Below are 288,358 nucleotides of genomic sequence, written 5' to 3' on the forward strand. Positions count from 1 at the left end.
GTTTGGAGCCTAGTATTTACTTTCCTTCTTAGGCAGTCCCATGGGATTGAGGATGCTTTACTTCCACTTTAGTTTGACGTATTCTGAGACAGTTGATCATTTCAGTTCATGAAATACACTCTGCCACAAGCAGAGCAGATGATGTTTGAAAGGTTCAGTAGATGGGTTATTTGGGGATTTGCATCCTGACTGATGCCTTGACTTTACCTCAGCACATGCTCAGTGAAGTCTCTCGATGGGTTTGATGCCTTCTCAAAACAGCCTTCTCCAGTTTAGCTGGTTACAGACCAGTGACTCACGTGAGTCACAGGGATGTTTGACCTCTAAAGGAAGCTTTGAGGGCATTCCTAAAGCTTTTCTGCTGTCACTTGGGAGTCTGCTGCATCAACCGAGTTCTGAGTAGAGCGATTGCTTCAGGAGCCTGGTGTCAGGCTTGCACCAGAGTTGGTTTTGGGTGATTGACACCGCAACGGTGGGCATGTGTCCTTGGGAGAAGATGCTTTTGTTGATCGTTCCTTTTTTGCCACCAGATTTAGAGGATCTTGTGAAGGAACTGCTGTTAGTACTTTTCCAGTGCTTTGAGGTGCCTGCTTTAGGGTGTACATGGGGCACCACGGTGGCACAGTGATTAGTACTGCTGCCTCTTAGTGCTAGAGACCCAGGTTCAGTTCCGGCCTTGGGTGACTCTGTGTGAGTTTGCACTTTCTCCTCATGTTTGCATGGGTTTTCTCTGGGTGCTCCAGTTTCCTCACACAGTCCAACGATGTGCAGGTGGATTGACCATGATAAAATTACCCCTTAGTGTCCAGGCATGTGCAGGTTATGTGGGGTTATGGGGTAGGGCAGGTGAGTAGGAAGGGTGCAGACTCAATGGGCCAAATGGCCTCCTTCTGCACTGTAGGGATTCTATGATTCAGGTTGTCCAAGTCTCTGAAGCATATAGGATATAGCAGGGATCAGTGCTACCTGATAAACCATGACTTTAGTCTCAGATTTGAGATCCTCGTCCTCATTCCTTGGTCATCTGAAGGCTGATCTGGCACATGGGAGGTGATTATGAATTTCATCATCTATGTCTGGCTTAGTCAAGAGAAGGTTGCTGATCGGGAAAATGGTGTATATTTTCAGGAGCTCAGCCTTGATCTTAATTGATGGAGAGAGATTTGTGCTTTAGGAGCTGTTTGGAAGAGGAGCTTTGCTTTCTGGGTGTTTAGTGAAAGGCCTATTTTCTCATCCATTTTGAAAGAATCAATAATGAACTGGAACCCAGTTTCTGAGTGAGTGCATATACAAGTGTCATATGCGCATTGAAGCTCTCTGACTGATCTTGGAGCAGCTTTTGATTTTGGATTGAAGGCGATGTAAATTGAACAGTTTCTTACCTGTTCTGTATACTATCCTCCCACATGTGCGTAATTTTCTGGAATGAGGTAGAACACTGTGAGGAAAATGATGAAGAAAATTGGTGCCATGGCAGAGTCAGTGAAAGAGCGAGAGGAGAGTGGCGGAGACTCAGTGAAAGAGCGCGAGGAGAGCGGCGGGGACACAGGATAAAAGAGCGCGAGGAGTGCAGCGGGGACACAGGATAAAAGAGCGTGAGGAGAGCGGCGGGGACACAGTGAAAGAGCGGGAGGAGAGCGGCGGAGACTCAGGATAAAAGAGCGTGAGGAGAGCGGCGGGGACACAGTGAAAGAGCGCGAGGAGAGCGGCGGAGACTCAGGATAAAAGAGCGCGAGGAGAGCGGCGGAGACTCAGTGAAAGAGTGCGAGGAGAGCGGCGGGGACATAGTGAGAGCGAGAGGAGAGCGGCGTGTTTCAGCAGCAGGAGGAGAGGGAGTGCTGTCTAGGGGACTGCCGGGAAGGTGAGTGACTGATTTAATTTAATTTAAAAACTTAATTTGTCTATAGGCGGAGCGCACGTGGGACTGCTGGGTAAGTGAGGTACATATCTGTGGGGTTGCTTTACCCGAAACACTACTTAGGTAGTGTCTCCCACCCCATCCTCCTCCTCTAACCAAAAAAACGTTCTGTCTGTCGGATTGCTAAACTAACAAGTTTTTTTTGTTGTTGTTTTTCTTTTTGTTTTTCAGTAGTTGGGAAGTTAGTTCAGTGGGAATGGAGGCTAGGGCAGTTGAATTTTCATCCTGCAGAATGTGGGAGGTAAGGGTCACCTCGAGTGTCCCTGCTGGCTACATCTGCGGGAAGTGCACCCAACTCCAGCTCCTCGAGAACCGCATTAGGGAACTAGAGCTGGAGATGGATGAACTTCGGATCATTCAGGAGGCGGAAGGGGTTATTGAGAGGAGTTATAGGGAGGTAGTCACACCTCAGGTAAAAGAAGGTAGATGGGTTACCGTCAGGGGAACGAGAGGGAACCGGCAGGCAGTGCAGGGATCCCCTGTGGTCGTTCCCCTCAATAACAAGTATACCGTTTTGGATACTGTTGGGGGGGGGGGGGGGGGGGACTTACCAGGGGTAAGCAATTGGGCACAGGTCTCTGGCACAGAGTCTGTCCCTGTTGCTCAGAAGGGAAGGGAGAAGAGGAACAGAGCACTTGTCATTGGGGACTCCATAGTTAGAGGAACAGACAGGAGGTTCTGTGCGAATGAAAGAAACTCACGGCAGGTATGTTGCCTCCCAGGTGCCAGGGTTCGTGATGTCTCTGATCGTGTTTTTGGGCTCCTTAAGGGGGAGGGGGAGCAGCCCCAAGTCGTGGTCCACATAGGTACCAACGACATAGGTAGGAAGAGAGATGGGGATTTGAGACAGAAATTCAGGGAGCTAGGGTGAAAGCTGAGAGCTAGAATGAACAGAGTTGTTATCTCTGGGTTGTTACCCGTGCCACGTGCTAGCGAAGTGAGAAATAAGGAGAGACAGGAGTTGAACACGTGGCTACAGGGATGGTGCAGGAGGGAGGGTTTTGGTTTCCTGGATAATTGGGGCTCATTCTGGGGTAGGTGGGACCTCTACAAACAGAATGGTCTTCACCTAAACCAGAAGGGTACCAATACCCTGGGGGGGAGATTTGCTAGTGCTCTTCGGGGGGGTTTAAATTAATTCAGCAATGGGATGGGAACCTAAATTGTAGTCCCAGTGTACAGGATGTTGAGAGTAGTGAGGTCAGGGATAGGGTTAAACGTTCGAAAGAGGGCACCGGCAAGCAAGACTCTGGTTTGAAGTGTGTCTACTTCAACGTCAGGAGTATCCGGAATAAGGTGGGTGAGCTTGCAGCATGGGTTGGTACCTAGGATTTCAATGTTGTGGCGATCTCGGAGACATGGGTAGAGCAGGGACAGGAATGGTTTTTGCAGGTTCCAGGATTTAGATGTTTCTGTAAGAACAGAGAAGATGGTAAAAGAGGGGGGGGGGGGTGTGGCATTGTTAATCAAGGAAAGTATTACGGCGGCAGAAAGGACGTTTGAGGACTCGTCAACTGAGGTAGTATGGGCCGAGGTTAGGAACAGGAGAGGAGAGGTCACCCTGTTGGGAGTTGTCTATAGACCTCCGAATAGTTCCAGAGATGTAGAGGAAAGGATAGCAAAGATGATTCTTGACAGGACCGAGAGTAACAGGGTAGTTGTTATGGGGGACTTTAACTTTCCAAGTATTGACTGGAAATACTGTAGTTTGAGTACTATAGATGGGTCAGTTTTTGTGCAGTGTGTGCAGGAGGGTTTTCTGACACAGTATGTAGACAGGCCAACAAGGGGCAATGCCACATTGGATTTGGTACTGGGTAATGAACCCGGCCAGGTGTTAAATTTAGATGTAGGTGAGCACTTTGGTGATAGTGATCACAATTCGGTTATGTTTACTTTAGCGATGGGCAGGGATAGGTATATACCACAAGGCAAGAATTATAGCTGCGGGAAAGGCAATTATGATGCTATTCGGCAAGATTTAGGATGTATAGGATGGGGAAGGAAACTGCAGGGGATGGGTATAATCGAAATGTGGAGCTTATTCAAGGAACAGCTACTGCGTGTCCTTGATAAGTATGTACCTGTCAGGCAGGGAGGAAGTGGTCGAGCAAGGGAACCGTGGTTTACTAAGGAAGTTGAAGCACTTGTCAAGAGGAAGAAGAAGGCTTATGTTAGGATGAGACATGAAGGCTCAGTTAGGGCACTTGAGAGTTACAAGTTAGCCAGGAGGGACCTAAAGGGAGAGTTAAGAAGAGCGAGGAGAGGACACGAAAAGTCGTTGGCGGATAGGATCAAGGAAAACCCTAAGGCTTTCTATAGGTATATCAGGAACAAAAGAATGACTAGAGTAAGATTAGGGCCATTCAAGGATAGTAGTGGAAAGTTGTGTGTGGAATCAGAGGAGATAGGGGAAGCGTTAAATGGATATTTTTCATCAGTGTTTACACTGGAGAAAGACAATGTTGTCGAGGAGAATACTCAGGTACAGTCGACCAGGCTAGATGGGATTGAGGTTCACAAGGAGGAGGTGTTAGCAATTTTGGAAAGTGTAAAAATAGATAAGTCCCCTGGGCCAGATGGGATTTATCCTAGGATTCTCTGGGAAGCCAGGGAGGAGATTGCAGAGCCTTTGTCCTTGATCTTTGTGTCGTCTTTGTCGACAGGAATAGTGCCGGAAGACTGGAGGATAGCAAATGTTGTCCCCTTGTTCAAGAAGGGGAGTAGAGACAACCCTGCTAATTATAGACCTGTGAGCCTTACTTCGGTTGTGGGTAAAATGTTGGAAAATGTTATAAGAGATAGGGTGTATAATCACCTTGAAAAGAACAAGTTGATTAGCGATAGTCAACACGGTTTTGTGAAGGGTAGGTCATGCCTCACAAACTATATTGAGTTTTTTGAGAAGGTGACAAAACAGGTGGATGAGGGTAAAGCGGTTGATGTGGTGTATATGGATTTCAGTAAGGCGTTTGATAAGGTTCCCCACGGCAGGCCAATGCAGAAAATACGGAAATTTGGGATTGAAGGTGATTTAGCGGTTTGGATCAATAATTGGCTAGCTGAAAGAAAACAGAGGGTGGTGGTTGATGACAAATATTTATCCTGGAGTTCAGTTACTAGTGGTGTACCGCAAGGATTTGTTTTGGGGCCACTGCTGTTTGTCATTTTTATAAATGACCTGGAAGAGGGTGTAGAAGGATGGGTTAGTAAATTTGCAGATGACACGAAGGTCGGTGGAGTTGTGGATAGTGCTGAAGGATGTTATCGGTTGCAGAGGGACATAGATAAGCTGCAGAGCTGGGGTGAGAGGTGGCAGATGGAGTTTAATGCGGAAAAGTGTGAGGTGGTTCACTTTGGAAGGAGTAACAGGATTTCAGAGTACTGGGCTAATGGCAAGATTCTTGGTAGTGTAGATGAACAGAGGGAACTCGGCATCCAGATACATAAATCCCTGAAAGTTGCCACCCAGGTTAATAGGGCTGTTAAGAAGGCATATGGTGTGCTAGCCTTTATCAGCAGGGGGATTGAGTTTCGGAACCACAAGGTCATGCTGCAGCTGTACATAACTCTGGTGCGGCCGCTCCTGGAGTACTGCGTGCAGTTCTGGTCACCACATTATAGGAAGGATGTGGAAGCTTTGGAAAGGGTTCAGAGGAGATTTACTAGGATGTTGCCTGGTATGGAGGGAAGGTCTTACGAGGAAAGGCTCAGGGACTTGAAGTTGTTTTCGTTAGAGAGAAGAAGGCTGAGAGGTGACTTAATAGAGACATATAAGATAGTCAGAGGGTTAGATAGGGTGGACAGTGAGAGTCTTTTTCCTCGGATGGGGATGACAAACACGAGGGGACACAGCTTTAAATTGAGGGGTGGTAGATATAGGACAGATGTCAGAGGCAGTTTCTTTACTCAGAGAGTAGTAGGGGTGTGGAACGCCCTGCCTGCAACAGTAGTAGACTCGCCAACTTTAAGGGCATTTAAGTGGTCACTGGATAGACATATGGATGAAAATGGAATAGTGTAGGTCAGATAGGCTTCAGATGGTTTCACAGGTCGGCGCAACATTGAGGGCCGAAGGGCCCATACTGCGCTGTAGTGTTCTATGTTCTATGATCCCAGTTTTCATTGAAATTTCATTGGTTCCATTGGTGAGGATTATGACTGGTATAAAGAGCCCAGGAAATCCAACAACTTGCAGACACCAACACTATACGGGGCTTCTTCATCTGTCAGGATTATCTCTGGCCCAAGTACTCAAAAGACCCACCCCAAGGAGAGTCAAGCATGATGAAGAGTGTGTCAAGGACAGGGAGGCAGCCACTGTTCTCTGGAGAGAACATTTTGAAGAACTCCTGAATAACGACTTTGTCTTTGATTCAAATGACTTCAACTTCATTCCTTGATTGTCTGTCTCGATCATTTCCAGTCAAAAGCAAACCTGAAAAAGTATTTTGACAGGTGAGAAACAATAAAACCCTCTGGAGCAGACACAGTCCCTGATGAAAAGCTGAAACATGGTGGAGATACACTCCCAGCACATCTGAAAAGCTCATATCCCTCATCTTGATTAATAGGGGGATCAGGGGTTATGGGGAGAAAGCAGAAGAATGGGGATGAGAAACATATCAGCCATGATTGAATGGCCGAATTCTGCTCCTCTGTCTTTAGGTCTTATCTGGGATGAAGCATGAATATCAGGGGATCTCAAGGAAACTGTGATTGTAATTCTATATTCAAAACGAGAGACAAGTCTGATTGTGATGACGCAGGATGGTCTCTCTGCTGTCTGCCACAGAGAGAGCATTGTTGCAAGAGTCCTCCTCTGTTGCCTCCCAATGACTGAGGAACTACTCCCAGAGCGACAGTGCAGTTTTCTCCCATTGAAAGGTATCATAATGATATCACTGAGCGGCAAATTCAAGAAAAATGCTTAGAATAAGACCAATTGATGGATATGGTGTTTTTCATCTCATGGGAAACATTGGCATGCGATTGGTTTATGGAGTGTCCTGCTCAGATTTGGCAACCAGAAATGTGTTGCCATCCTCTGCCTGCTCCATAATGGTAGGTAAGATGTGACCCTCAGTATTTTCATTAGGAAACTCAGAGTCACCATCTCACAACTGGAATGATATAGGGCAAGATCTAATGGCTGTTCACGCTGGTGGTATCTTCTAGCCTTGCTGGTGGTGTGAGGTGGATTCAGTGGAAAGTTCCATGGATCCCACCACTGACCAACAGTAGGGCTGCATCCAGCCACTGGGAAACATGCCACGGGGAGGCCAGAGAATCTTGTCCGTGGTATGTTTGTACTCTGTCCAAAGGCAGGTCATTGGCTCATTGTTTGGCGATGGTTCACCCAGGGCTGTTTCTCTTGGCAGTTCTTTTGTCAGTGGTGGTTTACCATTGCCTCCCACACTCAGGGGAGGGTGAGGAGGGAGGTCCTAAGCTGACCTCAACGTGAATGGTAATTGAACCCATGTTGTTGAAACTATTGTCAACCACACGTTAGCCAACTGAGCTAACTAGCCTCATTTCTCAATTATCTAAACACAAATTAGATATTGAGTCTGGGAGCATCTGTTCTACATGGTTCTGTCATTTGCTGGCTAAAAATGCTGGATTATCGAGGGAGCTCTTTGTAATTGTATAGCTAACAGATCAAACTTCCTTCGCATGTAAGGACTTTGGCTTTCTAATTAACATACTTAGTGTAATATCCCGCATGGGGCATATGGGGTGCGACTGCTTGTCTTCCCTGTGCTCCTTACAGAATATGAGCTCCAATGCTAGGGCCAGGGTATCTCTCAATTGCCTAGAGTATATAAGGTCGGCCAGTAAGGCACCGACCAGGGAAGTACCCGGTCGGGATCTACCGGAGGGAATGATAATAATAATATTTATTAGTGTCACAAGTAGGTTTAAATTAACACTAAAATGAAGTTACTGTGAAAAGCCCCTAGTTGCCACATCCTGGCACCTGTTCGGGTACATTGTGGGAGAATTCAGAATGTCCAATTCACCGAACAGCAATTCTTTCTGGACTTTTGGGAGGAAAGCGGAGCACCCAGAGAAAACCCACACAGACACAAGGAGAACGTACAGACTCCGCACAGACAATGACCCAAGCTGTGAATTGAACCCGGGTCCCTGGCGCTGTGAAGAAACAGTGCTAACCACTGAGCAACCTTACACATGTACTGTTTGTAAATAAAGCTTCATTCTTACTTTTACTTAGTTTGGACTCCTTGGTCCTTATTAAACTGGCGGCAAGGAGTAAATTGGTTTACTGTCGACACTGTGACCTCTGTGGAGTCACCTCCCTGATTTTCTGGACCAAGGAATGGATTTCTTTGATTTGCCTCTGTTTGGGAGGTTAGATGCATTTGACGCCAGCGTTGAAGGCTGGAACTAATATGCTGAACAAATGCATTATTTCTTCCAGGCCAACAATAACACGGAGATCTAGCACCAGACAGTCACACTGTTGACGGCCTGTGGACCTCATACGTTTGGAGCGATCCGTAGTCTCATGTACCCGGCATCGCTAGATACATGAACTGTTGGCCAGCTCATGATGCTTGTGACCCAACTCCGTTGATAATTATTCAAAGATATCAGTTTAATATAGCAGAGGTTCTCTGGTGAGTTGGTCACCAAGTTTGTGTCTCGGCTACGGACGATAATGAGTTTTGTGAGTATGGAACTGTTTTGTATGATATAGTTTGGCTGTGGTATCAACAATATGGATATCAAGAAAAAAGCTATTGGCTGAAGTTTACATAACTTTTCAGCAGCCGCTGTAGATTTCCCTGTCCCAGGAAAGCACGGAACGGGGCACCCAAGGGGTACAAGGGGTCGAGGTGATTGTTTTGGGCCATCACCCCTCACGTGGTCCCCCTGGAACCCGGGCTAAACATTGCAGCAACTCTGGCATCTGGGTGCTGTATGATGCCCCCGGACTCAGCTGATGGTGATTCCAGCCCATATGCTACCTGTGGATGCCAGTCTAGATGTACCCCCTGGCAGCAGGTAGGCCAATGCTCCAGGTATGCCATTCGAAGTAGGCATCAGTCCTGGGGCAGGACCTTGCATCTGGATGACACAGGAGAGGAACCAATGAAATTACAATGAAAACTGGGATCATAGAACATAGAACATTACAGCGCAGTACGGGCCCTTCGGCCCTCGATGTTGCGCCGACCTGTGAAACCATCTGAAGCCTATCTGACCTACACTATTCCATTTTCATCCATATGTCTATCCAGTGACCACTTAAATGCCGTTAAAGTTGGCGAGTCTACTACTGTTGCAGGCAGGGCGTTCCACACCCCTACTACTCTCTGAGTAAAGAAACTGCCTCTGAAATCTGTCCTATATCTACCACCCCTCAATTTAAAGTTGTGTCCCCTCGTGTTTGTCATCCCCATCCGAGGAAAAAGACTCTCACTGTCCACCCTATCTAACCCTCTGACTATCTTATATGTGGCCCCAATTTGCATTCCAATATAAGTTAATGGTCGTATGCTCCAGATGGAGCTGGATACGGTAGCGGTCATTTCTGTGGTGGCACAGAGCACCTTTGATCTTACCAAGCAAGAAGTGCATACTTTGTCTTTGGCTGACACAGCGGCTCATTTGACCACTTATACAGGGGAGCGGCTGAATTTCGTTGTGTCCACACTCACTCCGGTGGTTTATTGGCACCAGTCAGTGTACCTTCCTCTCATTCAAATATAGGATAAAAGCAAATTACTGCGGATGCTCAAATCTGAAACGAAAGGGAAAATGCTGGAAAATCTCAGCAAGTCTGGCAGCATCTGTAGGGAGAGAAAAGAGCTAACGTTTCGAAAGAGTCATCGGACTCGAAATGTTAGCTCTTTTCTCTCCCTACAGATGCTGCCAGACTTGCTGAGATTTTCCAGCTTTTTCCCTTTCGTTACCTTCCTCTCATTGTTGTGCAAGGACATGACCCTCGCCTGTTGGGCCATGATAGGCTATACCAGCTGCAATTGGATTGGCAGCATATCCTCCAAATGGGCTCGTGTGGTTTGTATTCGGTACTGGGCAAATTCCCAGTGGTTTTCCAGCCTGATTTGGGCACCCATTAAAAGGTCTGAGGGCAAAGTCCAGGTGGACCTCCCGGAAGCCCTGCCCCGATATTTTTGTGACTGCCCGGTTCCCTACGCCATAGTGGAGATGGTTGAGACCAAACTTCAGCTTCTGGATGGTTCAGGCAATATTACGCCAGTGCGCTTCACTGATTGGGCAGCACTAGTGGTCCCCGTAATGAAGCCAGATAAGACCGTCCCCCTCTATGGAGACTATAAATTGACAGTGAACATGGCTTTGAGGTTCGATCGTTACCTTTTACCTCGCATTGCGGATTTATATGCAACATTGGCTGGTGGCTGTATATTCACAAAATTGGACATGAGCATCCCTTATCTGGAGCTGAAGCTTGATAAAGCCTCATGGAAGAACCATTAATACACACAAGGGACTCAACACTGGGGCTGTTTAGCACAGGGCTAAATCGCTGGCTTTGAAAGCATACCAAGCAGGCCAGCAGCACGGTTCGATTCCCGTAACAGCCTCCCCGAACAGGCGCCGGAATGTGGCGACTAGGGGCTTTTCACAGTAACTTAATTGAAGCCTACTCGTGACAATAAGCAATTTTCATTTCAGTCAGGTACTGTTTGGAGTCTTCTCAACGTGCACAGTTTTCCAGCGCGTCATGGAGAACATCCTGCGAGATTGCCACACTTTGGGGTTTACTTAGACTACATGTTAGTCACAGGGGTCATGGAACAAGAACATCTGCAGAACTTCAAGGCGGTGCCAAAACGGTTTTTCGAATATGGGGTCCACCTACACTGCAAAGTGCATGTTTCAAACAAAGGAAGTGACACATTTGGAATATATAGTAGACCGAGATGGCCTACACCCGGTTGCTGAGAAGATACAGGTGATCAAAATGGCCCCTGCTCTGCGAAACACCACAGAACGTCCCTTTTTTATTGGATTAGTGGATTATGGGTGCTTTATTCTGAATGTGGCTACCTTGCCCCCCCTATGCTTGCCTTTTAATAAGCATCAGTCTTGGGATTGGGGCAAGACCCAGGATACCAGGTGCCACTAAACACCAGGACCCAGGTGTTTAACAAGGTGAAGCAACAGTTATCATCTTTAGGGGTGTTGGGTAGCATGGTAGCACAAGTGATTAGCACTGTGGCTTCACAGCGCCAGGGTCCCAGGTTCGATTCCCTGCTGTGTCACTGTCTGTGTGGAGTCTGCACGTTCTCCCCGTGTCTGCGTGGGTTTCCTCCGGGTGCTCCGGTGTCCTCCCACTGTCCAAAGATGTGCAGATTAGGTGGATTGGCCATGATCAATTGCCCTTAGTGACCAAAAAATGTAAGGAGTGGTTATTGGGTTGCGGGGATAGGGTGGATGTGAGGGTTTAGGTGGGTCGGTGCAGACTCAATGGGCCAAATGGCCTCATTCTGCACTGTATGTTCTATGACACATTTTAACTCCTCAACCCATTGTACATCATGTGCAATGCTTCGCTGTATGGCATTGGGGCAGTTTTGGCCCATCGAATGAACCATCTGGTCGCTTTTGCCTCCATTGCCGTCCAACGAATGGGACTGGCCTTATACCAAGTTCGGGTCTGGGGGCAACAAATGAAACAACACCTGGATTACATTTGCTCCTGGCAGTTGCTCCCTCATGAAGTGCCTTGAAAGAAGCCTGCCTTGGATTCTCCTGTCCATTGCTAAATCGGCCTGCTGTGACACCTCCAGTCTCTCTCAATGCTGCCATAGCCGAGATTGTCTCCTCAGACTCTACGATGGAGACGCAGGCCTCAGACGTCGACTGTAGTTCAGCCGCCTCTTGACAATCGTCCACCACATCATTCCTGCTGACGGTGTTTACTGGCACAATTTACGCCGAATGATCCACCGCATCAGCTCCATGGGGACTTAGCAGAGCTAAAGAGACTCCGTCTTCTACCTGCTCCTCCTTTTCCATCTAATTGTTTGTCGAGGGGGTCTTCAGACTTTGGGGGGGAAGAATGTAATATCCGGCAAGGAGGTGGGAATGTTTGTCTTCCCCATGCTCCTTGCGGAGTACGAGCTTCCCTGCTTGGGGCAGGGTATCTCAATTAACCCATGTATATAAGGTAAGCCAGTAAGGCACTGACCAGAGAAGTACCCGGTAGGGGTCTACTGGGGAATGTAATATACTGTTTGTAAATAAAATGTCATTATAATTTTTACGTGTCCTTATTAAACTTAGGGCAATTAATGTTGAAATTTAAGAAGAGGATACTGTGCTATATCCATTACTGTTACCATGACTTCAATCTCAGCCCAGAGGTACACAAATAAACTTAAAACGGGTCATTGTGGAATGGAAAATGTCACGATTTGGGGCAGTGGGTAACCCATGCCTCACTGTTGCATATTACTTGGACAAGGTGAAGGGATGCTGCTTTTTGAACAAAGGACAAGGGGCGGGATTCTTCGACCCCCCCCCCTGGGTTGGAGAATCGCTGGGGGGCGGTGTGAATCCCGCTCCCGCTGGCCGCCGAATTCTCCGGCACCGGAGATTTGGCGGGGGCGGGAATCGCGCCTCGTCGGTCGGCGGCCGCGATGGGTCGAAGTCCCGCCCATTCTTTGCCAGTCCCGCCGGCGTAATTTAGACGAGGTCCCTTAGTCCCTTACCAGTGGGACCTGGCGGTGCGGGCGGGCTCCGGGGTCCTGGGGGGGGGGGGGGGGGGGGGGACAATCTGGCCCTGGGGTGTGCCCCCATGGTGGCCTGGCCCGTGGTCGGGGCCCACAGGTGGGCGGGCCTGTGCCGTGGGGCACTCTTTTCCTACGCGCGGCCGTGTCATCCTCCGTGATGGCCGACACATAGGTGAATCCCCCCCTGCGCATACGCGGGGATGACGTCAGCAGCCGCTGACGCTCCCGCGCCAGCCGGCGGAGTCCCTTCGGCCCCAGTTGCCGTGGTGCCAAAGGCCTTCCACGCCGGCTGGCAAGGCGCATACCATTCCGACGCCGGCCTAGCCCCTGAACGTGCGGAGGATTCTACACCTCTGGGGCAGGCTGACGCTGGAGTGGTTCACGCCACTCCGCCCCGCCGGAACCCCCTGCCCCGCTGGGTACGGGAGAATCGCGCCCAAGATATCTAATTACAATTCTGTTACAAGCTGATGTTGTAGTGTCTGGACCACTCTGAGCTTCAGTGCAGCTTACCCAACACTTTGAAAGAGGTTTGATGGAATGTCTCTCAAGTGACAAGACAGCATCTGAAGGGTATATAAATGATCATCTCTCTGTTACTTTTCAGTACTACCATTGTAAATGTACTTGCATATTATTTTTGTTTTACAGGCCTCTGATCTGTAAAGCATCTCATCAATCCACCAATACATTATGCATCAGCTGAAATCTGTAATGATCCACATCCAATCTTAGCAACAGTACAGGGACCAAAAATAAACTGCCCATCACAAAATATTTTTCGACACTGGCAATTTGGATCGGAACCTAGTTTGGGTTTGGTTATTTTAAATAGAGCATAGCTTCAATCTATTGTGATTAAAAGATATTATTCTGATTACATGTACTATTAAAATCTCAAGATATGTAAAATGAGCTTCAACAGGATCAAACTTCATGGTTATAAATTAGTGCCAACGAAGCGTTTGTCTCCAGTCTAAACAATCCACCTTTCTGTTTCAGATGCTGACGGGTCTGCTTCATACTTCCCAAATTTTATTTCAGTTTAATATTACTCATGACATTTAAACCTGAGCTCACAAAATGAATCACCATTAAAAATTAATAATTTGTAGCTGCGTAGTTTTAGTTGGCCCTATTCTTGTGGATGCTCAGCCTGGCTAGATGGATTTTACTGCTCTGCGGCTTCTTTGTTGCGAGCTCAGCTAATGCACAGACTAATTTGGAATTTGTCTGGATTGTTCAAACGGTATGTTCCCAGACAGACAGGTAGCCAACACATGCTGCCAAAACTTTTTTATCTGAGAAACCTGATCACGTTCTGAATTACACTTAAAGACCGACAGAGGGAATCCATAAATTGTCACTGCCTCATCAAAGTGTCTGGTATGACTTGTTTAACACACTTGGGTTACACAATTTGGTCGTCATGCAGGTTCAGAAAGAACAAAGACCCCAAGGAAGATACACGATATCCTTTTTATTGGACAAACTTACATCTGTTAAAGAGGCCCAGTCAACAGTATTGGCTTATGAATTTTGCACAGACCTCAAAATAATAAAGATTCTTATTTCTGCAGTGCATCTGTCATCTTTTTGACTGAATTGATTGTAATGCAAGAGTTTCTCCCTTGTAATGTTTTGAAAAATCATTCAATGTCCCATTAGATGAAAGATACACATCTCTTTATTTGTATAGGCTGCCTAAGATGTTCATGTCGCAACGCGTTCCAAAGACTGATTGCAGTTATTTTCCAGAGACATTAGAACTGTTTCTCTGCATTGAAAACTGCATGAGCAACTGTGGATTTATGTTAGCCACCTCGCCACTATAATTACAGTGTGTTAATTATTAGGGAGTATCTTGATAGCTTTCACTGTGTTTGAACTTAATTGAGCTTTCAAATGCAGAACTTTGCCTTAATGGTAGGAAACTTACATTTGAAGAACCGAGTGTGTTGTTCGCATTCCTAAAATCTTCCAGATCCTAATATCATGTTTTGAATTCGTGAAGCAATATGATAGATTTTAGCACAGCAAATCTCAGAGACGGGCCGAATTCCATGGTTAGGGTGGTGAAGGTAGGGTGGTGGTGATAGGCTGGCTGCAGAAGCACTGGAAACCCCACTTAGTCCATTTCTGGGACCCCCAAAGGAGTTAAATCCCAATCCGGTAGTCTGCAGGCTGTCATTCCTGCTCCTGCAAGGGAAATTTCCCACCTCCCAAGAGCTGCCAATCCATCAGCGAACAGCAGCTTTCCAGTTGCAGAGGCCAATGAGACCAGTTGCGACTCTCTGTACTGCAGGAGGCCTCAGGAGGAAGATTATCATTTCATGTACTGTGTTTGGTAGCAAGGCTGAGCCCTGTCAAGGAAGTCCTGGTGAGTAGTTGGGGGTGGGGTTGTCGGTATAAAAGGGAGATGGTTTCTTCCTGTGACCTCCCCACCTCCCCTCGCTGCTGATGGGCCTCTTTGATAGTCACAGGGTAACCAAGAAAGAGCAATTGCACATCAGGCTTTGGGAATGCTGCAGTTCACCCATGTGATGTTGCTATCCTGTCACTGAAATATTGGGATAAGGCTCTTGAGTGACCCCTCAGTGGACATAAGAGCATCAATTGGTCTCCAGGTAGGAAGGTCATTCTCAGTCCTTCTTGTCCTGCACTTAATCACGGCGAGCTGGGAAGGCCCTGGTGTTATGGTCCCAGTCGATGGTATAACTGGATGGGAAGATCCTGAATGGAATCCTAGTTCAAAGGAACATAACTTTTACTTCTTTAATAAAGCATGGAGGAACATTACTAATTAATTAATACAACATAAATATAGATTATACAATACTCCTTTACTCCTCCCTTAGCTTAATAAGTACATGCAGATTTTAAGAGTAATAGATACATTCAGATTTTAAGAGTAATACAGATTACGAAGTATATCTTAAACAACAATGGTCTCAGTAACACAACATTCCTTTAAACACACAAGATGGTTAGGGTCAAATACACTTTCCACTCTAAACTTCAAGTGAATATCTGTGGATTTCTCCACTGAATCGCCCCAGATGATTGTCACGTGAGAGTTTCCAAACTCCACTCCCAAAAAAACCACAGGTTTGAAAATCTTTGTTCACAATAATGCTTTCTATCAATGGTTTGCATTCTGAAATCCAGACCAGGTTTTACAAATGACTATTTTAAACAAAGCTTCTGCTCTACTTATAAAAGTGCATCCAGACCAGGATTTCACACCAATCCCTTTAGGATGTATTTGTCTTGACTGCTGTACAAACTGTTCACAACTTCTTTAACTCTCAATTCCCAGAATCTTATTAAATGGCATCAAACACTTCATGTACCTCTGAAGTCTGATTATCCACTTTAAATCAAATTACTGCAAGTGTCTCTTTAACTCAAAAAACTTTGTACACTCTTCCTTGAATTCTTCTGAGCAATAACTTGATTTCTGTTCTCTCAACTCCAGTCGTCTTAGACAGTCTTTTTGTCCCAATTCCCTAGTTATCTGGACTGCAACTTGTTCCTTAGGCAACCTCCTGTTGCACGTTTTACTTGAGTGTAATACGCGTTTATTGGAGTGTATTAACCCGCCTCCGTTTAAAGGCCGTGTGCTTAACACTGCTAGGCTCTGTATGTGTAATTTCAGCTCGGAGTCGCCAGGTGTCGTATATAAACACCTCACAAGTATCTCAAGGTCAGGTTCAAAGTAATAAAACTATACACCGATTAGTAAGTTCCAACGATCAATATTTATTATACAAATATAATAAATACGCATGCACACGCTAAAGACTAATACCTATTTCTACTATTAAACGACTAAATACTTATCTAAGTGGGAACCAGCAAGGTCAGGGGACAAGGCCTTTGTTCCTTTCTGGGCTGCACCTTCTGTTCGTTATTAGTCGAGTACTGTATAAGTTCACGTAGCGAGCGTCGTTTTGGGACTTACTGAACGATGGCTGGTGCTCAACGGCTGGTGATAGAAGACAGGATCTGGAGGCTGGAGTCGGAGTCAGGATACAACAGCAACGGAGTCAACAGCGGAGCCGGAGCAGAGTAGAGCAGAGCAGACAGGACCATGTGCGGGGTCTATCTTTATAGTGGCCCCCAATGTCCGTGCCTTTTTGGGGCGGGCTTTACCTGCCATGCATCGATTGGATCAATTCCCAATCGATGCCTCACAAATCCCCCAATCTGAGGGTCTCTTCTCGATGGGTGGGGCGGTCTCTAGGGTCTTTTGTGATGGATACTTCTGGTGCCGTTTCGTCTGGGCGTCCACTCAAAGTATCCATTCAAAACCAAATGTTGCTATTGTGTGTGCCCAGATCTGGATTGCCTCATTAATATGCAAAGCGTTTTGCTATTAACACCTTTGGTTGAGATCTTCCACCTGGCCATAAACTAGTTTTGCTACGTGCAGAATGCTAATCAGTCTTTGCAGACTGCTTGTCTTGGCTAAACTGCTTTTTCCCTGCAGTCTTAGCAGTTCTCCATTTTGTTAGCCCAGTGTCCATCTTAGGTGGCTACACTCCATCTTTGCAATTCCCTTGTTCTGTCTCACTTCTCCTTGCAGAGTTGAGGGAGGTTCATTCCCCAGTATCATGTCCCCAATTACAATATACCAGCTCAACTTAAATCTTAAAAAGCTGTTTTCCTTTAAAAGGGCCTCCAGTTGCTAAGCAACACTCACATGCTTATGAACTATATTTATTCTTCACACCATAGCTCTTTCTAAGCACAATAGAGACACAGTTGGAACTTAACCAACCCCATACATCTTTGTCCACCATGAATCCAACAATAGGTTTACCCTTCCAGAGGCAGAAACATTAAATCGAACACACTTACATCTATATCTTATTTCTAATGTTGGCCGCATTATGAACACATCTTCCCTGGCCAATACAAATAAAAATATCCTTAAAACTACCTTTGCTTTCCTCCATCCCAAATCTTCTTGCACTATTAAATGCTACCCCACCACCCAGCTTGTGTCTCAGGTGAGCATTAAATTTTTAAATTTTACCTTAAATGTGGTCTTACATCTGCATTGCCAAGATTATCATTCTTCAATTCAACATATCATTCGAAAATAATGTAGACAAACTCATTTATCATTAAATTGTTCATCTCCTAGACCTATCCTCACCAACACCCACCCTCCCCCACTGATTGTCTTGTGTATCATGTTGCTATAATGTTCCTTCCACTATTTTAACATGCTTGAACCTTTACTTTCAGTGTTAATAAGGTGCAGAGAGTGATCCCAACCTAAAGCCAATTTTCAAAGTCTTTCTGTTTTCTTGTTTCACAAACCGTAAATAGCATTGCTGATCGGTTATCTATTGCTTTGTTTTCATTTCAGTGGCTGAATTAAATACTGTAGTTGTTAAAAGTAACAACATTAGGAGTTCACTGATTATTTACTGTCTCTATAATTTGTGTTCACTTATACAATTAATCACAAATTCTAAGTCATTCTGATGCTTTAAGGCAGTCTTCTGGTGAGGTTGCCATAGTAACTGGAACCTGAAAATTTAGCACTGTCCACTGGAAATAATAAAATTACATTGGGAAAATAGGTGGCAAATGGTGAATTTAGTTGTGACACAGGGTAGGTAGTTTGAAGAGTATAAAGCATGTTGGAGATCTTGTGGCACAGTGGTAGCATCGCTGCCTCTAAACTAGAAGCTCTGGGTTCGAGTCCCACCTCAGGACTTATGGCCAAGGAAGGTGCGTTCATAACATGGTCAACAGGTCGAGTATCAGTGGCAAGTCCTTCTGACACATGCCGCATGCCAACGGCAGGTGATAAGAGGAGGAGAGACTCGTGGCAGCCATGTTTAATATGGAGTGGTACCCCTCAAGCTACAAGCCTCTGACTAGTGATTAATTAGCTCTGGAAACAGATTAAAGTTTTCCTTGTGTTTCACTAGAAACATCAACAAAGCATGTTAAATGAGCTAATAGAGATGTGGTGTTGTAAAATTGTGCCTTGCAAGAATCAGGGGCAGAATTCTCTGACCCCCGCAGGGTCGGAAAATTGCCCGGGGCTGGCGTAAATCCCGTCCCCGCCGTGGCCAGAATTCCCCACCACCTGGGAATCGGCGAGGACGGGAATCACGCTGCTCCAGTCGGCGAGCCCCCTGCTGCGATTCTCCAGCCCACGATGGGCCGAAGTCTCGCCGCTGTCAGGCCTCTCCCGCCGGCGTGATTTAAACCACCTCTGGTGCCGGCAGGAACAGGCGGCGCGAGCGGGCCCCGGGGTCCTTTGGGGGGGGGGGGGCACGGGGCGATCTGACCCCTGGGGGTGTCCCCCACGGTGGCCTGGCCCGCGATCGGGGCCCACCGATCGACGGGCTGGCCTGTGCCGTGGGGGCATTCTTTTCCTACCGCCGCCACGACGACCTCCACCATGGCAGAGGCGGAAAAGACCCCCTCCACCGCGCATGCGCCAGGGTGACGTCAGCGGCCGCTGACGCTCCGACGCATGCGCGGACTCACACCGGCCGGCGAAGGGCTTTCGGCCAGCCGTTCGCGCCAGTCGTCGGGGCACCAACCACTCTGGCGCGGGCCTAGCCCCTAAAGGTGCGGAGAATTCCGGGGGGAGGCCCGATGTCGGAGTGGTTCCCGGTACGTCGGGACCCCCCGCCCCGCCGGGTAGGGGAGAATCCCGGCCCATATCTTTCAAAATTATGGGCGAAATTCTCCCAAAACGGGAGAAATCGTCAAACTGCTGGAAAACCCGCCCGGGTTTTACGGCATCGCGCCCCTTCCCGACGGGGGACCGATTCTGGTCCCCCGTCGGGGCTAGCAGCCCGACGTCGGAGGCTCCGACAAGTCGGGCTTAACGAAAATCGTTAAGCCCGCTTGTCGGACTTAGGGCCGGCTGACGCGTCATATGACGTCAGCCGCGCATGCGCAGGTGGGAAGACTCCACCCGCGCATGCGCGGGTGACGTCATCGCGTTTTTGCGCGAAACCCGCGCATGCGCGGTCCGGGTTGCCCCTCAGCCGCCCCGCGTATTGATACTGCGGGGCGGCGGAAGGACAAATAGTGCACGGGCATCGGGCCCGCTGCCCGCGATCGGTGGGCACCGATCGCGGGCCCATGGCACCCTTGGCACGGCCGTGGTACTGCCGTGCCAATCGGTGCCATGGTTATTTTTTTCCAGGTGGTCACGACGTTTTTACGAACGGCAGGACCAGGTGTGTTTGCCGTTCGTAAAAAGGTCGTAAAGGGCTGGGACTTCGGCCCTTCTAACAGCTGTGAATCGCTGCCGGCCGTAAAAAAACGGCGGCAGCGATTCGTGTCGGGATTTCGGCGGGGGGGGGGGGGGGGGGAGAATAGCGGGAGGGCGTCAAAAAAGTCGGGAAGGCCCTCCCGCTATTCTCCCACCCGTCGTTGGGGGGGGGAGAATTTCGCCCTATATTTTCCTTTTAAAATATGGAAAGACACTGCATTATCTGGGCCTAGATTGCTAACCTGGAGTTATTTAAAGTGAGATCATAAGTTCACCTTGAACTGTCAACAAGTATGGTTTTCTGAGAAATCACGAGGAAGTTTTATTTTATAATAAATCAATAATTCTAAATTTACCAATAGAAGCCTGGTTCAAGTCTCTTTTATTCTTGGTCTCGCAACAACAATGGTAAATAATTGAAATATTTGGTCATTTTGATGAGTGAATTAAACTTTTAAACTAATGGTGAAACCTGTGGATTATTGGAGCTAGATAAACTGCACACTCTGGTTGCAACAGACTGAAAGTCAATACCTGATCAAACCAAACAGTAAATCTAATTCTATACTTTTAATAGCTTGTTATTTAAATGCATGGGTTTTTTTGGTAATAGAAGCACTATTATCAAATTATTTATTTGATAGATGTTAAAATAAGAATATGTTAAAACCTTCATTCCATCATAAGGTCAAAAGTGGGGATGCTTACTGATCATTGCACAATGTTCAGCAACATTTGCAACTCCTCAGTCCATGGTCAAATGCAGCAAGACCTGGACAATATCCAGGCTTGGGCTGATAAGTCACAGGTTATATTCATGCCAGCCAAGTGGCAAGCAATGGCCAGAGAGTCATAGGGCGGTATTTACCGACCACCCTGCCGCGTGTTTTTCAGTGGGGGAGGCAGCCCGCCGGCGGAATCTACTGGTCCAGCTATTGTCAACGAGATTTCCCATTGACAGCATCCTTCGTCGCCGTGAAACCCGTATTCCGGCATGGGACAGGAATTTTCTGTCGGCGTGAACAGCACGTAAATCCCGTCCATAGAGTCCTGGAATCATACAACACCGAAAAAGCCCTTCGGCTCATCGTGTGTGACCTGGTCAAAAACGACCATCTAACCATTCCAATCTCATTATCCATCACTTAGCCCTTAGCCTTGTATGACCTGGGATCCAAGTGCACATCTACACACCAAATGTTATGAGGGTCTCTGACTCCACCACCCTTTTCAGGCAGCAAATTTCAAACTCCCACCACCAAATTTTTACTCATAGCATCTCTAAACCTTCTGCCCCTTACCTTAAATCTCTGCTGCCTGGTCATTGATCCATCCACCAAAGGGAAAGGTTTGTCCCTGTTTACTCTATCTATGCCCATCATCATTTTAAACATCTCAATCATGTCCCCCCTTAGCCTCCTCTGCTCCAAGGAAAACAATCCAAGTCTATCCAATCTCATAGAATTTCATAGAATTTACAGTGCAGATGGAGGCCATTCGGCCCATCGGTTCTGCACCGACTCTTGGAAAGAGCACCCTACCCAAGGTTAACACCTCCACCCTATCCCCATAACCCAGTAACCCCACCCAACACTAAGGGCAATTTTGGACACTAAGGGAAATTTTTATCATGGCCAATCCACCTAACCTGCACATCTTTTGGACTGTGGGAGGAAACCGGAGCACCCGGAGGAAACCCACGCACACACGGGGAGGATGTGCAGACTCCGCACAGACAGTGACCCAAGCCGGAATCGAACCTGGGAGCCTGGAGCTGTGAAGCAGTTGTGCTATCCATAATGCTACCGTACTGCCCTTAACTAACATTCTCCAGCCCAGGCAACATCCTAGTAAATCCCCTCTCCACCCTTTCCAGTGCTGACATGTCCTCCTATAATGTGGATTCCAGAACTGTACACAGTACTCTAGCTGTGGTCTAACAAACATTTTATACAGTTCCAGCATAACCTCCCTTCTCTTAAACTCTATGCCTTGGCTAATATACACAGGATCTGCTCAGACAAGGAGGAGCGCAACAGACACCTACAGATGCTGAAAGATGCCCTCGTACGAACGGGATATGGCGCTCGACTCATTGATCGACAGTTCCACCGCGCCACAGCAAAAAACCGCACCGACCTCCTCAGAAGACAAACACGGGACACCACTGACAGAGTACCCTTCGTCGTCCAGTACTTTCCTGGGGCGGAGAAACTACGACATCTTCTTCGCAGCCTCCAACACATCATCAGCGAGGATGGACATCTTGCCAAGGTCATCCCCACACCCCCACTACTGGCCTTCAAACAACCGCGCAACCTCAAACAAACCATTGTTTGCAGCAAATTACCCAGCCTTCAGAACAGCAACCACAACACCACAAAACCCTGCCAGGGTAATCTCTGCAAGACATGCCAGATCATCGACATGGACACCACCATTACACGTGGAAACACCACCCACCAGGTACGCGGCGCATACTCGTGCGACTCGACCAATGTAGTCTACCTCATACGCTGCAGGAAAGGATGTCCCGAAGCGTGGTACATTGGCGAGACCATGCAGACACTGCGACAACGAATAAACGGGCATCGTGCGACTATCAACAGGCAGGACTGTTCCCTTCCAGTTGGGGAACACTTCAGCAGTCAAGGACATTCAGCCTCTGATCTCCGGGTCAGCATTCTACAAGGAGGCCTTCAGGAGACGCGACAACGCAAAATTGCTGAGCAAAAACTTATAGCTAAGTTCCGCACGCATGAATGCGGACTCAACCGGGATCTGGGATTCATGTCGCATTACATTCGGCCCCCACCAACAAGCCTGGACTTGCAGAGGCCTACCGACTGAACTGGCTTGGGACAATTCACACCTCTTTAACCTGGAGTTACCTCTCTCTCTGCATCTTTGATGATTTGATTGCCTGCAGGTGCTCGCATTCCGGGGCATCTCTGACTGTGTCTATATAAACATTTCTGGAACAAGCCTTTCCATTCACCTGAAGAAGGAGCCGTGCTCCGAAAGCTCGTGTTTGAAACAAACCTGTTGGACTTTAACCTGGTGTTGTAAGACTTCTTACTGTGCTCACCCCAGTCCAACGCCGGCATCTCCACATCTTGGCTAATAAAGGCAAGTATACCATATGCCTTTTAAAACACTGTATCCACCTGCTCTGCTGCCTTAAGAGACCAATGTACATGCACACCAAGATTCCCCTGATCCTCGGTGCTTCCCAGGGCCCTGCCATTTATCCCTTGCCTTGTTCAACAGGCCCAAGTGCATTATCTCATACTTATCTGGGTTGAATTCCATTTGCCACTGATGAGCCCATCTTACTGACCTATCTGTAGCCTCCTGTAATTGAAGGCTATCCTCCTCAGTATTTACCACCCTACCAATTTTCATATCATCCGCAAATTTACTGATCAACCCTCCTGCATTCATATCTAAATAATTTATATAGAGCACAAACAGCAACACTGATCCTTGCGGGACCCCACTGGACACAGGCTTCCAGTCAGAAAAAACACCCCTCAACCATCTCATTCAGACAATTTCCTGCCTCTTGCCACTCAGTCAATTTTGGATCCAATTTACCAAATTTCCTTGGATCCCATGGGCTCTTACCTTCACTATCAGTCTCCCATGTGGGACCTTATCAAAACCTCTGCTCAAGTCCAACTATGTCAAACGCATTTCCTCATCCACACACCTGGGGCGAAATTCTCCGACCCCCCCCCCCCCCCCCGCAGGGTCGGAGAATCGCCCGGGGCTGGCGTAAATCCCGACTCCGCTGTGGCCGGAATTCTCCGTCACCCGGGAATTGGCGGGGGCGGGAATCACGCCGCGCTGATCGGTAGGCTCCCCGCGGCGATTCTCCGACCCGCGATGGGATGATGTCCCGCCGCTGAGAGGCCAAACACGCTGATGTCGTTTCAACCACCTCTGAGCCGGCGGGATTGGCGGCGCGAGCGGGCCCCCGAGGTCCTGGGGGGGGGGGGCGCGAGGCGATCGGACCTCGGGGGTGCCCCCACGGTGGCCTAGCATGCGATTGGGGCCCACCGATCGGCGGGCGGGCCAGTGCCGTGGGGCACTCTTTTTCTTCCGCCACCGCCACGGCCTCCACCATGGTGGAGGCAGAAGAGAACCCCCCTACCGCGCATGTGCTGGTGGTGACGTCAGCGGCCGCTGACGCACCGGCGCCTGCGCGAACCGGCGAAGGCCTTTCAGCCAGCCCCGATGCCGGGGGGGGCGGGCATCAAAGGCCATTAACACCGGTTTTGGTGCCAGTCGGCGTGGCGCCAACCACTCCGGCGCGGGCCTAGCCCCCAAAAGTGCAGACAATTCCGCACCTTTGGGGAGGCCCGATGCCGGAGTGGTTGGCGCCACTCCGCTACGCCGGGGCCCCCGCTCCGCCGGGTCAGGGAGAATCCTGACCCTGGTCACCTCTTCGAAAAGTTCAATCAAGTTGGTCAGACATGACCTCTGCTTAACAAACCCATGCTGACTGCTCTTCATTAATCCCTGCCTCTCTAAATGCACATTAATTCTGTCCCTCAGAATTGATTTCAATAGTTTCCCCACCACTGAGGTTCAACTTTCCGGCCTGTGGTTTCCTGGTTTAATCCTTCCTCCCTTCTTAAATAATGGTACCACATTGGCTATCCTCCAGTTCTCCGACACCTCTCCTGTGGCCTGAGAGGAATTGAACTAAGTACAAAAGAAAGCTTTCTCCCTTTGGGAAGTGGCTTCCATTTTCTAAGCAACACCGGTTAGTTTATTTATTTTTCACACCTTAGCCCTCTCTAAACACAGTAGAATCCCAGTTGGAATTGAAACCAACCCCAACACATACACATACCTTTATCCAGCTTGCATCTAGGTATAGGTCCCTTCCAGGTACAGAAACATTACTTTAAACCCACCTAAAAGTATACCTTATTTCCAATGTTTAGCCATATAAATATAAATACCTTAAAACTACCTTTGTTTTCCTAACAACTGTAACAACTAGACTCCTCATCAGATAGCTATGAATTCACATTTGCACATGTCTATCTCTATTGCTTGTTTGCTTTCCTTGGATGAATGTGTGGGCAGTATATACAGATGGAATAATGTGCTAATAATAATGAAAAATGAACTTCATCAAAGTCTGCCTCCCTCTAGCTAATGTCCTCTGTGATCTGTGAAGAGACACCGGTTTAAGCACATCATGGGCTTCACCAAAATATTCCATGTTCTTGCTGCGTCACTGGGGCTGTGTCTTTGACAAAGCAAAATCAACCTTACACATGAGATGTAAAGTCTTGTTCCTGTGATTCAAGTATAAAATGTAGACTATTGGCATTAACATGGATTCAAACCACAAGCACAATAGTGCAAAGCAATAAAGAAAAGAGAATGGAAGCAGAGTGGTGATGTTAGTTCTAGTACTCCAGAGGATTGGAAGAATCAAATCATGGCATGGGGATGAATTAAATTCAGTTAATAAATTTATATGTAAAAGAAAACGCAAGCATCAGTGATAGTGAGGACTTAATAACCTGTCTGGTTCACTCTGTCCTTTTGAGAAAAAAATCTGTTGTCCTTAGTTTGGTCTGTATGTGACTCTGGATCCAAAGCAATGAAGTTGACTCTTAATTTCCCTTTGAAATAGCCGAGCAGCCTACTCAGAAATGGGCAAAAAATGCCTTTCCAATGTAACCCACATCCTGTGAATGAAGAAAACGAAAGTCCCCTCAACTGCCAAATTTATTTAACCTTTCTCCAGAGATAGAAGTTGCAATAAGTTTTCACATAAAGTACAATAATAGAGCCTGTTCTGATTTTCTTTGCTTTTTTTCTGTTCTGGTTAAGTGTGACCAGTTCACCATTTGATTGTAGTCTAAGGATTATAATCACTTCACTACAATAGAATTGAATGGTAATTCTTCATTTCTGCACACTGTAGTTGAATTCTACTATTAACGGCACTGGAGAAGATATAACATAATCGCTCATTTACAAAGATGTCACATGAATATGTATAAAGCTCGCTATCTTTTGCCAGCATGGCTGGGAACGATAGCATTTACTCAAGTTTGAATAAAATGGGACTGAACAGAATATCAGTCATGCAACACTGCTGGATTACAAATTGCTATGTTTTCTGACAATTGCGATAAGATTATTTTTTTAAAAGCCCAGAGCTACAATGTCATGAATTGTAAAGTATTAAGTTTAATGTAAGCATCTAAATTTACTGACTTTAGTCCTTGTGATTTAGTTGATTTTCTCATTTCAACAGTAGTAGGCAAGCCATTTTGAGACTAAGTCCTGTGGTGGGGGCGGGAACGTGGAATTTTTCCCGCTAGCAGGGAATCACGGCTAATCTTGCGGCTTGGACCTCATTAGTTATGCACCCAGGTGTTTTACACTGTATTCAGTGGCGGGGCAGGCTTGGATGGCGTGTAATCTGCTGTCAGGTCCGGGTGCCTGGCGGAAAAGGCGTCCAACATCATTAAGCCACTATTGAAGAAAGTAGGCGGGCTGCCTGAGAATGAAGATAGGTTTCCGGGTGAGGTTGGGAGATTGCCCTCCTGAGAATGAAGATGGATCTTCAGGAATATTCTGAAGCTGGAAGGTGGATCCCCTCCAGGACATTTAATCTGGGAGGTCCCAGAGGCAGGTGTACCCACTGACTCACTGCTGTGGTATTCCAGGGTGCAAGGTTTGGGTGGCCTCCACCTTGAATTCCGTTGGCAGCCCCAGGCATTGTTCAGGTGAGTGCCGACATCTGCATGCCGTGTTGTTCCGAACGTGTTTCAGCCTGGTAGGTTTTCCCACTGGCATCACGGAGAATCTGGCATGGGAGGGGGTCAGACATTCATCTGCAACCCATTAATGGTCTGCAAAGGAGGTTCAAGGCATCCTCTGGTGTGTTTTCTAACCTGCCATGGTGCATACGAGCAGAAATCCTTCTGCCAATTCATGCTGGAGTAAAACTGATTTCTGAGTCTCCTGCCATGTTTTCTCTCCCCCTACCCCCCTCCAACCGCGCCTCCCCCTCCGCCCCCCACCCCCCCCCCCCCACTCACCCCTCCTCCCCAGTGTCATAATATCCACTCATGTATATCATGAGATGCAGACAGGCAGTGATTGACACACAGGACAACCAATGAACACACATGACACAGAACAACCAATTACCAGACAGGACACCACCACTATAAAGCCCACAGGGCATTCAGGCTCTCTCTCTCTCTCTCTCTCACAGGACACGGCTAAGGAGATAGTCGCAGTGCACAGGCCAATGAACATCATCACCATGTGATAGAGAGCTAGTCTGTTCAAGCCAGTAGGAGGTTATCAGTTAGGTTAATCGAGTGTTAACCCACAGCAGATTATGTACAGCAATCAACAGGTTCAATAAAAAAGCACCATCTCCTGTGTCGGAAGCCTGTTTCTCGTTTCACTGCATCCAGTTGTAGTCGATGTTAGACCAACACAGATAACACATCACCCGACACCATGCCTACCCTTAAACCAGCTGGCAGGGGGCTTTGGAGAATGGAACCCAACATTTTGTTTGCAGCTTTTCTCATTTTCAGCACAAATAACTCTCCTGTTAATATTAGGACATAATGTGGGCGCAGTGTACTGCAGTGGCTGTTTCACACATTGGAAAGGAAGGAAATTGGACCCAATATTAATATGAAGGATACCTCCAAGGCAAGGGGTGGTTTGCTTAGGGAAACTCGAATGTCAATTGAGCAGTTGACAATTTCCAATTGTAACTGTATTGCAACCATTCATTTTGACTTTTGGGTTTTGCCTCTCCAAAGTGTGCAGCAGGCATCAAGCAACCTACCTGATGCAATCATAGAACAGTACAGCACAGAACAGGCCCTTCGGCCCTCGATGTTGTGCCGAGCAATGATCGCCCTACTCAAACCCACATATCCACCCTATACCCGTAACCCAACAAACCCCCCCCCCCCTCCCTCCCCAACCTTAATTTTTTTTAAGGACACTGCGGGCAATTTATCATGGCCAATCCACCTAACCCACACATCTTTGGACTGTGGGAGGAAACCGGAGTACCCGGAGGAAACCCACGCACACACGGGGAGGACGTGCAGACTCCGCACAGACAGTGACCCAGCCGGGAACCGAACCTGGGACCCTGGAGCTGTGAAGCATTGATGCTAACCACCATGCTACCGTGCTGCCCTTTGATCATTGTGTATCTAAAGGGACAGTCCCCACAAATGGAAATTCGAGGTCCGTAGGCCGGCTGGTGGATATTAAGTAAGGGTGACATCCAGATTCCTAACTGGAAAACTGCTGGCTACAGTCAGGAGCGGGAAGGACATACTTTACCCAACCGTTGCAAAGAAGAGACTTGCTGCTCTCACCAGGGAGATGTGGTTGGAGGTGACTAAAGGGGTGAGCAACGATAGTATTGGAAGTAGTTTAATGAAAAATTGAGTAGAATTGCTGATAGAATTGAGCACCATTCACACTTTTCCACCACATAAGTCCTATCTACTCAATCAGCCTTCACTTTATCACCCCATTTACCCGTCCATCGTTGACACTTACCCCAATTCTTATTTAACGTAACACATAGATCTCACAGCCACCCTTAATGAATACATTGCATTCATTGAGTCAATACCTGATCTTCAATTAGCCGCTGGTCTGCTTTTTAACCCTTGTTGGAGAATAGGGCACAAAATGCAAGGGAAAGGACTGGAGATGATCCACAAGCTGCTCAGCTCACAGACCCAGAGGAGGAGACCCAGGAGATCAGTGGCACATTTGCATCACTCACAGTCAGAGACTGAGAGACAGGGAGCACATAATGAGTCATGGAATTATAAATCCTTCTGACACACAAATGCTGGTTCTATTTCATCAATAACTGAACTATCGGAAAATGAATATTGTCACTCTCTGTTTTGTCTTCCAAAGCATTCATGCACACAGCAATTGTATTCAAATGACCTCATTACTTCTGAGGATGCACTGTTACAGAATGTGCAGTCACGCAGCTGTGCAAATACTCAGTTAGATATTTAGTTGGATTTCAGCTGCTGATTTCCAACTCACAAGTGATCATGAGCTGGCATACTGGCAGGGATAGCTGTAGAGAGAGTCAACGTCTATAGAATCCCTACCATACAGAAGGAGGCCAGTTGGCCCATTGAATCTGCACCGACTGTCCGAAAGAACACCCTATCTAGACCCAATTCTCCACCTTTTCACTCTAACACCACCTAACCTGCACATCTTTAGACTCTAAGGGCCAATTTAGCATGGCCAATCCACCTAACCTGCGATTTTTGGTAGGAAACCGGAGCACCCGGAGGAAACCAAACAGATACTGGGAGAATGTGCAAACTCCACACCGACAGTCGCCCAAGGCCCGAATTGAATCCAGGTCCCTGGCGCTGTGAACATTGCTAACCATGGTGCCACCATGCTGTCAAGGAACACAATCAACTCCAAGCTCTGCTCAATGGGCACAGACATTGGAGGCTATTGTTGAGAAGGATAATTCTAGAGATATATCAATAACTTAGCCAGGTACTGACAGGTATGCCACACAGGCATTCCACAAAATGGAAAGATTAAGGAATTCAACTTAATCATTCGGGAATTGGTAGAGAAAGACATTTCAGGAATGTCTTCCATGGAGAGAGTGGCTGTCTCCATGCATCTTCAACCAGAACTCTCAAATGAGGCCACGCTCAGGGCAGCAAATGGCACACTGGGACTGCGGCGCTGAGGACCCGGGTTTGTATATCGGCCCTGAGTCACTGTCCGTGTGGAGTTTGCGCTATCATGACCTCAACCTACAGAAGCACTGCTCTTCTAAGGGGTCAAAGAAGCTGAGCCTCTACCTGCAAACCAAGTGCCTATTTACAGCCACATTCTCCCTCCTGTGCAGCTCCCTCCGGTTCAGCTCCCTCCTGTGCAGTGCCATCATGTGCAGCTTCAAAGATCTAAGGTCAAAGATCAAAGATGTGCGGGTTCAGTGGATTGGCCATGATAAATTGCCCTCAGTGACCAAAATTGCCCTTAGTGTTGGGTGGGGTTACTGAGTTATGGGGATAGGGTGGAGGTGTTAACCTTGGGTAGGGTGCTCTTTCCAAGAGCCGGTGCAGACTCGATGGGCTGAATGGCCTCCTTCTGCACTGTAAATTCTATGTAAAAAAAAATTCTTCCCGTGCAGCTCCAACCTGTGAAAATGCAGCACAACATATTGTCCTGGAAGGTGATGGTCTTCCAATGCTGCCAAACATTTCTGATCCTGATCTTTTCAATCCAAAATCATCGAAGTTTCAAAACAATTTCCAGCCCCGGAAGCATCCTCTGCCAGACATTTTGCAGAGGGAACTGAGGTACCAATTGCAGTAATTGAAGTTTTATTTAGAATAATGGCAGGTTTACAACCAATCTGAACTGCTGCTGGAACTCTCCTCCATTTCATTGGTCAGTTCCACAAACCCCAGGAAATGCTCCACTTCATATTTGAAGGCAAGTTAACAATATTTTTCAAGAACTCATTCATCTCTGCAGGATAAATATTTAGTCAATGAGTACCTGCCCATTTGGAGTTATTAAATCCTTATGTTCACAACCCAGCGTAAAAATCATAATCATACCACTCACAACCCACCCAACAGGAGGGCTAAAAGCATCCCATTGCTAGACCAGTCACAGTACAGAGTACATCAGTTCTCAACTAGTCCAGTAGCGTGTATTGCACAGAACAAGGGGCGGGATTCTGTGATCCTGAGGCTAAGTGTTTTTCGTCGCATTTTTCGACGGCGTCAACACGGCCTCAGGATCAGCAATTCTAGCCCCTACAGGGGGCCAGCATGGCACTGGAGCGATTCACACTGCTCTAGCTGCTGATTCCGACGTGAACTGGGTGCCGTGGGATCCGCGCATGCGCAGTGGTACCGGTGCCAATGCGCACATGTACAGTGGCTTCCTTCAACGCACCAGCCCCGATGCAACATGGTGCAGGACTACAGGGGCCGGCGCAGAAGAAAGGAGGCCACCGGCCAGAGAGGCCGGCCCGCCAATCGGCGGGCCCCAATCGCAGGTCAGGCCACATCGGAGGCCCCCCTGGAATCGGACCCCCCACCCCACAGGCCGCCTCGCCCCCCGACTCTTCCATGCCGAGTTCCCACCGGCTGAGAGCAGGTGTGACAGCGCCGGCGGGACGCGGCGTTTTTACGACGGCCGCTCAGCCCGGGATTTGGCAGGCTGGCCGTGTACAGCGGCCCCTGACCGGCACCGCGCCAATCACGCCACTGCCAATGGCACTGATTCTCCACTCTGCGGAGAATTGCGTGCCGGCATGGCACGATACTCGCCGGTCGCAGGGATTCTCCGGCCCAGCCCGGCCCCAGGCTGAGAGAATCCCGCCCAGGACTACATGCTCAACTTCCAGCAGTCATTATTGAACTAACTTTGGGCAGGATTCTCCATGTGGGAGTCTAAATTGTTGATACATCACAAGCGGTTTGTGTTCCTGTTGGAACTGCGATTTGATAGAGAGTCAGGACCTCGAAATGGGCCAGCACTCTGCCGGCGAGAATTCCCAGCCCAGCAGACGGTCTAAATGCTCGGGTCAGAGTTAGTGCTGAAGAGCCTGCCCACTTGAATTGATTTTAAGCACCCCACTTACCACACACTCCCTGCAGCACTAAGATGGCTCAGAGAAGTCCTGCACTATTGAGGTCAGGAGTCCGAGGTGGACCCACAGCTCCATGCAGTGAGAAGCGGAGAGAAACCCTCTTCCATGGTTGAGTTGGGCTTCCAACTCAAGCCTGCCCTCCTGAATATTGTCTCGGAGGTGATGGCAGAGGCAGTCAGTGCTGCTAGCCTTACCAGGAGGAGGCAACTGGTGATCTAGCTGAATGGAGGCCACTGATGAGGCCTCTTCTCTGAGAGGGTTGGAGAACAGGGAGAATTCCAAAGGTCACATTGCAGATCTCCTCTGATTGGGTGAGCTCTGCCAATTCTCTGCTTCCTTTGTAGTAGAGCAGCGCTCCTGAGATGTACCAGCAACTGGTGGGCCTCTCGATGGTACAACTGAGATATGAGAGTGCCCAAAGTGGTGGGCTGAGTGGGCTCTCAGTTGACCAGAGGCTCTCCGAGCATTTAAAGGACACAGGCAGCAGTCAGCAGTGTGGGCAGCCAGGAGCCTGTAAACAGCACCAAAGAGTTGCATTTAAAAGACAGACTGCAGCAATGGCTGTCTGAACCAGGCCAACCTGATCTCAAGGGGGACACACCGGGTCCACAGCCTCGGCAGTTTAAAATGTGAAGATTGTTACCCCCAAGTTCCCAGGACACAAAATAACGAAAGCAATATCAACAGATGTCAAAATTTAACAGGTTGTATTATTAATTGTTTCTATGGCCGAGGGTGGGGTGCGGGATGGTGAGGTAGAGGGTAGGTGGGTTCGGTGGGTTACAGGGATAGGACGGAGGGAGTGTGCCGAGTTAGAATGTTCTTTCGGAGGCTCGGTGCAGATTCGATGGGCCGAAGAGCCTGCTTCTGCACTGTTGGAGTTCAATATTTCCGAAATCCGAGAGGCTCGAGTCGAAAAGGTTTGATCTGTCTCTATTTTTGTCCATGCCAAGCCTCCATTGGTGAGAACCTCCAGACCTTGACTGGGACTAGTGATCTGTTTGCACACGAGGCAACTCTAAATCGACAGTGTTGAAATCTTGTGACTGTTATTCATTTTTTAAATAAGAAATCTAGTCTTCAACCATCTAACCCTGCAGTGACCCCATATTTGCTGAGACCCCGATCTTGGCGGCACGGTAGCACAGTGGTTAGCATTGTGTTCACAGCGCCAGGGTCCAGGTTCGATTCCTGGCTTGGGTCACTGTCTGTGTGGAGTCTGCACCTTCTCCCTGTTTCTGCATATGTTTCCTCCGGGTGCTCCGGTTTCCTCCCCAAGTCCCGAAAGACATGCTGTTAGGTGAATTAGACATTCTGATTTCTCTCTCTGTGTACACGAACAGGCGCCGGAATGTGGCGACTAGGGGCTTTTCACAGTAACTTCATTGCAGTGTTAATGTGAGCCTACTTGTGACAATAAAGATTATTGCTATTGTCCTTTATCTGTTTGTGTGTATGTGTGTGCTGGGGAATTTTAACAGAAATAGATATTATACTTCTTATATAGTACATTTGTGTGTGTACCAGTTCTTGCTGCTTGTTTTTTAAAAATATTATTGAAAGAAGCCTGTTGAAATGTATTTTATTTTGGATCTAACAGTAGCGAAGATAGATAAAATTGGCCACTTTGGTGAGTGATCCATGCTTTTAAACAAATGGTGTGACCTGTGGAGTGGTGGAGCTAGGTGAACTGTGTGCGACTCCCATTCCGGTTACAACACATTGACTTGTCCACTTGCTCTTGCTATCTTTTACTTCAAAGAAATTGACATGTACTCATTCCTGCAGTTTTCTTGGCGGTGACCATGGAATGAAAGGGACCTTGGTCAGATCATTTCTCTTATCTGAGACACATGTCACAAACATTCACCAACGTTTCAATACGTCCATTACCTTTTTTTACAGGTAGCTTCTTGCGGCTGTTTTCATACCGGGTATCACTGTGTGCTGTCATGAGAATGTCGCTTTAAGAAATGTTTGGCTGCTCATGTTACTGCCGTGATGTCAGAGTGTGGCTGGAGATGAGCACTGGCTCTGCTTTTTAGTTTCACTTTGAGAAAAGCTTGGGTGTGTCTCTGTCTTTTTGGTTTTGTTTTCAGTGTTGGAGCTGAAGCCAGACAAAACAGCTGTACTGCTGTTCTCTCTGCTATGAAAAGACTGTCTCTTGATCATTTGGTGAATTCAGAATTATAAATGTTCTGAGTAGTGACTTTAACCTGCTGTGCTTCTGTTAAAGGTTATGTTTTTTGTAAGTCTTCTGGATGTTAAAAGGACAGCGTACTGTAGCCACCTAGGGTGGCCACGTCCCGATTCCAAAATGGATGCCCGCAAAGAGTACAGGGAAAATTGGCCAGCCACAGGAAAAACAAGCAGGTGCAAGGTTTCCTGTGTATTAAGACTTGCAGAACCCAGACAGAACCAAAACCAATAGCCATCTACATATGAATGAGCAATCCCCAGAAACAATCAAAAACATTGAATCAATCAGGACCAAACCAAACTCCTCGGCGCCAGCGGGAGCTAGGACAAAGGCAGGCCAACGGACACATAGGGCCCACCCAACGATCAGGGAACAGCTCCAGTATTGGAGAAATTGATAGAAACGATTGGGGCATGGTCCAATTAATAGGGACCAAGTCCGGGATCCGCCCAAAAGGGCGCAAAATCCCTGGGGACTATAAAGTAGAGTCCCCAAGTTCAGTTCACTCTCTTGACAGCTCTCAAAGAACTCTTGACCGTGACTCTCAGCAAGGAGAGACCTGCCTAGCAGCTGCACCAACCAAGTAAATCTCCAGTCAACGCACGCTATGAGATAGACGCTCCTAGCTACTATTCCATACCAGCTTGAAGCCAGCAGATTCAGAACCGGATAAAGGCCATTGTTCCTCTGACCTGGTGGGCCATTTGAAAGCTAAGTATAGGCCTTTAGTAGTAGTGATAGTTTAGTAAGTAGAGTCTTATGCATGAGTAGTGATTGACAGTGTGTATAATATATGTGTTTTAGTTTGAAACTTACTAACTGGTGTATTGAGTTATTGATCAGCACTTGGCTTTGAACCTCGTGGTGGTATCAGAAAGATACCTGGCTACTCTGGAGCAAAGGTTATTAAAACAGAGCAATTAAGTAAAAGCATAACGAGCAACAGTAAACATTACTTAGTGTTATATTCTTTGGGGGTTGTATTTGAATTAAAGGTTGCTAAGAGGTTCACTGTTTGTTTTAAAAAGGTTAACTCGAGTTAATAGAATAAACATTGTTTTGCTTTAAAAATACTTTTCCATTTCTGCTGTACCACATCTGTAGTGTGGGCCGTTTGCTCCCCATACCACAATCTATTAAAAGTTGTGGGTCAGGTGAACTCCATGATACACTTTGGGGTTCTCTAAACCCTGGCCATAACAGTGCTCTTGATAAAGTTTTAGCTATCTATCTCCAAACTTTGGTGTAATACTGACACAAACCCTTCGGAGATAACTTCGATACACAATCAGTTCATTTCTATGTTTCTTCTATTCCTGCCATTTCTCATCATCACACTCTGTAGGCCAGCCATTCATAGCATAATTATGCACCTTACTGAGCATCACATCCTTTCGGCTTTCCTCACTACTTCCCTGGCAGACACTGGCATGTCATTCGTGAATGTAAAGTGATTCAAAGGTGACTCAAAATGAATCAGTCTTCATGCGCAATCTGGAAAGAACATTTGCATGGCCTGCTGACTTATGATATTCAAGATCGTACTGATGGGTTACCAAAATCAACACTTGTTTCTGAAGTTGTGCTCCTGCTATCGATGGCATTCCATTCTACAAGCCAAATATGCTCGTAAGAGCTTGATGATTGGTTAACAATTGTACAAATATTTGTGGAATCTAGTAACACAATATACGGGAAGTATCAGCTTATTACCTTTGCTTGCCTGCTTGGCCGGGAGTTTATTCTCTTTAGGCCTCCTACCAATGGGTCACTGAAGTTGATTTCTAAGTTCATGCTATAACCACAGTGATGACAGTATTTCTTGAATTTGAGTACGCAGTCTGCAATAGTCTCAGTTGGCAACTACTTGCTAGCCAGTAACATTAGAAATGATAGTAAAAGTTTCTTTAAATACATTAAAAACAAACGGGAGGCAAAAGTAGACATTGGGCCGCTCCAAAATGACGCTGGTAATCTAGTGATGGGAGACAAGGAAATAGCTGAGGAACTTAATAAGTACTTTGCGTCAGTCTTCACAGTAGAAGACATGAGTAATATCCCAACAATTCAGGAAAGTCAGGGGGAAGAGTTGAATATGGTTGCCATCACAAAGGAGAAGGTGCTAGAGAAACTAAAAGGTCTGAAAATTGATAAATCTCCGGGCCCAGATGGGCTACATCCTAGAGTTCTAAAGGAGATAGCTGAAGAAATAGTGGAGGCGTTAGTTATGATCTTTCAAAAGTCACTGGAATCAGGGAAAGTCCCAGAGGATTGGAAAATCGCTGTTGTAACCCCCCTGTTCAAGAAGGGAACAAGAAAAAAGATGGAAAATTATAGGCCAATTAGCCTAACCTCGGTTGTTGGCAAAATTCTAGAATCCATCGTTAAGGATGAGATTTCTAAATTCTTGGAAGTGCAGGGTCGGAGTAGGACAAGTCAGCATGGATTTAGTAAGGGGAGGTCGTGCCTGACAAACCTGTTAGAGTTCTTTGAAGAGATAACAAATAGGTTAGACCAAGGAGAGCCAATGGATGTTATCTATCTTGACTTCCAAAAGGCCTTTGACAAGGTGCCTCACGGGAGACTCCTGAGTAAAATAAGGGCCCATGGTATTCGAGGCAAGGTACTAACATGGATTGACGATTGGCTGTCAGACAGAAGGCAGAGAGTTGGGATAAAAGGTTCTTTTTCGGAATGGCAACCGGTGACAAGTGGTGTCCCGCAGGGTTCAGTGTTGGGGCCACAGCTGTTCTCTTTATATATTAACGATCTAGATGACGGGACTGGGGGCATTCTGGCCAAGTTTGCCGATGATACAAAGATTGGTGGAGGGGCAGGTAGTATTGAGGAGGTGGGGAGGCTGCAGAAAGATTTAGACAGTTTAGGAGAATGGTCCAAAAAGTGGCTGATGAAATTCAACGTGGGCAAGTGCGAGGTCTTGCACTTTGGAAAAAAGAATAGAGGCATGGACTATTTTCTAAACGGTGACAAAATTCATAATGCTAAAGTGCAAAGGGACTTGGGAGTCCTAGTCCAGGATTCTCTAAAGGTAAACTTGCAGGTTGAGTCCGTAATTAAGAAAGCAAATGTAATGTTGTCATTTATCTCAAGAGGCTTGGAATATAAAAGCAGGGATGTACTTCTGAGGCTTTATAAAGCACTAGTTAGGCCCCATTTAGAATACTGTGAGCAATTTTGGGCCCCATACCTCAGGAAGGACATACTGGCACTGGAGCGGGTCCAGCGGAGATTCACACGGATGATCCCAGGAATGGTAGGCCTAACATACGATGAACGTCTGAGGATCGTGGGATTATATTCATTGGAGTTTAGGAGGTTGAGGGGAGATCTAATAGAAACGTACAAGATAATGCATGGCTTGGATAGGATGGACGTAGGGAAGTTGTTTCCATTAGCAGGGGAGACTAGGACGCGGGGGCACAGCCTTAGAATAAAAGGGAGTCACTTTAGAACAGAGATGAGGAGAAATTTCTTCAGCCAGAGAGTGGTAGGTCTGTGGAATTCATTGCCACAGAGGGCGGTGGAGGCCGGGACATTGAGTGTCTTTAAGACAGAAATTGATAAATTCTTGATTTCTCGAGGAATTAAGGGCTATGGGGAGAGAGCGGGTAAATGGAGTTGAAATCAACCATGATTGAATGGTGGAGTGGACTCGATGGGCCGAATGGCCTTACTTCCGCTCCTATGTCTTATGGTCTTATGGTCTACTTTGCTTCATAGAACGTAGCTCTTGGTGCAATTTCACTCTTAGTCATTGCCATAGCATGAGCACAAATTTCATTATTTTGAGAATAATCCATAGTGCTGGGGTTTCACATGGTCCACCTTGTTTAGACAACACCTCATTGTCCCCAAATCTGCCTTTGGTGTCTTTTTTTCCAATTGTTCACCTGAATGTGATCTGCACATATAGCAATCTTTCAAATTGCTCAAACCTCCTCAAAATCAACTTCAGGGATTCAGAAAATGTTTTACAATGTTCCCCAGTTCAAAATTTCTCGTAGGAAAAGGTAAAAGAAAAAATTCCCCTGTCCCACTCTTTTCATCTATTTGGGCCTGTTTAGTTCAGTTGGCTGGGTCATGAGGTGGAGTGATGACAACAGCGTGGGTTCAATTGCCATGCCGGCTGCGGTTGTTCATGAAAGACCCGCCTTTTCAACCTTGCCCCTCGCCTGAGGTGTGGTGATCCTCAGGTTAAATCACCACCAGTCAGCTCTCCACCTCAAAGCTGAAAGCAGCCTATGGTCATCTGAGATTATGGCAACTTTATTGTAGTGAGCAAGACTAACACATGCTCAGCTGCAGGTTGTTTTCTAAGGCAGACATGTGGAACTGAGGATGACTTGCTGCCATAATGTTTCAATGAATTATGAAATGGCTGATGCCCAATGGGCAATCTGCAGTCTCTACCAGATTCAGCGAAGGTGTGTTGTTTGGAGATTTTGTGCACTCCTTCAGAATGTCTTCCTTGGAGAGAAGGCAAAGAGGTAGCATGGTAGCAAGGTACCATGCTGCGCCATTGTGCCCTGTACCATGGTGCAAATTGCACCATGCTGCCCTCATGATAGCATGAGGGCAGTATGGTAGCAAGGGCAGCATGGTAGCATTGTGGATAGCACAATCGCTTCACAGCTCCAGGGTCCCAGGTTCGATTCCGGCTTGGGTCACTGTCTGTGCGGAGTCTGCACATCCTCCCCGTGTGTGCATGGGTTTCCTCCGGGTGCTCCGGTTTCCTCCCACAGTCCAAAGATGTGCAGGTTAGGTGGATTGGCCATGATAAATTGCCCTTAGTGTCCAAAATTGCCCTTAGTGTTGGGTGGGGTTACTGGGTTATGGGGATAGGGTGGAGGTGTTAACCTTGGGTAGGATGCTCTTTCCAGGAGCCGGTGCAGACTTGATGGGCTGAATGGCCTCCTTCTGCACTGTAAATTCTATGTAGGTGGTTTAATTGAGGCGTTCAGATTGGATAGGGAGAAACTGTTCCTGCTCATAAAATGATCAGGGTGAGAAGGTGCAGATTTGAGGTGATGTGCGAAAAAAGCAAATGTGATGTGAGAAACATCTTTTCACACAGCGAGTGGTTTGGGCCTGGAATGCACTGCCTGGAAGTGTGGTGGAGGCAGATTCAATCGAGGCAAGGGTACAGGAAAAAGGCAGGAAAATGGCACTGAGGTGTAATGCTCATTTGGAGAGCCAGTGCAGACACGATGGGTTGAATGGTCTCCTTGTGTACCATAAGAATCCTGTGATGTTCTCGATGAAGTCTCTCTGTGTTTAGTGCCACTCCCGGTAGAACCGTCTCCGTTTTAGTTGGTCAGAGCCAGGGACTTCCATGAGTGTGCGGAGGCGTTTGACCCCTTCAGAGATCCTTTGAGGACATCCCTAAAGCGCTTTCTTTGTTTACTTGGGAGTCGCCTGCCATGACTGAGTTCTGGGCAGAGTTCAGGCAGCCATTATTTAACTAACTTTAATTCCTCCTCCCCAACAGAGAGGGCAGTATAACAAAATGCTCAGAAATATAACCAGCAGGTGGAGCATTTTACCTGTGAGGGCTCAATTGCCAATTCCAAGTTGTTCCACGTGACTGGAATTTCTAGTTTGTTAAAGGAAAGAAAAGAATTATCTCGCGTGAAGGAAAATGATAGGAACTGTGAAGGGAAGGGTAGATGAAATGTGCAAAATTTTATATGGATCTAATGAGAAAAGATAATCATTCAGTTTATTATAAAAAGTGTGCAGTAACTACAGATCTCGGAGTCCATGGAAATGAAACTGAAAACAGAGATACTCCATCATTTTTTGACAGCTACTGTTCATTGAGCTGCACAATAGAGGAACCAAATATGTTTCAGTGGAGAATAGTAAAGTGTGGTATTGCAGAGAAATAAGGGATCATATAAATGTTAGCACCAATGAACCAAACTATGACCTAATCATTTGTTCAAAGGCTGTTGGTAATAAAATTAGGTTCAAATAAGATGCATGTTTTTAGCAATGTCACTCATCAAACCAGCAACAAGATCAAATTCAGGATGAAAGCTATAAAAACCCGAGTGAATTTTTTTATTGACCCGACTGACAGACAGCTTTAACTCCACAGCATGTTTCTGATATAATGGATTTGTTCGCTTGATCCCAGCAGCAGGTACATTCGTGCTGGAAATGGAGTAAGGAGAGGGTCAACCAGAAGTCTGAGTGGGGAAAGTTGGAGTCTTTGGAATAGAGGGTGAAGTGAGGGTGAGGGTTAAGCTAATTGAGGTCTATTTTTGCTGATGGGTTTTTTATGGGGGGGTGACGTTGGGAGGGTTGGTGGGGGAAGTGGTTGTAGAGATCATGGCCTAGTTGGGAGTGATGGATGGATGCTTGGTGGTAGGAGGGAGATCAGAGCCTGGTAATGAGTGGGTGGAATGTGGGGTGGGGCGGTGTGGTGGGGTTACAGTTGCGGTGATGGAATTCACAGTCTGTTCAGAAAAGGACATAAAATATCTTGAGGGGGCTTGATGGGGTGGATACCAGGAGGATGTTTCCTGTTCAGGGGAAACTAGAATGAGGGAACATTGTTTAAGCATGAGATTTCCCTATTAAGACAGCGGTGAGGAGATTATTGTTTCTCTCATATCAGTAGGTGGTGTGCTTTTTAAAAACATAGGCACTGAGGAAAGAACAATTTCTTTAAAATCAAAGAGATGACTGGTGAATTGTTACATTCCGTGTGTAATACAGGAGTGTCTATGTTTTTCTGCTGGGATCAAAGGTAAGGAGGGAGAGGGTTCCATGTGATGATTTTCTTTGTTTGACCCTTCCCCCCTGGCCTGCTTGCTGTGACTGCCTTGGTCATTAATAGTCTTTGGAAAATGTTACCTTCACAGAAACATCCCAATTCTCCAAATCTTGCTCGAAGGTAGATAAATACGAACATTTTACTACCTATCTCAGCATATTTTCTTCCACATTACTCAAAAAATATTTTCCGCTGGCACACACATATATCATAGAAAGGACCTGATAATGTCACTTTTTTGGTTTTCAAAGGAAAACATAACAGCTTTGGTTTAATCTCTGTGTCTGCTATTTTTATATCTCTGTCTTATCTCATTCTGTATGGACAGGATTTTGCAGATTTCCTGCCCAGCCACTGGGAGAACCAGCAGGGAATATAACCCCTCTGATAACTGCCTGTCCCGCACCCATTTAATACTCCAGGTAAGTGTGGGATGCATCACGACTGAGAAGGCAGGTAAGACCTAAGGGGGATTGTCGGGTCTTGATGGAAACACCAAGGTGGAAGCACATTGAGAACATGTGTTTGTGGGGAGGCCAGCGGGGTCTCCTAGTCCCCAGTACATTACCTGGAGGGGTAATGTTAAATTCAGGTCTATGTCTATGCAGGCATATTTAATTATACATGAATGTGAAGTGAAAGTCACATGTGTGATGCATATTTTTATAATATTAGCAATCATGTAGAAAAATGTTTTCAGACATCACGCTGAGAACATTGTTTGATTGCTTTTTCATTTTGTAGTCATAGTTCCAAATAATGCATCAATAAAATCTGGAGTTGATTATGTCTGAATTGAAATCCACAATGGAGTACTACAGTACCTGATTCATGACTGAATTCACAATGCTCCCAATACAAATTAATCTCTATGACACCGTTTGGGGAAATTTACAAATTGGGTATTTCTTGTTGGCTTCTGAGGGAGGTAGGAATAATCTTTATTCATACCAGGTCTGGGTTACATCTGTGAACATTGTAGGAAAGAACCACAGCTACTAAATTTGTACAGTGTTGATTGTAGTCAGCTCATCCAAGAATGCTACCTTACTACCCTTTGAAAGTGACATGATAAATCCATCTGTTCATTACATCTCTGCTTTCAGGAATATAATATGGTGATAAAATTAGTCATGGATACAAAATGTAGACCACAGCATTGTATCTGACATACATACATGCAAATTGTTTATGAAGGCAGATTTGAGGGCAGCATGGTAGCACTGGGTAGCAGTGGGTAGCACTGTTGCCTCATGGCGCTGAGGTCCCAGCTCTAGGTCACTGTTCATATGGAGTTTGCACATTCTCCCCATGTTTGCGTGGTTTTCGCCCCCACAACCCAAAGATGTGCAGGGTAGGTAGATTGGCCATGCTAAATTGCCCCTTAATTGGAAAATAAATTGGATACTCTAAATTTTTTTTAAAAATGAAGGTGGTTTGGCATTTAGCCCATCGACAGATCCAGAAAATGACTGTCCTCCTGCATTTAAAGATTTAACCTCATCTACTGTCCCAAATCCAATCCAGTATAATGAAAATAAAGACTGTGGTGCAATTTTCCCAGCATCCTTTGGCACTAAACAGCCTCCGAGGAGGCTAAGATGGGGTCTTGATTTGCAATTCCAGTTATGTTTGGTTTTTGCGCAAGTTCACGAACACATGGCACCATCTTGGTAAAGGAGTTAACATCTGCACTAGGAAGGGCAGTCCGAAGGATCATTAAGGTATTGATTGACAATTAAATTGCCCACAGGTGCTCTTTAAAGAGGCTCCACACCATTTTAATGGTTGGTGGTTACCCAACTATCTCTCTCTCCTTCTCCGAATAACAACTAGCTGATTATCAATTGTTCAGACCAGGTGAGAATAGATGAACTGGCTCCCCTCTAATCAACCTCTTCAGTTGGACACAACGATGATTTAAATTTTCATGAATGTTGCAACACCCTAGGCGAGTGCATGGTCAGTTACAGCCCCACAGTCCCCAGATTCCCAACATAATTGAATTAACCAATAATTTCAGTATTTTCCTGAGATTTTTAGCCCTTGACTGCTCCAATGAGTTACAGGCATCAGATTTATCAGTAAAACATTAACAAACTGTTTATTTATAACAAGAATAAAAGATTAACATATAATGGAAATAATAGAACCACAGTCTATTCCCAAAACCCAGTTCCATCCTCCACCCAGACACACACAAGACAAACATACGCTAGTGTTAGGGATAGGATTAAAAATAACAGGGATTAAAAGGGTATGGGAGGTTTGAGGATCTTCGCTACTGAATGTAATCTATTCAGAATGCAATGTGTTGCAAATCATCATTGAGCTCGGATCTTTTAAAGGACTACCATCCATTTGTACTCCCAGGTATAGGTCTTCTTCAGGGGAATCACCTGCACACAGGAGATTCAGGTCTGCGCAATTCCATCTTGCAACCACCAGATGGACTCTCAGTCTCTCTGAGATAATACTGGAGTTCTCCACCAGAGTTGACAGCACATTCTACATCCACTCTGCCTCTAAACTGCTTTCCTGTTCGCTGTGAATCACAGAATCACACAATAATACATGCAGATGAGGCCCTTCGGCCCATCGGGCATGCACCGATGCATGACAAACACCTGACCCGCCTACCTGATCCCACTTGCCAGTATTTGGCCCATAGCCTTGAATGTTACGATGTGCCAAGTGTTCATCCAAGTACTTTTTAACGGATGTGAGGCAACCAGCCTCTACCACCCTCCCAGGTAATGCATTCCAGACCTTCACCACCCTCTGGGTAAAAAATGTTTCCTCAAATCCACCCCCCCAAACCTCCTTCCCCTCACCTTGAACTTCTGTCCCCCTCGTAATTTACCCTTCAACAGCTGCTCCCTATCCACCCTGTCTATGTCCCTCATAATCATAATCTTGTACACCTCGATCAGGTTGCCCCTCAGTCTTTTCTGCTCTGGTGAAAACACCCCAAGCCTATCCAACCTCTCTTCATAACTTAAATGTTCCATCGCAGGCAACATCCTGGTGAATAGCCTCTGCACCCCCTCCAGTGCAATCATATCCTCCCTACAATGTGGTGACCGGAATTGCACACAGTACTCCAGCTGTGGCCTCACCAAAGTTCAATTCAACTCCAACATGACCACCTTGCTTTTGTAATCTAAGTCTTGATGGATAACGGCATGTGTCACATATGCCTTTTTCACCACCCTATTAACCAGCATTCAGAGATCTATGGAATAATCTTTATTATTTTTAAATATCTTTATCATTGTTACAAGTAGGCTTACATTAACACTGCTATGAAGTTACTGTGAAAATCCCCTAGACCGCCGCATTTTCGGGTATCCAGAGGAAGAATTCAGAATGTCCAATTCACCTAGCAGTACGTCTTTCGGGACTTGTGAGAGGAAACCGGAGCAGACTCCGCACAGACGGTGACCCAAGCGGGAATCGAACCCAGGACCCTTGTTCTGGAAAATACAGAATGTGTCATTTGAAACATAGAAGTCTGCCGATATCTGGTCTGGGAGAGTGCAGGGAAAGATCCCACAAGAGGTTGGTGGCAGCTGAAAAGAGCAGAAACTGTGGCCAGCTCTTCTGTCAAAAATGCAGTCAATTTCAGTCTGTCAGAATTGTTATTACAACCTGCAGCAGGAGAAAGGGAAAAAGAAAAAAAGAGAGTTTGCATAGATTTCTTTGTGCTGTTGAAATATTGTAATGGACTGCCCCTTTAAGCCCCGTAGTCCTTTCCTTATCGGAGGTCCCGATCTCTCCCGCAAAAAATCACTAAGCGCGGGCTTCTCTCGCTCCTCCCACTCCCCCCACGCGCGAGGCAGCAGCCATCAGAAGAGAGCAGCAGAGGAGAGCAGCAGAACGCGAGGCAAGAACAGCTGACGGCCCGGGGGAGCTCCGTTCCCCTCAAGGAGGTGGAAGGCTCAAAGAAACGGCAGCAAGAATGAGGAGGATGAGAAGGAAGGTGTTTGTTGGTGGACTCAGCTGGGAAACAAGTAAGAAAGATTTAAGGGACTGCTTTTCTGGAGGTGGAGAGATTGTAGACTGCTTAATTAAAATGGATCCTGAAAGAGTAGACAGGGTATTGAATGGGGATCACAAACTTGATGGGAGAGTTATTGATCCCAAGAAAGCTCAGGCTATGAAGGGCAAGGTTGAAATAAAATTGGCCCAATCTAAGGAAGTGTACCAGCAGCAGCAACCAGCAGCAATGGGGAGGACAGAGGACAAAACACAGAGAACAGAGAAAACAGAGAAACAGCAACAGGAGAGAAGGGGAGGAGAACTACAAGAGAGAGAGAGTTTGAAGGTCCCCAACCAACCAGACAACATCCAAAATCACTAATCTGTTTACCTTTCTGTAGAGAAAGTGTTTACAACTTATTTTTAAAAAAGTATGTTAATAATAAAATAATTTAACCTGAAAAAGTGGTTATTAGCTTACTTCACTTCCTTAAAAACGCAGGACCCAGGACATCAATGCATTTAAGGGGTAAGTAGGTAAAATTCTTCGGTGAAGGTATGGGTTATACCGGGGGATAACTTGAAAGGAGAGTTTGACCTGAATAGCACCCACAGAAGCCTGTATCGGAGTCAGGGAGTGAGAATCCCTGTTCACCATTTTAGAATATTGGCCCTTTTTTTTGGTATAGGGGGAATTCTAAGACAGAGTGGTGGATGTACAAAAACATGGCGCCCAACGTGGGGCTCGAGCCCATAATTACGCCCAGCCTGTTTTTTTGCTTTCTCCATGGCATCCAGCGTGGAGGCCTAGAATATTAGAAGTTTCTAGGTAAAGCGAGGCTGGAATATTAGAAGTTTCTAGCTGAGCAGAATGGGGGCTACAGTAGGGGCTAGAATATTAGAAGTTTCTAGTTCCCAAGAAACGGTTGGAATATTAGAAGTTTCTAACCGGCACAAAGGCTAGAATATTAGAAGTTTCTGGTCTATGTGTGAGTCAGACTTTACCTGCCGAGTTTAGTCTGGAAAGGATATTCTGTGGATCGAGGGGACTGAAACTCAGGTTGGGTGTGAATCAGCAGACTAGAAGATGCTGACCCTGAGTGAAAGTCTGCAAGACATCTTGGTGACAGCACTAAAAATCTTGCATCCATTACTGGTAAAAGGAGGCCAAAAAATAAATCATCCTTAGAGTAAGGCAGATTGTGCGGAAAATTTTCTGGAAAATGGGGACGCCTAGAATTCAGAGACCAATAACCAATCGACCCTTAACTAAAACAGGAAGATAGTGCCTTAGTCAGCCTTGGATAGGGCCCAGAAAGGGTACTTATCCTTAATTTCAGATTGCAACTGAAAGGGACAACCAGGAACAGAACTTGAATTCCGAAAAATGGCAATGAGAATAATCCTCTTGCTCTGAAACATGGTCAAGAGAGTTGAAACAATGAAACAAGAGTAGAAAAGCTTAACAGAGGCAAAAAAAACTCCTGCAGAAGTGAAACTTAACCGCATGGAGGGGTCTCAAAATTTTGTTAAGAATAACTAAAACCCTACAGAATAGAGGTCCAAGATCTCAGTGGATAAATGTGTATGTGTGTGTTTAATAAGGATTTGTGAAATCCTACAGAGTAGAGATCCAAGATCTGAGTGGATGAATGTGTGTGTGCATGTCTAATAAGGAATTGTGAATTTCCTTTAATGTTTGTATTTTTAAAAAATGTTGTATTTTGTAAAGCCGATTTTCACATAAATTGGAAGTTATAAACAGCAGGCAGCAGTCAGCTGCTTTGCAGACTTTGAAATTGCTGCGTTGAAATTGAAACTGCATGGCTCCGCAGGGTCCTAGTGCCTGGTGATCACACAAAGTCATATGCAGAAATAATGATGTTTAGAATGTTAAATACCTTGAAGAACGAGCTTTAGAAAATAAAGATATTAAAACCAATTGATAATACAGAGGAAATTTGGGTGAAGCTACCCACTGAGACTGCAGGGAAAATAATCTGTGGAGCTGTAAAATGTAAAGACAAGATTGTTCAGATTCTGGGTACACATACAGTTGAATTAGAGAAGCATGGTATCTGGAGAAAAATAAATTGTATCACAATTTCTCACTCAGGGGTGCAATGACAGAAGGAGGAGGCTTAACATGCCTTAATTGTATGATGTACATCAATGATAAGGAAAATAAACCAGTTCAAAAATAAATGGTGGCAAAAGAAATCCGGAAGTCCTGGAGAGGGCAGTTCTGGGTTAATCAAATGAAAACAGAAGGTACAAATTAAAGAATAGGGCCCTCTCCACCCTTGATCTGTTCATTTGATTTTCAGATGGAAAAAATAAATAACGAACCAGTTCACAAGAAGGAAGAGAACTACACTCCAGAGAGGAATCTTGTAGACAGGATTGGGGGGGGGGGGGAAACTAATGATACAATTGGCTACATATTTGAGGGAATTAAATGACAGAACCCGGAGGAAAACTTTACGGGTTAGAAACAAATTAAAATATCAAATTATAACTGGACAGTGAAACCTCCGGTCAGACATCTCTAACTGGACATTAGCTGATGGGTGATCTGCGGTCTCCATGGGGTATGTACTACGCGGTGGAATTATTAAGGGTCTCGGCAGATAGCAGCGACTGACGAGGAACCCCAATGTGATAAATGACAATAGTTTAAGAATGTTTGTAGCTTGATACCACGGCGGGAAAATTGTTACCACTGCAGCAAAACAATATTGCATTGAAGAGCTGTAATCGTTATTTAAAAAAAAAATTCATGTAAATTGATAGGGACTGTTATATATATATGATAAGGGGGGTATGTGTGTCGTTAAAGAACTTGATCCGCATTTCTAAACTGTGTGAATGTTTTAATAGAGGGGTAGTTTAGTGTGTTTTCTTGATTTAACTATATAGTATATTACAAATAATATTGATGTTGTTTATATGCCATATTTAGTATGTAATAATTATTGTTCCCAAAGCCAAGAAGGAATGTTTCGATATTGATATTAAATTTTGTTAACAGTTGAAAATATGTAAAGTTGTAGCACACAGTCTATTTGTGTGGTTAGGTAATGAATAATGTGTTAAGATAAGATTTTTTTTTACTATGTATTTAACAATAGGGAGAATTTGTTTGAAAAAAAAGACGGTTCAATGTGGTTTTGCAAATGCTGTAATGAAAAATATACACTTTGTCAGAAAGATATTCTCTCATGTAAACCAGAGGTTGGCAGACTTACATGATTCACGACAATGTTAGACATTAATGGGGAAGTTAGGAATACAAGCAGGATCAATTGAACCTTTTAAATTAATGAAACAAAGGGGATCAGTGGGTGGTACAGGATATCACAATTACCCCATTCCAATCAGAAATGGAAAACAATTTGGACGACGGAAAAATGGGGCACATAACAGCCAGTGATGGACAAAAGATCTGTTTGGTTACTGATGAACTGAGTTGTGTGCTGGTTCTAAGGGACATGAGGAAGCTTATACGGTGCTGCTGTCCCAAGGAAGTAAAATGCTTTGGAGGTAGTGGAACACACGGAAAGCTATTGTGTTACCTTCCTGAGCGGCTATGGCTATGGTTCACGGTAATTGGACTGGAACGGAAAACAAGACTCTTATTGACACTGGTCTGTGATATGCATACAAATGACAAAGATCGGGGATGTATGTTAGTACAATTGGATGGGGGGAAAATAAACCAAATTATAGTAATGTTTCAAATGTCAAGACGGGGTGTTCTGTAAAATACAGAATGTGTCATTTGAAACATAGTAGTCTGCCGATATCTGGTCTGGGAGAGTGCAGGGAAAGATCCCACAAGAGGTTGGTGGCAGCTGAAAAGAGCAGAAACTGTGGCCAGCTCTTCTGTCAAAAATGCAGTCAATTTCAGTCTGTCAGAATTGTTATTACAACCTGCAGCAGGAGAAAGGGAAAAAGAAAAAAAGAGAGTTTGCATAGATTTCTTTGTGCTGTTGAAATATTGTAATGGACTGCCCCTTTAAGCCCCGTAGTCCTTTCCTTATCGGAGGTCCCGATCTCTCCCGCCAAAAATCACTAAGCGCGGGCTTCTCTCGCTCCTCCCACTCCCCCCACGCGCGAGGCAGCAGCCATCAGAAGAGAGCAGCAGAGGAGAGCAGCAGAACGCGAGGCAAGAACAGCTGACGGCCCGGGGGAGCTCCGTTCCCCTCAAGGAGGTGGAAGGCTCAAAGAAACGGCAGCAAGAATGAGGAGGATGAGAAGGAAGGTGTTTGTTGGTGGACTCAGCTGGGAAACAAGTAAGAAAGATTTAAGGGACTGCTTTTCTGGAGGTGGAGAGATTGTAGACTGCTTAATTAAAATGGATCCTGAAAGAGTAGACAGGGTATTGAATGGGGATCACAAACTTGATGGGAGAGTTATTGATCCCAAGAAAGCTCAGGCTATGAAGGGCAAGGTTGAAATAAAATTGGCGCAATCTAAGGAAGTGTACCAGCAGCAGCAACCAGCAGCAATGGGGAGGACAGAGGACAAAACACAGAGAACAGAGAAAACAGAGAAACAGCAACAGGAGAGAAGGGGAGGAGAACTACAAGAGAGAGAGAGTTTGAAGGTCCCCAACCAACCAGACAACATCCAAAATCACTAATCTGTTTACCTTTCTGTAGAGAAAGTGTTTACAACTTATTTTTAAAAAAATATGTTAATAATAAAATAATTTAACCTGAAAAAGTGGTTATTAGCTTACTTCACTTCCTTAAAAACGCAGGACCCAGGACATCAATGCATTTAAGGGGTAAGTAGGTAAAATTCTTCGGTGAAGGTATGGGTTATACCGGGGGATAACTTGAAAGGAGAGTTTGACCTGAATAGCACCCACAGAAGCCTGTATCGGAGTCAGGGAGTGAGAATCCCTGTTCACCATTTTAGAATATTGGCCCTTTTTTTTGGTATAGGGGGAATTCTAAGACAGAGTGGTGGATTTAGAAAAACACCCTGGTGCTGTGAAGCAACAGTGCTAACCACTGAGCCGCCCACGTGTACAAACATGCCAAGATCCCTTTGTTCCTTGGAACTTCCCAGTGTCAAGCCATTCATTGAATACTTCCTTGTCACATTATTCCTTACAAAGTGTATCACCTCACACTTTTCAGGGTAAAATTCTATCTGCCACTTTTCTGCCCATTTGACCGTCCTGTCTATATCATCCTGTAACCCAAGATACTCAACCTCACTGTGTTTTTTAATATAAATTTAGAGTACTGAATTATTTATATTTTTTCCAATTAAGGGGCAATTTAGCGTGGCCAATCCACCTAACCTGCATATCTTTGGTTGTGGGGGTGAAACCCACGCAGACACGGGGAGAATGTGCAAACTCCACACGGACTGTGACCCAGGGCCAAGATTCGAACCCAGGTCCTCAGCGCCAAAGTCCCAGTGCTAACCACTGTGCCACGTGCCACCCTACAACCTCACTGTTAACCACCCATCATTCACGAACATACTGATCCTACCCCCCATGTAGTCATTCATGTAATTTATATAAATGACAAACAATAGGTGACCCAGCACTGATCCGTATGGTATGCCACTGGACCCTGGCTTCCAGTCACTAAAGTAGCCATCTGTCATCATCCTCTGTCTCCTATAGCTAAGCCAATTTTGAATCCACCTTATGAAGTTACCCTGTATCCTATGTACATTTTCCCTCTTTTTAAGTCTTCCATTCAGGACCTTGTCAATGGATTTGCTGAAACCCATGTAAACTACATCAACTGCACTACCTTCATCGACAAACCTGGTCATGTGCTCAAAAAATCAATCAGATTTGTTACGCAGGACCTCCCTCTGACAAACCCATGCTGACTATTCCTTGCCTCTCCAAGTGGAGGTAGATTCTCTCCTTCAAAATCTTCCCGAATATTTTCCCTACCACTGATATGAGATTCATTGGTTTGTAGTTTTCTGGTTTATCTCTACACATTTTCTTAAAACAGTGGAACCACATTAGCTGTTCTCCAGTCCTTTACACCTTCCCCGAGGCCAGGAAGGAATTAATAGTTTGGGTCAGAGCCCCTGCAAACGCCTCCCTTGCTTCCCACATCATTCTGAGACAGAATTCATCTAGATCTGGAGATTTATCCACTTTTAAGCCTATCAACACTTCCAGTACCTTGTCACTCCTTGTGCAGAGATTATGGATGTATCGTGAAGAGAGTTCTCAGACTGCGCTGTTCCCAGCCATTCAGACAGAGGATTAAACTGTTACAAACCTGGTTGGCAAACCTGTTCGCAGCCTTTCAAACCAGTGGTTGCCTTCAGCGGTCTGGCTACTGCCTGCAGTCTTTTAAATAGGAGTGCCTTCCACAGGTCTGGCTGGGAGCCTCTTAAATCACCTGTCAAAGAGGGAGAGTGCCTTAAAGCTGCTTCAGGCCTGAATCTTTCACGGAACTGACAAAATGGGGCTCACTTCTTCTGTTCAAGAAGTTTCTGATAATCTCCACAAATCCCAAACGAGAATCTGTCCAAGGCCAGGATTTCAAACGGCTGATTGGTTGCCTGCCAAGTCCATCATCATGACATTGTGGGCTATGCCACAGAGCATACTGAATCATAGGGGATTTGCCAGATCAGTCCACATAGCAGCATGCAATGGGGGGCGGTTTCAGTTCAAAACCAAAAATCTGTGATTTTAAAACCAGCCAGCAGGACAGACATTAAACGAGGAACACAAAACCGACCAGGATTTTAGCAAGTTCCTTACATGAGGATATGTATTTTCCAAGTCAGAATTTAATTTACTGTTTCAACTGTGAACAAGAAGCAGCCAATTGAACAAAGTTTTCTTGGGTCAAAGAAAGAGAAAATTTATTCACCATTAAATCTGAGAAAAATAATAAAAACACAATGGGCGCGATTCTCCGTCCTGCCAGACCCATTTTCTGCCATGGTGCACCCCCGCCGAGAGTGGGATCCTCCGTCCAGGCAGCTGGCCAATGGGGTTTCCCATTGTGGCCATGCACACGCCTCCAGGAACACCGCGGGCCTGAATGCGCTGCCAGCGAAGTGGAGGATCCTGCCAATGGAGAATCTCGCTCAGTGTCAAGTATTTGGCTGTCATGTAGCTATTAGGGCATGCAGGCACAAACATACACATGCACACAAACACTCAAACACATGCACACAAGTACGCATATACAAGCACACAGACTCAAACATGCACATAAACACACACACACACATATATACACATCAGAGCTAAGGGAGGTTAAAGCCCTCAAAAAAGTTAAAGAAACTATATGGCGAAGTATCCTTTGATTGTATTTGATGTATAGATTTTAAACATTGTGGCTCATTTAGGTTTGCTGGTTTTGGACGTGTTATATGTTTAAGATGTTGTAATTGTTTTAAGATCTCGGCTCGCTGGTAGGTTTCTGGTAGAGTCGCTTTCGCAAACTAGGTGACACCCTCAGCAGCCCTCAGCTTGTTTCCTCTGTTGGCAACATTCTTGACACCACATGTGTCACTTGCAATCTCTCTCCAGTGACTGGTAGCCTTGCTTGGAAATACTTCATTCGAGTGTATTTCCATGAGATTTTGGATGTATCTCTCTGTGGTAATTATTGTTTCAATATCTCACACTTTATATTTTTAATGTCTCTTCAGTCGTCAGTTACAAGTTTCTATGGGTGTCTGGACTATAGGAAACATCTCTTTCTTCACATTCCGCTGAGGGTGATTTGTTGGTTTCTCACTTTTACCATGAAATGTCGTCTTGCATTTTTAAGCAGTTTCCTCTGTCCCAGTTCAAAGTACAATATTTCCAGTCATTTGAATGATGAAAAATCATCATCGGGATTCTCCAGTCCGCCATCCGAATGTTCCCGGGCGACGTGCCCGCGCCAGCAATGGGATTCTGCATTCCTGCCACTTGCCAATGGTTTTTCCCATTGTAACCATGCCACGGCACTGGGTGCCATTGCTGCCAGCGCTATGGAGAAACACCCACTGGTGGAGAATCACGCTGCATAACTTCAGAAATAAAGGAGCATAGCCTCGTGACACAATGTACTTGCTGAGGATTTTGAGCATCACTCAGAAATATTCATCTATCAGCATTCACTTGCTGCTGGAGTTTGAACAGGAGTTTTGAAACACAAGAAGTGATTTTCTGGCATAGTTTGCCAAGACTTAATCAACACCGTATCAACACATAGTCCAGAAATTCCCTGAGAATTTGAAACGAGTGAGTGCTGGCGTCTCGGACACCTTGTAGGAGTTACCAGGAGAAAGGAAGTTTTTGGGCACCTGAATTTTGCTAAGAATCTACTTTGCCTTGCAGGTGAAATTGGAGGTAGAGGCCAGGTAGAGCAGAATCACATTTTGCAGGACAGAGGGGCAGGATGGCAAGGTTGACTCTTCACTGCTGCATTTACAGGGGCGGGATTCTCCGAGCCCGCGCCGGGTCGGAGAATCGCCGGAAGGGCATGCGAATCCGGCCATGCTGCTCCGACACCGGGCTGCCGATTCTCCAGGGTCCGGAGAATCAACGGCAATTGCGCTGATGCGGTCGCCGTGGCGCCAGTCGGCTCCTGTGGCAATTCTGCGTGCTCGATGGGCTGAGTGCCCACCGAGTCCCACCGGCGTCGTTCACCTGTGGTTCTACCAGGCGGGACCTCAGTGTTCTGGTTGCAGGGGCCGTCCTGGTTGGGGGGGGGGAGGATGGGGCGTTGACTCCGGGGGAGGCCTCCACGTGGCCAGGCCCGCATCAGGGGCAAACTATTGGCGGGCGTGCTGATTCCAGGGGATGCCTATGTTCCTCCGCGCCGATTTACTGCAGGGCTCTGCCATGTTGCCTGCGGGCCGGTGCAGAGACGGGCGTGGCACGCATGCGGGACCCGTGCCGGCCGTGTATGGCCGGCTCTCGGTGTTGGAGCAATGCACAGCCATCCAGCGCCATTCTAGCCCCCAAGGAAGGGGAGAATGACTGGGCCTGGAGGCCCGTTGACACCAGTGTCGCTCATGCCGCTTTTGACACCGGCGTCAACACTTGGCCGGGATTTCGGAGAATCCAGCCCGGATATCCCTTCTCTGAAATTCTTTCTCTAGCACTTCTCGTGTCACAGTTGTGAATCCGTGCACGCTCTCTGTCAGCCCCTGAGCCATGTTGAAAAGTGCCTCACTGTGCTACCTTGCAGTCTTCACCAGAAGTAGCTGCATGGCCCACATATACAGCTCCATGAAAATTGCTTCAAACAGCACTTTGGAACATAGAAATCAGAAGCAAGAGTCGGCCATTTGGCACTTCAAGCCCCACTCTGCCACTCAATAAGACCATGGCTGATCTGTGTGTGGTCTCAATTCTATTGTTCTGTCTGCCTCCATCATCCTTCACTCCCTGCCTTCATAAATCTGTCTAATTCTGCCTTGAATAAATTAACCAACCTCCCCTGTCATAAACTAACGATCCTCTGAGAGAAGAAAATTCTCATTGCGCACGATTCAGTCACCGTGTTGTGCCTGGTGCAGAGTCATGTGCAATGGGTCAATCCCGCGAGAGCCCCAAATCTGGCCTCGCACCGGGCCGATTGCGTGTCACTCGACGCACTCCGCCCAGTGCGAATTGGATCACACCCTCGCTGGGCATAATTACGGAGACCCTATGTGCCCCGGCAGCTCAATACATCCACTTCATGGAAGAGGTATCCACCATACCCAACACCTCTCCCATCACCCAAGGCACCTTCCTATGCAATCGCAGAAGGTGTAACACCTGCCCCTTTACCTCTTCCATGCTTAACATCCCAGGCCCAAAACAGTCATTCCTGGTTAAGCAGTTTAACACTTGTATCTCTTCCAATTTGGTCTACTGCATTTGCTGCTCCCAATGTGGTCTCCTCTATATCGGAGAGATAAAACGCAGACTGGGTGATCGCTTTGCTGCGCCTGTGTGCATTCATGACCCTGATCTTCCCGTTGCTTGCCATTTTAACACAAGACCCCGCTCCCATGCACACATGTCTGTCCTTGGCCTGCTGCAATTTTCCTGTGAAGCTCAACGCAAACTGGAGGAACAACATCTCATCTTCCGATTAGGCACGCTACAGCCATCCGCTCTCAACATCGAATTCGACAACTTCAGATGATTAGCTCAACCCCACCTCCATCCCTTTGTTTTCATCCCGATTCATTTGAACTGTCTTTTACCATTTCTTTCTTTCTTGTCTGTCTTTACATATATTCCCCCCCATCTCTTCCTCCTTTTCCTTACCTTTCCTCCCCTTTGCTTCCACCTTCCCCTCTCTCCCACTCATGTCCCCCCTCCCCCCACATCTGCATTGGTCACAGCTTACCCTCTGATTTTAGTTTCTCTGCTGTTTGGCCTTTCATACCTTTTGTTCTCTCTGGAAACTGCCATTAGCACTCTTTTCCCTTGGTTTATGTGGCTATGACTCATCTGTCATTCCCTCACCCCACAGTATAAATATCTCTCACTTTCTATGTCTTTTAGTTTTGAGAAAGGGTCATCGGACGCGAAACGTTAGCTCTTTTTTCTCCCCACAGACGCTGCCAGACCTGCTGAGATTTCCAGCATTTTCTCTTCTGGTTTCAGATTCCAACATCCACAGTAATTTGCTTTTATGCATGATGAGGGGCCGCAGGTCCAGCGGTCATCCTTCAGTTTTCTCCCATTCCCGGCGGTTATGAGCTGCCTTCTCTGGGGTCCGGGGGGGGGGGGGGGGGGGGGGGGGGGGGGATATGCAGCTGCAGTTTGTTAGCCTCCTGAGTGTCAATTGCGAATCCGGCGAATCCCGCACTGTTTCCCATTAGAATCGATTGTATTCAGACGTGGCGCTGATGCTAGCCCCTCCAACAGTCTCTGAATCGTTCCAGGTGCGGCGGCAGTTTTGCTGTCATTGAAGTCCACAAATCCTGCCCCGGCACCAACACTTAGTCTCAGGGACGGAGAATCCCGCTCCACGGGTTTGAAAGGCACTACGAAAGGAACCTTTGGTGAGTTCTGCAGAGCATCATGTTGCTGCAGAGCATCTTGTAGATGGTACACACTGCTGCCACGGTGCATCGATGGTGGAGGGAGTGAATGTTTAAGATGGCAGATGGGGTGTTGCACAAGGGGTTGCTTTGTTTTGGAAAGCTGTTTGAGCCTTGTTGGAGCTGCATCATCCAGCCATGTGACAAATATTTCATCACACTCCTGACTCATACCTTGTAGGTTGTGGACTGGCTTTGGGGAGTCAGGAAGTGAGTTACTCACCCACTTGTAGCCACAGTATTTATTTGGCTAATCAATTTCAGTTTCTGGTCAACGATAACCCCCTGGATGTTACTAGTGGGGTTTCAATGATGGTAATGCCATTGAATGTCAAGGGGAGATGGTAGATTCTCTCTTCTTGAATATGGTCATCACTTGGCACTTTTGTGGCGCATATGTTACTTGCTACTTATCTGCGCAAGTCTGTTGTCTGGGTCTTGCTGCATATGAACAGGGGCTGCTGCAGAATTTGAGAAGTTGCAATCATCAGTGAACATCTCCACTTCTGACCTTATGATGGAGGAAAGGTCATTGAAGAAGCAGCTGAAGGTGGTTGGACTGAGGGGACTACCTTGAGGAACTTCTGCAGTGATGCCGTGGGATTGAGATGATTTACCTCCAGCAACCATAATCATCTTTCTTTGTGCTAGGTATGACTCCAGCCTGTGGAGAGTTTTCCCTCTGATTCCTATTGACTTCAGTTTTGCTGGGGTTCTTTAATGCCACACCCATTCAAATGCTGCCTTGGACTCAGGGGAGGTAACTCTTGCCTATCTGTTTGTGTTCTGCTCCTTTGCCCATATTTGGGACAAGGTCTATAATGAGGTCAGGAGCTGAGTGGCCCTTTTTAAAATTCTTTCATGGGAGATGGCAAGGCAAGCATTTATTGCCCATCCCTAATTGCCCTTGAGCTGAGTAGCCTGCTTCAGAGGGCAGTTAAGAGGCAACCACATTAGGTCTGGAGTCACATGAAGGCCTGACCAAGTAAGGATGGCAGATTTCCTTCCCCAATTTTAGTGAACCAGATTTTTTTTACAACAATCGATGATGGTTCATGATCATCAATACTGAGACCAGATTCATATTCCAGTTTCGGGCCTGCCCCCCCCGCCTCTGGCCCGCCCCCCCCCGCCTCAGGCCCGCCCCCCCCACCTCGGCCCCCCCGCCCCCCTCGGCCCCGCCCCCGCCCCCCCCCTCGCCCCCCCCCCCCCCCCCCCCCCGAAGGGCGCCGAAGTTCAGCTTGCCCGGGGCGGCAGCAACCCTAGGGCCGGCACTGAGAGGAGACTGTTGGAGTTGGATTGCAGTAATCCTGCTTTTTGTGGACAAAACACCCCTAGGCAATTTTCCACTTTGCCAAGTAGATCTTAGTGTTGCAGCTATACTGGAAACGTTGTACCAAGGGTGCAGCTATTTCTGGATACATATCTTCAGCACGACAGCAGGAATATTGTCAGGGCCCATTGTCTTTGTGGTATCCAGAGCTTTCAGCTGTTTTGCGATATCAAATGCATTGTCATTTGCTTCTCCAGCATTTAGAATGGGGATATTTGTGGAGCCTCCTCCTCCAGTGAATTATCTAATTATCCACCACCTTTCACGGCTGGATTGGCAGCACTGCAGAGCTTAGATGTGATCCATTTGGTTTTGTGATTGTTTAACTCTGTCTATTGCATGCTGCTTTTGTTACTTGGCATGTAAGTAGTCCTCCGTTGTGGCTTTTTTGATGTTGGTGCCTTCTTTTTAGGTATGTCTGATGGCTCCTCCTGGTATGTTGGAATGGTGGCACGGTGGTTAGCACTGCTGTCTCACAGCACCAGGGACCTGGGTTCAATTTCCACCTTGGGTTGCGGTCTGTGTGGAGTTTGTATGTTCTCTCCAGTCTGCGTGGGTTTTCTCTTTGTGCTCCGGTTTCCTTCCACAGTCGAATATGTGCAGGTTCGGTGGATTGGCCATGCTAAATTGCCCCTTGTGGTGCAGGTTAGCTATGGAGTTACAGGGACAGGGTAGGGTGGACAGCGGAGTGTAAATGGGTAGCTCATTCAAAAAGGGTCAGTGAAGACTCAATGGGTTGAATGGCCTCCTTCTGCACTGTCGGGATTCTGTTCTATGTTCTCCTGCACTTTTCATTGAGCCAGTGTTGATCCACTGGCTTCATGGTTATCAAAGAGTGGGGGATATGCCGGGCCGTAAGTTGACAGATTGTGGTTGAATATAATTCTGCCGTTGTTGATAACCTGGTTTGGTACCTTTTTCACCATTTCACTAAACTAAGTGCAGAAAGCTGTAGACTTTTAGTTTTCAATAGTTCAACTTATTGGTTCAGAATTTGCAACATGTGGCAAACGTTATTCGTACAAAAAAAGCCCTGGCAACATGTGACAAGAAAGAGCTCGACTGAGTTACAAATCACCACAGCAATTTGCACTGCTCCACTGCTGGCTTTGCAAAAAATGGGAGGGTGAAGTCAACCATGAAATGAGTTAAACTCACCACAGAAAGATAGGGCTGCTGTCTCATGGCGTAAAGACCCTGATATTACAGTTGTTTATGTTTCTAATGTCCTTCCACTAGGACACCAGTTAGCAATTAATAATAATTGTTCTGTACGTACCATTATAAAAACTATATTGCAACCAGGATGCAAGTTAAGCCCTGGGTTATTATATAAGGATGTAAATCCTTCTCAGAGATAAAGAAAAAGCATTAGTGAAGGCAGCCAGATGGTAGAACTAAAAGGAAACAAAAGGAATACAGATTGGAGAGTGTTTTAATGGATACAAATATTGATGATTGGGAATGCATAGGCTCTTAACATTCCTGGCAAACAAGAAATATTTCTGACCAGCTAACAGAATATTATTACATTCGCTTTGGTGTGAAGTGTTATAAAATATATATAGCTTTTGTGTAGGCAGCAGTTCCTTTTCGCTCATGAATTGCCATTGACCCTGTTACCTCTTAACGTGACTGTTCCAATGCTGAAATACTAATGGAAAATGCTGAAAACATTCAGTACAGACTTGAAACATTCATTCAGGCCTGAATTTTTCACAGGCGGGTCTATGACTTAGCAAAAATGGGATCAGAGACCCGATTCTGGGAGTCCTGCTCTTGAATCCGACACCCACCATTCTTGCCAGCAGGGTTGTGGTGGGGCAATGAGGGTGGGATGTTGTTTGCACATCCACATTTCACGGAGGCAGTTGTACATGTAAAAGTGCGGCTGCCTTCAAACCGATCCAATTTTTGTTCGTGGGATGTCCAAGTGGATGTGATACTGTTCAGGAAGAGGTCTACATCTACTGGAGAGGTAAGGATACCTTTTTTGGGGGGTAATTTACTCTTTTGGAGAGGTGACGGTATTTTGGGGAATGTTAAAAATAGAGATGATTGTACAAGCTGTTGGCATTTCCAATTTGGCATTTTTAAATTTAAAAATAAATGCAGTTTAATAAAGAATCAGAACTTGCTATTTCACTCTGCCTGTGACAGAAACCTGAGGGCTGTCAATACAAGATTTGTGCTGCATGCATGATTCTCTATCAGCATCCCAGTGGGGCCCCTGCCAGTTCAGTTTTATTGACAGCTCTAGTGGCTCTCAAGTCTTTGATGTAGGGCTATGAATATAAACACTTGATTTTATAATGAAGTCAGAACATGGAGGAAATGTTTACAAAAGCAAAATACCGTGGAGTCTTGGAATCTGAAATAAGAACAGAAAATGCCAGAAATACTCAGAAGGCCTGCCAGCATCTGTGGAGAGAGGAATTGAGTTGTGGGCTGCAATTTGACGGCTGGGTTGCTCCCAGTGAGGACCTGTGCCAGCTGGTTAGATCGCAGGAGAGGCCCAAAACTGATCATAATGGCCATCCACCTAAATGTCCATACCCGTATTGGGGACAACTGCAGCCGCTGTCTGCCTGACCTACCAAACACTTCCAGGACAACACTCTGTGTTTGGTTATATGCTGAAGGTCACTTTAACTCCCCTTGACTGTGTGCAGCCTCTGGCTGCACAGCTGAAGGCTATTGCTGATAATGGGGGCAGGGGGGGAGCGGTTACCTCAGTTGGCTGGACAGTTAGTTTATAATGTGGAGAAAGGCCAATAGTGTAACATCTAAGGTTACTTCACAAAGGCCCCATCTTCTCAACGTTGCCCCTCACCTGAGGTGTGGTAATCCTCAGGTTAAATCATCACCTCAAAGGGGAAAGCAGCTGATGGTCACCTAGGACTACAGCGACTTTACTTTATTGCGAATAAGGAATTGGCACAGTCCATTAAGCGAGAGCACTACTCAACCCTCAAGTGCATATCTGTAGGTCCACATGCCATGTCTCAGACGAGTGTTATTGCCTATCGTTCCAATCAAACTGTTATGAATGGACACTTTGCCTGAACCCTGGGGTCAACACCACAGAGGCAGCAGTCAACAATCAACCACCCAAGAGCTGGGCTGCAGCCCTGGGGGTATCTCCGTAACCAGAGGGTGAATGTGTGGATCAGGGGCGGGTACATGAGCATGGTCCCCCGAGTGTGCCCGGCAAGGGTCTGGGATCCAGGGTCTGGGGTCGAGTGGCTCCCTCTGTGGCCGGAGATGGTGTACAGGGTCAGGTCCTCTGGTACAGCTGGCTCAGTGGATGGCACTCTGTGACAAGGCGGGACCTATAAGGGCAGGAGGGTGTTTGGGGGTTTAAGGGTCCCGGGTGATGGCCTAGCTGTTTGTCTCTCTCTCCTTCTCAGATTCCTTACTCATATAGCAATATGGATGTATTGTTGACCCCATAGCATCTGCCCTCGTGGTCCTGGTGACAGGCCAAGTGGCCAGATGCCACAGAAGGTGGCGACAGCAGCGTCCACGGAGGCTTGAGGCGGCAGCCCATGTGCAGGGACCCACCCTACACCCTGAGGACCCGGCCGTCCATCAGGCCAGGGAGGAACCCAGAGGGAGATGCCGGCGATGGCCAAAAGCGTACAGACAACGTTGGTCATTTGAGCTAAGTCAGACAGCATGTGCTGCAGGAGGCTCCATCTCAGCATGGAGATGGTGCAGCACCTGTGACATGTCATTGCGGACTTTCCACCCTTGGAGGAGGACATCCCCTCCCGGTGGCCGTCAAGGTCACCGCAGCGCTGAACTTCTATGCCACGGGTTCAATCCAGGCCTCGAGCATCAGCATTTTTCTGCATTAGGGATAGGAAAGGCTTATAGGCACTCTTCTTACTCAGGCTGCATCGTCTCGCGATATCATCGCTGTTAGGCCTTAAGAGTCCTGGGATGCCACTCTATTAAATTTTAATAACCCACCCGCCACTCCCCCCCCCACCCCCCCTTCCCTTACTCAGGCTGCTCACCATGTTGCATTCACTTTCAGGGTCCCAACCACCCAGATCCTCAGGGTAGCCTCCTTCAGTCCCATCACACCCTGCCCCCAACCTCATGAGCCCTACACTCGCAGGTGCCCCATATCCCCTTGCAACTAACAGCTGACTAACTCAGCACTCATTATACTTTACTAGCAACACAGGCAGTAGACTGACACAGTGCTCTCAAAGCTTTGTCAACTACAGAGGCTGCAGACTGACTCAGTCAGCTCTAAAGATGTGTAAATGACACAGACAGCAGGCTTCAGGGCCACACTGCGATCCCCACCCTGGAGGCCCCTGAACCCCCCCCAACCCGAAACTCCTCCCCATTCCCAACATACTGCAACTGAGCAGCGGGCTCTATCTCCTTGAACTCCCTGGTGCGAGGTGGAGACATGTGTTGCTCATTTCCTTCCTCTGACTCGGAAGTCCTGCTTCCCATTTTTAAAAAGCAGTATTAATTTGCGCTAGGGTGATCTCACGCCTGATGCGTGGGATTGCAGTTAGGGCCCGCGAACTGGAAGCTCTCAATGTGACGCAGTGCATCAGAGGAACCCCAAATGTAGGTGGGGAGGGAATCGACCAGAGGAGTGAGGATCGAGTCAAGATAAGACAAAATAAGTTCGGTGGGGCAAGAGCATGCTCCACAATGGGCCTGCTGGGACAGTCCTTTTTGTGGCTTTTGGGAAGTAGGTAAAAGCGGACTGTCCGGAGTTGGGAGGCTATGAGGTTGGAAACCGTAGAGGGAAGGCAGCCGGAGGAAATGAGATCGCTAATTGTGTTGGAGATAATGGCTTGATGTTCAGTGGTCTGGTCATGGTCCAGGGGGAGGCAAGAGGAAGTATCTGAGGGTTGGCACTCAGCCTCTGCGAGGTAGAGGTCAGTGCGCCAGACGACAACAGCACCCCCCTTTGTCGGCAGGTTTGATGACAAAGTCAGGGTTGGACCTGACGGAGTGAAGAGCAGAAAGTTCAGCCTCCAGGACATTAGATATAGACCAGCCAAGAGCTGTAAAACTACAGCAAAATACCTGTTCATGATGTGCAGCTCACATATTGTTCTGTGTGCACAAATCAAAGGTAGCAGACAGGAATATTATCTTAGCATTTGTCCAAGCGCCTTCAGACTTGTACAAGTAAAGTCGAAAGAAAACCGGTGCAATGTGAGTGCCACTTAATGCCATAACTGTTGCAGCAAAAGGATGAGGATTCGTGATGGATGGGAGAGAGATTCAATTTTTCACCACAAGGGATTTCATAGATCTATTGACTAAAGCAAATCTTTTCGTTTCTCTTATGATGTTGCCTCAGATATTTCACTCTCACATGGCGAGAAAATCTGTTCTGATTGGACTTTCGTCGCAGCAGTAAATTTTACATCAAATCTTTTTGTGAACTCAGAGCCGATAACTCAGCCATTCCTCCACAAGTATAAGGTGACAGGGGACCTTGCGACTTCTCTCCATTTTTTTTAAACAATTGAACGATCGAAAATAAAATCATATGGCAGGAAAAGACCATTTTGATGAGAAGCAATATCACAGCATCATGAATGATGGAGAACAGATCAAGGCCGTTCAGCCCCATCATGCACCTATGGCAGAATTGTCCAATTCGACCCACTGCCCTGCCTTTTCCCCACAGCCCTGCAAATGTTTTCCCTTCAAACATTTATCCAATTTACTTCTAAAGGTTACCACTGAGTATGTTTCTCCTACCTTTGCAGGAATGCATTCCAGGTCATAAGCACTGGCTGTGTTTTTATTTTAAATGTTTCTTCATGTTGCTGAGTATTTGCAGCATTTTTTGTTTTAATTTCAGATTTCCAGCGTTCAGTGTTTTCCTCTTGTGCATAAAAAAAGCTTGGGTTTGATTACAAATCTGAGAGATCAAACCACCTGTCTGCCTTTTCAGCAATTTACATCCATTAATGGCACACTGAAGGTAGATGATAACTGCGAAACCATTCCTCGGGCCTGTTAGTCATTGCAATTACATACAGCTTCAATTTTAAATATGAATAAAGATCCAGGAAGCTGAACGGTAGGGAGAACGTTGGTTTATTCACAGTCAGAAGAATCTATTCTAAAACAGTAAATGCACACAGTGTAAATTCCGTTGGGACAACCAACATGCCGGTCCAGGCCGGTCTTTATACCAAATTATTATGGGCCCCAGCTGGGCAAGCCTCCACCCACTAACGGGGAAGCTCATATTCCACAAGTCCCACAGGGAGATCAACCTGGGTATCCCCATGGGCTTATGGGGTTTATTACAATATGGGAAGTCATACCTTGTTTCAGAGACCAGCACTTAAGAACAATCCTGTTCTGGAATGTGCATGAGCAGAATAACATGCACACCATCCTGACTGCAGAGCTATTGTTAAATAATTTGCAAATGTATACTGCAAAGTTCTGTGTCCAGGACTCACTCTCAAATTGGACGTCTAGATTTTCGATATCAGTGGTAAAGATACTTGTAAATGTGTTATGCTGCAATTGTCAGCAGTTCAGAATGTCTGCTCTTTGTTAATGTTTCTTGTGTGAGTTATTAAGACTCATTAGGCAGGCAATTAAGGTGGATGACAGGGAAAACAATCAGTTTTAATGTGCATCAAATAATCCCTGTGTTGACAGCAACAATCCTTAGATAAAAGTGTTCCAGGAAGTCCAGCTTGTGCTCTGTACAGAAATATCTCTCCGAACATCAACACTGTTTATTATGGCAATAGTTGCTACAGATCAGCAGATGGAACTGCGGAGAAAATCTTACTCTCAACAGAATATATTGGCTAAGAACTAATTATATGGCTGATTCAGGAAGGCAATTCCTCAAGAGATTTAGGTTCAGCTGCAAATTCTGACTGACCTCTATGTGAAGAATTACATAAGGATTTAAAATTTCAACCTGTTGCTGTGCCAGTAATTGCAAAAGTCACAGGAAGTGGTTAATATCATGGTCTGGGTTTATTCTGGATATTTGTAAAAGGCCTCAGCCCAAACCCGGCTGACCATTTCTTAACTTGCAGTAAGTTCTGTTCACCCTACACCCCAGTGCTTGCTGACCTACATTGGCTATTGGTTGGACAACAACCTGAATTTAAAATTCTCATTGCTGTGTCGAAATCACTCCATGACCATCTCTGTAACTTTCTCCAGTACTGCAACCTTCTGAGTACTCTGCATTCCACCATTTCTTGTCTCTTGTTTATCCCTGACTTCCTTCACCATATCATAATTTGCATCAAATAATTCCTGTGTTGACAGCAACAATGTTGAGGACAAAGTGTTCCAGGAAGTCCCGGAAGGCTGTGCCTCCCACTATCTAGGCCCTAAGCTCTGAAACTCCCTCCCTTAACCTCTGACTCGCCTCCATTTAAGATGCTCCTTAAAACCAACCACTTTGATGAAGCTTTCGGCTGCCAGTTGTAATGTCTCCTTCTTTGGCTCTTCTAAGTTTTGCCTGATAACTCTATTGTGAAGTGTCTTGGGACATGTTGCTATGTTAAGAGGCTCCAAATAAAGGCAAATTGTACACAAGAATCCGTTAGTCAGTGACAGACTCCTAGATTAATGTCATGGGCATATTTTCTATTTACTTTCCCAAAATCAAGGATCGACACCTTGAACAATTAGTTATGTATGGCTGGGATTCTCCGAAACGGCAGCTAAATGTTGATGTCAGCGTAATCACTGGAACATTTCATGCTGGTGTCAATGGGCCCCTTGGCCCAGTGATCACTTACCTGAAGAGGGCCAGCAGGGCACCGGAGTGCTCCATGCAGCTCCGGTTGTCGATACGGGGCCCTGCACTTCCGTCCATGGGTCCGTGCATGGCCCCCGACTGGCGCCGCGTGGACCATGCTCGCGCGACTGACGCTGATTCTCCAGTCCGCGGAGAATCGTGGGAAGGCGTCGGATCTGATCGCGGGTCTGACACCCCATTCTCCGTCCCCGTGCCGAGCATAATTTTGCCGCGGAGGCTCGGAGTATCCCAGCAATTATTTTTTACTACTGACAGATGGAAGACACTGGGTGCCAGTGCCTATACATTGAGATATATACGATGCATTTCTAAAATTACTTTAATATCATGAACATTAAAGTGGTGCACACTTCCTGAAATGAAATTATGACAGCTTATTAATTACATTGATTTAATTAATTTTTTCATCTATTGGTTTCCAAAGTAAAAGGCCGTTCCCCGTGATTTGGACGATTCAAGTAATAACATGATGAAGAAGGAAATCATATATATATAACACATTGGAAAGGAAGAGGGACAGGTTTGGAACCAGGATTAGAAAACATAGAACATGTGAATTAGGAGCAGGAGTAGGCTATTCGGCCCCTCAAACCTGCTCCCGCCATTTACCTCATTCCTTCAATAAGGAGACCAATACTGTCCACAATATTCCAGATGTGGCCTCACCAATGTCCTGGACAGCTGAAGCATAACCTACCGACTTCCATACTCAATTTCCCCTGCAATAAATAACAATTTATTAACTTTCCTAATTGCTTGCTGTACCTGCATACTAACCTTTTTTAATTCATGCACTGGACCCATAGATCACTCTAAATCTCAGAGTTTTGCAAACTTTCATCGTTTAGAAAATATGCTCCTTTTTTTAATTCTTCCTGCTGAACTAGATGATTTCCCACATTATACTCCACTTGTCAGGTCTTCGCCCTTTAACTTAACAGGCAGAATCTTACCATTTTTTGTCAAAGTGTCAGTTCTGGTTAGAAAACCGGTGCAAAACACACCACCCTCCTTGACAAAATCATTTTTGACCACAGGAATCATGCCATGCTCATGGCGGCCTACCGATGATTCACTTGCTCCAGGACAACTAGATCTCTGCAATAAGTGGGGTGCTCCTTCTGAACACCTCCCCAGCACCTGCCTGCACTTGGCCCAGATCCAGTCAGGAGAGTGGCTGCCAGGAAACCATTGCCAAGATTCTCAGATCGAGCATTGACCAAACTCCTGAATTGTGTGCACACTGAAGCGGGACATACTATACCCTTGTTTCCACAGGAGTCCATCCACCAAGGTCACCAACCCACCTTGGAGGCACTGGCAGTCTTTGTGAGTGCCAGCTCACTACAGAAGAGGATGGGACAACAGTGCCACAAGAAGATGAATGACCTTTTTCGCACAGTCATGGTTAGTTTGCCTTCTCATGTCTCCTGCTGCACCCCTTCTCACACCCTTCAAACCTCCATGGGGTTCTCTCAACTAGCCACCTCACAGGTTCCTGACACCTATCGTGTGGCCCCACCCAATGCCCCATGTTCCCCCAGTAGCTAATCTGCTCCTCACATCCCCGCTCCCACTCAGGTCCCATGCATGTTGGACTTCATCACCATCTGAACTCACAGGGCACCAACCTACACTCTCCCCATCTGTCTATCCTCCCAGCTCAGGCCTCTCATGTTTGCCACTCTTCTCAAGTGATGAGATGACGAGGAGGACAAGGGCTGCCAACCTCGGATGTAATTCAGAAGAAAACATCAGGACCTCTGACGTCGGAGGGAGCTACTGCAGCTGAAATAAGTCATCCAGCATAATCTCATGATAAGCCCATTTATTGGCAGGACTTGCTGACCTCGCTGTCAGACAGGAGTCAGTCATATCGTTGAAGGTGAGAGGAGCATCTCTCCCCTCAGTGCAACTTATCTTCATTCTCCTGCAAAGTTTGGCCATTGGCATTATTGCCATGTCCATGAATGTAGGCACCATTATGAGGATCTTCCACTGGCACCACATTAATGATGGGCGCTCCTCAATCTCCTCTTCATCCAGCTGTTATTTCCCACTGCAGCGCAAATTGTGGAGAGCACAACAGACCACTGTGATGCAGAACATGCTCTGGGGGCTGTACTGGAGGGTTTCTCCCGACCAGTCCAGCCACCAGAATCACATCTTCAGCAGTCCAATCACCTGGAAACCCAAGCACACACGGGGAGGATGTGCAGACTCCGCACAGACAGTGACCCAGCCAGGAACTGAACCTGGGACCCTGGAGCTGTGAAGCATTGACGCTAACCACCATGCTACCGTGCTGCCCGCTCTAACTATCAAGGATGTTTCCCAGGAAATTGGAACACATCTCCATGATGCATATTGTGAGCCACAGATGATTTAGATTTAGATTTAGAGGAAGCGGTATCCCTTGTGGTTCATGAATGGTACCGCATGCTGCCATGGAGACCACAGAGCCAGTGGGCACAGTCAATGACACCCTGCACCTGGGGCATTCCTGTTAAGTGGGTAAATTCAATGTCTCTGGCATCCTCGTTTGCCTGTTCCTAATCTAAGTTGATGTGAGACCTCATGAATAATGCATCCATCACCTCTCTAATGCACTTGTGTGCGGCTGACTGGTAATTGCCACACAGGCCTCACATTCATGGAACATAGAACAGCACAGCATAGAGCAGGCCCTTCGGCCCTCGATGTTGTGGCGAGCTTTGCCCGAAACCAAGATCAAGCTATCCCACTCCCTGTCATTCTGGTGTGCTCCATGTGCCTATCCAATAACCGCTTGAAAGTTCCTAAAGTGTCCGATTCCACTATCACAGCAGGCAGTTCATTCCACACCCTAACCACTCTCTGAGTAAAGAACCTACCTCGGACATCCATCCTATATCTCCCACCCTGAACCTTATAGTTATGCCCCCTTGTAACAACTACATCCACCTGAGGAAATAGTCTCTGAACGTCCACTCTATCTATCCCCTTCGTCATCTTATAAACTGCTATTAAGTCGTCTCTCATCCTCCTCCGCTCCAAAGAGAAAAGCCCTAGCTCTCTCAACCTTTCCTCATAGACCTATCCTGCAAACCAGGCAGCATCCTGGTAAATCTCCTTTGCACCTTTCCAATGCTTCCACATCCTTCCTATAGTGAGGTGACCAGAACTGCACACAATATTCCAAGTGTGGTCTCACCAGGGTCATGTACAGTTCCATCATAACTCCACTGCTCTTAAATTCAAGCCCCCTGTTAATAAGCGCCAACACATTATAGGTCTTCTTCATGGCTCTATGCACTTGAGTGGCAACCTTCAGAGATCTGTGGACTTGAACCCCAAGATCTCTCTGTTCGTCCACATTCCTCAGAACCCTGCCGCTGACCCTGTAATCCGCATTCAAATGTTTTCTACCAAAATGAATCACCTCGCACTTATCAGGGTTAAAGTCCATCTGCCATTTTTCGGCCCAGCTCTGCATCCTATCAATTTCTCTTTGCAGCCTACAACAGCCCTCCATCTCATCCACTACTCCACCAATCTCAGCGTCATCAGAAAATCTATTGACCCACCCTTCAGCCCCCTCCTCCAAGTCATTGATAAAAATCACAAATAGCAGAGGACCCAGCACTGCTCCCTGTGGTACACCGCTGGTAACTGGTCCCCAGTGTGAAAATTTTCCATCCACCACCACCCTCTGTCTTCTATGTGATAGGCAGTTACTTATCCAATCGGCCAAATTTCCCTCTATCCCACACCTCCTTACTTTCTTTATGAGCCGACCATGGGGAACCTTATCAAACGCCTTAATAAAATGCATGTACACGACATCAACTGCTCTACCTTCATCTACACACTTAGTTACCTCCTCAAAGAATTCAATCAAATTTGTGAGGCAATATTTACCCTTCACGAATCCATGTTGACGATCCCGGATTAAGCTGCATCTTTCCAAATGATCATAAATCCTATCCTTCAGGACCTTTTCCATTAACTTACCGACCACTGAAGTAAGACTAACCGGCCAATAATTACCAGGGTCATTCCTATTCCCTTTCTTGAACAGAGGAACAACATTCGCCACTCTCCAGTCCTCTGGCACTATCCCCGTGGACAGTGAGGACCCAAAGATCAAAGCCAAAGGCTCTGCAATCTCATCCCTTGCCTCCCAAATAATCCTAGGATATATCCCATCCGGCCCAGGGGACTTGTCGACCCTAAGGTTTTTCAAAATTGCTGATACATCCTCCCTCAGAACATCTACCTCCTCCAGCCTACCCGCCTGTATCACACTCTCATCCTCAAAAACATGGGCCCACTCCTTCGTGAACACTGAAGAAAAGTATTCATTCAACTCCTCTCCTATCTCTTCTGACTCCATGCACAAGTTCCCACTACTGTCCTTGACCAGCCCTAACCTCACACTGGTCATTCTTTTATTTCTCACATAAGAGTAAAAAGCCTTGGTGTTTTCCTTGATCCGCCCCGCCAAGGACTTCTCATGCCCCCTCCTACCTCTCCTAAGCCTTTATTTTAGCTCATTCCTTGCAACCTTGTAACCCTCAAGCGACCCAACTGAACCTTGTTTTCTCATCCTTACAAACGCTTCCTTTTTCCTCTTGACAAGACATTCAACCTCTTTTGTGAACCATGGTTCCCTCCCATTTCCTTCCTGCCTGACAGGGACATACCTATCAAGGACACGCTGTATCTGTTCCTTGAACAAGCTCCACTTTTCATTTGTGCCATGCCCTGACAGTTTCTGTTCCCATATTATGCTCCCTAATTCTTGCCTAATCGCATCATAATTACCCCTTCCCCAATTATAAACCTTGCCCTGCCGTATGGCCCTATCCCTCTCCATTGCAATAGTGAAAGACACCGAATTGTGGTCACTATCTCCAAAGTGCTCTCCCACAAACAAATCTAACACTTGGCCTGGTTCATTACCCAGTACCAAATCCAATGTGGCCCCACCTCTTGTCGGCCTATCACATATTGTGTCAGGAAACCCTCCTGCACACACTGTACAAAAACTGCCTCATCCGAACTGTTTGACCTAGAGAGGTTCCAATCAATATTTGGAAAGTTAAAGTCACCCATGACAACTACCCTGAGACCTCCACACCTATCCATAATCTGTTTTGCAATTTTTTCCTCCACATCTCTATTACTATTTGGAGGTCTATAGAAAACTCCTAACAACGTGACCGCTCCTTTCCTATTTCTAACTTCAGCCCATATTACCTCAGTAAGCAGATCCCCTTCGAACTGCCTTTCTGCAGCCGTTAAACTATCCTTGATTAATAATGCTACTCTTCCACCTCTTTTACCACCTTCCCTACTCTTACTGAAACATCTATACCAAAAACTTCCAACAACCATTCCTGTCCCTGTTCTAACCATGTCTCCGTAATGGCCACAACCTTGTAGTCCCAAGTACCAATCCACGCTCCAAGTTCACCTACCTTATTCCGGATGCTCCTTGCATTGAAGTAGACACACTTCAACCCACCTTCCTGTCTGCCGGTACACTCCTGCGACCTTGATACCTTCCTCAGTACCTCACTACTCTCAGCACTGGCTTCTGGACTACAGCTCGTTTTCCCATCCCCTGACAAATTAGTTTAAACCCCCCCGAAGAGCCTTAGCAAATTTCCCTCCCAAGATATTGGTGCCCCTCTGGTTTAGGTGCAAACCGTCCTGTCTGTACAGGTCTCACCTTCCCCAGAATGTGCTCCACTTATCCATGGAACTGAAACCCTCCCTCCTACACCATCCCTGCAGCCACGTGTTTATCTGCACTCTCTCCCTGTTCCTCAACTCGCTAGCACGTGGCACCGGCAATAAAACAGAGCTGACAGCATGGTTTGTCCTGGCTCTCAGCTTCCACCCAAGATCCTAAAATTCCTGTTTTGAATCCCCGTCTCTTCTCTTACCTATGTCGTTGGTACCGATGTGTACCAAGACTTGTGACTGTTCCCCCTCCCCCTTAAGGATTCTGAAAACACCGTCCGAGACGTCATGGACCCTGGCACCCGGGAGGCAACATACCATCCGTGAGTCTCTTTCGTTGCCACAGAACGGTCTATCTGTCCCTCTAACTATCGAGTCCCCAATAACTATTGCTCTCCTGCTCTCCCCCCTTCCCTTCTGACAGGGACGGATTCAGTGCTGGAGATTCGTACACCGTGGCTTATCCCTGGTAGGTCATCCCCCTCAACAATATCCAAAGCGGTATACTTGTTACTGAGGGGAACGACCACAGGGGACCCCTGTACTGACTGCTTCCTCCCAGCCCGTGTCACCGTCACCCATCTATCTTGATTCTGCCCCGCAATGAGCTTCTGGAATAGACATTCAGAGCGGTGGTGACTAAGGGTCAGAGGCAATGGGTGGCCTCTCATTCCATGTGGTGCCTGCTCTTGCATAACCTGCAAACGATGGTCCATCGTCCCCCGGGACAGACGCAGTCTTCTCTGTCAGTACAGCTCTGACATCTGGAGGTTGGATGTTTGATGTCAGAAGACCCTTGGCTGGTAGAGACTCCTCCGAGTCTCCGCCATCTGTGGCCCTGCTCCTGGAAGAACAAAGGGACCAGCCTCCCCCACGTGTAGCGGCACATCACTATCACTGCTGCTGTTCGATTGCAATCAACAGAATTGTCAACTCGACTGTCTCCATGATCCTCCAGAATCCAAAACCTGAAAGGAAGAGAACATCAAAGTAAACAATGAGGATTTTTGGTAGTGCTCTGACATAAGAACATCAGAACATAAGAACTAGGAGCAGGAGTAGGCCATCTGGCCCCTCGAGCCTGCTCCACCATTCAATGAGATCATGGCTGATCTTTTGTGGACTCAGCTCCACTTTCCGGCCCGAACACCATAACCCTTAATCCCATTATTCTTCAAAAAACTATCTATCTTTACCTTAAAAACATTTAATGAAGGAGCCTCAACTGCTTCACTGGGCAAGGAATTCCATAGATTCACAACCCTTTGGGTGAAGAAGTTCCTCCTAAACTCAGTCCTAAATCTACTTCTCCTTATTTTGAGGCTATGTTCCCTAGTTCTGCTTTCACACGCCAGTGGAAACGGCTGACCCTAGCCTTCTACACTTCTAGGACATCCACCCACATGCTTCCCCCTCAATGAACGCCTCTCCACTAAACCTCACTGCCTCCCCTTTAATACAATAGCCATTTCCCATCAGTTGTTCCTCTCAACTCCACCTGGATGAAGTGCGTTGACCTGAGAGTCTCAGTGGTGCCTGACCCCGGCCATTCCCCCGCCCCCCCATCCCAAGTGTTAGGTGATAGGGCAGTTGTGTGCATGCACTGGACCAATGTTTCTACCACAAGGGGACCTCAGTGGTGCCCGTCACATGGGGTAAGTGATGGGAGACTTCACCATAACGTCTTGCATTTGGGGTCCACATTAGTGTGATCTCTCTAATGTAGATGTTAATATGAGTATTGGAAAGCAATGCTTGAAGGGCCAATGCTTCCAAAGTTTTAAGGTCTTGGCTCCAACTATTTTGATGAAATCAAATGAACTAAATCAAAAGAAATGAGGGACAATTTAAAAGTGGCATCCCCTTAAAGGTATAGTGCCATAAACAAAAACAAATCACAAACGAAACTTAAAACATCAAATTAAATGTGATTAAGACCGTCAATAAAGCACCCCAGTCCCTCAGGGTCCCAGTGGATATAGAAGGCCGTAATCACGCCCGTGGAAGATCTTGGCTCCAATTAGTGGCATGCTCATTTATGGCTGTGCTTACTTAATTTGCACAGTTGACTTGTCAAGAAACAGACAGGGAGCTAATCATGCAACTGGCTTCCTCTTGTGGCAGGCAAGGCATACCTGATTCATGTGAAGACTGAAATTAGCATGTCAACCTCATCCTTACATGCCACCCTCATTCCCCCAGCTCACAAGGGACACGACCCAAGAACCTCACAGTTTCCCCCAGTGCTGACTCTCTGTAATCACCTCCCTTCCAACCACTTTCCATCTCCCAATCTGCAAGGACACTCTCTCAGCAGCGATATCGACACAAGCCCAGCAAGGAGGACACAGGAGTTGCTGGCTGCACGCCAGCCACTAGACCCCTTAAAACCAAGGGACACGCCAACATGAGGGAAGGTAAAGCCTGCAAGCGACTCCCCCTCCCCCCCCGCCAACACCGAGATGTCGATCCTGAACCTCCCCAACCCCAAGTTTTCTGGGTTCCCCACATCCTCTCCGTCGCCCCCTCTGAGACTAGTAGGAAGAAGTTGAGGTTAACCTGAGCGCTCACCTTCAGTGTCCCCTTCAAAGGTGAGGGGCGCAATTCTCCCGACTCACGAAAAATCGGGAAATCGGCGGGAAAAGCGGGGGCGTTTGACGACTGTCGGGATGGGTCCATTTCCCGACGTATTCACTTCCGGGAAATGGGCTAGTAACGCGGCCGCGTCAATTACGCGCGCCATTACGACGGAACGCGGCGACGACACGGACACGCCCACGTGACGCCGCTCGACGCCGTAAAAAGGCACGGGCGAGCACAGAATCTGTCGGCCATGATGTCGCAGCCCAGGAGAGCTGCCCCTCGGTTTGTAGAGGCTGATGTTGACGCGCTGCTCGATGCCGTCGAGCAGAGGAGGGGCATCATCTGCCCGCGTAGAGGGCATCGCCAACCTGCCAGCGCGGTACGCCAGGCCTGGCGTGAGGTGGCTGCTGCCGTTAGTGCTGTGGGGCAGACCCCTCGCTCTGCAGAGCAATGCAGGAAAAAGCTGTACGACCTCACCAGGGCTGCCAGGGTAAGTGCCAAGAGGGTGCACCCTGGTCACAACCATCCCTCCCCCCTTAACTTAATCACCCACCTGCCCCACTGGCACGGGGGGGGAGGGGGATTGGTGCAGAATTATTTGAGGGTGGTCCACAAAGTTGTCACAGACCCAGCGCTCTGGCCTCCGTGGAGAGATGCAATGGTCTTCTGACAACTTCACCCCCAAACTGTGCCAGTATCTGAACGGACTGCTGATACCTGCCGTATTGTGACGATATACCTATGTCCCCTCCCCCAACAGGCCAAGTCCGCTCACAACACCCGTGAGCGGCACAAGACTGGAGGAGGTTTGCCCAACCTGCACCCCCTCACCACATTTGAGCTGAGGGCACTGGACCTTGTGGAGGGGTCTGGCACCCGGGAAGTCGCGCTATGCGAGGTTGGCGGATCTGCAGCAAGTGAGACAACCCTCCCTGACAAACACCCACCCCTCCCCCATCCTCTGGCCCTTCACACACCCTGCCCACTTGGACACCTCCCCCATCCTCTGTCCCTTCACACACCCTGCCCACTGGGACACCTCCCCCATCCTCTGTCCCTTCACACACCCTGCCCACTGGGATACCTCCCCCATCCTCTGTCCCTTCACACACCCTGCCCACTGGGACACCTCCCCCATCCTCTGTCCCTTCACACCCTGCCCACTGGGACCGTCCAGCGGCCTGCCGAGCAAATCTAAATAACCCGTCTCATTCTCTTCCCTAGGACGTGATGCCGAACGACCAGGGCCGTCTGGCTGCAGACGGACACAGGCATCTGCCCCCACCTCACCTGGGGCCGCACGACAGAGGGTGCCTGATCAGCGGGGAGTCCCATCCTCCCCAACCCAATCTGCGGAGCACAATGCCCAGAGGGTGGCGATACCACAAGACACAGAAATGGCCAGCGATAACCCTCCGGACTCTGAGCGGCCCCACACCATTGAGGAGGCGCTAAATTGTAACAACATCGAGCTTGCGGCACTGCTATCTCCCACACCATCCACCATCCCACAGACACTCACCCCGGTGGGCCTATTTAGTGATGAGTCTCCTAGGTCACAGTCTGGTTCGCACATCACAGCTGAGCAGGTACAGCAGGTGGAGGTCGGAGCAACCGAGGGCCCGGACTCGCAGAGGCCAGACCAGGCCAAGCATGCAGCTGGCTCCCAGACGTTTTCCGAGTTCCTGGAGTTTCTCAACCCACCCGCACAGCCGATGCCTCAAGAAACCCAGGGAAACAATGACGGGATAAGGGCTGTCTTCCAGACTCTGCAGACGCTGTTAGAGGAGTCGAACCGCGTCCACGAGCAGGGAGTGGTGCCGCTCATGGCAGAGACCCAGACCGACACCGCACGGGTGGCATCCGCGGTGGAGGCAATGGGTGAAACGGTTTCTGCGATGGGTCAGGTTATGCAAGGCGTTGGAGTTAATGTGCACGCGTCATCCTCGGCCCTGGACAGGGTTGCCCTCTCACAGGCAGCAATGTGCCAGAGGCAAAACAACATTGCCGGCGCCCTGCAGGCCTTGGCCCAGTCTCACCAGGTCGTGGCCCAGTCGCAGCAGTCAGTCGCCGAGAGCATCAACCGCCTGACACATGTGCTGGATGTCGTCGTGCTCTCACAGGTTGAGGTCGCACAGTCCCTGGCGGGAATGTCTAACTCCCTGGACTCCATGTCTGCAAACCTTCGGATCCTGGTCGATACCGTTGCAGGCCTCCAGGACTGGCATCGCCAGGTGTCGGGGGCACGACGGGGCACCTCCCCGCTCGCACCTCTGTCCTAAAGTGAGGCCCGGGGGCCACCGGGCTCCCCGAGGGAGGAGGAGGTTTCGGGGCCCGTCCCATTAACTCCATCACGGGACGTCCCGGAATTCTCGGCCTCCCCCCTGGTGCATCGGGTGGGCAGCAGGCAGAGCAGGGTGGCACAACGTCACTCGAGACGCCTGCAGAGCAGCCTGGCCCATCAAGGCCGGGTCGCCCCAGGAAACGCTTGCCGAAGGAGAAACGAGTCGAAGGGGGCGATTCGCAGCAGTCCTCCTCCACTCCTGCTGTATCATCTGGGGAATCACTTAGACGTAGTGGTAGGGCCCGTAAGGCAACTAAGATAGACACTGAGTAAGTTGGCACGGGTGAAGGGCACAGTTTAATTGTAGGGGCTAGGGCACCTGTAAATTATTGTTAAAATTAAACGCACTGTTCCACCTTACTTGTAATACCGTGTGATTGTTCCACAGCCACAGGAATTGTGATGGTGACCGAGTGTCGCTGGGGTTGACGAGTGGTGTAACTTCGGTGCCGGGTGTGCAGTCCCTGCCCCTCCCCCCACCCCCTCCCACAGCTAGCCCACGCGGGCACGTGATGGAGTGTCCGTGACGAACTCAGCGGCCACCAAGGTGGATGGTTCAGCTATTGCCATGGGTCAGACTCTCTCTAACGATTCTGAGCTCATAGCTCTTCGCAGAGCGGGCTGTCATCATTCCACATGGCACTGATCACACCCGCTGACACAGCCATCAATGTTGTGCCATACCGTCTGGACCCAGTGGTAAGGGTGATGTCTAAGTGGAGTAATGTACACTGAGATGGGGTGGGGTGGGGGGGGGGGCTGTGGTGGTGGCAGTTGTGTGTTGATCCTCTGCACGACTAACGATGCAGGTGGTGGTTTGGTGTTCAGCGGGGACGTCACATGCGACGCATGAACCGCGCTGCCACCAAGGCGTTGCGTGCCCGCCGTCCTCGCCGGGTCCGTCGTGCCGCCTCCTGGACATCACCAGCACCTGGGTCGTGTCTGCGTGCTGCGCCCACCACTCCGCCAGCCTCCTCCTCCTCCTCCCTCTCCTCCTCCTCCACCTCCTCCTCCTCCTCCTCCTCCTCCTCCCTCTCCTCCTCCTCCTCCTCCTCCTCCTCCTCCTCCTCTGTGCTGGCACCACTGCCACTGGTTTCTCCCTCCGCCTCCTGCAGCAGGTCATCTCCCCTCTGCATCGCGATGTTGTGCAGCGTACAGCAGACCACAACAATGCGAGCGACCCTGTCGGCCTGGTACTGCAAGGCCCCTCCGGAGCGGTCCAGGCACCTGAATCTCATCTTCAGGAGGCCAAGGCAGCGCTCCACCACACCCCTGGTTGCTGCATGGGCCTCGTTGTATCGGGTTTCCGCATTGGTCTGAGGCCTCCGTATAGGCGTCATCAGCCAAGACCTCAGCGGATAACCCCTGTCGCCTAGCAACCAGCCCCTCAGCCGGGGGTGACGTCCCTCAAACATTGCAGGGATGAACGACTGCGCTAGTATGTAGGAGTCATGCACACTCCCTGGGAACCTTGCACAGACGTTCATGATCCTCATGTGGGGATCGCAAACCACCTGGATATTCATGGAGTATGTCCCCCTCCTGTTTGTGAACACGTCCCTGTCCCCTGCAGGCGGGCGCATGGGGCCGTGAACACAATCGATTGCCCCCTGCACCCTCGGTATCCCGGCCACGCTGGCAAATCCACGAGCTTGTGAGTCTTGACTTGCTTGGTCCTCGGGAAAGGTGATGTAGCGGTCCGCGATGGCATAGAGGGCGTCGGTCACATCCTGAATGCACCTGTGCACCGATGACTGGGAGATCCCGGAGACGTCCCCGCTCGGAGACTGGAAGGAGCCGGTAGCATAGAAGTTAAGAGCGACCGTCACCTTGATGGCAACCGGGACCGCGTGTCCTCCCCCCGTTCCACGTGGGGCGAGGTGCGCCACGAGGTGACAGATATGTATCACGGTCCGCCTACGCAGCCGGAGTCTCCTCCTGCAGGTGATGTCCGTCATTGTTAGGAAAGAGACCCGGACACGGTACACCCTCGGCCTTGGTCGTCGCCTCTGGCGCCGTGGCTGCACCCTCACTCTCTCCTCTTCCTCCTCCTCCTCCTCCTCACCATGCTGCTCGACGACTGGCCACTCCTCAGCCCTTCCCTCTGCTGCTGCAGCTGGCCCTGCATCCACTGCGGGTTGTGGGTGTGGATGCTGCTGCATCGCCAAATGCAGTGCAGCGGCCCCAACCACTGCGCAGAACATAGCCGTTCTGTTCACAGACATTGTGTTAACCTACAGAAGGGTGGTGGGGGCAGAGAAACGGGACATGTTAGACGGAGGTTAGTCGACAACTCGGCAGGCACCAGCCACGGGATACCTGTGTGTCCCGGTGGCCTGGACGCGCTGCTGACACGCGGGCAGCCTAACCCCTGGTCACTTTCTGCAACCAACGGGCAGTTAACTACGTCCTCTTCACTGGTGCGTCAGTGGCCTGTGTCTGTAAGCCACAGGGCAACCAGCGGCCGTGTCCTCGTGACCAGCACGCCATGGCATGGTGGCAGACATTTTGTTACCGGGGTTGGACGGGTCACTCGCTCACGCTCTCCCTACCCCCCCCCACTCTCCCCCTCAGTCTCCCCCACTCCCCCTCAGTCTCCCCCACTCCCCCTCCATCTCCCCATTTCCCCACTCCCCCCTCAGTCTCCCCCACTCCTCCCTCCATCTCCCCCACTCCCCCCTCCATTTCCCCCACTCCCCCCTCCATCTCCCCCACACCCCCTCAGTCTCCCCCACTCCCCCCTCAGTCTCGCCCCACTCCCCCCTCAGTCTCTCCCCCCCTCCCCCCCTCCATCTCCCCCACTCCCCCTCAGTCTCCCCCACTCCCCCCTCCATCTCCCCACTCCCCCCTCCATCTCCCCCAATCCCCCCTCAGTCTCCCCACTCCCCCCTCCATCTCCCCCACTCCCCCCTCAGTCTCCCCCACACCCCCTCCATCTCCCCCACTTCCCCCTCAGTCTCCCCCACTCCCCCCTCCATCTCCCCATCTCCCCCACTCCCCCCTCAGTCTCCCCCCACTCCCCCCTCCATCTCCCCACTCCCCCCTCCATCTCCCCAATCCCCCCTCAGTCTCCCCACTCCCCCCTCCATCTCCCCTCCCCCCTCAGTCTCCCCCACACCCCCTCCATCTCCCCCACTTCCCCCTCAGTCTCCCCCCACTCCCCCCTCCATCTCCCCATCTCCCTCCCCCACTCCCCCCTCCTCTCCCCCACTCCTCCCTCCATCTCCCGCACTCCCCCCTCAGTCTCCCCCACTCCCCCCTCAATCTACCCCACCCCCCCTCAGTCTCCCCCACTCCCCCATTCATCTCCCCCACTCCCCCCTCCATCTCCCCCACTCCCCCCTCAGTCTCCCCACTCCCCCCTCCATCTCCCCCACTCCCCCCCTCAGTCCCCCACTACCCCCTCAGTCTCCCCCACTCCCCCCTCAGTCTCCCCCACTCCCCCATCTCCCACTCCCCCCTCAGTCCCCCACTCCCCCTCCATCTCCCCACTCCCCCCTCCATCTCCCCCAATCCCCCCTCAGTCTCCCCACTCCCCCCTCCATCTCCCCCACTCCCCCGTCAGTCTCCCCCACTCCCCCTCCATCTCCCCCACTTCCCCCTCAGTCTCCCCCACTCCCCCCTCCATCTCCCCCACTCCCCCCTCAGTCTCCCCCACTCCCCCCCTCCATCTCCCCATCTCCCCCACTCCCCCCTCAGTCTCCCCCACTCCTCCCTCCATCTCCCCCACTCCCCCCTCAGTCTCCCCCACTCCCCCCTCCATCTCCCCCACTCCCCCCTCAGTCTCCCCCAACTCCCCCCCTCCATCTCCCCCACTCCCCCCCTCAGTCTCCCCCACTCCCCCCCTCAGTCTCCCCCACTCCCCCCTCAGTCTCCCCCACTACCCCCTCCATCTCCCCCACTCCCCCCTCAGTCTCCCCACTCCCCCCTCCATCTCCCCCAGTCCCCCCCGCTCTGGACCCTCCCTCCCGTTCTGAGGGATGCCTTCCCCGTTGTGGCCGGACCCGAGCGGTGCGCTGAGCGGTGCGCTGAGCGGTGCGCTGAGCGGTGCGCTAACCTCCTGGAAGCAGTCATCAGCCAGCACGACTGGTTGACGAACTTAAAAAGCAGGTGTGTTTCACGCCGTGTAAACAGTGCGCGATTAAGTCGGGACTTCGGCCCATTCGGGCCGGTGAATAGCGGGGGGGGGGGGGGGGGGCAATTAGTAGCGATTCTGGTGGTGTCGGGAGCGCCAGCGTGAGCTGGCGTTATCCCAGAGCATGCGCAGGGGGTTCATCTCCGCGCCAGCCATCGCGGACTGGTACGCCAGCCGGCACGGAAGAATAGAATGCCCCCACAGCAGAGGCTCGCCCGCAGATCGGTGGGCTCCGATCGCAGGCCAGGCCACCATGGGGGCACCCCCCGGGCCCTCCCCAAGGACCCCAGAGGCCGGCCGTGGAGCCAGGTGCCACCAGTAAGTACCTGTCGTAACATACGCTGGTGGGACCCGCCGAAAACGGGCGGCCACTCAGCCCATCACAGAATAAATAATGACATAATTTGATCTCCGTCTCACATTATGTTGATCCCCGCCCCTGCCAAATCCCGGTGCTGGTGAATTCGGCAGCCAGCGGGGGCGGGATTTATCACCCCCCCCCCCCCCCGATGATTCTCCGACCCGGCGGGGGGTTAGAGAGTCCCGCCCAAGATCAACATAATGTAAGATGGAGATCAGATGATGTCATTATTTATTTCCTAGAAATGGTTACCAGTGAGTTAAATAGTGGTTTGTTATCCAGTGTGATTATTGCATAACATATCGAGTCAGCACAAAACACTCGATCAGTTGCAAGGAGTAGGAACTAAGAAAACCTTTGGACTAGAAAGCATAATAATTGAGATATGGGAGGAGATAAGGGAGGAAATATCTTGGCCACTATTTACATAATGAAAGATTCACTCAGTAATGGAGTGATATTGGGTGTTCTCACCCTGTGTGGAGGTCAAGGTCTTTCTTCAGTTAGGGCAGTGATGTCCAATTTAATTAAACTTCTCTCAACATTCAATAGCATTGAAGAGAATTCTGCCTTATCCCTGTGTGTTGCTGACAAAACATTCGACAATCAATATTTGTGCAGACAGGCATAATATATACAAAACGATCAAACACCCACAGATCACCTTGCAACCTTGTGTCGCTATCAAGATTGGAAATCCTACCAATTATCAGGTGAAATTTAAATTGGAGTCAGAAGTCACTCTGAATATTATGAGGAGAAAAGTGTTTTTTTTTATGCCTAAATGTGATTTCTTCGTGCTATCTATTTTGTGCGTGCAGGCCAAATAATTTGTTCTATCTTTAAACAAAATTTATGCTGGTCGGTGTAATACTATATGGTGAAAGTTGAGAGCCAGGAATCTGTATTTTATGTCTGTGATGTTTGAAACAGTTATATATTTCCTTCTGTCTGACCACCTGCCATTGTAGAAAAGCCCGGACAATTTTTAGTTCTGAGCTGTCTGGAGAAAGGAATCTGGAACATGGCCAGATCAGTCAACATTGACCAAACCAGCTTTCCACAGTGGAGAGTCACATTCCTCGGTGTGGGACCAGTCTGCATAACTTCCGACAGTTCAGACATGGAATTCCATGTTGAACAAAGCTATTTCCGGTTTAAAAGCAAAATAGTGCAGATGCTGGAGATCTGAAGTTAAAATCAAAGTAATTGCTGGAAATACTCAGGAGGTTAGGTAACACTTGTGGAGAGAAAGAGAGACAAAATTATCACTTCAGGTTGATGGTCTTTCAGAACTTAATTTGATGTGTGACATGAACATAGAATCATATAATTTACAGTGCAGAAGAGGCCATTCGGTCCATCAAGTCTGCACTGGCCCTTACATAGAGCACCCGACTGAAGCCCACGGGCACAATTCTCCGAGCCCCGCACCGGGCCGGAGAATCGGCGCAACCGTGCTACGCCGCCCCGACACCGACGCGTGATTCTCCAAGGTGCGGAGAATCGGCGCCATTTGCGCCTGCGCATTTGGCACAGCGTCGGTCGCGGGCTGCTGTACGGGACCGCCGATTCTCCGGCCCAAATGGGCCGATCAGCCGCGCAGAAAAAGCAGAGTCCCGCCGGCGCCGTCCACACCTGGTCGTTGCCGGCGGAAACTCTGAATGAAGGGTCGGGGGGGGGGGGGGGGGGGGGGGGGCAGCAGCCTTTAGGGGGGAAGGGGGCTCCGTCCCCGGGGGGTGGCCTCCAATGGGGTCTGGCCTGTGATCAGGGCCCACCAACCGGCGTGCCAGCCTCTCCACCCCCGGGCATACATCCGGCCCCTAAATCCCTGCGCCATGTTGCGTCAGGGCCGGAGCGTTCAGTAAGGCCACTGCGCATACACGGGTTGGCGCGTTGCCACTGCACATGCACGGGTTGGCGCCACCCCCAGTGTGCGCCAGGAAGTAAGGCAGGAGCAGCGTGAACCGCTCCAGTGCCGTGCTGGCATCGCTACTGCCCGTGCCCATTTTGTGCCGTCGTGAAACGCGACGGCTTTCACAACGGCATGGACACTCTGTCCCGTGATCGGAGAATCGCGCTCCACGTATCTACCCTATCCCCATAACCCCCACTTAAAATTTTTTGGACACTAAGGGCAATTTAGCATGTCCAATCCACTTAACCTGTACATCTTTGGACTGTGGGAAGAAAACGGAGCACCCGGAGGAAACCCAGGCAGACACAGGAAGAATGTGCAGATTCCGTACAGACAGTGGCCCAGCTGGGAATCGAGCCTGGGTCCCTGGAGCTGTGATGCAACTGTGTTAACCACTATGCCACCGTGCTGCCCCAGTGTACATAGTACACTGAGGGTGGGATTTTCTGGGTTTGCCCATCACAGGACCAGAAATACTCACTCGAAGTCAACGGACCTTTGCTGGAAGCCAAATTTTCCGTTCTGCTCCGGAGGAGTCCTCTATAGTCTACGTCAGGTGGGATATGAAAATCCCCCCCTAAGAATTAGCATTTTTACAACTGACTTCTATAAGTAATAGTACAGGGTGCTTACCATATAAATAAAATACGTTCCATTTAATGATTATCTCTAAGATAGTAGATGTCCCAATGAGTATTACAAAGGAGAGGAAGAACATAATGATTAGATATTGTGTCATGGAGAGAGTGGCAATTGGAGGCTTTTTCAAAAAGATGGATTTGAAGTAGGTTTGTAAAGATGGTAAGAGTAGTAGAGAGGCAGCAACTTGCTTTTATATAATGTCTGTGTATATAAATGCTAAATGGATACTGAGACAAAGAAAGAGATATGAGGAGTGATGATCAAAAGGTTGTTCGAAGGGGTGGGTTTGAAGGAGGGTCTTAAGTGAAGAGAAGAAAATGATGAGGCAGACGGGTGGAGTGAAAGATTTGGTAATGTCGGTGTTGTAGTACGAAGCAAGTGACAAGGCAGTGTTTAATCACAATAGTGATTTATTGAACTCAGAAGAACTTTATATACTGAACTGTACAACTCCAACACAGGTCTAGTCCCCTCGACTCCTAAGCTTACTCTGACAATACCCCAATAGCCAAGTCCATGCCTAAACGCCCGATAGGCTGATGCTTGTGAGCTCTGTCCCCATAGGCTCCGTGTGGCCCATGAAAGATACCCCTTAAAGGGGCCACGCTACCACATTCCTCCCCCTTAAGTTCCCTTGCAGATCTCTGCAATACAAAAAACTCTAATTTACAATTATATACACGTAAAGAGAGTTACAGTAATGGAGTGCAAGTAAAGTTCAGAAGGTAAGTCTATCAGGTGACTTCATAACTCTTGCCAAATGTCTCAACTTGGCAACTGGCTTCTCCAAACTCGAGTCCACAGCAAGGGAAGGCAAACTGGTAGAATCTAAAGTAAGGGCAATGCCAACTGCCTCTTCAATTCTTTCTGTGGCCCCTTGTGATTCCCTTTGTGTAGATCTCAGTTCTACCACCATCGACTTGGCAAGTGGTACTTTGGTAATGGGAATTGGGTCCATATGCCATTACCCACCTTCTCAAATGATCAACATGTTTTTTTGCTTCATGGCCTTGAAATGAAATGAAATGAAAATCACTTATTGTCACGAGTAGGCTTCAATGAAGTTACTGTGAAAAGCCCCTAATCGCCACATTCCGGCGCCTGTCCGGGAAGGCTGGCACGGGAATCGAACCGTGCTGCTGGCCTGCTTGGTCAAAAGCCAGCGATTTAGCCCAGTGAGCTAAACCAGCCCCTATGTCACATAGTATCCTATGTCTGTGACATAGGATACTAGCCCACATAGGCAACTACTCTCCCAGGTAGCCATTTGAGTCTTCCACCGAGGTTCCACATGTACACTAAATATTCTGTTTGAAACAACCTATCCTTCTTGGCTGTTTTATAGTGGCCTTTCTGTGAGGCTTGCTTAGCCTCCTTGATAAATTTGGAAAAATTAGGTTAAGCTGGGTCCTGAGTCAGGTACTCATTAACAACTCAGCCAGGGTGACCTCAGTGGTGGTATGCATTGTCGTATTGTGCCACAGCTGGACCTTCGACAGTCAAAGCCGTTGTGGCTGGTTAGACTGATTGTTCATTGACACTTTGAATGTTTTGACTGCTCTTTCAACCAGCCCATTTGATGTGGGACAGTAGGGAGCTGTCCTAATGTGCTGGATCCCATTGAACTTAATAAAGAGTTGAAACTCTTCGGTTGTGAAAGTGGCAACATTGTCTGAGTTGATAACCTCTGGCAGGCTGTGAATGCCAAAGATTTGGCACAGTGTGTCAAGCGTGGCCACCGCAGTCATTGAACGCATAAGCTGGGCATCCAGCCACTTCAAGTTGGCATCTACCTCAATTAAAAACATCATACCCAAAAAGGGACCTGCAAAGTCAATGTGGGGCCTCATCCATGGTTGTCCTGGTCGCTTCCAAGGGTGCAAACCTGTTGCAGATGGAAGGGTGTGCTGAGTCTAACAATACTGCACTTTCAATCTCCTTGTTGTCCCTGACCTCCAAATGTAACTCCTGGACATCATCTTCATCTAGGACTGGCCAGGATGTCTGCTGTATATTTCTTGGAGAAAAGGCTGCCACCCCAGGGGTGGCACTATAAATCTGCACCCCCATCCTCATACGTGATTTCGTCCCCAGGTTGCAAAAACAGCCTGATTTGTTTTGACTTCTTTAAAAGCCAGCCATTGAGAACCATCCTTTTAACTCTTGACAACACAGGGGGCCCTGTGCCGGGTTGGAGAATCGCCGGGACCGCGGGAAATTCCCGCCAGGCCGCTCCAACGCCGGGCCGCTGATTCTCCGGCGACTAGAGGATCTTTGCCAATCGCGCCCCCAGCGGTCACCACAGCGCCGGTCAGGAGGCGCTGAAATAGATCTCCGCAACAATTCTCCGCGGGTGATCGGCTGAACTCCCGCCGAGTTCCACCAAGTCCCACTGGCATGCTTCTAACTGGTACCACCTGGCGGGAGCTCGGACCTGCGGCCACTGTGGACGTCCTGGTTGGGTGGGGTGGGGGGGGGGATCTGACTCCGGGGAGGGCCTCCACGGGGTCCAGGCCCGCGATCGGGGGCATCTGATCGGCGGGCGGCCACAATCTGTAGGGGGCCTGAAACGAAAGGGAAAATGCTGGAAAATCTCAGCAAGTCTGGCAGCATCTGTAGGGAGAGAAAAGAGCTAACGTTTCGAGTCCAATGACTCTTTCGAAACATTAGCTCTTTTCTCTCCCTCCAGATGCTGCCAGACTTGCTGAGATTTTCCAGCATTTTCCCTTTTGTTTCAGATTCCAGCATCCGCAGTAATTTGCTTTTATCTGGAGGGGGCCTACCTCCTTCCACGCGGCACACTATAAAGTCCCCGACATGTTGCTCCGTGCCGACAACCACGTGCATGCGCCGGTGGGGAGACGGCCATCGCGTCCATGCGCGGACCTGCGCCAGCCGTGCAGGGCCACCTTTCGGCGCCGGAGCAGCGCACAGCTCTCCAACACCGTGCTAGCACCCTGAACAGCGGTGAATTGCTGGGCCAGGAGACCCATTGACGCCGACATACACCACTCCGGTGTTTATGCCGGCATCAATACTTGGCCGGGATTTTGGAAAATCCCGGCCAGGGCCTCTGCAGGTCCACATTTGATGTGGGTGGGTGGACACAATAGCCAGTGTGTCAAGAACATCCAGAGCCAGGACAATCTTCAGTGGAGGGGGAGACTCAGATAATATTTGCAGCAGCGGAAGTCTTCTTAAAATTTCAAAATTTGATACCTTGGTACCCAGTCTATGCTGAAAGGCAAACTAATATGTGGCCAATAGCAATGGCCATCTTTGCACTCTGGCCGATACTATTATCTTTACGAAAAATGCCAAATAATGTTTTAATGAGATGATGGTGAAGGGCCGTCCAATAATATATTGATGAAATTCCTTTACAACATGAATGACTACCAGACTTTCTTTGTCAATCTGGGAATATTTATTTTCAGAATTCTCCAGTGTTCTGGATGCAAAGGCGATAGACCTTCCATACCACCTTCCATTTTGTGCGAGAGTGTTGCACTGTTGCCATGAGGTGATACATCACATGTGACTACTATGGCTTTATCTGTGTTAAAATGGACCAGCAAGGCTGCTGACTGGAGGGCCTATTTTGACCTGGTCGAAAGACTTCCTCTGGGAATATTTCCACTTCCAACATTAGTTCTTCAGCAGTTGCTGCAGGGGTACCAAAATGGTAGACAGTTTGGGTAAAAAGTGACTATAATAATTGACCGTCACTAAAAAGGACTTCAATTCCATCGTATTCCTTGGTTCAGGTACCTCCTTTAATTGCCTTTATCTGATCTTTGAGTCGGTGCAATTCCTTCACATCAACTCTGAAACCTAAATACATGGCCCTGTCTATCTGAAACATGCTCTTTTTCCAATTTAGCCGAATACCAGCTTCTTTCAATCACTTGAGGACTTCTGTCGAATTGGCTCTGCATTCCTTTGGTGTTGCTCCCATCGTCCAGATACATGGCATACCTAGGAACTACCTGCAAAAGGTTCTCCATTGTGTGCTGAAATGTAATGCATGCAGATGAATTACCGAAGTGCAACCTCATAGAATTTACAGTGCAGAAGCAGACTATTCGGCCCATCGTGTCTGCACCGGCCCTTGCAAAGAACATCCTACTTAAGTCCACACGTCCACCCTAACCCTGTAACCCAGTAACCCCACCTAACCTTTTGGACACAAAGGGGCAATTTAGCATGGCCAATCCACCTAAGCTGCACATCTTTGGGCTATGATGTGGAGATGCCGGCGTTGGACTGGGGTGAGCACAGTAAGAAGTCTTACAACACCAGGTTAAAGTCCAACAGGTTTGTTTCAAACACGAGCTTTCGGAGCACGGCTCCGAATGAATGCGGACTCAACCGGGATCTGGGATTCATGTCGCATTACATTCGGCCCCCACCAACAAGCCTGGACTTGCAGAGGCCTACCGACTGAACTGGCTTGGGACAATTCACACCTCTTTAACCTGGAGTTACCTCTCTCTCTGCATCTTTGATGATTTGATTGCCTGCAGGCGCTCGCATTCCGGGGCATCTCTGACTGTGTCTATATAAACATTTCTGGAACAAGCCTTTCCATTCACCTGAAGAAGGAGCCGTGCTCCGAAAGCTCGTGTTTGAAACAAACCTGTTGGACTTTAACCTGTTGTTGTAAGACTTCTTACCATCTTTGGGCTGTGGAAGGAAACCGGAGCACCCAGAGGAAACCCACACAGACACGAGGATAAAGTGCAAACTCCACGCAGTCAGTCACTCTAGGCCGGAATTGAACATGGGTCCGTGGAATTGTGAAGCAGCAGTGCTAATCACTGTGCCACCGTGCCTTCGAACAGGCCTTTGTGGGTATTTATGGTGACAAACTTTCTTGACTTATCTTCCAGCCCAAGCTGCTGGTACGCATGGTTTCCATCAATTTGGTGTGCTTGAGGCCCCCCCTGCCAACTTGGCGCAAAAGTCTTCTATCCCGAGGATAGGATATTTTTTGTTTATACGAAGCCCTGTTCACTGTCATCTTGTAGTCACTGCAGGTTGTTACTCAGCAGTCTGTCTGCAACACTGGGATAATGGGTGCTGCCCATTCTGAAAGCTGTACTGGACTAATTAACCCCAGGTCTTCCAGATGCTTCAACTCCACCTCCAATTTTTGGTACGGAGCCTAAGACACCGGTCAGACATAAAATCATTTTAGCATTGCATCTGACTCTACATATATCATCGCTTTCACTCCTTTTGTGCACCCGAACTCTCTCTGAAAAAGCTTGTGATATTTATGCAGACGTTTTTATGCTGAATATTTCTAGCCAGTATACTTGATTTTCTTCAGCCAATCCCATCCCATGAGGCTAGACCTTTGTCCTTTCACTACGGTTAAAGGCAGCGGTCCCCAGTATACGTGGCTATGGTGGCCGATATACTGCTGCGATTCATAGGTTGCAGCCCTCCCTGTAGAAACCTAATCATTTGCTCACTCACTATTGTAGGAGCCGCTCCTGTATTGACCTCCATTTTAAGTAGACGGTCATTGATGACAATGACAATCTCAATGGGGAGGGTATTTTATTTAATCTCACCATGTTGATCTTATATACTTTGAACTTCTCATCAGAGTCTTCTTCAAGCTTGTTCACTGGAGTCGCCAATGTTTTTTTGGGAACTTGGAGTAGAATGTTTGACTCTGCATTTGGCTTGGATATGGCTTTTGTTTTTACCTCTGAAACAGATGCATTCCTGACACGCATCTGCCTCCCCTCCTCCCCCCCCCCCAGTGAAAGCAAGCCTTTAACTCTTGTGACTGCTGCTCACTTTTCTTCTCTGACTCCGCTGTTCTCTCACTTCAGGAACCTTGAGCGGCCACCGCTTCCTGCCATAACTGGTTCACCTCGCATTGCACGCATTCTAATTCAAAAGCTCTTTGTTCAGTTCTTCAGCAATATCAATCGCTTTGTCGAAGGATATCTTGGTTTCTGCCATGAGCATTTTCTGAATAGTTAAGTTGTTGATCCCACAGACCAATCAGTCACGCAGCATATCACTGAGAAAAATACAAATTCACAATGTTCCAACATTTGTTGAATTCTGGCTACAGAAACGGACACCGTTTCCCCAGGGTCTCTAATGGCTTTTATAGCATTGCATGATAGTTGTGCCAATTGATCAAAGGACTTAAGAGTCCGGAGCCTCCGGAGATTGTTAGGCTTCGTACGAGGTTACATGTTTGTGAGTAATATTACTTTCTGTTCGTCTTTTGCCGTGATTTCATTGGCAGTGAAAAAGTATCAAAGCCTTTCGACTTATCGCTCCTATCTTCCAACCTCCAGATTAAGGGATCAGTTTTCCGAATAGTGGCAAAGCTATTCGACTACTGACGGTCTTTTACCTTTCCAGGAGTCAGAGGCCAATCTTCAATCCCCCCTTCCAATTGTCAATGACTTTCCTTAACTGGATTGATTTATTCTCATCGCCAATATTGTCATGTGAGACAAGCGAAGAGGCATGTTAAATCACAATGGTGATTTATTGAACTAAGAAGAACTTTATACAGTAGTCCCCCTTTATAACGCGGGTGTTGGGGTCCAAGACAGCCACCCGCGTTGCATCCGAGCCGCGGATATCCACGATGGGGTTTTAAATTTATTTAAAAATCTATGCATGCGCTTCCCATTGTGAGTCTACGGGGGGCGGGGAGAGAGGTCAGACCCCCGTAGACTCACAATGGGAAGCGCATGCATAGATTTTTAAATAAATTTAAAACCCCCATCGTGGATCTAATTAAAACAAGCACTGCTGCATTTTTAACAACTTAAAAGTTGGATTGGAGGGAGAGAGCAGCCGGCAGTGTCAATTTCAGCGGCCGGCTCACTTTGATCCGGAGAGGGAAGCTGCTCTCTCACTGAAACAATCAGCCGGCCGCTGAAGTTGACACTGCCGGCCACTCTCTCCCTCCAATCAGCCGGCAGTGTCAATTTCAGCGGCCGGCTGCTCTCTCCCTCCCATCAGCCGGCAGTGTCAATTTCAGCGGCCGGCTGATTGTTTCAGTGAGAGAGCAGCTTCCCTCTCCGGATCAAAGTGAGCCGGCCGCTGAAATTGACACTGCCGGCTGATTGGAGGGAGAGAGCAGCCGGCAGTGTCAATTTCAGTGGCCGGCTCGCTGACAGTTGGGGTCCATAAGCCCCTCCCGCCGTATATCGCGAATATTGCGGAGCACGGTATAACGGGGGACTACTGTATACAGAACAGTACAGCTACTACACAAATCTAGTCCCCTCGAGTCCCAAGCTTACTCTGACCGTACCCCAATAGCCAGGTCGAGGCACAAATATCTGTTGGCTGATGTTAGCACTCCCTCCCCATACGTTCCAGGTGGGTCATGTGGCCCACAAAGAATCACCCCTTAAAAGGGCCATGCCCCCATAGTAGGGCCAAAGTGATTGAAGGTAATGCTGTCAGTGGTGGGGTAATGTGAAAGGTATTCCACTAAAACATATAGTTGAGCAATTGCAAAGACTGGGGCTGAGACAGCTATGCTCTTTCTCAGGGTGGGATGTGGCGCAGTGGTTAGCACTGGGACTACGGTGCTGAGGACACGGGTTCGAATCCCGGCCCTGGGTCACTGTCCGTGTGGAGTTTGCACATTCTCCCCATGTCTGCGTGGGTTTCATCCCCACAACCCAAAGATGTGCAGAGTAGGTGGATTGGCCATACTAAATTGCCCCTTAATTGGTTAAGAAATAATTGGGTACTCTAAATTTATAAAAAGAAAAGCTATGCTCTTCCACCAATGATGTGGTGAAGGCGAGAAAAATACACAACAGCTCAGAGTTTTCAGACTAAAGAATGCAGAAGTGTATACAGGACTTCATGAGGAGTTAAAAGACCAAGGAAATTGTTATAACCCACAGGGAGGTCGCAAGACAAGAACAATTAGATTCCAGGTGACCTCCTCTAAATATGAGTTGCCCCCCCTTAACTGAGAGCTCAGTTCTCTAGGATAAAAACCCCGACCTGGGAGCAGGTTGGGGAGGAGGCCCTTTGGGCAGTGGGGAGTGTAATATTGGGGTGTTCTGCGGGTGGTTTGTGGTGGGGTTGGGGTGTTCTGCGGGTGGTTTGTGGTGGGGTTGGGTGGTCTGGGGGTGGTTGGTGATGGGGTTGGGGTGGTCTGGGGGTGGTTGGTAATGGGGTTGGGGTGGTCTGGGGGTGGTTGGTGATGGGGTTGGGGTGGTCTGGGGGTGGTTGGTGATGGGGTTGGGGTGGTCTGGGGGTGGTTGGTGATGGGGTTGGGGTGGTCTGGGGGTGGTTGGTGATGGGGTTGGGGTGGTCTGGGGGTGGTTGGTGTGTTCTGTGGGTGGTTTGTGGTGGGGTTGGGGTGGTCTGGGGGTGGTTGGTGGTGGGGTTGGGGTGTTCTGGGGGTGGTTGGTGATGGGGTTGGGGTGGTGTGGGGTGGTGTGGGGTGGTGTGGGGGGTGGGGTTGGGGTGTTCTTGGGGTTGGGGTGGTTGGTGATGGGGTTGGGGTGGTCGGTGTGTTCTGTGGGTGGTTTGTGGTGGGGTTGGGGTGGTCTGGGGGTGATTGGTGATGGGGTTGGGGTGGTCTGGGGGTGGTTGGTGATGGGGTTGGGGTGGTCTGGGTGTGGTTGGTGGTGGGATTGGGGTGGTGTGGGGAGGTGATGGTTGGGGTGGGTGTGGTGGTTGGGGTGGTCTGGGGGTGATTGGTGATGGGGTTGGGGTGGGTCTGGGGGTGATTGGTGATGGGGTTGGGGTGGTCTGGGGGTGGTTGGTGGTGGGATTGGGGTGGTGTGGGGAGGTGATGGTTGGGGTGGGTGTGGTGGGATTGTGTCGGGTGACAGAGTGATGTGGAGGTTGTGCCATGCATACCATCGGGACACCACAACTCAGCGTGTTCTCACTTGGTTCCACAATGCCGACCTCTGCCTCGGCGACTGTCCTGTCTCCAACACCCCTACATCCAACTAGCAATCCAGATGTATGCAGCCAGATCGCAAGTGAATATGGTGGGAGGCCTGTGTGCGGCAGAGCCTTTTAGAGCCACGCGCAGGCACTCCCCCGCACACGCGGAACATTCGCCCATCACACTCGTCTCACTATTCCAAACATTTCCAATGCTGCTTGTGGGGGTTCCCTTTTAGCTGTCCATCTCAGCTGACTCACCTCTTTGCCCACTGACCCACTCTCATGCAACACCTACATCCATCCAACACAAGGCTCTGCTCACTTTCCATCTGAAAACCATGGTGGCAGTTTCATTTTTCATCCGTATCCCCCCTCCATTCCCAACCCTCAGTCACTCGTGTGCTTTCTCCAATTATTGGCCCCACCTCCGGCACAATGTTCAACCCTCTGTTACCCTGCAGCCCAAGCCTTTCTCCTTCTCCACTGCCCAGGTCAACTTTCAAGTTCCCTACCTTTCTGAAAATGCCATTCCCAATCCATATTTACCTCTTCCAGCTCCTCCTTCCCAACTCCAGAGTCTCAGAGTATGCCTCAGAGTCCCCATCAGCCACACTTGCTGCCTTCTACCAATACCGCCATACTCTCTACCCCCCACCCTATTGGCCTCCACTGTCCCTCACCATTCCTTCCTTCCAGATCCACCCTGCCTTCACTCCCCACAAGACAGTCATCAACTCTACAATCCCCTCCATTGCATGTTCATCTGAACATTCCACCTCCCCTTTACTCCTTCCTTGCCCATCAACCCTTCCCTCCCCTGCATACACCTTCCTGCAAACTTACTCTTTCTTCACCTGACTTCTTCATCTACCCATATACCCTCCCCCACTGTACTCCCTCGCTTACTCCTTCCTCTATCTGCACACCCTTCCCCTCTGTACTCCCACCTTTACCCTTTCCTCCACCCTCATAACTATGCTTCCCCATTGAACCCTCCTTACATCTCCCCTCCCCCGAACTTCCTCCCACCCCTACCCAAGAAACACGGCCCCCTCAGTTCACATTTTCCTCTCCCCCACTCTGATCTGAATGGATTGTAGTTGTGTGGCGCCCTCCCATTTTCTGAAACCTGCTTCAAGGAGGAGCCATGTGGCTATGGCTCCACTTACCATGTGATGCATGTTTGTCCAGGGTCCAGCAGTGGTAGGCCTTCATAATCTTCCTTTCTTGAAATTTCATGAGCCGAAAAATGCCCAAAAGTTGTTCCTGTCTTTTGCACGACACACATATGAAGGCGTGTCCTGGGTTGGTGTGTTTTCTCACCAGTGTAAAGGTAAATCGGGCATGGGGTAAGACACCAAAATTCCGGGCAGTCCTTCCTTTTCATCCCATTAGCAGGTTGCAAATTGGGTCCATGCCAGCCTCCAGCAGATTCGTGATCCACCATTTATTGATTCATCCCGCTGTTCTTTCACACCAGTATGAGACGAGGTTTTGGCCTTCCTGCCATAGTGTCTACTCACGTCACCAAATGCACCCACCGCAAATGGGAGCGGAGGATTCGGACCTTAATTCTTGAAAACAGTCGATAGAATCCCTACAGTGCAGAAGGAGGCTATTCGGCCCATCAAGTGTGCACTGACCAATCCTTTGATGATTTTCTTCCTCACAGCTCAGGAGCTTTGTGCTTTTTTTGAGTGACTTGAAGGTATGGGGCTGGTTGTCTGTTTCCGGGTATGTCCCAACGCTGTCGTGAAAACTGCCTTTTACACCAGGAAAACTGGCGTCAAAAGGCCACAGATTCACAGCCTTGCAGGGAACTAGCAGGCAGCTGTTGTGGAGCTTGCAGCTCCAACTGCCGATACAGCCCCCCAAACTTCCAGGTCAGTGGCCGCGCATGCGTCTTGTGGCGATCTCCAGCAGCCGCGCCGTGCTCCATGAGAGACTCAGACAGCGGACCTGCACCACGGAAATAGTGCCCCCAATCGGCCGCTCGCCCGACCTGGATCGTCTGCACAAAAGATCCCCAGACCCGAATGAGACCCCTCCCCCTGCCTTCCAATCAGCCCACCCCAACTGTGGCGGCCGCGAACTGAGTCTGCATCCACCTCGCGAGTTTCCCGAACAGCAGGACCACATTAGAAACATGTAGTTGTGAATTCGGCCGGTCGGGGACGGAGAATAGCCTATTTTTTTAAGTATCCCAGTTGTTAAAGGTGGATGTGTATACGCATTCCAGAGAGCTGCCTACCTCGCACCAACAAAAGAACTCATATTTTCCGTTGAAGGATGAAGAATTTAATTAGTCACAATTTCAAGGCCAGTAACTCAATCAAATGTTTACAACCAGGAGAGAAGTCTTCTTCCTAATCATGTATAATGCCCCAGGTACAATTTTACATTTTGCCTCAACCATCACACTCATCAGCAGAATAAATCTGTACTAGAGGTTAGTTAGTAGAAAATAGCCAGAGAAAACGTTAAAGGTATTGTCATTATTGTGATGAATGCAATTGACAAGGTCACACAAACAGCATTGAGACAGTCATGGAGTCATTGAAGTCTACCGCACAGAAAAGGACCTTCGACCCATCACGTCTGTGCCAGTCAAAAACAACCACCTAACTATTCTAATTCCATTTTCCAGCACTTGACCAATAGCCTTGCATGGCTTGGCATCACAAGTGCACATCTAAATACTTCTTAAATGTTATGAGGGTCTCTGCCTCCGGCCCCCTTTCAGGCAGTGAGTTCCAGACTCCCATCACCCTCAGTGTGAAAAGGTTTTCCCTCACATCCCCTCTAAACTTCCCATCCCCTACCTTAAATCTATGCCGCCTGGTCATTGATCCCTTCACCAAGGGGAAAAGATTCTTCCTATCTACTCTATCTGTGCTCCGCATCATTTTATACATCTCATTTGTGGATAATCTATTTCAGTGATATTGGTTGAAGGAGCCATGTTGTTGCGCCAAGAGAACTCTTCTGCTTTCTTTAAATTCTACTTGAGAGAGCCGGTTAGGCCTTGGTTTAAACTTTCAGCCAAAACTATCTGCTGTAGATTGATACAAGAATTTTTAGTTTCATTTACAGGATGTGGGCGTCGCTGGTTAGTCCAGCATTTATTGCCCATCCCCAGTTACTCTTCAGAAGGTGGTGGTGAGGTGCCTTCTTGAACTGCTGCAGTCCCTGAGGTGTAGATACACCCTCAGTGAAGTTAAGGAGGAGGTTCCAGGATTTTGGCCCAGCAACAGTGAAGAAATGGCAATATATTCCCAAGTTGGGATTGTGAGTGACATGGGGGAGAGCCTCCAGTTGGTGGGGTACCCAGGTAGCTGCTGCTCTTGTCCTTCTAGATGGTAGTGGCCGTGGGTTTGGAAGGTGCTGCCTAAGGAACCTTAGTGAGTTTCTGCGGTGCATCTTGTAGATGATATACATGGCTGCCACTGTTCGTCGGAAGTGGTTGTAATGATATGCATCATTGTTTATATATACAAGGAGTCAATGTAAATGCAATACATCTAAATACTTCTTAAATGTTATGAGGGTCTCTGCCTCCGGCAATCACTAAGCAATCACTAGAGGGAGCACGGGAGATGTATAAATACAGACAGACAGGAAGCCAGAGACACTCTTCACAGGAACGGTAGCTGGTGAGCAGGACTCAGACAGGCAGCTCAGATGTAACATAGTATAAGCGCAGGAGAGAGAACAAACTCATATAAATAAAGCATCAACTTCAATTGTAAGACTTCAAGCTTTATTCAGACACGAGGAATAATACATGGTACCAGACGACTTCAGAACACTTGCTAGAAGTTTACACAAGATGCAGACAAAGCACGATCAAAAACAGAAGAAACCTTGTACGTGGGGAGACTTCGCTGAGTTGATGAAACTCGTTGGAACTCCACTGCAGCTGAAAACAACCGGTAATTTAAGTCATAGATGGAAAATTTTTAAACAAATGTTCAAACTATATATTGTAGCTAATGAGATGAACACGGCCTCAGAAGAAATGAAAATAGCACTTCTACTGGCAGGACATGAAGCTAGAGAAATCTATAACTGCTTTAATCACTTGAAAGGTGAAGACAACACCAAATTAGAAGTAATACTTAAAAAATGGAAGATTACTGTAACACGAGTAACAATGCTGCTTTAAGACATTCAATGCTTGAAGACAAAACTGCACAGGGAATTAGTGATGTGAAACTCAAACAATCGTTATCAGAACAGAAAGGTTTAACGCTGGAAATCGCGATTGACAAGTGCAGATCGCAAGAAAAATATAACTTTAAATTTTTAACAAGAAAAAACGCTGATAGAGTTCTTTTCCACAGGTCTGAAGAACTTAAAATGGCGTCTGAACACATTTTTAACTGCCTGGGGAACAAAACCTGGGTCTGTGCATGCGCAGGAAACCACAGAAGTTTTGGGTGCAGATCGTTCTGCGCATGCGCAAGACGTGCATGCGCAGCCAAAAGAATACCATTCGCTTGCGCATGCGCAGTTTACGAAAAAGCGAACAGTAAAGGAAAATCGATTTGCGTGCATATGCAATCGATTCCTACGCTTTACGTCACAAGCGTCATGACGTCAGATGACTCAGACCACGCCCACTTAAAGCAACACGGCCCAAAAATTAAAAATACGAGTTTTAAAGCTACAAAACCCAATTTTTTCACCTCGAAAGACAGAAAAATGCCTGAACTTCTACCAGCAGTTGAAAATAACGTTCACAGCACCCTGGAACACGCAGTTTGCACCACCCAAAATGAAGAGCACAATGACAAATACAAAACCAAAGAAGATGATTTGTTCATTGAACATGAAGAGAACAGTAACAAACCCGAAACAAAAGAAGATGATTTGTTTATCGAAAAATACTACTCAGACATGGTTGAGTTATTCGGATATGATGATCAGAAAAGCATCAGCGCCACAATTGCAAAGCTCAATACGACTCTACTCATGGTAGATGAATCCAATACCATGATGCAATAGAGATCATCAATACATTGGATGACAGCAACCTGTCAAATACCCAAGAAGAAAACGACGCCAAGCAGCGAGTACTGAACGGCTCTGTTGAGAGAGCACAGATAGACTCCGCAGAGAGAGCACTGCATAACTCCACACAGAGAGCGATGAAAGACTCCACACAGAGTGCGACGCAAGCCTCCACAGAGAGCTCGTTGGCAGACTCAAAAATGGAAGCAACTAAAGACTCCATAGTGAAATTCATGCATGAACAAGACCATGAAGGTCTATCAACCTTATCTGAGCAACCAGAAGCAGACTATGAAAGTCTACCAAGCTCACATAATCAACAAGAAGACAATGTAAGTGTTCCCACTATATGAGACAAGTGACAAAGAAATCACAATTCCCATACAAGATGTGCAAGATCACAGCGAGACTGACAGATCTCAGCTTGTCTGTACAAAAGAACTTGAAAATCAAAACACAACCACTCATGAGTCTAGTGAGACCACATCAATTAAAATCTCATCTACTCTTGACAACCTACAAGATGATGAAACCTTGACGACGTTGACTCCAGAAGAGAAGCACCAAGAAACCAAAGATTATGCAAATGGTCAGAAATAACTCCAGAAGAGGAGCACCATGGAAGCAAAGAAGAGGAATCGAATCGACCACAGATGACTGATGTCACCAAGATCAATGCAACATCAGATCATTCTCACAATCCTCAAGAAGAAACACTCAATGAAACAGCAGATACCACAAAGGGCACTGACACCAATAACTTGGAGAATGACTCAAAGTATCTACACGGAACAGTCATTGAGCGCAACAAGAACAACAAAAACCACAAGAAGCACAAGAGAAACAAGACCAAGAACAGCAACAACAAAAACAACAAGAAGCACAACAAGAACAACAACAAAATCTACAAGCACAACAACAAAAACTACAAGAACACCAACAAAAGTATAACAAAGACAACAACAGCAACAGCAAGCATGACAACAACAACAAGAACAAATAAAGAAAACAACAAAAACAGAAACAACAAGAACAACAGAAATAACAAAGACAGAAACGACAGAAACAACAACAATGAAACAAGCCCTGTACAACATGGTACAACTCTGCACATGAAGGACAATGCAACAGCACACTCCAAAACAATGACAAGACTACAAATACACCATGGCATAACAACGAATCTCACAAATTCACATTTGCTCTGGAACAAACAAGCACACCAGCTTTCAAGGCAGATGACACACTAAATCGATACCACAAGCACAGAAAAAAATCCACATCATTCAACATCAGTGGTTCGACCATTCGAACACCTTGTGATGATTTGTTGCTAACTTAAAAAAACAAGAACACTGATGACATTCACAAAGAAATTACAATATCAATATCACCACGTCAACAATAAAAAACTCAACCGAACAAATTCATAAAGTTTGGACTCATAATTTTTAAAAAATTAAGATTGGACTCATCAATTGGCATTGTATAATCATCAATATCATCACAACTTGTGCATATTATTTATCTTCATGTTTTGTACAATTTTCTTCAACGCAGTACAGAATATACATAAAAAGAAAAAAGGGGCGATGTAGTGATATGCATCACTGTGTATATATACAAGGAGTCATTGTAAATGCAATACAATGAAGCAATCACTAGAGGGAGCACGGAAGATGTATAAATACAGTCAGACAAGAAGTCAGAGACACTCTTCACAGGAACGGCAGCTGGTGAGCAGGACACAGACAGGAGCTCAGATGTAATGTAGTATAAGAGCTGGAGAGAGAGCAAACTCATACAAATAAAGCGTGCGTCTACTTCAACTGTAAGACTATGAGCTTTATTCAGACACAAGTAATAATACAGAGGTAACAATCAAACAGGCTGCTTTGTCCTGCATGGAGTTGAGCTTCTTGAGTGTTGTTGGAGCTATACCCATGCAGGCAAGTGGAGAGTATTCCATGACATTCCTGACTTGTGTCTTGTAGATGGTAGACAGGCTTTGGGGGGAGGGGGTGGCTCAGGAGGTGAGTTGCTCGTTCTAGGAAACCTAGAATTTGACCTGATCTGGTAACCACAGTATTAATATGGCTAGTCCAATTCAATTCCAAGATGCTGTCTTGGACACCGTAAGGCTCCTCTTTGAATAATCACTGGATGTTTTATGACCACCTGAATAAATTATGCTCTTTTTAATGTTGCATTCAATAGGTAGCACTTCCAACAGAGCAGCACTCCCTGCCCTGACACGTTTGCCTGGATTATGGGCTCAAGCCCCTGAATGATGGCTTGAATTGATAACCTCCTAACTCAAACCAGGAGGGTTACCACTATATATGATATAGAAATGTTATAGCTTCAACTAATATAGAACCTGAGTTCCAGGATACACTCTTGCTTCTGTAAAATATCTTGAACTCTTTCATTAAATCTTAAATTAGAACCTTAGTTAGGCCACACTTGGAGTATAGTGTTCAATTCTGGTTGCCACACTACCAGATGGACGTGGAGGCTTTAGAGAGGACGCAGAAGAGATTTACCAGGATGTTGCCTGATATGGAGGGCATTAGCTATGAGGAGCGGTTGAATAATCTCGGTTTGTTCTCACTGGAACGACGGAGGTTGAGGGTTGACCTGATAGAGATCTACAAAATTATGAGGGGCATAGACAGAGTGGATAGTCAGAGGCTTTTTCCCAGGATAGAGGGGTCAATTACTGGGGAGCATAGGTTTAAAGTGCGAGGGGCAAGGTTTAGAGTAGATGTACGAGGCTAGTTTTTTACACAGAGGGTAGTGGGTGCCTGGAACTTGCTGCCGGAGGAGGTGGTGGAAGCAGGGACGATAGTGACATTTATGGGGCATCTTGACAAATACATGAATAGGATGGGAACAGAGGGATACGGACCCAGGAAGTGTAGAAGATTTTAGTTTAGACGGGCAGCATAGTCGGCACAGGCTTGGAGGGCCAAAGGGCCTGTTCCTGTGCTGTATTTTTCTTTGTTCTTTGTTATCAGGAGAATAGTCACAATTTTCTGTTGAAGCTCTGGTTCTCTGAATGACACCCCTGATTTGACACTATTTCATCCAGAGTTAACAACATGGGTTTAATTGGATACATCAAGCAGCTTGCTCTAATGATTCACTCCCTTTGATCAAATAACATTTTATTGGCTAATTTAATTTGACTGGAAAGCAAGAATTTGACTAGAAAGCAAGATTCTGCCTATGCTGAGGGGAAATCATGCCTTTGAGGATTTAAAAGATTTGAGAACTAAATCTGATCCCAAAGGATGGCTCATTGGATTATATATTTCTCTAGGTAGACGATGGTGAGTCAGAGGACGCTTTTCCACTGGCAGGGATGTTGACATATTCATATAGTCGACTAGAATTGTTTTCACCATGTTTATGTTTAAAACTTCAAAGGGAGATGCAGGAGAATACATGGAGCATATATTTCATGGATTGGGAGATGTTTCTCTCCACCCAAACCATTTAAAATGACAGGTGCCTTTTGCTGCTCTAGTCCAAGGAGAAATTGCTTCTTTGAACTTTTCATTCTTCCTTCTGTCCTCCCTTCCTCTTTACTGCTCCTTTAATCCTCTTTCTTTACTTTCCCCTCCTCCTCCACTTCCTCCGACATTGAAAGAATACACAAAAATTAAGAAGCCAGGGTATAAATGGTTCTAACTCTGAATATCATGGGTTTAAATTTCAATCCGGGGTTGGAAACCCAAGGGCAGGATCAGCCATGGCTGCTGCCTTGAAAAACAGAGGGAGCAGATGACCAAATCACACGCAGCCTCGCAGAGAAATAGCCAAATGGCCGGTGAAGCAGAAGTACCTTTTTGGCCCAAAGGATTCTTCAACATTAACATGACTTGTCACCATTGCACCTGTCAGCTGTGTTCTGATGTCCACCATGTTTAGGTTCACCAATTTGTGATTTTGGAATTTCCTCCTCAGCCCCGTTAAAAAGCTTCTAAAGAAGCTTAACTGCCAGTTAATTGGAGGTGAGTGGGCTCCCAACTCAATACTACTGCTCACGCTTTGAACACAGCATAGCGTCCCAGAGGCACAAGGACACTAAGGTGCCGTCCAAGGGCACTAGTTTCAGACATGCCCGCACTAATCTTATTCCCAAAGGAGATTGAAAAAAAATCATGCCCCATTCTTCTTAATTTGCACAACATCACAAAAGATATTTTAACCCCGCTTCGATCATCCATCCAGAAAATGTCAGCATTGTTCATCTCCCCATCAACCCTCACCCCCGCTCCAAGTATCTAATTGCTTCCAGGACAAATACAGTGTTTTTACCACCTCTTTTTCAATAACTGGGTGTCCATTCTACACATTGGAAGGATATACAGAGGGGAGCCAACAATGGCTCACAAAATTAATTGGCTGTGAGAGGTCTGTACTGTGAGGAGAGATTGATGGAATGCATCTATGACTGAAATTTAGTAGAAATACAATTAATCTTGTTGAAACTTCTCTGCTGGGGTAGATACTGAGAAGCCGGTTCTCTCTACTTGGAGATTCCAGAACTAGATTTGTTAGTCTCAGAATAAGGGATTGGCTATTTGAACTGAATTGGCGAGAACTATCTTCACTTAGATTGTTGTGAATCTTTGAAAGTATCTACACTAGAGGGCTATGCTTACTCTGTCGATAAATATATTCAAGACTAAGTTTGATGGATCTTTGGGCACTCTGAATCATGGGATGTGACACTGCAAAATGGAGTTGATGTTAAAGTTCAGGCTTGATCTTTTTGAATGGCAGAGGAAACCCAATTGGCCAGATGGCCAACTCTCATTGATGAAAAAATATTAAGACCTGGGTGTTGTAATTACCAATGGGTTCAGAAAAAAACTTAGTGCCCTTTGCCAAATATGAAGGTGTCATGTGAGAGTATCTTTGAGAAATGGGTGTTTATAAATAGGTTTATAAATAAGTATCTGTAGTGAGAGTACCATTAAGAAATGGATGTTTATTACTGCAGTGATGTCAGGCAGTGGGTGGAGCTGGGCTGTCTATCAGCTTTTTACTTTCATTTTAGGCTGTTTGCTGCAGGGGGTGTTTTAGTTTTGTTTTCAGAGCTGGATAGCTGCAGTCACAGCCAGAAGGTGTATTCGAGTCTCTCTCTGTAATCTAAAAACTGTAAATTGATCCTGGTGATTTAAAACTAATAACAGTAGTGACGTTAACCTGATATGCTTCTGGTCAAAGGTGTTTTAAGTCTTATGGATGTTAAAAGCTCCAGACACCACGCCCCTGGAGTCACCACCTACAACAACCATGCCCTCCACATTGCCAGAGCTGAGGAGGTCTAAAAGAATGATCCGGCCTCCAGACAGACTGAATATTTGATGTCCCCACGTCACCCCCGCTGGACTTGATTTTTTTAACAGGGGGCGAATGTGATGAATGTATTCACCTAAGTATGAGCTGTCTGTATAATGCTGTGACCTATGACCTTGTACTGGAACCCCGGTGGGCTCAGCCTCTGGCTCCGCCCTCCCCGGGCGATATATAGACCGGCCACCTGTGGGTGGCACTCATTTGTACAGCAGACACTGGCAGGGGAGTTCCTGGATAATAAAGCCTTATAGTCACTCGTTCTCACAGTCTCACAGTGAATTGACGGTATAACAATTTATTATCCAGTGACAGCACCATGGAGGCCGCTCTTAAGCGAGACAAACTCGAACTCAACGCGCAAGCAACAGAGGCCAAGGAGATATTCGCACATTGGCTTCGCTGTTTCGAGGCCTACCTCAACTCCTCCGCAACGCCTCCCTCTGAAACCCTCAAGCTGCGACTCCTCCACGCTCGGGTGAGCCATCAAATCTCCATGATGATAGACAAAGCTGCCACCTACGAGACTGCGGTCACAACCCTCAAGGCGCATTTCATGAAGCCAGTAAACGAGGTGTTCGCGCGACACCTCCTCATTGTTCGCTGTCAACGCGCCGGGGAATCGCTGGACGAGTACCTGGAAAACCTGACCCTACTCGCAAGAAACTGCAACTATCGGGATGTGACGGCAGAGGAGCACATGAAGCTGCAGATCCAGGATACCTACATGGCTGGGGTCCAATCGAACTACATCAGGCAGCGCCTGCTGGAAAATGGGACCACTGACTTGCAGGACACGGTAAAACTAGCCACCTCATTAGAGGTGGCCTACCAGAACCACAGTGCGTTCCCCGCGGACCTGGCGAACCCCTCGTGGACACCATCGCCGCGGCCCCCATCGGACCCGGCTACGTCACAGTCCTGTGTCTCACGGCTGCCCATCCAGACCGGGGAACAACAGTGCTACTTCTGCCACCAGGTGAAAACCCCGGCAGCGTTGCGTAGCCCCCACAGCGACGTGCAGCAACTGTGGCAAAAAGAGACACTTCGCCATAGTCTGTCTTGGCCGACCTAAAGGCCAGAAGTCGAAAACACACCAGACCCGACCCATGGACTCATAGGCCCGCAGACCCCCCCAATGTGGCTGCCTGCCAGCTGGGAACGCCCCCTTCAGATGCGTCATCAGCCTTGTGCACTTATGGGGGCCGCCATCTTGCCATCGGCTCCAACATCGACCGTCACGTGCGACTGATGGGGGTGGCCATCTTGGTCGCCATCTTCGACCCAGCTCGACACGTGCGACTCATGGGGGCCGCCATTTTGTGACCCAGATACCGCCGACCACACAGGCTACCCGCAGCTTAGAGCAGTTACCCTCGACCAGTCGCAGCCAAAGCACCTGAAAAATTCCATGATGGTCGTCCAGGTCAATGGACACGAGAACCCCTGGGCGGAATTCTCCGCTCCCCACGACGCTTGGGAGAATAGTGGGAGGGCCTCCCAACATTTTTTACGACCCCCGCTATTCTCCCCCCCCCCCCCCCCCACGCTCACCCCACGCCCCGAATAGGCACTCGCCATTTTTCACGGCGAACGCCGATTCTCCGAGGCCGATGAGCCGAGTGGCCGACCATTTACTACCTTTTCACAATGGCGGCAACCACACCTGGTCGCCACCGTCGTGAAACGGGTGCCAGAAGCCCATTTAGGGCTTCTAGGTGCCCGATTGGCACGGGAGTACCACGGCCGTGCTCCCGAGGCGACAGGCCCGCGATCGGTACCCACCGATCGCGGGCTTTGCGTCCAAAAGGGACGCACTATTTTCCCTCCGCCATCCCGCAAGATCAAGTCGCCACGTCTTGCGGGGCGGCTGAGGGAAAAGACGTCAACCGCGCATGCGTTGTCCAACCTGTGCATGCGCGGCTGACGTCATTAGGCGGGATGGGGCACGGAGGCTGCCATGGGTGACAGCCTCTTCCACGCCAGCCTTCCCGATTCTCCGCCGTTGCGGAGAATCGCCCCCTGTCTTTTCGACTCTGGGAGCACGGAGAGCTTTGTTCACCCTGACATGGTAAAGCGCTGCTCCCTTCACATCTACACCGCATCCCAAACAATCTCCCTAGCCTCCGGATCCCATTCGGTTCAGATTCGGGGGTACTGTGTCGCTAACCTCGTGATGTAGGGCGCCGAGTGCGCTCGTTTTAAGCTGTACATCCTCCCTCACCCTACAGCTTGGATTCGACTTCCAATGCAGTCACAGAAGCCTGACCCTACAGTTTGGCGGACTCTTACCCCCCCTCACGGTATGCAGCCTCGCGACCCTCAAGGTCCCCCCACTTCGCTCTTTGCGAACCTCACTCCCGATTGTAAGCCCGTCGCCACCAGGAGCAGGCGGTACAGTTCCCAAGACATGGCTTTTATCAAGTCAGAGGTCCAGCAACTGTTGAGTGAAGGGATCATCGAGGCCAGCAACAGTCCCTGGAGAGCGCAAGTGGTGGTCGTCCGGACCGGGGAAAAGAATCGGATGGTTGTGGACTACAGCCAGACAATTAACCGGTTCACGCAACTGGATGCGTACCCCCTCCCCCGCATAGCGGCGATGGTCAACCAGATCGCACAGTACCGGGTGTTATCAACGGTCGATCTGAAGTTGGCCGACCATCAGCTTCCAATCCGCCTGGAAGAGCGCCACTACACTGCTTTTGAAGCAGCCGGCTGACTCTTCCACTTCCTCAGGGTCCCTTTCGGCGTCACTAATGGGGTCTCGGTTTTCCAGAGAACGATGGACCAAATGGTGGACCAGTACGGTTTGCGGGCTACATATCTGTACTTGGACAATGTGACCATCTGTGGCCATGATCAGCAGGACCATGACGCCAACCTTCAGAGGTTCCTCCAGGCCGCCCAATCCCTCAACCTCACACTACCCGACTAGCCATCCTCGGTTACCTCGTGGAGAACGGTGTCCTAGGGCCCGACCCCGACCGTATGCACCCTCTCATGGAACTTCCACCACCCCACAGCCTTAAGGCCCTCAAACGATGCCTGGGGCTGTTCTCCTACTATGCCCAGTGGATGCCCAACTATGAGGACAAAGCCCGCCCACTTATTAAAACCACCACATTTCCCCTGATGGCTGAGGGCCGCTCGGCCTTTAGCCGCATCAAGGCCAACATCACTAAGGCCGCAATGCACGCGTTGGACGAGTCCGTCCCCTTCCCGGTAGAGAGCAATGCATCAGACATCACCCTGGCCGCCACCCTCAACCAGGCTGGCAGGCCCGCAGCATCCTTCTCTAGAACCCTGAACGCTTCCGAGATCCGAAAATCCTTGGTCGAGAAGGAAGCACAATCCATAGTGGAAGCCGTGCGGCACTGGAGGGACTACCTAGCTGGTAGGAGGTTCACCCTCGTCACCAGCCAGCGGTCGGTTGCGTTTATGTTTGACAACGCACAACGGGGCAAAATTAAGTATGATAAACTCTTGAGGTGGAGGATCGAACTCTTCACCTACAATTACAATATCAAGTATCGTAAGAAGTCTGACAACACCAGGTTAAAGTCCAACAGGTTTGTTTCAAACACGAGCTTTCGGAGCACGGCTCCTTCTTCTCCATTCACCTGAAGAAGGAGCCGTGCTCCGAAAGCTCGTGTTTGAAACAAACCTGTTGGACTTTAACCTGGTGTTGTAAGACTTCTTACTGTGCTCACCCCAGTCCAACGCCGGCATCTCCACATCATGAATATCAAGTATCATCCTGGGAAACTCAATGAGCCCCAAGATGCCTTGTCCTGTGGCACATGCGCAAGCGTGCAAGATAGCCGACTTCGGGCTATCCACGATGACCTCTGTCACCCGGGGGGTCACCCGGCTTTTACCCACTTTATTAAGGCCCGCAATCTGCCCTACTCCACTGAGGAGGTCAAGGCCATGACCAGGGACTGCCAAGTCTGCGTTGAGTGCAAACCGCACTTCTACCGGCTAGACAAGGCCCACCTGGTAAAGGCCCTTTGAGCACCTCAGTATTGACTTCAAAGAGCCCCTCCCCTCCACCAACCGTAATGTATACTTCTTAACCGTCGTTGATGAGTACGCCCACTTCCCCTTCGCTGTCCCCTGCCCTGACATGATCTCGGCCATGGTTATAAAGACACTGCACAGCATCTTCACCCTGTTCGGTTTCCTGGCGTACGTCCATAGCGACTGAGTCACATCGTTCATGAGCGATGAGCTGCGTCAGTACCTGCTCAGTAAAGGCATCGCCTCGAACAGGACTAAGAGCTATAACCTGCAGGGAAACGGGCAGGTGGAGCGGGAGAACGTGACTCTATGGAAGGCCATCCTTCTGGCCCTCCGGTCTAGAAGTCTCCTGATCCCCCGTTGGCAGGAGGTCCTCCCCGACGCCTTCCACTCTATTAGATCACTCCTCTGCCCAGCCACGAACGAGACCCCTCACTACCGTTTGTCTTCCCTGGGAAGTCCATCCTGGCTGACAACTCCGGGACCTGTCCTTCTCCGGAAGCATATGAGGAGCCATAAGACCGACCCCCTGGTCGAGAGGGTCCAGCTGCTGCATGCCAATCCCCAGTACGCCTATGTCGCGCACAAGGATGGACGGCAAGATAGGGTCTACTTATGGGACCTGGCGCCAGCTGGTTTCCCCCACCAACACGCCCCCATCCCCACTGCCTACCGCCACCACCAGTGCCCCTTACGCCCCCCTGGGTCTCCTGTATTGTCCCGCGCCTGCACTGCTGCCACCCACCACCCCCCTGCCTACCCCCACCCTTCAACCGTCTCCGACACGCCGGACTGAAGCTAAAGCTGCAGACACCACACCCGGAGTCACCACCTACAACAACCGTGCCCGCCGCATCGCCAGAGCTGAGGAGGTCTAAAAGAACGATCTGGCCTCCGGACTGACTGAATATTTGATGACCCCACGTCACTCCCGCTGGATTGTTTTTTTTTAACATGGGGTGAATGTGGAGAATGTATTCACCTAAGTGTGAGCTGTCTGTATAATGCTGTGACCTATGACCTTGTACTGGAACCCCGGTGGGCTCCGCCTCTGGCTCCGCCCTCCCCGGGGCGGTATATAGATGGCCACCTGTGGGTGGCACTCATTTGTACAGCAGACACTGGCAGGGGAGTTCCTGGATAATAAAGCCTTATATTCACTCGTTGTCACAGTCTCACAGTGAATTGACGGTATAAAAAGTGCACAATGAGTACACTGCAGAATTAAGAATTATGAATGCCGATTACAATGCTCATTTATTGCATCCACATACCCGTAACTAGGGCATTGCAACTGAGATAGAATTTCTCTTGCTGACTAAGTCGTCAACCATTGGCTATTTCCATGTCTGAAATTGACTTCTGAAAATGCCTGACTGTGAGAAGCCAACATTCAAAAAGGGAGCCAAGAAAGCAGTGAAGAAAATCACAGGGAAGGTCCAGGGAGGGGTGTTACTTGATCTATGTCCACAAAACGATGAAGCGGGTTTGCCAAGACATGGGTATTTTCTATAAAGCTGTGAACAACAGGAACTTCGTTGTTGTTATGTTCTTTGTTGTAGCTGCAAAGAGAAAGAATCAGAGGTGGCACACGTTGAGTTCATATAACTAGTGGAAGGGATTGATTTACAAGATGCTGCTCAAACAGTGTACAATGGTCGACTTCACAAAACACGTGAAACACTCTGATAGTGTCATTGTGTAACATGTGAAACTGCACTAGTCATACTGGTACATAACGGGCACGGTTCAATGACCTCATCGCGCATGTTGGTGTTAGGACAAAGCTGTTTAATCTTGTAAGAGGCCTCTCAAGCGATTCATGACGCTCAAAATGTCTTACGAGATATAACAGAGTTTTGCCCAGTTCACCTACAATAATGCATCAAGGAGATGACTGACACAGGGTGAGTCAACAGCTTCATTTTCCTGCAATTGTGAAGGGCATTGGTGAGGCCACACCTGGAGTACTGTGTGCAGTTTTGGTGTCCTTATCTGAGGAAGGATGTCCTTGCTATGTCGGGTGTGCAGCGAAGGTTTACCAGGCTGATTCTTGGAATGGCGGAACTGTCATATGAGGAGTGACTAAATCGGTTATATTCATCGGAGTTCAGAAGAGTGAGAAGGGATCTCACAGAAACTTGAAACTCTAACAGGATTAGACAGGGTAGATTCAGAAAGAATGCTCCCGATGGTGGAGGAGTCCAGAACTAGGGGTTTGAGGATAAGGGGTAACTTTTTAAGACCGAGGTGAGGAGAAATTTCTTCGCCCAAAGAGTGGTGAATCTGTGGCATTCAGTACCACAGAAAGTAGTTGAGGCCAAAACGTTGTGTAATTTCAATAAGGAATTAGATATAGCTCATGGGGCTAAAGGGATCAAGGGATATGGGGAGGAAGGCGGGATCAGGGTATTGAACTTGATGATCCGCCACGATCATAATGAATGGTGGGAGCAGGCTTGAAGGGCTGAATGGCCTCCTCCTGCTTCTATTTTCTATGTTTCAGATACTATAACAGGGCACAGCAGTGGAATGAGGTGATGGTGGTATGTCACAGCGCAATCAGAGTCTGAGTTGTTGTGGCAACATGTACGAGTACATGCACGTTGTAATCTGGAGTTACGGATAGAGACGGTAGATACTCCAATGTTCTCTCCATGATATGTTGACTAGGAATCTCTCTCAACTCAAATTGCCTACCAAATCGATGTGTGTTGGAAGAATTTGCAGGTTGATATTGAATCTGTGAGCCATGTACAATACTTGGGCAGCACGGTAGCATTGTGGATAGCACAATCGCTTCACAGCTCCAGGGTCCCAGGTTCGATTCCGGCTTGGGTCACTGTCTGTGCGGAGTCTGCACATCCTCCCCGTGTGTGCGTGGGTTTCCTCCGGGTGCTCCGGTTTCCTCCCACAGTCCAAAGATGTGCGGGTTAGGTGGATTGGCCATGATAAACTGCCCTTAGTGTCCTAAATTGCCCTTAGTGTTGGGTGGGGTTACTGGGTTATGGGGATAGGGTGGAGGTGTTAACCTTGGGTAGGATGCTCTTTCCAGGAGCCGGTGCAGACTCGATGGGCTGAATGGCCTCCTTCTGCACTGTAAATTCTATGTAATCTATGTAAAAAAACTACTTTATAAATACATCTCTCTTGGTCATTAAGTCCCGGGGTGGGACTCGAACCTGGAGCTCCTGGGAGCCATGTACAATACTCACCTGCGTCAGAAAGTCTTTAGGAACATGAGAATGACCAATAATTCCATTTCCATTGCATTCCCGTGAGCGAAGAAGGAAAGTGCCCATGCATACCCATTTCAAAATAACATCGCGCAATAGTGAAGACAAAGGGGTTCTTTACTCTGTGGGGTCCTTGTCTGTGATCAGCAGAACTGAATCATGCAGGGTAATACGTGATATCCTATTTTCCTTGACATATTTATTTTGTATCAATCTTCTGTGCAAGCCATATTTGGAAGATGAACTCTACGACCAGAACTTTCCAGCCGTTCACACCGGCGGGATCCTCCGGTCCTGCAGGTGGCGCACCACCAGCCAATGGAGGGCTGCCTCCCACCGCCACAAACACGCAGTGGGTTGTGGGGTAAATCTGCTCTATGTTTCAGCTCTAGTTATTAACCAGTACTTTGGCAAGCATTTTGCAAAACGTTTTATAAATGATGTTAGAATTGAGAGCTTAAGCATATCAGAGGGGAACATGAACACTTTTTAGACTGTAGAATATAAAGTGGCAAATTAAAATTACCAGAAGATCATTCACTCAGACAAGAGCTGCACGGTGCTCAGGAATAGCTGTTTACAATTTTTTAAAAAATGTTTTGGAAAAAAACCCTTGCTCAATATAAAAAGGGACACATAGAACATAGAACATAGAATGATACAGCGCAGTACAGGCCCTTCGGCCCTCAATGTTGCACCGACATGGAAAAAAACTAAAGGCTATCTAACCTACACTATGCCCTTATCATCCATATGCTTATCCAATAAACTTTTAAATGCCCTCAATGTTGGCGAATTCACTACTGTTGCAGGTAGGGCATTCCACGGCCTCACCACTCTTTGCGTAAAAAACCCACCTCTGACCTCTGTCCTATATCTATTACCCCTCAATTTAAGGCTATGTCCCCTTGTGCTAGCCACCTCCATCCACGGGAGAAGGCTCTCGCTGTCCACCCTATCTAACCCTCTGATCATTTTGTATGCCTCCATTAAGTCACCTCTTAACCTTCTTCTCTCTAACGAAAACAACCTCAAGTCCATCAGCCTTTCCTCATAAGATTTTCCCTCCATACCAGGCAACATCCTGGTAAATCTCCTCTGCACCCGTTCCAAAGCTTCCACGTCCTTCCTATAATGAGGCGACCAGAACTGTACGCAATACTCCAAATGCGGCCGTACTAGAGTTTTGTACAACTGCAACATGACCTCATGGATCCGGAACTCAATCCCTCTACCAATAAAGGCCAACACACCATAGGCCTTCTTCACAATCCTATCAACCTGGGTGGCAACTTTCAGGGATCTACGTACATGGACACCGAGATCCCTCTGCTCATCCACACTACCAAGAATTTTACCATTAGCCAAATATTCCGCATTCCTGTTATTCTTTCCAAAGTGAATCACCTCACACTTCTCCACATTAAACTCCATTTGCCACCTCTCAGCCCAGCTCTGCAGCTTATCTATGTCCCTCTGTAACCTGCAACATCCTTCCGCACTGTCTACAACTCCACCGACTTTAATGTCGTCTGCAAATTTACTCACCCATCCTTCTGCGCCCTCCTCTAGGTCATTTATAAAAATGACAAACAGCAACGGCCCCAGAACAGATCCTTGTGGTACGCCACTCGTAACTGAACTCCATTCTGAACATTTCCCATCAACTACCACTCTCTGTCTTCTTTCAACTAGCCAATTTCTGATCCACATCTCTAAATCACCCTCAATCCCCAGCCTCCGTATTTTCTGCAATAGCCGACCGTGGGGAACCTTATCAAACGCTTTACTGAAATCCATATACACCACATCAAATGCTCTACCCTCGTCTACCTGTTCAGTCACCTTCTCAAAGAACTCGATAAGGTTTGTGAGGCATGACCTACCCTTCACAAAACCATGCTGACTATCCCTAATCATATTATTCCTATCTAGATGATTATAAATCGTATCTTTTATAATCCTCTCCAAGACTTTACCCACCACAGACGGGTGTTATCTCTACTCCCCTTCTTGAACAAAGGGACCACATTTGCTATCCTCCAGTCCTCTGGCACTATTCCTGTAGCCAATGATGACCTAAAAATCAAAGCCAAAGGCTCAGCAATCTCTTCCCTGGCTTCCCAGAGAATCCTAGGATAAATCCCATCAGGACCCGGGGACTTATCTATTTTCACCTTGTCCAGAATTGCCAACACTTCTTCCCTACCATCAATGCCATCTATTCTAATAGCCTGGGTCTCAGCATTCTCCTCCACAATATTATCTTTTTCCTGAGTGAATACTGACGAAAAGTATTCATTTAGTATCTCGCTTATCTCCTCAGCCTCCACACACAACGTCCCACCACTGTCTTTGACTGGCCCTACTCTTACACTAGTCATTCTTTTATTCCTGACATACCTATAGAAAGCTTTTGGGTTTTCCTTGATCCTACCTGCCAAAGACTTCTCATGTCCCCTCCTTGCTCGTCTTAGCTCTCTCTTTAGATCCTTCCTCGCTTCTTTGTAACTATCAAGCGCCCCAACTGAAACTTCACGCCTCATCTTCACATAGGCCTCCTTCTTCCTCTTAACAAGAGATTCCACTTCTTTGGTAAACCACGGTTCCCTCGCTCGACCCCTTCCTCCCTGCCTGACTGGTACGTACTTATCAAGAACATGCAATAGCTGTTCCTTGAACAAGCTCCACATATCCAGTGTGCCCAACCCTTGCAGCCTACTTCTCCAACCTACACATCCTAAGTCATGTCTAATGGCATCATAATTGCCCTTCCCCCAGCTATAACTCTTGCCCTGCGGGGTATACTTATCCCTTTCCATCACTAACGTAAAGGTCACCGAATTGTGGTCACTGTTTCCAAAGTGCTCACCTACCTCCAGATCTAACACCTGGCCTGGTTCATTACCCAAAACCAAATCCAATGTGGCCTCGCCTCTTGTTGGCCTGTCAACATATTGTGTCAGGAAACCCTCCTGCACACATTGTACAAAGAATGACCCATCTAATGTACTCGAACTATATCTTTTCCAGTCAATATTTGGAAAGTTAAAGTCTCCCATAACAACTACCCTGTTACTTTCGCTCTTTTCCAGAATCATCTTCGCCATCCTTTCCTCTACATCCCTAGAACTATTAGGCGGCCTATAGAAAACTCCCAACAGGGTGACCTCTCCTTTCCTGTTTCTAACCTCAGCCCATACTACCTCAGAAGAAGAGTCCCCATCTAGCATCCTTTCCGCCACCGTAATACTGTCCTTGACTAGCAGCGCCACACCTCCCCCTCTTGTGCCCCCTTTTCTGAGCTTACTAAAACACCTAAACCCCGGAACCTGCAACAACCATTCCTGTCCCTGCTCTATCCATGTCTCTAAAATGGCCACAACATCCAAGTCCCAGGTACCAACCCATGCTGCCAGTTCCCCTACCTTATTTCGTATACTCCTGGCATTGAAGTAGACACACTTCAAACCACCTACCTGAACACTGGCACCCTCCTGCGAAGTCAAATCTGTGCTCCTGACCTCTGTACTCTCAATCTCCCGTACCCCAAAATTACAATCCAGGTTCCCATGCCCCTGCTGAATTAGTTTAAACCCCCCCAAAGAGCACTAACAAATCTCCCCCCCTGGATATTGGTGCCCCTCAGGTTCAGATGTAGACCATCCTGTCTATAGAGATGTCTATAGAGATCTATACCTTACCCAGAAAGAGCCCCAGTTATCAAGAAATCTGAATCCCTCCCGCCTGCACCATCCCTGTAGCCACGTGTTTAATTGCTCTCTCTCCCTATTCCTCATCTCACTATCACGTGCCACGGGCAACAACCCAGAGATAACAACTCTGTTTGTTCTCGCTCTGAGCTTCCATCCTAGCTCCCTAAAGGCCTGCCTGACATCCTTGTCCCCTTTCCTACCTATGTCGTTAGTGCCAATGTGGACTACGACTTGGGGCTGCTCCTCCTCCCCCTTAAGGACCCGGAAAACACGATCCGAGACATCACGTACCCTTGCACCTGGGAGGCAACATACCAAACGTGAGTCTCTCTCGCTCCCACAAAATCTTCTATCTGTGCCCCTGACTATTGAGTCCCCAATTACTAATGTTCTACTCCTTTCCCCCCTTCCCTTCTGAGCAACAGGGACAGACTCCGTGCCAGAGGCCCGTACCCCATGGCTTACCCCTGGTAAGTCCCCCCCCACAAGTATCCAAAACGGTATACTTGTTACTCAGGGGAACGACCACAGGGGGTCCCTGCACTGACTGCTTCTTCCCAGTCCCTCTTACAGTTACCCATCTATCTCCAGTCTTTGGTGTAACTACTTCCCTGAAGCTCCTATCTATGACCCCCTCTGCCTCCCGAATGATCCGAAGTTCATCCAGCTCAAGCTCCAGGTCCCTAACACGGTTTTTGAGGAGCTGGAGTTGGGTGCACTTCCCACAGATGAAATCAGCAGGGACACTGACGGCGTCCCTCACCTCAAACATTCTGCAGGAGGAGCATTGTACTGCCTTCCCTGACATCACCTCTAGATTTAAAAAAAAAACAAGAAAAAGAAAAAGAAAGGAAGAGCTTACCTGATATTCCCTCAAACCCTGCTCCCGCTGAAAGGTAAGCAAATTTAAAGGCACTCACTCACCTTCACGACAGGCCCCTGCTCCCGCTTCCCAACAACCGTGGTTTTTTTTTTTGGTTAGAGGAGGAGGTAGGGTGGGAAACACTAATGAAGTGTTTTGGGTTTAACTGTTACTTGACAACAGCCCCTCCACAAACCACCTTCAATTTAGGCTGACCGCACTGCACGTATGCAAATTTCCCCAGAACAGCTGATCAGTAGCTCTGCTCTGCTGCCCTCTGCTGGATGCTTGCCTTCACTCAAACTCCTTGTGGCTAGCCAACTGTGGCCATGCCAGCGAAAGATCATCTGTGACTGAAAAGGACTATTGTGACGTCAATTGAGCACCTGGTCTAGATATGCTTCAGCCCAGGTGACCTCAGCATTTGAAACCACCATCAACAACATGACGCCACTGGGGGGGGAAAGAAAAGCTTGCCAACACCCAAAATATTGATGATGTCAGTTTATGGTTTCTGTTTACAAAACGAAGCTCTGATATAAAGCTGTCACAGGTGTGCGGGTCTGTTTACAAGACCGAGATCTCAAATTAATTGGCATTATAAGCCATTAAGCAGATGTGCGCAATGTCACAGATGTGGTTACTTCAAAGACTGGCAACAACATCATTGTTTTTGGAAGTAAGCTTGCAAGGTCACAAATGTTGGATGTCTGTTTACAAGAGTGGGAATAATAAGAGTTTTGTAAGGTGATGTCAGGCAGGCGAAATATAGCACAGGTGTGAACATTTGTTTAGAAGTCAAAGCTTCAATATGCTTTGTTTGGCAGACAAGCATCTCAACAGTAGTGTTTGGAGGCTTTTGAACTGTTTGCTGATATTACAAGTTCCAATTTATGAATTTCACTTATTAATTTATTGCCATCTTTGAAGCTGTAACGGTCCCTTTGGACCCCAGGATTCAAGAGGCTTCAACATCATCATTTTGAAAATTGAGGGTGAGAAATTCTACTCTGCTGATCCGTGCAAAAAATACCTTCAGTGAAAGGCACTGAAAAGCTGCAAATGGCAATTTTGTTGCAAGAGGATTTCAGTGCATTTAAAGTGATGGCAAAGGCAATATAATGCCGAGTCCCTGATATTCTCATATTCTGTACATTCAGCTCACTCACTTTAAATGAGCAAGGAAAACCACAGGCCTCTTGACCTTTTACAAAGCTGCACGTAGAAGCATTTTCTTGGGATTTTGACACCTCTACGGTTGGACTTTTGATGGCTGAATTTTAGATGCGGCATATTTTGAGCATTTCTGCAGGCATCCCTGTCCTTTTGAACTTTGTGAAAAAGCATGATAGGGAAGGTGAAATATAGGTTTGCTAGCATGACATGGAGTGTTGTTAGGAAATCAAAGATAGTTTTAAGGGATTTATATTTGCATTAGTAAACATTAGAAATAAGGTATAGTTTTAAGTGGGTTTAATTTAATGTTTCCGTACAGGAAAGGTGAAACCTCTTTCTATATTCATGTTGGAGAAAGGTGTTTGTATGTGTGGGGGTTGTTTAAGTTCAACCCTGTTTCTATTGTGCTTAGAGAGGACTATGGTAGGAGGAATAAATAAATAGGCCAGCTTCCCAAGCTTGTAAGGTAGAGAAGCTTTGAAGTTTTAGTTTTAGCTGAATTTGTGGGAAGTTCGAGACAGAGAGCGGGATTCTCCGACCACCCCCCCCCCCCCCCACCCCCCGGCCGGGTCGGCGGGGGCCGGCGTCAATCCCGCTCCCGCCCTGTCCCAAGGCGGGCGGCGGGATTGACACCTCGCCGACCTTTTACCGCTCGGAAACTTTGGGACAGGGCGGGAGCGGGCTATGGACCCCGGTGCTGCCCGTATTCTCCCAGCCGGATGGGCCGAAGTCCCGCCAGCGTGACGCCGCGTCATGCCGTCGTAAATCAAAACACCTATTTAACGGTGTCAACCAGTGTTGATGGTTGACGCCGTTCAGCGTGGAGGTAGGTGACGGCGTAGGGGGGGTGGCCTCAGAAGAAATGACAGCATGGCCGCAGTCTGTGGGTGGGGGAAGAGGAGGCAGGGGAGTGGAGGGGGTGGGGGTGGGTCAGAGCAAGTGCCGGGGACGGGGGGTGGGGGGGAGAGCCCGAGTGCCGGAGAGGGGGGTGAGGGACAGTACCGGAGAGGGGGGGGAGTGCCGGAGAGGGGGGGAGAGTGCGAGTGCCGGAGAGGGGGGAGAGTGCCAGAGAGGGGGGTGAGGGACAGTACCGGAGAGGGGTGTGGAGAGTGCCGGAGAGGGGGGAGAGTGCCAGAGAGGGGGGTGAGGGACAGTACCGGAGAGGGGGGAGAGTGCCAGAGAGGGAGGGAGAGTGCGAGTGCTGGAGAGGGGGGAGAGAGTGCCGGGGAGGGGGGGAGAGTGCCGGAGAGGGGGGTGAGGGACAGTACCGGAGAGGGGGTAGAGTGCCGGAGAGGGGGGAGAGTGCCGGAGGCCGGAGAGGGGGCAGAGTGCCGGATAGGGGGGGAGAGTGTGAGTGCTGGAGAGGGGGGTGGAGAGTGCCGGGGAGGGGGGGAGAGTGCCGGGAAGGGGGGGGGGGAAGGGAGGTAGTCCGCCTGGCCAGGTGCCATCCTCCCACAGTCACGCCCATGCAGCCCATGGCACCTGGCTGCCCGGAGGGGGAGGGGGGATGGGTGGTACGGGCAATGACGACATGTTGTCGTTTCCCACCCCCCACCCTCAACCCCCCGCAGGCCGTCATGTTATCTGATCAGCCAGCGATGTTGGTCACTGTGGCGGCAGCCGCTATTCTACATGTTGCCCTGGAGGAGGAGGAGCGTGGCAGAGAGGCGGCGTAGCCTGCCGCAGAGGGGCAGGCGGCAGGCACCCAGGCTGGAGGGCCACCCGCCCGACAGGACGAGGAGGAGGATGGGGAGCATAAAGAGGAGGATCACAAGGAGAGGGCGGAGGACGTCGTGGCACCACGGCGACGGAGACGCCCAGGGAGTACACAAGTGTGTACCGGCCCCGTTCATCGTACCACGACCTCACGGACCGGGAATGCAAGAGGAGACTCCGGATGAGCCGGGAAACTGTGGCACACATCTGCCACCTACTGGCACACCTGGCACCGCGTGGTACTGGGGAAGGACACCCTCTCCCCGTGTCCGTCAAGATTACGGTGGCCCTGAACTTTTATGCCACGGGGTCATTCCAATCACCGAGTGGGAACCTGTCCAGCATTTCACAGACATCGGTGCACCGGTGCATCCGGGCAGTAACAGACGCCCTTTATGACATTGCGGACCACTGCATCCTGTTCCCTGTGGACCGGGCAAGCCAGGATGCCCGGGCCATGTGCTTCTCTGACGTGGCCGGTTTTCCCATGGTCCAGGGCGCGATCTATGGGATGCACGTCGCCGTGCAGCCTCCTGCAGATAACAGGGCCGTATTCACCAATAGGAATGGGACGTATTCCATGAACATCCAGGTGGTCTGCGACCACCGCATGATTATCCTGCACGTCTGCGCCCGGTACCTGGGAAGTGTTCATGACTCATACGTGTTGTGTTGGTCTTACATCCCCGGCATGTTCAAGGGACGTCACCCCTGGCTGAGGGGCTGGTTGCTGGGTGACAGGGGTTATCCATTGCGGTCGTGGCTGATGACGCCTATACGGAGGCCACAGAGTGACGCGGAGAACAGCTACAATGATGCCATGCAGCGACCAGGGGTGTGATAGAGAGGTGCTTTGGGCTGCTGAAGATACGTTCAGGTGCCTGGACATCTCTGGGGGGACCGCCAGTACCCGCCAGATAGGGTCGGCCACATCACTGTGGTGTGCTGTGTCCTGCACAACATAGCCCAGCAGAGGGGCAATGTGCTGCAGGCAGAGGAGGGGGGAGTGGAGGAGCAGCAGGAAGAGGCGCAAACCTCCCCAGATGAGGGAGATGGGGGCAATGGGCAGGTCAGACGGGCTGGACATGGGTGGGTGGCTGCCCACCGTTACCGGCTGGGCCAGTGGGCAAGGGACAGGCTGATCACCGCCCGGTTCACTGACTAGGGGGCGTGCGAATCGAGGAGTATGGCCACATACCGCACACCATGGCAACGTCCGACCAGCCTCACCCCCCCCCGACCCAACCAGCACCAACACCCTAACCCTCCCGACCCACCCAGCACCAACACCCTGACCCCCACCACACACCACCAACCCCCCCCACCCACCCACCAACAACCACCCCCACCCCATCCGCATGCACACCACCCCTCCATTGCACATCCACCTGCGGCACAATAGGCCGGGCTCACACGGTCGCCAGTGGAGGCATGTCTATTGCAGGCCATGGAGGATGATGCCGACCCGCTCTGCGATGAACTCCTGGCTCCACATCGTTGGACAATGTCTGACCCATGGCCACAGTACCACCATCCATCCGGACCATCCCTGCATGCGGCCGTCACACTGCAGCGCACGGACCCATACTCTGCCCGGGGGTTGGAGAGGGCGGCCCAGATGGAGGGGGGGCACACTCACCTGGGGCCGACGTAAGACCACCCCTCTCACACACACACTGGCGCTCAACATACATGATTCGGACAGAACACAAAGGCAGCTTCAGCAGGTGTGAAAGTGATTTTAATTACAAACTGTCCATACACGTGCCCTAGCCCCTAAAACTCGTCTGTGCCCTGCACCTGTGCCAACTTACTCAGTGCCTAATTGTTTGGCCTTACGGGCCCTTTGACTATGCCTAGGTGGTTCCCCAGACGGTACAGCAGAACTGGAGGTGGAGTCCTGTGATTCCTGCCCTGTGACTCAGGATCCTTTTGACGGCCGTTTCCTGTGGCGGCCCGGCCTAGATGGGCCAGGCTGAGGCTCGGGCAACTGGGATGGCGAGCTGCCAGCCTGTCCTGCCCGCTGCTCACCAGATGCACCTGGGACGGAAGGGGGGTGAGTCCGAGGTGTCGCAGTGTTCCGGGACCTCCCCTACAGGGCCCCCGGGCCTCTGCATGGGTCGGGGGTGCGAACGGACCGCCCTTCCGACACCCCCCTGACACCTGGTGCTACCAGTCCTGGAGGCCCGTGCTGGTATCGACAAGGGTCTGCAGGTTTGCAGCCATGGAGCTGAGGGGGTTGGCCATCCCTGTCTGTGTCTGGGTGACGCCGGCCAGCACCTGGGCAATGGTGCCGATGCCCTCAGCGATGGTCTGCTGAGACTGGGCCATTGCCTGCAGACACAGGGCCACAGCGTTGAGTGCCTCTGCCATCTGCCGCTGGCTCTGGCTCATGGCTTCCTGTGAGAGGGAAGCCATGTCCTGGGCCACACACGCCGCCCTCACGGAACGCCCCAGGCATCGCATCCTGCTCCCCATGTCTGACACCGTCACACCCATTGCCTCCACCGCGGACGCCAGCCGCGCGGTTTCGGCCTGGGTGGCATGCAAGACCGGCACCACTCCCAGCTCCTGGACGTGGGTGGACTCCTCCACCTGCGTCTGCAGCCGCTGCAAGCCAGCCATCATCCTCTTCCTTCGTCCCAGGTTCGGTGGCTACATCGGATCTATGGGTGGGTGTGGTAACTCCAGGAACCCGGGACCCTTCTGAGCGGTAGATGTTCGCTTGCGCCAGGATGTCCTCCGACCTCCCGGCCCCTCTGCTGCTCCCACCTCCACCTGCGGTACCGGTACGGCAGTGTTGTGCCCACCAGTGAGTGTACCAGAAGCCTCATCACTAAAGTGCCCAACTGAGGTGAGTGTCTCTGCGATGGTGGAGGGTATTGGAGAAAGCAGTGACATTGTGGCGTGTGAATCGTCAGACTCCGAGTCCATGGTCCCCTGGGGTGGCGCCTCGTCTCCACCCGTCCGCTGTGTGTCACTGTCCTGTCGTCCAGTCTCATGTGTGTCAGTGTCCTGGGTAGGGCTGTCCTGGGTAGGGGTGTCCTGGGTAGGGTGTCCTGGGTAGGGCTGTCCTGGCTCGGCTGCGATGGGGGCCTGTGGCTGCTCCCCTCATCGCTGTGTGTCACACGCCTGCGTCGCTGCACCCGCACGAGAAGGGGGCGTCGTCTCCGTGGTGCTCCAAGCCTCTCCCTCTCTCGTGGCCGCACTGGGGAGGGGCTTGCGGGCGTCGCACACCAGAGGGGCCAGATCTCTCCCTCTCTCGTGGCCGTCCTGGGGCATCCTGCAAGCATCGCAGGCCAGAGGGGCCGGGTCTCTCCCTCTCTTGTGGCTGCCCTGGGGCATCCTGCGGGCGGTCGGCATCCACGGGGACGGGTGCCTCGACATTTGGTCCTGCAATACACAATACAGCATACATGATTCGACACGCGGGCGGTGATCGCGGGTATGGGGGATATGGGGGAGGGGGGGATATGGGGGATTATGGGGGAGTGGGGATATGGGGGATATGGGGGAGGGGGGATATGGGGGTGGGGGAAGGGCCGTGAGTGGCTCACTTGCTGGCGGGCCCCCGACCTCTGCATCGGCAACCGCCCGGTCCTCAGGTCCGCCTGCCAGAGCCCTTTCCTCATGGATGGTGGGTGGTCTCTCATCAGCTGTGCCCCCTCCAGTCCTCTGACGCTCCCAGTTGTGTGCACGCTTCTCCTGTGGGGGGTGGGCAGGTGGGTGGCAGAGGTAAAGGGTAACAGTGTTAGACAGGTGTATGACTGCACAACACGGTTGCGCGTATATTGGCAAAGGTCGCAGCACATTAGGGTTAGGGTTGGGTTAGCATTAGAGTTGGACTCACCCTGGCTGCCCTGACGAGGCCGTTGATGTTCTTGTGACACTGGGTGCCTGTCCTCGTTGTCACAGCCACAGTGCTGACGGCCTCTGCCACCTCCCTCCACAGGCGCCGGCTGAGGCATGGGGCGACCCTGCGGCCATGTCCGGGGTACAGGGCCTCCCTCCTCTCTTGTACTGCGTCCAGGAGTGCCTCGTTGTCGCGTTCCTGGAACCTCGGGGCTGCGTGGCGGCCGGCCATCTTTGTGGGTCTTCCGGGGGGGGGGGTGGGGGCGTCTCTTGTGCTGTGACGTCAGGCGGCATTGATTACGGCGGGTGATGGCGTCACGCCGCTGCTAGCCCATTCGGGCCCCGATACTTCGCGACTTTTGAGGAGGCCCGACGCCGGAGTGATCCGCGCCGGTTCCCGGCCATCGCGCCTGTTTTCGGAGAATCCCACCCAGAATCTCAGGGATTAAACATATCTCAACTCTGCCAGAAGAAAGACTGGACAGGATGGGAGCTGCAAATTAGCAGGCTTCCGAAAGTACACGTTACAGTCCAGATAACAGGGGAATTGGGACAGAAATAGTATTTTAAGACAGCTGGATTTAAGAGAAAAGAGACCAAGGTATTGTTCAGAAGAATTCAAGGAAGAATAAACAAAGTGTTGTGAGTTAAAGAGACAATCACAGTACCTAGCAGACTTCTAAGGTAGATTTTATATTTGATGTCATTTTAATACAGTCTGAGAATCAAGAGTTAATGCAATTGTAAGCAGTCTGCACAGCAGTAAAGACAAATAAATCCTAAAGCAGTTGGAGTCAAATCCTGGACTGAATTTGATATTAAAATTGGAGCGGATCCTTTGTTGAAAAATGTTGCTGAGTAGGAAAGACGGCTAACATTATGCCATGAGGCATGTGATAAAAGAGGCCAACAGATTTGTCTGTGTAAAAAGCTGCCTCTCTGCAGAATGAATTTTGTGAGAACAGACAACAATGTCTTACGACTGGACAGTTCACTGATAGCACTTTGTTTTGGAACAGCGAGATTAAAGCAAGGACGAATGATGCCTATATGTTGCCGGAATGTTTATATGAATGAACTATAAACTACAAGCTAAAACATTATGAAATAGCAGGAACATCCGGGATTCAATGGTGATTACCCCGTGATCCAACATTTGCAAGACAGGCCTGAGTTTGGAAGCTCATAGCACACACCCTCCAGAGAGAGCCAGGCCAAGTTCTCTTTAGCGGGTAGTATTTTTGTTCCAGTTGTCAGTCTTGAAACTTGCGTAACTATTTGAATAAGCTTAGTGAGAAAATAAAGACTGCAGTTTAAAGTAAATCTAACTTACAATGAGTATCAATTTGTCTGTCATTTGAAAACTTGGACTGGATTTTGGAAAGCAAACCACCAAGGGAAAGTATAATAATTATGAGAGACAATTTTCAAGTGTGTCTTTGGGAGTGGAGCTTAGAAACTCTCACGTGACAATTATTTGGAGGAGTCTGAGGAGACCTCCACAGGCATTCACTTGCGGTTCAGAGTGGAGAGTTTACTTTCCCACAGTCATCTTGTGTGCTTCAAAGGTACTCTGTATTAATGAGACCAATGTAGATTAAGATGTACTTTTTAATCTTTGTTAGTTCCAAAACCTATGTGTAATTGTTAAGAAAAGGGGAAATAAGGGAATATTGTACAATAACCCAACGTTTCATCTTTAATAAATGATTCTTTCCTGTTGATACAAGTCATTAGCAGCCCTGTAAATCTACCTCCATGTTTTATTTTAAAAAACACTGAATGTTTTGGGATGGAATTCTCTGTCCTGCCAGCCTCGTTTTCTGGTGCAGCGGGATTCTCCCTTGCTGCAGCTAGCCAATTGGGTTTCCCATGTTGGGCCTCCCCAGGCCGTCGGGAAAGGCATGGGCATTGGTGCACTGCCGGCTGGGCGGTGGATCCTACCGACGGAGAGTCCCGATTATTGTCTAATGAGCCAGGAGTCTATTCTGCGATCTTCCCATCCAGTTATATTATCAATTCGAATTGTAACACTGTTCACATCTGCTGTTACCCATAGAAATGTGTGTCCAGATAAATGCACATCTAGTGGGCAAAGTCTCAGGAGAACTGCCTCATGCAGTGATAGAATTGTTCCATTTGGTGGAACGCGCTAACACCCTATGACACAGGGACAACCTTGACGATGACGGTCAGAGTCATCAACAGTAGCAACACAAAGACATACAGCAGATCACTATATTTCTTGCTGTGTGAAGTAGTTTCACCATTTCCTTCAGGGAATATTTAAAAACACTGAGTAATGGGGCACTGCCATTTTTCTGCTTCGCATGTTTCTCCAAAGTCCAGGGTTTTAGGTGGTGCTCGAATGATCACCCAGCCATCTTCTTACATGGTCCTCAATAACAAACCTTACACTCCGTTAACTTGGAAGTGGTCAGTGACCAAGAGCATACGCTTATGCAGATGACTGCTTATCTACTAGGCATGTGTCATGATTACTTCATTTTGATTAGACCTGTGCCTGGGCTAATGGAAGGTAGAGCATAAAATGGAAGGATGACTGCTAAGAAACTAAAGCTGCCCACTTCAGCCCAGGCCAATGATTGCATTGTGAAGTGCAGACACCGGGCTTACTCCTGAGCATTCTCTAGTTACAGGACAGATAGGAAACATGTTATGGGAAAACTGCTGGAATCTGTAAAGTTATCATTGGCCAGTATATATTGCCCACTATAATGAAGTGTTTCAACAGACCATCACTAAATTTTCTCCATATTAATCAAATAACATAGTTCCCAATCTTTAATCAACTGAGACCCTATTCTGCAACATCAAACTAAAATGTATGATAAAACCTAATACCTTATAAGTGATGAAAGATAATGGCAAATATGTTTTATATCAGTGCTTCCCCTCAGCTAAATAAACGGTGTTAAAATATGGTTTAAACTTAACTTGGTCAGGTTTCACATCTTGCACAACTATAGACATTTAGCAATTTGATGGCAGTGCTACAGGAAGATTTTAATTTCTGTGCGAACAAACTGAACAGAGTCATGAGAATCACACATCTAATAATAATCTTTATTAGTGTCACTAGTAGGCTTACATTAACACTGAAGTTGTGAAGCTGCTGTGAAAATCTCCAATGGTGCTATTCGGTACACTCAGGGAGAATTCAAAATGTCTAATTCACAGGGCAGCACGGTGGCCTAGTGGCTAACATAGCTGTCTCACGGCGCTGAGGTCCCAGGTTCGATCCCGGCTCTGGGTCACTGTCCGTGTGGAGTTTGCACATTCTCCCCGTGTCTGCGTGGGTTTCACCCCCACAACCCAAAAATGTGTAGAGTAGGTGGGTGCTAAATTGCCCCTTAATTGGAAAAAATAATTGGGTAATCTAAATTTTCTTTTTTAAATGTCTAATTCACATAACAGCATGTCTTTCGGGACTTGTGGGAGGAAACCGGAGCACCTGGAGGAAACACACGCAGACAGGGGGAGAACGTACCGACTCCGCGGTGTAGCCATCTGGGATGGCCACTTCCAGAATACAAAATGGACCCTCGCAAAGAATGTAGGGAACTGTGGACAATATCAGGAAAACAAGCAGGCACAGAGCCTGCATGCATATTGGAGAGACAGCTCCCAGGCGGAATTGAAACTATAGGTCGATTAGCATATTGATGGCCCATCTCCGGGAACAAAGGAAAGACACTCAAGCAACTGATACTGTTTCAGACATCCCAGCGCCAGTTCCCCAAACCGAAAGCACAAACAAAGCCAGGCCAACAGCCACCTAAGACATGCCCAGCCATCAGGGCACCCACCCCTTATTGGTCAAGATCGATAACAGTGATTGAGAAGCAGCCCAACTAATTGGGGCCAAGTTTAAGGCCCACCGAAAAGTGCGCGAAACCCCTCCGGGTATAAGAAGGAACCCCCACGAGAGATTTGCTCTCTTGGAATTGGCTCTCAAAGCGGAGAGACCCTTCCACCAGCTGCACCAGAAGCAAGTAAGTTTAAGGTCAACGCTCGCTACCAGACGGACGACCTTAGCTGTTCTCCTGTTACCTCTTCGAACCCAACAACCTCAGATCCGAACAACGGCCATTGTTCCTCTGACTGAGTGGGAACCCGAAGTTAAGTATAGACTTTAGCGTTAGAGATAGTTTTGTTTGCAGTACTTTGTGCATGAGTAGATCTTACTGTGTGTGTAAATAAATAGTATTGACTTTGAACTAACTAACTGGTGTATTGGCTCTTTGATCGGTATTCGGGTTTGAACCTTGAGGCAGTATCGAGAGATACCTGGCGACTCTAAGTGTAAACATAATTAGGATTAAGGAAGGCGACCATATTGACTGTCATATTTATAACCTGATAAATATAGCAACAGCACAGACAGTGATCCAAGCCAGGAAACAAACCCAGGTCCCCGATGCTGTGAAATGACAGTGCTAACCACTGTGCTACCATGTCGCCTAGTTGTAAAGGCTTAGCATCCTGGGAAAATGATAGCATTGAAAGGCTGCAAAGACAGCCATAATTATGAAGACTCTCAAAGCTAAAAGGAGACCTATGCATAGATAGCAGAAGTCTAGACATTCCAAAAGAACAATGAAAACCTGTCAGACAGAGATGGAGGACAAGGAAATTATTGCACTGCGTAGTACAGCTTTGGCTTTAAATTGTTAATTGGCTTGGAGATAGAATTAATTACTGAGTGATAATGGCAGAAATGATTGTGCAATGAACAAAGCAGCCAAATAATAAAAAGGCAGGGCATACTGCAAGCAAAATGTTTTGAGATCTTGGCAAACTTGGAAGTCCATGGCTTAGAAGGCAATCCTGAGAGGTCAAGCCTGATGAGCTTGAGCCCATGACCAGAGCAGGTCGCATTAGTTGCTTGTCATTTAACATAGTACAATAGAACAATTGTATGAGAACAACACTGTTATTTAGCCAATAAAGCTTATTTGGACCACTTGGATCCAAATCACATGGAAGTTATTATTGAAGGTCTAACAACCTTACGCTGTAACAGTAACTGTTGGAAAGCAATCCACTTACATATGCTGGTTACTTTTCCAGCGATAAAGTTAGTGGCTGATTGTTGGATCACAGGAACAGAGGCTTAGAAGTGAGGTATCCCCCTTGTCTCCTTGTGCTGTGGGGCAAGAGATGGCTCTGTGAGTCCTTCTGTTTCCTCTGTTGAGAATGTTGGTTGGTCCTGCATGCTTTTTGACATATACTTCATCATTTAAGATGCAGGGTAGGGGGTGATTTGGATGTATGGTGTTATAAGATGTAGTAGTCATGTAACTGCTGCTAGACAATCCCTCAGCTTGTTCACTGATCTGCATTGGAGAGGAGCCCCTCCTCTCAGTTAGACTTCTCCATTCATCCAACCCCCAGCATGCAATTGTTTTGAATTTAACATTATTAAAGAGAATTTGTCCATTAATTTATTTTATTATATTTTAACTTAATTGTTTATACCTGTTGGTAGGATTCAAAATAATTATTGTACTATATTGCCAGCACACATGACTTCTATTCATAGTATTTCACCTTTTAAGCTTTAGTTTTGATGCTGCAGTTTTTAAAACCCCTGCAGAATGATGTGGGCTCCATTCCAATTTCAACTACTTTATATTTAAACTCAATTTACTTTTAGCTACCAGAGTAATAAAAATAATAGCCAGAATTGTTTGTAATAGTGTTCCAGTAACCTTGCTGTTAATGGAATGGATCTCCAAACTGATTGGAATCTACATAACTCCGTTTAGATGATGACCACATAAAACCTTTCAGTACTCCAGTTGGTTTAACTGACCCTTGTTCAAGATTCGATTCAGAGTTTCCGGTGAAGGGGTTGTGCTGAGCAGATGCAGGGAACGTGGCTTTCCTGGAACTCAGGAAAAACGGTATGTTTTGTGGGAAAATAGCACACCAAACCTGTTGAATGGCAGAAGGGGAGGGAAGAGTGCAAGAAAATGGGCGAAGGGGAACCCACAGGGACATGAGGAACAAGACGGAAGGACAGACCCAAGAAGCCGAACCGCAGAGGGCAGGGTGGAAGGGGATGGCTAAAAGGCTACCGACGACAGCGAAAACAGCGGCACAAAGAGCGGCCATCTTGGTGGACCCTAAGCAAAGAGAAACCCTGCAGTGCAGAGGCCAAGCCACATAGAGTGAATGGCAAAGACGGTCATCTTGGATGGCACCGGGACAAAGGAAAACCCTGGAGTGCAGTGCGCATCCACAAGGTAAGTATGGCTGACCCTATTGGGGTGGGGGGGGGGGGGTGCAGAAACCCCCCAGCAGGATAGTCACCTGGAACGTCAGGGGACTTAACAGTCCAGTGAAAAGATCCAGACCCTTGCCCCTTGGTCCATCCGAAAAGCCTGAGTGCCAACGTTATCTTCCTCGAGGAGACACACCTGAGAGAGGACCAAATGCAAGTAAGAAAAGCTGGGTGGGTGGGTCAGACGTACCAGTCATGTTAGGGGACGAGGGTAGGGGGTGGTCATACTATTGAACAAAAAGGACAGCCTTTTTCAGCCTTGATGGTGACAAAGATGGTTATGGACCCTTGGGGACAGTATATCATGGTTAATGGTGTCCTGGAAGGGACGTTGATTCCTGGGGTAGTAGGAGCGGAACACTCCACAATTGTAATCTATGACCACGCTCCACACTATGTGGATGTGAGGTTGGAGATGGGCCGGGCTCATTGCCCCTTATGGAGGCTGGACAAAGCCCTCCTGACCAACAAGGCATTTTGCGATCGGGTATCACAGGCCATAGACGGGTATGTAACCAACAACCAGAATGGGGAGGTCTAACCCTCCACAATCTGGGAGGTGCTGAAGGTGGTCATCAGGGGGGAAATTAATGCATTCAATGCGCACAAAGACAGGGAAGAGAGGGCGGCCAGGCAACAGCTGGTTAACTCCAAACTGGGGGTAGATTGGCGACCCCAACCGTGGAACTGCTGGTGGAGGAAAAAAATTGTAAAATGATGAAATGACTGTATAATGCTCCCATGGTGAGTGTACAGATGGACATCTCCAGCTCTGGATACTTTCGATACAGAGGCATGAGGCTGCTGCTGTTTGCCCTGGTGATCGAGCCACTGGCAATCGCCTTCGGAGCAGCAAAGGGGTGGAGACGTATCCAAAGGGGACACAGAGAGCATAGAGTCTTACTGTCAAGAAACTGAAATATAATCACAGGGAGATCAATGATTGTTTCCCCATGGTCCTCATGGGGGTTATAATAACAATAGCAGTGGAGGTGAGATGCACATGGACACATACGAAGAGACACTGAAAGTGTGGTGTCATTGCGTTTGAAGGTGTATGCTCGTAATTTTTCAGTATGTAAATAATTGTATTATATAGCTCTACTATCATTCTGCAGCAACTGGTTTTCAGGAATCAAACATGGTAGCAGAGGCTGGCAGCCGAAGGGTGATGGCTGGAAACGTTTAAAAAAAGCAGTAAGGAGACTACAATCCCAGTAACCATTGTTGTAGCCACGTGAGAACCTCTTGGCTGATTGCAACATGCGTTTTAAAAAGAATTGCTGCAATTCAATTTAGACGGTGTTTAACTGTTTAAGTGTGGTTGTCGTGTTAGGTACACTGGTCTAACACTGGCTGCAACTGGATGCAGCTTAGATCATAAAGATACTCCAGACCTTGAAGTTAGTTCAGTCAGCTTTATTGAACTAATAGCACAGTTCTCCATGAGTCTGACTCTGCTGACTGAAGTGTGGTAAATCTGTCTGACTGAACCAGACTAGTTCTCAGCCACGTGGTGGAGGTGTGAGATTGTAACAACACCCTTGACTGACTCTCTAGATGTTCATCAGTGGAAAGAGGTGGAGTGTGAGTGCCTCGTGTCTTTTATAGTCAGATCCCACCCCTGAGTGTCCTGCCTGCTTTTTGGTCATGTCCTGTTCTCTGTGTCCCTGAGCTGCTTGTCTGTATATCATTATGTCTGTGTCTGCATATCATGGCAGTGGTGACTGTAAAAGACGCACGCAGGCAGGTTTCCTTGTAAGTTTTAAAAGAAAAGGAAATCATGTTTATTGTTCTTAATATCATTAATTAAAAAATAATAAAAGTACTCCAACACACACACACACACCCCTAGGTTACAAGGAGGGAGAGTTATGTCAAAATATTTAAGTGTCCAAAACAATGTCAAGTACCCACAGTTCCTGTAAGTTGATGCATTGGATGGTTTCAGGTCTTGGTGATTTTTTGTGAATTCTGCACAGAAAGTTTTCACTTCTTAATGTTTGGTTTATGTTGAAGATGTTAGGCTGAATTCTCCACTGTCAGGATTTTCCATTTCGGCGGCAGCCTGGGGACTTCTCGATGGCGTGGGGGAAACCTCATTGGCTGGTGGTGAGACGGAGAATCTGAGGTGCCCGTCAGACAAGAAATCTGGTGCGGCGGGACGGAGAATCCCGCCCGTTGTCTGTGGCGTTTGGCTGGTCAGGTATAGGCAGGGCACATGCTTGCAGGATGGCTGGAGAGAGAAAGAGAGAGAGAGACCATGAAGTCTCTTCTTGCTGTTACCCACTCTTGCTCTCTGTGACTGACACACTCTTGAAAAGCGGATTCTTTTTAACAGAAAGGGTTAACTTGCTACCTTGTGACCTCTATTCACAAACTAGCCAGTTAATAAATTTGGTCCGGATTTCTCCAGTCCTTGCGATTCACTTTTCCCATCAGCATGCACCCCTGCCTGTCGGTTTCCTAGCAGCTTGGGGTGGTTACAATGGGAAATCCCACGGACAAGCGGTGGGAAGATAGAATCCCACTGCTAGCGAGTGACGCGCGGCTGAGAAACACATGTCTGGAGTCTGAAGAATCCTGTCCAGCGTCACAAAAAGCTGAGAAATCCTCAATGCAGGTTCATTGTTTATGCTTTAATTGCTTACTGCAGTGAATTGACTGAATGGCCCAGCGAGGAACTCTGAATCCAGGGTGGAAAACTCATTACTTTGGCCAATGGAGTCTGCCACCCAAGGTCCACTGTCCGATGTATTGAGTTTAATTGATTGCCCCACGGCCACCTGAGAGGCCTCTGGTGAGATTTGCGACACTCTGAACGCCTTGCGGGATCTCGCTAGATCTCAAGAGATGGCACTGGGCAAGATCGGATTAACATATTTTAGTGAGTCATCAGGCTCATTTAGATCTGTCTGGGCCCAATTCTCCTGAGCCCCAGGAAATGATGCACGTGCTTGGGATACCTCGCCATGACGCCATTTAACAATGTCTACACATACATTGTAAGAAGTCTGACAACACCAGGTTAAAGTCCAACAGGTTTGTTTCGAATCACTAGCTTTCAGAGCACAGCTCCTTCCTCAGGTGAATGAAGAGGTGGGTTCCAGAAACATTTGTATAGACAAAGTCAATGATGCAAGATGATACTTTTTCCTTTGGACCCACGGCGAAGAATCACTGAAAAGACTACACAATGACATCAATAAGTTCCATCCCACCATCAGACTCACCATGGACTACTCTCCTGATTCGGTACCATTCTTGGACACACTCATCTCCATCAAGGACGGTCACCTCAGTACTTTGCTTTACCACAAGCCCATGGATAACCTCACGATGCTCCACTTCTCCAGCTTCCACCCTAAACACATTAAGGAAGCCATCCCCTATGGACAAGCCCTCAGTATACACAGAATCTGCTCAGACGAGGAGGAGCATAACAGACATCTACAGACGCTGAAAGATGCTCTCATACAAACGGGATATGGTGCTCGACTCATCGATCGACAGTTCCAACGCGCCACAGCAACAAACCGCACCGACCTCCTCAGAAGACAAACACGGGACAAAACTGACAGAGTACTCTTAGTTGTCCAGTACTTTCCTGGAGTGGAGAAACTATGACATCTTCTTCGCAGCCTTCAACACGTCACCGATGGAGACAAACATCTTGCCAAGGTCATCCCCACACCCCCACTACTTGTCCTCAAGCAACCACGCAATCTCAAACAGACCATTGTTTGCAGCAAACTACCCAGCCTTCAAAACAGCGACCACAACACCACACAACCCTACCATGCCAATCTCTGCAAGACGTGCCAGATCGTCAACATGGGTACCACCATTACACGTGAGAACACCACCCACCAGGTACGTGGTACATACTTGTGCGACTCGGCTAACGTTGTCTATCTCATATGCTGCAGGAAAGGATGTCCCGAAGCGTACATTGGCGAGTCCATGTAGAGGCTACGACAACAGATGAACGGACATCGTGCGACAATCGGCAGGCAGAAATGTTCCCTTCCAGTCAGGGAACACTTCAGCAGTCAAGGGCATTCAGCCTCTGATCTTTGGTTAAGCGATCTCCAAGGCGGCCTTCAGGACGCGCGACAATGCAGAATCGCTGAGCGGAAATTTATAGCCAAGTTCCGCACACATTAGTACAGCTCAACCAGGACCTTGGATTCATGTTGCATTACATTCACCCCCCACCATCTGACCTGGGCTTGCAACATCCAACCAACTGTCCTGGCTTGAGACAATTTACATCTTTAACCTGTGATTATCCCTCTCTCCAGTTGCTCCGTCAGGACCTGTAAAGACTTAATTACCTGCAAAGACTCGCATTCAAAGTATCGTCTTGCATCATTGACTTTGTCGATATATATGTTTCTGGAACCCACCTCTTCATTCATCTGAGGAAGGAGCTGTGCTCCAAAAGCTAGTGATTCGAAACACACCTGTTGGACTTTAACCTGGCGTTGTAAGACTTCTTACAGTGCTCACCCCAGTCCAATGCTAGCATCTCCACATCATGGCTACACGTACATGGACAAGGCATAAAAGCACCGGGGGGGTTGGGGGGGTCCTACGAGCCATTGGAGGCCATCGACTCTTTGGATTCTGGGCAGGGTGATATCCTGACACTCCTGATGGCACCAGGGCACCTTAGCACTGCCACCTGGCAGTGCCAAGGTGCTCAAGTGCCAGGCTGCCTGTGCTTGGGATCTGTGCCCTGCCCTTAAGAGATGGGATAAAGGGGGGGCTGCAAGGACCCACGAAGAGGTAAATTGGGGCAGTGGGGGGGGGGGTCAAGATGCCATAGTGGGATATAAAAGGGAGGGTCGAGAGATTGGGGCAACATTTAAAAATGACCCCCCGATTCAGCTGATCTCGCCAGTGCAGGAAATGTGGTAAGGGCAGCCTCAGCGGGGTGTTCCCGACCGAGGCCAGAAAAATCAGCAGAGTCTCATTTGATAGCTGGATCGTTCTCGGCGCTGCAGACGCCGAGAAAGACGTCGCTATACACGCCCAAAACAGGACTTTGGTTTTTGAAGATTATATCTGGCTGTCCTTCAGCAGTTCAAGGAGGGGCCATTTACACTTGTTTCGGTTCTGGCGGTCCATTTCCAGACAGCATATCTTCCTCCAATATATCTTTGTAATTTACAAGATGAAGTAATTTAAGTGTTCAGCCATTTTAAGAACAGCTGTTTAGCCCATTTATAAATACAGTTGTCAATCTTTTTTCAAATTTATCCTGTAGTTTCAGTCCACTAATTAAATAAAGTCAATTTTTGAATAAAAACACAGGTTTTTAACACCATTGTGAGAGATGGAAGAAAGCAAGTGTAAAGTATTGGATGTGATTATTCTCTGATGTTCTGAGAAACTGAACCACATTAGTTTTGGAAGAATGAAGTGGATATGTCGGCATAGATTACTTTTTAACATTGCCTTGGCATTTTCATTTGTAAAATCAGAAATGAAGGGCGCGATTCTCCCCAAATGCGGAGAGTTGTGAAGGCTGCCGTGAAACTGGCCGTGTTTCACGGCAGCCTCCGCGCCCCCTCCCGGGACCCGATTCTGCTCCCCGGTCGGGGCTAGCAGCGGGGCCCCGTGAACCGTGGCATCGTAGGCTTAGCGAACCCACCGATCGCGGGCCCATTCCACCCTTGGCACGGGCATGGTTCTCCTGAACGGCACTTTGCGGCCGTTTTCACGAACGGTGAGAGCAGGTCTGTTGGAGTTCGTGAAAACGGCCGTAAAGGCCTGGGAAATCGGCCCATCGACTAGGGGAGAATCGCTGCTCGCCGTAAAAAACGGCGAGCAGCGATTCGTGTTGTGGGGCGGCCGTGGGGGGGGGGGGGGGGGGGGGGGGGGGGGAGAGCATAGCGGGAGGTTCGGGAAAAATGTCGGGAAGGCCCTCCCGCTATTCTCCGACCCGTCGTGGGGGGCGGAGAATCGCGCCCGAAGTATTTTGCGAGTTGAATGCCTGTCAATTGGATGTAGATGAAGATTTGGTGCTCTTGGAAGATATGTACAAGAAAGATCTATTAATCTATTAATTGCCTTTGAGGCATGATCGGACTTTGATTGAATAACCATCTGTTTTCCAAATTCTATGGAGGGATATATCATAGACTTTAACAGACTGTATAAATTAAGTGAAATCAATTGGCGATCCTGGTTCAGCAGCAATTAAATTGCTGCATTGTGCCAAGGTGTTGCACATGGACAAGCTTCTGGTTCTAACTGGTGTTTGATTTTCAGAGAAAGGCTCCCTGTGCCTACTTCCTTGCAAAGGTTCCTGGGAAAACAATAATTTCCTGCAGCCTTGGTGGAACAAATGGGATATTCTGTGGTGACACAAAAGATGAGGGAACTTGGGGATTGCTGGATTTTTAAATGTTTCCAGATAATGGTCGCTGGTTTGAGTGCATTGTAAATGCTAAAGACACGTCGAATGAGCATGACAGCTATCACAGCGGAAGGGAGAATTGGAAGCATGATACAAGTTCTAATAGTGGGTCCTAAAGTGACGCTTGAGCCAGAGTACGATGACACACCAGAGAAAGAACCCCCGATAGTGAGAGAGGCAGATGAGAAAAAGTGCTGACAGACATCAAAGTGCAGGTAAAGGCCATCACTTGAATAAATTGCACAATGAAATGATGGGTACAAAACAGATTTGGAAAGGAACTGGAAACAGGAGCTGCACACCATGACATTTTGGTGACTGTCAATAAACGGAAGGGTAAATTAATAAGAAGCAAAGAAAAATAAATTAGATAATAGGAGTGATTGACTTTATTCTGAAGGATCGGAAAAGGGGTAAGCAGCATTTTCACATTTTTGTATCGATTTGCACTGAAAGGTTACTTGGAATGGGACTTATGAGGTGAATGGGAGGCTCGTTGCATTACCTATATATGAATTAGGAACAGGAGTCGGCCATTCGGCCCTTTGAGGTCGCTCCGCCATTCAATGATGGTTGTGTCTCAACTCCACATTCATCTACCACTGAAAAGCTTTCATTCTCTTGTTAGTCAAGAATCTTTCTACCTCTGCATTATAAGTATTAATTGAACCATCCTCCACCACTCTCTGGGGAGGAGAGTTCAAAAGATTTGTGACCATCTGGAAAAAATAATTCCTCTTCATATTAAATGGAAGACCCTTTATTTTTAAACTGTGTCCCCTAGTTCTAAGAGAAATATCCTTTCAGCATCCACCCTGTCAAGTCCCATAGTTGTTCTGGGTTTTGAAGAGCGATTGGGAAATACAGATGTTAAGAGTGGGCCCTGCCAGAGCTGGAAAATTAATGTTGAAAGTATTTTTGTTTCAGCTCTTTTGGCCACATCTTGATGGGAATGTGGATCAACGGTGTTGGGGAACGTAAGTACTGCTTTCTTTGGCACAGATTCGTCCACACATTTGCTGATGAAGTCTGTGACGGTGGCGGCATACTCATTTATGTTGGTCGCTGAGTTCTTAAATATGGACCAGTCTACTGTCTCTAAGCAGTCACGTAAGACCTGTTCTGTCTACTCGGACCAGTACTGCACAACCTTCTTAGCTGTCGAAACTTCCAATTAGCAGCAAATGGATGACTTAACACTAAACTTACCTCTCAAAGGGAAGTAAGACGGCTGTGTTCTCTGTTTTGCAGAGACATGGCTCAACTCTGCCTCACCGGAATGTGCCATACAACCTGACGGCTTCTCAATACACTGGATGGACCGCACAGCGCCATTGGGCAAAGGGTGGAGCAGTTTGCCTCATCATCAACTCCTCCTTGTGCTCCGATGTGGTAACCCTGGTGATCTACTGCTCCCCGCACCTGGAATACCTGAGTGTGAAGTGCCGCCCATACGACCTTCCACGGGAGTTCACTTCTGCCATCATCATGGCAGTTTACATCCCACCCCAGGTGTAAGTGAAGAAGGCACTTGATGAATTGTACACTGCTATATATAACAATGAAACAGAATACCCGGAGGCCTTGTTCATCGTGACCGGGGATTTCAACCAGGCCAACCTCAAGAGTGTACTGCCAAAATTCCACCAAAACACCTCCTGTCCCACCAGGGCCCCCAACATCCTTGACCACTGTTACACGAACATCAAGAGCGCCTACCGATCCATTCCCTGACCGCACTTCAGAAAATTGGATCACAAGATGGTGCTCCTTCTCCCAGCATACAAGCAGAAACGTAAGTGGGAGAATCCGGTTAAGAAGGTCCGAAGAAATGGAAGAGTTTCTGAGCAACTGCTGGTGTCAATGAGCTGGTCCATAATCAAGAACTCAACGGCCAACCTAAACGAGTATGTCACCACCGTCACAAACTTCATCGGTAAGTGTGTAGACGATTGAATGCCAAAGAAGGTAGTAACTGCGTTCCCCAACCAGAAACCATGGTTTAATCAGGAGATTCACTGCCTACTAAAGATCAGGTCTGAGGTGTTCAAGATAGGTAACCCCGACCTCTACAAGAAATCGGGGTACGACCCTCGCAAAGCCATCAGGGATGCCAAGAGACAATACCAGACCAAGCTAGTGTCACAGACTAACAACATGGCCTCTTGTCGATTGTGGCAAGACTTAAACAATATAACGGCCTGGGAAACAAAGCTGAGTAGAATCTCTGGCCACAGTGCACCCCTCACCGATGAATCCAATACATTCTATGCTCGTTTCAAGCAGGGAACCAACAAACCATGGTCAACTGTCCAACACCCTCAGACATACCCATACCTACCATCACAGCCTCCAAAGTCAGATCAGCCTTCTTGAAAGTGAACCCTGGGAAATAAATGTGTCCTGACTGAGTCCCTGGTCGTGCACTCAGGTCCTGTGCAGCCCAATCGGCAAGTATGTTCGTGAACATCTTCAATCGCTCCCTACTCTGTTCTGAGGTTCCCACCTACTTCAAGGAAACCACCGGCATACCGGTGCCAAAGAAGAACCAGGCTATGTGCGTCAATGACTGCTGTCTAGTTGCCTTGATGTCTATCATTATGAAGAGCTTCCAGAGATTGGTTATGAGACACATCATCCACTGCAATTCACATACCACCACAACCGGTCTATGGCAGATGCTATCTCCCTGGTCCCACACTCATCCCTGGAGCATCTTGACAACAAGGACTCCTATTTCAGACTCCTATTCATTGACTACAGCTCCGCCTTGAACACTATAAACCCAGTCAAGCTCATATCAAAACTCCAAAACCTAGGACTTGACTCTTCCCCCTGCAACTGGATCCTCAACGTCCTGATCCACAGACTATAATCAATAAGGATAAACAACAGCATCTCCTCCACGATAGTCCTCAATACATGGACCCTGAAAGACTGTGTACTTAGCCCCCTACTATATGCCCTATACACACATGGCTGTGGCAAAATTCGGCCCCAACTCCATCTACAAGTTTGCTGATGACACGACCGTAGTGGATCAGATCTCAAACAATGATGAGTCACAATACAAGAGGGAGGTAGAGAACCTAGTGGAGTGGTGCAACGTCAACAATCTTGCCCCCAATGTCAGCAAAACTAAGGAGTTGGAAATTGACTTCACAAAGCAAAGTGCCAGAGGCACCCCTGTCTGCATCAATGGTGCCGAGGTGGAGATGGTTGACAGCTTCAAATTCCTAGGCGTGCACATCACCAATAATCTGTCCCGGTCTACACAAGTCGACGTTACGACCAAGAAAGCACCACTTCCTAGAGAAACTAAGGAAATTCTGCATGTCCAAATTGACTCTTAACAATTTTTACAGATGCACCAGAGAAAGCTTCCTATCTGGCTGCATCACAGCTTGGTATGGCAACTGATCATCCCAAGACTGTAAGAAAATTCAAAGAGTTGTGAACACAGCCCAATCCATCACGCAAACCTGTCTTCCAGCCATTGATTCTAGCTGCACCTCCCACTGCCTTGGGAAAGCGGGCAGCATAATCAGAGACCCCTCCCACCCGAGTTGTAAGATACAATGTCTGAGAACATGCACTAACAGATTCAAAAACAGCTTTGTCCCTGCTGTTACTGGACTCCTGAATGACCCTCGTATGGACTAAACTGATCTCTCCATGCATCTTCTCTACAATACAGTACTGTACTCTATAAGTTTCATCCAATGTTCATGTCTATGTATTTACATTGTGTATTTATCGTGTATCCTATGTTTTTCATGTAGGGAAAAATCTGCCTGGACTGTACGCAGAATAATTCTTTTCACTGTACCTCAGTACACGTGACAATAAGTCTATATGTAAATGCAGAAGGGAAAAGAGGGATATTAAACATGTGTGTCTATGGCCTGAATGATGTATCCAGGCGGTCGTATGGGTGAGATCTGTATTGCTGAAAAGAGGTAATGTTCACCTAATCATAAAGGGAAACGTTTTCAGGCATTTTTGTGAAACATTGTGATTTTTTCTCATGAGGTGATACTGCACAGTTTAAAAGGTGTGTCATTCATAAGATTAGAGTATGATTTGAAATCGGGAGTCAGAATGGAATAACTGCTAGTCAACCATCCTATTTAAACTGTTTTTTTCATCCTGGTTACTGAATGTAGGTCATGAGGAAAATATTGGTACACCTGGAAAATTAATGGAGCAGTTGTGAACGTTGAATGATTTGGATGTGGGGACCAAATGTAATATTCTCAAGTTTTCTGATCACACAAAACTAGGTGGGAATGTGAGTTGTGAGGAGGATACAAAGAGGCTTCAAAGAGATTTAGATAGGCTCAGTTAATGGGCAAGAACATAGCAGATGGAATGTAGTGCGGAAAAATGTGAAGTTATCAACTTTGGTCGGAAAAACAGAAATGCAGTTTGTTTCTTAAATGATGAGAGGTTGGGAGATGTTGATGTCCAAAGGGACCTGGTTGGCTTTGTTCATAAGTCACTGAAAGCTAACATGCAGTTGCAGCAAGCAATTAAGAAGGCAAATAGTTGGGCTAGTCTTTATTACAAGAACATTTGAGTACAGGAGCAAAGAGGTTTTGCTGCAATTATATAGAGTCTTTGTGGGACTGCATCTGGAATATTGTGCAAAGGTTTGGTCTCCTTATCTAAGGAAGGATATACTTACTGCAGAGGGAGTGTGACAAAAGTTCACCAGACTGATTCCTGAGATGGCAGGATTGTCCGATGAGGAGAGATTGAGGAGACTGGACCTATATTATCTCGAGTATAGAAGAATGAGAGGTGATCTCATTGGATTATACACAATTCTTACAAGGCTCAAAAGTGTGGGTGCAGAAAGGATGTTTGCCCTTCGGGTCTGGAACCAGAGTACACAGTCTCAGAATCAGGAATAGACCATTGAGGACTGAGATGAGGAGGCACTTTTCCGCTCTTTGGAATTTTCTACTGCAGAGGGTTGTGAAGGCTCAACCATTAGGCATATTCCAGACACAGATCGATAGATTTCGAGATAGTGAGGATATCAAGGGATATGGGGGTAGTGCAGGAAAATGATGTTGAAATAGAAGATCAGCGATTATTTAGTTGAATGGCAGAGCAGGCTTGAGGGGCTGAATGGCCTACTCCTGCCTCTATGTGCTGCAATCATTGTTCCCTACACAGGTAACCAGGTGCTAGTTTTGCTATATCGGAGTTGAGTACCACAATGAAACACCAAAAAGTCAAGAATGTTTTAAGGGCATATAAAATGTTGAGAAAATTTAAATCTGGACAAATGCATACTTAAGTGCAATCTTTAGTTGACCCAAAAAATATGAAATTAGTTACTTTCAATGCTTCACTTGGTAATCTTCCTGAAGGGTGTTTGAATGCAGCAGGTTCTATAATATTTCTTGCAGATAAAAATGTTCTCTATTAGCTTGGGAAGCCAGGAAAGGCAATGTTAAAGGTAGTTTAGCTGCTGAAACACTGACTTTTGTGGAGGAGATGGGTATGGGATGTGAGGGTAATAACGCTCACGCGACTCCACTGATGACGCAATTGATCTCCCCATGAAGCTTGTGGAATACGGGCTCCCCCGTTGAGGGGCGGAGGTCTAGCAGCTGGGACTCGTGAACCAGGCACTTAAAAGCCGGCCAGGATTAGGACCGGCATCACCGGTGGTCCCGGTTAGGATTTATGTGCTGTGTGTTGCATTGCGGCCTTTACTTTGGCTTGTCTAAATAAACCTTTTGTTGTTTATCCTTCTCGGGACTCCCGAAGATATTATTCTGGTGATGAGGAAAACCCACAGCTTCGAGTCTTTATGTCTGGGCCGTGTTTGAATTCCTCAGCACAAGAGCAAGGTCAGAACAAGTTTAAAAATGCCACGTTTTGGGAGGCTTTTAACGCAGGCGTAGAGAATTGGGCCCAGTATGCTGAATGATGTGGTATTTTTTCCAGGTGAATGCAATTACAGGAGACGACCGACAAAAGGTAGTACTCCTGACCGCCTGCGGATACTCAACCTTTAGCGTGATCAAAAGCCTTATCTTCCTTGCGCTCCCAGATTAAAATCCTTTGATGAGCTGGTAGCACTTATGGCAGATCATTATGACCCCAAACTGTCATGTTAATATAGAGCTACAGGTTCAACACTGCTGGGCAAACCCTGGGGTACCCGGTCATGGAATTCTGCGCAAGCTAAGCATTGCGACTATGGACGACCCCTTCCAGAGATCCTGCAGGACTGACTTGTGTGTGGATAAATAACAAGGGGACAAAACATCAGTTGTTGGCAGAACCTTATTTGAGCTTAAAAAAAGACATTGAAATATCCCTCTTGATTGAAAATGGGGAGAAGGATGTCCAGGAACTGCATGTCTCCATAGATAGGGAAGTAAATGACATTGGGCACCCCACATTCTGGTGAATAAAACTCTCCAAGACCAAAGTTTACGGGACCCAACCGCCACCCGAGCAACGTCATCGTCAGACCCATTGACTAAGAGCCACTGCAGCCCAGCCAGACATCTTTCCTGAGCTCCAGGGGGATGACTCAAGATGTTGCTGTACTTGTGGGGGCAGGAACCATGGTGACCAGGAATGCCTGAACCATCAGAATGCACATCACCCTGGTCAGGGGACACGCCTACACACAGCCGGGGCTTTACACTTAGCACAACCCGAGGAGATGATTGCATGCATCTAAATTGCATTATGGCACCACGTGTAGTCCCCATCCAGGTAAATGGCCAGGTAAAGATGGAGATATAGACACAGGGGCTGCTGTCTCGGTCATTGGACAACAAATGTACTGGAAAATCCATAGAGAGGTCCAACGCCTGTATCTAAGGAACACTAAGGCACGATTAGTGACATATACTGGAGAGCCATTGTCCATCATTGGAATAACAGTGACACCGGTTACTTACAGGTAGCAATCAGTGCACCTGCCACTGATAGTGGTTCAGGGACCTGGACTCAGCCTGTTCGCTGCGACTGGTTGCAGAGGCTCCGCCTAGATCAACAGTAGATCTTTAAAATGGGTACAGGCGGGTTGTATGAGGTCCTGGGAAAATACCCAGGAGTTGTACAAAATGGATTGTGGAAAATAAAGGGAGCTGTGGCCAAAATATACATGGACCCAGAAGCCTAAACCAAGTATTTTAGGGCATGCCCAGTTCCATAGGTCATGCTGTCAAAAGTGGATGATGAGCTCAGCCAACGGGAAAACTTGTGGATTATTTGGCCAGTTCAGTTCGCGGTGTGGGCTGCACCAAGTACTGAAGCCATACAAGACTGTGTGTGTGTGTGGCGATTATAAAATGATGAACAGGTCATCCCAGTTGGACGGATACCCAATGCCGTGCATGGAGGACCTTTATGCAAAATTGGTTGGGGGTCATTCTTTCTCCAAGTTGGACAGGAGACATGCATACCTCCTGTTCGAGTTGAATGCGGCATCCAGGAAATATATGATCATCAATATCCACAGAAACTGTATGAATACGCCAGGCTTCCATTTGGAGTATCGTATGCCTGTTCAATCTACTAGCGTGTTATGGAGAGCGTCCTTCAATGGTTTCCAAGGGTGGCAGTCTACTTCGACAACATCTTGATTACCGGAGCCACTAAGGAGGAACACCTAGATAATTTAGAAGAAGTCCTCCGCTGTTTCTCTGAGGCATGCGTCCACTAAAAAGAGGCAAGTGCGTCTTCCAGGCAAAAGAGGTCACAAACCTGGCGTACCGGGTAGACAAAGACGGTTTGCATCTGATTGAGGAGAAGGTTCGATCTATCAAGTAGGCCCCCAAACCAGAGAATACAACAAAGCTACGGTCATTCCTAGGGCACATGAACTATCATGGAAAATTCACTTTTAATCTGGCAACAATATTGTCACCACTACATACACTCCTAAAGAAACATCAGAAATGGGCCTGGAGGGTGCCACAGAAAGAGGCATTTGCAAAAGTAAAATAACAACTGTGATCCTCCAGGCTGTTAACACATTATGACCTTCCAGATCGCTCCTAATAATGTGCGATGCCTCCTCATTGGATACATGACAGGACGGAGAGGCCAGTAGCCTACGCACATCGAGAACCTTGGTCTACCTAGAGGGCAGGTATGTTCAGCTTGAAAAGGAAGGTATGGCCGTGATCATTGCGGTCAAGACGTCCATCAATATATTGATGGACAGCACTTTGCAATCATCATTGACCACAAACCATTACTCAACTATTTCTAGGAAGACAAACAATACCACTGATAGCATCAGAGAGAATCCAGTAATGGACAGTACTGTTGGCGGTGTGTGAGTATGCCTTCGAGTACATTACCCGGATGCACAGATTGCACGTGCAGATGCCCTGAGCTGACTTCTGTTGCTGACACGCCCCCACATCCCCATCAGTAGTGGACAAACTTGTGTTGGTGCTAAATTTCATACATACATTTCCGATTATAGCCTCGCAGATTCGTGTGTGGACACAAAAGGACCCCAATGTTGTCAACATTGCACCATGTGCTACATGAGCGACTACAGGAAAACTGTCTGAAGAACTGTGGATTTTTACCGCTAAGCAACAGGTTGAAGACAGCATTCTCCTGTGGAGAGCCCATGTACTGGTCCCGAGGGAAGGCAGGATAATCATATTGCAGCACCTGCGCAATCGGCACCCAGGGGTGTCCAAAATGAAGATGCTTGCCAGAAGTTATGTCTGGTGGCCAGGGCTTGATGGTGACATCAAGAGGTTGGTGAAGCAGTCCTATTTCATCATTTGGAGTGGCCAGGCTGGTTAGGGGTCTGGTTACACTCTGACTTCGCCTGGACTTTCTGAGGGACAATGTTGTTTACTACTCGTCGACACCCAGTCAAAATGGATGGACATTAAACGGTAGCCATTCACCACTTCACGGAATACCATTGAGAAGCTACATCAGCCGTTTAGTGTCCATGGCATCCCAGAGCTGCTCATTACTGATAGCGGCCCCCTTTCACCAGTGAGGGAATTGAGGTTCATGCAGGCGAATGGAGTTAAACACATTCGGACCACCCTGAACCACCCTCCTTCAAATGGCCTGGCTGACGGGCAATACAGACATAATGAAACAAGCCACAGGGTCCATTGAGAAGAAATTGCCATCTTCCCTGTTCAAATATCGGACCACACCACATTTAATGACCGGGGTATCCCTGGCAGATTTTCTGATTGGCCGAAGACCACAAATCTGTCTAAGCTTAATGTTTCCTAATCTTGGTGGGAAGGTGGAGAAGAAACAAGATCTCCAGAAAAAACACCATTACCAGTGGAAGCAGGAGAGAGGATTGAAGACAGGGAACACTCTGTGCATCCTGAACTTTGAGGACGGTGTCCGGTGGATACCGGGGACCATGGTAGAGAGGATTGGACCAGTCTCTTATACAGTCAGAACCAAGGAGTGGTTGGTACATAAACACGTGGACCATCTCAAAAGGCAGGGAACCCACACCAGAGCCAGCCCGCCAGATGAATCAGTCCTTCTCCCCTCTTGCCCAGCATCCATTTGCCAAGATACAATACTCCTGAAGGGCCAGGACACAGATATGGGCAAGATGGGGGATTCTGGGTCAGGCATGGAGACTGAAGCATCCATAGATGAGAGTTTAGCCAAGGAGAGGCCACCGGCAGGGCCCCCCCTCCAGACAATTGGAAATGATGCTCCCCGACACATTACAAACATCCAAGTCCCACACTGGTGGAAACACCGCTGCGGGCAAATCGGCAAAGGGGATCTCCTCTACCTCCAACGAGAAGGACCTACGGACTTCGGGGGTTGAGGGATGTGATGTCATAACCCTTATGAAATCCACTGGGATGACCTGTGGTGTTCATGGACTACGAGCTCCCTGCTGAGGGACGGAGGCCTAACAACTGGAACTCGTGAAGCTGGTGCTGAAGAAGCCGGCCAGGATTGGGACCAACATGATCAGTAGTGCCGGTTGGGACATTTGTGCTGTGTTGTTTCATTTACTTTTGTTTGCCTAAATGAACCTTCATTGTTTAACCTTCTCAGGACTCCCAAGGATACTGTAGGATGTGATTGTCAAATATTTTTAGAGATTCTATGCAAGGGGAATGGTGAAGGTAATATATCCATTGAATGTTAGATAAATAATCCTTCATTTTTGGATGATGCACATTAGGAAAAGCATAAATGAGGAAAGCTCACAGATTAACGTTGCTGGCTTCAAATAGAGGAAAAGAAAATCTTTCAAATTAAATGGATGGCTACCAGTCACCAACCAATTGTTTTATAAAAATAAATGTTTGTAACTAAGGATTTGTTAGGAGACCTGGAGGTGGGAAATCTCACAATGTAATACTTGTATATTATGAAATATGTTTTATTCGACATGCTTTGAATATTGGTTTGGCATATTATTCAAAGAGAGAGAAGGAAATTTGTTAATTGTATATCAACTGTGTTTGATTGCATGCAGGTGGAGAGCATTAATTGAAGTTTCACTTGAACATATATAAAGAAACACTTCTTGAAACTTTGATACGTTTGAATTAGGAGGCGTATGAACATAGGGCGGTATTCTCCGCTCCCGATAAAAATCGGGATGGCCGTCGTGAAATCGGCCGAGCTTCACGACGGCCTCGGGGCCCGCTCCCCGCACCTAATTCACCCCCACGTGGGGGACTAAGAGCGCTTTTCTGATGTCATCCGCGCAGGCGCGGGTTGCCGGTTCCAATCCGCGCATACGCAGATGACATCAGCGCGCAGACGGCACGAACCCGCGCATGCGCGGTGCCGTCTTTCTTCTCTGCCGCCCGGCAAGACGTGGCAGATTGATCTTGCCGGGCGGCGGAGGGGAAAGAGTGCGTCCGTTTTGGATGCTGGCCCGAGGATCGGTGGGCACCGATCGCGGGCCTGTCCCCTCCCGAGCACAGTTGCGGTGCTCCCATCCAAATCGGGCCCCTAGATGCCCCAAACGGGCATCTGGCACCCGTTTCATGACAGCAGCGACCAGGTGTGGTTGCTGCCGTGGTGAAACGGGCGTGAAGGGCAGGCCGCTCGGCCCATCGGGCTCGGAGAATCGCCGTTCGCCGTGAAAAACGGCGAGCGGCGATTTTTCCAAGCGGAAGGGGAGAATCGCTGGGGGCGCCGGGGGGTGTAAAAAATGTCGGGAGGCCCTCCCACGATTCTCCCACGCCACGTGTGTCACTTTCTAAATAAATATATATTTTTTCAATTTAGCGTACCAAATTCATTTTTTCCAATTAAGGGACAATTTAGCGTGGCCAATTCACCTACCCTGCACATCTTTAGGTTGTGGGGGCGAAACCCACCCAGACACGGGGAGAATGTTCAAACTCCACACAGACAGTGACCCAGAGCCGGGATTGAACCTGGGACCTCAGCGGCGTGAGGCAGCAGTGCTAACCACTGCACTAGCGTGCTGCCCTTCTTTCTAAATAAATATAAAGATTAACTCCAGTGTCACTCTTTACCAATTGGCTTTCAGAAATAAAACAGTGAGAACATGTGACTGATGTCTTTTTGATAGCCGGATACCAAGATGGCAGACTTAGTGCAGAATGAAACGTTGATTCTTCACTTTTCAATATTCTAAGATTACTTTTTCGATGTTGAGATTATTTTACCTTATGCCTTTAGCTCCACTAGCAGTGGTTATGCTGCTGATAACATGAGCTATACAAGCTGCCTCTTTTAATAGATAGCACCTGTTGTATTAATAAGCATTTTAAATCTTGTTCCACATCAGAGCTTCTCTAATGTGCAATTTTAATCTGCCATATTCCAAAATGAATGTGCACATAAATTATTGCAATTAATCATTAAAGTACTTATTTCCTGTTACTGCATGCATCATAAAATAAATCCTTCCATCATCTAAGACTTGATATCACATTGAAGAAGCATTTCTTCATAAATTGGCTCCCAGGCATAAGAAAAGTAATTATACCAAATCAACAAAGTGCTTTAAATAGTTAAGGGCATGAGGACTTTTAGAAATATGAAAACAGTATTGCCAACACATAGTACAAGTCTCAATTTCTGCATATTTTTCAACACACTAGAGCTGTGCTGGAAAGTTACATTCTCTGAGTGAATCATAAATCCTTAGTAATACAAATGAAAAATCAAGCCCAATGAAACAGTTGCTTCTTAATAGGTTTCGATCATGTCTTCCAATCACACTTTCAGTTCCAGAGGAGTCTAATTGTTTCTTGAAACTATTTGCACTGTTTGTTTCCATGACTCACCTGAGGGACTTACTTTGAATGGAGAAGATCTGCTTGACCTCCCTTTTCCCACCCCACCCCATCTTCATTTTTAAAGATGAGTAGTTGATTTTCAAATTCTTTACCCTTGTTATTCAAGCTGTCCATTTGGAGGAGTTAAAGCAAATATTTAGTTCTCCAGGCTATGTGATCATTTTGACAGGTCATAGATACACAGAGCGCTGACCCTATGATGTGGCCATGCCAATATGCTGCTTGCCTATCTATGTGAGAAATCAGTCATTTTGATATAATAATAATCTTTATTATTGTCACAAGTAGGCTTACATTACACTGCAATGAAGCTACTGTGAAAATCCCCTAGATGTCACAATCCGGCACCTACTCAGCTACACAGAGGGAGAATTCAGAATGTCCAATTCACCAAACAGCATGGGCTGGATTCTCCGAGCCTCCACGCTGAAACGCAATCGGCATGGGGGCGGAGAATGGGCATCAACGCCGAAATCCGGTCCGACGATGCTCCCGTGATTCTCCAGTCCCCGGTGAATCACCGCGAATCACACACGCGCACGGTCTACACTGTGCGGGTAGGGGGCCATTGACCGAGGAGAAATGGCCGAGTTCCTGGCACCGTGGTTCTGACATCCTTCTGCCTGTCGAGAACTGCCAGTGGCGGCTGCAGATTCAGTCCACGGCTGCCGTGGTGGGGGGCGGGGGCATTCACCAGGGGGGGGGCTTCATGGGCGGCTAGGCAAGCGATCGGGTGGCACCCATCGATGGGCGCGCGTGACCTCATGGGGTCCGCGGTGCGAGTCTGCCATGTCGCATGGGGTGGCCGCCGCAGACCCTACCATGCACATGCGCAGACTCCTGACCAGAAGTCCAAGGCCCGTATCTGCAGCCTGAGCTGCGAGAAGCATTCCGCGACCCTGCTAGACCCCTGCAGATTGGAGAATCACTCTGGAACTTCTTAAGGAAAGTCCAGAGTGAAATGCCCGTGTTTTGACGCTGGCGTGGGGACATAGCCCCATTATTGGAGAATCCTGCCCCATGTCTTTTGGGGCTTGTGGGAGGAAACCAGAGCACCCAGAGGAAACCCACGCAGACACGGGGAGAATGTGCAGACTTTGCACAGACAATGACCCAAGCGTGAATCGAACCTGGGACCCTGAAGCTGTGAAGGAACAGTGCTAACCACTGTGCTACGGTGCCGATACTGTGTTGCATGTGTAGAAATGCTCTGACTTTTAAACAATGCTTTGAGGTGTCCTATACCAAAGCTGATCAATTAATAGCTGTAAATATAGCTTACAGTATAAATCTTCAGACTCATCATTGGTAAGAGTATTCTGCAGCATTTAATTAAGCATTTCCAGAAGAACCCAATGTATACTCCTTTGGTAGTCAACAACTTCATTGACGTTAGGAATCCTTCCTTAAAAACGTGATCTTTGTTTTAACATTTTTCTGTTAAAATTTAAATCTCTCAAATTAGAGAATTTATTGTAAATAATTTACTATTCCAATAAGAAGTGCTCCCCACACTGTACCCCTCCCCCCACCAACCACACATCCGAGATAGGCGTGGCAACTCAAATAAATTTGCTGGTGGTGAACAGTGAACTTCGTCATTTTTTCAGATGTTATCCCCTCATGTTAATTAATCTTAGCTCTGGTTCAGTGTTAATTTTAGGGACAGCAGATTTTTGATTTAAATAAATATTTTATAACTTTTTTCTATTGCATTGTCACTTTCAAGTGGACCTGAATTAAGTTGATCAAACTTTTGATCACCACTCCTGATATCTCTTTCTATGACTCAGTGGTGGGGCTGCCAAATGTGATTAAATGTATTCATAGAGGTTTCATCTCATGACTTTCCTCCACTCTCCAGCATGGTAGCACAGTGGTTAGCACAATTGCTTCACAGCTCCAGTGTCTCAGGTTCGATTCGCAGCTTGGGTCACTGTCTGTGCGGAGTCTACACGTTCTCCTCGTGTCTGCGTGGGTTTCCTCTGGGTGCTCCGGTTTCCTCCCACAGTCCAAAGATGTGCAGGTTAGGTGGATTGGCCATGCTAAATTGCTCCTTAGTGTCCGAAAAGGTTGGGTTGGGTTACGGGAATAGGGTGGGCTTAAGTGGGATGCTATTTCCTGGGGCTGGTGCAGACTCGATGGGCTGAGTGGCCTCCTTCTGCACTGTAAATTCTATGATTCCAGCCATTAGTCAGTCAACATATCTATCCTTGTAACTTACTCTCTTCCTACACCAATTGGAAAGCACAAAGACTCCTTACCCAATTGGATGATGCCTGGTTCTCAGATAAATAGCCTTTTCTGTCCCCATTTTCAATACTTTTGTTTCCAGTAAGGAGAAATATTCAAAGAAAATGACCAAAATAATTGGTTTGTTCGAGTCCCAATGATCTTTCTCCAGGGCTGCAGCCAGCAGTATCCTGGAGATTGATCTTGAATTCCTGGAGATTCCAGGTCAATCCTGGAGAATTGGCAAGCATACTCAGTGGGCTGGATTTTCCCCTGCTAGCAGGTGGTGGAAGAGAGGGGCACAAAAAATCCAATGGGCAATAATCCTGCTGCCAACCACCCAACCTTGTCCCTCTGTAATTATATGCATGTCAGGGGAGCTACTGGGCCTATTGAGGCTTTTTAGTGGCCAATTAATAGCCATTCAAGATAGCCTCCATGTCTATTTAACCAATAGCTTGAGGGAAGCCAAAACCATGTGGGAAACCTGGCAGCTTTAGCTGTGTGGGCTGATGTCAGGCAAGGTGAGGGGAATCCTCCTTTGCGGGAGCTCTGGACATATTGGCAGCTCCCTCAGGATTATTCCCATCCACACCCTCCTTTAATCCTCTCCCAACCTTTAAATCCTGGGCACCCATCCCCCTCAGTACCCTCACCAGGGCCTGTCCCCGGCGACACCCCATCTGTGAGTCCGGGTTCCTCTTCATCAGGATTGGGTCTAGACCCAGCAGTGACTATCAATCCTGGTGGTGGTGCTGGACCAAACTGTCAGCAGCTCACTGGGGTGGGTCTTTTTTACTCGGTGCGGGTGCAGTTCGTCCCTGGAGATTAAGTGGTTTCAAGGAAGCCATCCGCAGCAAGGGTTAACTCTCACTCAACATTTTTAGCCAGCAGAGTGGGCACCACACCCCTCACCATTAAATCCAACCCATCTGCAATTTCCGTCTGATTACTCCTCTGGCAAGCACCTTGGGTAATTTTCTTTTTGCTAATGGTGTTGGATGAAGGCTGGTTATTGCTGTTGGAATGCAGGGTGAAAACAATTGCTGCTAAACTGTTCCATTGTGTGGTGCACATTTTCCTCTCCTCATGTTTAATTCAATCCCTATTTAAAACGAGTGTCAGTCTCCAGTCGAAGGAAGCCACTGAAGCTGTAGTTTCAGTTAATAGCTTTCTGCAGCCTGTAATTATGGATACTTTTTAATGCAAATTTGAATTAGAACAGACATCAGGTGCTGCATTTTTTTTGACTCCCTGACAATTAACGTTCGGCTCAGTGATCCTATTGAATGCATCTACTGGGCTGAAACTTCTAATAAATAGACAGATAAAATCCCTATTAAGTATTTATATTATCTGGAAATTCAAGATTCATTATTTCAACAGCTGGTGATTTCTGTAATGGGTAGATACAAACCAAAGAACATTTAGTCTACCTTTGAGGTTGTGAAGAATAAGTATTAACTTTTATTATACACAGAATTAATAGTTGGAGAATGTAATGTAACACAACACCGACTGAAATTTTTCGATTCTTAAAATATTTATTTATAATATATACATTGCAATAGAAGAGGGCTCTCAGGAGCACATGTCTTGCCAGACTGTGTTAACTCAACATTATCATAATTACACAGCTCTTCCTTGAAGCTCTCCTCTGTCTGGTTGCTGCCCTGTAACTGCAAATCTGAAAAAAAAAATCATTTTGTTAAGTGCTTCCATCTCATAGATCATCCTGCTCTGAAAACTCTGCTCATATTTTGACAACTGTGACAAAGATTCCACCATAGCAGCTGAAAAAATTGGTTTTCTGAATAAATCCTTTAATAAAATTCCAAAATCCGGATCCAGAACTACATCTTTGCTGAAAACAAATCAGTTCTCCCTTGTGCCATATTCTATCTGAGTACCAAAATTCATTGAAATTCACCCATTAGTTTTTGATGTAAATATATTTCCCACAGTCAAACAGACCAACAAGGGTGATAACATTATCTCCACCCACCTTGAGTGACAGAAATAAATATGTACTTCTTGGAGTCATATCCAAAACTAGCTAAGTATCTGCAGATCTGTGTTCACTTTGATTCATATTTGTTCAAACATATGTAGGAATTTGGAAAAAGAGGTATCAGCTTAATGTTGACATTCATTAACACAATTTATAGTAAAGTTTGAGTCAAGAAACATGGATCACTGACCTTTGACCAGGATAGTGGGTGAGGAATGATCGGAACTGTCATAGGTATAAAGCAGGTCTGTGGCACACAAATACAAAAGCATAATATGATGAATGCTAGAAACCTGTTTGGAAATGCCCAGTCGGCCTGGGCAGCATCTGGAAAGAGAGAGAGAGTTTGTATTTCAGGTCTATGATCTTTCAGCAGAATTTTTTAATGGTTTAATAAATGGTTCAAATCTAAATCGATGAATGGAAAATTATTGTAATGGCAGCCATGAAAGACATGGGGGAATCATCAACAGATCTCTCGTGAGCTTTGTGGAATATGAGCTTTCTATTGGGTGGGCGGGAGCTCGCCCAATGGGAAACGAGCTGTGCAAGTTTAAAACACACTGCTTCATCCTGGATGGATATTCTGTTAGCATCCGGGCTACACAATGGCACAGTGGTTAGCACAGCTGCCTCACAGCGCCAGGGACCCGCATTCAATTCCGCCCTTGGTCGACTTTGCGTGTGGAGTTTGCATGTGCTCCCCAAGTCTGCGAGGGTTTCCCCCAATTGCTCCGGTTTCCTCCAACAATCCAAGTATGTGCAGGTTATGTGGATTGGCCATGCTAAAATTACGCCTTAGTGTCCAAAAATGTGCATGTTAGATGGAGTCATGGAGTTGTGGGAATGGGGCGGGGGAATGGGCCCAGGTAGGGTGCTCTTTCAGACGGATTGGTGCTGACTCGATAGGTTGAATGGCCTCCTTCTGCACTGTAACATGTCAATGGTTCTATGGACTTGTGCACTATTAGCTATGCTGAGGTCTTTTTCTGTTATGTAAATAAAAGGGTATGGTGTTGAAAGGCCAGACTTGACGAGACTACTACATTGGTGATGAGGATGGGGTGTTTCCATTTCGGGATTGGGTTGGTACTTCCACACCGCTGGAAGGCCTATCGCATATGTATCCACAACCCTTTTGGAACCCAAGTGGGGGCATTCTCAAATTGAGAAACAGGGCTTGGTGGTCTGTTTGGTGTAAAAAGAATGTTCCACCAATAGGTCTACGGTAGGTGTTTCATGATTCTAACTGGCCACAAGCCTTTTTGGGACATTTTAAAGAGAATAAGGCAATTTCCCCCATTGCCTTAGCCCAGATACAGCATTGAGCCCTGTTACTTGCAGCTTATGAATATCTTTTTGAGCATCCTCTGGAAACCGGAGAACCAACGGTGATGCGTTAGTCACCTCCAGCTACCCACAAGCCTGGCTCCTTTGCCAGCCTTGGAAGAGGTTGTGATGACTCTAAGTTTTGTGGAGATTTTGCCGGTGTCCACAAGGCAAATTAAGGCCTGGACACAAAAATATCCAACTCTGTCTGAATTAAAGTACATGATTCTGAATGGTGAATGTCATCAGAAGAAATTAAACCCTTTCCTTTGTGGAATAGGTATCATTCTCTGATATTGTCCCTCGTCCGATTAATTATAGAACAAAGAACAAAGAAAATTACAGCACAGGAACAGGACATTCGGCCCTCCCAACCTGCGCCGATCCAGATCCTTTATCTAAACCTGTCGCCTATTTTCCAAGGATCTACTTCCCTTTGTTCACATGGAACTATATAATTGCCACCCTGGTGTATCAAAAATGAAAATGCTCACCAGGAGCTACATCTGGTGGCCCAGGAGTGACTCGTCGCAGATGAGACATCGCAGACCTGGTGAGACGGTGCGATCTGTGGAGGAGAATCAAAAACTCTCTCCCGCAGCCTTCCTACATCCGTGAGAATGGCCTGGCAGGCCCTGGGTGCGAGTGCATATGGACTTTTCCGGGCCTTTTATGAGATTTATGTTTTTGATCCTGGTAGATGCACACTCCAAATTGTTGAAGAAACATCACATGAGCGATAATGGTATTCACCAGTAATGTGTTCCAAAACTTCATGCTATTGAATGGCATCAGACACATTAAAACATAGAACATAGAACAGTACAGGCTCTTCAGCCCTCAATGTTGTGCCGAGCAATGAGCACCCTACTCAAACCCACGTATCCACCCTATACCCGTAACCCAACAACCCCCCCCCCCCACCTTACTTTTTAGGACACTACGGGCAATTTAGCATAGCCAATCCACCTAACCCGCACATCTTTGGACTGTGGGAGGAAACCGGAGCACCCGGAGGAAACCCACGCACACACGGGGAGGACGTGCAGACTCCGTACAGACAGTGACCCAGCCGGGAACCGAACCTGGGACCCTGGAGCTGTGAAGCATTTATGCTAACCACCATGCTACCATGCTGCCCCTATTCTAAAACACATTAGAACAGCACCTTATCACCAGTTGTCAAATGGGTTGGCGGAATGGGTAGTATAGACTTTAAAACTGGCATGAAGAAACAATCGGTAGCATCCATCGAGGCCAAATTGGCATACTTTGTATTCAGCTGTAGGACCACTTAGAACATAGAACAGTACAGCACAGAACAGGCCCTTCGGGCCCTCGATGTTGTGCCGAGCAATGATCACCCTACTCAAACCCACGTATCCACCCTATACCCGTAACCCAACAACCCCCTCCTTAACCTTACTTTTTTAGGACACTACGGGCAATTTAGCATAGCCAATCCACCTAACCCGCACATCTTTGGACTGTGGGAGGAAACCGGAGCACCCGGAGGAAACCCACGCACACACGGGGAGGACGTGCAGACTCCGCACAGACAGTGACCCAGCCGGGAATCGAACCTGGGACCCTGGAGCTGTGAAGCATTTATGCTAACCACCATGCTACCATGCTACCCACTTCTCACACAACTACAGGAATTGCCCCAGCTGAACTGTGAATGGGATGGTGATTTTGTGTGAGACTAAGCCTACTATTCCCAAACCTAGCGGGAGGATGGAGTCCCAACCAGCGAACCAGAAAAGAAATGACGACTCTGGAAGAACAGAAAGAACATCCGAAACAGGCTTACATGAGGATCTTTGCAGATATTCACAGCTGGGTCCCTGGGATCATAATGTAGAAAATGGGGCCGTGTCACTCAAAGTGAATCCAGGGTAAGGTCATAAAAAAACACCTGGACAACCTTAGGAGCAGGGTGTCTGCCCAAGAACAAACCTTGTTTCCGGCCATCGCCAGTACCTGACAACGGCTTGAAGCTGACACGGTGCCTGTCCCTCGGGATAGGGTCACGGGCTCGGAGATGGAAGTAGAGGAAGCTGGTGTCCTGCCTGAAGCGACCTCGAAGAGGAATTTGCATCATCAACTCTTCGGCGCTCCCTCTGGAAACGGAGGCGAGATTATTCCAATTGACTTATGCTAAATTATTGATACAGCGCATGCAAAACGTTAATACCAAACGACGAGCACAATTTGATGGTTTTGGTCCGACAGCCATGTAATTCAGAAATTTCCAAATGTTTTATTGGTCCTGGAGTTCAAGGGAATTTTTCCTGAAACTGAGCAAGAAATAATTGGTAGGGCGGTCCCATGAATTAAAATAGGCTGTGTTCTCTGGCTGACAATTAGTTACGTTTAAAAAAATAAATAAAACCGGGGATTAGGTATGATGGTGTGTACGTTTTCAAAATTATGTCTGCAAAATAAAATGCAAGCAGAGCCAGCTCATGGGCCCTGTGCAAGGTGAGAATATGGACAATAAGAGCAAAGCGCAGCAGAGAACGCATTTACCCTTGCTTACAGCCAGATGTTTACTCTTCACATCTTTTCTGGGTCTGATTGACTGAGTCCAATTTGGTCATGATTTAAGCAAATTAACTTAGAAATTAATGAAGGGAATTTGCAGTCACGGCTTTCATCTGCAGTTCTGCTTAATTTAATCAAAAACGAATGCACAGGAATTGATAAATGGTTGGATATCAGGGACAGCTTTCTTTGCTGCTGGTCTCCAACCTCCAGAGAACTGACAGGATACTTCAAGGCACCAAAACATTTAGCTGTCTCTTTTTGATAAAACACGATGCATATTAATTGTGACTTTGAAATATGGTGATGCAAAGTGGCAGCAAAGACTGAATCTGTCAGCAAAGTACTTCCCCACTGAGATCAAGGCCTGATTTTCTTTTTACAGCTCACAAGATGTGGTTTTGAAAGAGTTAAACAGCACTTTTCATTATAGTTGCCAATTGAAGATAATCCTTGCTCAAGCAATAAAATAAATATATTTTACCTCAGGCAGTGAAATTAGAAAAGAAGATTCAGAGAGCTTGTTGATGATCTCTGTACAATTGGAAAGCTCAGTACTGATGCTCTGTCATGCTGTGATGATTTTTCATGACCTTTAGTTCAATGGAAAGATTAAACCACCAAAGATCTGAAGCTTTAACCCCTTTTAACAGCACTGAACTTGAAAACATCATGTTCTATTGCACAAGAGCAACTAAATAGTTTAATGTTTCAACGTATAGCAGGTTCTCAATCCATCTATTTATAGTGTCGGGGCATTGCCATGTATAAAATCTAAATATTGCGGAAAGATCCACTTCTTATTCCAAGCAAGATGTTTTCCCCTTCCTAGCCCAGGAATTCTGAAGCCTGAGTCCCTGATTGTCAGCCCACTTGAGATCAACTGCCTTAGCGCTGACCTGGAACTGAACTCGAAACCTGTGAATGACTTGCTGTGGTGCCGGTGCTGAGGAGACCAATGTTCGGAACAATAAGGCTTTCACCCAAAGAAGAATTGTTATCAAACTGCACTTCCTGAACAATGAGTAAAATGGCACAAACTAAGAAATTGTCTTTGAGAGGCGAATTGTATTCTGGGGAGAGACTTTGGAGAAGGCCTGAAAACCGGAGAAGAGATAGTGATGCACGATTAACCTCCATCTATTCATTGCAATGCAGGCAGCAAATTTAAATTTATGCTGCCTGCTGTTTGAAATGGTTGATGTGTGCAGCCAGCATTACATGCACTGTTCAGTGATTGTCTGCAGTATTGGAAGTCCACGATATCAGAGGTGGCTAGTGCTATCTAAACGTTGCCTGTACCTCTTAATGGCAAAGTGCATTGTGGCTGCATAAGCTGGTGGGAGTCCATTGTGAGCTATTGCTATTCTGTCAAAATTTAAGGACAGTTAAATATGGTAGAGAGCATGCATTGAGATTTTTGGCTGATGCATTAAAGGTGTTGATGGAAGAAATGGTGGAGGGATATACCCTGATCACAGTGTTGGGAGTGGGGGGTTGGTGGGAGGGTGGGGAGTGTTGGGCAGAAGGCCCTCAAAACACATGTTGGAAAGGAAGTGAAAGAAAGTATAGCAGGTTCTCAGTCCAAATATTTATAGTGTCTCTTGCATTGCCACTCATAAAATCTAAGTATGCACTGCTGCATCTGTGGTGGTATGACTAGGAGGTTTACGGTACCTATCTGCCATTGGCACAGAGCACTCGCTACCCATTGGCTCAGGTCAGTCATGTGCCTCTCTGCTGATTAGTTGATGCTAGTCAAGTGACTGCTCACTGTAGCCATCTAAGATGGACACTGGGCTACAAAATGGAGAACTGCTAAGGCTGCAGGGAAAAACAGTCTTAGCAAGGACAAGCAGTTTGCAGAAGACTAATTAGCATTCTGCACGTACAGAAACCAGTTTTTGGCCAGGTGCAGAGTTTCAGCCAAAGGTGTAAATGGCAACAAGATCTACATAGTAATGAGGTGATCCAGATCCAGACCCCGCACAATAGAAACATTTAAGTATGAATGGATACTTTTGAGTAGACGCCCAGACAGAACGGCACCACAGTATCCAACACAAAGAACCATAGGGACACCCCACCCATCGAGGAACGACCCTCAGATTGGGGGGTTTAGAAGATATCGATTGGGAAAGGCCAAATCGATACATGGCAGGTAAAAGGACCGCCCCGAAGGGGCACGGACTTTTAGGAACTATAAAAGTAGACCCCGCACATGGTTCGGTCTGCTTTGGCTCCTGCTCTGACTGCTACTTTTGCTCCGGCTCCGCTTTGCTGATACATCGCATCCTGACTCCAGTTCCATCACCAGCCGTTGAGCCATCAGCCATCGAACTGTAAGTGCCTATACAACGATCGCTACGTGATCCAGACCTTGCTAGATCCTGACAACTTTAAGTACCTGAGAGTTGCAGACCAAGAACGGGACGAAGGCCTTGTCCCCTGACCTTGCCTGTTCCTGTCTAGATAAGTATTTTAGTTGTTTAGTATTAGAAGTATGTTAGTCTCTTTAGCGTATGCATGTGTATTTATTATATTTGTCATAATAAATATCAATCGTTTGGACTTACTAATCGGTGTACAGATTTATTACTTTGAACCTGACCTTGATATACTTGTGAGGTGTCTAAATACGGCACCTGGCGACTCCTGAGCATAATTACATACACAGAGCCATAGTAGTGTTAAGCACACGGCCTTTAAACGGAGGCATGTTAATACACTCCAGTAAAACGAGCAACATCACCCATTGGCCAAGAGGCAAGTAGTCCCGCTTATGAGGCGGGGTATAAGAACCTGTAGGACCCGGCAGTCGGACTTTCTCTGTAAATCGACTGCCGGGCACACAACTAGTTGATTAAAGCCTGATATTTGGAACTGCTTCACGACTCGAGTCCAATTGATGGTACATCAGCCTCACAGTGCCGAGGACCCAGGTTCGATCCCAGCCCCGGGTCACTGTCAATGTGGAGTTTACACATTCTCCCCGTGTCTGCATGGGTCTCACCCCCACAACCTAAAGACATGCAGGGTAGGTGGACCGGTCAGGTTAAATTGCTCCTTAATTGGGAAAAAAATAGAATGGGTACTCTAATTTTATATTTAAAATGAATAAATAAAATCTTAATATTTTAGAAAGATCCACTTCTTATTCCAAGCATGATGTTTTCCCTTTCCGAGCCCAAGAATACTGAGGCCTAGAGTTCCTGATGTCAGCCCACCTGAGATCAATTACTTTCACACTGACTTGGAACTGAACTCAAAGCCAGCTTTCTCCTTGCAAATGATTTGTTGCAGTGCTGGTGTTTCATCACAATGTTGCGGAAGCTAAAGAAAATCGGCATGTCTGCATCGACTCTCACAAACTTCTACAAATGTGCCATAGAGAGCATCCTATCCGGCTGTATCACAGTTTGGGATAGCAACTGCTCAGTCCAAGATCGTAAGAAACTGCAGAGTGTGGTGAACTCAGCCCAACACACCACACAAGCTTGTAGCCCTCCCATTGATTCTGTCTACACATCCTGCTGCCTCAGGGAGGCAGATAGCATTGTCAGACACCTCACCCACCCAGGCTTTTCCCTCTTCCAGACCCTTCCATCAGGCAAAAGATACAGAAGTCTGAAGACCCACACATCCAGACATAGGAACAGCGTCTTCCCCACAGCTACTAGACTCCTCAACGAATCTCGCTCGGACTGATCTGTTCCCTGTAAAAACACCATTCATGGTGCCCTATGCTGCTCTTGCCCATGTATTTGCTTTGTTTGGCCCTTGTTCCACACTGTAGCCACCACTATTTGCCGATGTACTATTTGTTGATGTACTTTGTTGATTATTCTTTTTGTCTTCTATGTACATCCCCTTGGCTGCAGAAAAATACTTTTCACTGTACTTCGATACATGTGACAATAAATCAATCAATCAATTAATCAATGTGCAGCAGATTTCAATGCCATGAGTGTTGCTTCCCAAACACGATGCAAGCCAGGAAGAAGTTTAATGATCTTTCCTCAGTTGTCAAGGTAAGTTACTTTGTCTTCAAATGACATGTCCTGCTGCAGGAAGGGTTGTCACTGAAACCATACCACTGGCAATTGTTGATGAGGGCGTTAGTAAACCTAATCCTCTTCCTCCATTCATCCTGCTCCTCGGTCTTTCAATCTCTTCTGAAAAGCTGCAGAAAGTGTAAGCATGCACTTATTACGTTCTCCTCTGCCCTCATCACAACCCAACCTTGTCTAATTTTAACTTTGCTCCTCAAGAACTGGAATCTGACAGTGGAGAAGGAGGAAGAAGATAGCAAAGATGCAGCCATACCATTGTTTGATCTTACAAACATCAAGTTTATGATAATAACAACAATCTTTCTTATTGTCACAAGTAGGCTTACATTAACAGCGCAATGAAGTTACTGTGAAAATCCCCTAGTCGCCACACTCCGACACCCTTTCGGGTACACTGAGGGTGAATTCAGAATGACCAATTCACCTAACAAGCACACATTTCGGGACTTGTGGAGCACCCGGAGGAAACGCACACAGACAGGGGGAGAAAGTGCAGACTCCGCACAGACAGTAACCCAAGCCGGGAAACGTACCCGGGTCCCTGGTGCTGTGATGCAGCAGTGCTAACCATGCCGCCAATATGTTTTAGTCGCCAGGATAGAGGAGGAATAAGATGAGATTGTGGGCAGAATCTAAAGCAGAGGGAAAAGACAGCACAGGCAGCAGCTTGCCAAGAGGTAAAGTTGCAAAAGCGTGAGATTAGAGCTTCAATGAATTAGAGCAAGGCTGAGGGGTGTAAAATGCCAAATGCTTAATGTTCTGGTTTGCCAGAAAGCCGAGTGCTCAATGTCTAAGTGCACAGAGGAATTTAACACTAACTTGAAGCAGTGTTTTGTACTATGCTGTTGAATATAGTGGCTGAAATTCACCGGTCGTTGGAATTCACTTTTCCCGCCAGCAGCGCACACCCGCCAGCAGGATTCCTGGTGGCGTGGGCTGGTTTCAATGGGAAATCCAATTGACAAGCAGCAGGAATATAGAACCCTGACGCCAGCGAACAGTGCACCACCGAGAAACCTGTGGCTGGCAGACTGGAGAATCCCATCCACAGTCTTTCAGTTAAAACATCGAGGTTTCATCTACACTCTCAGGTGGTATTAAAACATCCCATGGTACTATTTCAAAGAAGATCAGGGAGTTTATCTCCTGTTGCTCTAGCCAATATTTATCCCTCAGTCAACATGACAAAAGCAGTTTACCTGGTCATTGTCACATTATTTTACGTGGGAGCTTACTTTGTACAAATTGACTGCCATGTTTCCTACATCAAAACAGGGAATACACTTCAAAGCAGTACATCATTGGCTGTAAAGTGCTCTGAGACTTACTGTGGTCATGAAAACTGCTCTATTAATGCAAGTCTCTTTTTCTTTGCACAGTACTTGGACTCCATCCTTTCCAACAAGAAACTTCATCAGCACAAGCTGCTTCCACCAAAGGCCTGAGTTCTCCAATGGATGGTCAGAATGCTGCCAGGAAAGTTCAAAGTTTTACCACCATGGCCGTGAATACCAGTGCTCAAAGGGACTTCTGGGACATTTTGGCAGTCCATTATCTGTTCTCCAATGGATTACTCTGATTGCTGAGATGCCGTCCTGTGACAGTAACAGTATGAACCTGCTGTCCTCTCTCTCAGCATTGCAGGATTTAAGCTCCAATTCCGCGAATGCTAGTGCCAGGTTCCGCAATGATGCTGATGCCTGGAACTTTTCAGAATTCTCCACGACGTGTCTGAGATTTGATATCTTATTATTTATCTGCAATTCATTTCAAGTTTTAGATTAGAACTATACCTATGCCATGTGTGCATCTTAGGGGTTGGTTTAGCTCAGTGTGCTAGATAGCTGGTTTGTGATGAAGATCAACGCCAGCAGCGCGGGTTCAATTCCCGTACCAGCTGAGAATTCTGAATACTCCCTCTGCTCTGTGTACCCGAACAGGCACCAGAATGTGGCGACCAGAGGCGTTTCACAGTAACTTCATTGCAGTTTTAATGTAAGCCTAATTGTGACAATGAAGATCATTTATTTATTTAACTTTGTTTCCTTCCTTACCTTCATAAATTGGCTATCCCTATATGATTCACCACCTGGATACTTCAATCCTTTCAAGTGCAAGATAGTTTACAGAAATATGGCACTGCTTAATTCTCCAATAAAACAGACAATGACAATATTAATTGGTGGATTTTCATTTATTCTGGCTGAAGATTGCGGCAGACTCTCACTCAGCTAAAGCATAGAATTAAATCCAATGATATTCTATTTAATCTGACGACATTTTATTCCTTAAAATATGCAAGCTTTCATTAAATAGCCTACAATTTTCATATATATTCATCAAACAGGCAATCCAGTGCTGTAAGACGAAGGACAAAGCTCACTTCCAACAGAAGAAATTACATATGCTGATGTGAATTCCTGCAAGACAGTAAAATTAACCAAATCTAATTTAGTTTAAATGTGAGCCACATTATTATGCAGTTGGAGATTGCCCATGATTATGCGTTTCCTTTTTCTAATACAGCATAAAATAATCTAATGTGCTACAGGCAGAGTTAGGACCTTTACTGATCATTCTGTTCAACTTCACTTATTGAAATAAGCTGGAGTAGAAGGAATTACTTCATCTGTAGAATGCATCTTCATTTATTATTCTTAAATCATTATGTGTTGATTTATTACAATTAAAGAAGCTTTAACTGTCCCTGCGCAGGTTGGTTGATGGAACCAAGGGTTATTAAGGTGAAGTTTGGGGATTATTTCACAAGGCTCTGCTGCCAAGGACAACCCCTTATGCAGCAATTCTAAAACAGAGCAATTAAGATATGAAGGGTCACTTTGTAATGCCCTTTTGCCACAATGGTGACTTGCGGGGGCTGTACAAATTGGACTGTAAAAGTCAACAGCAGTGTTGCTGCATCTCTTTGACCCCTCGCGCTCTTTAAAAAAAAATTTAGATTACCCAATTATTTTTTCCAATTAAGGGGTAATTTAGTGTGGCCAATCCACCTACTCTGCACATTTTTGGGTTGTGGGAACGAAACCCACACAGACACGGGGAGAATGTGAAAACTCCACACGGACAGTGAACCAGAGCCGGGATCGAACTTGGGACCTCAGCGCCGTGAGGCAGCTGTGCTAACCACTAGGCCACCGTGCTGCCCCTTTGCGCACATTTATGAAGGTACCACACCAGCAGCCTTGCAAAATAACTTTTTTTCATGGTTCAAAATTAATTGAAAGTAATTATTCGATTCTCCGATAATGAGGCGAAGTGTCCGCGCCGTCGTGAAAGCCGTCGTGTTTCACGACAGCGCGAAATGGCCTCGGGCATGATCAATTCAGGCCCCATTAAGGGGCCAGCAGCGGGGCCGTGGGAAACACGGTGGGCGTGGCACCAGAGCGGCATCGTTATCGCGCGATGACCAGATGATGCCGCACCGTGCCATTTAAAGTGCGCGATGCGCGCACAGAGGATCCGACCAATGGAGATGGCTGAGCCCGCCATGCCACTCCCAGGTTCAGGGACAGTGATCTGGACACCATGCTGGATGCCGTAGAAGAGCGCAGGGCCATCTTGTGTGGCGTGGTTGGCATGAGATGGGCACCACGGTAAGCGCTGTGGAGCACACCCCCTGGTCTGGAGAACAGTGCCACAAGAAGCTCCATGACCTCACGAATGCTGCCAGGGTAAGTACACCAAGGGTTCCCCCGGGCCCCCCCCCCAATGGCCCCCAGCATGTATTGTGCCTCCCCCCCCGACCACGCAGGGTGGTAGGGGGGGTTGGGGATACCAACCCACATGGGCAACACACCCCCCTGAGAGCTGCCATGGTGTGGTGCCAAGGTCCCCCCACCTAGTCATAATGGTGACAACATCCGCCATCTTGATGGTGACCGCCTAACCTCTGATGCTTTCTCGGACCAACCCCCCCCCCCCCCCCCCCCCCCCCCCCGCCCCGCAGGACAACACTGCTCACAACCTTCTTGAACCAGAGGGGGATCTCCTGAGCTGCACCCCTTCACCGTCCATGAGCAGAGAGCTCTGGACCTCACTGGGGGAGCTGCCACCCGGGAGGTAGCGCCATGCCAGGTCGGAAGCGTAGAAACAAGTGAGACTCCTCTGCCTGGCTGCAACCCTTCAGCCTGTCATCTCCTCCTCCCCCTCACACTGCACCCCTTACCACTGTCCCCAAGCCCCCCCCCGTCAACCCACCCCGTGACATATACCCCAGCACCCTCTAACCCCCCCGACGCTAGACCCACTCACAATGCCCCCCTCCTCCTACCTCCAGCCCCTCCTCCTACCTCCACCCCCTCCTCCTAACACCACCCCCTCCTCCCACCTCCACTCCCTCTTCCTAGCTCCATCACCTCCTCCTACCTCCCCCTCCTCCTACCTCCACCCCTCCTCCTACCTCCACCCCCTCCTCCTACCTCCACCTGCTCCTCCTTCTTCCACCCCTTCCTCCTACCTCCACCCCTTCCTCCTAATTCCACCCCCTCCTGCTACCTCCAACCACTCCTCCTACCCACCCCCTCCCCCTACCTCCACCCCCTCCTCCAACCCCCATCCCACCCCAGGCATTGTGGCATCCTCCTCCAAACTTCTCCCCCCTCCCCCCGGCCACTGTAGCATCCTACTCCAAGGGCCCTCCCACCCCACCCCCAGCTCCGGCCGTGGACGACACCTCCTGCTGCCGACGGTGAGGCCGGCCACTCACCTCCTTCCTCCACATCGTCAGCCAGTATGACTGGCTGACGAATTTATTTACCAATTGTGACCTGGGCTCACACCATTGGGACTTCGTCCCATCCGGGCCGCTGAATAGCGGGGGGCCCGGAGAATCGCCGTACTTGGTACCTCAGGCAATTCTCCAGCAAGTGTGGCGCCGACCCCGATGACGCCGTCCTCGCCGTCTGGTAGAATTGCGGAACAGCGTCGGACCGGCGCCGCACTAAAAAATGGTGCGAACGGCGATTCTCCCATACGGCGTGGCATGGGAGAATTGCGCCCCATGTCTTTGAGCTACGTCTATCAATTTTCTCAACTTGCAGAATCCAGGCTCACACTGTAGTGAAGTATTGAGGGAATACTTGACTAGCAGTAATGCGATCTTTTAGATGAAACATTAAACTGAGGCCCCATCTGCTCCTTCAGGTAAACATAATAGAGCCCACTAAGCAGAAGAATGGCATTAAAAGAGTGGCCGAGTGGTAATGTCAATGGACAGTAACGCAGAGGCACAGACTAATGTTCTGGGGACACGTGTACAAATCCCACACCGCAGCTCTGGAACTTAAATTCAACAGATAAATCTGGAATATAATAAAGCTTGTCTTAAGAACTCAATGGGCTGGATTCTCCGCTGGCAGGATTCTCCATTATGCCGGCAGCACACCAGCACCCAGGGATTTCCCAGCAGTGTGGGGCTGGCTACAATGAGAGACCCCAATGGCCAGCTGGCGGGACGAAAATCCCGCTACCAGCGGGGGGGGCATGCCATATCAGAGTCCTGCCCAATAATCTTAATTTAGGAGTAGGAAAAACCCATTGATCCTCTGAGCCTGCCTTGCCATTCAATCTGACCATTACTGATCTGATTGTGGTCTCAACTCCACTTTCTTACTTGCCCCCCCTCCACCTCCCAAAAAAACCCTTGGCTTTCTTGGTCAATAAAAATAATCTATCCGACTCAGGCTTCAATAGAATAATGATACAGACGGCACTTGTTTCTGAGGAAGAGAATTGCATCGGGTCAACCACACTCTGACAAAGAAAATCTACTGACCTCCCTCTTATAAAGGAGATTGCTTATTTTTAGACTGTGACCTCTTGTTCTCGTCTGCTCCACAAGAGGAAACACCCTCTTTGTATCCACCCTATCAATTGCCCTCAGGATCTTATATATTTCATGAAGATTACATCTCATTCTTCTGAAATCCAATGGGCATCCTGTTCAACTTGTCTTCATGACGTAATTCCTGGATTGTATACAAGATGGTTTTCTGGACCAATATGTTGAGGAACCAACTCGCGACCAGGCCATCTTAGACTTGGTACTGTGTAATGAGAACAGAATCATTGACAATCTAGTTATGCGAGACCCCTTGGGGATGAGCAACCATAATGTGATAGAATTTTCATCAAGTTGGAGAATGAAGTTGTTGGTTCTGGATCTAAATGAAGGAAACTGTGATGATATGAGGTATGAGTTGGCTATGATTGTTTGGGGTATGTTACTTAAAGAGATGTGTGGTAATAAAATCAGGGCCTAGTTTTAAGATCAATTAAATTGGATAACCTAAATTAAAGAATTGGGCACTTAATATTAAAACCACAGTCCGCTCCAGCAAGAAGCCTGCAGAATTTCCGACTTGAATCCGAATATGCAAAACTCAGATAGGCTGCCGGGCCATGTCTGGAGCAGCCCCTGATAAACCATCAAGAAATTATTATTCCTACTTGAGGTGCACTGGCCTTTCGTCCACAGTTCCTAATACCCCATCAAGTGATTATCATTCCTACTTAAGATGCACTAGCCTATTGTCCACAATTCCTGATGACCCATCAAGCAATCATCACTCCTCCTGGGGCGGGGTCAGGTGCCTTGTCAACAGGTCATCAACTAGACCATTGAGCACAGAGATCCTGCCTCCCAAGACTCCACTGGCAGAAGGCCAAGAGCAGGTGGAAAAGGAGATGGATAGCGACAAGGGGATATCTAGTAAGCGAAGACTCAAAGCGGAGACTTGAGATGGGGGAGGGGGGAAACCAAGAGCAGAAAAGACCAGGAAGAAAGGAAGGAAGCAAGCAAGGAGGAAACAGCCGCGAGAATCACCTTCATAAATGGGAACCAGAGGGATTCAGGGATCGGATCTACAGCATACCAAACCACCTTTACGGGTAGTATATTCGAATCCTGGGTGTTTCTTGGATATATAGTGGGTAATTTACAGGTTAACTATATTTAGTAAAGTGTGTTACATTATATCTGGATAAAAGGTCATCTGGACTCGAAACATTAGCTCCTTTCTCTCCCTACAGATGCTGCCAGACCTGCTGAGATTTTCCAGCATTTTCTCTTTGGTTGCATTCTATCTGCGCCCATACTTTGTTCTCCTCATAAATAAAGATACCCGGGTAAACTTTGATTAAGGAGCTGGTTCAAGTATCTGAATTGGACAGATACAACAGATGACAGTGGATAGGCAATGGCAAACATTCAAGGAACGCATGGACGAACTGCAACAATTGTTTATTTTTATCTAGCACAATAGTATAATGGGAAAGTTGGCAAATCAGTGGCTTACAAGGGAAATTGGAGATAATATTCAATCCCAGGAAGAAGCATACAAATTGGCCAAGAAAAACAATGGGCAAAATTCTCCGCCCCCCACGACGGGTGGGAGAATAGCGGGAGGGCCTTCCCGACATTTTTGCCGCCCTCCCGCTATTCTCCCCCCCCCCCCCCCCCCCCGCCGAAGTCCCGACCCGAATCGCTGCCGCCGTTTTTTTACGGCCGGCAGCGATTCTCAGCTGTTGGATGGGCCGAAGTCCCAGCCCTTTCCGCCGTTTTCACGAACGGCAAACACACCTGGTCTTGCCGTTCGTAAAAACGGCGTCACTAACTCGCTTTTTATAACCATGGCACCGATTGGCACGGCAGTACCACGGCCGTGCCAAGGGTGCCATGGGCCCGCGATCGGTGGGCACCGATCGCGGGCAGCGGGCCCGATGCCCGCGCACTACTTGTCCTTCCGCCGCCCCGCAGTATCCATTCGCGGGGCGGCTGAGGGGCAACCCGGCCCGCGCATGCGCGGGTTTCGCGCAAAACGCGATGACGTCACCCGCGCATGCGCGGGTTGGAGTCTTCCAAACTGCGCATGCGCGGCTGATGTCATATGACGCGTCAGCCGGCGCTAACTCCGGTAAGCGGGCTTAACGATTTTCGTTAAGCCCGTCTTGCCGGAGCCTACGGCGTCGGGCTGCTAGCCCCGATCGGGGACCAGAATCGGTCCCCCGTCGGGAAGGGGCGCGCTGCCGTATAACCCGCCCGGGTTTTACGGCAGCTTTACGATTTCTCCCGTTTTGGGAGAATCTCGCCCAATAGGTCTGAGAATTGGGAGTAGTTCAGAATTCAACAAAGTGCCAAAGGATTGATTAAGAAAGGGAAAATAGAATACGAGAGTAAGCTTGCAGGGAACATAAAAACTGACTGTAAAAGTTTATTTAGGTACAAGAAGAGAAAAAGATTGGCAAAGACAAATGTAGGTCCCTTCCAGTCAGAAAAAGGGAAATGGATAATTAGGGACAAAGAAATGGCTGAGCATCTAAATACATACTTTGGTTCTGTCTTCACAAATGAAGACACAAATAAGATACCAGAAATGTTGGGGAATACAGGTTTAGTGAAAGAAAGAAATTGAAGGAGATCAATATTAGTAGAGAAATGGTGTTGGGAAATTGATGGGTTTGATGGCAGATAAATCCCCAGGGCCTGATAATCTACATCCCAGAATACTTAAGGAAGTGGCTCTAGAAACAATGGATGCATTTGTCGTCATCTTCCAGGATTCTCTAGACTCTGGAACAGTCCCTGCAGATTGGAGGGTAGTTAATATAACTCCACTATTTGAAAATAGAGGTAGAGAGAAAACAGGGAATTATAGACCAGTAAGCCTGATGTCGGTAGTGGGGAAAATTTAAGAATCCATCATGAAACATTTTATAGCACAAACCCTCCCACCTGTCGATTCCTTTGTAAAATTACCCATTGAATTTGCAGAATTCTACCAGCCGATATAAAATCCAAAATTGTTATATCCATTTTCTAGAAGAATGCCTTCGGTAGGATTATCGGGAGTGATTGAAACATAAATAAAAGTTTTGGTAGGATATTCATTTTGATCATTTGAACTCGCCCAGCTAATGAAAGTGGAAGGTTATTCCACCTTTTTAAATCTTCTTTTACCCCCTCCACCAATCCTGTCAGGTTTCATTTATACATCTTGGTCCAGTCATGATCTACCTGAATACCTAAGTACTTAAATCTTTTGTATTAATATTGGGCGGTGAATGTAGAAAAGATTTGGCAATGGTGGAAAGAGGAAGAAGCGGAATGGGTACAGGTGGAAGAGGTATCGTGTAAAGGGGCCAGCTTAAAGGCTTTAGAGGCGACCCCACTCCCATTTACCCTGGGGAAGTTTACAGAAAGGCCAGTGGTGGCATCGTCCTTAAAAATCTGGAGCCAATTGTGACAACATTTTAGTTTGGGAAACATGTCAATGCTAGCCCCTATTTATGGAAACCACCGATTCACCATGACATGATTGGATACAACATTTAAACAGTGGCATAAAAGGGAGTTGAGACAAAGAAAAGACTTATTCCCAGAAGGTAGATTTGTGAACTTTGAAGCATTTAGGGAGAAATACAAAATGGAGAGGGAGGAGAAGTTTAAATATCTTCAATTACAAAATTTGATGAAAAAGGCGTTGTCCTTTTTCCCTCAACTGCCAGATACAACTTGCTTGGTAAAATACTCTTGCCAGCTGAATTGGGGGATGGGAAAGTTACTAACACTTAAAAATGTTAGAAATGGCCTCCTTCTGCACTGTGATGATTTTATTCTATAAATGGCTGATGGACATACAGCACCGATTGAGGAGATAAAACAAAAGTGGGAAGAAAAGTTAGATATGGAATTGGAATGGGGGTACAGGGTGATATTATGCACAGGGTCAATACTACATGTTGATATATTAGAATGTGCTTGATACAATTCAAGGTAGCACATAGAATCCATTTGCCACAGGATAGAATGAGGAGATTCTGCAGAGGTAGAAGATAAATGAGAGAGGTATAAAGGAGGACCAGGTAGCCAACTCCACATTTTCTGGTCATAACCACAATTAGTGGGGTTTTGGATCTCGGTATTCAAAACATTAACAAAAATTGTGGAGATGGTAATATTACTGGCACCTCGTGAGGCAGTTTATGGAGTGTCGGAAGTACGAGGATTAATAGAAGCGGACGTGGTAGTCTTTGCCACATTGATCGCGCAGAGTCAAATTTTATTAGAATGGAAGTCAGAAGATCCACCAAAAGTATCAACATGGTTGGGGGCTGTTGCGGAATTCCTTAAACTCGAAAAAATTAAGTTTGCGCTTTCTGACTCACATGGGGATTTTGGACAAGATAATAGCTGTTCTTGCCTCTATTTACAGACCTGGGGCGGCATTCTCCCCTACCCGGCGTGACGGAGGGTCCCGGAGTAGGGGAGTGGCACCAACCACTCAGGGGTCGCGCCTCCCCAAAGGTGGGGAATTCTCCCCACCTTTGGGGGCCAGCCCCGCGCCGGAGCGGTTGCCACCAGGAGACCGAAAGGCTTTCGCCGGTCCATGCATGCGCCGGCAGTGACGTCAGCATGCGCGATGTGGGGTTCTCTTCCGCTTCCGCCATGGCGGACGCGGAAGGAGAAAGAGTGCAGCCAGGGCACTAGCCCGGACTCTGAGGGGGGGGCCCCGATCGCGGGCCAGGCCACCGTGGGGACACCCCCCCGGGGTTCGATCGCCCCCCGTCCCCCCAGGACCCCAGGGGCCTGCTCGCGCCACTGAGCCCGCCGTTCCAGAGGTGGTTTAAACCTCGGCGGCGGGAGAGGCCTCCCAGCGGCGGGACTTCGGCCCATCCGGGCCGGAGAATCGCCGCAGGGGCCTCTCCGATCGGAGTGGCGAGATTCCTGCCCCCGCCACTTCCCGGGTGGCGGAGAATTTCTGCCACGGCGGGGGCAGGATTTTAGGCGCCCCCAGGCAATTCTCCGAGCCCCCCGCCAGACCGGAGAATTGCCGCAACCGCGCCACGACGCCCCGACGCCGGCGCGCCGTTCACTCCTAGTCTCTGCCGGTGGGAACTCTGCGGGAAAGCTCGGGGGCGGCCTGTGGGAAGGGGGGGGGGAGGGGGGCTCCTTCACTGGATGGATCTTCGAAGGGGTCTGCTTTGCGACCGGGGCCCAACGATTGGCGGGCCGGCCTTTCCCCCACCCGGGCCTACTTTCCGCCCCGACCGGCCTCTGAACACCGACCCTGTGCTGGCCCCCTGTCGTGTCTGGGCCCTGTTCGCGCCATCATGAAACGCGACGGCGTTCACGGCAGGGCGAATACTTGGCCTCAATATCGGAGAATCGCCCCCAGGATGAGGGGAGAGAGAAAAGGGAAAGCTTTAATTGAAATAAGGGAAAAAATCTCAAAATAGGAGAACATTATTTTGTTTACTTTATTATTGAATGATAATGTGTATATTGTTATGTACATCCTGATTTGAATAAAAATATTTTAAAAAACATTTATAGCTGAGAAAACAGTGGCAGGGTCGGACCGAGGCGACATGGATTTATGAAGGGGAAAGATCATGCTTGACAAATTTACTGGAATTCTTCGAGTCGAGTTGATGAGGGGAGCCAAGGTGCAGTTTATTTGGACATTCAGAAGACAAAGACCTGCATAAGAGATCTGTGTGTAAAATTAAAGCACATGGGATTAGTGTATTGAAATGGATGGAAAACTGTTTGGCAGACAGGAAACAAAGAGTAGGGATTGACAGGTCTTTTTCAAAATGACAGGCAGTGACTAGTGGGTAGCACAGGGATCAGTACTAGGACCACAGCTTTACACAATATATATTAATGATTTAGATGAGAGAACAAAATGTAATATCTCCAAATTTGCAGATGACACCAAGTTGGGTGGGAGAGTAAGCTGTGAGGAGGATCCAGAGATGCTTCACTGTGGTTAGGATAAGTTGAGTGAGTGGACGAATGAATGGCAGATGCAGTGTAATTTGGATAAATATGAGGTTCTCCAATCTTGTAGCAAAAATGAGAAAGCAGTTTATTATCCGAATGGCCATAAATTAGGAGAGGGGAATGTGCAACGAGACCAGGGTGTCCTCACACACCAGTCACTGAAGGAAGCATGAAAGTAAAGCAGATGGTAACGAAGGCAAATGGTATGCTGGCCTTCATTGCAAGATGATTCGAGTACAGGAGCAGAAATGTCTTGCTGTAATTATACAGGTGAGGCCACACCTTGAATATTGTGTGCAGTTTTAGTCTCCTTATCTGAGGAAGGATGTTCTTGCTATAGAGGGAATGAACAAAAGGTTTACCAGACTGACTCCTGAGATGGTGGGACTGACGGATGACATGAGATTGAGTCGGTTAGGATTGTAGTCACTGGAATTCAGATAAATGATGGAGGGGATCTCATAAAAACCTATAAAATTCAGCAGGACTAGATAGGGTAGATGCTAGAAGGATGTTCCCGATGGTGGGGGTGTGCAGAACCAGGGTCACAATCTGAGGATAGGGGGTAGATCATTTAGGACAGAGATGAGGAGAGATTTATTCACCCAGAGAGTGGTGAACCAATAGAATTAATTATCACAGGAAGTAGCTGAGGCCAAAACATTGTATGTTTTCAAGAAGCAGTTAGATATAGCACTTGGGGCAAAGGGAATCAAAGGATATAGGAGGGAAAGTGGGGTGAGGCTATTGAGTTGGATGATCAGCCACGATCATACTGAATGGCGGAGCAGGCTCGAAAGGTCGAATGGCCGCATCCTCCAATTTTCTGTGTTTTATGTCAACCCACGATTGAGTTGAGTGAACCTTCTCGCAACTGCTTCCAACACATTTATATACTTTATCCAAATAGATAGACCAAAACTGTACACAGTGTTCCAGATAGGGTCTCACCAAGGCCCTGTACAGTTGCAGCAACAGAAGAAAAACAAAAGAGCAAAGGAGTTATGCCCTGTGTCCTAGCTAATATCTGCCTCACAAGCAGAATGATTTAAACAGGTTATCCGCCCATTACCACCTTGTTATGCATTTTGGAAGGAGAAACAGAGGCATAGACTATTTTCTAAATGGGAAAAGACTGAGGCAATCAGAAGCACAAAGGGACTAAGGAATCCTAGTTTAAGATTCTCTTAAGGTTAACGTGCAGGTTCAGTCGGCACTTCGGCAGGCAAATACAGTGTTAGCATTGATGTCGAGAGGGCCAGAATACAAGACCAGGGATGTACTTCTGAGGCTGTATCAGGCTCTTGTCAGACCCCATTTGGAGTATTGTGAGCAGTTTTGGGCCCCGTATCTAAGGAAGGATATGCTGGCCTTGGAAAGGGTCCAGAGGTGGTTCACAAGAATGATCCCTGGAATGAAGAGTTTGTCGGATGAGGGACGGATGAGGACTCTGGGTCTGTACTTGGAGTTTAGAAGGATGAGGGGGAAGATCTTATTGAAACTTACAGGATACTACGAGGCCTGGATAGAGTGGACGTGGAGAGGATGTTTCCACTTGTAGGAAAAACTAGAAACAGAGGACACAGCTTCAGACTGAATAGATGATCCTTTAAAACAGAGATGAGGAGGAATTTCTTCAGCCAGAGGGTGGTGAATCTGTGGAACTCTTTGCCGCAGAAGGCTGTGGAGGCCAATTCACTGAGTGTCTTTAAGACAGAAATAGATAGGTTCTTGATTAATAAGGGGATCAGGGGTTATGGGGAGAAGGCAGGAGAATGGGGATGAGAAAAATATCAGCCTTGATTGAATGGCGGAGCAGACTCGATGGAACGAGTGGCCTAATTCTGCTCCTGTGTCTTATGGTCTTATCGTCTTTATCAGGGAAACTCACTGTGCACAATTGGCTACTGTGTTTCAGACGTTACAACAGCAACTAGAATGACATGTCTTGAGTTATCTCCATTCTGATTTGTGTCAGCTCAGGTGAATTAGTTTAAACTTCTTTCACCATTCAGTTATATCTTGGCTGATTTGTATCACAACTCCATTTTGCCTGGAATGCAACTTTGAACAAGTTTGCTCGTTGAGCAAGGGAATCTGAATCTCTTCTGGAAAATCTAATTTTGTTTGTACTTAACATTTAACTTCTAACTGAAATTTACTGTTCAAATTTTAAATGTCATTCAGGCTGAAGCAGGGTTATACAAGCTTTCCAATGGAGAGCAGTTGAAGTTACTTCATTAAGGAAACTAGCTTAAACCAGTTTATCTGTGCCTGGGGCTGAGCTAAGTCTTCAGCATCCAAGCATTTCAACACAGGTGTCTCAGTGCAACTTTGAACTAGAGTGCTGGCAGTTGGGTGAGTGAGGGAGTTAGGGGAAAGAGGTGCTCCTTTGCTTTATCTAACTTTTATACTCTGTAGGAATTGGTCCTTACTCTACTAAAGAGGAAGAAGCTAACTGTTTGGTGAGCATCTGATGGCCAAGTGGTCAAGCTCTATCCTATTCCTAATAGTATATAAACTGGCAGAAAGGTTAACAAAATACACAAGAAAAGGAAAATAAGTAATTGAATAAAATGAATATGTGGGAGCTCCGGGATACTGATATTTTCCAGGGAAAACATGTCTGCATTGTTTGTGACTTGAGGAGCTTCAGCTCAGAGTAATTGAGCTGGAGGTTGAGCTTCAGACATTATGATGCACCAGAGAGGGGGAAAGATACCTGAACACTTTGTGCCAGGAGGCAGTAACATCCCTCAGGATAGGGTCTTCTGATTTGGCTCGTGGTCAGGGACAGGACGGTGCAACTCTGAGTGAGGCACGTATGTGGACTCAGAGGGCAAGAATCTCAGCCTTTTCAATTGCCCAACAGGTTTAAGGTTGACTCAGCTTGTTTAGATGAGAGTGGGAAGTTCAGGGTGGATGAGCTATCTGACCATGTGGAGTTACAGGAAGCCATTCAGGTGGGGGAAGCAAATAGGATTGTATTGGTAGTCAGGGACAGTATAGTGAGCGGGATTGACACTGTTCCCTACACCAAAGAATAAGAGTCCAGAAGGATGTACTGCCTGTCCATCACCATGGTTTGGGACATCTGCTTCGGGCTGGAGAGAAACTTGCAGTATGATTTGGATTTGTGTTCATTGTCACGTGTACCGAGATACAGTGAAAAGTAGGATGAAAATGAGGAAACTGAAAATGAGGAGGAGAATCCAGTTATCATGGCCCATGGATATTCCAATGACATAGGTAGGACAAGGAAGGAGGTTCTGCATTGACAGTATGAGGAGCAAGGCATCAAATTACAAAGCAGAACCTCAAAGGTAACGATCTCTGGATTATAACCTGACCCATGTGCAAATTGGCATCGGGAAAAATAAGATGAGAGAAATTAATGAGTGGTTCAAAGAGTTGCGTGGGTTCCAGTTTGTGGTGCAGTGGCATCAGCACTGGGGAAAATGGGGTATGGACCATTGAAACAATCTACACTGCCAGCGTGCTGGGAACAGTGTTCTCATAAATTGCATAATTAGGGAAGTAGAGAGGATTTTAAATAAATAGTGGGGGCGAGGGATCAAATTTGGAAAGATGTGGAAAAATCAAAGACAAAGCAAGAGCATTAGGTACTAAGGCAATGCTAAAAATCCCATGAGAGGCAGAGAGTACAGATTCAGCAGATTCAGCTGAAGGTTACAAAAATAATAAAAGGACAGAACTAAAACCTCTGCATCTGAATGCACATAGCGCAAATAGAAATGAATAAGTACAATCTAATAGCCATTACAGAGCTATGGGTGGCATTCTCTGTCCCGCCAGCCGGCCAATGAGGTTTGAAGCCAGACGGCCCGCGACACCAGTCCGACGGCGGGACGCGATTCTCGGCGTCAGACTGGTGTCGCGTCCTTTTATTATTTTTGTCGTCTGACCCATCTTGATTTGGGCTCTTTGTCGATTCTGTCTGTGACGGATTGGTTCTTGCTGCCAAAGGTTGATCTGCATATCTCCTCCAGATTATATAATCTCAGGTTTATATGGTGTAAGAGACCAGTACCAGGTTTCCATCTTTAACTTGTGGTATAGTTCCTTGCCAGAACTTCTTGACCCAGGCGAAAAACATACCATTTTGCCTGATTGTGCTGCTTTTTCTCGACAACTTATTTTGTCTTGGGTGATTTTAGTAAAGCAAATGCTATGTGTAGTTGACGTCTAACCATTAGCAATGCCAGAGAAACTTGGGTTGCTAAGCACAGTAGTATTCCTGTACGTGACCAAGAATTGGCTCAAACGTTTAGACAATGAACCTCGTTCTCTAGTTACCTTCAATTAATATTTCATTGTCTGGACAAAACATTCTGTCAGATCATTTGTGGCAGAATGATAAAGAGCGGATCAGATGTATTGAATTCTGTTTTCCTTTGAGTAGTGTGTGAACTCTTGTGAAATTAACTGCAGACCATTATTACTCACGAGTTGTTCACGGTAACCGAATCTGCTGAAGATTTCACCCAATCTCTCAATTGTTTTCTCTGCTGACATTATCTTCATGATGGGAATTTCAGGCCATTTCCAGTGAGCACCAGCGAGAATGAGAAACGTACGCCCTTCAAACAGTCCAACATAACCATCATGTACTAGTTTCCAGGCCTCTTCTGGCCATTCCCACCTTCTTCTCGATTTCGGCATTTAGCCCCGGCCACCAAAAATTGCTTCTTCCGATCTCTTTCATTCTTGCAATACCACGTTGGCCTTCGTGTTATTAATTTAATGCACATTTTCATTATTAGTAGTGGAATGGTGACTCTTATTCCCCAGAAGAGACAACTGCCTGTATGGATAATTCAAGTCTTCGGGTGGAATTTGGCTTTAATTCAGGATTTGCTCCTGAAGTCTTTCCTCGAAACACCATGTCCATGACCTCTGACTGCACTGGATCATTTCTGGTATGCTTCTTAATTTGTCCTGTGGTTACAGGAGTGCTATCTACTTGCTCGAAGTAGAAAATGTTTCAATGAACTGCTGAGGGGCGGCACGCTAACACAGTGGTTAGTGCTGTTGCTTCATAATGCCAGGGACCCAGCTTCGATTCCTGGCTTGGATCACTGTGCGGAGTCTGCACATTTCCTTCGTGCTCTGGTTTCCTCCGACAAGACCCGAAAGGTATGCTTGTTGAGTGCATTGGTCATTCTGAATTCTCTCTGTGTGTATCCAAACAGGTGCTGGAGTGTGGGACGAGAGGATTTTCACAGTACCTTCATTGCAGTGTTAATGTAAGCCTACTATGACAATAATAAAAGAGTATTATTATCGATTAAAGGGTTGTCGGGAGAGTCCATCTGCATTTCCATGAAGGCTTGACTGACGATACTTTGTCCTGTATGTGTGTGCTGACAGGAGCAATACCCACCTCGGCATTCTGCTCGCTGCCAGTGGTGGAAACTCTGTATGACGTCCAAGAATCATTGTTTGTAGACAATGGCCTGTTTTAGAATAGTAGCAAGATATGGAAAAAGCCTAAGAAAGATCAAAGTTCATTGACATTTTGAGGTACTGGTGCCACGGTAATGGCTTTGACTTTCAAAGACAAATTATGCAGTCCCTTGGTGACCATGATATGACCCAGAAATACAATTGAAGATTGGAAAAATTCACATTTATCTTTTTGGGTGCTTAATGCACAATCTCCTCATCTCTTTTTTTTTGGAAATGTTTTTTATTGAGTTTTCATATTTTATATCCAACAAATTACAAATTATTAGAAAAAAACACGCAAAAATTAACATGTATATTTACAGGTAAGCATCTTCATAATAACAACTGTGGCCACCCCCTTTAACCGGCATACATATTTTACATTCCCCAATATGGCCGAGGCACATGTTTGTAGGCATTTATTTACAATTTGGTTTTGGGCCTTAGCTTGCCATCAGACTGTCGCTTGCGGCTTTGTCCTTCCTTTTTTTTTGGAATAATGTTTTTCAAGTTTTCGACAACAAATTTTATCACAACAGAGAAAAACAGTAACCCTTCCCCTCCAATACAAAAACAATAAATTAACACGAAAAAGAAATAAGCATAAAACCATGAGAACAAACCCCCATAACGAACTCGTAGCCCTCCCCGCCCCCGGCCACCTTCCCCCGATTCCCGTCCATTTTCCCCTGATTCATGGCCACCCGACTATTCTTCCTCTTGTTCGTTGGCCACAAACAGGTCCCGGAACAATTGCATGAATGGCTCCCACGTCCTGTGGAAGCCGTCGTCTGACCCTCGGATGGCGAATTTGATTTTCTCCATTTGGAGAGATTCCGAGAGGTCGGACAGCCAGTCTGCAGCTCTGGGTGGTGCTGCTGACCGCCAGCCAAACAGGATTCTATGGCGGGCGATCAGGGAGGCAAAGGCAAGGGCGTCCGCCCTCCTCCCCAGGAATAGATCTGGCTGGTCTGAAACCCCGAAGACCGCCACTATCGGGCTTGGCTCCACCCTCACCCCACCACTTTGGACATAGCCTCGAAGAAGGCTGTCCAGTACTCCACAAGTCTGGGGCAAGACCAGAACATGTGGGCGTGGTTGGCCGGGCCTCTTTGGCACCGTTCACATCTGTCCTCCACCTCCGGGAAGAACCTACTCATACGGTTTCTTGTTAAGTGGGCTCTATGTACCACTTTTAATTGCGTCAGGCTGAGCCTTGCGCACGTGGAGGTGGAGTGCTTCAATCCAGAGTACCCACCCTATCTCAATCCCCAGGTCATCCTCCCATTTCTTTCTTGTTGCGTCCAGTACGGTGTTGTCCCTTTCTACCAGTCGGTCATACATGTCGCTACAGTTCCCTTTCTCTAGGATACTTGCGTCCAGTAGGTCTTCCAGTAGTGTCTGTCATGGCGGTTGTGGGTACGTCCTTGTCTCCTTTCGTAAGAAGTTTCTGAGCTGCAGATACCGTAGCTCGTTCCCCCTGGCTAGCCAAAATTTCTCTGTCAGTTCGTCCAGTGTTGCGATCCTGCCGTCCGTGTATAGGTCCCTGACTGTCAGTGTCCCTCCGTCCTGCCTCCACCTTTTGAAGGTGGCGTCAGTCAGTGCTGGTGTGAACCTATGGTTGTTGCAGATCGGAGCCTTGTCCGATATTTTGGTCAGGCCAAATTGCTGCCGCAGTTGGTTCCAGGATTGGAGGGTGGCTGTCACCACTGGGCTGCTGGAGTGTTTTTTGGGTGGGGATGGGAGTGCTGCCGTGGCGATGGCCCGTTGGGAGGTCCCCATGCAGGAGGCCTCCTCCGCACGCACCCACTCGGCCTCTGGCTCCCGGATCCATCCCCTTACTCGCTCGGCTGTTGCCGCCCAGTGGTAGAATTGTAGGTTTGGGAGGGCTAGGCCCCCCCCCTGGATTTTGTTTTTTGTAGGACCTTCTTTGGGATCCTAGCATTTTTACCCACCCCCCCCTGGATTTTGTTTTTTGTAGGACCTTCTTTGGGATCCTAGCATTTTTACACCCCCCCCCCCTTCCCCCCCCCACTCCATACGAACGCCATGATTAGTTTGTCCAGCGCTTTGAAAAAGGACTTGGGGATGTAGATCGGAATAGATCTAAACAGTAAGAGGAACCTGGGCAGTACGTTTTTTGATCGTCTGGACTCTCCCCGCGAGGGAGAGTGGGAGTGTGTTCCATCTTTGCAGGTCCTTTTTAACTTTCTCCGTCAGGCTGGTGAGGTTCCATTTGTGGATCCCTTTCCAGTCACGATCTTCTCATCTCTAAATTGTGGAGATGTTCGTCCACGAACAACAATTCTTTGACCTCATACCGGGATTCCATCAATGGCAGTGCGTAGGGGTGGGCATTGCTCTTGTCACCACACACATGCATGATCAGGAATCTGGATCCACGTTCATTTGAAAATATGCGTGATTGAGGTCAGTTTTATTGACGTGTTGGCCTCCAGCCAACCCAGCGAATAAGTCATCAACCAAGGGCAGAGGTTGCTGCTGTGCACAAAGTACAGGTTTAATAGTGAAATTAAAATGGCTACAAATGCGTACAGATCTGCGTTTCTTCAACATAGCGTAGCCCAATCACTCACATTAACGCGTTCAAGGACTCCCATTCTGACCAGCCATTCTAATTCTGCTTCGACCTTGGGTCTGATTGCGTACGGCACTGACCGAGTCTTTAAGCATCTTGCTTGACATTCTTCCTTGATCCTCAGCTTTACTGAGATATCCTTCATGCTTCCCAGCTCATTGTTGAAGACAATGGCATGTTGCTTCAAGAATTTGGGTAGACTTGATTCAGAATCTGTCATGAGATTTACCTTGGCCCCATTTGGGGGACAGCACTGCAGCACAGTTGCTTCACAGCTCCAGGGTCCCAGGTTCGATTCCTGGCTTGGGTCACTGCCTGGGTGGAGTCTGAACATTTTCCCCATGCCTGTGTGGGTTTGCTCCAGGTGTGTTTCCTCCCACAGTCCAAAGATATGCAGGTTAAAGTGGATTGGCCATGATAAATTGCCCTTGGTGTCCAAAAAGGTTGGGTGGGGTTGCTGGGATAGGGTGGAGCTGTGGCCTTGGTAGAGTCCTCTTTCCAAGGGCCAGTCCAGACTTGATTGGCTGAGTGGCCTCATTCTGTAATGCAGAATTTATGACTCTTCTAAGCGCACGCAAGATGGGCTCTTTTTTTCATTAGATCGCGCCCAAGGTCAGATGACCAAATGTTTTAAGTTACAATCCCAGTGAGAAACTGTATACCAAAATAACCAAAGTTACTAAATGTAACCAAAGTTATGTAAGTGACAAACAATAGGGGACCCAGCACAGATCCCTGTTGTATGCCACTTGACACTAAAGCAGCAATCTGTCATCACCCTCTGAGTCGTACAGCTAAGCTTTCACCATCTTTTTGGTTGCGCTTACGAAACCTAAATCATTCTGCTATGACTAAAGGTTTTGGTGAATAGTGGTCCTTCAATATTTCCACTATTTCATCATACGTTTTCGTGCCTGGTACTTCCGGCTGTGTTGTTCCTCGTGACTTAATAAAGCTCGTAGTCTCAAATGTGGAGAAGATGCTTTATTGTGAATTCGTTCAGTCTTCAGAGCTGTTACCTACGGCTACCTCAAGTGCTCCTAGCTGGCGTGTGTGTGTGTCCTGCTCCAAGTTCTGCCCTCTGTGAAGTGTGTCCTCACTTCCTGTCCCGGTCAATTTATATGGCTCTCCCGTGCTCCCTCTAGTGTTTGCTCAGTTGTATTGCATCTAGTTAACTTGTGATCACCACACCGGCTGCACTAGAATCCTCAGGGGGTTAATTGTTCCCTTCTTCCCCAAATTGTGCTCAAGAAAGTTGAGACTTTTATATCTGTTGTTATCTTGTTCACTTGGACAATATGGTTGAATCTCGCTGTATATTAGGGCAGGCAGTGGTGTAGTGGTATTGTCGCTGGTCTAGTATTGCAGAGAACCACACTCCAGAAGCGAGATTGGACGACAATTGAAGGCTTTATTGAACTAGATGTTTCCCCCAGCAGAGCAGGTACAGAATGCAGCTGCAAGGGAGACACAGGCTCTTATACTCCGCCTTACTGGCGGAACCAGCAGGCATGCTTCACCAATGATGTTGTTGTCTCAGGTACCTCCCACACCAGTGGTCTTACAGCATCAACCTGGGTACCGTAATACCCCTAATACCAACTACCACATTCACCCCCTGTTAAAAAATAGTCTGCGGCGGGGGTGGTGGTCTCGAGTCATACAGTGGTAGAGGTTGAGGTTATGGTGGTACCCGGTATACATTAGTACAGTGTTTTGCCTCGTTAGGGCAGCACGGTAGCATGGTGGTTAGCATAAATGCTTCACAGCTCCAGGGTCCCAGGTTCGGTTCCCGGCTGGGTCACTGTCTGCGCGGAGTCTGAACGTCCTCCCCGTGTGTGCGTGAGTTTCCTCCGGGTGCTCCGGTTTCCTCCCACAGTCCAAAGATGTGCGGCTTAGGTGGATTGGCTATGCTAAATTGCCCGTAGTGTCCTAATAAATAAGGTTAAGGGGGGGTGTTGGTGGGTTACGGGTATAGGGTTTGAGTAGGGTGATCATTGCTCGGCACAACATCGAGGGCCGAAGGGCCTGTTCTGTGCTGTACTGTTCTATGTTCTATATGTCGTAACTATTTACAGTATTTATTTACATTCAAAATGAAGCAATTAGTTGTTCGGGGGCCCTGGTTGTCCTCTCCGATCGTCGCAGTTTCGGTGGATGTAGGCGCCGGCTCGGGAATCCGTGGCTCCGGGACCATGGCTTCGGCTTCTTCGGCAGCTTCATCACTCCTGGATGGGACCAGTGGGAGGACCGATCCGCCTGGGAGGGGGCGGCTGTGGGGTGCGCTGGTGCGAGGGGGGGTGGTGGTGTGGGTGTGGGTGGGGATCCAGCAGGCTGCAGGTCCTGAACAGAGACCGTATCCTGTCGGCCGTCGGGGTACGCCACGTAGGTGTATTGAGGGTTAGCATGGAGGAGGTGGACCCACTCGACCAATGGGTCCGACTTGTGCACCCGCACGTGTTTGCGGAGCAGGATGGGTCCAGGAGCTGCCAGCCAAGTTGGGAGCGAGGTCCCGGAGGAGGACTTCCTAGGGAAGACAAGGAAACATTCGTGAGGTGTTTGGTTGGTCGTGGTACACAGCAGTGATCGGATGGAGTGGAGAGCATCAGGAAGGACCTCCTGCCAGCGGGAGACTGGGATATTCCTGGACCATAGGGTCAGTAGGACGGTCTTCCAGACCGTTCCGTTCTCCCTCTCTACCTGTCCGTTTCCCTGGGGGTTGTAACTGGTCATTCTGCTCGAGGCAATGCCTTTGCTGAGCAGGAATTGACGCAGTTCGTCGCTCATAAAGGAGGACCCCCTATCACTGTGTATGTAGGCGGGGATACCGAACAGTGCAAATATACTGTGGAGGGCTTTTATGCTGGTGGCTGCGGTCATGTCGGGGCAGGGGATGGTGAATGGGAACCGGGAGTACATGTCAATCACGTTCAGGAAGTACATGTTGCAGTCGGTGGAGGGGAGGGGTCCTTTCAAGTCCATACTGAGGCGTTCAAAGGGACGGGAAGTCTTTATCAGGTGCGCTTTCTCTGGCCTGTAGAAGTGCGGCTTGCACTCTGTGCAGATTTGGCAGTTCCTGGTGACGGTCCTGACCTCCTCGATGGAGTAGGGCTGGTTGCGGGTCTTGATGAAATGGAAGAATCGAGTGACCCCCGGGTGGCAGAAGCCCTCGTGGAGGGCCCAGAGTCGGTCCACTTGTGCGTTGGCACATGTGCCGCGGGATAGGGCAACAGGAGGCTCGTTTAGCTTCCCGCGACGATACAAGATCTCATAGTTGTAGGTGGAGAGCTCGATCCTCCACCGTAAAATCTTATCGTTCTTTATCTTGCCCCGCTGTGCATTATCAAACATGAAAGCAACCGACCGTTGGTCAGTGTGGAGAGTGAATCTCCTGCCGGTCAGATAATGCCTCCAGTGCCCCACAGCTTCTACTATGGCCTGGGCCTTCTTTTCAACCGAGGAATGGCGGATGTCTGAAGCATAGAGGGTGCGTGAGAAGAAGGCCACGGGTCTGCCCGCTTGGTTGAAGGTGGCCGCCAGAGCTACGTCGGACGCGTTGCTCTCGACTTGAAAGAGAAGGGATTCATTGATTGCGTGCATCGTGGCCTTTGCATGCAATGTCCGCTTTGATGCAGCTGAGGGCCTGGCGGGTCTCTGCTAACAGGGGAAAACTGTGGACTGAATTAGTGGGCGGGCCTTGTCCGCATAGTTGGAGACCCACTGGGTATAATAAGAAAAAAATCCCAGGCAGCGTTTCAGGGTCTTGGAGCAATGTGGTAGGGGAAACTCCATGAGGGGCGCATGCATCCGGGATCTGGGCCTATAACTCCATCATACACTACGTAGCCGAGGATGGCTAGATGGTCGGTGCTGAACACGCATTTGTCCTTGTTGTAAGTTAGGCTAAGGATTTTTGCGGTATGGAGGAATTTACAGAGGTTGGTGTCGTGGTCCTGCTGGTCGTGGCCGCAGATGGTGACGTTATCGAGGTATGGAAACATGGCCCGCAAACCGTACCAGTTAACCATTCGGTCCATCTCCTGTTGGAAGACCGAGACTCCATTTGTGACACCGAAGGGAACCCTTAGGAAGCGGTAGAGCCGCCCATCTGCTTTGAATGCAGTGTATTTGTGGTCGCTAGGGCGGATGGGGAGCTGATGGTAGGCGGACTTTAGGTCCACCGTGGAAAAGACCTTGTTTTGTGCAATTTGATTGACCAGATCAGATATGCGGGGGAAGGGGTATGCGCGAGCTGCGTATACCTGTTGATGGTCTGACTGTAGTCGATGACCATCCTCTGCTTCTCCCCGGTCTTTACAACCACTACTTGAGCTCTCCAGGGACTGTTGCTAGCCTCAATGATACCTTCCTTCAGTAACCGCTGGACTTGCGACCTAACGAAGGTCTGGTCCTGTGCACTGTACCGTCTGCTCCTAGTGGCGACGGGTTTGCAATCCGGGGTGAGGTTCACAAAAAGGGAAGGCGGCTCGACCTTTATGGGTTGCGAGGCTGCAGACAGTGAGGGAGGGTATAGGGCTGCCGAATTTAGAAGTTAAACTTTAGAGGTTACATTGGAAATCTAACCCTAGGAGTGTGGCAGCGCAGAGGTGAGGGGAGGACGTAGAGGTGGAAATTTTTTAATTCCCTTCCCTGGACGGTGAGGTTCGCTACACAAACCCTGTGATCTCTACAGAGTGAGACCCGGAGGCCAGGGAGATTCGTTGATTAACTGGGTGCATGGGAAGAGAACAGCGCCTTACCATGTTGGGGTGTATGAAGCTCTCTGTGCTCCCAGAGTCGATCAGGCAGGATGATTTATGCCCATTGATGAGCACGGTCGTCGTCGCGGTCGAGAGTGTTCGGGGTCGAGACTGGTCCAAGGTCACCGAGGCAAGTCGTGGCAAAAGCTGGAGGCTTTCTTCGGGCGATGTGTGGTCATCCGAATCGGGGTCCTGAGACTTCAGCCAAGGTGGCGGCGCCCACTGGTCACGCATGGCCGGGGGTGTGCAAGATGGTGGCGCCCATCCGTTGCACGTGGTCCCTGGGGAACAAGATGGCGGCGCCCGGGGCCCGCACGTGGCTCGGGAAAAGGAAGATGGTGGCGCCCGCTGGCCGCACGTGGCTCGTGGAGAGGGTTGGAGTGGTAGTCCTGGTTCGCCCCCGGAGACCGTGGTGACTGCCCGGGCCTGGCATACCACCACGAAATGGCCCTTTTTGCTGCATCCTTTGCAGATGGAGGAGCGGGCTGGGCAGTGCTGCCGGGGGTGTTTGGCTTGCCCGCAAAAATAGCAGCGGGGCACCCCCCGGGGTTCCCTGGTAGTCACGCAGCACAAGCTTGTGGGGGGATGGGGATGCATCGGAATCGGCCTGGGTGAATATAGTGTCTTTTCAACAGGGCCATCGCGGCCTCGAAATTGTCTGCATCCTCGATGAGGGTGTAGATCTCTGGGCTCACCCTCGAGTGAAGAACTTGCATCTTCTTGTCCTCTGTGGGTGTAGTTGTGGCTGTCCTGAGGTACCCGTTGAAGCACGCCAGCCAATGTTTGAAGGTCGCCGCTGCGTTTGCCGCGTGGGGGCTGAGTTGCAGACACTCCGGCTTGATTCGGAGCTCCATTCTTTAAAATCTAGTCCAATAAATTGATGCTTGATCAATGACTCCATAAGCGAGATTGGATGACAATTGAAGGCTTTATTGAACTAGATGTTGCCCCCAGCAGCGCAGGTACAGAATGCAGCTGCTGGGGAGACACAGGCTCTTATACTCCGCCTTACTGGGTGGAGCCAGCAGGTAGTTAGCAGGACTACCAGGCCAATGATCTTGCTGTCTCAGGTACCTCCCACACCAGTGGTCTTACAGCATAAACCTGGGTACCGTAATACCCCTAATACCAACTACCACACTACTCATAGCTACCAAGTTTGTTTCGGGCAGAGCATGTGGCGAGCTTCTTTCCAAAATTGATTTCTTTGGATTCCTCCATTAATTTTCAGTTCCTCCGGTGGCTGTAGGTGTTGTTTTGCACCTCCGTTGCCAGCTTTCGTGTACTGATGATTTGAATTATTTATTTTTCTTTTCTGGTGCTACAAACACTGTTTGTCTACCTCAACGCCAGTTTTCAAGTATTGGGTTTAAAATCAAGTCTGCAAGCCTCAGGGGTTCAAACAAACAAAGAGCTTTATTCAATAAATGTTCACACTGCCGCCTGCTATATTACGCTGCCATTTTGATTGCGCAAATGCCCAATGCGTGATCGGCCTCGTAAAGTGCCCCTGTTCTACTGCAAAGCTGGAGAGAAAACATTAGAATTACCATGAATACACATCAGTAACCACTAACTGGAAGAGTGGGCGAGGAGAGGATGCAAAGGCGGTCACCACAGCCTGGAAAAGTGGGTGAAAAGAGGAAAAGGAACAGTAACCACCACTTAGAAGAGTGGAGATGAAAAGAGGACTTGGAGGCAGTAACCACCACCCAGGTGAATGGCTGGAAAGAGGACTGAGAGCATTAACCACGCCCTGGAAGCACGGACAAGAAATGGAAACAGAAGCTTTAGCTACTGCCTCGATGAGTGGGCAAATCTGATTTAGTCCAGTTTGTGGCTCCAGAGCGGAGGGGTGGCATTCTATTGACTTAGGAGTCGGTGAGACAGCAGACCATTCACCTACTGGAATCTGGCTTGTACTAAGTCTGAAAGGTGGGTGAAAAATCAAATAATGACATTGCAGGAAATCCGTGAGTTCATTGTTGAACTGCCTTTAAATTGCTGTAAATTAGAAAAGAGCACTATTTTTAAAGAATCAGCTATACTTGGATTTAAATGAGAAACAACTGGAATAAGAGAAATTCAGAGCCATCATAATAAAGTAATATACGTTTTCCAAAGTAAAATAAAGTTGACGACTTTGGTTTTGGAATTCACCTACATACACTTCAATTGTGGAAAACAACTTCTCCACCAAGCCTAAACCGAGCCGAGGTAATCCCATGATTACAACAGAATAATAATAATCTTTATTGTCACAAATAGGCATATATTAACACTGTAATGATGTTACTGTGAAAAGCCCCTAGTCACCACATTCTGGCACCTGTTGGGGTACACAGAGGGAGAATTCAGAATGTCCAAATTCCCTAACAGCACGGGAGGGCCTTCCCGACATTTTTCCCGACCTCCCGCTATTCTCCCCCCCCCCCCCCCCACGGCCGCCCCACGACACGAATCGCTGCTCGCCGTTTTTCTACGGCGAACAGCGATTCTCCCCTATCCGATGGGCCGAGTTCCCAGGCCTTTACGGCCGTTTTCACGAACTCAAGCACACCTGCTCTCACCGTTCGTGGAGAACCATGGCACCGATTGGCACGGCCGCACCACGGCCGTGCCAAGGGTGGCATGGGCCCGCGATCGGTGGGCACCGATCGCGGGCAGCGGGTCCGAACCCCGCGCACTCTTTGTTCCTCCGCCGACTCGCTGGATCAGAACAGCATGAAGAAGCTTAGTTCTTCATTGCCCCAGTTGAAAGATGTTTGATTAGTCAAAATAGTTTGAGGAGGTGAGATGTTTTGGGGAATGTGGTTCCATAAGGTTTTTCTGTCTGTTAGTGAAACTTGAAAGGGTTGCATAATTATCATGGCTTCAGGGTCTCGGCAAATGCATCTGTGATTGAGATTAATTTACAGTATTTTGATGTCAACCACAATTACAAATTGTGATGAAGATGAATGTAATATCAAACAAATCTAAAGTTTTGCCATTACATCATTGAGTTAAACATTTTTTTTATTTCATTGACCTTTGTGGAGGGTTATTCCCAGGAAACAGGACATTTGCAGGGTTACAAATATGAAGGCAAGTTAGGATGCAGTGCGCCAGAGATGTGTGTTTCTCCTACTGCATGCATAATGATGAGTGAAAATTTAAAAATGCCCTTTCATCCTTAGATTCCCAGCAACTCCAAGGAAACATTTCCCCTTGGGATGACAAGATTGCACTTCCTCAACTCTCATAGCTTGAGGCTAAAAATTATCCTAATAATCCAATAACAAAGCTACATAAACAGCATTCCTCCTTCCTGTTGTCTTTACTTTTACATTACAATATTACTACATTTATATTGTCTTTAGAAAAGAGAAGACTTATGGATGACTGATAAAGAGCTTTAAAATTAAAGGGGTTCTATTGGATAGTGGTCGAGAAAATCTTTTCACTTGTGGGCAAGTCCAAAAATAGAGTCATAAGTAAAAGATGGTCACTAATAAATTTAATGCAGATTTCAGCAGAAACATCTTTATCCAGAGAGTGAAACTTGTTGGCACATGGATGATATTGACCTGAATTACACAGATGTGTTTAAGGGGACACTGGTAAATACTAAGGGGGAAAGGAATAGAAGGATATGCTGAAAGAATGGGATGAAATAAGGTGGGAAAATGTTTATATAAAGCATAAACACTGGTATCAATCAGATGGAACGAATGCCTGTTTCTGCACAGCAAATTCTGTGTTGTAAATTGCACGAGTGACAACACTTGACAAGCACCTAATTGCCCATAAAATGCTTTTGAACATCCTAAGGTTGTTAAAGACACTCTGTAAATACAAGTCATTTCTTTTCTTTTTACTTGTCCACTGGCATTTCTTTTATATTTCAACAATAATTTTAGTTTCTTAACTGCACCGAGCCTGTCCACCTTTGGGAACAGGAGAAGTATCCAAATTCTCAGTGACAAATTGCGTGTATCACCCTTATTGCAGTCAGGCTAGCAGCAATCCCTTTGAGACATTGCTGAGTTATGGTCAGTGAGTAACAACCAAGGTTATATCTGAGTGCCCTGAGGTTTCACGTTGTCAATGCTCTATAGATCCCCACGCCTACACTGACAAACCTTCCCCACTGATTATCTTCTCTTTTCATGTTTATCCCACTCGTCTATCTGACCCCTTAACTCACTCATGTCTGAGTGTTCTGTATCTATATTCTAACCAAGGGGAGGTATAAATAGATTGGTGTGGCTTTGTCAAAAAAAAAAGATTTTAAAAAAAAATTGTAGCTGGTCCTTAAGTTCAAAGAATGGAGTTGTGAACGTTATTTCTACCATTCTGTTCATAGATTAACTAAAAAAATATATAAAGGTACATTTCTTTAAATGAGCATGTCAGCAAAATGTGCCTTGTGGGTTACAAATTGCCTTTATTTCGAGCAGCCTCTGTGCTACTGGCTGAGTAACATCAATAATAGAGAGTCTGTTATTGGTTTTATGTCATCTTTTACAATTTGTGCAATCAACACATTCAAATAAAACTTGAAACCTTAGCTATTGCAGCCAAGCAACCTAACAACTGGTGTAACACGTCACACATTTTACAAGATGCAGTAAAAATGCAAGCCTTTGTTTCTTCCCACAAGCTTAAAGTGGAAACAGTTCATCAGATGAGATGCAAGTTATTTGGTATTAAGTACAAGGTGACAGATAACTGTCAGGCAGGGTGTACTGCCTTGCAATCCTGTCAGACAATCACAAACACTAAAGCTGACGCTTGAGGGACAACAAAGACCCTGATGCTGAGTAAACCAATTTTTTATTTAGACCATGTGACCAAAGTGTGCTGTTGAAATAATGGTGAGTCTAAATCAACTTCCACCGATGTACAGTTGCACGCAGAGATCTGGATTTTGCCGTTCAAGATGTTCTACTCCTGCAAAAACGTTCTGAAAACAGCATCTCACTTGCCATTTAAATACATTGATCAGTGTAGATCTCCTGTGCTTACCTTCTGGAGATTAGCTAAACTCAGCAGAAACTGATAGGGATTGCCCATTTCAGTGTAACTATCTTTTCAACGGTGTGTGAAGTATTATGTATGATCAAAGAGCTGCTTTGGAAGGAAAATGAACTTTCACAAGTGTAGATGAGTGTCATTCTTTCCTATTTTAATTACGATGGCGGTTTTAAAAAAATTTAATTCGAGTTTTTTAACTTTTACGTTTCTGTCTCTTTTATCGCTTTCTCAATTCCATAATTCTTTCCACGAAACTTAGTGGGAATGTGAGTGGTGAGGAGGATATTAAGAGACTTCAAGGCGATATAGACAAAATGAGTGAGTGGACAAATACAAAGCAGATGCGTATAACATGGATAAATGTGAAGTTATCCACCTCGGACAGAGAAACAGAATGGCAGATTATAACTTAAATGGTGATAGATTGGGAAATACTGATGTACTAAAGAACCTGGATGTCCTTGTACACCAGTCACTGAAAGCAAATGTATAGCAAGCAATTAGGAAGGCAAATGGTTCTCAGTGCAAGAGAACTTGAGTATAGGAGCAAGGATGTCTTACTGCCGCTGAACAGGCCTTGGTGAGACCACATCTGGAGTATTGTGTGCAAATTTGCTCTCCTTATGTAAGAAAGGATATACCTGCCATAGCAGGAATACAGCGAAGATTCACCAGACCGATTTCCTGGGATGGCAGTATTGTCATAAGAGGAGAGATTGGGGCGACTGGGCCTGTATTCAGCGGAGTTTAGAAGAATGAGAGGGGATCGAATTGAACTTAATAGTACTCTGACAGGGTTGTGGAGATTGGACGCAGGGGTGTTGTTTCCTTTGGAAGGGGGTCTAGAACAAGGGGTCACAGTGTCAGGATATGGGGTCAGCTATATAGGATTCAGATGAGGAGAAACGTCTTCATTCAGAGGGTGATGTGGAATTCTCTGCCCCTGAATTCTGTTGAGGCCAAGTCACTGAATAAATAGATTTTTAGACTCTAAAGGCAATTAAGGGTATGAGGAGAGTGGGGAGAGTGAGAATCAGCCATGATCATACTGAATGGCGGAGCAGGATCGAAAGAGCCAATGGTCTATTCCTGCTTCTATTTTCTATATTTCTTCCCTTTCTTTATTTCACTGGCTGTACCAGGTTTGACAGTGAAATCAATATTTCAACTTGCACTGCCTGGTTCAGACTCAGTACTGCTCATTTAGTTGGTTAAGGATTACACTTTCTTTCTTCACACCGACTTCAGATGATCTGCAGATGATTGTACACTTCTCAATGGTTGGTTAACAGAGCAGAATTTCGTATGGGCAAGTGAAAATCTCAAGTAAGGTGGGTGCTACTTGTCCGCCAATGGATGCCATTCCTTTCCCTCATAGGAATATGTCCAATCTGCGTCCAAGGTAACTCCTCTTTGAAGGCTCCCGATTATTCATTTACTGTTTTACCTGCAAATGTTTGATTCCAGTCCACCAAGGCCAGATCCATATCCAAGTTACCTTGGCTCTCCTTCAGGTGAGTATTTTCACCTTTGAGCATTCCTTTCTTTTTTCCAGAACTCCTTCAATCTAATAAATATCACGATCAGTGATTTTTACATACTCCCTCCACTGAAGCATTCTCCACCCGCACAACTTAATTCCTCAAAATTTGAACCAACAATGCTTCTTTCCACTTCTATTGGCTACTGCCTACTGTCAGCATTGGCACACGCTGCCCAAGTGTTCAAAACAATAAATGAGAAGGGAATTGGAAATCATCATTTGGAGTATTTTTCCTCTGTGAATTTGAAGTGAATAGTTGTAAACAGAAGTATAATGTCAGGACATTGTTTTCAACATTTTGAATGGAGGGCAAATGTGTCTGGTTAATATTCTCTTTTATTTAACATAGGGATCCTATTTAATAAAATGAATAAATACTTTTTATTCAACCAAACATTGTACCTACAATATTACACAAGGTATAAACCATCGTTTTACCTAATTGTTATTGTAACTTCTTGGTGGTCTTTGCTCAGGTGTATGATATATAAATGAGTCAGAGTCTGCTTTTACTGCATGAAAAAAGCTGCCGATATGGGCCCATTGTTCTCGAAGCTGCATATACCTGATTTCTTTTAATGATGGGAAATTTTGGAAGCTTGAGCCATTCATTTATTTTGATGGTCGTATTTGAGCAATGGAAGCACTTTCCTTTGTGGTGAGCGGATGCCGAGGTTGCAAGTTCTGCGAACTTGCGATGCTTTTTCAACATCAAACCAACGTGCAAGGTCACAAAACTCCTCACACTTACCACTTCAAACACAAAATTTGAATTGCTCTTCATCAAGACTAAGATGATTCCGACTTTTGTTGGAACGTCCTTTCACTCTCACCAATATCCCAAATGCTCTACCCTGTTTCTCCCCAACTTCTCCCTAAACCAATCTTTGCCATCAAAACCAACTCCTTCTCCCTTGGTCACCTTCCCATTTACTGCCTGACCATCTAACTCATTTCCTGCCTTTTATGCTGACTGACATTTAATTTCAAAATCCATCTTCCATTTAAGGTTGCTGTGATCACCGTCCTCAAAAGTCCTACCCAAACCATTTGCAGGGGCTAACATTCAATTAATCTGCCGTTGGTATGTGACTATGCACAAAAGGATGATGTGAGGAAACACCTTTTTATACAGTGAGTGGTTAGAATCTGGAATGTACTGCCTGAGAGTGTGGTGGACCAGGTCTAATCAGGGCTTTTAGAAGGGAATTGGATAAACTCCTGAAGAGGGAAAACTTTCAGGAGCATGGGGAAGGGAGAGGAAATGGGCCTAGCTGAGTTGCCCTTGCAAAGAACCCATGTAGGAACGACAGGCTGAATGCGCTCTTCCTGAGGTAGTGTGCCTTTCCAACTGTCGCCAGGCCACCCAGACGAATCAAAGTAGCTGCTTGGAGATAAGGGATACCACCTTTACAAGTGGCTGCTGAATTTTCTCTGCCACTGACCCCTCAAGAACAATGGGCATACAAGTGAGAACGAGCATGATCACGGACCTTTAGCAGGTTAAAGAAGTCCTTCCACTACCTGAATCCCTTGATAGAAACCCTCCAATGCATGCTGGATTGTGTCTCTACGTTTATAATGCTCTGCCATATCTTCCACATTGATTTCATGAGGACACAGCCATTGTCACCAGGCAGCCAGAGGTCACCTCGTGAGAAGCCCTCATGCTGAGTTCCGTTGTTCGGGTTGGGCTGTGTGTGAGCAACTAATCAGAGTCCACTTGCCTTCCGAGATCAAGCTTTCAGCACCTCAGCTTCATTATATTTCCACCTATTGGTGACATCCAAACACAGTGTCTCCTTGGTCAAGATCCTTAAATAAAAGACATTATCAAAAATCTTTCCACATCATCTTCATCCAATAACACACACAATTAAACAAATATGCTGAACTGTTCACCCTTGTCCATTCACTTGTGGGTGTCTTTGCCTGGTTTAGTGCTCCTACTCAGTGCTACCCCTGTGTCTATGGTATGACTGGATGAAGACTTCTCAATTGCACTGGGATAGATGCAGATGGCCTTTCAGGATAATGGAGAGCAGGTCTGAGCCTTGACAGTTTGACTTCAGACTGCTCCAGCTTTGCAGAAGCAGCAGTAGTTTGGGCTGGCTGCTTAAAAACCAACAGCAAGGGCACTTCTGGAATAGGGATTGGAGCATAAAAAGTTGTTAACCTGCTCCACACAGCAGCTGCCATTCCCTTGGGGTGTTACCTAAGCAATCCTAGTAATCTGCCAGAAGACAGATTGTTGGATTACCACAGGATCCTGCAGGCCTCCTTTCACCATCAGATCTCCAGCACAAAGGGCTATGGACCAAGTGCTGTAAAATGAGATTAGGATAGAGAGGTGCTTGCTGGTCAATGCAGACACAATGGGCTGAAGGGCCTCTTTTTGTGCTGTAAAGCTCTATAGGCACGATCTAAACAACATGCAAATGAGTCCCAAGGTGAACATGTCTAGCCAGATTTTTCCTGGCGCTCACAGCACCGACAGACACTATGCTATCTATCGGGACTTTATTGTAATCCAGGGCCTTAGTGGGATAGCCAGAACTCTGCTCACTAGAATTACTCAGTGCAGGACCCCCAATGCAACTCCTGAACTCCCCCCAAAGGCCAATTCACCTGTAAGGGGGCCCTCGGCCACTCCACTCCACACTCCACCTCACTCATGCAGGACACCCCCGGGCCCAATTCCTGGGAAAGGCAAAAGGCCAGCCTGGCAGTGCCAGCCTGACAGTACCATCTGGGCCCCTTTACAGTGCCAGGCTGGCACCCAAGTGGCACTGCCAGATTGGTAGTGCCAGAGTGCCAGGCTGGTAGTGCCAAGATAGCACCAGGAGTTCCAGGGTGTCATCCCACCCAGAGGGCAACCACCTGGGGCCTCCAATCCCCTGTAAGGCCCCCACACCCCAAGTGCTGTTCTGCCTGGTTCCCGTTTGTGGAGACCAATACTGAACAGCACTCGCCTCAGGTAGATCAGGTGAGTACATATTAGAATGAGATTTGACTTGTTCTATTATGCAGATTTGACAGATATTGATCCTGCTCAAGGTGGGCAAGATTCAGACTGCGACAGCGCGCGAGATTGCATTAGCTTTCGCGAGATGTGGCGAGCCGGTAGATCCTGGAAGAGGGATCTCTCGGCATCTACGGTCATGCCGCAGTTTGGGGTGCAATGTGGACGATAGGTTGCACCCTATGACTCTATGATGGCAGCAGTCTGAGCCCACACTGCAACACTGAGACATTGGTGGTTTCTGCCTCTGCTGCAGTGGGAGTTGAGACACCAGTCACTAGTTGCTGCATCACAGCTGGGTCTGCAAGTGGTATCATGGAGCTAGCTCCCATTTCCATACTGGAAAGGGTGGCTTCCAGTTCTGTGCAAAGCTCTGTGCCACATTAGAGCTGGACTTCTCCATGCTCCTTGACAGTGACAGGAGGCTGACTAGCAGACCTGCCAATGCGTAAAGCATCTTGTTGTGCATGTTCATCCGCATTCGCCTGTCAGCCATCCCATTGATGCCCTTGTCTGAGTCCCTTGTAGCAGAACTTCAGTGTGACCTTATCAGCCACACTTCCTAGACTGGCTACCATCCACTTTTGCCCAATGACCCTCTGCAAACCGATTCCGATTCTATACTACTCTCCAAAGTTTGCACAATACCAATATGTAATCTGGTGGTCTCAGTTAAGGTGCCCCAAAGGCACCCAAAAACAGACATAAGTGAATAGACAATGGTGAATATGATCTGGTGTCAGATCAGGTGGTGCTTCATCAATGGTGCTGTGTTATTACTCTTGCCCTTCCTTGTGAGGCTGCACTAGCTGGCCAGGTTGCAATTATTGGATATCTGAAAGCAATAAATCAGAAGGGAAAGGTGAGTTTAATGAAGGGGTTTGGAAGCAAGAGGGCCATGCTCACATCATGGACCCTGTTTTCAAGGATGGCAGAACTGTCCTATGAGGAGAGATTACGTCGACTGGGCCTGTATTTACTGGATTAAGAAGGATGAGAGGGGATCTAATCAAAATTTATAAAATTCTGACAGGGCTGAAAAGGCTAGATGCAGGGATGCTATTTTATCTGGCTGGAGACTCTTCGGCCATCTGTTCCCATTTGCTTTGAAGGGCATTCCTTGAGGGCCTCCAGGGCTTTTGCGGAAACATGGCCTCACTTTTCTGTTGACTTTCATCATTAAGGTCTCCAGTGCTGTATCATGGAACGGAGATCTCCCCTTCTTCCCTGGCACTCCATTTATTTGTTTCCTCATGCAGGCAATTATAGTGATGCCAGACAACACCAACATTCTTTTTGTCAGTCCAGTTCCCCGTTACGATTTGACAGCAATCTGGAACACGAGATAGCCTTGCATCCTGGGCCCCATTCTGCCAGCCAGCAGCACATACCGTACTGGGCTGAATGCTGTAATTGTGGAAATGAGAAAGCAGCATGAGGTTTGCATCGGGGGAGTGGTGGCGCAGTGGTATTGTCACTGGACTAATAATCCAGAGACCCAGGGCAAGATCTGGGGACTTGGGTTCAAATCCCACCACAGCAGATGTTGAAATTGGAATTCAATAAAAATCTGGGCCGAGATTCTCCCCTATCTGGCGGGGCGGGGGTCCTGGCGTGTTGGAGTGGCGTGAACCACTCCGGCGTTGGGCCACCCCAAAGGTGGTGTCTCCTCACATTGAGGGGCTAGGCCCGCGCCAGAGCGGTTCCCGCTCCACCGGCTGGCATGAACGGCCTTTGGCGCCGTGCCAGCCGGGGCTGGAAGGTCTTCGCCGGCTGGCGTAAGTCCGCGCATGTGCCGGAGCGTCAGCGGCTGCTGATGTCATCCCGGCGTATGCGCAGGGGAGGGGGGTCTCTTCCGCCTCTGCCATGGTGAAGACCCCCATGAAAGAGTGCCCCCATGGCACAGACCCGCCCGCCGATCGGTGGGCCCCGATTGCAGGCCAGGCCATCGTGTGGGGGCATCCCCCAGGTTCAGATGGCCCCGCGCCACCCCCCCCCCCCCCCCCCCCCCCGGCGCCTGCCCACGCTGCCTGCTCCCGCCAGCGGGAGAGGCTTGTCAGCGGCGGGACTTCGGCCCATCGCGGGCCGGAGAATCATCACGGAGGGCCCGCCGACCGGCGCGGCGCGATTCCCGCCCCCGCCGAATCTCGGGTGGTGGAGAATCCGGGATTGACACCGGCCCCGGGCGATTCTCCGACCCGGCGGGGTGTCGGAGAAACCCGCCCCTGCAAATGAAAGTCTGATGACCATGAAACCATTGTCGATTGTTGTTAAAAAGCCATCTGGTTCAAAAATATCCTTCGGGAAGGAAATCTGTCATCCTTACCCGATCTGACCTACATGTTATTCCAGGTTCACTGCAATGTGGTTAACTCTCGAATGCCCTCTGAAATGGAGGGCAGTTAGGAATGGGCAATATATGAATGAATGAAAAAATAAAAATACTTACTGCTTCAACTGGACTAGGTATTAGCAGAGGGGTGAGAGTGTGCAATCCAGTAAGTATTTTTACCCAATGAAAATTCTGTGTTATTATTCTGTGAGTATATAATTATTGTGGGAAAGTGCTTTCTCCCTGGTTCCCTCCTTACAGATTGCCAAACTCTATCGAACCTAAAACCTCAATTGGATAAAATCTTGATTAGATTAATTGGTCTGCTCATTCTTTCCATTTGCAATTATAGGTATGGGAAATAGTAACAATGGCAATCTACATATCGTAATTATGCAGTCACATCCATTCAATGATCCAGATAACTTAAAATTGATGTTATCATGTTACTAATACCCCGCTTCAGCAGAAAAGTAAGCAGATGATTAAATTCCCTGTGCAATCTGAATATTTGCAAAGCAAAACCGTGTCGTGCTTTATTATCAATGTTCTTTTCAGTGGATGAGGCTCAGGACTGAACACTTGGAACAAAGGCATAAATAAACATGAGCCTTGTTTTGCCTGAGAAAAAGACATTAACTTGAATGCTTTGTTGGTTAAACAGCTCCTTAACCATTCATATATTGCGCACTTTGTAGATTTTATATTCGTTTTCACCTATTCCCATCAAAAAAGAATGATTATCTGCATATGGGTCAAGTGCTGAATATCCTGAAGAGCAATATGTGCACATTTAAATATTAAACTTTTCAGTCTGCATGATTAAAAACATCACAGTAAGCAGGAAATAGTTGTCAGGGCAACAAGGCCTTCTTGACTTATGCAGCCCCACTTGCCCACCTTCTTACCAAAGCCCTCCAAACCTCTTCCCTCCAGAACCCTCTTGTATGCATTTTTATGGAAACCATTGAAACAGAACATTTTCATGTTGAAGCAGAGGCAATTTTCTCAAAACATAAATAATCTAGAAATAAAACCTCAAACTACTGGAGACTTCATGTGGAGAACGAAGAAATGGCAACATTTCAAGTTGATCATCAGAAATAAATAATCTACTAAAATTAGAATAAAATCTATTCATGTGCTTGGAAACATTTGACAGTCGATGTGTCAATATTTAATAATTCTGTACATCCTTTCACCAAAGTAATATTTCAAAAATACTAACAATTGTCAATAATACTTCAGAGATTAGCCTCGTATATAATTTATATCGTTCTAACCTGACTACCACCCACTAGTAGTGCTTGTCATGCTAATTTTGTTCAGCAAATATAATCATAATGGAATTAAAAACATTCAGGGCCTGGAGCTGATGCTCAATTGTGTTAATATTCCTCTGTTATTGGTATAACCTGTTCAAAAGATTTCGGTATTTGAAACACAAATTTTATTCAGCACAACTCAAGCTTGTGGAGATGATGTGTCAAGGTAATGTCACTGGACTAATAATCTAGAAAAGGCCCAGGCTAATTAAGACCATGTGACCATAAAACATAGGACTATTTCAATGGCCTCTTCATTAAGTACTGGAGATTATCAGGTCCTGCGGATTTATCGGGTGGGATTCTCCGGCCCTCTGCGCCGGAATCGTGCCCGGCTAGGGGGCGGAGAATAGCCATTCACGCCGGAAATCCGGCACAACGGCACTTCAGCGGACCCACCAGTTGCGCGCATGCGGTTGACGCAGCGCCAGTCGGGGGCCATTGAAAGAGGCCCCTGCGGCGATTCTCTGCGGTCGATCGGTCGAGTTCCTGCCGGCGTGGTTCACATCTGGTATGACCCGGCGGGAGCTCGGATCCGCAGCCGTGGTGGCAGTCCTGGTGGGGGGGCGGGGGTCCTCAACGGTAGCCAGGCATGCGATCGGGAACCACTGATCAGCTGGCCATCATAATCTGGAGGGACCTACCTTCCTTTGCGTGGGCCCACTGTGTGGATCCACCATGTCGGTGGTGCCTGCGCCTAAGGGGGCTGCCGCGCGCATGCGCGGACCTGCTGGGGGCCACCGTGCGCAAGCGCGGCCGCGCAGTCTGGACAGCAGGGTCCTGTCGGCAGCCAGAGCTGTGGGACGCACGCCGGGGCCCTGCTAGTCCCCTGGAAATTGGGGAATCACCCCAAACTTTCCAAGAAAAAGTCCGGAGTAATTCTCGCTTGTTTTCCGGCGGGCGTGGGGACATAGTCCCCAAAAGAGAGAATCCCGCTTATTGGCTTTCAATCACAACAATTTCCTCAACACCATTTCCATAAGACATAGGAGCAGAATTAGGTCATCCTGCCCATCAAGTCTGCTCCGCCATTCAATCATGGCTGATGTTTCTTATCCCCATTCTCCCCATAACCCCTGATCCCCTTATTAATCAAGAACCTACCTATCTCTGTCTTAAAGACACGCATTGACTTGGACTCCACAGCCTTCTGTGGCAATGAGTTCCACAGATTCACCACCCTCTGGTTGAAGAAGTTCCTCCTCATCTCTGTTTTGAAGGATCGTCCCTTCAATTTGAGGCTGTGCCCTCGATTTCTAGTTTGTCCTACTAGTGGAAACATTCTCTTCACATTCATTCTATCTCGGCCTCTCAGTATTCCATAAGTTTCAATGAGATCACCCGCTATCTTTCTAAACTCCATTGAGTACAGACCCAGAGACCTCAACTGCTCCTCATATGACAAGTCCTTCATCCGGGCATCATTCTTGTGAACCCTCTCCAATGGCCAGCACATCCTTCCTTAGATATAGGCCCAAAACTGCTCACAATATTGCAAATGGGGTCTGACCAGAGTCTTATACAACCTCAACAGTATATTCCTACATCCTATTCCCCATTGGTACAGATTCAACTGCCACCACCAAAGCTGGTGAAGTTTAAATTCAGTTATTTAATTAATTCAATCAATAAATAGAATTAAAAGTTAGTCTGAGTAATGTTAACCAGGAAAGCATAGGTCAATTGTCCTAAAAATCCATCTGGTTCACTAATCACTAATATCCTTTAGGGAAGGAAATCTGCTGTCCATTCGTGGTCTGGCCTACAAGTGACTCTAGACCCACAGCAATGTGGTTGACTCTTAACTGCTCTCTGAAATGGCCTAGCAAACTATTCAGCTGCACTCCAAATGAGTTAAAAATGAATAAAATCAGATGGACCACATAGCATTGACAGATGCACAGCCAGATAACACTGATGGGGGCATTGCCAGGGTGCCATGAGGCACTGCTCAGCCTTGGCCCTCAACCTCATGGCCTCCAGGCACCTCTGCATCCCCCGCATGGCCACCACGACTGGTTTCCGTTTTGAAAACCTGGAGTGAATCACGCCGGTGTGGCGTCATGCAGCACTGTCAAGATTCAGTCATGTAATATGGTCAGCTAGCCATGGCACAAGAGGACTACTGTCAGAGAAAATATCAACACCCTAGTAGCGTGGCCGGTTTAAGGGAATGATCCTTGGTGGGCCACATGACCCACCTGGATCCTATGAAGATGGAGCGTGTGAACGTCAGCCTTTCAGATGTTTGGGCATGGACCTGGCTGTTGGAATTTGGTCAGAGTAAGCTTGGGACGTGAGCGGAGAGACCTGTGTAGTCGTTGTACTGTACTGTATATAAAGTTCTTCTTAGTTCAAGAAATCACCGTTGTGATTCAACACTAACTTGTCACTTGCCTCATATGATAACATTAACGATGAGAATAAATCAATTCAGTCGAAGGGAAGTGATTGAAAATTGGAAGGAGGGGGGTGGGTGAAGAGTGGCCTCTCATAGCCCTGAAAAGGTAAAAGATCATCATCAGTAAAATAGCTATGCCACTATTTGGAAATATTGAACCATTTGATCTGGAGGTTGAAAGTTGGACCAATGTTGAAAGGCTTTGACACTTTTTTGCTGCCAATTAAATTACGGCAGAAGATAAATAAAATGTAATATTACTTACAGTTTCCTGTCCACAAGCATATAACCTTGTGCAAAACCTAACATCTCCGGAAGCTTCAGGCTCCAAGTCCTTTGATCAATTGCTGCAACTAATGAGGGGCCATTACAATCCCTGGCCCTCCATTATTATGCAGCTCTATAAGCTTCTTAAGGTCATTAAAGGTTCTGGAGAAACAGAATCCACTTTTAGAGCCAGAACTAAACAGGTATTGGAATAATTGTGAATTTGGTACTTCTCTCAGTGACATGCTGCATGACCGGTTGGTCTGTGGAGTCAATGATATTTGAATTACAAGGCGTACAAAGTGAAGTGAATCAGTTATGGCAGGAAGCGATGACAACTCAAGGTTCCCAAAGTGAGTTACCATTGGAGCTTGAAAAGAAGAAAAGTGACCAGCAGTCCAAGGGTCAGAAGCTTGTTGCCATCGTGGTTGGGGAGGAGGGAGTATTCCCAACACAGATGCCAGTGCGAATAATTCATCTGTTTCAGATGTAATAGGAAAGGATATATATAAGCCAGATGCAGAGTAAAACGGACTACTCCCAAGTTCCCCTAAAAAGCGCTGGTGACTCCAATGAACAAGCTTGAAGAAGACCCTGAAGAAAAATCACAAGTATATAAGCTTAACATGGTGTGATTCAGTAAAATAGCCCACCATTGAGATTTCCCTTATTGTCAATGGCCATCCACTTTAAATGGAGCCCAATACAAGAGTGACTGCCACAGAAGTGGTTGGATGTTCAGCTTACATGTGGTGGTCACCATTGACAAGCTGTGCCAAACCTTTGTCATTCATGGCCTACTCGAGGCGATCATTTCTGTCAATGGTGCTACCTTCACAGCCGAAGAATTTCAACTCTTTGTTTAGTCGAATGGGATCCAGCACATTAGGACAGCCCCCTACCGTCCCGCATCAAACCGGCTGGCTGAAAGAGTGGTCAAAACTTTTAAAGCGTCAATGAAAAATACAATCTGATCAGCCTCTAAAGCTTTGTTTGGCGAACCTCTTGATGTCGTACAATATAACCACATACCATCACTGGGGTCACCCCGGCTGCTTTGTTAATGGACAGGCACCCAGCATGACCTCATTTTTTCAAATTTATCGGGGAGGATAGAGGCTAATAAGCCAGCCTCACTGAAAGTCCACCATGATGAAGCCAGGAAGGACAGGTCATTTCAAACAGAAGATTTATTGTATGTGTGGAACTTTGGTGGAGGACTAAAATGGTTACCTGAGCGGGTTGTTACCAGGACTGGGCCAGTATCATATGTCATAGACCTTCAGGGCCATTAAGTGAAAAACCATTTTGATCACTTGAGGATAGAAACTGTCATCCCCACAAATGGGCTTTTGGACCCAATTCCCGCTACCAGTATACCACTTGCCAAGTTGGTGGTGTTAGAATGGAGGTCTCCTCAGGGGAATCACAAGGTGCCACAGAGGAGTTGAACGGGGAGTCAGTACTGCACCTACTTCAGACTCTATTAATTTGCCTGCCCTTGTTTTGGACTCAGATGCCTCGAGTCTGGAGAAGCCAGTTGCCAGGTTGAGACATTTGGCAAGAGTTAGGAAGGCACCTGATAGACTTACCTTCTGAACTTGAGTTCCATTACTCTAACACTCTTTGTCTGCATATAATTGTAAATGAGAATTTTTCTGTTTTTGGATTTCAGGGATCTATAAGGGATCTTAAGGCAGGAGGAATGTGGTAGCGTGGCCCCTTTAAGGGGCGATCCTTTGTGGCCCTCAAGACCCACCCAGAGTCTACAAGGATGGAGCGCATGAACATAGAAACATAGAAATAAATATAGAAAAAATATGTGCAGGAGGAGGCCATTTGGCCCTTCAAGCCTGCTCCGCCATTCATTCTGATCATGGCTGATCATCCAGCTCAATAGGCTAATCCGGCTTTCCCCCACATCCTTTGATCACCTTCCGCCTGAGAGCTATATTTAACTGCTTCTTGAAACCATACAATGTTTTAGACTCAACTACTTCCTATGGCAATGAATCCCACAAGCTCACCGCTTTCTGGATGAAGAACTTTCTCCTCATCTCTGTTCTAAATGGTCTACCCCATATCCTCAGACTGTGACCCCCTGGTTCTGGACACACCCACCATCGGCAACATCCTTCCTGCATCTACCCTGTCCAGTCCTATTATAGTTTTATAGGTTTCTATGAGATCCCCCCCCCCCCCCCCCCCCCCCCCCCCATTCTTCTGAACTCCAGCGAATATAATCCGAACTGATTCAATCTCTCCTCGTACGTCAAATCCCAAGAATAAGTCTGGTAAACCTTTGCTCCACTCCCTCTAGAGCAAGAACATCCTTCCTCAGATAAGGAGACCAAAACCCCATACACAATATTCCTGTGTGGCCTCACCAAGGGCCTGTATAATTGCAGTAAGACATCCCTGCTCCTGTACTCGAATCCCCTCGCAATGAAGGCCAGTATACCATTTGCCTTCTTTCCCGCCTGCTGCACCTGCATTTGCCTATCAGGCTGTTTAGGCATAGACGTGGCTGTTGGGGTGTGGTCAGAGTAGGTTTGGGAGTCAAGGGGGTGTGTCGGAGGTGTACTGTTTTCTTTATAAATCACCATTGTGATTTAACAAAGCCTCGTTGCTTGCTTCATAATAAAACAAACACCTTCAAGACAAGTGGGAAGAAAAGAGGGAGCGAGAAAAAAGAGTGATTTTTGTGTTAAGGGAAGTGAAGTGGTTAAGACACTGCAGCCGAGTTGTTACTATTCAGTCAGGTAGCGTTCCATGCAAGACTTTGAAGGCTAAGCAGTTTGCATTATGAGAATTTGTCCATATCGATCCAATTTAGTGGTTGGATGCAGGACTGTGGAAGTAATCTAAATTTGTACTGTTAGAATTTCCCCTGTAGGGCTTTCCTTAGCAGCTTCTGTCTTTCGCAAAACAGAGCAGTGAAGAGAGATAGATATCATGAGGGGCTGAGGAAGGTATTTCCATCAAGCACAGTTCAATAAATTTTCTTTGGCACTGATTGACCATTTTAATAACATGGTAATAAAATGTTTTTTTGTAGCTTTAGCTCAGGGCTTTTTCTACAACCGATGGAGTGGATCTTGACTCTGTGGGATAGAGAAAAATAGGTAATAGTGGAGTCGCAAGCTGTGTTACATCTCTCTCAATATTTGATTCAATTGCAAAAGATGTAAAATGCAATACTGACTTACTATCATCCAGTTTGCACTGTCGCACAGGGCCACAGTTACCTTTGTGCCACAGCGGCACGATGGCACGGTGGTTAGCTCGGCTGCCTCACAGCGCCAGGCACCTGGGTACAATTCCGATCTTGGATGACTGTCTGTGTGGAGTTTGCACTTTCCCCCGTGTCTGCGTGGATTTCCTCCGGGTGCTCCAGTTTCCACCCACAGCCCAAAGATGTGCAAGTTAGTTGGGGTTATATAATAATAATTGCTTATTGTTACTAGTAGGCTTCAATGAAGTAACTGTGAAAAGCCCCTGTGGGGATAGGGTGGGGCAGTGGGGCTAGGTAGAGAGCTGTTTTGGAGCGTTGGCTGAATGGCCTCGTTCCGCACTCGTTCTGCACTGTAGGGATTCTATGAATCATGACTGGAGCCTAGGTTCCAGTGAAGGCTGTAGCTACCTGTGAAGTTAGGAATCACAGTTTGTGTCAATCAATCATAACCAGCACGATATCTCGCTGTCAATCTATAGGGCTCTGATTGTCATCGTGTATCACAGTCCTATTTTTGAAATTACTTCATAATTGTATTCTACAGGAAAAGCCAATTGCATTTGGGAAAAAAATTGCGAAGATTGCATTTGACTTTTAAAAAATGTAAGTTTAATTAAAAATGTAAGCGAATTGCAGCACAGCAGCAACACAGTCTATACTTGCCATTGAAAGGTATGACAAGCTTGCATTTTAAATATTAAATCCTACAAGATTGGTTTTCTGCTTGCTAAACAAACAATCACATTGTCAAGCGTCAGTAGGAAAACCTATAATTAACTGTGAGAGAACTTACAACACCTTGAAGAGCAATTTATCGTACATCCTGAGCTACTTTTGTTGCAAGTGTTGAATTACAGCCAGTGGGTCCTGCGGAGGTTGCACCCTATAAAGGCTCGCACAGCTTTTCCTACACTCCTCCTGAAGCAGATTAATTGCAAGCATCGTCTTCAGATTTCCTAATTGAAGCAGGTTTTAACTTTTCCTCATGTTTCCATTGTCAGGCAGTGGTATCTCCTTCTTTGGCCGAGGTTTCATTTTATTCCCCCATGTTTCTTTGGAATAAATTTTCTGTATTAAAAGGTTACATTAGTCAAAGCTATTGTTGCTATATAAACAAATGTCCTTTGGCTGTATTAGTAAGCATCTTTCTGGTGCTGTATTCCCAAAACATATTTGAAGTAAAATTGATCAATTGACTTTTGGCATTTGAAAACTTGCCTGATAGCTTGATCCTGAGGAAGGGGAAAGACTCTGGGTAGATATATCCAAATTCTAAGTGAACAATAACATGGTGCAGAAAGCCAGGTTAGCATTTGAAGGAGGACCAATTTCTCTTTGAAAAGATGGGATGAATATGTGAGAACAGGAACAGGAAAATATCCTGATGCACAACCCATAATTATTTAATCCTGGTGTGTATGTCCTTTGCTGTGTTCCTGGAAGAGCCTGGCCAGATTTTGGTGATGGGGAGCTGAGTTAAGTCAAGAAAATCCTTGTTTGATTGAGGTAGATAGAGGTGGCCAGGGTGGGGGTTGACAATAGTTTTGGATGACAATCCCGGCTCCCTGACACAGATTATTGGTGCTCACACCGATGAACTACGAGATATCCTACAGTGAATGGATGAGTCGGAGAAGAGAATCCTGACGTCAACAGGGCAGTCTCCTTGGTGGGAGTTCTCCTTTAGTTCTTGCAAATCACGCTGTATGGTGTATCGAACATCCTGGTTGATTCAGGGAGATGGAGTTGGACAAGGAGCATCCAATGCATGCGCCTGATCATCCAAGGGGACCTGGGGACGAATTCTTGGCCCAATTTGAGAACTGGGGTGGGACTCTCCGAACCCCCGCCAGGTCGGAGAATCGCCGGGAGGTGGCGTGAATCCCACCCCTGCCAGCCACCGAATTCTCCGGCACCGGAGATTTGGAAGGGGAGGGAATTGCGCCGTGCCGGTCAGTGGGCCCACCCCCCGGCAATTTTCCGGCCAGCGATGGGCCGAAGTCTCGCTGCTGTAATGCCTGTCCCACCGGGCGGCGCGTGCAGGCTCCGGGGTCCTGGGTGGGGCACGGGGCGATCTGCCCGTGGTGGGTGCCCAGACAGTGGCCTGGCCCGCTATCGGGGCCCACCGATCTGCGGGTGGGCCTGTGCCATGGGGGCACTTTTTTCCTTCTGTGCCGGCCATGTCAGCCTCCACGATGGCTGATGCGGAGGTGACCCCCTCTGCGCATGCGCGGGGATGACGTCAGCAGCCGCTGACGCTCCCGCACATGCGCGGACTTCCGCCAGCCGGCGATGTCCCTTCGGCCCCAGCTGGCGTGGCGCCAAATGCCTTCCACACCAGCCGGCGGGGCACAAACCACTCCGGCGTGGGCCTAGCGACTCAAGGTGAGGGCTTGGTCCCTAAAGGTGTGGATAAATCCGCACCTTTGGGGTGGCCTGACGCCGGAGTGGTTCCTGCCACTCCATCCCGCTGGGATCCCCCGCCCCACTGGGTAGGGGAGAATCCCGGCCCTGGATTGGATTGGAAAAATGCTAATGTTTATTCAAAAAAAGAGGGAGGTAGAATGTACGAAATTACAGACCAGTTAGTTTAACCTCTGTTGTTGCAAATTGTTTGAATTAATTATCAAGGAACTAATGTCGGGACATTTGGAAAGTTAAAACACTATCCATCAGAGTCGACATCGTTTTTTGAAGGGCAAATCATGTTTGACTAATTTGCTAGAGTTCTTTGAAGATGTAACACGTAAAGTAAGTAATGGGGATCCTGTAGATGAAGTATATCTGGATTTACAGAAGGTGTTTGATAAGGTGCCACAGGAAGGTTAATTCGCAAGGCTAGATCACATGGGATTAGGGGTAATTTATTAATTTGGACAGAAGATAGAAAGTTGGGATAAATAGGTATTTCCCTGGATGGCAAGATGTAACTAGTGGGGTGCCACAGGGTTTGGTCCTTGGATCCCAGTTATTTACAATCTATATAAATGACTTCAATACAAGGATAGAAGGTTCTATAGACAAATTTGGAACTAACACAAAAATAGGTGGAATGGTAGGTTGCAATGAGGAAATAAGAACCTCACAAATGGATATAGATAGGTTAGGAGAGTGGGCCAAATTGTGGCAGATGGAGTTTAATGTGGATAAGTGAGTGGTCATGCATTTTGGTCGGTAAAATGGGAAGGCAACTTATTATCTAAATGGGGAGAGACTTCAGGGTTTTCCATAGCAGAGTGATCTGGGGGTCCTCATTCATGAGTCGCAGAAAACTAGCATGCAGGTACAACAGATAATAAGGAAAGCAAATGGAATATTGGCATTTATAGCTAAAGGAATAGAATATATAGGTAAGGAAGTGTTGTTGCAACTACACAAAGCAATTGGTGAGAAACACTTGGAGTATTTTGCACAGTTTGGTCCCCTTATTTGAAATTAAATGAAATGAAAATCGCTTATTGTCACGCGTAGGCTTCGATGAAGTTACTGTGAAAAGCCCCTAGTCGCCACATTCCGGCGCCTGTCCGGGGCTATTTGAGAAACGATGTAGTGACATTGGATGCAGTTCATAGGATGTGCACTTGGTTGATTCCAGACATGAGGGATTTGATGTCTGAAGAGAGATTGAACAGTTTAGGCCTATACTCTTTAGAGTTTAGAAGAATGGGGGGAGATAAAATTGAGGTATATAAGATGATAAAAAGTATGGATAAGTAGATGTGGAATGGATGCTTATGGGGCATTCTAGAATGAGAGACCATAGCCTTTGGATAAGAGGTAGCAAATTTAAATCAGAGATGAGGAGAAACTCCTGCTCCCAAATGGTTGTGAATCTGTGGAATTCACTACCCTAGATTGCAGTGGAGTGCAGTAAATTTAAGGAAGAGCTAGACAGATTTTAATTGGTAATGGTTTGAAGTGTTTTGGAGAATGTGCAGGATGGTGGAGTTAAGGCCAGGATGAGACCAGCCATGATCGAATAGTGGAGTAGATTCGATGGGCCAAATGGCCTAATTCTGCTCCTATATCTGATAAACTTATGAACTGGCTGCCATGCTTTCACATTCTCGATTTGAAGGCTGGGAATTTCAAGTTCGATGGCGTACATTGTATCCGGTCTTCGAGACTTGGGTCTGTCGAGAATTCCAGCCACAGGTCTTATGTTGTCTTGTCGTCGAGGTTTGGCGAGAAGAATTGGTGGTGGCTGGAAGTGACAGATCGCCGCCACCTGCCAGGCTCTAGGTTTCTCGTTACCAGGGCTTCAGGATGATGACATGGCGGTGGTGCAGGGATCTCAGTGAAACTCCAGATGGATCCTGGATGTTGCTCGACAATCTTGTCATGGCTTTGGCTTTTTCAAGCTCGTGGTTATATTATCCTGCAGTTCATCTTTAACACTGAACTTTGTTCCCTTGTAATTATACCCCTGATTTTGTGTTATTGCTTTTTATCCTGACAATGGTGTATGATATATGAACACAGAGGCGTTGTCGCCTGTTATCCTGTCATATTGCAAAAATCATGCTGAGTTGGTTTGAATGCAGGAGGGTTGCAAAATATTTACCTAGATTTGTTTTTATATGTGTGCTGTAATCCTTGCTTTTACAATGAGGGAATACATTTTTAGGTACCCTTCACTTTCTATACAGAACAGACGACAGGCGCCAAAGATGGAGGGTAGGTGGTTTGCTGTAGAGATGGTTGGTATGCTCTTTTAAGCCTTCATAGAGGTTGAGGAAAACCCCATTAGAACTATTAGTGTTGTGTTTTTCTTTTGTACATTTGTTATTTAGGCATATGGAATCCTTTCTTGTCTCCAAGAAGATACAGACAGATCATGTATTCTGGAGAAGACTGGGTTCCTTTTTTTCTGAGATTGGTGGGCGATGAATTGTATCCCTTACCGAGACACACCTTTGATGGATGTCTTGACTATTCTTCTAAAGCTTGATGGTGGGGTTTCCTTGGTGGAAGATGGCTCCAGTTGTTCCCCTTTGCTTGGGGTATCCTTTCATTGTCTGGAGGTCTGAGTCAAATTTTGATGGTGGATCATTTTCTTTTTTGTCTTGTGGAGGAGGGAATGCTCCATGAAGCCGTGTGCTCATGGCTTTATCCTGTTATCCTAAAATCCTGAGATCCCGTGTTCTTTGTGGTATCTTTTTATCCTTCCATTTTCTGTGTGAAAGGAGGCACCAACCACAACGATTAAAATTTTAACCAATTGTATAAATCTTTGCTGGTCTCTCTCTTTTTAGATCATAGAATATACAGTGCAGAAGGAGGCCATTCGGCCCATCGAGTCCGCACCGGCTCTTGGAAAGAGCACCCTACCCAAGGTCAACACTTCCACCCTATCCCCATTACCCAGCAACTCCACCCAACACTAAGGGCAATTTTGGATACTAAGGGCAATTTAGCCTGGCCAATCCACCTAACCTGCACATCTTTGGACTGTGGGAGGAAACCGGAGCACCCGGAGGAAACCCACGCACACACGGGGAGGATGTGCAGACTCCGCACAGACAGGGACCCAAGCCGGAATCGAACCTGGGACCCTGGAGCTGTGAAGCTGTTGTGCTATCCACAATGCTACCGTGCTGCCCACTCTTTTCTCTCTCTCTCTCTCATATATATATACGTGTGGAAATACAATTATTCTGTGCTGCGCTGGATTTGGGCGATTTGTTGCGTCTTATATAGAACAGTACAGCACAGAACAGGCCCTTCGGCCCTTGATGTTGTGCCGAGCCATGATCACCCTACTCAAACCCACGTATCCAACCTATACCCGTAACCCAACAACCCCCCTCCAACCTTACTTTTTAGGACACTACGGGCAATTTAGCATGGCCAATCCACAGGTATATTTAAAATATCCCCTTAGAACTAAGGTCTTCACGATTTTTTTCTTTATGTCTTTTCTTTATTTTGGGGTTAAAGAATCATTAACTGGCAGCAGGTCTTATACCTGAGAAAAATACATTATAACGTGTCACTGTGCCTCTGGATTGGGGGAGGTATGTTTTGGTGCATGTCCGAACGAGGCGTGAAATTCTTATCCGAGATTATCTTTGGCTCTATGAGCAATCGCTCATGAAGATGAGCACCATTACACCATGGTTTCATGGCTTTATCCTCCTCACCCCATTCTCTAGTTTATCCGCTCACTATTTTTCTTTGTGTAAACGGAGGCACATTGGGTAACCAACTGTGTTGGTGTTCTCCTGTCTTTTTCTGTATTCATGTAGAAGCCTTTATGCTGTACTGTACCAGTTGTGAAGGTTGGTTGAGTTATTCGTAAAAATGGAAAACTCTAATAAAAATGTAGATTAAATAAAAAAGTACAAATTTGGTAGGCCCAAGTGATTTTGAATCAGAATTGGTAAATGCTGTGCTTCATAACTGAGTACATCAAGAAAGCAATATGTACAGCACTCGTTTTGGCTAGCTGCTCCTAAATAATCTAAAAAATGTATAAGAAATGGATGTTATTTTTCTTCGGGGGACAGTGGCCACAGAATGATCAAGGCCAGTGTAATTTAGAAGTCAGGAATACCCGAGGCAAGGAACTAGGTATATAACTTCGAAAGACCTCAATAGAAGGAAATGAGAGAAACGGCTAAAGCAATTGGCTCAGAAAGGGTGTTCTAAACGCTTTAATAGAGGACAAGGGAAGCACTTTTAAAGAAATAAAATCAATGATGAGGGTTAAATTAGTTTAAAAATGAACAAGCTCAGGCTGGATAAATATGCACTGAGAAAAAAAACTGATATGTAAATTTTGCAGGGAAAAATGGGGGAAGGGCTAGCTTGGATGAATATAATAAAACACAGAAAATATGTTTGAATGGTGATCAGGCAGGCAAGGAGAGACCGAGATAACAAACATGGCAGCAAAAAATGCTTTTACCATTTCAGTCAGTGGTTAGTCAGAGAAAAGGTGAAAACAGTGTAAAAAATACAAGCATTTGTGAAAAGGAGGATGAGCACAAACTATTAAATTTTGTTTTAACTGGTTACTTCCTCAAAGTGTTCACAAGGTAACCTATAGGCAGCATGCACTTCCCAAACAGAGCTAACCTTTTGTGGAACAACAAATTCACAAGTGAAGGTGAAATCCTAGACCAGTTGCAAGAGATCAAACCAAAATAAATCACAAGCGATTAATGGCATTTATCTCAGACTTCTGAAAAGAACTGGGGAGGAGATTTACGAGGTACTGATGACCATTTAGAGGCAGCCATTGGACTGCCTGAGGAGGATTAGACAGAGGCCAGTGTGGTTCACGTTGGAATTATATCGGCATCCCTTCACTGTCGCTGGGTCAAAAAATGGAATTCCCTTCCTCACAGCATTGTAGGTGGACCTACACCACGTGGACTGCAGCAGCTCAAGAAAGTGGTTCACCACCAACTCCTCAAGGACAATGTGATGGGCAATAAATGCTGGCCTAACCAGCAATGGTCATGTCATATGGCAGATTCTTCGGCAATTCAGTTAAGATAGTAAAACAAGGTACAAGCAACTACAGACTGAATAATGCCACTTCCATTCCATGTCATGTCAAATAATGGGATTGATTGTTAACATCAAACTGAATTATAATATTGTAGTAAATATAGTCTTCCAACAGACAGCAGAGAACTTCCATCTTTTCAGGCACTGAAATTTCTGCTCTAAGCCAGGGTGGCAGGAGAGACAATAATACTGATCTATGAACCATTGTGTTAGGGACAAGAAAATCAATCTGAATTACTGGATCTGGTCATTATTTGGTGACCCCTGCTGTAAATATTGACATATGTGTGTTGGGTGAGGTAGAGATCAGGCTTAGTGGGTGAACAGTCTGCCAGCACTTTATCTGGGTTCGCCCATGGACAATGGCACCTCATTGCAATGCCAGGTGACAGTTGATGTACGTGGCATATACTCTGCTGAGGTTAACTTCAGGGGAGGGGAAAGAAAAGAATTATGGGTGAAGTATCATTGATGTGGTACTGTGGGCAGCAGAATAAGTGTGATTTAGGTTTGTAATCCAGTCTCAAAATGATAAAGAGAAAAGGTTATATTGCATGTTCATTGATATGCAGTGAACTTCAAAGTTAAAGCTTGTTGTCAGAGGCTGACTGTCAAGTCAATTATAATTGTTCAGATCGTAGTGGATGACTCTTTGTTCTTCATACAGACAAGGAGCTACCTCCATGTCTGGGGTTTTACATGTTTCCACTCAACAATACATTGACCCTAAGCCTGTGTCATGTGCCTTCTTACATCACCATGCGGGCTGCACTGTACTCAGTCCCACGTAAGCCCTACATGTATGAGACCCGGCATACTACATGCACTATACGTTGACTCCATCTGAGGTGGACTCTGATGATGAGTGTTTCAATTCCAGACATTTTGGGGCAATTTGTCCTCCCATTTCATGCCGATTATGTTCCAAGTGCAACCTGTCCAACTGTTTAATATGTCTGGAGTGAGTAGTCCATGTCTCACAGAGGGTCGGTATTACCATAAATATGTACACAGCAACTTTTGTTCTCAATTTGATACCTCATTTCCTCCAGAGCCGCTGACACAAGTGGGCAATTCTATTTTCCACCTCGTTGTCAACACAGACATTTCTGGAGCTTTTGCTTCCAAGATAGGTGAAGTTATCTATAGACCACAGTGTTGCGTCATTGATAGTAACAGTATTTGGGATATAGTCAGATTTGTTGGTGGTTTGTGGAGTTTCTCTGACGTCCTTAAACTGATAGTCCATGGTCCTTTGGACGGCATGCTCAGAATGTGACACAACAGCACAGTCGACAACCAGCAGTTCCATATCATCATCTCTGATTGCTCAGTTGAAGGTTTCAGTTGTCATCGGTTGAAGTGATTGCGCTCTGTTCTGAATTTCCATCAAATGCTCCAGAAAGCATGGCAACAAAGAACGTACCGAAGAGTACAGGGGCCTTGACACACCCAGGGGCTCATTGAATTCACCACAGTCAGAGACTGATCATCATTAATTGTGAAACTGCTATATCAGATTTACAGCTCCATCATGACATGCAGGTTTGGCTAAGACATTCCACAAGGTCTTTCCATTTACTGTGTCTAAGTTTTTTTTAATCAGATAGTGTCCCATTTATCATTCACAACATTCCTCTTGTATTTGCTGAAAGGTGACGATCATGTCTCAAGTGCCTCTGGCTTTCCTGAACCCACTTTAACTTTCTGGAAGTACATGTGGTTGACCAGTCTGTTGAGTAGAAATTTTGCTGGAAGCTTCTCAGCTATCGCAAGCAGGGAGATTCCCCAGTTGATGTCGCACATGGGATTTTGTACTTTTCCTTTATAGAAGTGAACAGTCCTTGACATGATGTGTTGGCTTGTGTAGGCTTGAGAGATGAACAGACACTTCCAACACAGATGAAGGTTCAACTCAATTTTATTAACTACTTCTAACTAACTAACACACGATGACTGTGAGTCTAAATAATGCTAACTTGAACTAGAGACCTAAGCCTTGTCCAAACCAGTTGATTCTCTCAGCACGTATTGTGAGTCCATGCTGGACTGAATAAGTTCCTGTTACACTCAGAGGCAGCACCCAGAATGAGCGGGAACCATGGTGCCCTCTGCCTTTATAGTGTGTGTATTCTAACTGGTGATTGGCTGCAGTGTTTGTACATGCTGATAGGTCCCTGTGTGTGTCCATTAGTGTGTGTCTGCACCATGATATATTGGTATATATTATGACATCCCCCTTTTATAAAAAAATGTTGATCTAGGCATGCGCTAATAAATAGTGTGGGTGTGTGGAGAATGTACCTAGCTATGTGTGAGGTGCAAAGACATATGTACAAAGCTATATACAGGGAACAAGACTACTTACAGAGGAAGGTGCCTGGTGCAGATGACTACCATGAACTGGAAAAACCAACGAATGTATTTACAAATCACTGGATAACGAATGCAACAACAAAGAATATGGGAAGAAGAACATTTCAAAAAGTCCACATTTGTGCAGAGCTCATAAGTTCAGTCTCTGAGGTGGGCGACGAACTCTGGTTGACCGCCTCAAGGGTGGGGCAATGGCTGGCACCTCAGGAGCCGGGAGGGCTGCAGCACTGTCAGGGGCAGGCAGAGTGACCGGAAGCGCCACACAGTCCATGGCGGGATCAGTAGAAGAGCTGGTCGGAGGATCCTGTGACGACCCTGGAACCAGGCGAAGAGCGCGCCTGTTGCAGCGCCGAATGGATCCATCCGGTAAGCGGACCAGGAAGGAGTGGGGAGCCACCTGCCTTAGAACGACAGCAGGCGCAGACCAGCCACCATCCGGGAGGTGGATGCAAACCTTGTCGCACGGATGGATGTCAGGAAAGTCAGCAGCCTGTGAGTCGTATGAAATTTTCTGCTGCAGTCGAGACATGTGCATGCGGTGTAGCACGGGGACATGGTTCAGGAATTGATGGCACCGTCGTTCTGAGGGTGCGGTTCATTAGCAGCTGAGCAGGCGACAGGCTGGTGGAGAGCGGGGCGGAGCGATATGCCAGCAGGGCAAGATAGAAATCTGGGGGGCGATTCTCCGACCCCCACGTCGGGTGGGAGAATCGCAGGAGTGCCGGGCGAATGACGCCACGCCGCCCTGGCACCCACACGCGATTCTCCCACCCAACCCAAAATGGCGTGTCGCATTTTGCGACAGGCCGCTCGGAGAATCGCCGCTCCGGTCGAGCGCCGATTCTCCGGCCCAAATGGGCCGAGCGGCCTGCCTAATACGACCGGTTCAGACCGGCGCCAACCACACCTGGTTGCTGCCAGCGTGAACAGTGCGCGACTGCTGCGTGTGGGGCCTGTGGGGGGGCGGAGGGAGGATCGAGCACCAGGGGAGTGCTCAGAAGGGGTCTAGCCCGCGATCGGTGCCCACCGATCGTCGGGCCGGAGTCTCTGAAAGACACATTTTTCCCTCCGCCACCCCGCAAGATCAATCCTCCATGTCTTGCGGGGCAGCGGAGGGGAAGACGGCAACCGTGCATGCGTGGGTTGGCGCCGGCGAACCTGCGCATGCGCGGGTGTCGTCATTTAGGCGCCGCCGGCCGAGTCATTCAGGCAGCGCCGCTTTGACGCAGGCGTCAAGGCCCGGCACGCGTGATTGATGCGCCGCCGCTCCTAGCCCCCTGGGGGTGGGAGAATAGGGGGCGAGGAGCCGCCTCCGACGCCGTAGTGAAACACTCCAGTGTTGGCACTTTGTCTCCCTTTGGGAGAATCACGGCTCTGAGCCGGCATCGGTGGCCTTGCTGAGGAGCCGCTTTACGATGTGGACCCCTTTTTCCGCCTTCCCATTGGATTGGGGGTATAGGGGACTGGACGTCATGTGCTGGAAATTGTAGTGTCGGGCGAAGTCAGCCCATTCCTGGCTCGCAAAACATGGGCCATTGTCCGACATGACCGTCAGCGGAATGCCATGTTGGGCAAATGTCTCCTTACACGCCCTGATCACAGCCGAGGATGTGAGATCGTGCAGCCTGATGACCTCCGGGTAACTGGAGAAGTAGTCGATGATGATGACGTAGTGCCTGCCCAATGCATGGAACAAGTCGATGCCCACTTTGGTCCAAGGCGATGTGACGAGCTCATGGGGCATCAGGGTCTCCCGTGGTTGGGTGGGCTGAAAACGCTGGCAGGTAGAGCAGTTGAGCACCACATTGGCAATGTTATCATTGATACCCGGCCAGTATACGGCCTCTCTGACTCTGCGGCGGCACTTCTCGATCCCTAAGTGCCCTTCATGGAGTTGCTCCAACACCAGCTGGCGCATGCTTTGTGGGACGACGATGTGATCTAATTTCAGGAGCACCCCGTCAACAACCGGCAGGTCATCGCGGATGTTGTAAAAATGCGGGCATTGGCCCTTGACCCACCCGTCCGACATTAGGCGCATCACCCGCTGCAGAAGTGGATCAGCCGCTGTCTCGCGGCAAATTTGCATCAGTCGTGCATCTGTAGCTGGCAAATGAGAGGCTGCAAACTGGACGTGAGCATCTATTTGGCAAATGAAGCCGTCATGATCACATGGAGTTGTGATCGACCTTGAGAGAGCATTGGCAACGGCAAGGTCCCGCCATGGACATGGGGTATAGATCAGTTGAAAGTCGTACCTGTGCAGCTTGAGTAGGATACGCTGGAGGTGAGGCGTCATATCATTCAGGTCCTTCTTGATAATATTTACAAGGGGACGGTGGTCTGTTTCAACCGTGAACTGCGGAAGCCCATAGACGTAGTCGTGGAGATTCACGACTCCGGTGAGAAGGCCAAGACACTCTTCCTCGATTTGCACATAGCGCTGCTCTGTTGGAGTCATTGCCTGCGACGCATATGCAACGGGGGCCCATGATGAGGCCTTGTCTCGTTGTAGGAGCATGGCACCAATGCCGACTGATTGGCATCAGTAGAGATTTTGGTCTGTTTTGTCGGGTCGAAAAAAGCCAACACTGGGGCCGTGGAAAGCTTGGCCTTCAGCTCCTGCCATTCACGCTCGTGAGCAGGGAGCCATTGGAAATTTGTGGTTTTGCGAATCAGGTCTCTGAGGGCCGTGGTGTGTGAGGCGAGATTCAGGATGAACTTCCTGAAGAAATTCACCATCCCCAGGAACCGGAGAACCGCTTTCTTGTCCTCGGGCGTCTTCATGGACGTGATTGCTGCAATATTGTCCTTGTCCGAACGAACCACCTGGTGGGAGATGTGATCCACCAGAAACTTGATACTTGATTGGCCGAAGGAGCATTTGGCCCTATTGAGGCGGAGGCCGTGTTCGCGGATGCGCCTGAAAACACACTGAAGGCGGGCGATGTGTTCCTGCGGGGTGGTTGACCAGATGATAATATCGTCGACATATACCCGGACACCGTCGATCCCCTCCATCATCTGCTCCATGATCCAGTGGAAAACTTTGGACGCAGAAATAATGCCGAACGGCATTCGGTTGTAGCAGAACCTGCCAAAGGGTATGTTGAACGTACACAGCTTCCTGCTTGATTCATCTAGTTGGATCTGCCAGAAGCCCTTCGAGGCATCCAGTTTTGAGAATAGCTTGGCGTGGGCCATCTCGGACGTGAGCTCCTCCCGTTTCGGAATTGGATAGTGCTCCCGCATGATATTCTGATTCAGATCTTTAGGGTCATTACAGATCCGCAGCTCGCCGGACGGCTTCTTGACACAGGCCATGGAGCTTACCCAGTCTGTGGGTTCCGTGACCCTAGAGATGACTCCTTGGTCCTGGAGATCCTGGAGCTGTTGCTTGAGGCGGTCTTTGAGGGGCACTGGGATTCTGCGAGGTGCGTGAACGACAGGCGTGGTGTTGGGCTTGAGTAAGATTTTGTACGTGTAAGGGAGCGTGCCCATGCCTTCAAAAACATCATGGTATTGCTGGATGATGGAGTTGAGTTGCGCCCTGAAGTCTGTGTCAGAGGATGCAGGTGTGTCATTGTAGTCGAGCAATTTACAGGCAGATAGCAGGACAGCAGGCTGTACGCAGAGCTTGCGGAAATAAGATGATGCAATGAGATTGGCAGAAGCGCCAGTGCCCAGGCGGAACCCGACAGGGGACTGGTTGACCGTAAGGGTGGCACACCACTCATCATCCTGGCTGACGCTGTGGACGTGGACAGATTCAGTGCCACGGTTGGGGGACATCCTGTTGGTAGTAACGATGCCGATTTGGAACGGGACCTGTGGGTCATTGCAGGCATAGTCGGAATCAAGGTGTAGAGTAGGTTCATTGATGGCAGGCTGGATGTCCCTGATGTCTCTGTTGGGCTGGGTGGACCTTCGAAAAGCATCAGGCATGGAAGATCTGCACATTGCAGCGTAGTGGCCTCGTTTGCCACGCTGCAGGCAGCGTCGGGACTTCGCGGGACATTGCCGCTTTAAGTCGGCGGAGCAGCAGTTGCCGCACGCCGGAGCGTCGGGACGTTCGTTGCGCCACCGCGCATGCGTGTGGCGATCCAGCGTAGCGCGCACCTGCGCAAAGCGGTCCGTGATGTCAGCACGCTGGCTGCGTGTGGGCGTGGGACTCCGCGGAAAACGCGCGAAATGGCCGCCATCATTCAGGTCCAGAGCCTGAAGAGATTTTATCATCTGGACCCGTTGTGCCTCGTAGGGGGCTAGCCGCGCCGTTTCAGCAGCCTGGATGCATGAGTAGCGCGTGGAGACATGCTCATGAAGCACACAGGTCTCAATGGCCGTGGAGAAAGTGAGCTGCTTTACTTTTAGTAGCTGCTGGCGCAGGGGCTCAGATTGAACACCAAAAACAATCTGGTCACGGAGCATGGAGTCAGAGGTGAGCCCGTAGTTGCAGGACTGCGCAAGGACACGGAGTTGGGTGATAAAGGACTGGAAAGGCTTGTCCTTACCCTGAGTTTGTTGCTGAAACATGTATCTATCGTTGACCATGACTGTGCAGTGGCTGTTGAACTTCAGTATTATGGTCTTGAACTTCGATTTGTCCTCCCCCTCATCGAAGGTGAGCGAGTTGTAAATCTGCAGAGCATGGTCACCGGCTGTGAAGAGAAAGAGAGCAATCTTACGTGCGTCCGAGGCAGCTTCCAGGTCCCTGGCTTCGAGGTATAGCTGGAAGCGCTGTTTGAAAAGTTTCCAGTTGGAGCCCAGATTCCCTGCAATGCGGAGAGGCGGCAGCAGGCGAACGGAGTCCATTCTGTAGGATGGCTGGAGACTGGTGAAAGGCAGATCACTGAAGGGTAGGTCTCAGAAGTGCGAGCATTCCTCAACGCCTGGTATCATGATTTGTTGGCTTGAGAGATGAACAGACACTTCCAACACAGATGAAGGTTCAACTCAATTTTATTAACTACTTCTAACTAACTAACACACGATGACTGTGGGTCTAAATAATGCTAACTTAAACTAGAGTCCTTAGCCTTGTCCGAACCAGTTGATTCTCTCAGCACGTGTTGTGAGTCCGTGCTGGGCTGAATAAGTTCCTGTTACACTCAGAGGCAGCACCCAGAATGAGCGGGAACCGTGGTGCCCTCTGCCTTTATAGCGTGTGTATTCTAACTGATGATTGGCTGCGGTGTTTGTACATGTTGATTGGTCCCTCTGCGTGTCCATCAGTGTGTGTCTGCATCAATATATATTGGTATATATCATGACAGCAACCTTGAACTCCTGCGGAATGGTTTTTGATCCCACATTCTGTGACTTAATTGTGAGAATTTGATGGCTAGCTGGGGGTCCCCCAGATTTAAAAATTCCTCCTGGGATTCTGTCTAAACCTAGAGCTTTAAGACCATAAGACATAGGAGCAGAATGAGGCCATTCGACCTATCAAGTCTGCTCCGCCATTCAATCATGGCTGATATTTTCTCATCCCCATTGTCCTGCCTTCTCCCCATAACCCCTGATCCCCTTATTAATCAAGAACCTATCTATCTCTGTCTCAAAAACACTCAGTGAAATGGCCTCCACAGCCTTCTGTGGCAAAGAGTTCCATTAGCTGAAGAAATTCCTCCTCATCTCTGTTTTAAAGGATCGTCCCTATAGTCTGAGATTGTGTACCCTGGTTCTAGTTCTTCCTACAAGTGGAAACATCATCTCCACGTCCATCTATCAGACCTCGCAGTATCTTGTAAGTTTCAATAAGATCCCCTCTCATTCTTCTAAACTCCAATGAATACAGACCCAGAGTCCTCAAACATTCCTCATACAACAAGTTCTTCATTCCAGGGATCATTCTTGTGAACCTCTTCTGGACCCTTTCCAAGGCTGGCACATCCTTCCTTAGATATGGGGCCCAAAACTGCTCACAATACTCCAAAAGGGGTCTGACCAGAGCCTTATACAACCTCAGAAGTACATCCCTGGTCTTGTATCCTAGCCCTCTTGACGTGAATTCCAACATTGTATTTGCCTTCTTAACTGCTGACTGAACCTGCACACTAACCTTAAAAGAATCATGAAAAAGGGCCGAGATTCTCCCCTACCCAGCGGGGCGGGGGTCTCGGCGTACCGGAGTGGCGAGAACCACTCCAGTGTTGGGCCTCCCCAAAGGCGCGGAATTCTCCGCACCTTTAGGGGCTAGCCCGCGCCGGAGTGGCTCCCGCTCCGCCGACCGGCGGCAACGGCCTTTGGCGCAACGCCGACCGGCGCGATGGCTGGCCGAAAGGCCTTCGCCGGTCAGCGTGAGTCCGCGCATGCACTGGAGCGTAAGCGGCCACTGACGTCACCCCGGCGAATGTGCGGTGGATGGGGTCTCTTCCACCTCCGCCATGGGGAAGGCCATGGCGGCGGCGGAAGAAAAAGAGTGCTCCCACGGCACAGGCCCGCCCGCCAATCGGTGGGCACTGATCGCGGGCCAGACCACTGTGGGGGCATCCCTCGGGGTCAGATCGCCCCGCGCCCCCTCCAGGACCCCGGGACCCGCTCGCAACGCCTGCTCCCACTGGCACCAGAGGTGCTCTGATTCCCGTCGGCGGGAACGGCCTGTCAGCGGCAGGACTTCGGCCCATCGCGGGCTGGAGAATTGCCGCGGGCGGCCCGCCGACTGGCGCAGCGTGAATCCCGCCCCCGCCAATTGCCGGGTGGCGGAGAATTGCGGCCACGGCGGGGGCGGGATTTACGCTGGCCCCAGGTGATTCTCCGACCCTGCGGGGGTTCGGAGAATTCCGCCCAAGGTCTCCCAAGTCCCTTTGTGCTTCTGCTTTCCAAAGCATTTCATCATTTAGAAAATAGTCTATGCCTAAATTCCTCCTTCCAAAGTGCATAACCTCACGCTTTCCCACATTGTATTTCATTTGCCACTTCATTGCCCACTCTCCTAGCTTGTCCAAGTCCTTCTGCAGCCCCCTTGCTTCTTCAATACTACCTGTCCTTCTGCAGATCCTTGTATCATCTGCAAACATAGCAACAGTGCCTTCAGTTCCTTCTTCCAGATCATTAATGTATATTGTAAAAAGTTGTGGTCCCAGCACAGGCCCCTGAGGCACACCACTAGTCACCAGCTGAATTCCTCCCCTTTATCCCCACTCTCTGCCTTCTGCCAGTCAGCCCATCCTCTATCCATGCCAGGATCTTACCCTGAACTCCATGAACACTTAACTTATTTAACAGTCTCCTGTGTGGCACCTTGTCAAAGGTCTTCTGGAAATCTAAATAAATCATGTCCGCTGGTTCTCCTTTGTCTCACTTGCTTGTTACTTCCTCAAAGAACTCGAACAGATTTGTCACACACGACCTCCCTTAGACAAAGCCATGCTGATTCAGTCCTATTTTACCATGCACTTCCAAATGCTTTGTGATTTCATCTTTAGTAACAGACTCTAAAATCTTACCAATGACCGAAGTCAGGCTAACCGGCCTATAATTTCCAGTCTTCTGCCTCCCTCCCCTCCCTCCCACAGTGGTGTTACATTAGCCACCTTCCAGTCATCTGGACCCTTCTTTCCTCCAGTGATTCCTGAAAGATCAGTCAGAAGTCTTACAACACCAGGTTAAAGTCCAACAGGTTTGATTCAAATCACCAGTTTTCGGAGCACAGCTCCTTCCTCAGGTGAATGAAGAGGTATGTTCCAGAAACATATATATATAGACAAAGTCAAAGATGCAAGACGATACTTTGAATGCAAGCATTTGCAGGCAATTAAGTCTTTACAGATACAGACAGAGGGGTAACCCCAGGTTAAAAACGTGTGAATTGTCTCAAGCCAGGACAGTTGGTAGGATTTTGCAAGCCCAGGCCAGATGGTGGGGGATGAATGTAATGCGACATGAATCCAAAGTCCCGGTTGAGGCCGTACTCATGTGTACTGAATTTGGCTATAAGTTTCTGCTCGCCGATTGTGTGTTGTCTCGTGTCCTGAAGACCGCCTTGAAGAATGCTTACCCGGAGATCAGAGGCTGAATGCCCTTGACTGCTGAAGTAATCCCCGACTGGAAGGGAACATTCCTGGCAGGTCCACCTTCAGACCTTTCAGTTTCCCCAGAACTTTCTCCTTAGTAATGGTCACTGGACTCACCTCTGCCTCCTGATTCTCCTGGAGCTCTGGCATCCCACTGGTGTCTTCCATCGTGAAGACTGATGGAAAGTAACCCTTCAGTTTGTCTGTCATTTCTTTGTTTCCTATTATTACTTCTCCAGCCACATTTTCTAGTGGTCCAATGTCTATTTTGCCTCTCTCTTACCTTTTATATATTGAAAAAAGCTCTTCCTATCTTCCTTTATATTACTGGCTAGTTTGCACTCATATTTCATCTTCTCACCCCTTATTGCTTTTTTTAGTTGTCCTCTGCTCACTTTTAAAGGTTTCCCAATCCTCTATTTTCCCACTAATCCTTCCCACTTTGTTTGCTTTTTCTTTCGCCTTTATGCTGTCCTTGACATCCCTCGTCAGCCATGGATGCCTTGCCCTCCCCTTAACATGTTTCCTCCTCCTTGGGATGAATTTCTGTTGTGCCTCCCTAATAACCCGCCAAAACTCCTGCCATTGCCTGCTAGGCTCCTTTTCCAATAAACACTGGCCAACTCCTCCCTCTTGTCTTTGTAGTTACCCTTATTTAATTGTAATACCATTACATCTGATTGCAGCTTCTCCCTCTCAAACTGCAGGATAAATTCTATCATATTGTGGTCACTACTCCCTAAAGGTTCCTTCACCTTAAGTTCCCTAACCAAGTCTGCCTCATTACACATCACCAAATCCAGAATTGCCTGTTCCCTAGTAGGCTCTGTCACAAGCTGCTCCAAAAAAACATCTCTTAGACATTCCACAAATTACCTTTCTTGGGATCCACTACTAACCTGATTTTTCCAGTCCACCTGCATATTGAAAACCCCCATGATTATTGTAATAATGCCTTTTTTTTACATTCCTTTTCTATCTCCTGATTTATTTTCTGCCCCACATCCTGACTACTGCTAGGGGGCCTGTAAATAACTCCCATCAGGGTCTTTTTACCTTTGCGATTCCTCAACTCTACCCACAGTGATTCTATACCTTCTGATCCTATATCGCTCCTTGCTATCGATTTAACGTCATTCCTTACTAACAATGCAACCCCGCCCCCTTTGCCCATCTACCTGTCCTTTCGATAGGGCATATATCCTTGGATATTTAGATCCCAGCCCTGATCCCATTGTAGCTACGTCTCTGTAATGCCCACAACATCGTACTGGCCAATTTCAATATGCGCAACAAGCTCATTTACCTTGTTCCGTATACTACGTGCATTTCAGTACAACATCCTCAATCCTACATTGGCTACCTCCCTTTTCACACTCTCCTCAGTCACTGTACCCTCTCCATATCTTGTGTCTGATAAGGCTCCTTTGAATCACTTTCCATTTGTTACTATGTTAAAGGCACTATATAAATGCAAGTGGTTATTGTTGACGTCATTGAATCCTTTTTGAGGTATGGTTAATATAAGCCAGTCACTGGCGAATGTCTTGCACAACTATTCAGATATGAACCTCGGCAATGAGCATTACCACAACAGAGAACACACAATCAAACTGGCGGATAGTGGTTGCTGAATGGGATCTCTGAACAATAGTTTCTTGCCCGCCCAGTTGGGAGTTAATACTGATTGGATCAGGAATTGCAAGTTTAACAGCAGACAAATGATAAGAGGTGTTAACAAGCAGATGGTCCATTATAGCACCAGTTTCATTCGTATCCAAAGGCAAAATTATCCCCAGGAACATTTTTTAAAACCATTTTTGCTTCTTTTGAAATTAAGTTGATTTGCATAATGGCGATTTAAAAAAAAAATACTTCCTCTCTTGTTCACATGAACTTGTGTGGAGAGTAGAAGTATCATTCTCACTCTCACGCTGAGAGACTTATTTATATTTTGCAGCATTCAGTCAAAACAGCAGACTGACTCATCCAGACATTCATACATCTGTGTCGCCTGTGACAATGGTTGATTAGTGAGAATAAAACTGGCTCATAAATTACAGTCTTCACACCGAGAAACACTGAAGTCTGCATTTTGATGGTACCATTCAATCTTTAATATTCGCTGGCAGTTGATTTATTTTTAAGTCTAATAATAGTTTCTTTTGATGAATCAGCACTTTCTCAAGAAAATAATTTAGACATTAGTTGTAGCATAATATAATTTTACAGATCAAAAGGAAGCGGTGTTTGTTTCACCATGTTGTGGTCTCTCCAATAGAGCTACCTGTTTAGCCCCCGGCCCTTTCCTTTCATCTATTGATTTTATTTTACAGGTGCTTATTCAGTTTTTTTTAACACTTTCATGCATTCTGCTTCCATCTGTGTACATCAGAGAGAATTCTATGTCCGAACCGTGTTCGATATTAAATGATTCTCCGATTGTGACGGTTTTAAATTGATATCCTTTGGGTAGTGACCGATAATAATAAAAATGGAAATAGGTTTTCCAATGTTTACCTTATCTAAGCTTCTCTTAATTTAACACCCTTGTCAGATTTCCTCATTAACTTTTGCATTGAGTGATTGTTTCCTGTTTAACGAAACCTGCACCTCTTTTGATACTAAGGGCACGATTTAACTAAATGGGAACAAAGTGCCATTGTGAGCGTGTTTAGCTGCTTCTTTCCCAGCACTCGCAGCGCCGAGAAATACAAGGCTATATAATGCGATTTGCGTTTGATAAGGAGCCTCAATGGGGAACGTGCGACTGGAGCCGGACATAGCCCAGTTTTGTACACCAAAAGAGCTCCGCTCGCCTGGACTCGTCAGTGTAGTGATAGATCTCCGAGGCCACCGAATGGCCCCCAAAGCGACCCCCGACCCTCCCAAGCCCCGATGTGTGACACTACGGGGTGCCAAGCTGACAGTGCCAGAGGGTCGGGTGGAACCCTGCCCAAAGGGCATGCGCCAGGAGACCCCCACGAGTGCAGTTCCATCTTGTTGAGACCAGTACTGAATGGCACTTGCCCGAGACCTCCAAGGCAAGGGAGATTGATCCCATGCCTCGGGTAACTCAGGACTCTGCACATTAAACTGAGACTAGCTGTCTCACTTTAATAGGCAGAATTGCTAAAATGCGATCCTGCCCACAATGGGCAGGATTCACATCGTAACATCTCGAGAGATCGGGTTATATCTCGCGAGACGATCAAGCCAAGTATATCGCAGGGGCGGGACTCCTGGCTTTTATCAGCCATGTTGTGCCGCGGCGTGGTGCTTTTCAGCTGCAGTGTGGCCATTAAGTCACGCTCTAAGGCACAATTTAGTAAAGATCAATCCACCTAACCTGCACATCTTTGAACTGTGGGGGGAACCGGAGCACCCAGAGGAAACACATGCAGACACGGGAAGAATGCGCAAACTCCACACAATCACCCAGGGCTGGAATTGAGCTTGGGTTCTGCCGCCGTGAAGCAGCAGTGCTAACCAATGTGCCACCATGCCGCCTTGTCTTACTCCGTAACTAAGACTTTAATTTCAGATGTAATCTCAATACACCTCTTCTATACCCTATTCAAAGTCGTAACAAACTAGCTAAAGTGGGGGGATTGTGGGCGGGTGGGAGAGGGAGGAGGATTTTGGGGGTGTTAACAAAGAACAAAGAGAACAAAGAAAATTACAGCACAGGAATAGGCCCTTCGGCCCTCCCAGCCTGCGCCAATCCAGATCTTTTATCTAAACCTGTCACCTATTTTCCAAGGATCTACTTCCCTCTGTTTCCCGCCCATTCATATATCTGTCTAGATGCATCTTAAATGATGCTATAGTGCCCGCCTCTACCACCTCCGCTGGCAAAGCGTTCCAGGCACCCACCACCCTCTGTGTAAAAAATTTCCACGCACATCTCCCTTAAACTTTCCCCCTCTCACCTTGAAATCGTGACCCCTTGTAATTGACATCCCCACTCTTGGAAAAAGCTTGTTGCTATCCATCCTGTCCATACCTCTCATAATTTTGTAGACCTCAATCAGGTCCCCCTCAACCTCCATCTTTCCAACGAAAACAATCCTAATTTACTCAACCTTTCTTCATAGCACCCTCCATACCAGGCAACATCCTGGTGAACCTCCTCTGCACCCTCTCTATAGCATCCACATCCTTCTGGTAATGTGGCGACCAGAACTGCACGCAGTATTCCAAACGTGGCCTAACCAAAGTCCTATACAACTGTAACATGACCTGCCAACTCTTGTACTCAATACCCAGTCCGATGAAGGCAAGCATGCTGTATGCCTTCTTGACCACTCTGTCGACCTGCGTTGCCACCTTCAAGGTACAATGGACCTGAACTCCCAGATCTCTCTGTACATCAATTTTCCCCAGGACTCTTCCATTGACCGTATAGTCCGTTCTTGAATTAGATCTTCCAAAATGCATCACCTCGCATTTGCCTGGATTGAACTCCATCTGCCATTTCTCTGCCCAACTCTCCAATCTATCTATATTTTGCCGTATTCTCTGACAGTCCTCCTCGCTATCTGCAACTCCACCAATCTTAGTATCAACGTGCTAATCAGATCACCTATACCTTCCTCCAGATCATTTATGTATATCACAAACAACAATGGTCCGAGCACGAATCCCTGTGGAACACCACTAGTCACCTTTCTCCATTTTGAGACACTCCCTTCCACCACTACTCTCTGTCTCCTGTTGCCCAGCCAGTTCTTTATCCATCTAGCTAGTACACCCTGAACCCCATACGACTTCACTTTTTCCATCAACCTGCCATGGGAAACTTTATCAAACGCCTAATGTTGATGGGGGGCAATCTGTACAATAGTGCAAGAGGATATTGGTTCAGAAAATCTAGATGTAGAATCAGTCTGGATGGAGCTAAGAAGCAACAAAGAATGGAAAATATTAGTGGGAGTTGTCTATAGACCTCCAGACAGGGATGGCATTAAACATGAAATTAGAGATACGTACAGCAAGGGTGCTACAGGAACCATGGGTGACTTTAATCTACGTGTATATTGGACAAATCAAATTAGCAACAATACCATGTTAGATGAATTCCTGGGAAGGGTCCTTTCGGGAACAGTGACCATAATATGATAGAATTGATGCAGGTGAGGATAAATTTCTTCACTCAGAGGTTGGTGAACCTCTGGAATTCTTTACCACAGAAGGCTGTGGAAGCCAAGTCATTAAATATATTTAAGAAGGAAATATATAGATTTTTAGACCCTAAAGGTGTCAATGAGTGTGGGGAGAGCACTGGAGTGTGACATTATGAAAGAGAATCAGTCGTGAACATGTTTAATTGTGGAGCAAGCCCAAGGGCCATATGACTTATTCCTGCTCCTATTTTCTATGTTTCTTATATGCCTTCAGATGGATAGAGTTATTTTGAGGAGTTGTCATCATCATGGGTAACCTAGGCCACTATCCGTGGGATTCTTGAAAGCCCTGTGAGAAAACAAAAATACAGGCATGAGTCCAGTTAAGGTAAAAATGTTCAAAGTTGGCATTATGAATATCACCACAATTCATTTGCAGTTGATGTCACATTGTAAAGCTATGTGGCTATCTGATGTTTAATTTTGTAACAGGTAACCAGGAAGCACTTATCACCCCACCACTGATACATGGGCACATGGACAGTCCACTCCTCTGCTGCTCTTAGTTGTGAGATCCATAGGGAAGTGGCTGCCTCCAGTTCTCTGTCGCTCCCTATTGTTCTGTAATAAGGTGAGATAGAAGAGACCTATGAGTGTGATCAATGGAATGTGTTGAATGGATGGACAGAGAGCAGTATTTGGAGGACAATGATGAGGGAGAGATGTGACATTGCATTGGAATAAGGATAAATGTCAGTCGTGGATAATTTAATAAGGACACGGAGAATCCAGACTGAAAAAAATAAAGAAACCTAGTTTTATTTACAAAATGATACATACACGGCCCAGTAGACCCTGACTGCGTTCCTGTTCTGGTCGGTACTTTACTGGCCAACCTTTTATACAACGGTTAATAGACATTTTCCACCCCTATTGAGGGAGCTCGTATTCCGCAAGGACCATGGGGGAGATAATCCTTCCACACTGTTGGCCCTTGCGGACTATTACAGATAGATGGATGGAGATATGAGGGTGTGCATAGATAAAGGCACGTTGGTATGAAGAATGATGTCTTGGAAAAGGCTTTTGAAGACAGAATAATCCGGTTTGGATGTTGCATAGATTTACACCAATTCCTTCACAACATCTGGATTTGGGGCAATGGCCATTTCTGTCCTTTTCCTGTCCTGTTTATGCCATTGAATAGCTTTTTGCTTCAAACCCAACACCATAGTCCAGCTGCTGACCTCTTTAGAAAACTTCAATTGCCTCATTGCCTCAGTCATTGCCTCAGCAGCTAGAATCTTCCCCCAATTGCTCTCGTTGCATCCTTACAGCCACCATCAGCATATCCAAGGGGCAGCGAGGACAGCCTTTTGCCAAATTGACTTCAGTTCAAGACTTGTATGTTTACTTATGCAGCTTCCATTGCTTCAACTCTCTTGCTTGGATTCTCATTTTAAGAACTGGAGATGAGATTATGTCATTTGGGTTGTCATCACACCCATTGCTGTTAATTGAGCAGAAGTAAAATGATAATGAAGTGACGGAGTTAAAAAGTCACGGATAGGCAGACAAAATGCACATCTGGGTTTCTCATGCACTCTCAGGCACCAATGCACCAGCAAATTTAAATCCAGCCCATTATTTTAACTGCAGCCTGATCAATGGTTTGGAAAGATGATCATTAACTGCTTGCTGCGCAGAAGACCCCGAGAGTGAGGAGGGTATTCTTGGAGCAAGACAGGGAGATGGGTGGACTGGCGTTGCCCAACTTGTGTGGGTATTACTGGGCCGCGAATGTGGCAATGATTCGTAGGTGGGTGTGGAGGGGGAGGGAGCCTCATGGAAGAGGATGGAGGCAGCGTCCTGTGTGGGCACGAGTTTGGGGGCACTGGTGACGGCCCCGCTGCCACTCCCCCCGGCAAGGTACTCTACGAGTCCAGTAGTGGTAGCTACCCTCAAAATCTGGGGTCAGTGGAGGCGTCATAGGGGGAAAGTGAAGGCCTCAGTTTGGTCCCCGATATGGGGGAACCACCGGTTTGTACCAGGGAGGATAGATGGAGGGTATTTTTTTTAAATTTAGAGTACCCCATTATTTTTTCCAATTAAGGGGTAATTTAGCATGGCCAATCCGCCTATCCTACACATCTTTGGGTTGTGGAGGTGAAACCCATGCAGACACGGGGAGAATGTGCAAACTCCACATGGACAGTGACCCAGGGCCTGGATTCAAACCCAGGTCCTCAGCGCCGTAGGCAGCAATGCTAGCCACTGTGCCACCGTGCTGCCCTGACGGAGGGTTTTTGAGCTGGAATAGGGTAGGTATCAGGCGGATGGGGGATCTCTTCCTCGACAGGAAGTTTGCGACCCTACAGGAGTTGGAGGGGAAGTGGGGTCTCCCCCCAGGGAATACCTTCAGGTATATGCAGATTAGGGCGTTTGTTAGGCGGCAGGTGGCGGAGTTTCCGCTGTTGCCGCCAAGGGGTGTTCAGGTTAGGGTGCTCTCAGGGACGTGGGTCGGAGAGGGCAGGATCTCTGCAATTTATCAGGTGATGCAGTAGGAGGAAGAGGCCTCGGTGGAGGAGCTGAAAGCGAAGAGGGAGGAGGAGCTGGGGGAGGCGATTGACGAGGGGACGTGGGAGAACGCCCTGGGGAGGGTGAATTCTTCCTCTTCTTGCGCACGGCTTAGTTTAATTCAGCTAAAGGTGCTGCACAGGGCGCACAGGACTGGGACCAGGCTGTGCCGGTTCTTTTGAGGTGAGGACAGGTATGGGAGGTGTTCGGGAAGCCCAGCAAATCACACCCACATGTTTTGGGCTTGTCCGGCGCTGGAGGGTTTCTGGAAGGAGGTGGCGGGGCCCTTGTCCAGGGTGGTTGGTTCCAGGGTGGAACCGGGCTGGGTGCTTGCTATTTTTGGGGTAGCATCGGAGCCGGGAGTGCAGGAGGCGAGAGAGGCCGGTATCCTGGCCTTTGCGTCCATAGTAGCCCGGCACAAGATCCTTCTACAGTGGAGGGATGCGAGGCCCCCGAGCCCGGAATCCTGGATCAGTGACATTGCTGGGTTCATTAAACTGGAGTGGGTTAAGTTTGCCCTGAAGGGCTTGGTGCAAGGGTTCTTTCGGCGGTGGCAGCCCTTTCTTGATTTCCTGGTGGAGTGTTAGAGGGTGGTCAATCTCAGCATCAACTCGGGGTGGGGCGACTGTGGGTTGGTTATGGGGGCTTGTTCTTACAATTCTGTTTATTACCTTTTCTTGTTGTTAATTTATTGCTTTGTATTGGGGGGAGGGGTTTCTGTTTTTTCTTTTTTCTTTGTTGGGATAAAATTTGTTGTTGGAAAATTTGAATAAAAATTATTTAAAAACAAAAAATTAACTGCTTGCTTGCATTCAATGGCAGGGTTTCTCTGAGCCCGCGCCGGCTCGGAGAATTGGAGATGATGTCGAGATGGCATGCGATGCTGGGCCGACGCCGGGACGCGGCGCTGGTCGGGGGTCGATGAAAGAAGCCCCCGCGGCGATTCTCCGTGGTCGCCCAGCCGAGTTCCCTCCGGCGTGGTTCTAACATGGTTCCACCCAGCGGGAGCTCGGACCCGTGGGTGCGACGGCCGTCCTGGTGGGGGCAGGGGGGATCAGACTTTGGGGGGACCTACACGACGGCCAGGCCTCCGATCGGGGGCCACCTATCGGAGGGCGCATGCGATCCGGGCGGGGACTACCTTCTTCCACGCCAGCCTGCTGTGTGGCTCCGCCATGTTGCGCGGCGCCGACGCACATGTGGCTGCCGCGCGCATGTGTGGACCCGTGGAGAGCAGTGCAGGGCCACGTATGGCAGCTGGAGCAGAGCACTCCAGCGCCATGTTGGCCCCCTGTAGGCAACACAATCACTGAGCCAAGAGGCCCGTTGACGCCGGCGTGAAGCACTTTGGTGTTTATACTGGCGTCAACACTTAGCCGCGTTTTCAGAGAATCCCGGCCAATGTTCCAGTCTATTTTCAGTTAAGTAATCCCATACTATCCTTCATCGGGCACCTCAAAGCCCCTGGGTTAAGAAGGGTAACGTTAGGCTGGATGACTGCGACTAACAAGTAGTGATTTTGAAATGCTGAGATAGCTAAAGGCTGTGTGTGATCTGCCTATATTTGAATAATCTGCAAACATTGTCAAGACTCACAGATTATGAAGTGTATATGAGTAGATTCAGACAGGACTTGTAATACATAGAGCCTGCTGGGAAGCAAAGATAACTTTGGATCAAGGGTTCCACTATCTCTTCATGCAGAGCAGTTTTGTCATTATTAGTGTAGACCAGGGTTTCCCAAACAGGGTTCGCAGAACTCTAAGGTTCTGTTGGATACATCCAAGGGTTCCCCGGCAGGACATTGCTGGTTTATAACATTTGAAAAATGCTATGAAGTTGTTTGTCCAATCAGAGAATGTCTTCCCCCTGCATTGGGTGCTGATTGTCTCACTAGTGAGCCTATGAATAGCCAATGCGGTGAGAACACAGCCTCTGATTGGACAAACTGGAAACCGCATGGAAGTCCTCAAAGCACCAGGGTGAGGGTAAAGTTAGGATGAGGGTAAAGAAGAGAGTGGACAGTGGAGCAAGGTAGGCACCAGACGTGAGGTGGGAGGGGTAGAGGTCATGGAAGGGGAGGGGAAGTGGTCATGACAAGCGGCTCTGGGGCAAAGAAGAGAGAGGTCAGTTTGTGGCTGTGGAAAAGAGAGAGGGAGGTGACTGTGTGTATGTGAGAGAGAGGAGGGTTAGAGTGTGAGTATGCAATTATCTGTGTGTGAGAGAATGAGGGTTGAGAGTTTGAGTATGTGTGTATGAGGTGAGAGTGTGAGGGTCTGCATGTGAGAGGGAGGTGAGAGGGTATGTGTGTGTATGTGTGTGAGAGAGAGAGAGTTGAGAGTGTGAGTATGTGTGTATGAGAGAGAGAGGTGAGAATGTGCATGTGAGAGGTGAGTGTGCATGTGTGTGTGTGAATGCCTGATAAGAAGATCCAGTTTTCTTGCAGCTTTCCTAATTTAAAATGAATTTGTGAACGAAAGAAGCAGAATCACTCATCCCATGAAAAATGACGAAAAGCTGATAAGACTTAAGTACTTTGTTGAATAACAGAAAATATTATTTGCAATAAATGTGTACATATAAATAGGGTTATTTTTTGCATGCATGTACCAACTGCACAAAAGCAACTTTTTTTTGTGGTTTAACTCTTCAACAAAATAAGAATATTTCTCAGGAGTTCTGCCAATACCCTTGGGAGGTGAAAACCCTAGTGTAACTAATTGATAGATAGGCCTTGGTTGTCTTTTGTCCAGAAATCCCTATTTCCTACGAACAATAATCACTTGGGTACCGGATGGTGGCAGATGTGCAGTTGGATTCTCCCTTCTGGGGACTAAGTCCCCACGCCGGCGGGGAAAACTAGCGCCAACCACTCCGGCGTCAACAGCTCCTGAAAGTGAGGAATTCTCATCGCATCCGGAGGCTAGGTGGACGGCGGAGGGGTTGGCGTAAATCTCGCGCATGCGCGGAACCGCCGGCATGGTTCCATGTGTGCGCAGACCGGCTGGCATATTTTGGCGCATTCACGGGGGGGTTCTCTTCTCCGCGCCGGCCATAGCAAAGCCGTACAGGGGCGAGCGCAGAAGGAAGGAGTGCCCCCATGGCACAGGCTCACCCGCAGATCAGTGGGCCCCGATCGCGGGCCAGGCCACCGTGGGGGCCCCACCCGGGGTCGGATCCCCCTGCCGTCCCTGCTGACTTACCTGCCAGGTCCTGCTGTGTAGGACCATGCAGAACCCACGCTGGCGGGACTGGACAAAAACGGACGGCTACTTGGCCCATCGGGGCCCGGATAATTGCCGTGGGGGGCGCTGCTACCAGCCCCCGACCGGCGTGGCGTGAAAACACTGCCCGAAAACCGACGCTGGAGAATACGGCAGCCGGCGTCCTCCTCACCCGGGATTCTCCGACCCGGCAGGTGGTCAGAGAATCCCGCCCATGAAAGGACAAGAGAAGTGTGGCAAGAAAGCTAAAAGTGACTAGAAAGCAAAGCACACGAATAATCGACTTTTCTCCATCATTGGTGGGTCTTCAGCACATACACTGTTTTTGTTGCTAAATAAAATGAGGAGGAGATGACTGAATTAAAAAAACAACAGAAGTACCTTTGCTTTTCATTTTAATGCACCGTTGAAGTGTTCTGAGAAAGTAGGATGACAAAAGGACATTGCAGCACTGATCGCGTTGGGGGGGGGGGGGTATCTTGTGACAAAGTGTCTGCATCCAAACCAGAAGCTCTGGGTTCAAGTCCCACTCGACAACTTGATGGTCACGGAAGGTGAATTCATCAATGTGGCCAAACAGGTTGATTAATAATCTGTAAATCCTTTGAATATGCCCAAGACAGGCGGTAAGAGCAGGGGCGACTTCTGTCAGCCAAAACCTGCAAGAGGCGATGGTAAAGCTCTGTGGTACCTGACCAAGCATAGCCATGGACTAACACATGGATGTCTATGATCGTCAACACACGAGGGCATGGTACCTGAAGAGAGAGAGAGAGAGAGAGAGAGAGACAGAGCACTGATGGGGGATAGGGAACACCAATTTTAGAAATAAAATGAGATAATGTAGATAAAAATCAAAAAGAAAATAAAAGCTCTACCTGACACACAATATGATAGCAACCATAAGAAGCAAAATTCTCACAACATGTTTGAAACATATTTACTGCTCTTCTCAGATTCTGACAGACAACATTGAAAACATCCTCTAGGATTTTGTTTTTTTAATGGTGTTTTGGATGTGACCTACTTTGTGAAAGTATTTAAATTAAAACTTTTAAAAAGAATTTAGAGTACCCAATTCATTTTTTCCAATTAAGGGGCAATTTAGTGTGACCAATCCACCTAACCTGCATATCTTTGGGTTGTGGGGGAGAAACCCACGCAAACACGGGGAGAATGTGCAAACTCCACACGGACAGTGACCCAGAGCCGGGATCGAACCTGAGACCTCAGCACCGTGAGGCAGCAGGGTTAACCCACGGTGCCACCATGCTGCCCTTCTAAATTAAAACTTAGTTTTAATATTTCAAAGCCATGTGTTGAATTTTCCTCACAATAAAATGTATATTTGAACTTGTGCTGCCCTTCCAGTGAATGGAAGGGGACAGTAGGAGTGAGGATGGGAGAGTGCCATCACCAGAAAATTCACTGAAAATAAACGTGTTAACAGGGACCTGGGGAAAGAGCAGGGGGATGGCACAAATTGAACAGCTCTTCCAAACAGCTGGTCTAGGCATCACAGGCCAACAGACCTCCATCTCTGCTGTGGTGTTCTAGGACTTTTATGGTGGACTAATTTAGCCAGCCCCAGAAAACAGGCATGAGGCTCACGATGTGTGGTTAGTACCTGGATAGATATTTCTGTAAGCTCAGGGAAGGTGGTAAAAGAGGGGGAGGGGTGGCATTGTTAGTCAAGGACAGTATTACGGTGGCAGAAAGGACGTTTGATGAGGACTCGTCTACTGAGGTAGTATGGGCTGAGGTTAGAAACAGGAAAGGAAAGGTCACCCTGTTAGGAGTTTTCTATAGGCCTCCGAAAAGTTCCAGAGATGTAGAGGAAGGGATTGCAAAGATGATTCTGGATAGGAGCGAAAGTAACAGGGTAGTTGTTATGGGAGACTTTAACTTTCCAAATATTGACCGGAAATGCTATAGTTCGAGTACTTTAGATGGGTCCGTTTTTGTCCAATGTGTGCAGGAGGGTTTCCTGACACAGTATGTAGATAGGCCAATGAGAGGCGAGGCCACATTGGATTTGATACTGGGTAATGAACCAGGACAGGTGTTAGATTTGGAGGTAGGTGAGCACTTTGCTGATAGTGGCCACATTTCGATTACGTTTACTTTAGCGATGGAAAGGGATAGGTATATACCGCAGGGCAAGAGTTATAGCTGGGGGAAAGGCAGTTATGATGCGATGAGGCCAGACTCAGGATGCATCGGATGGGGAGGGAACCTACAGGGGAAGGGCACAATTGAAATGTGGAGCTTGTTCAAGGAACAGCTACTGCGTGTCCTTGATAAGTATGTACCTGTCAGGCAGGGAGGAAGTGGTCGAGCGAGGGAACCATGGTTTATTAAAGTAGTTGAATCACTTGTCAAGAGGAAGAAGGAGGCTTACGTAAAGATGAGACGTGAAGGTTCAGTTAGGGCGCTCGAGAGTTACAGGTTAGCAAGGAAGGACCTAAAGAGAGGGCTAAGAAGAGCCAGGAGGGGACATGAGAAGTCTTTGGCAGGTAGGATCAAGGATAACCCTAAAGCTTTCTATAGATATGTCAGGAATAAAAGAATGACTAGGGTAAGAGTAGGGCCAGTCAAGGACAGTAGTGGGAAGTTGTGCGTGGAGTCCGAGGAGATAGGAGAGGTGCTAAATGAATATTTTTCGTCAGTATTCACACAGGAAAAAGACAATGTTGTCAAGGAGAATACTGAGATACAGGCTACAAGACTAGAAGGGCTTGAGGTTCAAAAGGAGGAGGTGCAATTCTGGAAAGTGTGAAAATAGATAAGTCCCCTGGGCTGGATGGGATTTATCCTAGGATTCTCTGGGAAGCTAGGGAGGAGATTGCTGAGCCTTTGGCTTTGATCTTTATGTCATCATTGTCTACAGGAATAGTGCCAGAAGACTGGAGGATAGCAAATGTTGTCCCCTTGTTCAAGAAGGGGAGTAGAGACAATCCCAGTAACTATAGACCATAGAACATAGAACATAGAACATAGAACGATACAGTGCAGTACAGGCCCTTCGGCCCTCGATGTTGCACCAAAATGGAAAAAAAACTAAAGGCCATCTAACCTACACTATGCCCTTATCATCCATATGCTTATCCAATAAACTTTTAAATGCCCTCAATGTTGGCGAGTTCACTACTGTTGCAGGTAGGGCATTCCACGGCCTCACCACTCTTTGCGTAAAAAACCCACCTCTGACCTCTATCCTATATCTATTACCCCTCAATTTAAGGCAATGTCCCCTCGTGCTAGCCACCTCCATCCGCGGGAGAAGGCTCTCGCTGTCCACCCTATCTAACCCTCTGATCATTTTGTATGCCTCTATTAAGTCACCTCTTAACCTTCTTCTCTCTAACGAAAACAACCTCAAGTCCATCAGCCTTTCCTCGTAAGATTTTCCCTCCATACCAGGCAACATCCTGGTAAATCTCCTCTGCACCCGTTCTAAAGCTTCCACGTCCTTCCTATAATGAGGCGACCAGAACTGTACGCAATACTCCAAATGCGGCCGTACTAGAGTTTTGTACAACTGCAACATGACCTCATGGCTCCGGAACTCAATCCCTCTACCAATAAAGGCCAACACACCATAGGCCTTCTTCACAACCCTATCAACCTGGGTGGCAACTTTCAGGGATCTATGTACATGGACACCGAGATCCCTCTGCTCATCCACCCTACCAAGAATTTTACCATTAGCCAAATATTCCGCATTCCTGTTATTCTTTCCAAAGTGAATCACCTCACACTTCTCCACATTAAACTCCATTTGCCACCTCTCAGCCCAGCTCTGCAGCTTATCTATGTCCCTCTGTAACCTGCAACATCCTTCCGCACTGTCTACAACTCCACCGACTTTAGTGTCATCTGCAAATTTACTCACCCATCCTTCTGCGCCCTCCTCTAGGTCATTTATAAAAATGACAAACAGCAACGGCCCCAGAACAGATCCTTGTGGTACGCCACTCGTAACTGAACTCCATTCTGAACATTTCCCATCAACTACCACTCTCTGTCTTCTTTCAACTAGCCAATTTCTGATCCACATCTCTAAATCACCCTCAATCCCCAGCCTCCGTATTTTCTGCAATAGCCGACCATGGGGAACATTATCAAATGCTTTACTGAAATCCATATACACCACATCAACTGCTCTACCCTTGTCTACCTGTTCAGTCACCTTCTCAAAGAACTCGATAAGGTTTGTGAGGCATGACCTACCCTTCACAAAACCATGCTGACTATCCCTAATCATATTATTCCTATCTAGATGATTATAAATCGTATCTTTTATAATCCTCTCCAAGACTTTACCCACCACAGACGTTAGGCTCACCGGCCTATAGTTACCGGGGTTATCTCTACTCCCCTTCTTAAACAAAGGGACCACATTTGCTATCCTCCAGTCCTCTGGCACTATTCCTGTAGCCAATGATGACCTAAAAATCAAAGCCAAAGGCTCAGCAATCTCTTCCCTGGCTTCCCAGAGAATCCTAGGATAAATCCCATCAGGCCCCGGGGACTTATCTATTTTCACCTTGTCCAGAATTGCCAACACTTCTTCCCTACGCACCTCAATGCCATCTATTCTAATAGCCTGGGTCTCAGCATTCTCCTCCACAATATTATCTTTTTCTTGAGTGAATACTGACGAAAAGTATTCATTTAGTATCTCGCTTATCTCCTCAGCCTCCACACACAACTTCCCACCACTGTCCTTGACTGGCCCTACTCTTACCCTAGTCATTCTTTTATTCCTGACATACCTATAGAAAGCTTTTGGGTTTTCCTTGATCCTACCTGCCAAAGACTTCTCATGTCCCCTCCTTGCTCGTCTCAGCTCTCTCATTAGATCCTTCCTCGCTTCCTTGTAACTATCAAGCGCCCCAACTGAAACTTCACACCTCATCTTCACATAGGCCTCCTTCTTCCTCTTAACAAGAGATTCCACTTCTTTGGTAAACCACGGTTCCCTCGCTCTACCCTAAGCCTTCTAAGGTAACTAAGACCAGTGAGTCTTACTTCTGTTGTGGGCAAAGTCTTGGAAAGGTTTATAAGAGATAGGATGTATAATCACCTGGAAAGGAATAATTTGATTAGAGATAGTCAACACGGTTTTGTGAAGGGTAGGTCGTGCCTCACAAACGTTGTTGCGTTCTTTGAGAAGGTGACCAAACAGGTGGACGAGGGTAAAGCAGTTGATGTGGTGTATATGGATTTCAGTAAAGCATTTGGTAAGGTTCCCCACGATAGGCTATTTCAGAAAATACGGAGGCATGGGATTCAGGGTGATTTAGCAGTTTGGATCAGAAATTGGCTCGCTGGAAGAAGACAAAGTGTGGTGGTTGTTGGGAAATGTTCAGCCTGGAATCCAGTTACTAGTGGGGTATCACAAGGATATGCTTTGGGGCCACTGCTGTTTGTTATTTTTATAAATGACCTAGAGGAGGGCGTAGAAGGATGGGTGAGTAAATTTGCAGATGACACTAAAGTCGGTGGAGTTGTGGACAGTGTGGAAGGATGTTACAAGTTACAGAGGGACATAGATAAGCTGCAGAACAGGGCTGAGAGGTGGCAAATGGAGTGTAATGCAGAAAAGTGTGAGGTGATTCATTTTGGAAGGAATAACAGGGAGACAGAGTACTGGGCTAATGGTAAGATTCTTGGTAGTGTGGATGAGCGGAGAGATCTTGGTGTCCATGTACATAGATCCCTGAAAGTTGCCACCCAGGTTGAGAGGGTTGTTAAGAAGGCGTACGGTGTGTTAGCTTTCATTGGCAGAGGGATTGAGTTTCGGAGCCATGAGGTCATGTTGCAGCTGTACAAAACTCTGGTGCGGCCGCATTTGGAGTATTGCGTGCAATTCTGGTCGCCGCATTATGGGAAGGATGTGGAAGCATTGGAAAGGGTGCAGAGGAGATTTACCAGGATGTTGCCTGGTATGAAGGGAAGATCTTATGAGGGAAGGCTGAGGGACTTGAGGCTGTTTTCGTTAGAGAGAAAAAGATTAAGAGGTGACTTAATTGAGGCATACAAGATGATCAGAGGATTAGATAGGGTGGACAGTGAAAGCCTTTTTCCTCGGATGGTGATGTCTAGCACGAGGGGGCATAGCTTTAAATTGAGGAATTGAGGGGAGATAGATATAGGACAGATGTCAGAGGTAGGTTCTTTACTCAGAGTAGTCAGGGTGTGGAATGCCCTGCCTGCAACAGTAGTGGACTCGCCAACACTAAGGGCATTCAAATAGTCATTCGATAGACATATGGACGACAAGGGAATAGTGTAGATGGGCTTTAGAGGAATTTCACAGGTCGGCGCAACATCGAGGGCCGAAGGGCCTGTACTGCGCTGTAATGTTCTATGTTCTATGTCTTTGTGGGGAGGCCAGCGGGGTCTCCTAGTCCCCAGTACATTACCTGGAGGGGTAATGTTAAATTCAGGTCTATGTCTATGCAGGCATATTTAATTATACATGAATGTGTAGTGAATGCACATGTGTGATGCATATTTTTATAATATTAGCAATCATGTAGAAACAATTGTTTCAGACATCACGCTGAGAACATTGTTTGATTGCTTTTTCATTTTGTAGTCATAGTTCCAAATAATGCATCAATAAAATCTGGAGTTGATTATGTCTGAATTGAAATCCACAATGGAGTACTACAGTACCTGATTTATGACTGAATTCATAATGCTCCCAATACAAATTAATCTCTATGACACAGTTTGGGGAAATTTACAAATTGGGTATTTCTTGTTGGCTTCTGAGGGAGGTAGGAATAATATTTATTCATATCAGGTCTGGGTTACATCTGTGAACATTGTAGGAAAGAACCACAAAATAGTCATTGGGTAAACATATGGATGTTAAGGGAATAGCGTAGATGGACTTTAGAGTGGTTTCACAGGTCGGCGCAACATCGAGGGCCGAAGGGCCTGTACTGCGCTGTAATGTTCTATGTTCTATGTTCTATGTAGTACAGACCCATGCATAGAGTCATAGAATCAGTACAATGCAGAAGGAGGCCATTTGGTCCATCAAGCAACAATCCTCTGAAAGAGCCTAGGCCCACTCCACCATCCTGTCCCTGAACCCCTTAACACCACCTATCCTTTCAAAACTAAGGGGCTATTTAGCATTGTCAATCCACCACTATGGGAGGAAACTGGAGCACCCGGAGGAAACCCTCGCAGACACGGAGAGAAAATGCAAACTCCTCACAGACCCAAGACCAGAACTGAACCCGGATCCCAGTGCTAACCATTTGGCCACCGTGCCATTTTCAGTTGCTTGCAAACAGCATGCTGCCTTTGTGCTGCATTCTCATTGTCATGGTTGCAATATGTATCCAGTACGAACTGTGCTGTTGAATATTGCATAGCTCAGCAGAGGGCCCAAAATTGGCAAATCCTATCATGAGTTAAAGCCACACCAGAACCACTTAAAGCCAGCTTGTATCCCTTAAAGTGGAGGTGCATTCTAGGGAACTTTTGAAAGAGACTATGACTTTCCGTCCGTTCACGCTGGCGGAGTCATCTGATCCCGCTGATGGTGCACCCCCACTGTGGGTTTCTCGGGATTGAAGGGTGAATTCAATGGGAAACTCCGTTGACAACGGCAGGACGAGAAGATCCCTCTGCCAGCCAATGGCGGGCCGCCTCCCACCAGCGTGAAACACGCGGAGGGTTGCTCTGTATATCCTGCCATATTGCTGGGATTTTCCAGTCCTTCCCACCAGCAGGACCTTCTGGCCCCGCTGAAGTTGACCCTTCACATCACATGGGTTCTCATGTGGCGATATCAGTAAGCCACGCAAAAGCCCTCTTGGAAATTGCGCAGGAGGCTTTAATTAGAGGAGGTGAACAAGAGAAGAACTGTTTCCACGGGAGAAAGAAAGGGGAGCAGAGAGCTGTGGACGTCACTGCCAGAAATAAAGCCCTGGGAGAAAAATGTTCAGTGACCTTCCATGAGTGGACAAGGTCAGTGTATGCAGCTTCAATGTCATATACTTCGAAGTCGTCTCAGGCACTGCTCAATGCACCAATTCTCCATCACTTTATCACTCATCTATCAACAATCCTCACATTCATAGCTGTACTACAGTTATCACTGCTGCAATGGGCCAAAATGTGGCAGGTGGAGTGTAACGTGGATAAGTGTGAGGTCATGCATTTTGGTCGGAAAAATGGGAAGGCAACTTATTATCTAAATGGGGAGAGACTTTGGGGTGCTCCGTTGTAGAAGGATTTGCGGGTCCTTATTCATAAGGCACAAAAAACTAGCATGCAGGTACATCAGATAATAAATAAAGCAAATGGAATGTTGGCATTTATAGCTAAAGGAATAGGGTATAAAGGCAAGGAAGTGTTATTGCAACTACACAAGGCATTGGTGCGACCACACCTGGAGTATTTTGCACAGGTTTGGTCCCCTTATTTGAGGAAAGGTGTCATGGTATTCAAGGCAGTTCATAGCAGGTTCACTAGGTTGATTTCAGAGATGAGGGGCGGGATTCTCCCGCAATTGGCGGGATGGCCTGACGCCAGCACCAAGAACGGCGCGAACCACTCCGGCGTCGGGCCAACCGGAAGTTGCGGAATCCTCCCACTTCCGGGGGCTAGGCTGGCGCCGGAGGGGTTGGCGCCGTGCCAACCAGTGCCGAAAGGCCAGAACGAGTTGCCGCATGCGCAAAATGCCGGTGTGCTTCCGCGCATGCGCAGACCGGCTGGCATGTTCCTGCACATGCGCAGGGGGTTTCTTCTCCATGCTGGCCATGACGGAGCCCTACAGAGGCCGGCGCAGAAGGAAGGAGTGCCCCCACGGTACAGGCCCTCCCGTAGATCGGTGGGTCCTGATCGCGGGCCAGGCCAGGATCCCCCACGGCCGGATCCCCCCTCGCCGCCCCCCCCCCCCCCCCGAGGTCTCCACTAGACGGCCTACCAGCCAGGACTGAGGTTCGCTTGGCCCATCGGGGCGTGGTGAATTGCCGGGGAGGGGGGGGGGGCACTGCCAAAGGCCCCCGTCCAGCGTGGCGTAAACCCCACCCCCACCCGAAAACTAGTGCCGGAGAATACGGCAGCTGGCGTCAGAGTGGCGGGACAGGATTCACGCCACCCCCCGGGGATTCTCCGACCCGGCGGGGGATCGGTGAATCCCGCCCGAGGGGTTTGTCGTATCAAGAGAGATTGAACAGTTTAGGCCTATACTCTATAGAGTTTAGAAGAATGAGGGGAGATCAAATTGAGGTATACCAGATGATAAAAGGTATGGATAAAGTAGACGTCGAGCGGATGCTTCCTCTTGTGGGGCAATCTAGAATGAGAGGTCACAGTCTGAGGATAAAGGGTAGCAAATTTAAAATCGAGTTGAGGAGAAATTCCTTCTCCCAAAGGGTTGTGATTCTGTGGAATTCGCTACCCCAGAGAACAGTGGATGCTGGGACAGTGAGTAAATTTAAGGAAGAGTTAGGCAGATTTTTAATTGGTAATGGGTTGAAGGATTATGGATAATGTACAGGACGGTGGCATTGAGGCCAGGATGAGACCAGCCACAATTGAATGGCGAAGTAGACAAGATGGGCCGAATGACCTAATTCTGCTCTTATACCTTATGAACTTATAATCCTTACACCCATATACTACAGCTTGCTCATACTGTCACCTATTCAATCATGAGAACCTCATTACACAAACAGATTTCAACAAAATACCTTGCTCGGTACTTAGATGGCAGTTAAGAGGCAATTGTGCTGCTATGTGCCTGAAATCAGACATAGTCCAGAGAAGGTTAGGGCAGCAGATCTGCTTCAGTAAAGAGTGTCAATGAATCTGACAGGTCTTTATGACAATTCAGTCGTTACGTGGGGCAGATTTCTAAGGCCCCATCACAGTGGGGCGAGGCTGTAAAATGTGCCGATCCATTGACATCAGCAGTACCATAAAATTCCCCTGACCTAAAATTCCTCTGGTGACTACCATTCCTTATATTGTGGGTATTTCAGCCCAGATTTTAAAAAAAACATTTAACTCAATTGAGACTCCCTAGCCGATGGGATCAGAACACGTCTCCAAGTTACATAGATTTACATAGAATTTACAGTGTAGAAGGAGGCCATTCAGCCCATCGAGTCTGCACCAGCTCTTGGAAAGAGCACCCTACCCAACCCCACATCTCCACCCTACACCCATAACCCAGTAACCCCACCCAAAACTAAGGGCAATTTTGGACACTAAGGGCAATTTAGCATGGTGAATTCACCTAACCTACTCATCTTTGGACTGTGGGAGGAAACCGGAGCACCTGGAGGAAACCCACGCAGACACGGGGAGAACGTGCAGACTCCACACAGATAGTGACCCAAGCCGGGAATTGAACCTGGGACCCTGGAGCTGTGAAGCAATTGTTCTAGCCACTATGCTACCGTGCTGCCCTAGTCCAGCTTTAGTCCTAGTCCTGGTCCACGAGTCCAGTAACAAAGCCACTATGCTAACTTACCCACGATCTTAGCAATGAATAGTTTGTCCACTCAGACATGAAGGATGATTAACTGGGTGAGGTACCAAAGAACTACAAGGTTCTTGTGAATCATAACGTAGCTGGTGCCTTTCCAGCTCAGCTATTCACTATTTTAACCAGTTAATCAGTGTAGCCACTTGGGGTGACCACTGCCCAACACAAAATGGAAGATTGCAAGGAATGCAGGGAAAATGGACATGTTGTAAAAGCAAGCAGCTTGCAAAGCGCTTGTGTATTCAGACTACTGCAGAAACCAGTTCTGACTGCTGCAGAAACCAGACAGCACTGTGAAAAGAAACAAGTTAACATACTAATGAGGTGGTACCGGGCGATCCCCAGGTACAATGGAAACAAGTTAAACACTAATCGATACATTGAATGGAAGGCCAGACTTCTTGGCGCCAAAGAAGTCCAAAACAATAAGTCCCAAGAACCGCCTCAGTTATCGAGGCACTGCTCCGTTATTGGGGAATTCAAATCAATCAATTGGGAAGAGACCCAATCGATTGCGAGAGTATAGAGGGTCCGCCCAGGTGGGCGCAAGACCCTGAGAGGAGTATAAGACAGAGACCCCGACCCCAGCTCGCTCTCTCTGCCAGCCTCACCTTGACCAGCCAGCTCTCCCAGCAGAACACCTTTGCAGCAGAAGAATCTTGAGGAGGAGAGGTCTGGACAGCAGCTGCCAACAAGTAAGTCACAATGCATGCTACGAGAGTAGACACTCCTGACCCCCTTTAGTCCATAACTACTGGAAGCCTGCGGACCCAGGACAACGCTGGAGGCCGTTGTTCCCTGATCCGGCAGTCCCCTTATCCAGATAAGTATTTGGCCTATTTGTGGTAGGATTAGCCTAATCTTATAGTTTTATGTGCATGATTAGTAGATTACTGTAATATAATAAACGTGTCTTGTTTGAACTTACTAACTGGTGTATCGATTTATTGCTTTGAACTTGAACTTGAAACTTGTGGCGGTATCTTAACGATACCTGGCGACTCCACAGCTAAGGAACGAAATAGAGCCAAATTGAGTGTTAAGCACACTCACCCAGAACGAGCAACATTTAGTGGCGACATCCGCCGGGACTCGATTAGAAGTGGCCCCCCCCACTCTGAGAGAACCCAGAAATTTGAATCTGAAATCCAATTGGGAAAAGGAAAAACCACAAGAGTTCAAGAAGTTCAAACCAATCCTCATAATTCGGAAGTGTGTTTTTACATGCGTAACTAACAGGGTTGTAAGGTAAAACCGAGAGATTTTTGTTGCGACAAATTGTCGGGAGTTTATAATTCGGAACATAACGAAAGCCGTACCCGTATTTTATAGCATTGCCTTATTATCCCTCGTTCCAAATTTAAGAAAGCATAGGAGAAAAAGAAGTGGCCATGCAGGCAATGGAAAGCCTCATGATCCCAGAGCAGTTCGTGGTCGCAGCGACCAACAGCAGCAGAGTAGGTCAGTGTCCCGTTTGGGAGCTGGAACTCAGGAAGTACCTCAAAGGGAAAGGATGGCACCTTTGAAGTGAGTTTTGTTTGAATGAGGAGGCAGGGCACGGGAGTATAGGACATACTTGGTGGGAGAACCTGTCTGAAATTCACAAGAAAAGTTTGAGTAAAGCACGTAAGCCGATGGCAATTGTGTCCTGCTTGGCACAATTGCGAGGCACAGAGGAGGTCATCAGGACGCTGCGAGCAGAGTTAGAGGAGAAAAACAGAATGAGCAAAGTGGACGTCAGGGACATCGAAAAGGAGAATTTAGGATTAAGACAACGACTGGCAGATAAGGATAGAGAGGTGGATGATGCCAAGAGGTCACATCAGTCCTGTCTAGCCCATCTGAGCAGCTCTCAAGTTCAGTATGAAAAAGCCTATCAAGATGTGCAGCGTGCAATCTTGATAAGAGAAGAGTCAGAAAAGCAGGTAGAGACACTGAAGAAGCAGTGTAGCGACCAAAAGGCAGCTTTAAGGGCACTCCATGCTATCACCACTGAGCAAAGGCAAAGCACAGTGGACTACGCTAAATGTAGGAAGCAGATTGCGCAGCTGCAATCTCTGCTTTCTGTGCAGAATGGCTTCCAAGAGACCTTTGGAACACAGTTAGAAGAAGAAAATGCCCCAGATTGGCAGGAATTAAGTGAAACAGCGCAGTGCTATGTTCAGGGAACATGTGCGCTAGCAGCGCAGTTGAAAAGGAAAGCGCCCCAATCCCCCACAGATCAGATAGCACCCGCACGAATGAACCCAGTCACCACCCAAAGAAAAGCAACCGCAGAAGGCGCACCCGAGATCACGTACACCACCCCCTTAACCATGACACAACTAAGGGACGCGTGTGAGAAAATCGCCCCGTTCCTCCCCACTGCAGGCCCCCACCAATTCTTTGCACGAGTGAAATAGCAGGCGACCATGTACGGTCGGTTAAGCTCACAGTTTCGAGTTTAGACTCATCAGTTGTAGCAGCCCTCCCCAACCCACAGAACGTTGGAGGAGGCACCCTCGAAGAGATGCATACAGCTATTTTAGATGCGATAGGGTACAACAGAGGAGACCCAGTCGAAGGCCTAAACAAGTGTAGGCAGAAAAAGACCGAGCACCCCACAGCATTCACAGGAAGGCTGTGGATTCACTTCACTGCAGTTTTCGGTGAATTAGACCGCTCACATTTGACCCAGGATAACATGGTTAAATGGACTCGCACTATCATCTCCCACGCCACAGAGGCAGGACAGACAGCCTGCTCTAATTACGACCCCTCAGAAGAGGCCCATAATGAAAAATGGGTCTTGAAAAGATTGTCCCGCGCTTGGGAGCAATCAGTACAAGGCAAAACCGAATTTATAAAACCCGAGGAAGGACAGGCAGATGCAGACATGCATTCAGTTAAAACACATCAAAACCCCGCATGTGTAAATGAGGGAAGGAACAGCCCACAGCAGACCAAGTCACAGGAATGTTTTAACTGCGGACAGTTAGGACATTACGCTCGAGAATGTCAAGCCCCCCCAAAACAGCAACAGAATCAGCTCACCAATGCCCCCCGAAGCAGCAACGAAACCAACAGCCACGACCCCCCACTCAGGGAACAATACCCAAGGGAACAATGCACCAGAGTGCCTGCTCCGCCTTATGTGCCTCAGGGGTCATTTTACAACTGTAGGCAGCCAGGACATTTCGCCCGAGATTGCAAGAGACCCCCACCACCAGCTAGACCCGCCCCCAGATATGAAAGAGAACACCACCCACAACAGCTACAAGGTCTAGCTGCCCCATGCAAACTATGAGAGCTTACCCAACACTTCTCATGGCAGGGTTACCTCAGCAACGCCAATTCATTTTTGTTTCTCTCCTTCCTCTCTTCTTCGGTCACACTGCACTGACTCCATATGCTAGTTACACCCCCAGCCAAATGTGATTTACGGTATCCTTCGTTCTGATGGAACCTGTACGATATTCATTGCATGTTTGTTTGTATGTGTTTGTTAAATGTTCAGTGTTTAAATTTAAACAGCTTTTCACAGCCCCACACCATCACTGATGGAACCTGCACGCATGTTGGTGATGTTTGTATGTTTGTTTGTTAAATGTTTGTTTTTTGGAGATTGGCCACTCGGTTTTCAGCTGAAAAGCTTGTGACCACCTCACATGCACGTTAGTTTGTCCGAAGATATCTCTGAGAACTTGACTCAGCTGCAATGTCTGGAGCCCAACTTAAGGCTTCACCCTTCACCCCACTAGGAGCATCTTGGCTCTCCCTTTTTTTAGGTGCCCCTCTATTCTGGGAGTAGAGGCTGCAAATTCACAATGAACACATTCATGCCCGTTCGTTCCAGGTCGCTCAGGCAGTGGAGAAACGGCATTGAGGACCCGCCCTGTCTGAGGACCCCCCCTCTGGTCAGCTAAGCTTGGGTACAGCACAGCACGCCCTACCCGGGGATCCCATTCAAGTCTTACCCGTCGCGGCCCATACGCAACTCATTCGGATATCTCATTTCTAAAGTTTGGTTTTGTTTTTCTTTGAGGTAGCCCTTCGGCTGCCATTCCTTATGCTATTTACATCCAGGAACATTGGGATGGTAAATCACAAAACCTGCGAGACGGCTCACAGTGGCACAGTTGTTACGTGTACGTCTGGTCCTAAATTCGCTTTTGAAAAAAAAATGAGGGGAGTCACAGGGTGTGACTTGGCCATTCATTTAAGGGACAATTGGAATGAGAGGACAGATACACTAACATTACAGGTATTAAACGAATTATTGACAGATACTGTGCTTGATCCCATAGCTTTCGGACGTTCGAAGGAAGGATCAGAGCAAGATCAGCAATACAATAGGACTGAAGGAAGATAAGAAAGAAGACTGTGATGAAGAACTACATGTTTTCAGTTATTGTTTTTGTATGTTTGCGCGCGGACGCAAACCCTTTTTCCCCTATGACCCCCGCCGTTAATGTTTCCCAGGCACCAACTTCTCAAAGCCCTGTAATGAACAGCGATGACCAGACCTGGTGCACAAAATTTATGAACTGGTACTCACTTTCATACGTCATTGAATCACTTTTGGTGATAGCAGCTCTCTGCATCGTAGTGCAGACACTCAGGTTAAGAAAATGGAGAAAGAGAGCCTCCCGTCGACCATATACAGAGTACAATCCCCTATTTTCAGCTTCCACCAGTCCCCCCAACCCCTTGATGTGTAATTAATGATTTATTTTTGATTTGATGTTGTAAAATAAAGACCTTTTCTGATGTTTTGTAATGTTCTGAGCTCGACTGCCGAGTCAGAAATGGAATGTAATAATGATAATGTTTTACGGATAGAAAGTTAGAATGTTTAAATGTGTAAAGGAGTGTAGTTTACAAAGGATAGTTAGACGTTCCCTAGTAATGCATGTCCCCTTTGACATAGCACCAAACAGAGACTGTTAGGTAAAAAATTTGTGCCATAATTGAGGAAAGTATAGAGGCCATGGGACTCGCTGAGATCAGGGAACACAAAGAGACCGACCTTGGATGATCCTTCATGATTTCTCATGAGGATCACAAGGAGGAGTGTAGCCACTTGGGGTGACCACTGCCCAACACAAAATGGAAGATTGCAAGGAATGCAGGGAAAATGGACATGTTGTAAAAGCAAGCAGCTTGCAAAGCGCTTGTGTATTCAGACTACTGCAGAAACCAGTTCTGACTGCTGCAGAAATCAGACAGCACTGTGAAAAGAAACAAGTTAACATACTAATGAGGTGATACCGGGCGATCCCCAGGTACAATGGAAACAAGTTAAAAACAAATCGATACATTGAATGGAAGGCCAGACTTTTCGGCGCCAAAGAAGTCCAAAACAATAAGTCCCAAGAACCGCCCCAGTGATCGAGGCACTGCCCCGTTATTGAGGAATTCAAATCAATCGATTGGGAAGAGACCCAATCGATTGCGAGAGTATAGATGGTCCGCCCAGGTTGGCCCAAGATCCTGAGAGGAGTATAAGACAGAGACCGCGGCCCCAGCTCTCTCTCTCTGCCAGCCTTTCCTTGACCAGCCAGCCCTCCCAGCAGAACACCGTTGCAGCAGAAGAACCTTGAGGAGGAGAGGTCTGGACAGCAGCCGCCAACAAGTAAGTCACAATGCACGCTATGAGAGCAGACACTCCTGACCCCCTTTAGTCCATAACTACTGGAAGTCTGCGGACCCAGGACAAAGCTGGAGGCCGTTGTTCCCTGATCCAGCAGTCCCCTTATCCAGATAAGTATTTGGCCTATTAGTGGTAGGATTAGCCTAGTCTTATAGTTTTATATGCATGATTAGTAGATTACTGTAATATAATAAATGTGTCTTGTTTGAACTTACTAACTGGTGTATGGATTTATTGCTTTGAACTTGAACTTGAAACTTGTGGCGGTATCTTAACGATACCTGGCGACTCCACAGGTAAGGAACGAAATAGAGCCAAGTTGAGTGTTAAGCTCACTCACTCAGAACGAGCAACAATCCATTAAGACAGCAGTTCATTATATGAAACAGGATGCCACAAATAATGAATTCTTCTAGAAAAGTGACGAGCTGGTTAGCTGGAAGAGTTATAAATTTACATGCAGACAATGGAGTTCAATGACATTGCCAGTGTCAGGGTCATTACTGTGGCATAATCATTTCACCAGAGGAGACACTTGTGGAGTGTTTGATGCCTTATCTTCTTTTTGAACATTGCATCCTTTCAGCCCATTTGCTGTCTCAACATCAATTTGGTCTTAAATGTAACTCACTACAAGTTATGGTAAGTGATCTTCAAGGCCATCTTTTATTTTAATCCACCACATTAAACAGTAATCCATACTTCACCCTTATTTGGACAGCCTTTCCTGTCATTGAATCATGCAGCATGTTCTAAAAGGGCATTTGTCTGTCCAAGCCCACTGCAGCTGCTGACCAGAACTAATGTCACCGAAGCTATATATACTGTGCGGCACTATTATAGTTGTCACTAACTGCAAGTGAAATGGTGGGCTGAGGGATTTACTGCAATGTGATGTGTTTTCCTCAGAGAAATGTTGAATAGTAATGTTACAGACAGCAGGGTGATTAATTTAAACAGACCTGGGGCGGGATTCTCCCTTCTTGGGACTAAGTCCCCACGTCGGCGGGAAAACCGGCGTCAACCACTCTGGCGTCTACAGCCCCCGAAAGCGAGGAATTCTCAAATTTTTCGGGGGCTAGTTTGACACCGGAGTGGTTGGCGCCGCTCCAGCCGACAATGGCGGAACGGCCGGTGTGATCTCGCACATGCACGGACCAGCCGGCGTATTTCCACGTGAAGGAAAGAAGGCCCCGACGGAAACAGCCTGCCCTCAGCATCATTAGGCCCCGATTGTGGGCCAGGCCACGCCAGTCGGGGGCTGTCAACGGCCCCTGACTGGCGTGGCGAGAATCCCGCCGGCCCCCGAAAAACAGTGCTGGAGAATAGAGCAGCCGGCGTCAGGGCGGCGGGGAGGGATTTGCGCCTCTCCCGGGGATTCTCCGACCCGGCGGGGTTCAGAGAATCCCAGCCCTGATTTCTCCTCTCACTAACTTTCCATGGAACAAAAGGTTTTAGCACAGTGGGCTAAACAGCTGTCTTTTAATGCAGAACAGGGCCAACAGCGCGGGTTCAGATTCCCGTACCAGCCTCCCCGAACAGCTGCCGGAATGTGGCGACAAGTGGCTTTTCACAGTAAGTTAATTGAAGCCTACTTGTGACAATAAGCAATTATTATTATTTTTATTATTATTTTGATTTTTGATTTTCTCCATTATAAGTGGTGGTAGTTTGGAGTGATCCGATCCTCTATTATTAATCTCACAAACAAGATAGGGTGAAATAAGACTTTTTTTTTACACACACACAAAATGCTGTAAGAGGTTTCTGTAACATTCGTCCCTTCATTCAATAAAAGAGGAATAAGGGAAAGTAAGGGATACAGGGCAAGACCACAATATAAATAATAGTTCTGGTCGTACCTGAGCCCAGAATTCAGAATCAAAAGTCTGTAGCCCTGGCCCTAACCCTACTGGGAAATATGGCCAAGTTACAAGAGACACTGCAGCCTGATGGGAAATGTGGCCAAGTAACAAAGGTACTAAAGAAATCGCAGAGGCTTTCTGGGGATGCAGTTTCTACAGCGGGATTCAGGACAGCAGGAAGCCCCATGCCTCAAAGGAGTTTGTTAACAGCTCAAGGCACAGGAGCTGATTGGACAATGGCTGTTACTATGCCTTCGACAGACAGTAATTGAACACAGATCCCTGTCTGTAGTGTTCCTGAGAGAATTCTGACCCCTGAATGAGTCACGACCCTTTGAACATTCCTGACTCCAGGAAAGTGATTGATTAGTGCTGCCCAGTGAGCACATGGCTGGAAGCATGTGATCAATGCCAGCGAGTTATGTATAAGAAAGAGACAAAGAGATTTCATCAGTGAAACCCCAATGAACAACATCACAGAGGGAAGAAGCCTCAAGCCTCCAGCTTGATGAGAGAGAGCCTGATCCCCACTTGTGCCTGGCTAGTGCGATGGGTAGTGATGTTCCGACAGGTCCATTAGATAAGTATTAGCAATTAAAATCTATGCTTGTAAACTTTTGTGATAGACATGGAGAGGAATGAAGCATTTATGTGTGTGATACAGTGTAAATGAATCAGTCTTGTAGCAACCATAAGTATTTATGTTTTTTTGTATCTTTTCTCATTAAGACATGATTTGATTTTTCAAAATAAATTTAGAGTACCCAATTCTTTTTTTGCCAATTAAGAAGCAATTTAGTGGTGGCGGGGGTGAGACCCATGCAGACACAGTGAGAATGTGCAAACTCCACATGGACAGTGACCAGGGGCAGGGATTAAACCCGGGTCCTCAATGCTGTGAAGCCGCAGTGCTAACCACTGCATCACCGTGCTGCCTCGTGATTTGATTTAAAGATAAAGGGCGCAATTCTCCGCACTCACGACAGTGCGGAGAATAGCGGGGGTCGTAAATTTTTACGGCCACTCTAGTCTGACGCCCTCCTGCTATACTCCCCCCCCCCCCCCACGCCCGACTCCCGACACGAATCGCTGCCGCCGTTTTTTTACGGCGAGCAGCGATTCTCAGCTGGCCGATGGGCCGAAGTCCAAGCCCTTTACGGCCGTTTTTACGAACGGCAAACACACCTGGTCTGGCCGTTTGTAAAAACGGCAGTAAAGTTCGGATCTTGGCAACCATGGCACCGATTGGCACGGCAGTACCCATGGGCACCGATCGCGGGCAGCGGGTCCGATTCCCGCGCACTCTTTATCCTTCCACCGCCCCGCTGTATCAATTCGCGGGGCGGCTGAGGGGCATCCCGGCCCGCTTTCGCGCAAATGCGCGATGATGTCATCCGCGCATGCGCGGGTTGGAGTCTTCCAATCCGCGCATGCGTGGCTGACGTCATGTGACGCGTCAGCCGTCGCAAACTCTGGCAAGCGGGCTTAACGAAATTCGTTAAGCCCGCAATGCCGGAGTTCACGGCCGCGGCATGCTAGCCCCGACCGGGGACCAGAATCGGTTCCCGGTCGGGGAGGGGGAGGCTGGCGTCAAACCCGCCCGTTTTTGACGCCAGCCTTACGATTTCTCCCTGTTTGGGAGAATCGCACCCAAAGTTTTTGTGTCTACCAATTGACTGGAGCAAGGGAGGTTCAGAGGTTCAGTAAGCTGACTTGCAGGGTGATACCACTTTCCAGAAACAAGGACTTCCTTGATGGGATAAGGCAAGTAGAGATGCATTAGTCTTGAAGGCACAAAAACAGAAGTTCCAATGTTCCTGTAGTATAGATGAGGACTAGGCAATTTACCTGGACAGAGGTATTTCTGCTGCTGCCTACTCGATGGTAAAATGATAGACAGAGATAGGTTGCTTACCTGGCCTCCTGCTTCACTTCTGAGGTGAGGCAATGACTGGCTTGAGTTCAGTTACACCCACCCCAATACACCCACCCTAATCTTACAGGTTCTTGCAGCTTGGGGGAGATCATGTGTCATACCTCCCAGTTCTTCTCCTGGGTGCTGGACAAAGGGTATATTTTCCCAGGTCTGGCACCTTGAGGTGTTTAATAGAGGAGCCCTTATAGAAATAACAAGTCTCTGATGTTTGTCTGAGAAATTCCTCTGGTGTGAGTTATGGCTAGACAGGGTAAAGCCTTGGTCCATTTGAAAAATATGCAATAATAATTTTGTGGAAAAGCCATATTTTTGTTTTCCTTCCTATCCTCTGGCTGGGAAAATGGTCATTTGTAAAATGAAGGAACTAGTCACAGATCAGCCTGTCACTTGGGGAGGGCGTCCTTGTCTCTTGGAATTTAAATTGCAGCCTGCCAGATAGAGGGGGTGTCTGTAGTGGATAGGCTGTTCCCTCCAGTTTAACACACTTATGCCAGCTGGGGGGGGCCCGGAGTTAAAATCGATCCAAGAGTGCAATTCAGGAAGTAAAACAATAAGAAGTGAGCATCGTTCGGTGGAATGAAACAGGGGCGGGATTCTCCGTCCCGCCAGCCCCATTTCCCGGCATGGCACACCACCGCAGGCAATGGGATTCTCTGTTCCTGCAGCCGGCCAATGGAGTTTCCCATTGTGGCTACCCCCATGCCGTCGGGAAACCCGCGGGCGTGGATGCGCTGCCGGCGAAGCGGAGGATCCCGTTGATGGAGAATCCCTCTCCAGGGATTTCATGAAAAGCTATCAAAAATAATTAAAATTACTGTAAGAAGAATAGCGGCCCCAGGCTGTAATGTCTCGTCCGCTTGACCATTCATAGCTTCAAGAAAGCTTGTCTTCCCTTCCTTCATTAGCAGTGAACATGCAGAATCAAATTTCATCTCTTTACTCTGTGGTAATTGCATGTCTCCGGATTCCTTGTTTCAGAGAGTTGACAACATCCAAAGTAAACCGGTCAGCAGTGCAGAGAGGACCCAAACCGGAAGTCTGACCCCGACCTCGATTTGGACCTGACTCAGACCTCGGAGTGCCCGACCCGGCCTAGGAACTGATGCCAACCACTGGCCCGCCCAAACCAGCTGCTGGAGCACCCGACCCGGCCCCCGACCATGAGACCCGGCCCGACTCGGAGAGGCCCACCAGCGACCCGACTTACCAAAGGATAGAAGAAAGAATCCACGTGGAGGCCCCACTCCAGGAGCGCTCGACCAGACCACAAACACTGGAGCAGAACACGGAACTTGGCCCAACCTGACTCAGGAACTCCCTGCCTGCAACCCAAACCCGGATTAAAAACCCCTGAAACGGCGGAGGCCCCTTGCGAGGACCCGAACGCACTGTAAGAACGCCGGGGCCCAACTGGATCGCAAACATGCCCCCCGGCAACCCCAAAATCACAATCAATACCCGGGACCCTGCCAAATGCGACATCTAAAACGAAACCAGGGCCCTGGTCCCTGCCAGACGTAACCACCTACCTTACACAAGGTTAGACTTCACTCGCCAGATTCCAGGACCATCCAGACGCAGCCTTCGACCGAGGAAGTGAGGGAAATGTGGTAGTCTGCAGGTGAGGCTAAAGCAACGCGGTTGAAGACTCCCCTCCCCAGCATATCCTGGCAAACGTCCTAGCTATCGAAAACAAACTGGATGAACTTAATGCTGGACTTACCTCTCAGAGGGAAGTAAGGGACTACTCTGTGCTCTGGATCACAGAGACATGGCTGACTCTTGCCTCACCCAACTGTGCTTTACAACGTGAAGGCTTCCCAATTCAGCAGATGGACCGCACATCGTCATGAGGCAAAGCAAATGGTGAAGAGGTTTGCCTCCTCATCAACTGCTCCTGGTGCTCAGATGTGGCGACCCTGGTGACCTACTGCTCCCCGGACCTGGAATACCTGGCCGTGAAGTGCCGCCCTTACTACCTTGCACGTGAGTTGACTTCAGCCATTATCAGAGCGGTCTACATCCCACGCTAGGCAGAACTGAAGATGGCGCTGGACGATATGTACACAGTTATAAAGAATAATGAAACAGAACACTTGGAGGCCCTGTTCATCGTGGCCGGGGACTTTAACAAGGCCAACCTCAAGAGTGTACTGCCACAATTCCACCAACATATCTCCTGTCCCAACAGGGGCGATAACACTCTCGACCACTGATACACAAAAATCAAGGATGCCTACTGTTCCATCCCCCGATCGAACTTCAGAAAATCGGACCATAAGGTGGTGCTCCTTCTCCTGGCATAAAAGCAGAAACGTAAGCGGGAGATTTTGGTTAAGAAGGTCGTGCAGTGCTCGTCTGAGACAACAGAAGAGCTCCTTTGTGGCTGCTTGGAGTCAGTGGATGGGTCCATATTTAATAACTCAGCAACCAACCTAAACGAATATGCTATCACCGCCATAGACGTTATCAGCAAATGACTGCGTGCCAAGGAAAATATTACTTACATTCCCCAACCAGAAACCATGGCTTAATAGGGAGATTGACTCCCTACTGAAGGACAGGTCTGAGGCGTTCAAGTCAGGCAACCCTGACCTAAGAAATAAGAAACCCAGGTACTACCTCCGCAAAGTCATCAGGGATGCTAAAAGACAATATCAGACCAAGCTAGAGTCACAGACTAGCGTTACACACTCTCGTTGGTTGTGGCAAGGCTTCAACAACATAATGGGCTACAAAACGAAGCCCAGCAGAATCTCCAGCAGCAGCGCACCCCTCCCCGATGAACTCAATGCATTCTATGCTCGTTTTGGTCAGGAAACCATCAAACTGCTGTCAACAGCCCAAGCAGTTCCAGGCACACCCATACCCACCATCACAGCTTCCGAAGTCAGATCGGCCTTCATGAAAGTGAACACATAGAAGGCGACGGGTCCGGATGGGGTTCCTGGTCATGCACTCAGATCCTGCGGGGACCAGCTGACAGATGTGTTCACGGGCATCTTCAACCTCTCCCTACTCCATTCCAACGTCCCTACCTGCTTCAAGAAGACCACCATCATACTGGCGCAAAAGTAGAACCTGGCAACGTGCGTCAATGACTATTGTCCAGTGGCCTTGACATCAATTGTAATGAAGTGCTTCGAGAGGTTGGTCATGAAGCATGTCAACTCCATACTCCGAGAATGCCTAGAACAATTGCAATTCGCATACCGCCGCAACCGGTCCACAGCAGACACCATCTCCCTGGTCCGACACTCGACAACAAGGACTCCTACACAGACTCCTATTTATTGACTATAGCTCCACCTTCAACACCATATCCCAGCCAAGCTCTTGTCAAAACTCCAAAACTTAGGACTTGGCTCTTCACTCTGCAAGTGGATCCTCGACTTTCTGACCCATAGACCACAATCAGTAAGGATAAACAACAACACCTCCTCCATGATACCGGGGCCCCACAAGGCTGTGTACTTAGCCCCCTACTGTACACCCTATATCTCCTGCCCCACCAGGGGCGACCCTGGCAAAATTTGGCTCCAACTCCATCTACAAGTTTGGTGATGACACAACAATAGTGGGTCGGATCTCGAACAATGAGATGAGTTAGAATACAGGAGGGAGATAGAGAACTTAGTGGTGTGGTGTAACAACAACAATCTCTCCCTCAATGTCAGCAAAACTAAAGAGCTGAGAATTGACTTCAGGAAGTAAAGTATTGTACACACCCCAACTGGACCGAGATGGAGATGGTTGATAGCTACAAATTTCTAGGTGTGCACATCACCAAAAATCTGCCCTGTCCACCCACGTGGATGCTACAAACAAGAAAGCACAGCAACGCCTATACTTCCTTAGGAAACTAAGGAAATTGGGCATGCCCACATTGACTCTTACCAACTTTTACAGGCACACCATCAGAAGCACATTATCTGGCTGCATCAAAACCTGGCATGGCAACTGCTTTGCTCAAGACTGTAAGAAACTACAGAGAGCCATGAACACTGCCCATGCTATCACACAAACCTGCCTCCCATCCAGTGACTCTATCTACATCTCCCGCTGCCTTGGGAAAGTGGGCAATATAATCCAAGACCCCTCCCACCTGGCTTACTCTCTCTTCGAACTTCATCCATCAGGCGGGAGATACAAAAGTCTGAGAACACGCACTAACAGATTCAAAAAATGTTTCTTCCCCGCTGTTACCAGACTCCTAAATGACCCTCTTATGGACTGATCTGATCTCTTCACACGTCTTCTCGACTGAGTAGTACTACACTCCTGTATGCGTCACCCGATGCCTGTGCCTATGTATTTACACTGTATATTTTATGTTTGCCCTTCTTTGTATTTTCTTTTCATGTACAGAATGATCTGTCTTAGCTGCGCGCAGAACAATACTTTTCACTGTACCTCGGTACACATGACAATAAACAAATCCAATCCAATCCAAAAGACCAATGTAAAACAGGCCGGAAATCTTATTTTGCTTTAAGGATATTTATCTCACTAAGACAAAACCTGAGATCAGGGTCTACCTAGCTTTTAATGTAATAATATTGTTTTTATAGTTTTATTTTTATGGTGCTCCAAGCATTACCCACTGTGCTCAATTTTGGCTCTGTGGTGTCCATATTGTTATGTATTCACCAGGTTTTTCCAGTGGCACGATGCAAGTGGTAGACATGCATGAGGTTGCTGCTGCTGAAAAGCTGATCTTTTTTTCCCCTGTCTCCTGGCGCCACAGATCTTTTACTTTACAGAAAATCAGGAAATTTATTGGGGAAGAGTGCTCCCTTCTCTGAGATGCCCAATGGAGGCAGAGTCAAGAAGAATTCAAGCTGAAACCTGTTGACTGATTCTTAAACCTGTCAGGACTCAACTGGAGTTAAGATGGCGGGGGCGGCTTTCTCCTGTCCGATCACTCCACAAACGGCCAAGGCTCTCACCATTATTTTGGCGAGCGAGCTTGATAAGCATTGACAAATCTTGGCGGTAGATCATAAAAATCAATAAAAGAGGCCTTGGCCCTCATTCGTTTGGTTCTTTAAACCACAAGCCAAACCATTGAAGCTCATGGAGCCACTATTGAGAGCATGGAGGAGGCTTTATCGGATCATAGTGATCAGATCACCCCCGTGGAGTCCGATCTGGCTGAAGTCGTTGAAGTCAAAAAAATCATTAAAACCAAACTGCATGACCTGGAGAAGAGGTCCAGGAGACGGAACATTCATATTATGGCGTTACCGGAGGGGACTGAGAGCCACACCCCTACTGAATATTTCTTGAGCATATTTCACAAGATGGTGGATGAGGGTGCATTTACATCTCCCCGAGAATTAGACAGGGCCCATCGCTCACTAGGACCTAAACATCGTTCTGGAGATCCACCTCATGTAGTGATCATCAGATTCCATAGTTTTAAAGAAAAAGAACAGGTTCTTTGAAGGGCAAAGGAACATCGTGAGCTCAAGTGAGAAGGCCACTCTGATAGGCTATACGAAGATATGAGTGCGAATTTAGCAAAGAAAAGAGCCGCTTTCAATGGAATGAAATCGATCTGATACAGGAATGGAGTCAAGTTCGGGATGGTCTATCCAGCTCGTCTCTGGGTAAATTTGGGGGAAAAGACCAGTTTTTTGACAGGTTTGGAGATACGGACTCCTTTGTTCGAAGGCACAGTTGTGCGTTTATTGATCTGTCTTATGGGTCTGTGGATGGGCACTTTGTACTTTATGTCTGTTCAAGTTCGATGTTTGGGTGGGCTCTTGAAACCTTTGATTAGATTTGAGAACTCTGTGCTATTTTGGTTTTTTTTACATCAATATATTGTTCCCTTTGTCTTTTCACTGTTGCCTGTGGGCACAATATTTACGCACTAGTATGGCATTGAAGGTTAAACAAAGGTTTGATTTTCCAGTTGAGAGTCCCCATGCTAACAAGGGAGATAGTTTTATGCAGCTCATTATAATATCTCAAAAATATGAGCTAAGAGCTTATGTTTAGTTTTATTTTGTTAATTGCAGATGTTAAGATAAGTTATTGTATATTCCTGTGTCATTATGGTGTTTTTGGTATGGTGAGGGGGTAGGGGATGGGTTTTAGTATTAGTTTGCTGATGGTATGTGTTGGTCTCCCTTTGTTGAGTCATCTGACTTGGTTCGGTGGCCATCATGGGTGGATGTTTTTGCTTTCTCTTTTCAGTGACCCTTGTTTAGTTTCTCTGTTTGGGAATGGCTGACTCCAGATTAAGGGATGGTGGAAAACCTCCAATCTTCTTGGTTCCCTGGGATGTTGAGGGTTTGAATGGGCCAGGAGAATAAGCCCCACATGCTACATGGCATGCCAACCCATGGAAGTCCACTTGGCAAGTGTGAAGTGCATAACAACGATTGCCAATTTCCAATTAGCAATAGCCTTCAGCCGCATGGCCAGAGGCCTCAGTAATTAGTGGGAGTAATGTGTGGTCGGTGGGGCAGGTGGTCAGGGACTGGGTTACCCCAGGAACAAGACAACACAATCCAGGCAACCTGTGAGACTGAGACACCCATCTCCGCCCCCCCCCCCACCACCTAGCCCCCCAGCCCATGGGTGACCATGCCCCACGATGGTAGCACACCCCAACTGATGCTGAACCCTCGGGGCTCACCCATCCCCCCTCCCCACCTCCGAGCAATGGGGCAGCAACCCCAGTGCCTCCCAGTGTGAACCAGTTAGATTTCAAATAGATCGCGCCAGGCACTGTTCTCAATTTTGGCCTCTCCCATGATTCAACAGCCTTGTCACGCTCTCGCTTAAGTGCAACATGGCCATTAAATCGTGCCCTTAGAAACTTTTCCGTTAGATCGCGTCCTGTTTGTTTTGTGTTATATTTGCTTCTGACGCCTTGCACTCTTCTGTTCTCAATGATTGATTTTGTGATTATGTAAAACTTCAATAAACATAATTTTTTAAAAGTGTATTCGCCAGGTTGCTGTGTATCTTAGAGCATTGCAGATATGGTTCCAGTTCTAAATCCAAGCAGTTTATTTAAAGAACATTCAGAACTTGCAGGAATTTCAACACACATAGGGCAGGATTCTCCGTTCTGTCAGCTGCGTTTTCCTGCGAGGCACGCTCTTGCTGGCAACAGGATCATCCATTCTGGCAGCCGCCAATGGAATTTCCCATTGTGGCCAACCCACACTGTCAGGAAACCCATGGGCGTGGGTGTGCTGCTGGCGGAGTGAAGGGTCCCACCAACGGTGAATTCCACTGATTGCAGCGATCCCTCGATCTTTTCTGGAGCTTTCTCAGATTCCATAACTCTCTAGCTCACGGTTTTTCAAAGCGTAGGTCACAAGTAACATTCCAATAATTGATGGCAAGGAGAATCTAACAATCATTATCACTGAGGAGGTAGTGTTGGGCAAGCTCACGGGGCTAAAGGTAGACAAGTCCCCTGGCCCTGATGGAATGCATCACAGGGTACTGAATGAAATGGGGGACAAATAGGAAATGCGCTCTTGGTAATTTACCAAAGTTCGCTGGACTCTGAGGTGGTTCCAGCAGATTGGAAAAAACAGCAGAAATGGCGCCACTGTTTAAAAAATGAGGTAGACAAAAGATGGGTTATAGGCCGGTTATCTTAACTTCTGTAGTGGGGAAAGTGCTTGAATTTGTCATCAAGGAAGAAATAGCGAGACATCGGGTTAGAAATTGTCCCATTGGACAGACGCAGCATGGGTTCATGAAAGGCAGGTCATGTTTAACTAATTTACTGGAAATCTTTGAGGACATTATGAGCACGGTGGACAACGGGGGACTGTGAATCTGGTGTATCTGGATTTCCAGAAGACATTCGACAAAGTGCCACACAACTGGCTGTTGCATGAGATAAGGATGCACAGTGTTACAGGTAATGTATTAGCATGGATAGGGAATTGGGTAACTCAAAGAAAGCAGAGTGGGGATAAATGGGTGTTTTTCTGGTTGGTGATCAGTGGTGTGACTCAGGGATCAGTGTTCGAACTGCAATTGTTTACAATTTGCATAGAAGATTTGGAGTTTGGGACCAAGTGTAATGTGTCAAAGTTTGCAGATGACACTAAGATGAGTGGGAGAGTAAAGTGTGCAGAAAACACTGAAAGTCTGCAGAGGGATGTGGATAGTTTAAGTGAGTGGGCAATGGTTTGGCAGATGGAGTACAATATTGTTAAATGTGAGGTCATCCACTTTGGTAGGAATAAGAGCAAAATGGACGATCATTTAAATGTTCAAAATTGCAGCATGCTGCCATGCAGAGGGACCTGGGTGTCCTTGTGCATGAATCACAAAATTCTGGTTGGCAGATGCAGCAGGTAATAAGTTGGCAAATGGAATGTTGTCCTTCATTGCTGGAGGGATGGCTTATAAAAACAGGGAGGTTATGTTGCAGCTGGGAGCTGGTGAGATCACACCTGGAGTATTGTGTACAGTTTTGGTCTCCTTACTTGAGAAAGGATGTACTGGCACTGGAGTGGGTGCAGAAGAAATTCACTAGGTTGATTCCGGAGTTGACAGGATTAGCTTATGAGGAGACACTGAGAGACTGGGACTCTACTTATTGGAATTTAGAAGAGTGGGGGTGGGGGGGGGGGGGATCTGATAGAAATATTTCTAATTCTGAAGGGATTCGTTAAGATAGAAGCAGGGAGGTTGTTTCCACTGGCGGGTGAAACTAGAACTAGGGGGCATAGCCTCAAAATACGAGGGAGCAGATTTAGGACTGAGTTGAGGAAGAACTTCTTAACCCTAATTTGGATTGTGAATCTGTGGAATTCCCTGCCCAGTGAAGCAGTTGAGGCTACTTCATTAAATGTTTTTAAGGCAAAGATAGATTTTTGAACAGTAAAGGAATTAAGGGATATGGTGTTCAGGCCGGAAAGTGAAGCTGAGGCCACAAAAAGATCAGCCATGATCTTATTGAATGGCAGAGCAGGCTTGAGGGGCCAGATGGCCGACTCCTGCTCCTAGAACATAGAACAGTACAGCACAGAACAGGCCCTTCGGCCCTCGATGTTGTGCCGAGCAATGATCACCCCACTCAAACCCACGTAACCCGTAACCCAACAATCCCCCCATTAACCTTACACTACGGGCAATTTAGCATGGCCAATCCACCTAACCCGCACATCTTTGGACTGTGGGAGGAAACCGGAGCACCCGGAGGAAACCCACGCACACACGGGGAGGACGTGCAGACTCCACACAGACAGTGACCCAGCCGGGAATCGAACCTGGGACCCTGGAGCTGTGAAGCATTGATGCTAACTCATGCTACCGTGAGGCCCATCCATGCTACCGTGAGGCCCATCCATGCTACCGTGAGGCCCATCCATGCTACCGTGAGGCCCATATGTTCTTATGTTCTTGTGACTCTTAAGAACTTAAGAACTAGAAGCAGGAGTAGGCCATCTGGTTGTAGAGCAATCAGTCGCGGTACTCCTGCAGTGGTCCCAATTGGGGTAGAAACGTCAAACGGCCACTGACAGCATTTTTATGAGAATGGCGACTGCTGCCAACTTTTAAATGAGAGCAAATGTCCAGAAGCAGCAGCAGTGAATAGGTCATGCACCCGGCACCTACACTTGATGGCAAGCGCCCTCTCTGTAAATGCTTTTAGCGCCAAATCATGGACAAGAACGGCTCCAATTTTCTAGCTGCTGGCAAGCAAGGCTACAGGACTGTGAAGATGAATTACTTTATTACAAGTAAGCAACAACCAAAGACAAAAATACTGTTTAGGATCTCACAATTGAACCTGTTGGAGAGAGCTGCTCAGGAGAGACCATGGCAGGTCAGAACAGTGCTGAGGTTAGCTTTGTACAGTGCTCCAGTGCCTCTGGTTAACAGCCTACAAAGAGGAAACTTATCTCAGAAACAAAGCAGCATGTTTCTCAATTTATGGTTTTGTCAATTGTGCCAATGCAAAGAAGGATGCAAAGCCCATGTGTGTTATATGCAGGAAGTACAATGGGGAGGAAGTGACATTGTGGTATTGTCATTGGACAAGTAAACCAGAGGCCCAGAGTAATGTTCTGGGAGGCCCAGGTTCAAATCCCACCACTGTCAATCGTAAAATTTGAATTCAATAAAAATCTGGAATTAGAACCCATCTGGTTCACTGCTGTACCTGACCTGTTATACCACATTAAAAACACGTCATAAGCCATGATATTGTCAGCATTCTCCCAAGAGTATCCAGTGCCGAGTAAAACAAGCATTTTGTTGCTATTGTCCTTCACGATGACCTACATGTGTGAGGTCAGATTTTCCGTTCACGCAAAGGTGAAGGTGGCACATAGGAATAGGCTGAAGTCTTCACCTGATATGCATATTGTCCTTTCATCCTATGAACGGGATTGGAGTGAGATTGTGAGGACCAAGCAGGCTCCCCTTTTGCATTAAAGATCAACAAATGTGGCATGTGTCGCGAAAGTCAGCCGACGTTGGTTGGGAAGGTCGGCCGGCAGGAGTCCCAAAGATTGGCCAGTTGACTAAAGTAGGTCTCAGGAAAAAAAGTTTCAAAAACACTGCATTAGCTTAACATATAGACTTTACCAATCAAACAAGGGTACAAAGATCTGTTACCAGACTAGCATAATCACACACAGATGAAACAAACCATTGAGTGCTACACATAGTTTCAACGCTATGGGTACCATTTTGGTAACAAATTGACATCTGTACTGTGTGCATAGAATTCCACGGCAACCTTTGTGGGATTCCAGTTTGGTGAGAGGTTTCTGCAAGCATTTGAAGCGTGCACTGTAAGTATGCAGAGTAGGCAAGCTTAGACATGAATCAGTATGGAACAGTGAATTGATGCCATCTTCAACCAGTCGCTCCAGCATACGGCACTAGTTTCTGCTTGTGCTGCAATGGCAATTGAGCCTTCGGCTCTCGGGTACTGAATGATAGTGTGGCTCACAAGCATTCTCATGGAGTTGGCCACTACTTCTATGCTGGAACAGATGGGGAAGCTGTGTACGAAACCCATGTGCCAAATTGGTGGAAAACTCTTCCATGCTCCTTGAAGTAACTGCAGGTATCTGGCAGATCTGTCAATGCATCAAGCATTTAGGTATGAAAGTCCTTCAACCTTTTCCTGAACACCTTGCATTCAAAGTCCTCATTTGAGTCCTCTGCAGCAGAATTGACGTCCAACCTCTCTCTCTGAGCAATGGTAATTGCACAATCCTGTCCCCCTGCCAGCAACACACTCCACAGCCGTGAGATGTGAGTGGGTGGATTAGTTAAGAGAGGAAGGAGAGTCGATGGGCATAGTATATTTGGACTTTCAGAAGGCATTTGATAACCACAGGAGGTTAATTAACAATAATAATAATCTTTATTGTCACAAGTATATTAAGACTGCAATGAGGTTACTGTAAAAAGCCCTTAGTCGCCACATTCCGGCTCCTGTTCGGATACACAGAGGGAGAATTCAGAATGTCTAATTTACCTAACAGCACATCTTTCGGGACTTGTGGGAGGAAACCAAAGCACCCGGAGGAAACCCATGCAGACACGGGGAGAACGTGCAAACAGTGACCCAAGCCGGGAATCGAATCTGGGACCCTGACGCTGTGTAGCAACAGTGCTAACCACTGTGCTACCGTGCTGAAAGGAAGCATCATACTGTCATTGATTGGGGCTTAGCTAACAGGCAGAAAACAGAGAGTAGGACTAAATGGGTCTTTCTCACATTGGCAAACAATGGCTAGGTGGTACCACAAGGATCTGTACTTGGGCCCCAGCTGTTAACAATATATATCAACGATCTGGGTGTGGGGACCAAATGTAATATTTCCAAGTTCACGGATGATATTAAACAAGGAAGGAATGTCTGCTGTGGAAGATGTAAAGTGCCTCCTGGAGGATTTGCACAGAGTGCGCAAGAACGTAGCAGATGGAATATAATGTAGACAAATGTGAAATCCATTTTGTAGAAGGAACAGAAGTGTAGAGTATTTCTGAAATAGTAATAAATTAGAAAGTATAGATGTACAAAGGGACCTGAATATCCTTGTCCATAAGCCAAGGTTCAGCAAACTATTAGGAAGGCTAATGAAATGTTAGCCATTATTGAAAGAATATTTGAGTGCAGGAGTGGTGAGGTCTTGCTTCAATTTTATAAGAGCTTGGTTAGACCGCAACTGGAGTACCATTTGAAGTGTTGGTCCCCTCATCTCAGAAAGGGTATTATTGCCATAGAGGAAGTACAGCGAAGGTTCACCAGTTTTGTTCCGGGGATGGCAGGCCTGTCTAATGAAGAGACATTGGGCAAACCAGGTATGTATTTGCTAGAGTTTTGAATAATGAGAGGCAACCTCATTGAAACCCACAAATACTTAAAGGAATAAATAGGGTAGATACAGGTAAGATCTTTCCCCTTTATTGGGGAGTCTAGGACCAAGGGCACAATTCTAGAATAAGGGGGAAATGAAGCAATTAATATGAGGTATGAATCCCAGTTGATGGAGATAGTTGGTAGGTGAGTGATGGCAGGTTGGGGTGTGGGCAGTATGTGAGGCACCTAGTTCATTTACAGTGATATTGACACTTGAAGATGCATTCTCTAACTTTGACCACTTTAGTGTGAGGTGACAGAACTGCATGTGGCACTGCAATGAGGCCATGGGAGCTACATTATTGGCATTGCAAAGGTATGCAGAGGGACAATAGTATTGAGGAAGCAAGAGGGCTGCAGAAGGACTTGGACAGGCGAGGTGAGTGGGCAAAGAAACAGCAGATAGAATACAATGTGCAAAAGAGTGAGGTTATGCACTTTAGTAGGAAGAATGAATGCATAGACTATTTTCTAAATGGAAAAAGGCTTGGGAAATCAGAAGCACAAAAGGACTTGTGAGTCCTGGTTTAAGATTCTCTTCAGGTTAACATGCAGGTTCAGTCAGCAGTTAGGAAGGCAAATGCAATGTTAGAATTCATGTCGAGAGGGCTAGAATACAAGAGCGGGAATATATTTCTGAGGCTATATAAGGCTCTGGTCAGACCCCATTTGGAGTGTTGTGAGCAGTTTTGGGCCCCGTATCTAAGGAAGGATGTGCTTGCCATGGAAAGGGTCCAGAGGAGGTTCACAAGAATAGCCCCTGGAATGAAGAGCTTGTCATATAAGGAGCAGTTGAGGACTCTGTGTCTGTACCCGTTGGAGTTAAGAAGGATTACAGGGGATCTTATTGAAACTTATAGGATACGGCAAGGCCTGGATAGAGTGGGCGTGGAGAGGATGTTTCCACTTGTAGGAAAAACTAAAACCCGAGGACACAGTCTCAGACTGAAGGGACCATGAAGAAATGAGGAGGAATTTCTTCAGCAAGAGAGTGGTGAACCTGTGGAACTCTTTGCCGCAGAAGGCTGTGGAGGCCAAATCACTGAGTGTCTTTAAGACAGAGATATACAAGTTCTTGATCAATAAAGGGATCAGGAGTTATGGGGAGAATGCAGAGGAATGGAGCAGAGAAACATTTCTGCCATGATTGAAATGCAGAGCAGACTTGATGAGTCGAATGGCCTAATTCTGCTTCTATGCCTTACGGTCTTCTCGTCTTATTAACCTCTCTGGCAATCTTAATTCTCCCACTGAGTTATGTTCTGTGTTGAGGCCATGGTAATGATGCACACAGAATATCTAGTTCTTTGACAAGTAATATAGTTTACAACCAAAGTAACACGTGGAAAGATAACTGACAAACTATTATACAGACGGGAACGAATAATTGAACTCTCCTGGAACTACTTCTAATGCGACTGTCCTCTAGTACTACAACTTACCAGCTGCCGTATCTTTACCGCCACATGGTATATCTCTATCACCACCTGCTGGTCGGAGGTCAAATAGATAGCATTCATGTGTATATGCATATCTCCACACACTGCCTTCAAGGAAATTTTTAATGGAGGGCCTTCTGGCCCCTTGTGGATAGAAAGCCCCTCTCCACCTATTCACCCCATGCACTGAGTCCTCCAGTGCTCCCTCAGATAGCCCGGAGCCCATTCTCTATCCTGTTCCACCATAAAGAATCTTCTTAGTGTCAGACATTTTTCCCCAGACACTTAGCTGCTGCAATCAAAATGAGTCTGCCCTTCAAGAGACGCAGGCTGCTTTTCAGTTCCGCAAGCTAGCTTCACAAAAGCCCCTCCCCCACAACAGCAACCCACCAGTCCCAACCCCCCACCCCAGCCCTGGCCCCTGCTGAGGAGTGCACCTGCAGAGCAGCACATTTGTCCCTCGGCTGCACACCTCTATCATTTAAATAAACATGATGTGGAGATGCCAGCGTTGGACTGGGGTGAGCACACTAAGAAGTCTTACAGTTCCTTCCTCACCTCAGTGCTCCAAAAGCTCGTGTTTGAAACAAACCTGTTGGACTTTAACCTGGTGTTGTAAGATTTAAATAAACAGGCAGCATGACGTTTCCACACATTTTTGGGCCTTATCCAATTTTTCTCACAATGAGTTAGCACTTGTGGGTTCTGAGGGAACTCAATTTAGGATGGAGCTTCTCAAACTATCATAAGCACAAGCACGCTATTCCATTCCCGTAAAATTGTTGGCTAAAAGCAAATTAAAACAAAGAACAAAGAACAAAGAAAAGTACAGCACCGGAACAGGCCTTTTGGCCCTCCAAGCCTGCGCCAACCATGCTGACCATCTAAACTAAACTCTTCTACACTTCCGGGGTCCGTATCTCTCTATTCCCATCCTATTCATGTATGTGTCAAGATGTCCCTTAAACATCATTATCGTCCCTGCTTCCACCACCTCCTCCGGCAGCGAGTTCCAGGCACCCACTACCCTCTGTTTAAAACCACTTGACTCGTGCATCTCCTCTAAACCTTGCCCCTCGCACCTGAAACCTATGCCCCCTAGTAATTGACCCCTCTACCCTGGAAAAAGTCTCTGACTATCCACTCTGTCTATGCCCCTCATACTTTTGTAGTCCTCTATCAGGTCAACCCTCAACCTCCTTCATACCAGTGAGAACAAACCAAGTTTATTCAACCTCTCCTCATAGCTAATGCTCTCCATACCAGGCAACATCCTGGTAAATCTCTTCTGCACCCTCAGTAAAGCCTGGTAGTGTGGCGACCAGAATTGAGCAATTTACTCCAAGTGTGGCCTAACTAAAGTTCTATGCAGCTGCAACATGACTTGCCAATTTTTATACTCAATGCCCTGGCCAATGGAGGCAAGCATGCTGTATGCCTTCTTGACTACCTTCTCTACCTGTGTTGCCCCTTTCAGTGACCTGTCGACCTGTACACCTAGATCTCTCTCATTGTCAATACTCTTGAGAGTTCTACCATTCATTGTATCTCCCCTACCTGTATTAGATTTTCCCAAAATGCGTTACCTCACATTTAAGACCATAAGACATAGGAGTGGAAGTAAGGCTATTCGGCCCATCGAGTCCACTCCACCATTCAATCATGGTTGATTTCAACTCCATTTACCCGCTCTCGCACCATAGCCCTTAATTCCTCGAGAAATCAAGAATTTATCAATTTCTGTCTTAAAGACACTCAATGTCCCGGCCTCCACCGCCCTCTGTGGCAATGAATTCCACAGACCTACCACTCTCTGGCTGAAGAAATTTCTCCTCATCTCTGTTCTAAAGTGACTCCCTTTTATTCTAAGGCTGTGCCCCCGCGTCCTAGTCTCCCCTGCTAATGGAAACAACTTCCCTACGTCCATCCTATCCAAGCCATTCATTATCTTGTACGTTTCTATTAGATCTCCCCACAACCTCCTAAACTCCAATGAATATAATCCCACGATCCTCAGACGTTCATCGTATGTTAGGCCTACCATTCCTGGGATCATCCGTGTGAATCTCCGCTGGACCCGCTCCAGTGCCAGTATGTCCTTCCTGAGGTACGGGGCCCAAAATTGCTCACAGTATTCTAAATGGGGCCTAACTAGTGCTTTATAAAGCCTCAGAAGTACATCCCTGCTTTTATATTCCAAGCCTCTTGAGATAAATGACAACATTACATTTGCTTTCTTAATTACGGACTCAACCTGCAAGTTTACCTTTAGAGAATCCTGGACTAGGACTCCCAAGTCCCTTTGCACTTTAGCATTATGAATTTTGTCACCGTTTAGAAAATAGTCCATGCCTCTATTCTTTTTTCCAAAGTGCAAGACCTTGCACTTGCCCACGTTGAATTTCATCAGCCACTTCTTGGACCATTCTCCTAAACTGTCTAAATCTTTCTGCAGCCTCCCCACCTCCTCAATACTACCTGCCCCTCCACCTATCTTTGTATCATCGGCAAACTTGGCCAGAATGCCCCCAGTCCCGTCATCTAGATCGTTAATATATAAAGAGAACAGCTGTGGCCCCAACACTGAACCCTGCGGGACACCACTTGTCACCGGTTGCCATTCCGAAAAAGAACCTTTTATCCCAACTCTCTGCCTTCTGTCTGACAGCCAATCGTCAATCCATGTTAGTACCTTTCCTCGAATACCATGGGCCCTTATTTTACTCAGGAGTCTCCCGTGAGGCACCTTGTCAAAGGCCTTTTGGAAGTCAAGATAGATAACATCCATTGGCTCTCCTTGGTCTAACCTATTTGTTATCTCTTCAAATAACTCTAACAGGTTTGTCAGGCACGACCTCCCCTTACTAAATCCATGCTGACTTGTCCTTATCCGACCCTGCACTTCCAAGAATTTAGAAATCTCATCCTTAACGATGGATTCTAGAATTTTGCCAACAACCGAGGTTAGGCTAATTGGCCTATAATTTTCCATCTTTTTTCTTGTTCCCTTCTTGAACAGGGGGGTTACAACAGCGATTTTCCAATCCTCTGGGACTTTCCCTGATTCCAGTGACTTTTGAAAGATCATAACTAACGCCTCCACTATTTCTTCAGCTATCTCCTTTAGAACTCTAGGATGTAGCCCATCTGGGCCCGGAGATTTATCAATTTTCAGACCTTTTAGTTTCTCTAGCACCTTCTCCTTTGTGATGGCAACCATATTCAACTCTGCCCCCTGACTTTCCTGAATTGTTGGGATATTACTCATGTCTTCTACTGTGAAGACTGACGCAAAGTACTTATTAAGTTCCTCAGCTATTTCCTTGTCTCCCATCACTAGATTACCAGCGTCATTTTGGAGCGGCCCAATGTCTACTTTTGCCTCTCGTTTGTTTTTAATGTATTTAAAGAAACTTAATGTTACTGGCTAGCCTACCTTCATATTTGATCCTCTCCTTCCTTATTTCTCTCTTTGTTATCCTCTGTTTGTTTTTGTAGCCTTCCCAATCTTCTGACTTCCCACTACTCTTTGCCACATTATAGGCTCTCTCTTTTGCCTTGATGCATTCCCTGACTTCCTTTGTCAGCCATGGCTGCCTAATCCTCCCTCTGATAACCTTTCTTTTCTTTGGGATGAACCTCTGCACTGTGTCCTCAATTACTCCCAGAAACTCCTGCCATTGCTGTTCTACTGTCTTTCCCACTAGGCTCTGCTTCCAGTCGATTTTCGTCAGTTCCTCCCTCATGCGCCTGTAATTACCTTTATTTAACTGTAAAACCTTTACATCTGATTCTACCTTCTTTCTTTCAAATTGCAGACTGAATTCTACCATATTATGATCACTGCTTCCTAAGTGTTCCCTTACTTTAAGATCTTTTATCAATTCTGGCTCATTACATAACACTTAGTCCAGAATAGCCTGTTCCCTCGTGGGCTCCATCACAAGCTGTTCCAAAAAGCCATCCTGTAAACATTCAATGAATTCCCTTTCTTTGGGTCCACTGGCAACATTATTTACCCAGTCCACCTGCATATTGAAGTCCCCCATGATCACTGTGACCTTGCCTTTCTGACATGCCCTTTCTATTTCGTGGTGCATTTTGTGCCCCTGGTCCTGACCACTGTCGGGAGGCCTGTACATAACTCCCATTATGGGTTTTTTGCCTTTGTGGTTCCTCAACTCTACCCACACAGACTCCACATCGTCTGACCCTATGTCGTTTAGTGCTATTGATTTAATTTCATTTCTAATTAACAAGGCAACCCCGCCCCCTCTACCCACCTCTCTGTCTTTTCGATAGGTTGTAAATCCCTGGATGTTTAACTGCCAGTCCTGAACCCCCTGCAACCACGTCTCTGTGATGCCTACCACATCATACCTGCCAGTCACAATCTGGGCCACAAGCTCATCTACCTTGTTCCGTACACTGCGGGCATTTAAATATAGCACCTTTAATTCCCTATTGACTGTCCCTTTTTGTTTTCTTAGTGCGGTGGACCTTGGTTTACTGAGCCTTTCCATACACTGTGTCATATTTTGTGAGATGGGGACTATCGTAACCTCTCCTGAGCTCTGTCTTTTCGTGATTTTTTGTAATCCTAAGCAGCTACGCTTCCCACTGATTCCTTCACCTCTTGGTTCCCTGACTTTCCCTTCCCCCCCAATCTCTAGTTTAAAGTCCTATTGACCACCCTATTTACTCTTTTCGCCAGAACACTGGTCCCAGCTCGGTTCAGGTGGAGACCATCCCAACGGTATAGGTCCCCCCTGTCCCAAAACTGATGCCAGTGTCCCATGAAAAGGAACCCCTCTTTCCCACACCACTCTTTCAGCCACGTGTTAACTTCCCTTATTCTTGCCTCCCTATGCCAATTTGCACGTGGCTCGGGCAGTAATCCGGAGATTATGACCCTTGAGGACCTGTTTTTTAATTTGAATCCTAACTCTTTATAATCTCTAAACAGGTCCTCTTTCCTAGACTTGCCTAAGTTGTTGGTACCGACATGGACCACAACAACTGGATCCTCCCCCTCCCTCTCCAATATCCTTTCAAGCCGGTCAGAGATGTCCCGCACCCTAGCACCGGGCAGGCAACATACCATGCAGGACCCTCTATCCTGCTCACAAAGGATACTATCTATCCCTCTGATATGATATCCCATATTTGTCCGGATTAAACTCCATCTGCCATCTCTCCGCCCAAGTCTCCAAACAATCTAAATCCTGCTGTATCCTCTGACTGTCCTCATAGTTATCTGCCATTCCACCAACCTTTATGTCGTCTGCAAACTTACTAATCATACCAGTTACATTTTCCTCCAAATCATTTATATATACTACGAACAACAAAGGTCCCAGCACTGAGCCCTGCAGAACACCACAAGTCACAGCCCTCCAATCAGAAAAGCACCCTTCCATTGCTACTCTCTGTCTTCTATGACCTAGCCAGTTCTGTATCCATTTTGCCAGCTCACCTCTGATCCCGTGTGACTTCACCTTTTGTACCGTCTGCCTTGAGGGAACTTGTCAAAGGCCTTACTGAAGTCCATATAGACAACATCCACTGCCCTAATTACTGCAGATGCTGAAATCTGAAACCAAAAAGAAAATGTTAGCTCTTTTCTCTCCCGACAGATGCTACCAAACCTGCTGAGATTTTCCAGTATTTTCTTTTTGGTTTCTGTAAAATTATTGCCAGCAACAATTCTTTAAGAATGTAGCTTTCCAAAACTCAAGCATGAACTCATGGCTGACAGAGTTTTAGGAAACCTCTACATTCTCAGCCCCCAAGTGGTAGTGTCAGGAACATTCGGGACAGTTACCCATGTATCTGTGCCACAAATTGCCAATGTGCACACAGCTATATCCTGGTTACAACTTTTAGTAAAATTTCAAGATGTTAAGTTGAATCCAAAGGTCACTTTGTATGAGTTTTTCCCTCCCTGTCATTTGCAGTAAGATCGTAAATGTGCTTAGAAAAGCTCTTTTCAGACTTTATTACAAATAGCGCATAGAAAATATCTTCCCCAAGTGTATAGGTGACAAGTGGTTTCCATTAAAGGAGCAATTCACTCACGTGTTATAGGCTCTGGGTCAAGTATTTTACATAAACTATCAGTCTCCAGTATGAGTGTAACATTGCAAATATAGATATGAGCTGTTTATTCATTTTCAATCAGTTATTTAAGACAATAATTATCTTGAAGAAAACACACATCATAAAATATAATGATCAACCGGTGGAAACTGTCAACGTAAGAATCATCAGAAATTGGAAAGTGTCTGGAGCTTTAGGCAATTATGGGCCAATTTGGGAAATAAGTGTGCCTTTGACAGAAGCATTTTAGAGAATCAAAGCTTGGTGGTGAGCGAGAGGATGGTGGTCACTGTCAGCACAGGTTTAATGCCACCTAATGGGATATGCATTTTACATACACGGATTATTGCCTGTGTTTGGGTCTTTGATTAGCAAAGGGTGATTTCCCAAAACTGCAGCCAATGATATTAAAACAATCCTGTTGTTCAAAAACCGAAGTTGTTCCATTAAGGCTAAGGCGTAAAAGAAAAACCTCCGAAAATAAGCTGAAGGGAAGTAAAAATCTGTCCCTTTCTCGCTGTTTCAAAGTGGTGCTATATAGGGTATGTTTATACCCCAGGGCAGACAGCACCCCAGATTGCTCCCTGTGCAGCCCATGTGGGTTTCTCCATTGATATCACTGAAGAATGGGCCATGCATATAGTAACCTGTGTCATTGTTCATCCCGAGATTCTACACAATTTGCACAACACCGCTTTGAAGCAGCACTACGTGAATGAATTTCTACCCCTCTCCAAACATCCTTCCTCCTTATACCTTTACAGCTTAGATTAAGAGTTGTTTTACCATCCTAAAGATGGGAACCTATCGAACTCCAGGTTGTTAGGAATAAAAGTAGCTCACTTTAACTACCCAGACTCCATAAACAATTCAATCCACAGTAAATTTCCAAGGAGCAACCTCGTCCATCCCTTCACTTTATTACCTTCAGCTGTTCTTGAATTCTGTACGGGACCATTAACTTTGGTTTAAAGCTAATGTAGGTATATTACAACGTCTACTTCAGAATCCCATTATAGTATAGCTTTTTAAATTTTATTTTATGCTACCCTCAAGGAAACTGCTTAGACATCAACTGGAGTTCCTGTCAGTTTGAGTTGTACATTATGCGGTATCCATGTGATGATTGTATTGTGAAGTGGGTTAGAATACAAATCTCTTCACATTTAGATCCTGAATTTCAATGCAGCTCATAATAGTGAGCTGCTTTCCCTTGGCTCATTGTCTGCTGTGAAGTCCCTACAAGAAATGCATTTGTATTTTCCCAGGTAAATATATCACGGGGAATGGAGTAAAAGCAGGTAAATTAAGTTGAGGTAATGCAGGTCATTAATGTAATTGAATGCAAGAACATGCTTGAGGGACTGAACAATTTATTAAAGATTTGGTGTTCCTATTGAGAGACAGTTAAACAAATAAAACAAAAACACAAAATAGAGAGGGCACATCGCTTGAAATATCATAAAGGGGGGAATTAGATTAGTTCGTGAGGGAGAAAGGTTCAGAAGGTCATGCTAATAAGGTGAGATAGATTTCAAAGCACCTCACATGGAGCATAAACAATGACATAGAGGTGTTGCAAATTCGATAGAAATTACAAAATAGACTCTGCACTTCGGAATACATTTTGAAGATCAGGCAGCAGTGATGGTTGTCAGGAAATAGCTGGCACACAGTTTCTTATCATCTCCTCATTGAAATAATTAACAGAAAGCCAGCATGTGACTTTCAGATCTATGTAGACGATGAGCAGACTTTACTGAAAACACAGGATTGAAAAGGGGGCCTTGGGGGGTGGGGGACTGAGGGAAATATATGGGGCGCAATTCTCCGTCCCCCACGACGGGTCGGAGAATAGCGGGACGGCCTTCCCGACATTTTTCCCGACCTCCCGCTATTCTCCCCCCTCCCCCCCACGGCCGCCCCACGACACGAATCGCTGCTCGCTGTTTTTTTACGGTGAACAACGATTCTCCCCTATCCGATGGGCCGAGTTCCCAGGCCTTTATGGCCGTTTTCACGAACGCAAACACATCTGCTCTCACCGTTCATGAAAACGGCCGCAAAGTTCCGTTCCCGACAACCATGGCACCGATTGGCACGACCGCACCACGGCCGTGCCAAGGGTGGCATAGGCCCGCGATCGGTGGGCACCAATCGCGGGCAGCAGGTCCGAAACCCGCGCACTCTTTGTTCCTCCGCCGCCCAACTGGATCAGTCCGTGGGGCGGCTGAGGGGCATGACGGCCCTCGCATACGCGGGTTTCACGCATATGCGTGATGACGTCATTCGCGCATGCGCGGTTTGGAGCCATCCAATCCACGCATGCGCGGCTGACGTCATCGTGCAAGTCAGCCGCCGTGACCCTTGGCACGCGGGCTTAGCGACGGTCGCTAAGCCTGCGATGCCGTGGTTAACGGGGCCGTGCTCCTAGCCCCGACCGGGGAGGAGAATCGGGTCCCGGGAGGGGGCGCGGAGGCTGCTGTGAAACACGGCCGGTTTCACGGCAGCCTTTACGACTCTCCGAATTTGCGGAGAATCGCGCCCATGGCATCTCTTTCATCTGGTTTGTGTCTTTGCTTCTCCCATCATGATGAATACTGTCTCAGGCCCTAATATTACTCTGAAGTTTACTTTACATTAAATTTCAGAACACCGTGCACTTGAATTGACTTTGAAGTATAGCAAAACATCACTATGTTTGTTGACATGAGGGACTGGACATGGCCCAGGGGTTGGGGGAGAATTTGAGTTTGTTAACTGTCCATGTAAATGAGGAGTGATGCAGAGATTTCCCATATCCCATAGAACCATAGAATACCTACAGTGCAGAAGGAGGCCATTCAGCCCATTGAGTGTGCACCAACCCTCCGAAAGAACACTTCACACTATCCCGCAACCCTGTAACCCCACCTAACCTACAAATCTTTGGACCCTAAGGGGCAATTTAGCATAGCAAATCCACCTAACCTGCACATCTTGGATTGTGGGAGGAAACCGGAGCCCTCAGAGGAAACCCATGCAGGTATGGGGGAGAACGTGCAAACTCCACACAGTCACCCAAGGTCGGAATTGAACCCGGGCCCCTTACGCTGTGACGCAACAGTGTTAACCCCCGTACCACCATGCCTCTATGAATAATTTCGGAAACAAATTCTAGAGAGCAATTCTATAATGCCTGCAGATTTCTGTCTCCAATGATGGGACGAGGCAGGGCATGAGGTTGGGCTGTTGGGTGGAACAGTGCAAGGATGAGGTCATAGAGATCATCAGAGTCACATGGACATTTCTAGAAAATAAGACTCACTATTTCTGGCCCGATAAATTTGCAGGTTTTCAAATCATTCCTCCTAGAATTTATAGGCTAAGAGTGTTTCTGTTAGTAAGTCAGCAGTATCCAGGTTATTTTATTGCTAACCGACAGTTTTAGCATTCCTTCCACAAGCTGAAAGGAGCCATAACTCAGAGACAGTGCATCTGCTCATGACTAATTATATTCTTTAATAATAGCAAAAGAATGCTTGGAATTCATTGTCACAGATCAGCTATTTAGTTTATTCTGTATGCGTCTGCAGTTCCTTGTGTCTGTGAATTTATCACAGAACCCCACACTTTTATGCTAATTATACAATGGGTTTTAATTCAAAACTAATGATCACCAAATGAGCAAACCAGAGCTGTCGGGCTGAAATAACTTGTGTTTTAGAAAAATAAAGCAATGCACCTGGTCATTGGTTTTTGGTCTAAGTGGGTAGGCATTTGGTTGCAGATAGAGGTTTGCAGGGGTACATTTTAACGTTCCAAACATCATTGGAAAAAATTAACAGTGTGATCATATTGCTCAGCCAATGGAATCCATCTGAAACCCGACCATTTTTCTGGCTGGGCTGCTGGCGGTTGCAAGCAGTTTTTCAGTTGGAGAGGTCAGAAATCCAGCAGTTGTATGCACAACTCGGCAGATGCAGCTATATTATCATAGAATCATAGAATCCCTGGATTCCTGGTGCTGTGAGACAGCAGTGCTAACCACTGTGCCACCATATAGGTAGAGCAGGCTTGTGAATCTGTGTGAGGGCAATGGGAGGGTTGTGAAGGGCTACATAAGAACTGGCACTGAGGAAGTTGATTTTCGTGGTGTCATGAGGAAGGTTAGCAAAGAACAAAGAAAAGTACAGCACAGGATAGGCCATTCGGCCCTCCAAGCCTGCGCCGACATACTGCACGTCCAAACTAAAATCTTCTACATTTCCGGGGTCCGTATCCTTCTATTCCCATCCTATTCATGTATTTGCCAAGATGCCCCTTAAACGTCACTATCGTCCCTGCTTCTACCACCTCCTCCGGCACCCACCCTCCGTGTAAAATAAATTGCCTCGTACATCTCCTCTAAACCTTGCCCCTCGCACCTGAAACCTATGCCCCCTAGTAATTGACCCCTCTACCCTGGGAAAAAGTCTCTGACTATCCACTCTGTCTATTCCCCTCATAATTTTGTAAACCTCTATCAGATCGCCCCTCAATCTCCGTCGTTCCAGTGAGAACAAACCGGGTTTATTCAACCTCTCATCATAGCTAATGCCCTCCATACCAGGCAACATCCTGGTAAATCTTGTCTGTACCCTATCTAAAGCATCCACATCCTTCTGGTAGTGTGGCGATCAGAATTGAACACTATACTCCAAATGTGGCCTAATTAAGGTTCTGTACAGCTGCAACATGACTTGCCAATTTTTATACTCAGTGCCCCGGCCATTGAAGGCAAGTATGCCGTATGCCTTCTTGACTACCTTCTCCACCTGTGTTGCCCCTTTCAGTGACCTGTGGACCTGTCCACCTAGATCTCTCTGACTGTCAATACTCTTGAGGGTTCTGCCATTCATTGTATATTCCCGATCTGTATTAGACCTTCCAAAATGCATTACCTCACATTTGTCAGGATTAAACTCCATCTGCCATCTCTTCGCCCAAGTCTCCAAACAATCTAAATCCTGCTGTATCCTCTGACAGTCCTCATCACTATCCGCAATTCCACCAACCTTTGTGTCATCCGCAAATTTACCAATCAGGCCAGGTACATTTTCCTCCAAATCATTTATATATGCTACGAACAGCACTGATCCCTGCGGAACACCACTAGTCTCAGCCCTCCAATCAGAAAAGCACCCTTCCATTGCTACTCTCTGCCTTCTATGACCTAGCCAGTTTTGTATCCATCTTGCCAGCTCACCTCTGATCCCATGTGACTTCAACTTTTGTACCAGTCTGCCACGAGGGACCTTGTCAAAGGCCTTACTGAAGTCCATGTAGACAACATCCACTGCCCTACCTGCATCAATCACCTTTGTGACCTCCTCAAAAAACTGTATAGGTTAGTGAGACACGACCTCCCATTCACAAAACTGTGCTATCTCTCGCTAATACGTCCACTTGCTTCCAAATAGAAGTAGATCCTGTCTCAAAGAATTCTCTCCAGTAATTTCTCTAACCCTGACATAAGGCTCACCAGCCTTTCGTTCCCTGGATTATCCTTGCTACCCTACAAAGGAACAACATTGGCTATTCTCCAGTCCTCCGGGATATCACTTGAAGACAGTGAGGATCCAAAGATTTCTGTCAAGGCCTCAGCAATTTCCTCTCTTGCCTTCTTCATTCTGGGGTAGATCCCATCAAGCCCTGGGGACTTACCACCTTAATATTTTTCAAGACGCCCGGCACCTCTTCTTTTTGGATCTCAATGTGACCCACACTATCTTACACCCTTCTCCAGACTCAACATCCACCAATTCCTTCTCTTTGGTGAATACTGATGCAAAGTATTCATTTAGTACCTCCCCCATTTCCTCTGGCTCCACACATAGATTCCCTTGCCTATCCTTCAGTGGGCCAACCCTTTCCCTGGCTACCTTCTTTCTTTTTATGTACGTGTAAAAAGCGTTGGGATTTTCCTTAACCCTATTTGCCAATGACTTTTCATGACCCCTTTTAGCCCTCCCGACTCCTTGCTTAAGTTTCTTCCTACTTTCCTTATTTCCGCACAGGCTTTGTCTGTTCCCAGCCTTCTAGCCCTGACAAATGCCGCCTTTTTCTTTTTGACAAGGCCTACAATATCTCTCGTTATCCAAGGTTCCCGAAATTTGCCATACTTATCCTTCTTCCTCACAGGAACATGCCGGTCCTGAATTCCTTTCAACTGACATATGAAAGCCTCCCACATGTCAAATGTTGATTTACCCTCAAACATCCGCCCACAATCTAGGTTCTTCAGTTCCCGCCTAATATTGTTATAATTAGCCTTCCCCCAGATTAGCACATTCACCTGAGGACCATTCTTATCCTTGTCCACCAGCACTTTAAAACTTACTGAATTGTGTTCGCTGTTCCCGAAACGCTCCCTTACTGAAACTTCTACCATCTGGCCGGGCTCATTCCCAATACTAGGTCCAGTACAGCCCCTTCCCTAGTTGGACTATCTACATATTGTTTTAAGAAGCCCTCCTGGATGCTCCTTACAAACTCGGCCCTGTCCAAACTCCTAGCACTAAATAAGTCCAAGTCAATATTGGGGAAGTTAAAGTCTCCCATCACAACAATCCTGTTGCTTTTACTCCTTTCCAAAATCTGTCTACCTATCTGCTCCTCTATCTTCTGCTGGCTGTTGGAGGCCTGTAATAAACCTCCAACATTTTAACTGCACCCTCCTTATTCCTGATCTCCACCCATATAGCTTCGCTGCCCTCTGAGGTGTCCTCCCACAGTATAGCTGTGATATTCTCCTAAACCAGTAGCGCAACTCCTCCACCCCTTTTACATCCCCCTCTATCCTGCCTGAAACATCTATATCCTGGAATGTTTAGCTGCCAATCCTGTCCTTCCTTCAACCATGTCTCTGTAATGGCAACAACATCATAGTTCCAAGTACCAATACAAGCTGTTATACTTCTTGCATTAAAACATATGCACTTCAGGCCACCAGTCCCGCTGTTTTCAGCAACATCTCCCTGTCTGCTCTTCCTCAGAGCCATACTGGCCCGATTCCCTTGTTCTCGCTCAATTTTTTCACCTTCTGATGTATTGCTCCGGTACCCACTCCCTGACATACTAGTTTAACACATTTCCTCAGCTGGAAGTGGTTCCTTTGAGGCAAGTGGGTTAGGTTAATCTACGTTAAACAAGAACCAATGGGCAGAGTGGGTGTAGTACACATTCTGCCCATTTGGGGCCTGAAGATTACATTGGAATCCTGTTAGTGTTCCTTTGACCCTGATTTCGAAGGGCTAACAAGTTCCCTGTTGTCAGTGGGCGCCTGGGCCATTTAAGGATCCCACAAAAATGGTGCTGATCATTTGGCGAACAGGACAGCAGGTTGTGCACTCCAGATTTATTTTCTCTACTGCCTGTTGCAATCTGAAAACTAAGGGGAAAATAAATCTCACAGGGCTTCTCTCCCTCTGGCAGCAAGCAGATTACCTTGCCCATGTAAATTCTATTTTAACGTATCTATGGAAGCATTTAATGAACTAATGGTCTGAATATGATTCCCTCGTTTCCAAAACATATTACTAAAGATAGGCTTCAGAGACAAGTCAGATTTTATGTGTTCTACAATTATAATTTTCAAATAGTTAAATGTAATGGTGTAATATAAAATAAATTGACATAGGAAATTTGTAATTAATGAACCCAATACCTGTGCTTTTGATAAATGGAGGGGAAATAGTTAATTATAAACTTCAAATAAAGGGATTAATGGACTGTGTTGAAAGAGTGCATAAAGGTAATTTTACATGAACGTGTTAACCAGTGTCATGCCAAAGAAAATGAAACCTCTTAGAAGTGATGAACAAAAACATCTTAACAGGAAGATAGGCTGGAATTTTACCAGTCCTTTGGCAATAGATAAAGGTGGGAAGGCAGGCAAGATGCTGCAAGGAGGTGTTGTGGTGGTTGCGGGTGGGGAGGGAGGGGGTGGCGAGGTGCTTTTCTGATGTCTTCCTGCTCCAATGCCACTTGCCAGTGTTGGGAAAGCTGGCAGGCCAGATGCCAGCTAGCAGTCCCATTGAGCCACTTAAGTGACCAATTCAGTACCAATTCCCACCATCACAGCCATATGCCATGTGGGGTGATTGTCCAGTGAAATCTTACAATCTCCCGCAGGTTCCAGGGAGGGATCACTCATTTTTGGGCACTCATGGTCTGTGGAGGGCCTCCTCAGGCTTCCCCCATAGCTACACCATGGCCAAGCACCTCATCTCCTGATTGCCAGGGGCTTGGCGTACCTCATCCGCATGTACTCCTCTTTTAGGTGGCATCTACTTGCAGCTGCAGCCTAAGCAATGGCTGCTGAAAGCTGTTGTTGGAGGTTGAGGGTATGCCATTGTCCTCAACTGGGACAGCATCCCTGGCAGCAGCTGTTTAATTGGCCACCACCAGGGATGTGCCTTCTCAGGTTCTGTTGCCATCCTAAGCGAGCCTCCTCCCACTTGCCACTTGGCAGCAGGAGTTCAATCTTTGTGATAATATTCTGGTTGTAATGCCTTTAACGTAGATTAACTTCACAAAGGCATGACTAAAACAAACTGGAATCAGTTATTTCAAGAGATTTTTGAAGATAGGTCCAAGAGTTAGATTTTAATGGCCTTAATTGAGAATATGGAAATGAGAAGGCAGAATGTTTAAGGGAAAGAAATTGATAGATGTGGTGAATGTACTCACCATAATATAAGCTGTCTGTATAGTACTGTGGCCTATGGCCAGGGAATGGTAATATGATCTCCTTCCATGTATTGTACTGGAACCCTGGTGGGCTCCGCCTCTGGCTCCGCCCCCTCCTGGACGGTATATAGACCGGCCGCCTGGGGGCGGCGCTCAGTTGTTACAGCAGTCACAGGCAGGCAAGTTCTTGGATAATAAAGCCTATGTTCACTCGTTCTCATTGTCTTGTAGTGAATTGATCGCACATCAATTTATTATCCAACGACATCACTATGGCAGCCGCTCTGAAGCCTGATAAACTAGAACTCGACGCACGAACAGCAGAAGCTAAGGGAATCTTTTCCTACTGGCTCCGCTGTTTTGAGGCCTACCTCGACTCCATTGAAACGCCTCCCTCTGCGCCTCCTCCACATTCGGGTGAGCCAAAGAATCTCGGGTACGAATGAGGACACAGCCATGTACGAAGCGGAGGTCGCGATTCTAAAGAAACAGTTTGTGAAGCCCGTGAACAAAGTGTTCACGCGGCACCTCCTCACTACCTGCCGACAACGCACCGGAGAATCACTGGACAAGTTTCTAGAGAACCTGACTCTACTCGCCCGAAACTGCAACTACAGGGGTGCGAAGGACGACGAGCACATGAACCTGATGATCCGGGACACCTACGTGGCTGGGGTCCGGTCTAACTACATCTAGCAATGACTGCTGGAAAACGGGGCCACTGATCTACAGGACACGGTAAAACTAGCCACCTCATTGGAGGTGGCCGACCAGAGCCTCAGTGCGTTCCCAGCAGACCCAGTGAACCCCTCGTGGACACCACAGACACGACCTTCGCCAGACCCGACTACGTCCCAGGCCTGTGCCGCACAGCTGCCCGTGCAGCCCGGTGACCGTCTTGCTACTTCTGCAGGCAGGGCCAACGGCAGCGTTGCCCAGCCTGCACCGTGACATGCAGCGACTGCGGCAAAAAGGGACATTTCGCCAGAGTCTGTCTGGCCCGATCTGAAGTCTGCCTGCCACCAGCTCCCGATCCGCCCGGAAGAGCGCCACTACACTGCTTTTGAAGCAGCCGGCCGACTCTTCCACTTCCTCAGGGTCCCTTTTGGCGTCACTAATGGGGTCTCGGTTTTCCAGAGAACGATGGACCGAATGGTGGACCAGTACAGGTTGCGGGCTACATATCTGTACTTGGACAATGTTACCATCTGCGGTCATGATCAGCAGGAGGGACAGCACGGTGGCACAGTGGTTAGCATTGCTGCCTACGGTGCTGAGGACCTGGGTTCAAATCCCGGCCCTGGGTCACTGTCCGTGAGGAGTTTCCACATTCTCCCCGTGTCTGCGTGGGTTTCACCCTCACAACCCAAAAGATGTGAGGATCGGTGGATTGACAGCGCTAAATTGCCCCTTAATTGGAAAAAATAATTGGGTATTCTAAATTTAAAAGAAAAGACCAGCAGGACCACGATGCCAACCTCCAGAGGTTCCTCCAGGCCGCCCAATTCCTCAACCTCACATCAAAGAGAAGTGCGTTTTCCGCACAACCCGGCTCGCCATCCTCGGCTATGTTGTGAAAAACGGTGTTCTAGGGCCCGACCCTGACTGCATGCGCCCCCTAATAAACTTCCCCTTCCTCACAGCCTCAAGGCACTCAAACACTGCCTGGGCTATTCTCCTACTATGCCCATTGGGTCCCAACTATGCGGACAAGGCCCTCCCACTTATCAAGGCCACTATATTCCCCCTGACGGCTGAGGCCCGCACGGCCTTCAGCCGCATCAAGGCAGATATTGCCAAAGCCGCCATGCACGCAGTGGACGAGTCCATCCCCTTCCAGGTAGAGAGCGATGCATCAGACGTCGCCATGGCCGCCACCCTCAACCAGGCGGGCAGTCCAGTAGCCTTCTTTTCAAGAACCCTCCACGCCTCCGAGATTCGACACTCTGTTGTCGAGAGGGAAACTCGAGCCATTGTGGAAGCTGCGCAGCATTGGAGGCACTACCTAGCCGGTAGGAGGTTCACCCTCGGCGCTGACCAACGGTCGGTTGCCTTTATGTTTGACAATGCACAACGGGGCAAAATAAAAACGACAAAATCTTGAGGTAGAGAATCGAACTCTCCACCTATACTTATGATATCAAGTATTGCCCTGGGGAGCTCAATGAGCCCTCAGATGCCCTGTCCCACGGCACATGTGCCAGCGCGCAAGACGACCGATTTCGGGCTATCCACAATGACCTCTGTCACCCGGGTGTCACTCGGCTTATCCACTTTATTAAGGCCCACAACCTGCCCTACTCCACCGAGGAGGTCAGGGCCATGACCAGGGATTGCCAAGTCTGCGCGGAGTGCAAACCGCACTTCTACCGGCCAGACAAAGCTCGCCTGGTAAAGGCCTCCTGGCCCTTTGAGCGCCTCAGCATCGACTTCAAAGGGCCCCTCCCTTCCACCAACCATAACATATACTTCCAGACCGTCATTGACGAGTACTCCCGCTTCCCCTTTGCTATCCGATTACCCGACATGACCTCGGCCACTGTTATAAAGGCACTGCACAGCATTTTTACCCTGTTCGGTTTACCTGCATACGTCCACAGTGACCGGGGCACCTCTTTCATGAGTGATGAGTTGCGTCAGTACCTGCTCAATAAGGGCATTGCCTCGATCAGGACTACGAGCTACAACCCGCAGGGAAACGGCAGGTGGAGAGGGCGAACGCGACGGTATGGAAGGCCGTCCTTCTTGCCCTTCGGTCTAGAAGTCTCCCAACCCCCCGCTGGCAGGAGGTTCTCCCCGACGCGCTCCACTCCATTAAATCACTCCACTTCACAGTCATGAACAAGACCCCTCACGAACGTTTGTGTATCTTCCCTAGGAAGTCCATCTCCGGGGTCTCGCTTCCATCCTGGCTGACAACTCCGAGACCTGTCCTTCTCCGGACGCATACGAGGAGCCATAAGACTGACCCCCTAGTCGAGACGGTCCAGCTGCTGCACGCCAACCCCCAATATGCCTATGTCGCGCACCAAGACGGACGGCAAGATACGGTCTCCCTCCGGAACCTGGCCCCCGCTGGTCCCCATGTCAACGTGTTCCCCACCCCCTCACTGCCTACCGCCACCCTCCCAACCCCTTACGCCCCCCCTCCCCAGGCTCCTGTACTCTCCCGAGCCTACACTTCCAACATCCACCACCCCCCTGTCGCCATCCACCACCCCCTTGCCTACCCCCACTCCTCAACCGTCGCCGACACGCTGGACCGAAGCTCCAGACAACACACTCTCAGAGTCAACAACTACATCGCCTGCACCCACTCCTTCTTTCCTGGGTGGGTGAATCTCCATGGGTCCACAGGCCCCATCTGCTCTGTTACTGTGCCTGCAGAGATGGAATACACTCCCACTCTCCTTGGCAGGGAGAGTACAGACGATCAAGATGAACGTACTGCCCAGGTTCCTCTTCCAGTTCAGATCCATCCCAATCTACATCCCCAAGGCTTTTTTCGAACTCACTCGAAAAACTGATCATGGCATTTTTGTGGGGAGGGAAGAATACAAGGATTCCAAAAAGAGTACGACAGAGAGCGAGAACCATGGGGGCCTAGTCCTCCCAAACCTACAATATTACCACTGGGCAGCAACCGCGGAGAGGGTAAAAAGGTGGATAAAAGAGCCAGAAACTGAGTGGGTATTTATGGAGGAGGGCTCCTGCAGGGGAACCTCCCTCCGGGCCCTGGCCACGTCGGCACTTCCGTCCCCACAGAACATGTATTCAACAAGCCCAGTGGTCATAGCAACACTCCAGTCGTGGAACCAGCTGCGACAGCACTTTGGGCTAACCAAAATGTCCGAAAATGCCCCCATCTGCAGTAACCACAGGTTCACGCCTGTGATAATGGATGCACCTTCAAAAGGTGAAGACATGGCAGGGTGGCTTTTACAGGTAGGGACTTCTACACTGATGACAGAATGAAAACACTCGAGGAACGAACAGAGAAGTTCCAGCTGATGGGGGGGAACGAACTAAGATACATGCAGGTCAAAAACGTCTCATGCAGGGAAATGAGGACATACCCATGGTCACCATAACAATCACTGCCGAAGGACCTATTGGGCTCAGACATCCCAGGGAAGAGGAATTGCAGTGACATGCATGGCTGACTACCAAGGAGGGCTAACACTCAACTGGATGAGACAAGAGAAAAGTGGGAGGAGGACTTGGGCTTTAAAATACGGTGGGGACTCTGGAGAAAAGTACTGCATAAAGTCAACTCCACCTCCACATACGCAAGGCTAAGCCTAATGCAGCTAAAAGTGGGACACAGAGCCCACTTAACTAGAACCCGAATGAGCAGGTTCTTCCTCCGGAGGTGGAGGACAAAGGCGAACAGTGCCAAGGAGGTCTTGCCCCAGACTTGCTGGTACTGGACAGCCTTCTTTTTTTAAAATAAATTTAAATTATTTTTCTTTTCCAATTAAGTAGCAATTTAGCGTGGCCAATCCACCTAACCAGCAAATCTTTGGGTTGAGGGAGTGAAACCCAAGCAGACACGGGGAGAATGTGCAAACTCCACACGGACAGTGACCCAGGGACGGGATTTGAACCCGGGTCCTTGGTGCCGCAGTCCCAGTGCTACCCACTGCACCACATGCTGCCCAGAACAGCCTTCTTTGACGCAATGTCCTAGGTGGTGGGGATGAGGGTGGAGCCTTGCCCGTGAGTGGCAGTCTTCGGGGTGTCAGAACAACCGGATCTCTTCATGGGGAGGAGGTTCGTGCCCTTGCCTTTGCTTCCCTAATCGCCCATGGGAGATCCTGCTCGACTGGCGATCAGTAGCACCACCCAAAGCTGCAGACTGGCTGTCTGACCTATCAGAATTTCGCCAAATGGGGCAGCACGGTGGCGCAGTGGGTTAGCACTGCGGCCTCACGGCGCTGAGGTCCCAGGTTCGATCCCGGCTCTGGGTCACTGTCCGTGTGGAGTTTGCACGTTCTCCCCGTGTTTGCGTGGGTTTCACCCCCACAACCCAAAAATGTGCAAGCTAGGTAGATTGGCCACTCTAAATTGTCCCTTAATTGGAAAAAATGAATTGGGTAATCTAAATTTATAAAAAGAAAAAAAAAAAGAATTTCCCCAAATGGAGAAAATTAAATTTGCCATCCAGTGGCCGGAAGAGGGCTTCCACAAAACGTGGGAGCCATTCACCCAGTTGTTCCAAGACCTTTTTGTAGCCATCAGCCAACAATCCAAAGGAAAAGAGAGGGTATTTACGGTATAACAAGGAGTGGGAGGAGGGGTGGAATAGGAGGCATGGAACCCAACCATGTCCAGCAAATAATAAAATACATACCATCACGCCAACCCAACTGGAGCAGGACACAAGAGCAGAAGAGGGAAGAAGACATGCCAGATGGCCAGAGGGGGAGGGAGTTAGGAAGAAAGGGGGGGAGGTTAGTGGAGCAGGGGACCCAGCCAGAACCAAACACCTGCTGGAAAACAAAAAACAAGAAGCTGTAACATTGTAAATAATGCAAGACAACCGATGTAATAATAGAAGCCGCCCAATGTATATATTGTTCTCTTTATTTTTCTTTTGTTTTCAAATGTGTGTCCGCACTTATCTTTGTTCTGTAAATTACAAAAAACCTCAATAAAGAACATTTTAAGAAAAGAAGGTGGCAGAGGCTAGAAGGACAGGTGTGTCCCTTATCACCCCCATGATTGCCGACATACACTGACTCCTGGTCAAGCAATGTCTTGACCTTAGGACTTTTATAATTTTTCAAAACCCACTATAGCCTTTTACGTCCCTATCTCTGCAATCTCCACCAGACCCACAGGCCCTGAGATATCTGTGTTCCTCCTATTCTTGCCTCTTGCACATTCCCAATCATAAATGCTCCACCATTGGTGGCTACATCTTCAAATCCCTGGGTACCAAAGTCCTGGAAAATCCCTATGCATCTTTGCCTCTCTTGCTTTCCACCTTTAAACCATTCCTTAAAACTACCTCTTTGACCAAGCTTTAGGTCATCTGACTTAATGGGCAAAATTATCCGTCCCCCGCAGGGTCGGAGAATCGCCTTGGGCCGCCGAAAATCACGCCACCACCGTGGAAGAAATTCTCCGCCACCCGGGAATTGGTGGGGGCGGGAAACACCACCCACCGATCGGCGAGTCCCCTGTGGCGTTTCTCCGGCCCGCGATGGGCCGAAGTCCCGCCGCTGGGAGGCCTCTCCCGCTGCTGTGGTTTGAACCACCTCTGGTGGCGGCGGGATCGGCGGCGCGAGAGGGCTCCCGGGGTCCTAGGGGGGCGCGGGGCGATCGGACCCTGGGTACGGTGGCCAGGCCCGCGATCGGGGCCCACCGATCGGCGGGGGGGGGGGGGCAGTACTGTGGGGGCACTCTTTTTCATCCACCGCCGCCACGGCCTCCACCATGGCGGAGGCAGAAGAAAATCCCCCAGTGCGCATGCGCCGGTGGTGACGGCAGCTGACGCACCGGCGCATGCGCGAACCGGCGAAGGCCTTTCGGTCAGCCCCGGCGCCGGGCGGCGGGCGTCAAAGGCCGCTGGAGCCGCTTTGGGCGCCAGTCGGTGTGGTGCCAACTGCTCCGGCACGGGCCTAGCCCCGCAATGTGAGGGCTTGGCCCCTAAAAGTGCGGAGAATTCCGCACCTTTGGGGAGGTCCGACGCCGGAGTGGTTGGCGCCACTCCGCTACGCCTGGTCCCCCCCGCCCCGCCGGGTAGGGGAGAATCCCGCCTGCGTGTATGTGGGATCTTGCTGTTCATTGACTGTCAGCTATGTCTTTCTATACGATAGTTATCGCACTTAGGAGTAATTCATTGCATAAAAGCACATTGAGACTTCCCAGAAAAAGTGACTACGAGTTGGTGAAAAGATTTCCTTTTAGTCTAAAATTATAGATTGCTGTGTTGCTTTGCTACCATAACTAAGTTTTCTGAATACCTCCAGCACTTCATTGTCAGCCCAGACAACATATAAACATCTAATCAATGGAAACTTTGATTTTGATGGAGCAACAGATGTACACCATAAGGCATATCAGAATATACAATTTATCTCCTTGAAGATGGTTAATAATGAAAAATTCAGAAGCTGATTCTGGGATTTACCTTCTAAAATCAACTTCTATACCAGCGCATAGATCAAAGTGCTGCCAGTAGAAGAGGATGATGGTGGAGGACTGGTTGGATCTCTGTTCAAGGAATAAGCGGAGAGCCCTCAGGTCATCCTGAGGGAGGAAAAAATTATGTTGGGATGCCCATAGTGAAAAGAAAATGGTTTGGATCAGGAAATTGGAAACTTGCTACAATAGAGCAGTGACTACACTTCGTAAAGGATTCAATTGATTGTAAGGCACTCTGAAATGTGCAGTGGCCTTGAGAAACATTACATAAATGCAAGTATTTCTTTTCTTCATTGAACAGGTTCTAATTTAACCTCATTCACTTCCTCCAAGTAAAAGGTATTTCTAAGGGTCTTTTTGTAGAATACTCCTTGTTCCAATTTTACACAGACTGTCTCTCTTGCCTCCTTTTGTGTTACATTGGTGACTGTGCCAATGCCATTTCTTACTCTGATCCTAAATTACAAAATGTCACTAACTTTGCTCACTATTTCTCTCTTTCCTTCAACTTTACATGGTCCATCTCCGACTCTTCCCTTCCTCAACTTCTCTTCCCTGCTGTCATTTCTGGGGTTAGACAATCAATGAATTTCATTTCAGAACTCAATGACTCCCACAGCTATCTCAAATATACTTCATATCCCACTGTCTGTCAGGACTCCATTCCATTTTTCCAGTTTTTCTCCATCTCATCTTTTCGGACACTTGACCTTCCAGAGCATTTCTTCCAATTTCCTCAACCTTCCTTTTTCCTCAACCAGAGAATCCTCTGGTGTCTCTGGCAAAGCAGTACTCTCTCAGAGCTGCACTGGAGTGGCAGCCAGAACTTGACCCCACAACCTTCTGGCTCAGTGGTGAGAGTATTACCAGGTGATCAGTAAATAGTCTGTGATAATGAGGGGGGAAGTGGGCTGAGTGGGGGGGGGGGGGGGGGGGGGGGGGGGCAGTGGGGTGGCCGATATTAACACAGCAGAAATACGCACTTTTTGTGATAGAAAGGATATGGGGTCAAAAATTCTGCACAAGACCGAACAGGATTTGTGAACAGTCTTGTTCATTCAAAGGTAATGTAGTATTATCATAACTGTCAGAACTGCAAGGGTTAATGAAGTGTCAAAAGTAGCCACTAGAGGGAGCTACAGTTACAACTATATAAGGCAGTGGTGCTAAGCTTCTGGGAGAGTTTGTGCAGGAGTTAGCGAGTGAGAGTCAGAAGTACAGATAGTGTAAGTGAGTGCAGATCATAGTTCAAACCAATAGTGAGATTAGCTGTGGATGAGTGTAGTTTAGATGCTATTAATCAACTGTGTATTCTTTAGGAGGATGTGTTGAATCCAAGTTGGTAGTGTTAATACATTTATAGCTTTGTTTAAGTTCAAGCTATTTTGTGGTCTTTGTGAACACTACGCCAACCATCCTGAAATAAGCAAAACAAAGAACACCACAGATAATGGCCGTGGACAAGGCTGAGTTCATGGTGAAAGTGAATAAGGGTCATTTTAACTCCCAAAATGTATCAGTTTGACTTAGATGAGAAGTAAAATGCATACAAGTTTGAAATAAGAATCCAATCTCTCTCGAAGCCGCCCATTTCCTGTTTTAACAAAGGCAGGATGAGAAATGGATGGGCAATGCATTATCGGGAGGCGGGTTAGTCAAACTGTTCCACCCAGTAGGGCAAAGGACGTGTTAGTTTTGAAGCAAACATGCAGCATTGGCTGATCATTTTATTGCGCCCGAAAAGATCTTGAAAGGAGATGCATTGTTAGCAACATGTGCTCATAGGATTCACATCGCATAACAGAGATGATGGGTGCGAATTTCCCACCACCTTGCACCCGTCGCCAATCCCGTTATACCAGGAGCATTGTGGGAGAGGCCCAAAGGGTTTTGTACAGGGCACAAACGCACATGTGAGTCACCCGACCCGCGGCACCCAGCCATTGGTGAGCCATTGGGCTCATTTAAATATGACGTGGCCGAATTGAGGCCGCAGTCTCCCAGCTCCTGGGAGTCATCGGCTGCACCAGTGAGTCCTCACCCGGATACCGATTAGTACTGGAGACCAGGTATGATGGTCTCTCTGGGGATCTCGGAGGCCATGGGAGCCCCTGGGTGGTTGGGGCCGGGCAGTGCCCTGTGATAGTGGCATTGCCCAGGTTGGCTCTGCCAATGGTCTGGGCCTGAGGGGGGGCCATGCCCATGAAAGGGGGGGGTGAAGTGGTATAATGAAGGGTGGAGGGGCGGAGGATGGGTATGAATGGGCATCATGAGGTCAGGGAGCTCCTGAAAGTGGGGACTAAAAATGGGGTCCAAAAGGTGGGGGGCACTCAGTGACCCCATAGCGAGGTGAGCTCACTTGGGCGGGGGTGGGGGAGGGGGTCAATGGTGCCCATGTC

The 288,358-nt window shown here is 47.6% G+C and overlaps 1 long non-coding RNA gene across 1 annotated transcript; it reads left to right on the plus strand.

Moving 5' to 3' along the window:
- The first annotated feature begins 40,982 nt into the window (after positions 1-40,982).
- Positions 40,983-159,545, plus strand: LOC119973650. Its single transcript, XR_005462360.1, has 3 exons — positions 40,983-41,049; positions 157,418-157,567; positions 158,989-159,545. It is a non-coding gene; the product is annotated as an uncharacterized LOC119973650 (long non-coding RNA).
- The last annotated feature ends 128,813 nt before the right edge of the window (positions 159,546-288,358 follow it).

Source organism: Scyliorhinus canicula, chromosome 11 (genome assembly GCF_902713615.1).
Source record: "Scyliorhinus canicula chromosome 11, sScyCan1.1, whole genome shotgun sequence".
In the NCBI taxonomy this organism is placed as follows: Eukaryota; Metazoa; Chordata; class Chondrichthyes; order Carcharhiniformes; family Scyliorhinidae; genus Scyliorhinus; species Scyliorhinus canicula.